Genomic DNA, 288,358 nt, shown 5'->3' on the forward strand with positions numbered 1-288,358 from the left:
TATAATCCACATTTCCTAGTCTTCACACTGCCTTTACTCCTTTACTCATATATCTGCTCCCATTCTTCTCAACTGCTGTCTCCATTGTTTTCCTCCACTTTTCTTCTCTCCTTATGTATCATTATCTTAACTTAAAAATGGGTTAGGGACAAGAAATATTATGGGGCATTTTTATCATTAAAGCAGAGTTCACCCCAGGGGAGATCTCAAGTTCTCTATTTAACTATCCATGATTTTAATAGGGAATATGTATTAGAAGGTATAAATAGAATTTGCTGTATTTTTCCTTTTTCGATAAATATGCCACTTTGTCATGCACTGTAGTGACGAGGTTAATGTGCAGAATTTAGTGAACATTTCACCATGGCAGGAGTATCTATGTTTAAAAGGAGAAGCAAACTAGATATTATTTATGGTTATATGTGATTGTTTTTAATGAAATATTTGCATTTCATTGTGAAACTGATCTAATAAAGATGTGCTAGGAAAGTGAACTAATATGAGGTGTCTTTTTATAGATATGCAATGCTTATGTCGCCATGGAAACAGACTGCAATAATCCATGTATTCCAATTTGCTCCTACATCTGAAAAAAATCCTTAAAATTGTCTTCTTTTCTTAAGCAGTAGCATTTAATTAACAAAATATTTAGTTTGTATCAGCTTACTGATTGATTCAATGCTAAAACAAATGTGTGCTTTATAATGCATGGCTCAAAGCTAAATATTACCTCTTCTGGATAGCAAATTTGAGGCAGCAAATGTGATGATGCAGAAGGTATTCAGATGGAGAAAAATCTCACCACACAAGTTCACTTTTAATACAGCAGATCATAGACCTTTCCCCACCCATTAAACGTGTCAAGGGTCAAATGGTACACTGCCACCCTAGGGGACCCACACAGCAGTGGACACACAGAAACTTCATTGTCTTTGCATCTTGACCAATCCTGTACCATGACCCACTTGTAATCTTCAACCACATGGCAACCCTCCTCCAGATCCTATGGCCTTCGCCATCTCTTGTTCGCACACAGATAAGTGGTACACACATTATACACTCAACCAACAATTTGACAAGTATACACGCACAAATGCACAATGTTTTCCGTTTTTGGTGTATGAACTGTATAGGGTGTGTTTTTTGCTAAAACGTGCACTTATTTTAGTGCACACTTTTTACATTTTATTTCTACGAATTTATTGCATTTAAGCCATGCATTGCATTTTCTTTTTTTTAAAGGTTCATGCATTGCATTTTCAGTTATATGTTGCTGTTTGTTTCAGTTATACCTTCATTACACAACATGGCTAATGGGAGTGGGATTTTGATCATTAACGTCATTGTGCAATATTTGCTTTTACTGCATTGTGGCTGGGTAGCCTTCTGTCAATACTAAAACTAATAATAATTTACAAATGTTTGCTTCTAACACACAATTCACGTTTCTTTGTTTTACCCAAATATCAGAAAGTTTACATTATTAATTGGGCTGGATAGTTTTGTGTCATCTGCAAATACTGATACATTACTTACAATACCCTTCCCAAAGTCATTAATAAAAGTCGACCCAATACTGAGCCCTGAGGGACCCCACTGAGAACCTTACTCCAAGTAGAGAATGTACCATTAACAAAACCCTCTGTAACCGATCCTCTAGCCAGTTTCCTATCCATGTGCAAACAACTTCATTAAGCCCAATAGACCTTAGTTTAGAAAGCAGTCAGAAATAGGGGCTGGTCTATAACTGAACTGAGCTCTCTTAGAACACAGGGGTGTATGCTATCTGGCCCTGTCGCCTGGTTTACATTGATTTTTATTAAAGCTTTATGAATCATATCCTGAGTCAGCCACTGACTAGATTGAGCTGAGCCATCAGTGTAGCGATGAAGTGAGCCTGGGAGCTCAGACTCATCTATTGTATAAACTGAAGGAAAGAACTGATTTAGCACATTTGCCTTTTCTGTATTTGTTACAACCATACTGGTACCATTATTTAAAGGAGCTACACTCTCAACCTACATCTTTTTAATATAAATATACTTAAAAAATCTTTTGGGGGATAGTCTCAGCCGCAATGCACTCTTCATTTCTTTGCCGCCCAGATTGCTGTTTTACAACATGTATTATAGTGTTTATATTCATTAAATGCAGCCTCTGTCCAAACAGACGTGTAGTTTTAAAATGCCTTTCTCTTCTTTCCTATTAACTTCTTAACTACATTTACTTCTTAAGGGAATAAATTGAAAACAGTAACGATTTAATATAGTTTTAGATGACAATCATTTCTGTTCTGTGTTTTTATCAGAAAACATAATGCTGCAATCAATGCTCTGAAGGGCAGCCCTCAAGGCACTAAAATTAGCTTTTCTGAAATGTATGTTTTTTGTTGCCACAGTGTATATTTGTTTTTTGCGCCAGACATTAAATTACATAACATTATGGTCACTATTACCCTTTGGTTCAATGACTTGCACATTTGCTATAAGTTCTGGGTCATTAGAGATCACTAGATAAAGAATAGCATTTTTTCTGGTTGGCTCCTCAACAACCTGTGCCATAAAATTGTCATGCAACAAGTTTATAAACTTGTTCCCATTAGCTGACCTGGCAGTACTGTTGCTCCAGTTAATATCTTTCTAATTAAAATACCCTATTATCATTACTTTACCCAAACTAGCAGCCTTTTCTATTGGCATCAGGAGCTTAGCTTCCTCCTCCTCACTTACATTAGGGGGTCTATAGCATACTCCTACAATTAATTTGCTGACTCTTTACAATTGGTGAAGAACTCCACCCATAAGACTTCTGCAACCTCATTTTCTAACATCACCTCCTTTTTTTTATATAAGCTTTTAAATCCTGCCTAACAAACAACCATACCCCTCCTCCTTTTCTATTGCCTCTGTCCCTCCGAAACAAAGTATAGGCGGTGATATTAACTACTAAGGCTTAATGGGCATCAGATGATACCTCATCCTGTAAGGTTAATTCACTTTTCAAGAAAAGTTTTCTTAAAAGTTCAGTCCACAATGGTTTATGGTAATTTTTATTATGCCGATACCCTATAACGGCACTCTTTAGCCACTACCTGGATCCAGTCATGTTGTGCTGTAGTGCTGCAGTCATGTTGCTGAATCTCTACTAAGGTACACATTTTTTCTTTGTTTTTCTTTGTTATAATGTTTTATTTTGGGTGAGACAATGCTTCCACTTTACAATAAAAGATCCTGCAGTGTTCTGACTACAAGTGTCATTTTGACATCAGCAGACTATGAATAGTCTGTTCTCCTCTGTATTGTAGCAACAAACTTCAGATGTGGTTGACTCTGCCATTTAAATATGATTGTCTTTGTCCCACCATATCTGAATCCTTAGATAATAATATGAACTGAAGCGAAATATTCAGACAACGCGATGCCACTGGGGGCCTGGGTTTGATCCTCACTTGTACACTATCTGCATGGATGTTTGGGGTGCTTCCAAATGGTCTAGGAGTGTCTTGTGGTATTCTCTAGTGTATAAAAAGGGAAACCAGGTTTAACCTTTTTAGTTTCTAACCTATGGAGAAAGACAAATGGAACCCGGGAGCCTGAACCTTTGGTAGAGAGTCTCTGTCTGACTGAATCAACTTAGAAGAACTGTCCTGAGGTTAGAGCGTATGACAGTGGAAGTCAAGGAAAGGGACACTGTGAATTGGATTATAGGTTGCAAGAGCATAACTGATATTGGTTATATTTTGAGTAATCATGCTCCACAAAGGATTAGTTCATTGGCAATTAGCCACCAGATGATGGACTCTCGGCAGATAGCTCCAGGCCAGTGTACATTTTCTGTAAGAGCTTGTGATGGACACCTTGTTAAGTGACTACTGTGACTGATTTGGACATAAGTAACTTCACTGAAGAATAAGTTCTTCTAACTTTTCAGAAGCTGTTTTTATGAACTGCTGGTGCCAAGTTAATGTTAACAATTGTGAAATATGTGTTATCACCTTAGAAACCCAATCTGCCAATAATACAGCAAGGGTCTAACTGAGAGTAAGTCACATATAATGGGCAGCAGGAGGCCTTAAAATAGCAGTACAGATATATTCAATTATTTAATATCCAAGCATGGCATAATACTGTATATTGCACATTCATTTCTAACACAATCAGGTATTTGTAAATACTCTTCTTTCTGAACTTACCTTTTTTACTCTTTGATCCATTAAACTGCTCAATGCTGTATTTTTCTGTGTAAAACATATTTCACAAAGCCCTTTCATCCATAACTAAACTAGTTTTTGAGACATTTTTATTGGAATCTAACCAGTTTGCCACATTTAAAATAATTATTGATACATTTGAGATGTTTTTAGGTTATCCATAAATCAAAATGGATGTAAACTTAGTGGTTGGTTTCTAGTTTCTGGTTTTCTTACCCACATATTTTTTGTAGATATTATTCCACTAAGAAGAAAAAAAGTCTACTTTCATTATCAGGGACTACAGTGATGCCATGCCAGGTGTCTAGAGAATAGTATAAACACCACCAATATATACTGGAGTGGAAAGGAAGCAAAATATTTTGTGTATTGAGCCAGTGACAGGATGCTGTACATTGACAGTAAACACATGATGCAGTATAGCTCAAAGTAAAATGTAGAACCATCAAATCTATTTAATGAGAGTGATGGTACTTTTATGTGCCACTGCAGATTCTACAGTTGTTGCAATGTGTAAGGGTTAAAATTGATACAAATACAATGGCTTGAATAGACAAATATATACATAAATGAAGCAGTCATGGGAATTCATCACTATTAATAACCTTTATTATTATTTTTAATGTTTTATTGTTTTCCAAGTTAAACAGGCAAGATTTTAATAAAAGATCAAATCTGAATAATGAGGCATAACCATTATTTGTTGATTATCCCACTTGAATCACACTATACATTACCATTCTTTTGTGACTAGGCTTGCAGCCTGACGTGGACAAACAGATCTGTTTATGCATGAAAAGAGAAATTGTACTCCCATTTTACTATGCTCTTTTTTGCTAGTTTTCTCTCTCTTTTCTGTTTGTTACTCTCCTTCTTCTTTTGTGTCTCAGTGTTTTTGGTGTTCTTCAACCAGTGGCATAACTATTATACAGCAGTGTGTTAGTTCCCCACTTACCTACACTTTAAACTTTTCCATTGTGGTCGGAGCTTGTCAAGCGGGGGTTGGTACTTGGGGGCATATTTATTAAAATTAAATTCACTAAAAAAAACTGTGTAAAAAACTGTGTAAAACAATTGGCAAATTTATCAAGAAGTGTTTTATTTTACGCCATGCAAACCCAGATTTGCCGCTGTTATTTTTCCATTGCTTCTAGCAGAAGTCACTCCAGGAAAAAACTTTAAATATTGTACGCAGTTTTTTTATGCCATTTTTTACACGGTGAAGCCTGGTGATGTGCGGCGTATTGTCCCGCTGTTTTTGATACAGCATAATAAATATGCCCCTAAGAGGCTGCCCCTCCAAAAAAAGTCTATAGGTGGTCTGGTGCATACAAGGTACTATATGCAGTGTATACTGTATTCAAGATATACATTTTTGTAGTGTAATCATGCTGAACATTTTTTGTGTATATTGACACCTACTGACACCAATACACAGCTGTCTGAACTTATTGATACTATAAGGTCATCGTACTCTACTGGGGGTATATAAACATACAGTATGGGGAATGGTATGTAGTTTATCTTGAGGACAGTTCCCTTGAGGAACTGAAATGTCAACTTTATAAACTTTTTTTTTTCTTTTTTCACCATTTATCAAGTCCAGTGAGATTATTGGGATAGAGAGAAGCACTTTAACAAGTATAAAGCAACTAGGCCAAAGTAGGTAAAAGCAAAAATGTAACCGATGAATGCGCCAAACACAATAGGACTAAACAACAAGAAAAAGTATGTATTGTTTATCTCTTCCTCAATCTTTTTTTGATTGAATAAACAATTTTTGTTGTTGTTTAGTCATGCTGTGTGCAGGTATATATATATATATATATATATATATATATATATATATATATATATAGTGTGTGTGTGTGTGTGTATCTTTTGATTGTAAGCTCTTGTCAGTTGGGTCTTCTTATCCTATTCTTCTCTGTAAACCTTTGTTTGTTAAACATTTGCAAGATCCTTGATCGTTATAAAATAATGCTGTATAATTAACTTGCACTATATAAATAAATCATGATGATGATGGTATACAGCAGGGAAAGTATTAAACACGTCAACAGTTTTCTTTGTATGTGTGGATTACATGGGCTGTTACAGGCATCTGATGTAAATTTCATGTCAATAACCCCATTACAAATATATTCACTGAGAAAAACATGTTCAATACTTATTTCACTGGTGCATATACACAGTATTTATATAATTATATGCGTGTGTTTTGTTCTGTTTTTAAATCAAAAATAAAATCCCGATTTGGTAACTCATTTATTAAGTAAAACAAAATAATATTTTATTTCAAGAACTGAAATGTACATTGTCATATACAGATACAAGTAACATTTCACATTTTTATAGCACAATATAAATCAAATGGTCTTTCTCCTTGGCAAAAAATAAAATCATATTCTTTTACAACATATTTTTGATATTTCAAGATGTGCTGATGAAGCAATGCAAATAAATAAAAGTGAACAATATATTCTTGCCACCATTTCAATGATCATAGAAATTCTTTACAGAGTGGATGAGAAATATAGGAATGATTGTCAACAAACAATTTGTGTTTTGTCTGCAGATCATTTATCTTAAATATATGAAAATCTGATATGTTGACATGAAACATCTTAAAATGAGACATTACAGCTTCCAAATATCCAAATATAGTTAATATTATCATTTTAGCATTTTATATTAGTACTGTGTGTGTGTGTGTGTGTGTGTGTGTGTGTGTGTGTGTGTGTGTGTGTGTGTGTGTGTGTGTGTGTGTGTGTGTGTGTGTGTGTGTGTGTGTATATATATATATATATATATATATATATATATATATATATATTCCAAATATAGTTTATATTTTGGGACCTAACCCTACTGAATGTGTTACTAATTCAGTCACAAGTAAAAAAAACTCATCTGGATGAGCTACAGTGCAATTGTGATACTACCATCTAAATGCTTTTTTCTTTTCTCTGAAAGCAATCTATGGTAAAATAGAAGAGTGCTGGGGATAAATATATTTTATATTATATTTTGATATAAAATATTCAGGACACTTTTTCTGCTTGCAGATTTTCTATATCTACATTTTAATTCAATTACAATAGTGCTGTAATACTTTATGGTGAATAAAAGATGATAAAAACACAGCACAAATTAGAGGACAGTTGCAGATCCTTTTATTTAAAATAAATCATCATGAAGTGTCAATAAAAGAATAAAGAAGAATGGCGTAAAGTTATACAACTAAGCAAATGCAGAGCAAATAAGACCAAGAAATAAAAGGTGTATCTTTTTCAAACATGTATATATTTTCTACTGGGTTTCTGTAAGGTTGACATATTAAATGGAGGTAAAATGTGCTATGATAGCATCTCAAGAAAACATATATTTTAGCTTATGATTTACTGCATACATAATAAATCATATCTCTTCAATGGGACAGATATTTTATACCTTTATGTTATCTTAGGTATCCTGTAGTATATAGGAGCTTGCTACTCATAGAAATCCACTGCAACAATTATAATACATCTGAGCTAACAGATCATGTTAGAATAACATAGGATGTACATTTTTATACAATCACAATTTGGAGTACTGCAGGGACTATGAGGTAACCCCAAATATGTAGATTCTTTACACACACAATGATGAAACCATACAATCAACTATGTCCCCAAATATGATGATACTCCATGCTTACATTTATTCACAATTAATTTACCAGCACAAACATTTTAAGTCATCCTCCAGCAGCTCCAACACATATCAATCTGTCACTGTCGTAGTCTGTTGATTTAGCTGGACTTCGGATCTCACTGCCATGAAGTACAGGAGGCTCAGGATTCATTCACCAGTAGTAGCCTCTTTCCAGTATAGTTCCTGTTATGGCTCATTTCCATTGCCCCTTTGTCAGCAGTCACAAAGCCATGATAAATTCCGCATAACACTGCAGTTAATAACAGCAGCACCAATATCACATTAATCCCTTGCTAATTTTCCTGTCCTAATTATTTGCATTGATAATATATTATGTATTTTTACATATCTAAATAAATTGAATCTATCTATCATGCACCTCATGCTTTTTGGCTTTAGGATACTTGAATACATTTACATTTATTGTTCAATAAAATGTTAAAGGGGACCCGTCACCCAAAAAAATTATTCAAAATCCTATTTTATCACATTATTCAAGCAAAATTAACTTTAATTACACTATATCAATTATTTGAATCTTGCTTCCTTCAGTCTGGGATTTCAAAATTATAGCAAACAGGCAGCAGCCATTTTGTGCACACTGTTATTAAGATAAGCCTTGTATCATCTCAGAATCTTGTTTGTGCACCAGAATGGGGGACTTGACGTCCATCCCATGCCCTGGCTACACAATTAAATGGTAAAAAGAACGAGGGGAATATATGTAGAGCAGTGACATCTGAATGGAAAGTGAAAGTAATTGTCTGCCCCGCCTCTATGCCACGGGCATAGAGGAGTGGCGAGAATATTTGATTGACAGCTGAGATTTTTAAATGAGTTTACAACAGCTATGAATGATTTAATAAAAAATAGAAATTGGATTTCATGTTTAATTTGAAAAGGACTTTTATTATACAGATTTTTGTGTCTGGGTGACAGGTCCACTTTAAGAGATTACCAGAATTATCAGGGATTATTCAACAATCTCAAGGGTCATGTATTTTTATTCCTTTATTTTTATGAGCCCATTGTATTCATTACCAGCCCAAAACATCCTATCGGGTTCTTTACATTGAAGTGCTGATAGCCAGAAAGAAAGACTTGCACTAAATAATAATAAAAAATATGTTTGCTACTAAATAATAGTAAAGGAATATGTACCTGTGTTATTCAGTCCAGTACATCATCAATCAGACTCAAAGCACATTAAAGACAGCAAGAGAAATTAAATAAAAGAATGCAACCAAAGTTCATTTGCATGGGCACAGTGTTTGGAAAGAAGTGGATGAAACATTTTAAACAACTGGTTATACAAACCAACATGAACACATAAGACAAACATCATTAACTAAGAAAAAAAAGGAAAAAACAGACGCTGATTTAAGATACAATATATGCAAAAATTCTAGATGTTTAAGGCTGGTCAAAAGGTACTTTGATGAATCATTGCCCTCTTAAATTGATTAATAATCTTTCTAAATCTTATAATAATTAGGCCTGTGAAAATGTTGAAGAACCCTGGTGTAAGAAAAGACCTGCCAGCTTAGAAATGCAAGCCTGGATGGCATTTACCTTTTTGTCACATTGTGCCTTCCCAAGCCATTATGAAAGAGATCTGGCCTCTGCTTGCGTGTAACCAGTAATGACAACCTCTTTGCAGTTATCTGTGTGCAAACAACCAGAGATATTCGGAACGCTATTACAAGATTTTTAGCATATTATAAAATAATCAATTCAGCTAAAATTCAAACTGTGATAATGTGGAATAAAAAAAAATAAAAAAAGCAAACTACTGGCAGGACAACTGATTAGCAAATGATGCGATGCCAAGCATATTTTCAGAGCTTTTTAGCAGCCCCGGGACTCTGCAACATTGCGTTAAAATGATGTGTAGATGGAATGGCCCATGCAAATGGTCGAATCGGTTACACTGCAAGTGATAAAGACAGAATTCCAGTGGTCTTCGGAATGAGTCAGAAACTCACAAGAAATAAATCTTCAATGGTGTGTTTTGGAAGCACATTGATATTGCTGCATTTCCCTCAAAATATATGTTTTTTTTATTAAGGTAACAGGCCAGTAGATCAACTTTTAAACCTCATTTTGTATTGCCAGAGGGAAATGATCAGTCGGTACATATGTCGAAACACCTTAAGATACATTTTAATAACTGGGATAAGGAAATCATCTGCTGACCAAACTGTGTTTCTTAACATTTACATTTAAAACAACCCACTGATAACATTGTCTAGGTGAAGGAAGTTCAACCTGAGACGCCCAGCAGATGTTGATCTACAACTTTCAGCATGGGATGAGACCCTCAAGTTGGACATTTCTGTTCATGATATAGGCTACAGCTGTTGTGAGATTTCTTTTTTTCCATCATGAGGCAAAGAGTGCTTAAAGGGATTTCTATTTAGTCAATTCTTGTAAAATCCATTACAATATAGATGGGATGGGTGATCGAGAGCGCCTTAGAGGACAAGGTGAGCTGTACGGTGATGTTACTGGAGACAGTCTTAGAGCATTTCCTGCCAGACCAGCTATGTTGTTTAAGCTTCGGGATTTCTCATATCCTTTTACGAAACATTGCACAGACATCGGTTGAATTCAGCCAGAAAAAGACAAAGACAAACAGTAAGATGAAATGCAATCAATTGTGATTTCATAAAAGAAAAAAGTCCTTTGAGCAGATAATGAGAAGCTGATACAATTTATAGCTTATCTGAATCTCTCAGAAATGTAACCTTCATTATAGACAGCAAATTAACTATCCTGTAATGAATTATCCAATCATTAATAATATTAGTATCAATATTTATATTCCTTTTTTATGTTTTGCTTTGTAAAATATTTGAGGAAAAAATTGCATCAGCTGAAACAAAATGACATGTCAAGCTGCATGGATAAAAAACATATATTATTGAATCACATTAAAGACTGAGACATTATCCATTATATACCCATACGATGTGAAACTTTAAAAAGTGTAGAAAGAAGGAAAGAAGAGAGAACCTTGCTTCTTTCCTTCTTTCTACGATTAATTTTATCCTTGCGTGTACTGTATTTTTACGAAACAATTTAATAAAGAAAGTTAGTAAAACCCCTTTTTTAGTACAGAAACTTTAAAAAGTGGGCTAATGTTGAGATTGCAAATCAAGGATGATCAAACTTCTAATATACATTAACTTCAGACCTACAACATATCAGGGGTCTTTTACTATCCACAAAGTGCAAGTGCTGGAGGGGCCCAAAGGCACCCCCCTCAGTGCTCACATAACCAGTACTTGGAACCTCGGGAATGCAGCAGCAAAGAACACGGACTAGTGCTGTTGTAGAATGGACCCTCTACTACTCCTTAACTTGTGTTATGCACTGTACAGCGCTGCGGCTCCTTAACAGTGCTTTACAAATAAAGTTATACATACATACATACTGTACATGATGTGAAAGTTAGGGGGAGGGTGGGGAAGCCTATGAGTCTCTTTCTACCCACCAATACAATGCTAATGCACTTAATGTAGTAGTCGTGGAGGAAGCAGAGAACTAAGATTTACAGCCAGCAGAATGCAGTGTGCACAGTGCAAATGAGGCCAATTGCTATAATAGGTTACATGTAGTATATGTTTATACTATCTATAAGAAAAGGGATGATATTTGTTTTGTGTGTTATGATGTATATAAGAAACAGAATAGATATAAACAAAAATGTAGATTAAACATTTTACCTCTGTGGTATATATGTACATGTATATTGTTCAGAATTTTCCCATTATTGCTCTACTACATCTAAGGGTGATGGCACATAGGCAACTATCAATTAGCAAGCACTTGCAGAAGTGTCATCTTTTTTGTGCTATTTAAAAAAACTGCATTAAAATATCCAAAAATTCTTGACTAGCATGGCAATCGCCTGCAAGCACTTGTCAGTTAAGTTGCCTAAAAAAAGCAGACTGCTGTGTTTTCAGACAACTGTAAGCTACCTAGAGCTTCCAGGCCCTGGTGTAACTACCGTACAGCAGACCAAGGGGGAGCCTGGGTACAAGTGGGCTCAGGTTGCGAGGTCTGCTGTATGGAATTTCCTTCCTGTGGCCCCTTCTGCCTTCTAATTTTTGCTGTCCGCCACCAAAAACAAACAAGCAGGCAGTCACACTGGCAGCCGTCAGTAGGCTGACAGGGAAGTGCTGAACAAGAGCTCAGCTCCCAGCATTCCAGGTCAGGCTCAGGCCCTCTGAATTATTTATTGTGGTGGGGGGAGGGAGTCCATGGTAGTAATTCCACTGCTTGCAGGTGATTACAAGTCACTTGATTTTTTGTGTTTTTTGGGCTAATTAAAAAGTGTCATTCAAAGTTTCCAAAGCACCCTTACCATAACACTTTTACTATTACTGTTTCATATTTTTTTGTTAGATACAAACTATGCCTGACAGATTTATTAAGGGTTGAAGCTATGTTTTCAAAATTATTAATTTATTCAAGCTTCTGTGAAGTTATAACTGGTTGATTTTGCCATTTCAGCTTTGCCTACAGCCATTGTCTCACTGAACAAGGGGCCAGAAAGCATTTTATAATTCCATTACAAAAAGTAATCATCACTCATGGTAGGACCAGCTAAACAGGGCAATTTCTATATTTTCCTAGGGTTTTCTCAGAACCTGGAATGAGAGATGCCTAAATGCTTGCTGTCATTCCACCTTTATTTAAAGCATGTTAAGGGACAATGTTAAATGTATTGCAAACTTCTAAAGCCCTCCAGTCATATTATGGAATTTGAATGTTGGACACAAAAATATTACTGTTGCAGATAAAACTTTTCATGCTTGAATAAAATGCAAACTAGAACTAAACATAAAAGGTCAGTACATTAACATATGGAGAATTCACTGGCATTTGTATTTCATTTGCATTTTTAGGACTTATTTGGCTAGACCCTAGCCTGCAATGACTGCATTTGCAAAAAAAGTTTATTTCTGGTCTGGCAAATAGTGCTGCTTGGAATTAGAGCATTGCTTTCAGAAATATATGATGATTGCTCTGCAATGGTAAGGTTATCTTATAAATCATATACTTAATTAAATTAATTTACAGGCTGATGTTTCTCTCCAAATCTAGGACCTTTATCAAGTTTTCTTGATAAGATGTCCATGAATATACCTGAAGTTTCACTGATGATGAGTGTGAATGGTTGCAGATGCTTCAGTGAGGTCTGTTTTATAACCAAAGAGACAAATGGCTTATTTACTAATACAAGGTGCAGTAGAAAGCACAATATTTTGTCCACTTAACAGCTTTTTACATATTGACAGATACTTGCATCCTATATACTTGTGACTTGCACCAATTATCGGTTGAGTCCACCTTGCAGAAAAATGTGCAGTGTTCAAAGTACAGGGCACAACAGGGCTGGACTGGGATTCAAAATAGGTCCTGGCATTCCTAGTACACAGAGGCCCAAACAGACCTCACCAGCCCACTTAATGGTCACTTTTTATGGCATCGTACAGGTGCCCCTCTGGCATTTGCCAGAACCCACAGATTGCCAGTCCAGGCCTGGGGCACAACAATACAAAAGGAGCATTCTCAAAAAAGGTGTTACCTCCAGCACACCCTGTGTAATCTGTACATACACATGTGGCTAATTTGTACATATTGAATCACAAGCTTATGCTGTTTCTGGCACCTTAGAATGTTGTAATAAATCAAGATGTGGCATTTTCCATACAAGCAAGAGCTGCTGCTAGTATGTTATGTGAATTAATGTTTGGGCTGATTTTGGTTAAGGGGATGCATAGTGTTAAATGGCATATAAAGAGAATAATACAGATGTATAAATATTCTTTAAGTTAAAACCATGGGGACTTGGGCTTTTCTTAAAAATGGGTCTTTATATAATTTTCACTTCCCTTGAAGGCCCAACCTTAGGAAAATACCTACAATTGCTCATAACAAGGTTCCACATCTAAGAAAATATTGTTGCATCAGCCATTGTTTCAAAAATATCTAGGGCAGCAAATAAATGTTCATCACAAATTCAACAAAATTGTTATTTTGGGCTTTCAGATGTTACCCTCTACCCTCAGTGCCAAAGTTTTGGAACCATGAATTTATACCAGCTTAACTACAATCAAGTACATAATTCTATTTTGTTACAAGAAAAAAGCATATTAGTGAAAAATAAAGAATTGCTGTTTATACAGGACAGTATGAAACTTTCTGAATGTGTAATAAAAAGGAACAAGGTTTGCCCAAGTGCAGTATCCATAGCAACCAATATGACATTTGTTATTAAACAAGTGGCCAATAAATGCTACAAAGTGATTCTATGCTATTGGTGATTAGATCTGTAGCAAACACGGCACCTTTTATTACATAACCCCAAAGTATTTACAGGTAACAGATTTCACACCTATTTACAAATATAACTAAATCCCTTATATTTATTCATTTTTTACAGAGATTTAATTTTATATATATATATATATATATATATATATATATATATATATATATATATATATATATATATATATATATATATATATATATATATATATATATATATATATATATATATATATATATATATATATATGTGTGTGTGTGTTTTTTTGGGGGGGTTTCCGGGTTTCCCCTATCTAAAAATTAAATTAAGATGTCCACCACCAGTAACGTAACCAGAGGGGGCGGGCCCTGGCGGGCCCCTCCCTACACTATTTTCGACCGGAATCCAGTGGTGCGCAAGCTGCCGGGGGGCCCCGAGGGGGTGCAGGCCCTGGCAGAAATACTGAAATATATGGAATAGAGACCTTTAAAGGGAAAAATATACTGCTCACTTTAACATCAACTCTTTCAACTCAGCCCCATTTTTGTCTATAGTGTGTGGTGCAGAGATTCTCTGAAAAGACAAGAGACTTCAAGTTCTGGAATCCATCACTTCACAAAGGATCAAAGTCATGGAGTGATTGCATTACACCAGGAGCAGGTGGGGGAACTGGTCCCACAAAGCATAGAGACAAACTATAATGGTTTCCTTTTAGTCTCTATAATTTGGTGCATACCTTATTCCACAGATTGAAAGGAAAGGGAGAGGGTTTGTGTTAAAAAATACATTTACAGTAGAACCACCATTTTATGATTTTCAGGGGACTGGAAAAAAACATGGTGTAAAATCTGGGAAAATGTAAAATCAGGGAAATGTATTATGCACTAGATATTGGGGGGACTACAGAAAAACAGTGTCAAATGTGGGAAAACGTAAAAATATTTTATTTTGGCAGTTCATATAGTGTTTATATACTTTTTTAGATACACCTAACTGAATATGCTCATGACAAAAAACCTTTAAAATATAACACTAATATACTTTTTGATTCTTGGCCCCTTGATTTAAGGAAGTACCAAGCTTCCAAGACACGCATAACCACACAAGTGTGTGTGTGTGTGTATGTATGCAAATACCATAAATTACTTTTAATTCATAATGTTTCTAATGCTCATCATTGTAAAATCTATAGTGCCATGAAAGAAAGAAATTATGCAGAATATCCAACCTCTAAAGAGCACATTAAGTTCTTGTAAAGTTTGCAAATTTGATTATTTTAAGAACAATGCTATATTTACCTTTTCTTTTCAAATTATTTTTATTAGGTTTAACCTTAAACCAGTATGTTGTTTGACAGAATATTTATTAGTATTTCCACAACATTTAAATTTGGAGTGCATTAGTTTAACAGTGAATAAAAATAATAATAATACAATTTCACCTATATTTATAAATCAAATTCAGGATTTCTCTGCTCAACAATCTAATTAAAAGATTTAGGGGGTTATTTATAAGATTAGGTTTGTGAGGTTTTGCTTACCTGGATTAAACTCACATCTCGAATCAATGTTTTCTAACTTATGAAAAGACTCAAATGTAAAAAAAGACTCGAATCAGTGTAATCGGGGTGAAAAACTAGAATACTCAAATTGATTGAGTTTTCAGCAAAAAAAAAAATAGAATAATTTAAATTGAACAAGTTTTCTAACGAAAACCACTGAAAAAACCCAAACATCATGAAGGCTACAAACATCTTCAAATGTTTCAAGGGACCTCTGCCATTGACTTCTACATGACCTTGATAGATTTTAGCTGGAGTATTTTTGGAGTAGATTGAATTACAATTTGCTGTCATTAGAAATAAACAAAAATTAAGAATCTCATCAGAAAAGTTAAAAATTGTATTGTTGCAAATTTTAGTTTTTGGTCTAATGAAGTGAATAGTAGTATTAATACTATATCCACTTTAGTTTTGTCTCTAATAAATAGCTCAGTTTTATTTCAAAGCATTTTTATGGGGGAGCATCACCATAAGTAGTAGAAAATATAATATATTTTGCTCTTTGCAGTTTGGACAAAATGAAACAGTATGATAATCAGATATCTTTTAATATATTGTACTATATCCAATATATATCCAGTATAAGCCTTATTTGTTGGTCTCTACATTTTTTAGAGTTAATAAAGTTCCTGTTGTTCTGTAAGGTCCATAACAGTTCTTTAGATGTGATATTAGATTTCTTAACGGAAAACCATTTATCTCCAACCTTAAATAAGGGATGATGGTTCTCAGAAGGTAAATTAAAAAACATTTGGGAGATCAGTGAGGTTTTATTCACTGAAGGATCCTCAGTTATTTGTAAAAATTACTAATTGTACATTATTTTCCTTATAAAATTACTTTTATAGCACAATTCTTAAGTCTGTCTCATACACCCTATATGTATTCTTAAATGTATTACAAAAAAGAGGTTCACAGGAAACAGAGTCTAATATATTTAATTTGAAAAATACCTTTTTATTTCCAACTAAGTAAAATCTTATCCATCTCCAATTTAGAAAAAGCTTTTAGATCAAATGATAACCTTGCCATGTTTCTCTAAAAATAGGAAACTTTTTTGGACTATTGTACAACTGCAACAATTCTAGCTTGAGCATTTGTATAAAATGTTTCCAGCAAAGATAAATAGGCCTTCAAAACCAAACTTATGACAAAATTGTCAGAGGCTTTTATCAGTGTCTAAATTAAATAAAGAGTAAGGTACATTTATTTGTATATTATATTTATAAATAATGTAGAAATTCTATATTTATCTATTAAAATCAAAATAATGAATGTGTGATCTTAGGGGACAGTTAGACAAAACTCAAAACATGAGACAATTATGATTGGACCATTACAAACAAAGCCATGCAGCTTGTCAGCAAACATGTTTTGGGAAGAAATGAAAGAACACAAGTGCTAAACAATACATTGAACAGCATACAACCATTCATTAATTTTGGCAGTGTAAATATTTTAAGGCACATTTATGAAACTGTGTGTGTGTACAAAGTTGCCACAAGTGAGCTGGTGAATATTAGATTTTCCTAAAACCCTTAGTATGCTTACTTTCATATTACAGATTTGTTTTCCTGGGGAAAAAAAAATAAAATTCTTAAATTAATTTTTTCCTATGCAAAATGTTCCCTTCATACATAAACAGCAAACACTGTATACCAGTTACTCCAAATGTGTGTAAAGCTTGTAAAAATACTGTCAGCTAAAAAATGGTGGTAGAGTTGGCCATAAATCTGGCACAAATGAACTGCCCCTTAAAAAACTATTTCTTGAATGAATATGTAGATTATTTTGTATGGGTAAATATAACCTTTTATTTTGTTTTGTTTTTTTGTTTTTTAATTTTTTAAAATGTAAATAATTTGTGGATGAATATACACACCCTGAGGGCAAGCATCTGTACTGCCCGTGTGAAACTCTCAGCCTCTACACTACAGCTAACACTACGCTAGATCTTATCAGACTCATCAATGATGCGTGAAAGAGGCAAGCAAAACATTCACGACTGTTCTGCTAAACTCTTTTATGTCATGATTACTTTTAAGCCAAGAAGTCCCTTTATGGTTTGTTAAATGGCCTTTAAGGCATAAAACATATAGTGACTTTAAACATTTAGCAGCACAGTTCTGAATATACACACTCATGAATACTTTCAGTTAGGCATTATTGATTTGAAGTCATATTATATATTTTAGCAGTAAAAAACAAAAAAAGTTTGTAATTTTTTAACCCTCAAAGTTGTTGATCCAGAAAGGCAACTGAACCATTCAGCTGCTAATAAAATGCTAAATCAATTCTTTCTAACTCAGATGTTAACAGTGCCTTTTAATGTAATAGATTTTGTAATATGTATGGAAAAAAATTTTAAGGTCATAATTATATAGATTTTAGCTCATGGATTGGCAAAACTTTGTACAGCTTTTTTACAGTTTGATAAATATGACCTCTTTAATTGCACTACGTCAAATATAAACTGCTCATTTAGGAATCTTTTAAACCAAAATTAATTATAAAAATTATAAATTAAAACATATTCATACCTTTCCGTATACCTCCATCTGTATTGCACGTGTATTCACCTGTGGTCAGTAGGAAACAAGTTCCCGTCCTTCTGTTTTTATCGCGGGTACTAGAACGTCTTATAGGATATCTTTCACCAGGGGAAAGTGGCTGGTCACTTCCTGAACTGTCTTCACCTGGTAAAATTAGGAAAATATCATACCATTTTAAATAAAACTGTATCTCAGTATGGTAAGACAATGTTGTAATGGCCTAATATATATCACTCAGAATAATATTTCTCATATCTATATGATATATGTATTATTATGATTCAGAAAATGATTTTTCATTGAGCTTATGTAATAAAAGGCATCATGTTTGCCCAGTTGCAGTAGCCGATACCAACAGATCAGCAGATTGAATTTACTTATTACCCATTTACTGTAAATGCAAGCATTATTTTGGCTGCTATGTGCTTCTTATTACATAAGAAGGCATATGCCCTGGGTATACACTCAAAAAGCAGAGCACACATTGCCTTTTCATAGTAGTTCTTAAACTTTCATATATTTTCCTTGAGAATACAACAATTAATCAAAAGAGGTTCTGAAACTATCCGTGTGACGCACCTAGAAATAGTACCTGCTTATAAACATAAACCAGTATTATAAACATGTAATGTTGACAGTCATGAAAGTGTTAATAGCTTTGATAAATATGAAAATGCTGGGGATCTATCAGGAATTTATTATTTGTATTTTAATAAATGTACCCATAAACATCAAGATGAAGAGCAATTCAAATTTACCAAGGACTTCCATAAGAAGGTATAAAGGGAACAAACAGAGGAAATTAAAACAGCTCACAGATTTCTGCAGCAAAGTACACGAAGGAGCACAATTAGCAAATCTTGAACATCAAGGATAATTTTGTATTACATTCTACTATACCTGACATGTTGTGTTCCATCAGTCTGTTGTCTTTTCCAAGACATGTGTCTACCTGTGTGCTATTGCATCCAATACTTAGGTCCATCTTGCAGAAAGTAGGGGATCCAGCCTGAGGAGCATGAGGAATGTATTTCTTTCTTTTCCTTGGAAGCTTCTGTTTTGCCATAGCAAGTGAGTAATACATTCCAAAGTTGTTAACAATGACTGGGACAGGCATTGCTATTGTAAGTACACCAGCCAAAGCACATAATGCTCCTACCAACATCCCTGACCAAGTCTGAGGGTACATATCCCCATATCCCAGGGTAGTCATAGTTACCACAGCCCACCAGAATCCAATTGGAATGTTTTTGAATTGTGTATGTTTACTTGCCGATGGATCACTTGGACTGGCACCTATTCTTTCAGCGTAATAGATCATTGTGGCAAATATCAAGACTCCCAGAGCCAAAAAAATAATAAGGAGCAAAAATTCATTAGTGCTCGCACGAAGTGTGTGCCCCAGCACTCTAAGTCCTACAAAATGGCGGGTCAGTTTAAAAATTCGAAGGATGCGAACAAATCTTACAACCCTGAGGAACCCGAGAACATCCTTAGCAGCTTTGGAGGAAAGCCCACTTAGTCCAACTTCCAAATAAAAGGGCAGAATTGCCACAAAATCTATTATATTTAAAAGATTTCTGATGAATTCAAGTTTGTCAGGGCAGAAAATGACACGTACTAAAAACTCAAATGTGAACCAAACCACGCATACTCCTTCCACATACGTCAAGGCTGGATCAGTTTCTATTTCAATCAATGAGATTAATTCTGTACCATTGTTTACAGTTTCCGTTTTGTTAATGATGGTATTAAATGCTTCATGAGTCTCCAAGCAAAAGGTTGTTATAGATACCAGAATGAAGAACAGGGAAGCAAAGGCGATGAACTGTTGAGGGAAAATAAGAGAAGTTACTTAAAATTCTTGGTACATTAAAAAAAAAGTTTTTTTTTGTTAACTTAAAGGGCTAAACACTGAACACCTATAATGCCCCATTTTCTACACTGAACTTTCTGTGCCAGCCTAAAGATTCATAATTTCTAAAACAGTAATGATCCATGCGTAATTGGATTTAGTTTGGAATGTCAGTGGCACTGCACATGCTCAGTGTGCTCTGGGCAGCTGTTGAGAAGTTAAGCTTGGGGTTATTCCAAATCATCAAACAGTAAATGAAGTTTGTCATAGAAGCTGATGTTACAGGGCAGATTATTTAATTCTACTGAAAACTGGACTAATCTGAGTCTTTTAATGAGAATCTTATTTCTATATTCTATTCTATTGTGTGTGTGTGTGTATATACTATATAAAATCCAAAAAGGTAAGGTGCACACTGGGATCCTTTGTAGCTTTTTTAAAAAAGATAAATTTTATTCAATACATATATATACACACACACAGTATATTGTGAGTTGGCCCCCTGAACTTGACTGACAGCAGCACAGAGCATGTACAGTGAATTAGCAGAAAAGAAGATGGGGAACTACTTGGGCATCTTTAGAGGCACAGATATTTACTGATAAAGGGATGTGGTTGCATTGGGCTGGTAGAAATCAGAGACTGAGAAGCTGATTTACCACCTGGTAAAATAGTAAAATAAATTGAGACAATACATTATATCATATAAACATACAATACTACCAAATAACTTAACCTTACTTTTTTAAAGGACCATTACATCCAAAGCAGTTAAAACTATGTTTCACTTTTGAATTCAGAAGCTCCCCCCCAAAAAAAAAAACATTTTGTTTTAAATGATTTGCCTTTTTATTTGCCTTTAAAGTAATGTGCTTTTTGCTTGTCTTTTCTATTTAAATCAATCCTGCATTACTATTTCTGCACTGTAAGATTTTTTTTTTGTAAGATGTTTTACCTTTACTGTAAAATCTCCCAAGAGATTTTCTGGCTGCTATAAATACATTATTGGGGAAAAAAAGATCCAGTAACTATACAAACCACTTTATTGAATGAATGGTATAATTTCATTGGGAAAACTAACACCTGCTATGATTAGTCAAAACACCAGTTCAGCTCCCATGAAGAATATAAGTATTTGATATAAAAATGCATATTAAGGTATTCAGGAAATCTACATGGCATAATTCATAAGTTCTTATACACCAGTCTTTTCTTTTTCATGTCTCTTTTACACATTACACATTACAGCTTAGTAGAAAACTCTAGGTTATAATGAAAGATTAGCAATATCAGTTCTAAATTAGAATCTTTTCACAAGGTTTTGTATACAGCCAAATAAAACAAGCCAGCTCTAAAATCTCTAAGCAAGCAACTTTTGTAATTTATATCCTTTTAAATGGTGCTTTGTGATGTCACCAGTTATGATATTATGAGGCCAAGTGTTTTTATACAGACGTGATTTCTACTATCCTAATACAATTTAGTTGGTGGTTATGATCCTTTATATAATATATGAGGTATGACACAAATAATATCACCACTTCTAATATCCTTATACCTTTTTGCAGGGGGTTCAGTATCCTTAGAATCTGCAACACCCTGGCCCTCCTATCCACATCCATTTTAAAAAAAAGATTAAATGTCTCCACTCCCCACCTTGCCCATACTAAGACATCAGAAAGTTGTTTACATGACCACCCAACTCTCCCCCCATTCTCTTTAAGTTGTTGCATGTCCTTTACCAGCATCTTTTGACAGAAGAGTTTTTGAGTGTTGTTTCTGTCAGTAGATGTCCTTGGAAGCATCAGTTGAAACCCCAGTGGTTTAGCCAGAAGTTGGATGCAAGAGTTACTACACAGTATGAAGCAAAGAGATATAGTGGTTCATGGATACATAAATAAAATCCTGGTTATCCTGGTGTTGGAATGTAAGTTCTTCCTGCATTCATCAAGTATCAGGAGTCAGCAGTTGTTGGAAAGTTCTTTTATTTCCAGAGGAAAATTATACAAAAAAAAAAAACAGAAGAAAAGTATTTTTTCACAGAAAGCACTGTGATAACTCCATATAACAAAAATAAACAGGGTACTTTGCAACTACCCCTTTCCAGGCAGCTACCCTCTGCACTCAGACTGCTTGCTCTGAGATCAGGAGTTCTACTAAACAGCATTTTGTATGTTCTTTAAGTAGGTAAGTCTGCCTTTCCCAGCAGCCCATGCTCTTAAAGACACATTCAGCTACAACAAAGTTGAAATTATTAACAAAATAATACCTTCATATACATTTTGCTTCCTATCTCCCCATAATAGGAGCTTACAATCTTATTATTCACAAAACAAACACAGGCAAAACCCCATTATCAGCATATAAGAAAAACACATTTTGCTTACATGTGACCTGCTGCAGCTTTTACCAATTGGTAATTAAGCTCAGTGCTTGCATCCTGCAAACACCCAGTGCTTAGGTTTTGCTCCCATTATACCAAATGGGAACAGACACACTTGGTAAGTAATATTTTTAATTCTTGTAATGCTGGGTAAAATGTGGAGAGCATAGTTTATTACTTTGTCTGCATAGCAAGAAAAATGGGAAGAAAAAGAGATTTGCTGGCCAGCAATAGAGAGAGAGGAAAAGCATTTATATCACACATACAGGCAGACAAAATAAACCACTGTGCATAGCCTAACATACCCTCCAGCTTAAGTGGAAGCTTGTTCTTCCACAAACTCTTCCTGGACTTCAGTACCAAACCTAGATAGGTGATCAGCATTTTTATGCTGACTCCCTGGTTTGTAATTTACTGTAAACTTGTAAGGTTGTAACGCCAGGTACCATCTTGCTAAACGAGCATTGTTATTTCTCATTTGGTTCAACCAATATAATGGATGATGATCGGAAACTAAAACAAATTCCTTTCCGGTCAGATAATAACGTAAACTCTCTATGGCCCACTTAATGGCCAAACATTCCTTTTCTATAGTGGAATATTTCTGTTCTCTTGGAAACAACTTTCTGCTAATGAATAAAATTGGGTGTTCTTTCTCATCTTGAATTTGGCACAAAACAGCTCCTATACCTCTCTCTGACGCATCAACCTGCACTTGAAATGGTAGTGAGAAGTTTGGATTATGTAGAACTGTAGTGTAGATGTGGAACAGATCCAAGGCGGCAGTCAAACTGCAAAAAATCCGTTTATTGGGGAGTGTACAACATGTTTCGGGACAAGCCCTTTATCAAGTGTGACACTTGATAAAGGGCTTGTCCCGAAACATGTTGTACACTCCCCAATAAACGGATTTTTTGCAGTTTGACTGCCGCCTTGGATCTGTTCCACATCTACACTACAGTTCTACATATTGATTTGGGTAATCGGACACAGGATACCCGTGGACAGGTCTGATCTAAGTATGTGGTGAGCTCCTTTCATACTAAATTGTGCAGAAGTTTGGATTAGTCAAGACTGGAGCTGTGCAAAGTTTTTCTTTTAGAATTGTAAATGCTTTGTCACAATCTGGTGTCCACTCAACAACATTCCTTCGGGTCTTTTTTGTAAGATCACTAAGACAAGCTGTTAAGTCAGAGAAATTTGAGATAAAACGGCGGTAATAACCTGCTAGACCTAAAAAAGACTTAACTTCTTTTTTCGTCTTAGGAACAGGGGCTTCTTTTACTGCCTTTACCTTCGAAGTTTCTGGTTTAACTTTGCCATTACCTATCACATATCCTAGATAAGAGGTTTCTTTTTGTGCTATAGAGCATTTGGTTGGATTTATTGTAAGTCCAGCATTAGGGATGTCGCGGACTGTTCGCCCGCGAACTAATTCGCGCGAACATCGGCTGTTCGCGTCCGCCGAATGTTCGCGAACGTCGCGCGACGTTCGCCAATTTGGGTTCGCCTTAGCTGGCGCTTATTTTTGGCAGCCAATCAGGAAGCTCTCCCTCCTGGACCACCCCCACACCCCCTGGACCACTCCCCTTCCATATATAAACTGAAGCCCTGCAGCGTTTTTTCATTCTGCCTGTGTGTGCTTGGAAGAGCTAGTGTAGGGAGAGAGCTGTTAGAGATTTGAGGGACAGTTGATAGTAACTTTGCTGGCTAGTAATCTACTTGATACTGCTCTGTATTGTAGGGACAGAACTCTGCAGGGATTTGAGGGACATTTTAGGTTAGGTAGCTTTGCTGGCTAGTAATCTACCTTCTACTGCAGTGCTCTGTATGTAGCTGCTGTGGGCAGCTGTCCTGCTGCTGATCTCTCATCTGCTGACTGCTGCCTGTAACCCAATAGTCCTTGCAAGGACTGCTTTTATTTTCTTTTTTGTTTTTTTTACTTTGCTACTGTAAGAGCCCAGTGCTATTAGTCTAGCTGTGTTGGGGAGTGGGACTGGTGTGCTGCTCCTCCTAGTAGTTCACCACTACCAGCACCAACCAGCACCAACCAGAGTCAAAATTGTTGCTAATTAAGTTAGAAACTGTTTTTTTTCTGGCTGTTCAGTTCAGAGAAAAGAGGGACTTTCCAGTACAAAAGAGGGACAGGGGGTTGAGTGGTCAAAAGAGGGACAGTTGGGAGGTATGCAAGTGCCACCTAGCTGTGTGAGCTTTTTCACATTCTGTCTAAATAACAATAATAATTCCGTGTCCGTAAACATCACCTGAGTGATGTTTTTACAGCAGCAATAATATATTCCGTATCCACTACTGTATACGTTGCCCTTGCAGGCATTGTTTGCCCAGTCTTTAACCAAGTGCCACCTAGCTGTGTGAGCTTTTTCACATTCCGTGTCCAGAAACATCACCTGAGTGACGTAGTGTGATTTCTGCCCTTTACAGCACAAAACGCAGCGCTGTGTCAACAATGTATTTTTCAGATACATTTTTGCCCTTGATCCCCCTCTGGCATGCCACTGTCCAGGTCGTTGCACCCTTTAAACAACTTTAAAATCATTTTTCTGGCCAGAAATGTCTTTTCTAGCTTTTAAAATTCGCCTTCCCATTGAAGTCTATGGGTTTCGCGACGTTCGCGAACCGTTCGCATTTTTGGACGCAAGTTCGCGAATATGTTCGCGAACATTTTTTCCGCCGTTCGCTACATCCCTATCCAGCATTCGAAATGGCACAAATAACTTTCTCTAAATGGACAAGATGAGACTTCCAATCTGAGCTAAATATAATGACATCGTCAAGATAAGCAGCACAGTATGAACTATATCCATTAGACGCTGAAATGTGGCTGGGGCCCCGTGTAACCCAAATGGCATACGTGTAAACTGAAATAACCCTTGGGGTGTAGCAAATGCAGTTTTCTCACGGGATTCTTTATCCAATAAAATCTGCCAGTAATCTTTTGTTAGATCAAATGTAGAGATATATTGGGCTTCACCCAGCTGGCTAATCATATTGTCAGTGAGGGGCATTGGATAAGAGTCAAATTTTGAAACTTGATTAATTTTTCTGAAGTCTATGCAAAATCGCTTTTCCCCATTTTTCTTGGGTACAATGACAATCGGAGAACACCATGGGCTAGTAGATGGTTCAATGACACCTAGCTCTAACATATTTTCCAATTCTGCCTCTATTATTGGTTTAAGTTTCTCTGGTACCCTGTAGGGTTTTTGATGTATTGGTTTTGCATCCCCAGTGTCAATAATGTGTTTAACTACATTAGTATGACCGGGTTTAGATACAAATGTTGCCTTGTGTTTCTTAAACAACAGATCTAAGTCTGTGTTCTGCTTAGATGTCAGTTCTGTACCCCTTTTTAGGTCTGATAATTCAGAACAATTATGGGACAAACTAGAATAAGCTTGCTCAATGACATTTGGGCAACATTCTGAGAGAATAGTGCACACACTAGAAGACCTGTCAACCCACTTTTTTAATAAATTGGCATGAAAAATTTTCTTTTGCTGTGTTCTACCAGGCATAAAAATTTCATAGTCTACTGGACCAGTCTGACGTATTATTTTAAATGGTCCTTGCCATTTAGCTAGCAACTTATTCTCAGAAGATGGTAATAAAAGTAGAACTTTGTCACCTGGTGAAAAATGTTTCTCTTTGGCATTTTTGTCATACCATTGCTTCATGTGTGACTGTGATTCAGTGAGGTTAGCTTTGGCAAATTCAGTCATCTGATTTAACCTGTCTCTCATAGAAATCACATAATCCACCAAATTCTTTTGTTGACATTTAGGTTTCTCCCAGTTTTCCTTAATAACATCTAGTGGTCCTCTTGGCCGCCTGCCATAAAGCAGCTCAAATGGAGAGAAGCCACTGGATGCTTGAGGAACCTCCCTATATGCAAATAATAGATATGGGAGTAATTGATCCCAATGTTTTGGATCTTGACTTACAAACTTCCTGAGCATTTTTTTTAGCGTTTGATTAAAACGCTCAACCAGACCATCAGTTTGTGGATGGTACCGCTTGTATACCCAGAAGCTGGTTTATCTGTCTCATTAGACTGGACTGGAAATTTGAACCTTGGTCTGTAAGTATAGTTTAAGGAATACCCATGTGGCTAAACAGTTTAATCAGTTCTTCTGCAATTTTCCTGGTAGTGATACTTCTCAAAGGAATAGCCTCTGGATAGCGAGTCATATAATCACTCACAACTAATATATATTGGTTTCCTTTACTGCTTTTTTGCAAAGGACCAACGATATCCATGGCTACTCTTTCAAATGGAGTATCAACCAAAGGAACTGGAACCAGTTTAGATTTTTTTCCACCTGGAGAAGAATATTGACATTCGGCACAGGATTCACAGAAAGTAGCCACATCTGAATGTATATTTGGCCAAAAAAAACGATTTAATATTCTGGCCACCATTTTCTTTCTACCCAAATGGCCTGCTAATGGTATAGAATGAGCTATTTCCATAATTGGCTCTCTGTACTCTGAAGGTACCACTAATTGCCATGCTTGTTCTTTAGTTTGGGGGTGTTCACACACACGATATAATGTACCATTTTTTAATTGGAAACAAGGAAAATGTTCAAGTTTGTTTCTCCCTTCATTTGCCTCAGTGAACAGTGGGCAAAGGGTGATATCTTGCAATTGCTTAGCAGAAATATCCACCTCCCACTTCAGAGATTTAAATGGTTCCCCTTGTAGAACAGAATTTGAATTTTGAGACCTCCAATTTTCACAGGCAAGCCTCTTTTCCCTTCTAGAAAGGTGACCTTTACCTGTACCCTGAAACACATCTTTTTCAAAAGGAAAGATTTCAGCCAAGTTTTCAGCTGTAGTCTGGCTTTTAACTTGAGACCTTGTTGACACAGCAGACACCTTACTGTCCCTGTTCAATATATCACTGAAACCAGGTGTATCTTGCCCCAAAATAACAGGGTAAGGTAAGTTAGGTACTATGCCCATCTCCAACGACACCCGTGTATTGGCTATTTCCACAGGTAGTACTGTCTTAGGGTATATTTTTGTGTCCCCGTGAACACACTTCAAAGGTAACTGACCAGTGACATTTGGGGAAGCTAGCAAATTGGACCGAATTAAAGATTGTTGGCTCTCTGTATCAACTAAAGCTTTTACAGTTTGGGAGTTGATTTTGACAGGTTGTAAATAATCATTCACCACACCAACACAATTTGTAACAGTCTCCTTGCCAGACTTTACCCTCTTACTTAAACAGTCTTTGGCTAAATGTCCCACTTTATGACACAAGAAACAGATAACATCTTTAGTGTGACCTTTGTTTTTTAAAGTGTCTTGTCTGGGTTTATCACCACTGCCAACAACTGGAGTAGCTCTTACCATATGCATCTTACGTGATAGTCCTTTTCTTGCGAGTAAATAATTCTCTGCCAATATCACAGCCTGGTCACCGCTCTCTGGCTGATGCTCCTTTAGCCAAACTCTCAACGGTTCAGGAAGGATTTCTAGAAACTGTTCAAGAATAATGGTTTGCAAGACTTGTTGGACAGTCTTATTTTCTGGAACAATCCACTTTTGGCACAATTCCGTCAGACGCGTATAGGTCTCTCTGGGTCCCTCCTTTTCAATGTAGATATAGCCTCTGAACCTCTGTCGGAAGGTCTCCGTGTGAATATTATACCGCCTCAAAATGGAACTTTTGACTTTTTGATAGTCCCCAGCATCCTCAATCCTCATTTGACTATATGCTTGCTGAGCCTTGCTGGTGAGGAAGGGTGCAAGATGAATGACCCATTGATTTTCTGGCCATTGACTTACTTGAGCAACTCTCTCAAATACTGTCAAATATGCTTCTATGTCATCAGTCTCTGACAGTTTAGTGAGTTTTAAACTTGGCACAGGAGGCATATTATGCTGCATTGCTTGCAGTAACTTGAGAAACTGGTCATCTCTCTTTGCTCTCTCAGCTTCCTGATGCCTCAACTCATCCTTACGTTGCTGTTCCTCTTTTTCCATACGATACCTTTCTTGCTCACGATAAAATCTCTCCTCCTCCAGTCTGCGCTGGTCACCTATTTCTTGGCGCTTTACCAACCAGACTAAAAGTTCTTCCACATTTTTAGGAGTGGTCCCAGTCTCAGTTGAAATTTTAGCACCATCATCAGATATAGCGCCCTCCTCCGGAGGTTCCTCTGGGATCAAAGGTTCACGCTGCTTTGGCCTGGCTCCTGCCATCTTGGCTATTTGATGTGATCTCTCCGTCACTTTAAGACTTTTGCCAGACTGTTTCAGGAGCTCAGCTTCCTTTGCGCGTCTCCTTATGAATTCCCTTCCACGTGCTTTTACTCCTGCCATGCAGTGCTTAGTTCAACACCAAATGCAATCCCACCACTGCCACCATATGTTGGAATGTAAGTTCTTCCTGCATTCATCAAATATCAGGAGTCAGCAGTTGTTGGAAAGTTCTTTTATTTCCAGAGGAAAATTATACAAAAAAAAAAAACAGAAGAAAAGTATTTTTTCACAGAAAGCACTGTGATAACTCCATATAACAAAAATAAACAGGGTACTTTGCAACTACCCCTTTCCAGGCAGCTACCCTCTGCACTCAGACTGCTTGCTCTGAGATCAGGAGTTCTACTAAACAGCATTTTGTATGTTCTTTAAGTAGGTAAGTCTGCCTTTCCCAGCAGCCCATGCTCTTAAAGACACATTCAGCTACAACAAAGTTGAAATTATTAACAAAATAATACCTTCATATACATTTTGCTTCCTATCTCCCCATAATAGGAGCTTACAATCTTATTATTCACAAAACAAACACAGGCAAACCCCCATTATCAGCATATAAGAAAAACACATTTTGCTTACATGTGACCTGCTGCAGCTTTTACCAATTGGTAATTAAGCTCAGTGCTTGCATCCTGCAAACACCCAGTGCTTAGGTTTTGCTCCCATTATACCAAATGGGAACAGACACACTTGGTAAGTAATATTTTTAATTCTTGTAATGCTGGGTAAAATGTGGAGAGCATAGTTTATTACTTTGTCTGCATAGCAAGAAAAATGGGAAGAAAAAGAGATTTGCTGGCCAGCAATAGAGAGAGAGGAAAAGCATTTATATCACACATACAGGCAGACAAAATAAACCACTGTGCATATCCTAACACCTGGTACATTTATATAAACGGTAGAACCTACATTTTACTTTTTTCAGGGGACCAAAAATATGGTGTAAAATCCATAATAAATCTAAAGTCAGGGAAATGTATTATGCTATATCAATTGGTGGGACCCCATAACATGGTGTAAAATGTGGGAATATTCAAAATCAGGGGATGTTAAACTGAGCTTTCATTGTAATAGGTGTAAATAATGAGGTAAAATAAACATTTTAGCCAAAATGGAAAGTCCTGAAGATTAACATAATGTACAAACTCTGGTATCTCTACTATTTTACTCCCTCGCCTGTTACATAATCACTAATCAAAAGTAGGGATGTTAAAACTAAGTAGCATGAGTGGGAAAAAAGCGATCCTTTAGATGAAGTGTTGTGATGCCACAGTATACAGTTTCTGTTGTGCATCTGGAGAGTTGTATACCTTTGCTGTAAAAAATTAAGGTGTAGATAGGGAAAGGAGAGAGAGGAATGGGGCACACACCGAAAGGAAAGAGAGAGGGGGAGGGAGAAAGAGAGAGGGAGAAAATAGGGGCACATGAACAGGAGAGAGGGTGGAAATAGGGGCAAACAGGGAAAGGAGAGAAAGAAGGAAGAACGCGGGGCAAAGGAGAGAGGAAATAGTGGCACACAGGGAAAGGAGAGAGAGGGAGGAAATAGGGGAACAGGAAAGAGAGGAACTACAGGCACAAAGAAAAGGATAGAGGGAGGGAGGAAATAGTGGCACAGGGACAGGAGAGAGAGGAAATGGGGCACACAGGGAAAGGAGAGAGAGGGAGAAAATAGGGGCACAAGGAAAGGAGGGAGGAAATTGGGGCACCGGGACAGGAAAAAGAGGTTGGAAATAGAGGCACTCAGGGAAGGAGGGAGGAAATTGGGCCACAGGGATAGGAGAGAGGGTGGAAATAGGGACCCAATCAGTCCAATCAGCCTAAGGGTGGCCCTGGCAGCAAGCCCATTAAGTAGATAATGTGCAGCAATATATGATTATAACATCCAAATACCCACTCACTAGAATCTTGCAAATTTGCACTTGCACATAATCAAGATGAGTCTAACCATGGTTTTCCCTCTCTGCATTTATCATACTTCTTTATAATTCTTCCCTTGGTCTAGAGGACAGTTGTGTTTAGTGTAGCAAATAATGACTTGTGTTATTATTCTGAGAGGCTGTCATTTCAAAATTCAAATGTTCTGTTCATTTAATTGTTTCTGACCGATTTTGAATCACCCAGCACTCATCAAGTATATGTTACAAAATGTAAAAAAGAGTTAACCTTTTAGGTAGAGGAATTAGGGTGATATGTGTAACTTTTTATTAATAGCATCCACAGGAAATTCCATACAAAGTTATGTGTCCATGCTATCTTATGGCCGATAGAATCTTCCAGATCTCACTATCTCCTAGTCCCCTATGTTCCTTGGATTGCTGAAACATTGATATCATGGTGCAATTAACTTCCTTGTAGAATATATATATATAATATGATATATTTTCTCCACATTGTCTAAGGCAGTGTCTGTCTGAAGTTCTGCTATATAAGAAATATGAAAGATTGACTCATACACAGAAGCACCTTGTCACATTTATATTCTTTGTTGATGTAAAAACTGCATTGATAAATTCTAGAAACCTAATTATCTGATAGCTAAATCAAGTATAACTTGTGCTGAATCATGCTTAATAAGAAACTTAAAGATATCCTGCTCAATAAGTCTGCTAGTTTTCTAGATGTGTGAAAGTCCTTAATTCTCTATAGATACCCTAGGATCTCCCTTTTATCAATTCACAAATTATTGTTGAGCAAGCCTCTACAGTACCGAAGGATGTTGTATCCTCAGGGGCTTATGAAGTGGAGGAAACCATGATTTTTTTTAATTGTATGTGTTCAAGAGAAATGATGTATAAAAAATATGAACCAAATATATGGGCACATTTTTTTTTATAGGATTATTGACACACAGAAGGCAGTAGCTTTCCCAATAAAAACCAAGACTACAAGCCTCAAAATAGTCACAAATGTTGGCTAGCAAAAGGGATGATGTCCTTTTTAGAGAGGGGGAATACTATTTTAACATAATTTGGTAGAAATATTGTTTACAGATTACAGTTAATTACTGCTCTGTACCTTTTAGATCAATAGGTGGTAACTAATATGAACCTAATTCCATATAAACTACAATACATAATAGAATAGCCTTCACGTCTCAAGCCTAGTATGATTCTGTCATCCCATGAAAGGGTGTCAGAACCAAACATTATGCATTATGTTTACCTTGGGATTAACTGCCAAAGTTGTTTAATATCAGTAGTGCCAGCAGTCAAGACACTGCATGTACAATTCTAAAGGCACTATATAAATAAATGATGATGATGATGATGAAATAATGGCTGTCAAGGCAGACACCTCCATTTGGTGGGAACTGAGAAAGGCTTTCTTTTTACTGTAATATACTGACTAAATCATGCCCCCAAGCCGTGCCCTATTCGTTGAAGAATGTAATTCTGTGTGCCCAGGCCAATTTATACTGCTAAGCAACAGGTACCTCTTCAGCAGAAATTTCAGAGTGATCCTATATAGATAATATGCTTGTGATTTAACATCATTATGCAGAGTACTGTGTGCATTATTTTCATTAAAATAAGTACTTTATATGTCATTGTCTCTACTTGTCTAATGTATGTTTTATCATCTCCACTTGCATCCCGGTCGTCTCAAGTACTTACATTTCAGGCAATTACTGCATTATTCATACTCGTACCAATAATAATGATGTTTATATAAAATTCACTGACTTGTGCTGTTCTCATTCTGTTTCTGTGCTACCTCATCCACCTTGACTGATTTCTAAATATACTTTAATTAGTCTTACTCTTTTAAACTCTGTGACATATTTATCAAACATCAAGCTGTGGAATCCTAAAGGATTTGCTGTATTTTCTCAATTTATAAACACGTTCTTGTCATGAAATTTTTTTGACATTCAGGAAAAAGGTTTTATTGAAGAAGATGCCTGTGTCAGTATGTCAGAATGGATTTGTTTATGGGGTGTTAAAGCTCAACAGCAGGGCTCTAACACACCATAGTGTTACAAATTTTGCCCCATTCTTTGTATTTAATATATCCAAATAGTATAGCATCTCAAAATATAAATGTAACCAAGTGGATTATTTTGTATTATTTAATAAAGGGGAAAGCCAATGATCTTCAGAGGCAATATCAATGCACTTACAGAGAACAAAGTGTCACGATCGCCGCCCGGAGCAGGTCCAGGAGCTCCGGGCGGCGCGTCCTTCCCTGCCGGCGTCGCTTCCAAAATGGCGGCGCCCATGGCCGCCACGTGGGTAGCGGCGCCGGCGTGATGACGTCGGCGCGTCGACGTCGGCGCAAGGACGCCGATGACGTCAGAATGGCGCCAAATTCAAATATAGCCAGAATGGCGCCCAAGTATAGGATTCATTCCTGTGAAGTTTCCGGTCTGCTTTGCTGAAGACTTATCTTGTTCCTGTTTGTTGCTGACCTCTTGCCTGGACTTTTGGACTTTGCTGATATTCTGCCTGCCTTTGAACCCTTGCCTGGACATTGGTTATTCTCCTGATTTACCCCTTGTTGGACACCGCGACCTTGACTCCCTTGTGGGCTTCCTCCTTGATCCTGACAACCTCCCTGGTGGGAGCATCCCGGCTCCCTGACACAACGACAAAAATGTAACACCATTGGCAGGCCTTTAAAAATATTTCATTTGTACCATTTCTATTATAAGGTTAATACTACATGGAAAGGAGCCATATCAATTCAAATAAACTATGGCAACTTTTTAACAGGTTTTTGGGCCCCGTGTAGACCCTGAACATTTATTAAAAAGGCTAAAAGAGGATACTCTATTTATATATCTGCTAAAGGGCATCCAAAGTAAACAAAAGTGTTTGGGCCTTTAGCTAGGCCCATGAGACATTACTGATCGTAACACTCTCTGGCCATAAGTAAGTCATATCATAAGTATAAGTGGAGGCTCTAGTATTATTTTTATTATGCCTAACCTCAAAGGTTGGGGCTCTAGGTACCTCACAAGCAGGTGTCACTGCGTTCTTTCAGTACTCTTTGCCCAGCCTTCTGCCCCCCAGCTACATAAGGAGATATTGTGGGCACAAAATACCCATCCAAAAACAGTTAAATAGAGCCTTGTAAATCATCACAAAGTAACCACTATCAAACCAATAAACAGCTTTAGATTTGCAGTAAAAGGGGACCAGTAAATAAAAATGAATATAAGGCATTTAAATAGAATTTGTTACTAATATCCAGTTGAAGAATACAAAATATACTTGTCATCATTTTATAGAATTTTTTTTATCTTTACAAGAGTATTTTATGGGTATAAGATGGAATAGAAAAGACTGATGCAATTAAAATACAGATGTTGCCTGGGGGAGTGGGCCATTTTCACTTCATGATTTGTCACAGTGATTGATCCAAAAATTCTTTCCAACAGAAGCTTCGCTTCCCAGTACAATAGCAGGATAAAAATAAAACAATTCCATAATAATAACAAAAATACAATACCCTACATTTGCATATTGATTTTATATATCGCCCGGTGTAGCAACCATTCCTAAATCTTTAATCATCTAAACTGATGGCTAATGACACATGGTCAAAATCATCTAAACTGATGGCTAATGACACATGGTCAAAATGCTCTAAATGTTTGCAGCCACTAATGTTGGTGTTTATGTAAGCCAGGGCTGTCTATCTAGAGGCCTGGAGAATGGATGTAGTCATGCTCAAGGGCACCATATGCGTCATTATATGACATTTATTATTATTTTAATAGTATCTGGCCATCAATGTGCAATGTGAGAAACAATAGGCCCAGTACATGTACAAAGAAGTAAATGATAAATTCTGATGGAAATTTGAGCTCAGTGTTGTCATGGGGAGTTAAGAAAGTAGATTATGAAAGTAAATTACAGATTACAGATACCTTACAATCTTTTGTTTTTTTTAAATAAGAAAAGATGACTGAGCTCAGTTTTTTTCAGATTCCACTATTATTTCTGCTAGACCTGACCTTTTATATTGTACTGTGTAATTTTATATATGTGATTGGAAATATGTTTTTATGTACTTGAACCATGTTTATCTGAATGGCAGGGGGTGTTTAAATAGCTCTAAGAATCATTTAGGTAATGTGCAGATTTATTAATATGCCCTTCACTCATTCAGAGTCCAGTTCTACAGGGAACACTAAGCTCCGTAGATTCATCTTTTCTTACATTAACCAAAGTCATGTCCTTTGAAAGAGGTTTTTAACTTTCTATTTCTATCCCTTGCTAATTATGAGTCTCCTGACCATTTAGAAATTTAACCTAACTCTCGAATAAAATCAATGAAAGCAAAATATGATAGGGACTATTCAGAGATAGACAGCTTATTCTGTTTCATTGTACTACAAGCTATCTGTATTCAGGATAGCTAATAGTCTCTCAATGAAATATTCACTAAGCAATAAATATTATTTGATTACTAACATATCTAACTATACAAATCCCTTGAATGACCTTTTTTGAGGCGGGACTGTGTCCTTTTATGACTATCTGGGTGTAATAAGCATGCAAACATTATTGAGATAGTTGCTTATAATGCTTAGCTGACATACACACTACCGTCTTTCCATGTCTTTGAAATCATTAAGGATTAGTTGCCTGTTTATCTTTGTTCTGGTCTATGGTTGCATTCACTATAATGGCATGTTTTTAGGTTAACATTCCAGTTTCTGTGATAATTTTTAAAACTGTGACAGTTTCCATTTATTGAAAATAAATTTGCTTTACTGACACACACGTACAGTACAAAGCAACAAGCCATTGCAACCCTTTTTCCTTCTCATACTTTCTAGAAATATTTTCAGTTCCAATAATGTTTAGTCATATTTCCCCAAGCAATGAACAGTTCAGTGAAACTTAAAAGCCTGTGCAATTCATAACTTATTAAATACTGTATAAAGTTATCTTGTATTTCAGCCTATAAGTAATACAATTACACTGTCAGAAAAAAAGAGGTTTTGTCTTTCTGAACTTAATATACTGTCTTTTTTCCTTTTTTCTTTTGAAGTGTGAGGGATCCATTTTCTGGCATATTTAATTACTGCTTATACATAAAAAATTTATAGTTAATCTTGTCCTTAACATCTCCCACTTCATACAGTAGTGAGCAAATCATGTGTCACCATCCACTGACAGGAATGAACAGTAAGTCTAATTTAGCTAATGAGTAGAAAGTGAAACGGAAATTCTTATATTACTTTGTTTCTTGATAATGCCAAGAAATATGGGGGAACGCACAATTCTGGTTTTGTATTAGCCACTTATTTGAGGATGTTGTTTACATTTCCTCTCTGAAGGAGCGGGTTAACTTAGGTATGATGTTCCCATTGCAGCAAAACATGAAACCAGCTGTAGTTATAAAATACAGCTCTCCATTTTCAGTTCCTACATAATGACCCATTTGCTCCATTTTGTGTGCAATAGTGCTGTATATTAGTAGTGTCCAAGGGCAGAGGGTGTAGAGCAGGCATTGACAGGGTAAGAAAAGAAAGACATAGGTACAAAATGGAAAGGGGAAATTGAAGCAACTGTAAAGAAGCTAAGGGCATAAACACCATGAATATGGAACACAGCAGGCTGAAGGGAGCTGGAAAAAGTCAATGAAGTATACAAGCAGGCAGAACTGAAAGTATTTCTTTGAAAGTTATGCACTGATAGAATGATGGTTATGATAATTGTTCTTGGGTTCCATACCTATGGAACTATACATGTGATGTGTTTCTTAAAGGAAAACTTTACCCCCGAAATAACTACTTAAGCAACAGATAGTTTACATCATATTAACGGTAACAGGAAGAAGTGTGTGTGGAAAACACAGAACGTTGTCTATTAATTGGCTCATGTGACCTAACATGTATGGTTTGCTTGCGAGCACCGTGAATCCTAGGATCCGGGGGACCGCTCTTATTCTTTAAAATGGCAATTTTCTATTTAGGATTACCCAATGGCACATATTACTAAAAAAGTATATAAGTGTATATATATATATATATATATATATATATATATATATATATAAACAATAAGCATGTCTTATCATTAATTTCTATGGTTTTAATACGTACTTACATTCTGTATGTTTTCCGGGGTAACTAATGCAAATGGTTTATATTTTTATTCAAAAGGCCAGTTACATCAGAGGAATGCAAATAGCGCACACATCCCATTGTGACACCTAAGGGTTCATTTACAAAAGGCAGGACAATGTGCAACATGTAAATTTCAGGGACAATGCACAATGAAGCATTTTTCCCTAGAATTCCTTCGTCATTGTGACACATACACTGCAAATTCCATTACAACTTGCAGGCAATGCACCAATATGGACACAAAATGACTTTTATTTTGGTAATTAATGCATCAGTTGCAGCAAATGCTATTTCACCTGCATTTGGAATGGAATCATTTAAACTGTATTAGGATCTGCCTTATTTGATGCAAGTCATTAGTGGGTATTGATGCAACCCTCAATGGGAACCCTGGACTTACCACCATATCCAGGCTTGTGGTAGCTCCAGGGTTCCTTGGTGTCCATGCATACACTTGCACTTTCTTCATCAGAGCAGGATGGATATGATCTCTGTAAATAGCTGCATATTGGAAGGAGCATGAACGGAAGAAAGTATATTAAGTTTAAATACTCATCCCTCTTACACTCTTGCCCTAAATACAGAAATACTCCATATGATGAAGTAGAGGAAATGGATTAGGACCAGCAGACCATCCATGAAAATATTTTGGGGCAAATTTACTTACCTCTGATATTGCACCAGCAACGGCTTCGCTGACATCGCAACACTTCGCCTGGCGTAGATTCGCCAGGACAACACTAATTCACGAAGATCTGAAGTTGCGTCCAGGGTTCTGAATGCTTGCGAAGTTGCGCTAGCGATATGATAAGTAGTATTGTATTATCGCAGTACGCTAGCGATGCCTAATTAGCATACGGCGTGAAGTTAAAGTACAATGGACGTATATGTTGCAGTAACTACATTACACTACACAAGGCCAGGGAACTATAAAATAAAATAGAGGTGTTATATTGCCGTAAACATGTGCCCACTGTATAGTTTAGGTGCCATATGTAAGGAAATGTAGAGGGGAAGGAGGGAACCCAAAAAAAAATGTAAGATCTTTTTCAGCCTATCACCCTGTAAAAAGTAAAAGACACCAGCGTTTTTTGGGACTTAAAAAAAATTAGAACATATTTTTGAGGAACTCCTATTTACTCCATTGCACTTCGTCTGGTCTGAGGTGGCGAAGGCAAGTTTTGCGCAAGAGGTAACGTTCAGTAAAATCCACATCTTAGTGAATTTGCGTAGTTAAGTCCAGTCGCCAGTGTGAAAATTTGGCTGACGTTAGAGTGCGAAGTAGCGCTAGAGTCTATCTCCTTCACTAGCGAAGTTACGCCAGTGCCCGTTAGTAAATCGGCGAAGTCACAAAATGATGTCACGCTGGCAAATTTTCACCAGCGTTAGTCACTTCCCCCTTTAGTTCTGAAACATGTTTTGATCAAATAAAATATTTGATCACAACATTATTTTGCACCAGAGCCTGTGGATTGTGTGCTCCATCCTATCCCTCGTTGCCTAAAGCAAATGCTATTTCACCTGCATTTGTGCAGGAATGGAATCATTTAAACTGTATTAGGATCTGCCTTATTAGATGCAAGTCATAAGTGGTTATTGATCCAACAAACATTGCTAACCAAAAGGCTAGAGAAGGAATGAATGCATCTCTTTCTCCAACCCATGCCCCACACTTGCATCCAGGTCATTGGTATACGGTGAGGCATATATGCCACATTCTACTTGCGATTGTACATATTTTATGGTTGTACAATCCATTTGGCAGTAATGTGTCTATAATAAGCAAAAGTATATGCAAAGATAAAATGTGGTGTTTTGTAATATTACTGATATATATATATATATATTACCAAGCAAAACAGGATTGAAATGCAGTCATCTTTTTGCACATTTCAGTGTAATTTCAGTGGAGCATCTTTTCTAGTAGCTATAGTGCACACAGCATAAAATATGTAATAGTCATTAACAACAGTGCATCTAATTAAGCTCTTTAGAGGTGTGTATCTTTCTCTATAAAGTGCTTTGGTTGAGGTTTGCTCTTTTTTTTCTTTTTTCTTATTTTTGCGCTTGTTTTTGTCATTCACACAAAAATCATTATTTGCTACAATATTCTAGCATTACTATTATTTGTGCTTTTAATTCAAGGCCTATTGCCAGGGGCACTGCAGAGAAACTTGCCTCAGGTGCAACAGCTCGCAAGTTTTTTTGTCACTCCTGGTAACTTAAAGAGCCAAAATTCCAATTTTTAAATCAAGATTTTGGCAATTGTGCTCTCTGCACTGGAGATGGGGCAAGGGGGTGGCATTGACTTGGTTTCCTTAGGTTAGCATAGGGGCCTGAAATGCCCCTGCCTATTGCACATTAAAATACTTATTTCCAGTGAAATAAGGCAATGCATCTCTGCATAGATATAAGTATCATAAACTCACTTTATTCTAACAACTAATATTACTAATAGTACTTACTGTTTGTACCAGGTAGAGTTTGATTCAAAAGCAGCCTCTGGATAGAGTGGAGCCAGGGGTTTCAATTTTATGTAGCAAATAAAGCAGCAGCACTCCGGTGTTTTTGAAAAATTTGCAAAACTTTACTCAAATGCCATAGGCTTATGGCATTTGAGTAAAGTTTTGCAAATTTTTCAAAAATACCGGAGTGCTGCTGCTTTATTTGCTACATGTATACGTTGCCCTGGCAGGGGGTACGGCTTGCACCCGGGGCTGCAAGGAGCCTAATCCGCTTTTGAAGCACACTTTATCTACATTTAGGGATTTGAATTTTAGTTATAAACTATCCCATGTCCCGCCCAACTTAAACACACATAGATAAACATAAATCAGGAGCGACACATAACTAATATAGGTAACTGAACATGTATTCCCACACATCTGGTTAATTTGTTATGGGTCAAGCTCAATGAGAGGAAATGGTTAACGCCTGCTGTAAATGGTTTATATGAGTTGTATAATGCTTTAATAAACAATATATGTAATATTCTTTCATGTTTTTTATTGTATTTTTTCTCTAATTGCTGTTGTATATGCCCCACTTTTCCCAAGCCAAACATTACTTCTCCCTACTATCTACAGAGCATCAGTTAATAACATATTTGGCAATGTGATTGCATATAACTAAAAAAGCTTTAATGGTCTTATTATAAATAGGGATGGGTGAATTTGACCCGTTTTGTTTTGCCAAAAATTTGGCACGACGCCATACAAGTCTATGGGCGTCATTTCCGCGGCGAAACAAGGCGAAAAAATTCGCCCATCCCTATCTATAAATCTTGGAATATCCATGGTCTAAATTCCTTATTACATGGGGTGTGTTCTCCCAATACCTCCATATATACAGCACCCACATCATTCTTCTACAGGCGTGGGATCCCTTATTATCCCTTATCCCTATTATGGGAAGGCCACCTGCCATAGAGTCCATTTTAAGCATATAATACTCATTTTTGAAAATAGTTATTTTTCTCTTTAATAATAAAACAGTACCCTGTGCTTGGTCCTAACTAAGCTGTTGTGAATAAAATGTATGGATTTTTATTTAAATTACCTGGATGTTGCTGCCTTTGTACTGTGTTTTTTTTACCGTGTTATTGCTAAGGCTAACATTTGAGTGAATTCACACAATGGTTCTCACAATCTTTAATGGATATGGCTGTTTATAATTCCCCTGTGTGGAGTAGTGCTATTTATTGGTAGAGATGTCGCGAACTGTTCGCCGGCGAACTTGTTCGCGCGAACATCGGGTGTTCGCGCTCGCCGGAAGTTCGCGAACGTCGCGCGACGTTCGCCATTTTGGGTTCGCCATTGTTGGCGCTTTTTTTTTGCCCTCTCACCCCAGACCAGCAGGTACATGGCAGCCAATCAGGAAGCTCTCCCCTGGACCACTCCCCTTCCCTATAAAAACCGAAGCCCTGCAGCGTTTTTTCACTCTGCCTGTGTGTGCTGAAGAGATAGTGTAGGGAGAGAGCTGCTGCCTGTTAGTGATTTCAGGGACAGTTGAAAGTTTGCTGGCTAGTAATCGTTTTGATACTGCTCTGTTATTGGAGGGACAGAAGTCTGCAGGGGTTTGAGGGACATTTTAGCTTAGGTAGCTTTGCTGGCTAGTAATCTACCTTCTACTGCAGTGCTCTGTATGTAGCTGCAGTGGGCAGCTGTCCTGCTTCTGATCTCATCTGCTGACTGCTGCAATAACAGTAGTCCTTGTAAGGACTGCTTTTATTTATTTTTTTGTTGTTTTACTACTACTACTACTACTACTACTATAAGAGCCCAGTGCTATTAGTCTAGCAGTGTTGGGGAGTGGGACTGGTGTGCTAATCTGCTGCTCCTAGTAGTTCAGCAGCACCAACTTTAATTTTTTTTTTTTAATATTCATTTTTTTTTATTTTACTTTTTTTATTTTACTACCGCTGTAGTAGTGTATAAGTTGACCTTTTAGGCATTATTTGCCCTGTAGGCATTATTTGCACACTGTTTTCTTCAACCCGCCATCGAGCTGTGTGACCTTGTTCACATTCTGTCTAAATATCCATAATATTACCGTCTCCAGAAAAAACACCGGAGTCACTTTTTTCAAGCAGCCATAATATATTTTACGTAATCCGTATCCACCGCTGTAGTAGTGTATACGTTGGCCTTGTAGGCATTATTTGCACACTGTTTTCTTCAACCCGCCATCGAGCTGTGTGACCTTGTTCCCATTCTGTCTAAATATCCATAATATTACCGTCTCCAGAAAAAACACCGGAGTCACTTTTTTCAAGCAGCATTCATATATTTTACGTAATCCGTATCCACCGCTGTAGTAGTGTATACGTTGGCCTTGTAGGCATTATTTGCACACTGTTTTCTTCAACCCGCCATCGAGCTGTGTGACCTTGTTCCCATTCTGTCTAAATATCCATAATATTACCGTCTCCAGAAAAAACACCGGAGTCACTTTTTTCAAGCAGCATTCATATATTTTACGTAATCCGTATCCACCGCTGTAGTAGTGTATACGTTGGCCTTGTAGGCATTATTTGCACACTGTTTTCTTCAACCCGCCATCGAGCTGTGTGACCTTGTTCCCATTCTGTCTAAATATCCATAATATTACCGTCTCCAGAAAAAACACCGGAGTCACTTTTTTCAAGCAGCATTCATATATTTTACGTAATCCGTATCCACCGCTGTAGTAGTGTATACGTTGGCCTTGTAGGCATTATTTGCACACTGTTTTCTTCAACCCGCCATCGAGCTGTGTGACCTTGTTCCCATTCTGTCTAAATATCCATAATATTACCGTCTCCAGAAAAAACACCGGAGTCACTTTTTTCAAGCAGCCATAATATATTTTACGTAATCCGTATCCACCGCTGTAGTAGTGTATACGTTGGCCTTGTAGGCATTATTTGCACACTGTTTTCTTCAACCCGCCATCGAGCTGTGTGACCTTGTTCCCATTCTGTCTAAATATCCATAATATTACCGTCTCCAGAAAAAACACCGGAGTCACTTTTTTCAAGCAGCCATAATATATTTTACGTAATCCGTATCCACCGCTGTAGTAGTGTATACGTTGGCCTTGTAGGCATTATTTGCACACTGTTTTCTTCAACCCGCCATCGAGCTGTGTGACCTTGTTCACATTTTGTCTAAATATTGATAATATTATCGTCTCTAGAAAAACCACTTGAGTTACTTTTTTTCAAGCAGCATTCATATATTTTACGTAATCCGTATCCACCGCTGTAGTAGTGTATACGTTGACCTTGTAGGCATTATTTGCACACTGTTTTCTTCAACCCGCCATCGAGCTGTGTGACCTTGTTCACATTTTGTCTAAATATTGATAATATTATCGTCTCTAGAAAAACCACTTGAGTTACTTTTTTTCAAGCAGCATTCATATATTTTACGTAATCCGTATCCACCGCTGTAGTAGTGTATACGTTGACTTTGTAGGCATTATTTGCACAGTGTTTTCTTCAACCCGCCATCTAGCTGTGTGTATTATCGTTTCCAGAAAAACCAACTGAGTTTTTGTTGTTGTTGTTGTTTTTTTAAAAATAATGCCAGGCAAAGGCAGGCCGCCACGCAGAGGCCGTGCTAGGGGCCGTGCTGCTATGCAATCCTGTGGCCCTAGCAAATTGCCCAGTTTTAAAAAGCCAATGACCCTGAACTCCCAAAATGCTGAAGAGGTAGTTGACTGGCTTACACAGCACACCCCATCCTCTACCGTTTCTAACTTTACCACAACATCCTCCTCATCCTCCACTGCTATGGCCACCCCACGTAACACTTCCTCCACCACCGGTGCCCCTTCTTCACTGGGGTCAGAGGAGTTATTTTCCAATGAGTTTCTTGAACTGAGTAATGCGCAACCATTATTGCCAGAAGAAGATGAAGGAGATGAGGACCTTACACCAGATTTAATTCTGGCAGAGAACACGATAGAGATGGACATAATGAGTGATGAGGAGGAGGTCCCCGCTGCTGCTTCCTTCTGTGATGTGTCAGAAGAAATTGATGCATCTGAGGAGAATGATGATGAGGAGATTGATGTTTTGTGGGTGCCTAGTAGAAGAGAGCAAGAGGAGGGTAGTTCAGATGGAGAGACGGAGAGTCAGAGAGGCAGTAGGAGAATAAGACTTAGAAGAAGCAGGGAGGACAGCCCGCAGGGATCAGTAGGGCAACAACATGTATCAGCACCTGTGTTCAGCCGGCCAACGCACCCGCCATTGCCGCCAATACCGCCAACTCCGCCAACTTCTACTGTTACCGCCAGATCGCACACTTCCAAAAAGTCAGCAGTGTGGGATTTTTTTAATGTGTGTGCCTCTGACAAAAGCATTGTAATTTGCAATGAATGCAGTCAGAAACTGAGCCTTGGTAAGCCCAACAGCCACATAGGTACAACTTCTATGCGAAGGCACATGAGCGGCAAGCACAAAGCACTTTGGGAGCAACACCTCAAAGGCAACAGGCAAACTAAAAGCCACACTCCTTCTGGTCCAGCATCTTACTGCTCTACCTCTGCTCTCCTTGACCCGTCTGAACCACCCTCCACTCCGCCTTCCACCTTGACCACCTGTTCCCATTCCCAGTCATCTGCCACCAGCCAAGTTTCTGTGAAGGCCATGTTTGAGCGTAAGAAGCCAATGTCTGACTGTCACCCCCTTGCCCGGCGTCTGACAGCTGGCTTGTCTGCACTCTTAGCCCGCCAGCTTTTACCATACCAGCTGGTGGACTCTGAGGCCTTCCGCAAATTTGTAGCAATTGGGACACCGCAGTGGAAGGTACCCAGCCGCAATTTTTTTCTAAAAAGGGAATACCACACCTGTACCAACATGTGCAGAGCCAAGTTACCGCATCTCTGTCACTTAGTGTTGGGCCAAAGGTCCATATGACTACTGACGCATGGTCCTCCAAGCATGGTCAGGGCAGGTATGTCACCTACACTGCCCACTGGGTGAACTTGGTAATGGCTGGGAAGCAGGGAATGGGTAGCTCAACAACAACAGTGGAGTTGGTGTCACCGCCACGGATTGCACGCGGTTCTGCCACCACCTCTACTCCTCCATCGCTCTCTACCTCGTCTTCTTCTTCTTCTTACTCTGCTGCTGGGTCCTCCTTCTCCTCCTCCACACCTGTGCACCCCCAGCTCCCCCTAGGCTATTCAACGTGCCAGGTACGCCGTTGTCACGCTGTCTTGGGGATGACGTGCCTGGAAAGCAAAAACCATACCGGATCTGTACTCCTGTCATCTCTGCAGTCACAGGCCGATCGGTGGCTGACCCCACACCAACTGCAGATCGGAAAAGTGGTGTGTGACAATGGAAGCAATCTGTTGGCAGCGTTGAGACTAGGCAATTTAACACATGTGCCCTGCATGGCACATGTGTTAAATTTAATAGTCCAACGTTTTGTCTCCAAGTACCCAGGATTCCAGGACGTTCTCACCCAGTCCAGAAAGGTGTCGGCCCATTTCAGACGTTCCTACACAGCCATGGCACGCCTTGCTGACATTCAGCAGCGCTACAACATGCCAGTCAGGCGTTTGATTTCTGACAGCCAGACTCGCTGGAATTCAACGCTCCTTATGTTGGAACGTCTGCTGCAACAACAAAGGGCCGTCAACGAGTACCTTTTTGAACTGGGTGGTAGGACTGGATCTGCACAGCTGGGGATTTTTTTCCCCCGTTACTGGGTGCTTATGCGCGATGCCTGCAGGCTCATGCGACCTTTTGAAGAGGTGACAAATATGGTCAGTCGCACCGAAGGCACCATCAGCGACCTAATACCCTTCGCTTTCTTCCTGGAGCGTGCCGTGCGACGAGTGACAGATGAGGCTGTAGACCAGCGTGACGAGGAGCTGGAAGCGCACGATTTCTGGTCGGAATCACCAGAACGAACCCAGGCACCTGCTGCAACGCAGGGAGAGGTGCCAGAAGTGGAGTCAGAGGAGGAAGGTGGCTTTGTGGAGGAGGAGGAGGAGGACCAACAGGAGCAGGCTTCCCAGGGGGCTAGTGGTGACCTTTTGGGGACCCCTGGTCTTGTACGTGGCTGGGGGGAGGAGACCGTGGATGATGCAGTCCTTGATAATGAGGAAGCGGAGATGGATAGCTCTGCATCCAACCTTGTGAGAATGGGGTCTTTCATGCTGTCATGCCTGTTGAAGGACCCCCGTATCAAGAGGCTTAAGGAGAAGGACCTGTACTGGGTCGCAACGCTACTAGACCCTCGGTACAAGCATAAAGTGTCAGAAATGTTACCAACATACCACAAGTCCGAAAAGATGCGGCATTTACAAACCAGCCTGCAAAACATGTTGTACAATGCTTTTAAGGGTGATGTCACTTCAGGAACTCATCAACATTCCAGGGGCAGAGGTGCCAGTAATCCTGCCACGAGCACACCTGCAAGGACAAAGCCCTTTGGCCAGTCTGTAACGTCAGACATGCAAATGTTTTTCTGTCCAAGGCAGCGCCACAACCCTTCTGGATCCACCCTCAAAGAACGCCTCAACCGGCAGGTAGCGGACTACCTGGCATTAACTGCAGATATCGACACTCTGAGGAGCGATGAACCCCTGGACTACTGGGTGCGCAGGCTTGATCTGTGGCCAGAGCTGTCACAATTTGCCATGAACCTCTTGTCTTGCCCAGCCTCAAGTGTGCTCTCAGAAAGGACCTTCAGTGCAGCAGGAGGGATTGTAACTGAGAAGAGAACTCGCCTAGGTCACAAAAGTGTCGATTACCTGACCTTTATTAAAATGAATGAGGGGTGGATCTCGGAGGGTTACTGCACGCCGGAAGACTTGTTCTGACTTCTATGCAGCTGTCCTTCTCTTCAAGCCTCATGACTCCACACACAGCTGTCCTTTAGCGTCCTCCTCCTCCCTCCGCCACCGTTACAAACTAGGGTGCAAACCCTACTGGTTTAATTTTTTCTGGCCTCTGTGCTTCAGTGGCTGCGACCAAAAAAATGCCTATTTTCTGCATTTATATGACATAATTTTTCTGGCCTCTGTGCTTCAGTGGCTGCAACCAAAAAAATTTATATTTTCAGCATTTATATGGCATAATTTTTCTGTCAACTGTGCTTCAGTGGCTGCGACCAAACAAATGCATATTTTCAGCATTTATATGGCATAATTTTTCTGGCCTCTGTGCTTCAGTGGCTGCAACCAAAAAAATTACTATTTTCAGCATTTATATGGCATAATTTTTCTGGCAACTGTGCTTCAGTGGCTGCGACCAAAAAAATGCATATTTTCTGCATTTATATGGCATAATTTTTCTGGCCTCTGTGCTTCAGTGGCTGCAACCAAAAAAATTTATATTTTCAGCATTTATATGGCATAATTTTTCTGTCAACTGTGCTTCAGTGGCTGCGACCAAAAAAATGCATATTTTCTGCATTTATATGGCATAATTTTTCTGGCCTCTGTGCTTCAGTGGCTGCAACCAAAAAAATTTATATTTTCAGCATTTATATGGCATAATTTTTCTGGCAACTGTGCTTCAGTGGCTGCGACCAAAAAAATTACTATTTTCAGCATTTATATGGCATATTTTTTCTGGCCTCTGTGCTTCAGTGGCTGTGGCCAAAAAAACTGGGCAAACAATGCCTACAAGGTCAACGACGTTGACCTTGTAGGCATTGTTTGCCCAGTTTTTTTGGCCACAGCCACTGAAGCACAGAGGCCAGAAAAAATATGCCATATAAATGCTGAAAATAGTGATTTTTTGCCATACGTTGACTCAACGTATATGGCAAAAAATGACTATTTTCAGCATTTATGTGGCATATTTTTTCTGGCAACTGTGCTTCAGTGGCTGCAACCAAAAAAACTGGGCAAACAATGTCTACAAGGTCAACGTATGGCGAAAAATTACTATTTTCAGCATTTATATGGCATATTTTTTCTGGCAACTGTGCTTCAGTGGCTGCGTCCAAAAAAACTGGGCAAACAATGTCTACAAGGTCAACGTATGGCGAAAAATGACTATTTTCAGCATTTATATGGCATATTTTTTCTGGCAACTGTGCTTCAGTGGCTGCGTCCAAAAAAACTGGGCAAACAATGCCTACAAGGTCAACGTATGGCAGTTGTTTAAAGAGAACAGTAGATTACTAGCCAGCAAAGCTACCTAAGCTAAAATGTCCCTCAAATCCCTGCAGACTTCTGTCCCTCCAATACAGAGCAGTATCAAGCAGATTACTAGCCAGCAAACTTACTATCATCTGTCCCTGAAATCACTAACAGCTCTCCCCCTACACTATCTCTTCCAAGCACACACAGGCAGATTTTTCAGATACATTTTTGCCCTTGATCCCCCTCTGGCATGCCACTGTCCAGGTCGTTGCACCCTTTAAACAACTTTAAAATCATTTTTCTGGCCAGAAATGTCTTTTCTAGATGTTAAAGTTCGCCTTCCCATTGAAGTCTATGGGGTTCGCGAACCGTTCGCGAACCGCTCGCATTTTTGCGCAAGTTCGCGAATATGTTCGCGAACTTTTTTTCCGACGTTCGCTACATCCCTATTTATTGGCAGGATTTAAGACAGATCTGAGTGTTGACTTAAGATTGGACTATTCTCCCTCTCATTTATTTCAAATAATAAGGTTTCCTCTAATTGCCTTTTAAATGTTACAGTTTGTATGTGCAAAAAAGATTTTCTTCTAGGTGACTGGGACAGAACACCAACCCTGTGGGCCAAATATAAAATAAGTACCCTTTATTGTAAAATGCCACTTGTTGTTCACCACCAAGCCCCTGTTAATGTCCTCTCTTTCCAAATTGGTCACACTAGCAGACCAGATTCAATCCGTGAAAAATAATAAAGTAGGGTGGAGCACTCAAGCCACAGGCTCTGCTGCAGGAAAGTTTTATTCTATCATGTACCCTATTTTATGTACCCTTTATTGGTTATGTAAAGATGCAGGGCATGTACACAATTCACACAACAATATAAGCTACCAAAAACTGTGTGCATCAGGTATGTCCTAAGTGCACAATGCAAAGGACTTCAACTGGATAACATGTGCTCAGACTTGAATGTCACCTTTTGATGAATAATGTATTAAAAAGTATGCATTTTCACACACAAATACACTATGGGGCATATTTATCAAGAGTTGAATTTTGAATTCAAAAAACGTCGAAATCAGAATTCAAAAAGACCAATCGAAATTAAGTCGCAGATTCAGGCCCGAATTCGAAACATACGAATCGAAAGAATAGCGCATTCGATCGAATTCGATTCAGCGTTTTTCCCAAAAAAACCTTAAATTTTTCAAAGTCCACCAATTGATTCCAAATAGGTTCTAGGAGGTCCCCTATAGGCTAAAACAGCAATTAGGCAGGTTTTAGATGGCGAATGGTCGAAGTCAAATTTTTAAATAGACAGTACATGATAAATTTCGATATTCAACTTTTTTTCAAATTCATATCAAATTTGGACTATTCCCAGGTACACAAAAAATAGCTCAAAATTTGAATTTGTTTCATTCGACAATTCACCTCGATCTTTCATAAATCTGCCCCTCAGTGTGCTGTGCCTGTGAGTATATTAAACATGGGACAGAATGCTGCAGAATGGCCTTTCTCTACTGATAGAGAAATTGGTGACTGTGTCACTAGCCTTTAAATTTTAAATTTCTTAACCAGAGTCCTGTTCACTACATCAAGTAGCAGTCGCAATTTTGATTTACAGGACACCTATTATCCAGAAAAAACGGGAGCTGGTATTTTCCATAATTTGAATCTATACAATCTTAGGCCTTCTAAAGAATCATTAAAGCATTAAATAAACTCAATAGACTTGTTTTGCCTCCAATAGGAATTAATGATATCTTAGTTAGGATCAAGTAAAATAAAAAGTTGATTTGAGTTGCCATAGGTTACTATCCAGGTGAAAATGTACTCAATATATCTATGATTAAATGTGTTAATCCTCTAAGGTTATATAAAATACAGCTTGATAAAAAGTCAATTACTGCCCTGGGAAGTATGAATCATTGTAAGGAGACCTTTTCAATTACATCAGTAGTTTACTTAATGTTTCCCAAAGTCCAGTTTTATAACATGAAATGCAAATTCTTGTCTATATTCTTTAAAGAGGCAATACAACATATATACCACATGGAATAGTAAATGAAACATGCTAAATAATGTAAATATGAATGGGCAAGTGTCATGTATTTGGTATACAGGCTATGAATTCACCTTGTGTGTTAACAAATATATAAACACAAATTTGGCAGAAAATGGAATCTACAGATGTATCAATCAGTGATGTAAGCCAGAGAACAAGTGCAACATTTAAGATCTTTCAAGTTTGCCATAAATGTAATCACTTACAATGGGAACCCACAATATAGTTGTCAATTTTTGTTATATAGTTACATAGTAACGTTGGGCTGGAAAAAGAACATCAAGTTCAACTCCTCCAAACAAACCACAGTTCACCTATATGTTCTATGAGACATCTGTACGTGGAAAGATCACAGGCACACAGGAGTTTGTTCAGCAGGGCAAGCCCTTGCAATTTTAATAATGCACTGCATTATTAAAATTGCAAGGGCTTGCCCTGCTGAACAAACTCCTGTGTGCCTGTGATCTTTCCACGTACCTTGACTGGGTGGTTGCCAATTCCCCTACTACCGAGCATCAGGAAGCTCTGCTCAGGTTTTGTGAGGTGTGCGGTTTCTCTAAATTGGCTTGGAACTATGAGACATCTGATAAGATTTAGATAAAAGTTAGGAAATCACATTAAAGGGGTTGTTCACATATGTGTTAACTTTTAGGATGATGCAGAAAATTATATTCTGAGACAATTTGCAACTGGTTTTATTTCTTTAGTATTTGTGGCTTTTGAGTTATTTCGTTTTTTTTTAGTCAGCAGCTCTCCTGTTTCAGCAATCTGGATGCTAGGGTCCAAATTACCCTAGTAACCATGCATTGATTTGAATAAGAGACTGGACATTGAATAGGAGAGGGGCCTGAATAGAAAGATGAGTAATAAGAAGTAGCAATAACAATACATTTGTGGCCTTAAAGAGCATTTGTTTTTAGATGGGATTAATGCCCCCCCTATTTGAAAGCTGGAAGGAGTCATATGAACTAAATATAAAAAAAGAAGTAATGAAATTGGCAATTCTATAACATACTAAGGGGCCCATTCATTAAGTTCAAGTGAAGGAATAGAGGAAAAATAGTTCGAATTTCAAATGTTTTTTTTTGGCTACTTCGACCATCGAATTGGCTACTTCGACCTTCAACTACGACTTTCGACTTCTAATCGAACGATTCGAACTAAAAATCTTTAGAATATTCGACCATTCGATAATCGAAGTACTGTCTCTTTAAAAATTTCTTCGACCCCCTAGTTCGCCACCTAAAACCTACCGAGGTCAATGTTAGCCTATGGGGAAGGTCCCCATAGGCTTGCTAACAATTTTCTGATGGAAGGATAATCCTTCGATTGATGGATTAAAATCCTTCGAATCATTCGATTCGAAGGATTTAATCGTTCGATCGAACAATTATTCCTTCGATCGTTCGATCTAACGAATTGCGCAAAATTTTCAAAGTCGATCGATATTCGAAGTCGAAGGATTTTAATTCGGCAGTCATATTTGTAACATCACAGAAACGAAACTGCTAATTAGAATATCACTACCAGCATCACAAAAAAATGTTTTAAAAAGTGCATAGCACATATAAGCATAATGATTTGTAAATAATCTCTCCATTTAAACAATATAACACTATTACTGCTAAAATAACCTTATAATGTAACACTGTTTCAACATGCTATTATAACTGTCACATATCACTTCATTGTTAAAGGAAGGTCCCCATAGGCTTGCTAACAATTTTCTGATCGCAGGATAATCCTTCGATCGATGGATTAAAATCCTTCGAATCGTTCGATTTGAAGGATTTAATCGTTCGAACGATTATTCCTTAGATCGTTCGATCTTACGAATTGCGCAAAATCCTTATATTCAAAGTCGATCGATATTAGAAGTCGAAGGGTTTTAATTCGACAGCGTTCTTGACAACTTTAATGCATTTCCGGCATACAGGATATGATGTCACTGACATAAAATTAAGGAAGATGTAGCTACGTTTTATCAGATTGCCTGGTCTGAGGTAGTGGAGTAATCTCTGGTGAAAGAGGTAACGTTCAGTAAAATTCACACTTTACTGAATTTGCGGAGTAACGACCGTTCGCCAGAGTGAAAAGTCGCCTGGCAATAGAGTGTGAACAAACGCTAGCGACGGTCTCATTCGCTAGAGAATTTTCCTCTATGCCTGTTAGTGAATTGGTGATGTCCCTGTGAATGGGATTTCTGGCGAATTGACTACTTCTCCCTTTATTGAATCTGCCCCTTTGTTGGAATCTACCATATACCCACAGAACTTAAACCCTCACCCCAATGTTTACACTCAGCAAATGTATTGTAGCATTGAACAGTCCATGTAGTACAAGGAACTCACCATCTTATATGAGGGATTAACAAAATATTTCTTCAGGAATCTTATAGCTTCTTCTAAAATATCAAATATAACAAATTCAAAATACCTTCACTTCTAATTAATAGCAAAGTTACAATACAATTACTGCATCTAGTTTAGTGTTTCAAATAAAACAAAACATAATTAAGAGGGAAGTATATTTTGTTAATTTGTTGCTTTAAAAAAAGAAGGTTTAGCAAACAATCATCAAATTAAATCCGTTAAATTACAAATAATGAATCACATAGCATTTTTTTTATTATTCTGCGCATGAGAGCATTTTCCTCCTGCAGTCAACACTTCAGTTAACTTGTTTTCTGAAATAACTAAGCACAAACATAACCATAGCAACAGACGGTGGAAAAAAACTGTTTGCTGATTATACTTCACCAGATGAACTAAATCCTTGCAGATACAGCACTGAGATATGAAAAAAAAAACAATATGCCCAAGAAATTTTACCAATAGAAACTAAGGAAAGAAATGTTTTTTTTTTTACAAGTTTATGTGGTCCAAGACATTCAGCAACAGACTTTTCCTTGTTAATTGGAAACTGAGACTAAACAGAATTAAAAATATATATAAAATATATTTGCCATATCAGGGAGAAATCACTGTAGTTTAAAAAGTATCTATTTATAGCAAAACTTTCGCAATTCATGAATTACTATGCTAGTATTCTGTTTTGCCTTTCATGTGACAACACATGCTCCAAGAATTTCAGTATTTTGCAGTGAGCATATCCAGCTAACTTAGAAAATGGGTAGCACAATTGGTTGGGCTGCAATATAACTGATATGATAATACAGCTTGAGATGCTATATTTTATATTCTAGACTGACTTAAGCAGACCAAAGATTCAGTAGCCCAGTAAAAGTAATAATAAATGCCTTGAGGAGGGGGCACAGCAGCTCTTCTTGTGAGCCTGGGGAGTGCCTAATTTGGACATGCACCATGTCGTCAGTATATATGAATGCATAGCAACATGTGATGTGCAACCCTGTTTCATCAGTATACAAAGATTTACTATGTATATATACATTATAAAAATGTATACAAGTTGCTAGATTATTCCTTTAGATACCAAATATTTGGCACTTTTTTTCTGCAAGGAGAAGAATGATAAGTTGTGCAGCTGCAGTGTAACATCATTCTTGCCACCATGGAAACTGCAGAACAACTTGATGCTCATTTTAAGATGCTGAATATTTAATGACTAGCGATTTAAACAAATTACTTAACTTCTTGCTGGGCCAGACACTCAGGATGGTGATATACAGCTTATGTTTTTGCTTAGATGTTAAAATATTTATCTTTCTCATATCAATAATGTGCAAGCCTGTGTTTTTACATACAGTTCTAGATACAATGGTATATTCCCTGTATAGTTGTTCATGTCACGTGTACAAAAATGCCATTAATGTCTTCTTCCTGCATTTTTATAACATAGAAAAAAACATGTTTTTTTATTACAGAAACAGTGTTTTTTTCTATGCATTTGTCTTTGCAATAATTAATTGTAATAATATGTAATTAATAAAAGCTGTTTTTAGTAAAAACACCACTAAAATCACATTTTTCATATTTTCCAATATTCCAGTCCATCTGGAATTTTTTTCATATTGCAAAGATGTACTTTTCCCCTATTATAAATGAATATATGACAATATATAGATTGAACATATCCTACTGGAGCATGTCCTTTGTTTTGCCTGTTTGTGGGAACTACAGCAGCTACAAATGGAACTATTTATACAGATGACACGGCGAAACAGGGCCGGAACTAGGGGTAGGCAGAGTAGGCACGTGCCTAGGGCGCAAAGCTGGGAGGGCGCCAGGCACGTACCTCCTCTGTCGCCTACCCCCAGTCCGGTTCCCTTCTCTGGCCGACTCTACGTACTGTTTGTGCTTTATGCGCTTCTGCGCATGTGCAAATTCGCACATGCGCGCACACTAAATAGGCGCTGCGACTGCTGGGCCTGCCTAGGGCGCCTGCCCAGCATGCCCCGGCTCTGCGGCGAAACTTTAACAGTATATAGTATAAAGGATAAAAATACAACAATCAATTATTTCCAATAAATCATGGCAATCACTAATGCCATAAGGCAAGCAATTGAAAGCAAAGTAGTGTGAAAAAGTACAGTTTTAAGTTTGATATGAAAATGAATTTTCCAAAAACAGGGTGAGATGCATGCGTTATGCACGGAATATGTAAAAGAAAGTTTTTAAATGTAATTAAACAAATACCAAGTTTTTGTTCACGGTTTTATCTCACCAAAATTATTAAATAATAATAATTAAAAAGTATTATTATTATATCATTATCAAAGCTTAATGGATTGGATGCTCCTGATTTGACCCGTCACATTGGTTGCCAAATCAAGCAAAGATACGCTGTTTTGATTTGTATTTTCAGGTTTTGTAGGGTGAATTCATAAGTGCAGTAAAGTAGGTTTACTTGGCTAAGCAGAGGATGGTATCTTTTATAAGAGAAGTACAGCTCTATAACTGCAAGAGTTTGATTCTAAAAATGATTTGCCTTAGTGTTCTGGTTGGAGCTTTATGCAAAGGTGGGAGTTGTGTGTTGTGACCTGGTATAAACTAGCTCATTAAAATGGTTCTCCATGCAAAATCTATTTTTTACATAGTTCTAAGCAACTTTCCAATACACATTAAAATTCATTTTTCAAAAATTCAATTGTGTATTGTTAAAGTTACTTGTACATGTCATTTCTATTAAAAGCAAACTGTCTGGCTGTTTACATTATCTGCCCTTGTTGCTCTTAAAATAATGTTGCAAGCCAGCTGGTTAAAATCTTACTGCTGTTATATTGTTTGAAAATAAGACCCACCCAACTGCAATTACATATAAAAATAACTTTTTTTATTACAGTTATGGAACCTGTTATCCAAAATGTTTGGAACCTTGGGTTTTCCGGATAAGAAATCTTTCCGTAATTTAGATCTCCATACCTTTAAATCTGCTGAAAAATAATATAAACATGAAATAAACCTAACTGGATTGTTTTGCTTGCAGTAAGAATGAGTTATATCTGAGCTAGGTTAGGTACTGTTTTATTATTACATTGAAAAAGGAAATCCTTTTTAAACATTTGAGTTATTTGATTATAATGGAGTCTATGAGGGATAGCCTTCCCGTAATTCAGAGTCTTCCCGTAATTCTGGTTAATGGGTTTCTGTATAATGGATCCCATAGCTGAACATGGCTTCTTATATGAAAAAACTTACTTAATAACGTCACCAGTGCTCTATAATCCCCTCCAACAGCAGTCATGTCCAAGCAGCACTATCATGCTGAGAAAAAAATGCAGAGTTGTGGATTCTGAATCTCCCTTGAAGCCCGTGGTTTCAGATAAGACCAAGACCCGTGATTCTGCACAGTAGTGTCTCCCAGGGAATCAAAGCGGATTAATGGGGTTGTTCGCCTTTAAATTAACTTTTAGTATGATGTAGAGAGTGATCTGAGACAATTTGCAATTGGTTTTCATTTGTTATTATTTGTGGTTTTTGTGTTATTTAGCTTTTTAATCAGTAGCTCTCACGTTTACAGTTTCAACAATCTGGTTAATAGGGTGCAAATTACCTTAGCAGCCATGCATTGATTTGAATAAGAGACTGGAAAATGAATAGGAGAGGCCTGAATAGAAAGATGAGTAATAAAAAGTAGCAATAACAATAAATGTGTAGCCTTATAGAACATTTATTTATTTGTATGGGGTCAGTGACCCCCATTTGAAAGCTGTTAAGAGTCAAAAGAAATAATTCATAATTTTTTATTTTTTTTTAAAAAAGACCAATTGAGAAGTTGCTTAGAATTAGCCATTCTATAACATACTAAAAGTTAGCTTAAAGGTTATCCACCCCTTTAAATGGAATAGTAGAACAAATAAGTAACCACCCTAGTGTCTGCCAGCAGCCAATAGCAACCTTCGTGTCTGGTTACCATGGCAATGAGCCCATTCAAATTACACATTACAGTGCAGGAGAGAGGATGGGTTATGATGGCACATGCACAAAAACAGCAAACATGCCATATTGAGGATGTCGGCAAATAAATCATGGCAGAAGCGAAAGGAAAAGAATAGACATTGACAAATCAGCATTCTGTAAGTGAAGGAGGTGATTTTCAGGAATCAAATGAAACAAACTATTATGTGCAGTAAAGGGGTCTATAACTGATGGGCAAAATGATTAATACAGCATTCCTTGTCCTTTAAATTTTATTAAATGTATCCTGGAAAGTTGCTACACATTTCTTGTGCAGGGATGTGAAAATCTTAGACACCCTTACACTTTACAGACAGGCACATCCCTAGTAATATGGACACCTTAGTGGGTCCTTATGGGGACCTTGTGCTTATGTAACCCCTGCAGTTCACACAGTGTACACCAGATGGCACTGTGCCAGAGTATAAAAGGTTTAGGAACCATGTGCTCTGGGTCCATTGCTTTAGCCCAACCTAGCAGGCTGGAAGGGAATGGGTAGTGCTGACCCTAGACGCCTTGGCCCTAGTAATTAGACAGCTATACTCGTTTATAGATCGCTCTAGGAGTGATAGAGAGGTTATTTAGTTGAGCAGCTCAAGGATCCACCGAGGAGATTAGAGGGATTAAGATCCCAGGGTATTACTGACCAGGAGTAAGGAACCAAGTGTTGAGATAGGGATGGTAGGATTTCCCCTAGTCTGCCACTGGAAGATGTCCTGAAAACTGGGCAATAACCATCACATGCTGTCAACTTACTCTCTGCTGTATATTCCCTAGCCTGTGGGGATTCAGCCTATACGTGCTGTGAGTATATGCTTCCTTTATGCTGCTGTGTATGTTCTATGCTCCATTGTGGATCAATGTGCTGAATGATCTATGTGCTATTGTTCAATAAACACAGTTATATGTTCAACCGTTATCGCACCTAGTTACAGTTACACTACACCCTTGCCTCCACCGCATTGCGAGGGCTTACCCCTGAGAAAGAGAGCTCATCTGTGGTCTCAGCCCACAAAGGAACGTAGCTAAAACTGTCCTTGCACAAGTCAGTTTACTATAGCGCTACACTTGCATTATAGAAAAAACAGTTTTTAGGCTGCTTGTTCTAATTAATAATTAAATTAGTACATGAGATGTACAACTGTTAGAGTAAAAGGAGTCAAAAGAAGGGAAGAAACTTGACGAAATCTAGGAGCACAGTACCATTAGTGATCGTCAATTTCTTCTGCTGTTAGGGATTCATGCAAAATTTTGCCTACAGCAATATTTTTGTCAAATTTCCCCCTAAAAAATTTTTTTCAAAAATTGCAAATCCCCCGTCCCCCACAATATTAATGTCATAAAGTTCTGACACTCAAACAGCATCATCTAGTATAATGGTGCCTGGCTTGCAGTCTTGAATGCTTAAGTCCAGGATTTACTTCGCTCATATGCAAAAGCAAAAAAGCAGACTTTAGGTTTGATTTTTATGTACTTTATTTTGGGACAGGAAGTGCTGGTTCAGGGGGGGATCAAGGGATATGACAGCTATAGAATAACTTTACATGAGAAGAGAAGGAATCCTACCACAGTTTCTACTCCAACAACTGGTAACAGTCTCTCTATAAGTCAGGTTTTATAGTTATAGCAAACAGACTTGATAAATACCACAGGGTAAAAGAAAAAGGAACAGAGACTTTGGGAAAGAGGGGAATAGGAAAAATCATTTGTTGTGTTTCTTTTTTGTTGGAGGTGATGAGAAAAGGACCTTGCACACTTGGTTAGGTAAGGGCCTGTTCCTAGGTGGCAATATTACAACGCAGGAGGGAGAAGAAAGCTATATCATAGTGGGATTTGAAGGTGCTCAATTTCTTCGAAGAGTAAAGACTTGCTGGAGAAATTTAAAAAATCACTTTTAAAACGAGTAGAGAATTAAGCTAAGGAAAGTAGAGATTCATCCTCTCTACTTCCCTCAACTTAATTCTCTACTTGCTACATTATTGTTTACTGTTGGTAGGATGCGGCAGAGATTGCTTTAGGAAGGATGAAAGTCAAAAGAGGAGAAGGAAGAATAAATATGCTTATGAAAATAATAGGTAGGTATGCAAATGTAAATAGATGTAACAGGTTGCTTTCATTGTTTTGCAGCTTGTTTTGTGTAGACGGAAGGTAGTCCTGTGACTGTCCAAATGTAACATTTGTGAAATATTAGCACTTACAAATACATACAAATATATATTAAACCCTTACAAGCTGAATAGGTTGTCTGTAAACTGATTGTAGAGAAATGCCACCTCCAGTAAAAATGCTCAGTTCTCCTCTACTGCCTAAGATAAACTACACAAGGGTACACATTCATTAGGTTGTCCATTTACTGTGCCATATATTGCCTATACCCTATTTCATATAAGCTAAAAGGATTTCTTTAATTAAAGCAGGTTCAGTGTAGTTTCAGCTTGCAAATGAAATGCTGTTGGAACAGAAATATAGTAAGATAGAAACATAGATTTTGACATCATAAAATAAACAGGTAGTCTATCCAAGCTGCCCGTTAAATGGTTAGTTCTATTTCTGCCATATATATAATTTTATACAGACAAGCAAGTGCTCTAATCATGATATGTATGTTTAATATTCTGACTACAGGAGACAGTTTTATTGAACAGGCTGCTAATATACTAAATAAAATGATGTATCCTTGTACATTTTATTTTTAAATCCAGGTTTAGTAACTTGGTCCATGATTTGCATTCACAGTGATTAAAATCATTATGTCAAACTGAAATAAACAATACTTAATAACTGCTATGGAAAACAAAGAAATCATCAAACTTAACTTCTGAGTAAATATACAACAATATACTTATGTACACAAGGTAAGGGCGAGTTATGGTCAAGGTAAGGGCAAGGTGCTTGATGGAGAACTCCAGCCTTAAGCAACTACCTTGGTAGCTTAGAAGGTTAGCAGGCCAGACATGGAACCGACCCCAAGCAAATGCAAATTTGGGTCAAAAGGGCCAACCCCTGTAAGAAGAAAGCCAGTCACATACAGTTTTATTCAGCAAGAGCAACTTGCCAACCATCATTTTTTTCAACAAGACTCCCACATTCCATCACAGGCAGGCCACCTCTGCCCCCACCTTGATTCTTCCATTAGCTGAGGCCTCCCTCAACAGGCAGCGCGTTCTATTGATCCATGCAGCGCTCGTATCATCAGACAGCAACTTTCACTGATCCATGCGGTGCTTTTTCCCCAGGCAGCAGGGTAGTGGGTGTTTGCAATAAGATGAACCCCCACCCCAAGTTGGTGTAAGGTACGGGCAAGTTATGGTCAAGGTACAGGCAAAGTGCTAGATGGGGAACCATAGACCAGAAGCGAATGCTTGGGTAGTTTAGAAGGGTAGGAGGCCAGATGAGGGAAGCCACCCAAAGCAGATACCTGGGTGGATTAAAAGGGGCACTCCCCTGTAAAAAGATAACCAGCCAAACACAATTTCATTCAGCAAGATCCCCAGCCAACCACTTTTTTTTCAGCAAGACCCCCTCAGTCCATCACAGGCAGGCCACCTCCAGCCCTACCTTGCCAGAATTCCATCGTCTGCTTAACAGAGTCAATACGAACCAGAGGTAATGCGCCCTCGAATGGATGAGTGGTTAGAGTGCATGCCCCCGGTCCAAAAGGTTGTGAGCTCAATTCCCACTTCTGCTAAGTGCCAAAGCAACTCCAGTTGATTGTGGTTCAATCAACTCTGAAGAGAAATTGAAGGGCAAGTGCCTGAAGACCATCACCAGCCTTCCATTTGGCTGCCCCTTTTTCTTACAGGGGTTGCACTTGTAAGCTTCCCAGGTCTTCTACTTCAGGCCATGGGTTCCCCATCTAGCCCTTTTCTTGCCCTTACCTTGCCTTTGCATCAACTTGGGTCTTTTTGCCCCATACAAAACACTTTTTGGGGTTTGCCTAGCATCAGCCTGAAGTTGACCATGGCAAATTGCTTAATGAGAACAGTGTTCTGTACCAAGCTTTAAAAAAAAGGATTTGAGAAGCTGATTAGCAAAGGTTGGTTACTCATTAATGTAGCCTGAGGAAAATGCAGCTTTTGCGCTTTACCAAGCCCTAAGTATCTGTCACTCGTTAATGTAGCCTGAGGAGAATGCAACCAATGCCTTTGTGTTCAACAGACATGTAACAGGCCTGGAGCTAGGCGCAGGAAACAGGTGATTTGCAACATGCTCCAAATAGCAGATAGGTCATCTTGGGGCATGGGGGGAGCGATTCTGCCTAATTGAAAGTAGAGGTCACTCTTGAATGCAGCATGCAGAACATGGCACAGATGAACTGGCAAGGTTGGGGTGAAGCTAGCCTGCCTGTGATGGAAGGAGGGGCCTTGCTGAAAAACAACATAGCTGTTGGCAGCATCATTTGCTGAAGGGCTGTCTTGACAAAACTCCATTTGGCTGCCCTTTTTCTTACAGGAGTTGCCTGTAAAAAAAAAACCTGCTGCCCTTTTTGGAGTGTGCCTCGCATAAGGCGCAGTTGACCTTGGCAAATTAACAAAAACAGAGTTTTGTTTACAGAACCCTAAATATTGGTTACTCATTTTTAATGCAGTCTGAAGAAAAGGCAACTTCCGCTGAAAAGTACCCCCTGGGGTTCTAACCCTGGTCCCTTTGGGGGACAAAACCAAGTGATTTTCTGTATGCGACATAGAACATCCACGTGTGGTAGTTGGTTTTGCAGACTCCAAAGTGGCAATCGCCTTTGACTGCAGCCTGAAGAAAATGCAATTGCAGAGCCTGCATAGAAGAGAGGGTTCTATACAGGCATAAACAACCCAGAAAGGTCTGCAAAATCACCCACCCGGGATTTAAACACAGGACTCCACAGGCAGACGACTGGTGCTTTAGCTGCCGCACCACAGAGCCTAATCCTGCTTGGAGCTGTTCCAGATGACCGTAATAAGCAATTGTCCCCTTGTGGCTCTGCATTGACTGGCCGTACTGAAAGTACATCTTCTGGCTAATAGAGTCAATACGAACTCGAGATACCTCGCTAAAGGAGCCTCCTGTTCCTTGCATCAGCTCGCAGTTGACCTTGGTAATGGATCAGTGAAAGTTGCTGCCTAAAGAAATGAGCGCCACATGGATTGATAGAACATGCTGCCTGTAGAAAGAATGACTGAGGGAGGGCTCAGCTAATGGAATAGTTAAGGTGGAGGTGGATGCAGAGACAGCCTGCCTGTGATGGAATGAGGGAGTCTTATGTGGTTGTTGAATAAAACTTTGAATAAAAATTTGACTGGCTTTCTTCTTACAGGGGTTGCTCCTTTTAACCCAACTTTGCATCTGCTTGGGGTCGGTTCCCCATCTGGCTTCCTACCTTTCTAAGCTACCCAGGTAGTTGCTTCAAGCTGGGATTCTCTGTCTAGCACCTTGCCTATACCTTGACCATACCTCGCCCTTACCTTTCGCATACTTTGTACTTACATCAACTTGAGGGGGTTCACCAAACACCCACCACCTCCAACCCCTGCTGTGGTGTTGTGGGGGTTGTCTAGCATCAGCTTGCAGTTAACCTTTGTATGCATGTGCAAAACTTGAAGCAGAAATAACTGATGCCCAAGAATTAGATGCAAAGAAAGCCACTGTGTCATAAGATAACACCTACATGAATTTGCAAAACAGCTTCAAACAAACTGTGGTTTTTGGAAATAGCTGAAATAAATGTTGCCAGAATTATAATTTTGCAATCTGTTGTAAATCACTGAAATAGGAAAATAAAAAGCAAGCAGATGAAATTAAAAATGCATCATAGATATTTTACAGTACAGTGGTGGGTTGAGACGTTTAACAGAAAGTCTTTGAATTCATTAGACTAGACTGTTTTTAAAAGAAATTTAGTTTTATACAGATTTATAATTGAACACACAGATGGATAGATAGAGAGATAGAGAGATAGAGAGATAGAGAGATAGAGAGATAGAGAGATAGAGAGATGATAGATAGATAGATAGATTATTTTATAAGGAAAACAAACAACAAAAGACCATAAGACAAGATAAACAAACTAAGTTAGGACATGTGCTCGATGCTTATTGTATTAATTATTGATAACCTCTAATGTATGGTGTGGGCTAATTATATGCATGTATGACTTTATACAATCTTACAATATGGTTAATGGTTATGCCATTAATAGTAATGGTAAAAGGACATGGTTTGGGTGGGAAGACCATGAGCTTAGTTTTATCTGGGTCTGAACATCAGTGGTTAGTGAAAGGGTGTCTAAATATATCTGGATGTAATTGGCATGTAGGGTATATTTAAGTGCAAATGAACATATAAGGTCTTATTAGATGCTTTGCTTTCATAGTCTATCGCCATTGCCAAAAGGGACATAGAGATAAAAATGTTCTGGGCTACCTTGATTTGGCTTTCATAATATAAATTCTATCTTCATATTAAGAATTTAGAATTTACTTTTTTTATGAAGGTTGTACTATAATAGGTATTTGCAAATTTACATATTACTTGGAATACTTACTAATACATTGAATTTCTAATTTTATTATACCAATGGTGGTAATCATCAGTATATATATATATTAGGTTGAAAAATACACACATCCATCAAGTAATTCATCAGCAGCAGGAAACCATAGGTTTTTATTAATAATAGGCATCCCTACAGATTTTCCATAAAAAGTACAGTGCATTCATTCTGTTATTGCTTGGCAATGTACTGGCTTAATTAAACGTGGAAGTCAGCATTTGAGGTCAGAGATTGCTCACTGCATAAAGAAAGGAATCTGTAATAACTTACATCAATGCATCAGTGACTGACACCTACTTTAAATAGAGTGGTATGTTTTTGTTTAGTTGAATGTGAGGGTTTTAATTGGTAAAGTGTCCCAAGTCAACAACTTGTTTCTCAAAACACTTTGAAATTTGTATTATTACTTCCAGTATATATAGTCTTGCATTTACATAATTTATAGTATAATTTTAGAAGCTGTGGTACTTCCAGGCGTGCTGGTAATGAGAAAAAGTTTATTAAAACCATATATTGTTTGGTTTTTTATGTCGTTTAGGAATGCATAACTGTCTGTTGAAGCTAATACTGTACTAAAATACTGCTGTACTGTCTATATGTGGTCATATAATCTAATAAAAAACACAGAAGTTAGATACAGGTAATTACATGTTAAACAGGCAAGTAACAGCCAGCAGATTTGGAACTATTTATTTAGAAACCCAAAACCACCTTTAGCCAAAGCTCTATTTAAGGGGTTTTGACAACTAGAGTAAGTTGGAAGAAATAGGTAAACTCTGCGTTACATTCAGCTCAAATTAAGTAATGTTACTAGGGGATTACAATGTATAGCACTGTTATTTATGAAGTACAAGTGAAAAACAAAAAAGTTTATTTAAACCGGCCAAAAATAGAAATGTGGTAAACTTACAAGAGAATGAAAGATAGAAACATGGGGGGGTGCCATATTGTTTTGGCACCCCCTTCAGTGATTCTGGTTCCTTTCTTCCTACCAGTGTTCCTCTTCTTAAAAATGTAAATATATATATATATATATATATATATATATATATAAAATAAATACTGGGGTATTTTTCCTATTAACACCTGCATAATGTTTAAATGTCACAGGAATCCCCTGTGCCACCCTGGGTATAGAACTTCTTTGCCAATTTCTGTAGTGGGCATGCACCCAGTTCAATAGGCACAAGGGATGCCTGGGACCCTAGAACAAAATGGTTGTATGGTTTTCAGGTATACTACCATAGGCTGGTGTATTATTTAAAGAAGAGTAGTGTGGGTAGCAAGTAGCAAGTAACTAGAGTTATTTTAAGGGCACCAAAAAATGTCTCATCCCCTAAGTGATTTTACATTTTATTTTGCTTGCAACTTTATGGTCATAGTTACCAGCAAGTTGTGTTATTTCTTGCATATACAATTGCCACCACTCAGCGACTCTACCTTTAATTCTCATTTCAGAAGTATAAATTATAAGTTGTTTAAAGTATCCACACTTTAACCAAGAAGCAAAGCATAAACTACACTACACAGTCTGACCTAGTCTCTAGCATAGTTAATGCCCATTAGACACCATGATGCATTATCTCCTAGCCATGATACAGGAGAGGAAAACGACTTATTTTGCTACTGTTCCACACGAAAAAGATGTCCCCTATGTACATGTACTGCAGAAAGAACTTGATTCTAAGGTCCATTTAACCCTTTAAGTGCCAGCAGAATTTCACATTTTGGTTACGCGAAATGCCAGCCGTTTTTGAAACATTTTGTGCTCTCTCACTTTAGGGGCATTTTCTGAGGGGAAACCTATAGTTTACCTAGGAAAACTATACATTGTTTTTTTCGGTAGAAACTGAGCTTTCTAAATCTGCCTGAGTTTTCATGTATTTCCACCTGTGCAAAAAAATTTATAGTGCTAAATACCAAAAAAAAATGAAAAATTACCATTTTTCATCGTATATCAATTTATACCAGAAAAATATTTCATTTTAGGGATGAAAATCCAACTGATTTGGAAAGCCTTATGTCTCTCGAACGTGCCAATACCAGATATGTATAGTTTTAGGGAGATTTAGGATTTCTGTACAGCAAAAACTCCTGGCAGTATATTACCGAATTTTGAAAGCACTAAGGCAGAAAACGGCATGCTTTAGATTCCAAGGCAAAAAATCCTGAAACCGTAGGTTTACCCCAGAAAACCATACATTTTTGAAAAGTACACATTCTGCCGATTACAAAATGGGTAACTATGTCTCTCTACTCCCAACTACCAAACATAAAAGCTTGTCTGAAAATAGCGGTTTTTCAAAAAAAATTCAAAATTCTGAAAAATCATTTCAAAGGTTTTATTTTGCTGCTCCGCATATCCCAAACTATATTAGGTACCAAGAAAAAGCACCTGAAATATGATTGCCAGGGGTCCACTGAACAGTTTGATACCCATTATGCATAGGTTTACCAAAGTATCTGGCATTTAGAGACACCAATATGAAGTTAGCACATCCAAATTGATCAGGACTTTACTTCAGCTACTGAGAAATCAACACATTGACTGCATTTTTTGTGGGGTAAAAACACAGAAATATATGTTTACCCCCCAAACCCATATATTTTTGGAAAGTACACATTCTACTGAATCTAAAATGGGTACCCATGCCTTTCTGCTCCAAACTACTGAGTCGCAAGGCTTTCCCAAAATTGTCGGTTTTGGTGAAATATCTGAAAATTGCCTCAAACCTTCAACTTCCCAGCACCATATCGCCCATGTATCATTACGTACTAAGAAAAAGCACCCTAAATATGATTGCCAGGGTTCCTCTGAACATTTTGGTGGTCATTGTTCATAAGTTTACCAAAGTATCTGGCATTTAGAGGCCCCAAAATGAAGTTAACGCATACAAACAGTCCCGTGGGTAACTTCAGCTAATGAAAGATCAACACATTGACTGCATTTTTGTGGGGTAAAAACACAGAAATATATGTTTACCCCCCAAAACCCATATATTTTTGGAAAGTACACATTCTACCGAATCTAAAATGGGTACCCATGCCTTTCTGCTCCAAACTACTGAGTTGCAAGGCTTTCCCAAAATTGTCGGTTTTGGTGAAATATCTGAAAATTGCCTCAAAGCTTCAACTTCCCAGCACCATATCACCCATGTATCGTTACGCACCAAGAAAAAGCACCCTAAATATGATTGCCAGGGTTCCTCCAAACAATTTGGTGGCCATTGTTCATAGGTTTACCAAAGTATCTGGCATTTAGAGGCCTCAAAATGAAGTTAGCGCATACAAATAGTCCTGTGGGTAACTTCATCTAATGAAAAATCAACACATTGACTGCATTTTTGTGGGGTAAAAACACAGAAATATATGTTTACACCCCAAACCCATATATTTTTGGAAAGTACACATTCTACTGAATCTAAAATGGGTACCCATGCCTTTCTGCTCCAAACTACTGAGTCGCAAGGCTTTCCCAAAGTTGTCGGTTTTGCTGAAATATCTGAAAATTGCCTCAAAGCTTCAACTTCCCAGCACCATATCACCCATGTGTCATTACGTACTAAGAAAAAGCACCCTAAATATGATTGCCAGGGTTCCTCTGAACATTTTGGTGGCCATTTTTCATAAGTTTACCAAAGTATCTGGCATTTAGAGGCCCCAAAATGAAGTTAGCGCATACAAACAGTCCCGTGGGTAACTTCAGCTAATGAAAGATCAACACAGACTGCATTTTGTGGGGTAAAAACACAGAAATATATGTTTACCCCCCAAAACCCATATATTTTGGAAAGTACACATTCTACAGAATCTAAAATGGGTACCCATGCCTTTCTGCTCCAAACTACTGAGTCGCAAGGCTTTGCCACAATTGTCGGTTTTGGTGAAATATCTGAAAATTGCCTCAAAGCTTCAACTTCTCAGCACCATATCACCCATGTATCGTTATGCACCAAGAAAAAGCACCCTAAATATGATTGCCAGGGTTCCTCCGAACAGTTTGGTGGCCATTGTTCATAGGTTTACCAAAGTATCTGGCATTTAGAGGCCCCAAAATGAAGTTAGCGCATACAAATAGTCCTGTGGGTAACTTCAGCTAATGAAAGATCAACACATTGACTGCATTTTTGTGGGGTAAAAACACAGAAATATATGTTTACCCCCCAAACCCATACATTTTTGGAAAGTACACATTCTACAGAATCTAAAATGGGTACCCATGCCTTATTGCTCCAAACTACCGAGTCGCAAGGCTTTCCCAAAGTTGCCGGTTTTGGTGAAATATCTGAAAATTGCCTCAAAGCTTCAACTTCCCAGCACCATATCACCCATGTGTCATTACGTACTAAGAAAAAGCACCCTAAATATGATTGCCAGGGTTCCTCTGAACATTTTGGTGGCCATTGTTCATAAGTTTACCAAAGTATCTGGCATTTAGAGGCCCCAAAATGAAGTTAGCGCATACAAACAGTCCCGTGGGTAACTTCAGCTAATGAAAAATCAACACATTGACTGCATTTTTGCGGGGTAAAAACACAGAAATATATGTTTACCCCCCAAACCCATATATTTTTGGAAAGTACACATTCTACGGAATCTAAAATGGGTACCCATGCCTTTCTGCTCCAAACTACTGAGTCGCAAGGCTTTGCCAAATTTGGCGGTTTTGGTGAAATATCTGGAAATTGCCTCAAAGCTTCAACTTTCCAGCATCGTATTGTCCATGTATCATTACCAGCATAAAGCATCCTAAATATAAACATAGGGGTCTACTAAACAGTTTGATGCCCAATATGCATAGATATACCAAACTATGTGGCGCACAGAGACCCCCAAATGACAATATGTATAGACATTTTCACGGCTGACGCGCTGGCTGCTGCAATATAACCACTCGGTGTGTGTATTATGCGACATTAGACCACCTAACAGTACAGAGACCCCAGAAAACCATATATTTTCAGAAAGTACACATTCTGACGAATCCAATATGGGTAAATATGTGTTTCTACTGCAAACTGCCAAACTGCAAAGCAATGCTGAACATAACGGTTTTTTATCAAATTTCTGAAAATTGTCACAAAGCTTGAATTTTACCCCATTATATGCCCCACATTTCGTAACTTATCAGCATAAAACATCCTAAATATGAACGCCAGGGGTCTACTAAACACTTTGATGCCCAATATGCATAGATAAACCAAACTATGTGGCGCACAGAGACCCCCAAATGACAATAGTGTATATACATTTTCACGGCTGACGCGCGCTGGCTGCTGCAATATGAGCACCTGGTGTGTGTAATATGCGACATTAGACCCCCCTAACAGTACAGAGACCCCAGAAAACCATATATTTTCAGAAAGTACACATTCTGACGAATCCAATATGGGTAAATATGTGTTCCTACTGCAAACTGCCAAACTGCAAAGCAATGCTGAACGTAACGGTTTTTATCAAATTTCTGAAAATCGTCACAAAGCTTGAATTTTACCCCATTATATGCCCCACATTTCGTAACTTATCAGCATAAAACATCCTAAATATGAACGCCAGGGGTCTACTGAACACTTTGATGCCCAGTATGCATAGATATACCAAACTATGTGGCGCACAGAGACCCCCAAATGACAATAGTGTATATACATTTTCACGGCTGACGCGCTGGCTGCTGCAATATGAGCACCTGGTGTGTGTATTATGCGACATTAGACCCCCCTAAAAGTACAGAGACCCCAGAAAACCATATATTTTCAGAAAGTACACATTCTGACGAATCCAATATGGGTAAATAAGTGTTTCTACTGCAAACTGCCAGACTGCAAATCAATGCTGAACGTAACCGTTTTTATCAAATTTCTGAAAATCGTCACAAAGCTTGAATTTTACCCCATTATATGCCCCACATTTCATAACTTATCAGCATAAAACATCCTAAATATGAACGCCAGGGGTCTACTGAACACTTTGATGCCCAATATGCATAGATATACCAAACTATGTGGCGCACAGAGACCCCCAAATGACAATAGTGTATATACATTTTCACGGCTGACGCGCTGGCTGCTGCAATATAAGCACCTGGTGTGTGTATTATGCGACATTAGACCCCCCTAACAGTACAGAGACCCCAGAAAACCATATATTTTCAGAAAGTACACATTCTGACGAATCCAATATGGGTAAATGTGTGTTTCTACTGCAAACTGCCAAACTGCAAAGCAATGCTGAACATAACGGTTTTTATCAAATTTTTGAAAATCGTCAGAAAGATTGAATTTTACCCCATTATATGCCCCACATTTCGTAACATATCAGCATAAAACATCCTAAATATGAACGCCAGAGGTCTACTGAACACTTTGATGCCCAATATGCATAGATATACCAAACTATGTGGCGCACAGAGATCCCCAAATGACAATAGTGTATATACATTTTCACAGCGGACGCGCTGGCTGCTGCAATATAAGCACCTGGTGTGTGTATTATGCGACATTAGACCCCCCTAACAGTACAGAGACCCCAGAAAACCATATATTTTCAGAAAGTACACATTCTGACGAATCCAATATGGGTAAATAAGTGTTTCTACTGCAAACTGCCAAACTGCAAAGCAATGCTGAACATAACGGTTTTTATCAAATTTCTGAAAATTGTCAGAAAGCTTGAATTTTACCCCATTATATGCCCCACATTTCGTAACGTATCAGCATAAAACATCCTAAATATGAACGCCAGGGGTCTACTGAACACTTTGATGCCCAATATGCATAGATATACCAAACTATGTGGCGCACAGAGACCCCCAAATGGATATATAGTAGATAAAATTTACAAGGCAAAACAAAATAAGGCAGTAAAGGGTGAAATGCAAAAAAATCCAATAAAACCACAAAAATCAATGTTTTTTTTCCAGACTAGTGTTATCGGCCGTCAGAATCACAGTTTGAATATTTTAGATGGGCCAAACAGGTTATACGGCTAGAAAAAAGTGAACACAATATATGCAGAGCTGAAAATGCAATAAAATGGCTAAAAATTCAATAAAATAGCTAAAAATGCACCAAAATACCCAAAATTGCAATATAATCACCGAAATAACATACAAAAGGTATTGCACAGTACGGTTAGCGAATACGCTATGCGTAATGGCAATAAAACATTTTTTTCAGCCAAAAAAAGAAACGATGCGATAAGAAAAAAAAAAAAAAAGCCACAATGCCATGTATGTGCGTGTGCGTGTGTACAAATGGTAAATTACATGTTATGTGCGCGTGTGTGCGTGTGCACATGTGTGTAAGTGCAGTGAGTGTAAGTGACCCCCCCCAATCCCCAAAAATGTATGTGTAAGTGTGTGTAAGTGTGAATCTAAGTGTGTATTACTGTAATAAGTGTGTGTTGGTGTGTTTGTGTGTGTAATTGTTGCACTAACCTGAAAAAGTCGTTGGAGACTGTTGCAGGCGATCAGGAAGAGCCCCTGGAAGACATCTGCCTCGTGGTTCCTGTCTGTGTGCTGTGGGGGCGGAGATCGTCGATCCGGTGTAGGCTGCAGCAGCAGGACACGTAAGTAACACGTGCCTGCTGCTGTTTTTGGGCCCCTGGGTGATCGCGCCCCAGGGGCCACTCGATCCCCTGCTCTGCTCGTTGCCTAGGGGCAGGGGATCGAGCAGGAACGGAGCGAGCGGCTCTAACAGCCGCTCCTCCGCTCCTGAACCAGGAAATGCTGCAGAACGTAGAATCTACGTTCTGTGGCATTTCAAGTACCTTTGCCACAGAACGTAGATTCTACGATCTGTGGCATTTAAAAGGTTAAGGTTTGCATAGTGGTAATATAACAAGATAAATGCAGCCTTAGAATTACCAATATCTAATCCATATCATCTGCGTGCCTTGGGAAAGGGGGTACTCCAGTGAAAGATAAACTAACATTTTTCATTAACTTATGGTCTACTATCCTCTTCTTCACAGCACTGTGTTGGAGTCAGTAATTGTAGTTTATCAGTATGAAACCCATACTTGCCCTAGGGCCTCCAGCTGGACACTTCTGCTGTACACCAATGCAAAAGTTTTGTTTGTTTTTTTAGAATAGTCAAAATGAAAGAGAAACTACTACTTTACTAACAATAAAAACTACATTTTATAATGCATTATAAAGAAGTTAAAGTTAAAAAAAAATATTTGATGTACATGTAAAACAACTTGAAGTTTTATAATACAACCAAAGTATCTGATTGCTCCTTACAGACTGTTTTATAGAAGACCTATGGCCAGGGGAGCACCAACCCTTGCCTCCATGCAGATATTGAGCTGTCAACAAGTCTAATTAACATTTCACAAAATGTACAACTAATGGATTGATTGCCCCTTGGTGGAGAAGCACCCAGACATGCAAGGAAAATATCAATGGTGTATTCCAAAAAAGTAACTGAACCATTTCTTCACTTGGCAAAGTAAAGACCTTGACATAGTTGCTATAAGTTTTTAATAATGCATTTTATACATCCCAGTGCCCATATAGGCACATAATTATACTAACCTGTCTATATACTCACATATATAAATGGTATATACCAATGTCTATACTAATTGTAGGTTATAGTATAGTATCACAATAGCCTTTGATATTATGTTTGTTCAAGAAATCATCAGCCATCACTGCATCACCCAGCAGGGCATTCCACAACCTCACTGCTCTCGCCATGAAGATCCACCTACTCTGCTACAAATGAAGGTGCAGTTCTTCAAGTGTATCTGGGTGGCCTCTAGTTCATATATAAACTGTATATACTGTAGCATCTATTTAACTAGACAAATAACCACTGGTATGATAGAGCATTGGCTACATGCGACTCTCTTTCAGCCAGGATGGGCTTTGGCAATAGGGAAAACAAGTGTTTATGTTGTTGAACTACAACTCACTACTGCCAAAGATGTAAAATAACAGATTGTTAGGCGCCAGGGGTTCTTTGCAAACATATTAAACAGGCTTTATTCAATACAAAGGGTTGTGAGTTGTGAGGGGGTTGGTAGGGTATTACAGGGTTGGTAATACTCACAACTGAGATAGATTATAGCACATGCCAGGTACATTCACAGATTAGCAGACACAGCATAGAAGGCACCATAGTCGAGATAGCATGGAGAGTTGATAGGATCACCTTCCAGGGTTTCAATACCTCATGTGGGCTGGATCCCATACAGCAGACGTGGATCAGGGTTAAGAACACTGCCTGAATTCCCTTGTCAGTTCTGTGATCCCTTCACTACAGGCTAGGTAGAGCCTGGGGGAGAGCTACTCCCTTTCTATTTTCCTTGGTGGAGCTTGAGCTGCTCTTGCAAGCTAAATCTCTCTGACTCACTCTCATTAGAAAGTGCTATGAGAAGAGATATCCTATACACTGGCTTCATCTCGTTCACGGGGTCCCTGTACCCCGACTTCGCTAAAGGGGATGTCCCTTTAGGGCCTAACACTTCTGGGGCCTTGTTGACTCCAGGCTAAGTGGAAAGACTGCCCAGGACAACTGCTGCAGGCCAAAGAGGAAGTGCCCCTCCCTGCAAAGCACTTTGTTACAGCACTGCAGGAAGTGGTCACAACCTAGAACCAATAGAAAGGGTATGCAAATAATGTATAAGTTTTTACATGGGTTTTAACCCAGCAACAGGGAAAGACCGGCACTGGCAGGGAATGAAGCCATAAGGGCCTTTACACTTATGGGTCCCTACAATACCAATATATAAATGTATTTAAAACTCCCATAAACTCCCATAAATCATAAATTGAACCAATCAAAATGTATTAATAAAATATAATTTTCTCAGCTCGGACGAATTGAATCAAATTCGATTCATATTCGAAAAACATGATTTGAAAACTCAGGAAGGATACAAACATCACCAAATTGATCCCTGGACCTCTACTATTAACTTATACAGCAATTCGCCAGGTTTTAAGTTGGCAAATAGTCAAATTTGAGTTCTAAAAGGCCAGAGTATGATAAATCTGGAAATCTGAATTCAAATTAAAACTCAAATCGAGTTTGGATAATTCAAAATTAGAATTTGAGAGTTTTGACCAACAAAAAAATCGAAAATTCGAATTCAGATTTTCACTTCGTCCCTTAATAAATCTGCCCCTTATTGTAGATTGTAGTATCACAGGTTCATTAGGAAAGGCTAGGAGCCCAAGTTAAGACACAATATAAACACTGCTTTTTAATGCAGCCTTGGCAAATTGGATAATTACTTGCATGATTTTGTGTACATTCTTATTCTGAATTTGCATTTACTTTATTGTTGAGTATTTTATTATCACATCACACTGAATTGTGCTTTCCTTAGGAAATACCTCTGTTTGCAAAATTATAGGAGTGAAGTATAAATAATTACGTGTTACATACATCAGCCTCTTTTCTGTCACTCTGACTTTTTATCTAATATCCCACTGTGTCTGAATTCCACTATTCTTTTTATTCTGGCATGCTGATACCCATGATGGGACTGTGACATATACCATAATTTCATCCTTTGCTCATGAACAGGTGGTATAGTATTCTTTCATAGCAGCATGTAGTTCTATAAATACAAGCAACAACACAAAAGGATATTTGTTTTCACTTTGATACCAATGCTTTTTAAATTTTCCTAGTGAACACATATAGTAAATTATTTCAAAGACAACAGATCATTCATTCTAGGATTAGTACTTCTTGTGTATTAAAATATTTACACCAACACATGTATAACGATATACTATTGGTATATTAATTTGCTTAATATTAGCTACATTGTAGGTGTGTGGGTATTTAATGTGATTTTCTATTTCTCTTTATTGTATTGCTGGTAACTCTTTGTGGCTGCCATCAGTCTTCAGAGTTCTTTGCCTGCTGGCTTCTTGGAAAGCCTGAGTAATTCTGTAATGTTGCAGAACAGACTTGGGCAAGGAAATCCTTATGGCACAGTGCCTCCTCCATACAAGCAGAGTTGGCAGAATGCTTTGCACTGGGAAATAATGTAGCCAAGTCCAATTAAAAGTAGTATATACATAGTAACATTGTGACACAGTCCAAATAGTTGCTGGTTAATCCCGAGGAAGGTGAAGAACCCAATCTAAACATTTCCAATCCTCTTCAGGTGGAAATATTCCAAGATGACTCCAAGATGGCAATCGGGCCAGTCCCTGGACCTGCTATGTACTAAGAGCTACCTTTTTTGCAAACTAAAAGTCAGCCCAATACAGAACCCTGGAACCCCATAATGAACCCTATTCTAAGTAGAGAAAGTACAACTGACAGCTACTGTACTTTCAAATTCTAGCATGGATTTGCAAAATTTGTACAAAATTCATACACATTACATCTACTGCAACCCACTGTCTAACTTCCTCCATAGTTGATTATAACAAGGAATTTAATTTGTCTGACCTGATCAGTCCTTCATACAGCCATATTAATTACTGCCCATTATGCTAGTTTTCAGAACATACACTTTAATGTGATATATTTCAAACTTTCAACTTGGGCAACTTTCAAATAACTTGCCCACCACAGATGTCAAATGTATGGGCCAATAATTGTCAGGTGGAGATGGTAATCACTTTTTAAATTGCCTCAGCTTTCCTTCACTTAATAGGAACCTTACCTGATAAAATGCAGTCTGAGAAAATCAGAAAAAGAGGTCTGGCTATAACTGAGCTGTGCTCAACTCAGGTGTGTCCCATCTGGCCTTAGTGCCTTGTTTATATTAACATTGATTAAATATTTAAATACCAAATCCTTTTCTAAGACTTAATCAAGGTAATATTATAATGTATTAGGTAATTATATTGCACTTATATTGCAATAATTCTGCAATGCAGATCCGATCAATCATATAGGCAACTAACCCACCCCCTAGTCGATAAGTGACTATAAAAAAAGTACAACTATATTCCAAATCAGCTATATCATGCATAGTTTTCATTGTATTTTTTAATCCATTTCACTAGTCTGTGAAGATTTAGAAGGCCCAGTACCAACTAAGTAATTTATTTTGTGCTAATCTCTTGAAACAATATGAGGCAAAACTTCAGCTACACAAATCCCAGAGATTCTGTAACAGCGAATATTATCCTTTGTAAACTTGTAATATACTCGGTAATATATCTTGCCTAAGATATGCAAATGAAAATGTGTTTCCCTATATCAGCCACTAAAGACATAACATATCTTATTGGTTTTAATTGCCCATTATATCATAGAAACTAGATTTGATCAGCTACAGATTGCTCATTATTATTACAGCCATTTCACAACTCGTTCATCGCTTAAATTCTCAATTAATAAAGCTGGAAGAAAAAAAGACTAAGGTATTTAAATATCTTTCTTCGTCTAGTGCATTGTCATTTCAAGAGAATGGCTAAAGGCATTAGAGGTTATATCTCTCATGGGCAACTGAACAGGGAACAGTTTAAAGCTTTAAGGGCACTACTAATCAGTTGTATATGTGGAAAACTGTTTTGGAATAAATGTAATGCTAGAAAGCAAGTCACTGGCGCATGCACAGTATGCTCTACTACCAGACTGGCCACAACTGCACATGTATGAAAATGCTCGGTGTCGGTGGTCCCTTTCAGGTGAAATTCAAAGATACCTAAGATAGCGCCCATGAGCTCCGATGCACTATTTTGCATGGATATTACAGCATTACAACCATTTCCAAGTAAAGTACTATGCAGGGAGGAATTTCCTGCAGCCGGATCACAGTTTAAGTCGGGAGCAAAAATCATTCCACAGTGCTCTCTACAGCTCATCCTAGATGAGCAGCAGCCAGTGTCACAGTGTCCCTGGTTCTAGACTAGGGATATAGCAACATAGGCCAGTATATTCTTGCCAAGTTACTGGCCGACAATCACTTCAAAACTGTTGCGTGCACAAACCAGAGACCAGTGGTGAATTAAAAAGCAACCTTATTTCGCCAACATTTCTCCAACAATGTTGGAGGAAATAAGTTGCTTTTTAATTCACTGCTGGTCTCTGGTTTGTGAAAGTGCATGCAACAGTTTTGAAGTGATTGTCGACCAGGTCTCCCTAAGCTACGGGTTTGGGGCGTGGCACCCGAGCCAGAGTGCCTATGCGAGTTACAATTTAAGCAACTGGTCTGGGGCATCTGCACCTGGACCCACCCAGTTATAGGGTGAGCGATCATAAGAAGGATTTTTTTGTGTTACCTCATTGTATTAAAATTATTGGCAGAGGGGTTAGAGCACATCCTAAAAAGTCTGTATACAAATATATATGGTATTCTTACCAAGTACCTTTTTCTGGATGCATAGCTATAGTCCAGAAACCCAAATTCTTTTCCTTTACTTGCATGCACATAGTAGTCACTCATCATTTCATATAATGGTGAGATGATGATTACTGCATCAACTGGCCTAATGGCTTATGCTATACCATGGTGCACTGTTTATCTTTATTGGGTAAGAGGAGATAGTGGTTGATAGCAAACCTAGGAAAATGGAAAAGTGGAACAGGAAAAGTAGTGACATGTTTGCTTTAAACACAGGATAGTTTAAACTAGGCTTTGGACAGCTGTTACAAATTGCATTCTACCTACTGGCTGCTTCTCTTAAATACATATATTATTATGAATTTCATTGTAAAAGAAAATAAAAGGTACAGTAGGCAAGCAGCATTATATTTCTGTGCAAGGTCCATGTGACCCTGGTAAACACCATTTAAAGGACAAATGCAAATGAATGCACAGATCACTCAGTAATTTAGAGGTGTACAAGCCAAATGTGCTGTGCATATCCAGCTGTCTTATATATTATTTATTATTGCAGCAAGCTGGAGAGACACAGGATTCATATTCTAACAAATAAGTGTTTTGCACCTCAATTCATCTGCTAATCAGTATTTAGTCTAAGAGAACTTTTATTGTCAGTTAATTAGTGCCTCTGGGACAAAATGGTTGTTATATTTTGTATTGTGTATATTTTTCACCAATAGATGGCAAACAAGAGTTTTTCTGTTATTATTATCAGGTGTAATTACTACAAGTCACCACCAGAGAAAAGAGAGAAGGGCCAAGGAGTATTACAGGAAAGCAGGAAAGGGTGTGGTTTTCTTTGGCCAATGGGAATATATAAGGAAGCAAGCAGGAGCCAGTTAGCATATATTGCACATATTTGACACAGTAAATCACATGCACATTGTGGCAAATATTTCTCTTTGCTTTTGTGCAGTAATAGTGTCTCTTCCAGTGTCTGTGATTCAGTAAATGCAAGTCACTTCAATGGTTCCCATGCCTTCACTTAACCTGTACTTTGCAGTCTGTATTTTGATTTGGATGTACAATGCACTGGTTTATGAGCTGCCATGAATCAGATCTATATTTCTAAAGTATCATGATCAACTTGTGCTAGTAAAGATCAAAACACAATGGTGCAAATTTACTCAAGGGCCAAGCATGTTTTTATCCCCAATTTACTAAAAGGCAAAGAAGACATTTGCTGGAGATAAAGCTCAGAGCTAGAAAAGTTTTGTGCAGTTTCACTAGGCACATTTTTGCTCAGACGAACAGTCAATCTGCAAATTTATCAAAGTGGGAACGTTCCAATACGTTACCCTTTATTGCCAAAGTCTATTTCTCCAGGTTCTACCTGGCGAATTGATAAAATGAAGCTACATCCTCAACATTATTATTACAGTGACATCATATCCTGTATTCCAAAAACACATAAAAAAACAAAACACTGGCATTTTTTCATGCTTTAATGTAGGATTATGTTTACAGTTAAACATATGTAATTTACACTTTTTTAACTGTTTGAAGCTCATGCACGTTTGTTTTAGGGTAGGCTCATGTCTAGGACAATAGAGGATCTCGTTTGTCTTTATTTTGCTTCCTTGGACATTTTTAATAATAAGTGGCAATTTCCAGCAATTTCACCAGCATCACTAATAAATACATTTTGATGAGATGGTGCGAGCAGAAACAAATATGTGCACAGGGCCTTAAAGCAGAGTTGTTCAAACTTTTAATAAAGTGAAAATTCACCTTTTGATAAATACCCAAATGAAAAGAGAGCTGTGAAATTTCCGTCTGGCATATTGTGGCGTCTCTATTTCGCTGCTTTGCTCCTGTTCCAAAAAAAACTTAAAAGGATCTTAACCAGCTCCACTCGGAGTGTTGTACATTATTTTCTTTGCTCTCCATGGAAGGCCCTTTCTCTGGTACTTTACAATGGTCTCTCAGGTCGATAACCAGTAAGGGTTTTGAAAAACACTTTCATCCCACTAAGGCCTTTTCTTTAAAACTTGTGATTACACATTTCATTTATCCTTTACCCTTGTGGTATAATTCTGCAAGCTGATTCAGCCCTCAGTGTACAATGCCTGCTGTGTACGTCATTTCAATTATATGGCTTTACAAAACTGTTTGAAAAATTATAATTATACTAAGGCTCTAGACTGTAATTATGTTTCAGCAACTTGCATAAAGCATATCGACGTATGCAGCTGGTAAGGCAGAGCTCTGTGAGTTCAAAAGAATATCTGTTCAATTACTACACATCTTTACGCTTCTTATCACTGTTAGCAAGATCTGTTAAGAGACATTGAAAATCATTTGTAAGCAAATCAAAGTTACAGAACATCTTCATGGACTGGTATGGTAACAATGTCTTCAGAATCTGAGTTTTCTTATATGGTTACAGGCTCGCTGCCCTAAGTTTTTTGCAATTTAAGAATTGTTGGCCCAATACAAAATATAAAAATCATTATTTGTTTTGTATGGTGGTTTTAAATGTATTATCGGCAGAACAATGATGTAAGCACAATATTTATGTGAGCTGCTTGTTTTCTTCCTTCTAACTTATGTTTTATTCTCTCTGCGTCTACATCTCTTTTGTTCACATTTTATCAGCCCATTAGCACTTTAGTGGCATAATTTCTTATTTTAGTTCCCCCATCCTGCATTTTTCTGATTTTCTCCTCCTCCTGCATCTTCTTCTACATTATCGCTTTTCCTCTTCTTTTCCCAATTTCCTTTTGCATTTCACATTTCCTTTTCCCTAGGCTTCTCCTACTCCCACAGACACTTTTTCCATTCTTACCTGACAATCTACATCATCATTTTCCATCTATAATTCCTTCTCCTTCCAACAAGTAGCCTATTCATTTTTATTAGGTTTTACCATCTTCTTTCTCTTTTCCTTTTTCATCTTCAATATTAACTAGAACAGAATTAGAATGTGCATTTATAATATCGTCTTTCCCAACATTTCGAAATTCATTCAGCATCCCATTTGACATGTTTCATAACTGAATTCAAGGTTAGTGTATAACCATCTAGCATTTCATAGTGAATACCTTTTATGCCAACTTCAATTGCTGTTCCATAATCTTCCAAATGGCATTTGCTTCAGACAACAGATAAAACTACATGCTAAAAAAAATAAATAACATCTTAATTGCTATAAACACAGAACAAAATGAGTGATGTGTTTGTACCTGTTTCAACCCTATTATCCCATAATAGTTATCAATAAAAAGTACACAAGTGGATGTTTGAAAACATACTACAAAACGACACAAACAAGCAGTGTTGATGTTATTTGTTGCCTTAAATTGGCCTTAGCCATTAGAGTCTCAGAGGAAGCGATAACGTCTACATAAATCAATTTTACTACTTCACTAAATAATGCATACCTAATGTGCCTATTCCCTATGGACTGACCTGTAAATTGCAGGTTATTAAGTGTTTAAAGAGGATTACTATATCTCACTTTCATTTATTTATGACTGTTCTAACCCATCACATAATATGTAGACATTTCCAGGAAAGTAGGAAGCTTCAAAATATTATGGAAAAAAAAGAGATTTTTCAACATATTATCAAAAAAGCATCCACATTGTCTGTGCTAAAAATCTACCTTTCCCATGGCATCAAAAGCATGCAAACACCATATGGAATCTAGAGATTTATCTAGAGGTGTTTCTGTCTTCCAACTGGAAAAACCCCTGTGTTTACCTTTCCTTAGTTTGCACTATTCTACAGGAACTATAGTAGATACCAAAGCTTTTATTTCCACAGATCCAACCACATGGCATGCTTGCCTGTGTGCTAACACTTATTTTGTTGATGCTCTTCTGACACAAATCAGCAACACTGTAACATAATAACAAGCTCATTGTTTGCTCCACTCTTATAGTTTAAAGAAACTAATCAGCAGCTAGGGTTTAGTGACCTGTGGTTTAAACACAAACATTTTAATTATTTAACTCTTTGCTCTAGTCTCTTTTACTTGTCTTTACATGAAGACATGTCAAATATTGTTTTAGAATACAAAATTTTTAAACAGTTTTATGCTATTTAAAGAAAAGAGATGCCCACGTAGAAGGCGCTGTCTAGTCTTCCCTATAGATACATACATCTGCTTTGAAGGTCAAAAAAGAGAAATGAAAATACCCATTAACAGAGAAGTGAGGTAACCACAACTGCATTAACTATCCAAGCAGTATGGTGATGGATATCCAGTTAGTAAAAAGCTTGCCTGTCATTTAGGGCTTTCAAACTCCAATTCTTAGTAATCAATATATTCACTGAAGACACATTGCATAAGTATCTGCTGCAGATGTGTCCCATCCCTTTCCCCACTAAAAAAGGGTGTGTGAAACCTTTCCTAATGCATAAGTATAGTATTCTCAGAAAACCTGTTATGTTAGCTAATTCTCAGTGGCTTAACTGCATTCTGGTCTCTGTCCAGATACAAGTCTCTTTTAGCCTTTACATGATAATCAAGCTAAGCTAAACTAACTTAAATTGCCTATATGTGCCTTAACAAACCTTTATGGAAAAGTATGGAAGATTGTCCAGACCAAGAGTATATTTATGTGAAACTTTCTTATCTTATCTTTTTGTGCAGCTGAGAGACTGTGGGAAGATCGGCAAGAAAACGTTTTTTAAAGGACTTTGTTTGTTTTTCCTAAATATACCTTTTTATTTGTGAACTTAGTACTGCAGCAATCCATTCTTGAATACTGCTTCATATACTGTCCCTAAACATCTCTGCTTGCTAAACAAATGGCAGCCTAATAAAGACACTATTCATATGCCACACATCAATACCCATTTTGAGCTTTGCCCTAAAGTCTAAAATGCTATTAAGGGCTAGTCCATACGAGGAGATTTGGGCGACTATAGAAAACGCATCGCCACGTATGCATTAGCGCAGGCAACTTTGCATTGTAGTCTATGGGGAAAAACACAGGGGCAGTTCGGGGAGATAGTCGCTCAAAAGGCGAGGCGATTAGTCGACAGGTGACAAAATCTCCCCGAATCTCCTCATGTGGCCTTACCCTTAAATGTTCCAAATCTAGCAAACCTACATTGACTATTGAATATTCAATTAATCCTAAAACAGTTTTATTTGACAGAGAATATAATGCAAAAGCCAAGACAAGCCGGTGTTAAGATATTTCAAGGTGTTTTATATGCTGTATTTTAACTCTTTTTTTATTTTTTACAAAAGATATGATAGACCAAACCGAAGGATCTGTTTAGTGCACCTTTCATTGAAGCACTGAGTTTCTATGGAAACTAGATGTTACCAAACTGCAAAAGTAGTGAATAGGGGCTATGTAGGAGAGAGTGTTCTGAAAATCTAAAAAAGATCTGTAGGACAGACAAAAAAAATCCAGATTTGGAGGTGCTTTATCTGTAGAATCGACTATATTGATATATTTCTGAAAATATAAAAAGCAACAGAGACAGATAAATAGATACAGATTTTACAGACTCCAAAACTAAGGTAATTACTTATGAAAGAAGCAATTGGAAGGGCCCTCATATTTTGTTATGCTGCTATACATATGCAAAGAAAGAATGCATTAAGGGAGAGTGATCAAGAGAATAACATTTTTGCAATATGTTGTTGTTGGATCCATGGAAACATCCTTATTGGATGCAGTTGTTTACCAAATCAGATTGTAGGCATTTGTAAGGAAGAGATGGTCTAGAGCCTTGAAGCTAACAAGGATTCATGCTCTAAAAACACATACATTACCAAAAAACATTAATGACAAAATAAGTAAATTGGTAGCAACAATTAAGAATTATCTACTAAATTATACATTTCTTAAAATGAAAATAGTTTTTAAATATTAAAAACCTGTAAAACTGCCCACATTATACTAACACTGGTTATATCTGTATCTCTAAAATAAGAGAAAACTGTAGCAATATTAACAATGAAAGTGATTTCCAGCATATAGAAGCTGTACCAAATGGGGAACAGGAGTTAAATCTTGGCAAGCTCTACATTATTGCATTCATTTTTTATTATAAAATGTAGTTCTTTATGTAAAATATATTAACTATTACTAATTTGCCTTATTTTGTTACTTTGCTATTAATCTTACAGTATGTAAAGTTTCTCTTCAAATTTGAATGCTTTGTCAGGGAGAGGCTGAAAAATGTTTCTTCCACAAACTATATTATTGCCCATACAGCCCTTTCCCCAGCCAGGATGTTTGGAGCAAAGACTACATTGCCCTTTCCTGAATCAATCTGGCAGAAGCCTGATAGAAAGCAGGATGAAAGGTTAAAGTAAGAGCCTTCGCTAATAGCACAACATAGACAAATTTCAAAGTGCTACATGGTCGTACAAACTGTTCACAGGAAAAATTGTAAAGCTTTTCAAGAGAACCTTAGGGAAAAAATGCAGAGAATTTTTACGTAGCATAAAGACAGATATGTCAGAATCACTTTAGGTTGTGTACCTCACTCATGTTTAAATGTTTTTTTCTTGATTTGTTTTCTTTGATAAAAAAAATACAATGCATTCAAGAAAAGCTGTGCCAATATAAAGAGTTATGTGCTGACATAAAGGTTCATTAGCAAAGTGGAAGCCCAGTAATGCAATATCTATTGAAACTTCCAAAACATTAAGAAATATGTGGGCACAAGACAAGAAGCATTTGTCACAGCATTTGCCTATGGGAGGTTAGTACATTACTTCGCAACTTTACATTAAAAAGACAAAGGAAAACTAGTGAAAGAAATTATGGAATAAACAGTTTTATAATCTTAATAGCCTGCTGTATATATCAGACTCATCAGAATCAAAATAAAAGGGCTATTATACTGCTTCTATTGGGTGATCAATGGACAGCTTCTATCTTGTTGCCTTCAGAGATGATACCTTTGCTTTCTATAAACTGAAGTGCATTTAAATGGTGGTTAATTAGTAACCTAAGAAACCAATCTAAGTACAGGTAATTTGCCTCCAGTAAATTGTAGAAATGGATGAACTTACATTTGACAGTAGCTTACTCACAAGAACACAGCATTAGATGAGCTTTAATTCCTTGGCTTTAATTGTAGAATTGTTGCAAGCAATTGTAATCCAAAAGAAACTGTATCCTCGAGGTAAAAACAGAATACCTTCTCACCCTAAGCTGAACAGGTATGAAAGGCTGCCACTGTGAAGGGAAATAACGGCTGCCCTATGATCACATGACTCCCTTGAATCAGTGGAAGTGAGGTATTGGCTAGCAAATTTAAAGCTAGAAGCTCTGAATGAAGTAACTAAGTAACAGTAATATAATTGGGCTATCAAAATATATATAAAGAGCTATAAAAGCCCAATGGGCGGCACACTCCCCGCTTGGTATCTGTAGATACCACTATTATTTAAAAATTATATATCTAATTAAACTTTTTAGATATATCAACATAAATATGTATGTACATCTAAGAACCAATAAAACAAACAATAGTTCAATTCTGCATCTTCCACAGGAGCCTGAAAGAGAAAAAAAAAAGAGAACATGCAACAACAATCCATAAAGGGAATACTTGATAAACAGTCACTATCCCTCGTCATTCATGCCTTCTTTGATATTCCCATGGGTTGACCTTGAGTTGTCCTTATTGGGCAGCAAAAGTATTACTTCTGTGATAGGTCTGGTGAAAGTCTTTGCCGTTCCGTTTTTAACAGTCTTTACTTCAACCTTGCGTACCTTTTTATCATCACTGGGAAATACATTGTTTATTAGTCCCATTGGCCATTCATTGCGATGACTTTGCTCGTCTTTTATAAGAACTAGATCTCCTATATTTAAATTTGGTTGGTCTTTCTGCCATTTCCTGCGGTCTTGTAAAGTAGAGAGGTATTCCTTCCTCCATCTGTTCCAAAAATAATCGGCAAGATGCTGAACACGTTTCCATTGTTTTCTGTAAAGATTGTCAAAGATCTTTTTCATAAAATTCACAAAATGTTCTCTCATCTCTGGATTTTTCTTCAGGGAACGTTGTAGTGAAACAAATCTCAAGAGTGCTTGTTCTCAATTGTTTGGCAACCTTTGTCTTGGGACACGGAATGGTAGAGGAGCTACCCAGCTGTTAGAATCATCTCTAAAGAATTCTTTGTCCATTATCTTAATAAACTCTTTATCTTCGATAGATGGAGCTGGTTTGTTGTCATCCACTGTAACTTGGAATATTGTGTTTTCAAGCTGGTCATCGAAATACGTTGAGGACATTAACCGTTCCTGAGTGAAGAGGGATGACTCAAAGCCAGTTTTAGGTTTTTCCTTCACATAATAATGATTTTTACATGGCTTGAAAAAAGAAGTGCGACCATTCTCTAGCACGTTAGTCTTCCATGTACTGATTCTATCTGGTGGGTGTACCTTACTAATGCACACTTTTCCAACTATCACCCATCCAAGATCGAGTCTCTGGGCATAAGGGGCATTTCCAGGACCATTGCAATACTGACGAACCTTGTGGACCCGCAAGATGTCTCTGCCCAGAAGAAGTAGTATGTTTGCATTTTTGTCTACTGCTGGTATCTGGTCAGCTATGTGCATCAGGTGGGGATGAAGACTTGCAGCTTCACGTGTTGGAATCTCATCTCTATTGTTTGGTAATTGATTACACTCTATCAAAGTTGGCAGTGGTAACTTCAAAGTGTTGTAAAGTGATGCTATTTTGAAGCCATTTGCTCTTCTTCCGATTGATTCTGTTACACCAGCACATGTTCCAAGTGTGTAGGGTTCAGTGTTCCCATTAATATTGAACAGTTCAAAGAATTCAGATCTAGCTAGTGATCGATTGCTTTGATCATCCAAGATAGCGTACATTCTGACAGTTTTCTCAGGATGCCCTTTAGGATGCACATTAACAAGACATATTTTAGCACATGACTTGCTATGAAGGCGATCTCCACAAACTTGTGTGCATTTAGAAGAAACCATGGGAGATTTAGTGGTTAACACTGCGTCCTCCCCGCCATTCTCTGCTGCAGGGGTTATCTGTTGCCCAGACGAAGGATTGAGAGGCTCTGGATGAAGGGCAGAAACATGCTTAATACTTTCACACTCTGAACATTTGATGACAGCCTTACACTCTTTAGCAAAGTGTTCTGTTGATGCACAGCACCTGTAGCAAATGCCATATTTTTGAAGAAGCTCTTTGCGTTCCTTGAGGGTTTTGTCCCTGAATCCTCTACACTTCTTAAGAGCATGAGGTTTTTTATGAAGAGGACATTGTCTGTCTGGATTCTCAACCTTTTCTCTTTGAATAACATCTGTTTTCTGAACAAATACTGGCCCAGTTTTCTCTTTGTACCTGGAATCTGGCTTCTGTGACTTAGAAGAAGGAGACGTAGGTACTCTTGAGTCAGTGTATATGAAGCTTGGGTCATTCTTGGCTCTGGCTATATCCTTGATGAATAGGGATGTAGCGAACCGCCGAGTATGTGTTCGCGAACGCCGTTCGCGAACACCGGCAAAAAATGCGAACAGTTCGCGAACAGTTCGCGAACTTCGAACATCCGAAAATCGTTCGATTTGAACGATCGAAGGATTTTTAATCGTTCGATCGAACGATTTTCGTTCGAATCGAACGAAAATCGTTCGATTTTAGCGACCGAATGGTCGAATGGTCGAACGATTTTGACGCGAACGCCTATTGGCGAACGTCGCGCGACGTTCGCGAACTTGCGGCGGACGCGAACAGCCGATGTTCGCGCGAACAAGTTCGCCGCAGAACAGTTCGCTACATCCCTATTGATGAACTTACAGAAGTAAGAGAAAGGTGGAAAGGAGACATGGTGCTCCTGTTTGTATTTTGAACCTAAAAATGTCCACTTATCTTGAAGGTTGAAAGGCAGTTTCTCAACCACTGGATTAACTCCATGTGCAGTATCAAGATAACTGAGGCCTGGTAAGCAAGGGTCTTCTTTAGCAAGTTGTAATTCCTGAAGAAGATGACTCAGTTCTTGAAATTTAAGATTTTCCCTGTTGGAGATTTTTGGGAAATCCTGTATTCTCTTGAACAGGGCATTTTCTATAACTTCTGAGCTGCCATATGTCTGCTCTAAAATTTCCCAAGCAGCACTGAGGGCTGCTGTAGAATTGTGCACATGCACTCTTCTGATCTGAACAACATGTTTAGAAGACTCTGAGCCTAACCATTTTACCAGTAGGTCAAGTTCTTCTTTTGCAGAGATTCCCAAATCCTCTATTGTTGTTTTGAAAGTTGACTTCCAAGATCTGTAGTTTTCAGGATAATCATCAAAGTTTGTAAGACCAGTGCTTATAAGCTCACGTCGGATCATATACTTGGCAAATTCAGACATCTCTGACCTTTCCGTCTTAATGATCTGAGGAGCGTGTTCTAGCCTGGTATCTGTATTTGTTACACTTGAGGTTGCAGGAATGTATGGAGGTGCAAAGGTGTTCAGTCCTGAAGGAGGTTCAATGAGTGTTGTTCTCGCTTGTCTCTGTGAGAGAGCCATATCACTTAGAAGTGTTTGTCCCAGGGAAAAGGCCTTTGTGTCATGCGGTGTATCCAAACTTGTGATGCCAACCTGTTGTAGTGCACCCATCTGTAGCTGCATGGATTGAGCACTGTAGAGGCTTCTAGCATTAATATTTGTATCTGCAGTAATTTGACCTTTGTTACTGGACAAAATGTATGCTTCTTGTTGGGACTGCTCCTGAACTTTATGTGTAAATTCATGCTCCTCTGAGGCATTGTCTACTGCTTGCCTACTGCTGAGACTTGCAAGATAGTCTCTAGTACGCTTCAGTGGGTCCTCTGAGGCAAGTGAAGCAGCAATACTTATTGGTTCCTCCCCACTTTGTCCTTTTACAGCCTCCTCATACACCCTCAGCCTTGCTAAAGCTGCAGCCTCATCTCTTTCCCGTTGAAGAATTTCTGCTTCAGCTTGTTTAAATGCAAGATCTGCTTTCATTTGTGTTTGAGAAGCTTTAAGCATAGCCTCTTTTACAGAGAACTTTGATAATAATTTTGCTACTTCCGCATCTGCACGTGCTTGAATAAGCCTTTCACTGACTGTGGAATGGTGTGAATAGGCGGATCTGGAAGATTTAGAGGACCTGGATGTGTGTTTTGAAGATACACTCCTATGTGATCTAACTTCATGTAAATCTGCAATCCTATGTTCAATCTTCATTATTACCTCAAGAACAGTGTTACACCGTTGCTCTTTAATGAGATAAATTCTATTCTTCTCCTCAGATAAACCTTTAATACCTGATCTGTTTAAAAATGCAAGATATCTCTCAGACAGTGTTTGAAAACAGTCAAAGGCATTTCTTAAACGTTTTAGAACATCATTCAGCTCACTGGAATTATCAGAATTGGCATTAAAAAGTGACATACAATGAACATTCTTCTTCCAAATATCATCCAGCTTCCCTAAAATAAGATCTTTTTCGGTCTCATAGTTTTCTATCACCTTTTGGGAAGGTTTGGTTGCACGCTTTGGCATAACAGACATTTGATTTAATTCTTTTGCAGATGCCATTTCTTGAATATTTCGGCTCTACTGCGCATGCGCCGAATGTCACGAAGTGAAATCGGAAAACTTCGTGACATTCGGCGCATGCGCAGTAGAGCCGTACCGGTACCTGTTCCTACTGCGCATGCGCCAGAAAACGCCGATCAGAGCAGGAAGAAGACGCGCGTGGGAGAAGATGGCGACTGCGTACTCCGTGGACAGGACCTGCGCAGAGGGGTGAGTAAAAAGTTAGGGGCATTTGCCCAGGGGGACAGGTAGGCCAGGGGGTATCCAAAATACCAAGTCATTAGGAAAAAAATATCCTTCTTTCTGTCCTTTCTCACTTCACAACTAAATATGTTTTTTAATATTAATGCGTCAAAGAAATCCCATGGGATTCAAGCAGAAATGCTGCTTCCATATAATGAAGCTTGTTGAACTTCAAAGGAACTCCCAGTTGAAAAGAGAATATATAGAGTGCCAATACCATAGTACATTATGTTTAAAAAATTTACATTATAACCACAGTTCAGTCTGAGTTGAACACTACATTTTTACATGAATGCACAGTGATTTAATGTCCACCAATGAGGCCATGCTTGTATTTTTACTAGATTGCATAGAGCTTGTTGTTATATTTATATATTGAACCAATAACCGCACTAACAGGTCTTTCATAATCATTCAAAAAAGCAAAAGTTTATTCAATGTTTCGGCCCCTGAATGCGGGCCTTCTTCGGGAATCTAAAATTTTAGGGGGCAAAACGTCTTTTTTGCATGATAATGAAAGACCTGTGAGTGCGGTTATTTGTTCATTATACATATGTGATTTATACCAGCACCCAGGCACATCTATTGGATGATCGTTGTGCACCAGTGTGGGACAATATATATATATATTATTTTTTTTTTTTTTTATATATATATATATATATATACTGTATATATTCCCAGCTCCCAATATTCCCAATCCCCACCCATTCTCTATCCCTGATCTGCACAATTCACAGGTTTGATGACCAGTCAATGCTGTCCACTTGATATCACCATTTTAACATACAGTAAAGGTGGCAACTTTACATAAGGGGATGACTGAAAATGCAATCTACATATCTGGAAAACCTGTTATCCAGAAAGTTCCATAATACGTCAAATACCTCAAGGAGCTGGTCACTGCTCCTGTTTAACTATAACAAAGGGAAAGTTGTGCTCACCACTAATTCTCACCACTCACCACACCTTGTTGTAGCTCCCACCCTTCCCAACTATAGTCAGGTGATCCCACTGGTGTCTAATAAAAGGGCACCCAAGTTTGGGAGTTTACTTTGAAAGCAGCTAGTAAGTTGCAGGTAAAACGTAGTCCCTTTGTAAAATGTATAATGAAGCAATAGAATTCTTAATGAATCAAATGAAAATTGAGCGTAGGATTGGCCAGATATGGGATGACTTTGACGTAGTTGGCCAACTTAAATATATTGCAATATATGGACAAACAATCCCTGTTTTGTTTAAAGGGTAAGGCATTTTTCAGTAGCAGTATGCACAAAATGTCTCTGTCTTAAATATATTGATAATGGGTTGAGTGCAGAGGACCTCTTGTATTTGTATATATTTATGTTGTCATTCACTCTTTAGATGAGAATAATCAAATCACAAATCCATTTTCTTGTGGCTATAATTAACTCACAATAAAAGTTTTGATCACTGTCCAGAAACACTTAAATGAGGAGTGATGAACGAGTACATATTCCAGGTATCATTATCAGTAACTATGAAAATAGGTCCTGGGGGTTAGGGATCTGTGATGGTTCATTGTATATTGTGAGGAATGTACCCAAATAAAAAAATTAAAATTTTTTACTGTTAATCTACATGAGCAGCATAGAGCAATCTAGCAAATTACAGGCTGTCTGAATAGGCACAAGATATACAAACTAATGTTACAGAAAAAGGGCAATACGTATTCATCTAGGACAAGAAAATAGTTTTGACTAAGAAAGGTAAACATAAACTCTGTAGGACCAGTACATCCTATTATTATGAAATGAGTCAGGAAATGCGTTGGTGTCTGTCAGCACACACAGCCACAAGTTTTGGATAGAAAAATTATTTTTTACTCACACACTTAACTTTACTAAGCTATGATAACAATAAAAGTACTTGGGGCTGCTGATTTATTGTCCGTCGGCTTTTAGGTTCTGTTGATTTAATGTAGAAAAAACAAGTGTAATTTGCTTAACCTGCTTATGTATTCTTACATCAATTTTTTTTCTCATACAGAGAAATGTTTTTACAAAAAAAAAAAAAAAAATATCCAACATTGTGTCACCTGAACCCAATGCTGAATGCATTTTGTAAACAAGACAAACAGGGAAATTAAAGTTACTCCATAGTTACTCCATGTCTGGTCCCTGGGACATAGATAATTAGACTACCAGTATACACATCCATTATTCAGTGATGCATCAGTGATTTACATAGTAACATAGTAAGTAAGGTTGAAAAAAGACACGCATCCATCAAGTTCAACCTTTTAGTTTTTTTTTAATCTGACTAACTGCTAGTTGATCCAGAGGAAGACAAAAAACCAATCCTCTCCAATTTGCCTCAGAGGGGGAAAAAATTCCTTCCTGACTCCAAAATGGCAATCGGACTAGTCCCTGGATCAACTTGTACTATGAGCTATCTCCCATAACCCTGTATTCCCTCACTTGCTAAATAGCCATCCAACCCCCTACTTAAAGCTATCTAATGTATCGGCTCGTACGACTGATTCAGTGAGAGAATTCCACATCTTCACAGCTCTCACTGTAAAAAACCCCTTCCGAATATTTAGGCAGAATGTCTTTTCTTCTAATTGGAATGGGTGACCTTGTGTCAGCTTGAAAGACCTACTGGTAAATAAAGCATTAGAGAGATTATTATATGATCCCCTTATATATTTATACATAGTTATCATATCACCCCTTAAGCGCCTCTTCTCCAGCGTGAACATTACCAATTTGGCCAGTCTTTCCTCATTGCTAAGATTTTCCATACCTTTCACCAGCTTAGTTGCCCTTCTCTGTACTGTCTCTAATACAATAATGTCCTGTTTGAGTGATGGAGACCAAAACTGTACGGCATATTCTAGATGGGGCCTTACAAGTGCTCTATACAGTGGAAGACTGACCCCCTCCTCCCGTGACTCTATGCCCCTTTTAATACAGCTCAAGACCTTATTTGCCCTTGATGCTGCCGACTGACATTGCTTGCTACAGCCAAGTTTATCATCTACAAGGACTCCAAGGTCCTTTTCCATAATGGATTTGCCTAGTGGAGTCCCATTAAGGGTATAAGTGGCTTGGATATTTTTACATCCCAGGTGCATGTCTTTACATTTATCAACATTGAATCTCATTTGCCACTTAGCTGCCCAGATTGCCAGTTTGTCAAGATCGTGTTGCAAGGATGCCACATACTGGATGGAATTAATTGGGCTGGATAGTTTTGTGTCATCTGCAAACACTGATACATTACTTACAACACCCTCCCCTAAGTCCTTAATGAACAAGTAAATAAAAGTGGACCCAATACCGAGCCCTGAGGGACCCCACTAAGAACCTTACTCCAAGTAGAGAATGTACCATTAACAACCACTCTCTGTACCCAATCCTGTAGCCAGTTTTCTAACCATATTTAATTATCTACTTTGCAAGGACCAAACATGGAGTAGCTTCAATTTCCCTTTTTGCCAAATTTAGCTCAAGAAATAGCAGAGAGCAGAGAAAAAAATGTGTTTGTCACAAGCCTTATCCTAATAAAGAATTTAACTGCTCAAAGCTGTAAATGATTTAATAAATATGTCAATTCAAACTACTGGGAAAAGAGCAGGATTCACATTCTAATAATTCTGCTATCTAATCTTCAAGTCAGTAGCATATTGAAATTGAAATATTCTTGAGCTTGTGACTTGTATTGCCATACCAGTGTAAAACACAGTGTATAGGCCTAACAAATCCCAATTAATATCATTGTATGAAGAAAACTTGCCCGTTACCTTCAGGGTAGTCTGATGTAAACCTATGTCAGTGTTTCATATGTGAATGGCAATCAGATGTGAAATATGATAATGCCCCTTACTTACTAGGCTGAAATTTCACCCAAATACAGCAACCCAAAGCAGATAATCAAGCATTTACTTTTAATATTGCAAGCATTCTGGTGCTAAGTTGCACCTACTGTATATGAAGAAGTCAGAGACCAAACAACTTGATATAGCAAATCTTTACTGATATTGACTCCAACAAGTTTTGCATTGCTTTGATTAAGTACTTTAACAGTAGCCAAGTGTTTATTTAAATCTTGATGATAAATTGGGCTAACCCAGATTCTAGATTTAGCACTATTCAATAGCCTCAGCATCTTCTTGTGATGAAAACTCACCCTGGTGGTCCAGTGGGGCGGCGGGGATACCCGCCACTTGGTGCTGCTTTATCTGCTGGCCAAAATCCTCCAGCTTAGAGTCGCACGCGGTGCACAATTCCGGATTTACTGTGTGCACTGACGCTGGCGTGCTATGTCAGCGCGCAATGACGCGAAATTTGTATATATTTAAAGGGATCTTTGCCCTGTGTTCCTTGCCCGTTATAGGTTTCCCCATTGAGAGTTCCTGGTGCCTCTGTGCTGTTTAAAGCTTCTGTATCTTGTGATTTGACTACCTGTTGTGACCCCTGTCTGCTTCTGACGATCCTGACTTCCAAAATCCTGACCCTGTCTGGTAACAGACTTCTCTATTCCGTATCCCGCCTGCTTGATCTCCTGGTTTGACCTTAGCCTGTTTGACTCCGCTTGCACTCTGCCTGCCCCGACCCAGCCTGATCTGACTTTGCTTTCTGTCTACGCCTTGTACTGCAAACTTCTGCCCAAAAGACTTCTGCTTTACTGTTGTGCCCCTTTGCTCGTTCAGAACCCCTCGCTTTGCACCTCTCTTAATAAGACCTGGCCGCATCTGATTAGCCGAGGGCTCCTCCCGAGGTGAAAGGCGGCTCTTAAAGGCGGAAGCAAGAGCCGAGAACAGGGTGCTTAGCATCGGTTCTGAATTTAGGGTGCGAACGTGACACTTCTTTATTTAATGAAGCCAGAAATACAGTGCATATAAAGATCCAATAGTGACAGCACTCCATGGACAATAAGCGAAAAAATAAATAAAAAAGTTGAATTAAAGCAGGTTTATTATCTCCCTGGAGATAATAAACCTGCTTTAATTCAACCTTTTTTAATTTTTTTGCTTATTGTCCGTGGAGTGCTGTCACTATTGGATCTTTATATATATATATATATATATATATATATATATATATATATATATATATATATATATATATATATATATATATATATATATATATATATATATATATATATATATATATATATATAAAATACAAATACACAAAAGCCTTGAATATCTTGTAAATTATATCCTTATAAACGGTGAGTTCTGATGTCATCAATTATAAACGGTGAGTTCTGATGTCATTTCTGTCACATGACTCACTGAAACTTGTGTATTATATTAAATAAAGTACCCCCTGTTGCAAAATATGAGGATATTAGAAGTTACCTTCGGCCTCGTGTTTTTATATGGTCATGAAACTCCTCGGTGACTTATAATATCCTTATATTTTACAAGAGGGGGTACTTTATTCACTATATATTTGCGTTTGTGAATGTGCACTGTATTTCTGGCTTCATTACATAAAGAAGTGTCACGGTTGGCACCCTAAATTCAGAACCGATGCTAAGCACCCTGGAGTGCTATCACTATTGGATCTATATACTATTTGAATCAGACTGGCACCCAGGCATTTTCTTGACTTGTGGTTGTGAGTTCCATTCAAGCAGATCTATATATATATATATATATATATATATATATATATATATATATATATATATATATATATATATATATATATATATATATATATATATATATATATAGACAAATACAAGATTCCTCTGCACTCAACCCATTATCAATATATTTAAGACAGAGACATTTTGTGCATACTGCTACTGAAAAATGCCTTACCCTTTAAACAAAACAGGGATTGTTTGTCCATATATTGCAATATATTTAAGCTGGCCAACTACGTCAAAGTCATCCCATATCTGGCCAGTCCTATGCTCAATTTTCATTTGATTCATTAAGAATTCTATGGTTTCATTATACATTTTATAAAAGGGACGAATACGTTTTACCTTCAACTTACTAGCTGCTTTCAAAGTAAAACTCCCAAACTTGGCTGCCCTTTTATTAGACACCAGTGGGATCACCTGACTATAATTGGAGAGGGTGGGAGCTACAATATGGAGCTGGTCACTGCTCTTGTAGAACTATAACAAACAAGGGAAAGTTGTGCTCACCACTAGTTTTTAAAATCATTAGGCGGGGGTGCAATGAGGCTGTGACCACAAAATACATATAGACAAATACAAGATTCCTCTGCACTCAACCCATTATCAATATATTTAAGACAGAGACATTTTGTGCATACTGCTACTGGAAAAATGCCTTACCCTTTAAACAAAACAGGGATTGTTTGTCCATATATTGCAATATATTGCACCCCCGCCTAATGATTTTAAAAACTAGTGGTGAGCACAACTTTCCCTTGTTTGTTATATATATATATATATATATATATATATATATATATATATATATATATATTTTTCACCTATTTTGTATACAGGCTTACTGTATACGTATGCACATAAACTTTTGAAATGCAGCACAGATTTGAAACCAATAAATGATACACAGCAATTGATAGTAACCTCTTAAAATCAAAGACATAAAAAGCTGAAGGGTTCTGGCTTTATACAAAAATAGACATTTTACTAAACAGCCCACTGAACACAAGATACTTTATACCCCTATGTGCTAAATCACATTTTTGTAAAAAAAAAAAAATATTTAATTGACTATTTTATGATGAAGCTTTTGACAAACTTGATTATGACCTTAATGTGTCACTGAGGATGTGTTCATTGTTAAATATAGTTACTTACTAGAGACAATCTCTAGAATGTCCTCAATTGAGTGTGACATATTAAGGTCACAGATAGGGCACAGGCAGAGACACTACAGAGGAACCAAACAATTATCTGTAAAGGTGGAGGTTACAGACTGATAGCCCAAGGGAATCTCAACTCTGTAAAGGTTATTTTTCCTTAAAATTAGCTTGATTTTCTCAGAACGTTCTGGTACTCTTGAATGGATATTAAAATTGAGATCAAATATTCGTCCCTCGGTGTAAATAGCTATATGATTTTTTTTTTCAAGACAAACAAGAAGAAAATGAGATCAGAATTGCTGCTAGAAATGTATAGCTTAAATGGTCTAAGGAGAAGGAGATTTGTTTCACTGCATTGTTATAAATAAGTCTAAGCTGAAGGACCACATTTTCAGACCACTGATTTGAATGCATTATTTATTACTGTTAAGAGCCCCACTGGTAAATGGAGCTCTATTATCTCTGAGAAATCTCCTTTACGGACAGCCGTTTGTACTGTATTACTACACAGGACTCTTACTACCCTTGATGAAGGTCTTCCCTTTGTCCCTCTGGGCCAGCACATATTTGTCTGTTAGACATACCTAGCTCCCTCTTTCCTAATCAAGTTTCATCACAAATATGCATTTTAATGGTAACAATGTTTGATACACTGATTTGCGCAGTAGCCGGTAATAAAGGGACAGTTTTCACAAACAGTTTCCAGCCTCTGCAATGGCATCTTTCAAGAGATTAGGGTTGTAATATGAGATTCTGCAGTGAAGCCTTTGATTTCTTTGTGTTGACTGCCTGCTCCTATTAAAAAGGAGAAGAAAAGCAAGTGCCTTATATGCTGAATGTATATATTAATGAATAAAAACTGTAATACATTAAAACCACGTAAATAATGCACTCTAATATCACTGCTGAATTATTTGTGTATGTTAGTGGACTGAAATATCATATATACAGTATACTGTAAGCTTACAATACATACTAACAATCAACAATAGTTTTTAGTGCCCCTGCTTGCTACAGCATGCTTCTATTCACCATCTATATATTGCATTTTACTGGTCTACATTTCTCAGCAATCCCATATCCAAATCTAATCACAGTGAGATGACTTTTGCTGTCAACACAATGTGACCCACAAGTGATGGAAGAGAAAGCTTTTTGGTTCATATTGGCATGTCAGCTATATGCAAATAGTCAATGTGGTCTTCATTCTTAATTTATCCCACATCTGTACTGATTTTCCTTTTATTCAGAGATTGATCTGAAAATGGTAAAGAGCATTAACTTTGAAGGAGAAACAAACCCTTTACCAAAAAAACACTACCCCCACCCCATGTAGACCCCCTCCCTCCTCCCCCCAGCCTAGCTGCCCCCCCCTCCCAGGGAAATACCCCTATTTTTTTACTTACCCCTCAGTGCAGAGTCACAGCATTGGAGTTCACTGCAGCCATCTTCTGGGTCTTCATTAATCTGAGATGGAGACCGGTGAAACGGAGCATACACAGTTGGAGCGATTTAGCGGTTTGCCACAACTGCGCATGCACCGAAAAGGACAGAAATTGCCGAAGCGCCGAAAGAAGACACAAAGACCCAGAAGATGGCTGTGGTGAACTCTTATACTGTGACTCTGCACCGAGGGGTAATTAAAATGATAGGGGCATTTCCCCTGAGGGGCAGTTAGGCTGGGGGGCGGAGGGAGGGGGGTCTACGTGGGGTGAGGGTAGGGGTCTTTTTGGTAAAGGGTTTGTTTCTCCTTTAAGGCTACATAACTGCTACATTTTACTATAGTATTGACCATTGCTTCACCACTAATATACTTATTTCTATTTGTGCAACTTTGTCATTGGGACCATTTTAATAGCAAAAACCTGGTAGGACCATTATTCATCCCTGCAACATTCCGCTGCTGATTGTGAAACATTTCAGATATATATATATATAACAGTGTTGTAGCATTAATAATCATTAAATATGGGGGCATAGTTACAGGTTTGGACTGAAGCATTTGGGGCCTATTGGAGCTGAACTCAAGGCTGGCCCTCCTCTTAGCATTCATGCAGGGGAGCAGGGTCTGGGTTGGGGAGCAAGCATGAGGTCTAGGTGGGGGAACTGGCCTGGGCTGGCGGGGCCCATGAAGGTTGGGGCCCATCAAGTTTTTTTCCAGTGTCCCGCTTGCCCTGCCCAACACTGTAAATTTACCATACTGAGGAGGCTTGCTAAGATGTTTACAAGATGCATCATAAAGAACAACACAGTTTTTACTGGGAATTTTAAATTAGCTTTAAATTCATCAGCTGCAACCTACTTCCATTTCCAGTACTACTAACACAGAGCTTTCATTAAAATATTTAGTGTATGCATTATGATAGCTATTTTCCTTTATCCTATACTGGATTTGTTTACTTGTTGTAAACCAACTTCTCTAAAAGGCTGTGTTGCAAAAAACAGAGAAGCTCAAACAGCCTAATGAGTCATGCTATTTTAAACTTGGTAAAGGACGTATATACAGTGTTGCATTATAGACATTTAAATTAATTTTGACTTTAAAAAAAACATCATCCAGTAATGATTTTGTTTCAAACATTGTTTTCTGTTTTAAAAAATCGTTTTTGGAAACATTGTTTCCTTATATTAATTAATATATAAATATATTAATTTTACTTATATTCAATCTATACATTTTCATTTTGCAAATGATGTTCTACCCAAGTGCTGTAAACAAGGTATCATCACAATTTGAATTACCCTCTCACATAAACACACACACAAAGAAAGATGGGCACACATATTTACCATTTTCATGCCCAGATTTACGATGTGGGTGCCCCTAGACCAGGGGACTGCTCCTCAAATCTGACAAATTCCCACAAATCCAGGCATGACCACTTTCCTGCAGTTTACAAACAGCAGTCTGCATCAAGCAAATAATCCAATAATGCACAACTTGGGTTATCACTACTGGCAGTGCAAGTGAAGTCTAATCAGTGAAACTCACAGTGATTCAAAATCTGTAGAATTTTTCCCTTTCCTGGCCACATTCCAGTGGTATTCTGACCTTGTCGGTAAATGTAAAGGCAATGCTCACACAAAATAAAGAGGTGACTCCTGATTGATAGTTTAGACATGATATTTACCTATTGATGAGTTCAAATGTACAGTTCATAAAGTTTGAGTACATAGAGGTTGTCCTTTCCTTGTTTTTTCAATGAATAGCACCCATTTATCTATACATAATTTATATTTATCTTATATAGATCGAGTCTCTCATATAATCTGTGACCCCAGATCAACATCTGTTCATACCAGCTTGCTTTCAGGTCTCCAGTATCAGCAGATTTTTATTTTAGCACAAATATTTGCTATCAAAGTTTATTTACTCTATAATATGCACAATATATTTATTGAACAGTGTTTTGAATAAGCTGTGAACATCTGGTGGTCAACATTACATAATCAAGGTCTTCAGAGTAAAGCATATCACCAAGTATGGGATAGGGAAAACTTTTAATTTAGCCCCTATGACTATAGACCCCAGTGGTCTATAGTCATAGGGGCTAAATTAAAAGTTTTCCCTATCCCATATTTGGTACCATGTATTTGAACTGAATTGCCCAACTATCTTTAGCAGGTTCATAGTCAGTTATAGTCGCTGCCTGCTGACACCAGAATAGTGCAAAGAGAATTCACCAGCTCTTTTCATGCATCTAGTACCATATCATGGTGTATTTTCCAGTAATAATGCAGCTTGATGCATCATTAAATAGATACATTCTAATATCAAACTGAGGGAAATCATTTTTTTCAATGGGTTACTAAATACTAGAGATATGTGGGTCGAGAAATTCTCAACCTGCACCCGACTCTAACCCGCCCCCTCCCAATCCACACCTGTCCCGCCTTTCCCCCTTTATTTATAGACCCGTGCCCACTCCACCCCACAGTTACATCACAAAAGGGGCAGGAAAAGGTCTATACATGTACAGACTGGAAGCCGAAAGCCTGAAGATTTTGTGCAGGAGCCAACCCAAACCCGCCCAACCCTCAGGCTTTGGGCCTGCCCACCATCACTACTAAATACTATCTTAGGTTTGCAAAAGCTATAATAAATTTGTGCAAAATACAAATTATTTAAAAGGAAACATTAATTTAATTGCATATAATATACACATTAACCACATTTATTAATGACCTCCATTTCTGACGTAAAGCAACAGTTCAGTGTAAAAATAAAAAATGGGTTAAATAGTTATGCAAAATAAAAAATAATTCTAATATAGTTAGTTAGGCAAAAACGAAACCTATAAAAGCTGGAGTGACTGGATGTCTAATATAAAAGCCAGAATCCAACTTCCTGCTTTTCAGTTCTCTAACTGAGTTAGTCAGTAACTTGAAGGGGAGCCGCATGGGACATAACTGTTCAGTGAGTTTGCAATTGATCCTCAGCACTCAACTCAGATTCAAAAGCAACAGTTATGGCCCATGTGGCCCCCTTCAAATCACTGATTGATTACTGATTGGTCACCAGGGTAACCAGTCAATGTAAACCAAGAGAGCTGAAAAGCAGGAAGTAGTGTTCTGGCTATTATGTTAGACATCCAGTCACTCCAGCCTTTATACATTACATTTTTGGCTAACTAACTATATTAGGAACATTTTTTTATTTTGCACACCTATCTACAGTATTTAGCAAGTTTTTATTTTTATACTGAACAATTACTTTAAAGGAAATGTTGCCAACGGCATTTAGTTATAGTCTGCAAGCAATTGAGGTTTTGCTATATTTTTTGGCCACAGAATGCCCCCTTTAGCACTGCCCATCCTAGTGTAATGGATCAATTTTACAATGTACTCTGCATTCATGGGTCATATTATATAATAAGAGTTATTATGATATACAAATAAAACTTTGAATCTCCTGGGCAGTATGAGATCCATTAAAAAATAATGCGGGCCTCCATTTGCACAGAATTACTCTGTATTTATGGAAAAAATATGTATTACTTAGTAATAGGGTATACTTTACTTAATTTATGATAAAAAAGCAGTTGGAACAATGTGATATACCAGGCATGTCATGAAAAGTCATTGCAATTATAATGTAGATTACTATGCTACATTTGTGTATGCATGATGTATATAAATGAAAATGATTTCAGAAGGATAATTGAGCTGTTTGCCATGATGACGAAAACCTTTAAACTGCTTTTCATGGCACACTGACCAGGCAAAACAGAAAACATCATTCATTCCAGCAATTTCAACTGACCTTGAAACAGCTTCTCACTCCAGATGGGAAAAGAAGGAATGATAAATTTCATTGTTACTCCCTAAGCATTTTATCCTTTATTTATAACCTTTTATAAATCACTCTTCTCCTGTGTTAGCCCTTGCAAATTATGGCATTTATTATTTTTAGTCAGTGCTCCATTTTTAACAAAAGTCCATGTTTACTTTTTCAAATATAAGTGAAAGTGAATATCAAGTAATATATTTCATTTCGAATCAATGTTTATTTAGTTTTTTTTCATCAAAAGGAAAGGGGAGGGGGTACAGAAAGGAAAAAAGGGGAGGTAAGGGAGAAGGCAACAGTCAAGTAATATATTTCAAACCAGTCTCTGCAATGACTCAGTAAGGACAAATAAGAATGACCAATAGCCCACAGACAGAGCGGGCACAATACTGGCAGAATAATTGCAAACTCTCTTTTTGTTATATGGCACAAATTCTGCAACCACACCTAGGAAACACTCGCCGTGTGCCATATAAAGCAGCAGATTATGAACTAATATTACATCACTGACCAAAGGCTTTAAGCTTCTTCCAGCACAGCTAAAGAAAAGTATGCCTGCAAAATAAAGGTATGATATCTGTCTATTGTACAAATCCACACTATATGCAGCTGTACTACCCATTTTTACAGTCAAGTTGGGTCTTGATTGTGTGCAGATCAACAATAATCAAATGTTGGCTAAGGCCTGAAGATATGGAGAATGTTTGGTGCCATTTAATCTATGCAGTGGTCAAGATGCAGCAAATTACCCCTGGTCTTAAAGTCTATGACAAGGACAATACTGGACTAGACCCTAGTAAGAAGTCGAAGAGCAGCCCAAAGAGTTACCATTAGCAGCATGTCAGTTCATACCAGAAAGTCACAAATAATATATATATATATCTGGGAAGGGGTATGTTATATAGTGATCGGTAAGCACTGAGTCAAATGTAATTGGTGAATGACTACTCAATTATATATTTTCAAACCATTACTTACAAGATATACGGTGTCTAGAGTGACTGCATAGTTTATAAATTAGATTCATACCAGAGCTTCTGTATGTAAAATAAAACATTCCGACAGAACAGGCAGACTTCATTATGTGATTATCTAATACACTTTCTATTTTTGTCTTTGGCTGAAGGAAAGTGCAGCTGGTCTGTTCCTGAGAAAGTATTGTCTGTCTCACCCCATTTCAAACGACAGAAACACAAATGTACTTGTTGAATATTTAATTTGTGGCTTAGACTGGAAATTGGTAAATGTTTGAAAGTAGCTACTGGAATTTGCATATCCCTAAAGAAATTCTACTCCTCTGGAACAAAGAAATGCTTCTTACTATGTATATTTCATACTAGTGATTTCATTGCATTTATGTAAACACATAAAATCTGTATTAGAAAAAAAACATCTCCTGAATAGAAACAGGTCATGGAGGTAGGTCACATTGACACATGCAAATATGCAGCAGAATCTAAATGCAAATTGATATAGGACCCAGGGTGCAAGGAGGTACATGTTTGATCAGGTTAATGAAATAAAATCTGTTGCAGAAACAAAAGTACTGTTATCCCTCCCCCCTTTGGAGAGTCCACAGAATTTAAAGAACAATAACTTTGTCATTAAATAATTGTTTTAATTTAGGGCTATATTCCCCTGTAAATATAAATGTCTGATGAGGGTGATTAATGACTTAAATAATGACTAAAAGTAATAATTAAAAAAGCAGGATGACTGAATACAATTTACAAGACGAATTAAGCAATGGATACAATAAATTGATTGACAGGAAAGGTTTAGAATGATATTGATTATAAAGGGCAAGTGTACCTGGAAGGCAAGGTGCCTTTGTATTTTTATTGGATTAAAGAGGCAAAGCCTCCCTTTACTGACTTGGAGGACATGTGCTCTAAAATGATTTTAAATCATTTCAAAGATGGTTCAACGGAAAATGTAACATCAGCTGGAGAGTACTTGAAGGTTACTCTACATATTATTGTTTATCTAATAAGAAAAAATAAATACAAAATGCATGGAAATGTTCCATAAATAACTATATTGCCTAGATAATCCATAAATCTCCTTCAGTTTGTGGGGATGCCAGGAAACATATGCTTCATCATAATACAGTATATACAGTTTTGCTTCTAATGCTGTGACTTAAGCCACACTTACTATATAAGTCCCAACCTATTTGTCCCTCTTTTTCCTGCCTGTAGTATATTGTATACAAAGCACCTGGACTGGGAAAACTATATAAGTGAATAATTCAGCTTGCTGGGCATTCAGGAAAAAAGACCTATAATATAAAAGGGTAGGGGCCAGATAAAAAAAGAATAATGAAGCAGCTTATAGAGTACACAAAAACCTGCAAACAAATGTTCACATATTTATGTGTATCTAAACATTTATTGGTGGTTGCTAGTAACGATCTGTGCATTCGCCTTAGTATCAAAAGACACTGTAACATATCAGGTGCTTAAATAAATATAACAAATTTACTGACACAGTTGTTAAATCAGATTGCTGTTTTCTAATTTATCTTAGGCTAAACTAATTGCAGACTGGCTGCTCTGGGTAATCACTTTAGTGCAATTTAGCACCTTTTTTACTAAATGAGCCCTAGGGGCAGATTTACTAAGGGTCGAATATCGAGGGTTAATTAACCCTCGATATTCGACTAGGAACTAAAATCGTTCGACTTCGAATATCGAAGTCGAATGATTTAGCGCAAATCCTGCGATCGATCGATCGAAGGATTATTCGTTCGATCGAACGATTAAATCCTTCGAATCGAACGATTCGAAGGATTTTAATACAACGATCGAAGGAATATCCTTCGATCAAAAAATCACAGGCAAGCCTTCCCCATAGGCTAACATTGACTTCGGTAGCTTTTAGCTGCCGAAGTAGTGGGTCGAAGTTTTTCTTAAAGAGACAGTACTTCGACTATCGAATGGTCGAATAGTCGAACGATTTTTAGTTCGAATCGTTCGATTCGAAGTCGAAGTAGTAGTCGAAGGTCGAAGTAGCCCAAAAAACACTTCGAAATTCGAAGTTTTTTTAATTCGAATCCTTCACTCGAGCTTTGTAAATGTGCCCCCTAGTGTCCGCTATTCCCCACGGTCTTTCAGGTTAATAAGCTGTTTTAGGTATAAGTGCTTTGTTTAAACGAACTGCCTGTAGGTTTGTTCATTCACAAACCACTTAACCAAATTACACCCACACCCTATCTTTAGCTGAGTGACGTTTCTAAACCAACAGAAAACAAATCAACAGACATCAAAATAACAATATCTTTTCCATAATTGCTGGGGCCCTTCCCATAGCAGCATACTGTAGTTTATGCTATATGTGAAAACAGAAGGCAGTAAAGCATTCCAAAACACGAGAGTTTTAAAGTGTTAAAGGTTCATAATTATCTCAGATGGAAGAGTTACCTTTCTGCTCAAAGTTACATCAAACAGGTGAGCTATAACTGTTGCGAAGCTTGTTTGATGGACACATAGGATTCTCACCTTTTGTCAGGTAGTTTTGAACCATATAGTTTGGTAAAACCCAGACTGCCTGGCTCAAAAGCAATAGCAACCCTAAACAAACAGCCCACCCTCTTTCCAGCATATGAGATCCAAAGACCCTAAATTAGTTGTCAAGTCATAATATGACTTTTGGTAACACAAATCACTCTGGTGAATGTATTTCAATGACTTAGGAGGAAACGTTCCCGTCTAATTTCAAGAAAGCATAACATTTGGCAGCCTATTTATCATGCTGTAGTAAAAAAAACTAAGATAAAAAGCTGTATAAAAGAAATGGTAAATTTATCAACGTGTGTGGTTTTTTTACACCACACACAAGCCTGATTTGAATAGCAATGAATAGAATGTGGGTGAGTTTTTATCCATCAAGATCTAAACTCACGTTTTAATAAATTTGCGTCTTCTTTTTCATTCACTTCTCTCTTATAATGTTTTCCATTACAGTGTATCCTGGTCAAGTGTCCCACTATTTTTTGTGTCGTCTCCACTAAGTAAAGTTATTGCCTTAGGGTTTACTAAATCAAGTTTTACAGTGCTATAGAAAATGCAACTTTAGCCAGCTACACAGGGTTAAATAACATAATTGTTACATATTCTGCAAGCATCTTTTCAAATTCTCAAATTCTGTACTATTGTCATCTACCAATAGTGATGGGCGAATTTGTCCAGTTTCACTTTGCCACGAATTTCGCGAATTTCCAGTGAAATTCGCGAAACGGGTAAAACAACGCCAATTGACTTTAATAGGCGCCGGCGCCAACTTTGTCACCAGCGCCTATTAAAGTCAATTGGCGTCTGTTAATCGTTGATGGCGTCTGAATTGTCACAGGCGAATAAATATCTGTTGCTTAAAGGGATACTGTCATGGGAAAAAAAATTTTTTCAAAATGAATCATTTAATAGTGCTGCTCCAGCAGAAATCTGCACTGAAATCCATTTCTCAAAAGAGCAAACAGATTTTTTTATATTCAATTTTGAAATCTGACATGGGGCTAGACATATTGTCAATTTCCCAGCTGCCCCAAGTCATGTGACTTGTGCTCTGATAAACTTCAATCACTCTTTACTGCTGTTCTGAAAGTTAGAGTGATATCATCCCCTGCCTTTTTCCCCCCAGCAGCCAAACAAAAGAACAATGGGAAGGTAACCAGATAGCAGCTCCCTAACACAAGATAACAGCTGCCTGGTAGATCTAAGAACCCATGTCCCACTGAGACACATTCAGTTACATTGGGAAGGAAAAATAGCAGCCTGCCAGAAAGCATTTCTCTCCTAAAGTGCAGGCCCAAGTCACATGACCAGGGGCAGCTGGGAAATTGACAAAATGTCTAGCCCCATGTCAGATTTTAAAATTGAATATAAAAAAATCTGTTTGCTCTTTTGAGAAATGGATTTCAGTGCAGAATTCTGCTGGAGTAGCACTATTAACTGATGTGTTTTGAAAAAAAACATGTTTTCCGGTGACAGGATCATGTTCATTTTGGGGGTATAGTTTTCCTTTAAGATACAATGGCCTCCAACTCCATAATTACAGAACAAGCAGGCAATCCAAATAATTAACCAAGTCAATAATGCCCTTATTCTGTGAGTGTATATTTGAAAAGCTCAGCTCCTAGCCACTAGCATCCATTCATGCCAGGCGAGAATGGAAAGTAATGTTTAGGTCACTAATACATATTGAAGATTGAGGATGTTCTATGTACTCCAATGCACTTCGCCTGGTCTGAGCTGGCGAAGGCAAGTTTGGCAAAAGAGGTAACGTTCAGTAAAATCCGCATCTTAGTGAATTTGCGGAATAAAGTCCATTCGCCAGAGCGAAAAGTCCCCTGCCTTAGAGTGTGAATCAGCACTAGCATCTACCTCCTTCGCTAGCGAGGCAATTGTCACTTGTGTCCGTTAGTAAATTGGTGAAGTGGCCAAAAGTGGTAATGCTGGCGAATTTTGGTCAGCATTAGTCACTTCGCCCTTTACCCCTAATTAGTGTCTAGGAATCCTACAAAATTAGCATCAGTATTGTGTTACTATACATGTAACCCTGCTACCTGTATGTATTTATGAATTCATGTCAATGAATGATTTACGCAGTAATATATCTCTAATGGCTGTTCTTAGTTCACTCTGATTATTGGTAAAGTCAATCATTTGTCAAGGATAGTGTGGGGAAATGATACCGTCTCTCTCACCAACATTGAAAGTGCTGGGGGATCTTTACAGGGAAAAATGCATTATCAACTGGAGAGCATTGACATTGTGAGGTTACTGACAGGCTTTGAATAACATAATGAGTATGGGGAAATGGAAATGAAGGGGCGTAGAAAGGCAAATTATATGGGAGAATTGCAATCATGTAGCTTCAGATGATTCAGCTGAGCTACTGGTGAATGTAATACGGGGACAGTAGCGCACAGTGTGAATCAGAATCAGTTCTTTAATAAACTATTTAACAGAGTAAAGTGACGACTTAATCTTATCTTTAAATATTATTATTAAGATGTATTTATAACGCGCCAACATATTCCGTAGTGTTGTACAATAAATGGGTGTATACATTAAACCTGCAAGACCACATACAATGCAGTATATGCAGTTAATTTAAAAGAGTAATTTAGAGTATTATGTGTATTTGAAACTCCCTGAATACTAAGATGTGCATGCAGTAAATTAAAGTCCTTGTGTATTCAGTGGGAACACATAACTATCAGTCAGCACCATGCCAAATCAATCTCTCGACAGGATGCATGTCTCACCACAGACACCAAACACGGACAGGTAAAATACAGCACATTTAGCCAGCACAGTGCCCTCCTGGATTCAGTGTGAAGTATGTCAGAGAATAAGAGGGAAAAAAAGCTCCATAGGAATCTGTTACCATGTCACTATCACTTTCATGCAAATACATGCACAGAAAGGCAAAACGTTTGATGTGGTGCCTTTCTAGGCTTCAGATGGATAAAATCTTTATATTTAATGAGATCCTTTGCATGGATTTCTGCCTCTTTATGCTTTTTCAGAAGTCACACTGTTTCTAGAAATGTAATGATTACTTCCCATGCCTGTGGTTCATTGTTCCGCAACAAACTGTTTTCAAGTGAAATGCACACAAACCTGCCTCTGTGTAATAGCGGTTAACAGTCTGTTTATCCACTTATGCATTGTAACTTTATCTACATTTATACCTAGAAATACAGGATTATGCTAAGTCGAATCTTTTCTATATTATAATTGAAATAATAAATAATAAAATCAGGGCTGGTACATAAAACCTTTCGACTCCAACTCCTCATTTTATAGTACAGGTATGGGATCCTTTATCCGGAAGCCCGTTATCCAGAAAGTTCCAAATTATGGAAAGACCGTCTCCCATAGACTCCATTATAATCAGATAATCCACATTTTTAAAAATGATTTCCTTTTTCTCTGTTATAATAAAACAGTACCTTGTACTTGATCCAAACTAAGATATCATTAATCCTTATTGGAAGCAAAACCAACCTATTGGGTTTATTTAATGTTTACATGATTTTCTAGTAGTCTTAAGGAGTGAAGATCCAAATTACAGAATGACCCGTTATCCGGAAAGCCCCAGTTCCCGAGCATTCTGGATAATTCCATGTTAGGTCCCATACCTGTACCTCCAACTTCCACTCCTCTGTTTTTAAAGGAACTGTAGCACCAAAAATTGAAAGTGTATTAAAGTAATTAATATATAATTTATATATAATATATCATTTATATATAATAATATATATAATGATGTTGCTCTGCACTGGTAAAACTAGCGTGTTTGCTTCAGAAACACTACTATACTGTGGTTTAGTAGCTGCTGTGTAGCTATGGGACTGCTCTTCAAGCTGGAAAAAAAGGAGAAAAGGCACAGGTTACATAGCACATAACAGATAAGCTCTCTCCAATACAATGGTGTTTTAGCTGTTATCTGCTGTGTAACCTGCATATTCACACACAGCTTTTTTTAACAGTGCATGCTAACAGTATATTATATGTTAATCACTTTAAAAGGCCTTCGTATTTTGGTGTTACTGTTCCTTTAATATACTTATGTATTTTCCATGTTAAGTACACAACATACAAGGCATTTTATCACTGCCAAAGCTGAAAAATATAAACCACATCCTATGGTAATTCTAAACCAAAATCAAAGTTAAACTACATAAATCAAAACAATTGGAAACACAACTTTTATATTAATTGAACCTGGCATATATCTATAGAATAGCTGTTAAATACAATCCAAAATTAAGTAAAGTATTGTTGTTAGAAACAGAATTGCTTCTACCATACCTTCAAAGAAGCTCCTAAAAGGTGGTTTGATTATTTTCAGTGCTTGTATTTAAAGTTATTAGGAGTAGGAGACTGTACATTTTTGGCGACTCCGACTCCAGATACCAAAAATTGCTTCCTATTCTATTCCACAGCTCTGAATAAAATACATAAAGGGCTAAAGAATAACTAGTAGAATTTGACTCTGTAGCCTATATCAGCCAAAAAGCAGTTAGTATTTATGCCACATTCTACTGCTGTTGGAAACATAAAAATGAATTTTTATTGGTCGCATAACTACTTAACCTCCGCACTAGATTACTGGACATTCTAGGTATTTTGTACTAGGTACAAATAATTAATTCAAGGAACAGTTAAGTATATGCAAATAAAGAGAGAGTGAGGAAGAATGAAATATTCGTATTGTAATTATATTATTTCCATATATTATAACAATGGATGCTTTACATATATTATAACGGATGCTTTATGTTGTCCTCAGAAATAGTGATGGGCGAATTTGCGCCGTTTCGTCGAAAAATTTGCGCGAAATTCGTTTTTGACGCCGGCGAATTTTTTCTGCAAATTTTCGCGGGGGTTTCGTGAATTTATTCGCTGGCAGCGAATCGCGCCTGCCGAATAAATTCACCCATCACTACTCAGAAACCTTTAATAGGTCTCTAAAAAAAAGTAACCATTGTACATGTGAATGCAATAGACATTATATTGTAAGCTCCACTTGCCAGGGGCTGGTGTGAATAATGTATCATCTGTGCAAAGCACTGCAGAATATGTTGGCACTACATTGTGGAATTTGTTGTGGCTATTTGACCTATTACACTGTGCACAGTTTATACTCTTATCTAGCATATTAATTTTAAACATCACTAGGATGGGGTTAATGCTTATTTGCTCTCTCAGCAGAAATGAGGCTAACACAGCTGCAGCTGTAGGGAGTGCCTAACCAAATACTGAATTGGGTCTGCCAAAATTTTAACATACTAGACACGCATGCGTTGTGAATTGGTTTATATTGCCATTGTGAAATTGTATTCAGGTATGGGATCTGTTATCCAGACTAGGGGGTATATTTATCAAAGAGTGAAGTTAATAGTGAAGTTCCGCCACTAGAGTGAAATTCCGCCACTCTCCATTCATTTCTATGGGATTTTTATAGGCGTATTTATCAAAGGGTGAACTTTCACTTCACCCATTGATAAATACGCCTTTTAAAATCCCATAGAAATGAATTGAGAGCTGCGGAATTTCACTCGAGTGGCGGAACTTCACTCTTTGATAAATTTACCCCTAGGGGTTTTCCGGATAACGGATCTTTCTTTAATTTAGATCTTTATACCTTAAGTCTACTAGAAAATCATGTAAACATTAAATAAATCCAATAGGCTGGTTTTGCTTCCAATAAGGAATAATTATATCTTAGTTTGGATCAAGTACAAGGTACTGTTTTATTATTACAGAGAAAAAGGAAATCCATTTTTAAAAATCTGGATTATGTGGATAAAATGGAGTCTATGGGAGATGGCATCCCGTAATTCAGAGCTTTCTGGATAACGGATTTTTGGATTATGGATCCCATACCTGTACAGCTAAAAAGGAGTAAAATGGAGTCTATGGGAGATGGCCTTCCTGTAATCTTGAACTGTCTGTATAATGGGTTTCCTAATAACGGATCCCATACTTGTACAAGGCTATTAGAAAATGTAATTAATATTATTTTGTACTATAAAAGCTGGCATGGTGTTTGCCTATAGCTCATTTTACTATAGATTGCTATAGTTTATACACAATTTTCCGTTTTATCTAAATATGATGCAATTACAGCATTTTCATGAAGAAGTTGGATTTATGCATTTACCCTCTGTCTTCAGCATCATACAGTTTCCTTCTGTCATAAGTCTGGACTATAATGACAAAAAGAATAAATGAGATGTAAGAGATATGTATATCTTAAGCACTAATGTAGCAAATCTTTTTAAGAGTACAATGCCAGTAGATTAATCTGTCATTATTAAAGATTAATTGAAACTGATGATGCCCTGAAAGTTTGCCACAAGCAACACACTGACACTAGAGCATGTCAGATAATGATTTAGAGATTCATTCATAAAAGCAGTGGTACAAGCAATTCTCTGATCTAGGTTTGCAAGAACACAATCATTTAGCAATCAACATAAATAACATAAATATTAACATTAAAATAGAAAGGATAATAATGGCATAATCAATATTTTAGTCCGTAAAGCACAAATGGCATTTTTAAATGAGCATCTTGGTGGTTCCCAAACTGTCCCATTGGGGGCAATGGAAGAATCCACTTGGATGAGGGGTGAACATTTACAAGATTACGCATAAAGTCCAGTTGCATTAGAGATATCTCCATTAGATGCTATATAGGGGTAAGTCATTTCTCTCATGCACTTTATTACAGCATATCTGACATTTAAATTCTAATTCTTTGTATCTAGATTTATTGCCACCCCCTAAATTCATTAAGGACAGTGTGGGTCCACAGGTATAATTAGTACACACAAATCTGGTATTAATTATACCATATGGTTGCTAACAAACTAGTTAGGAAGATATTACATATACTGCCAACGTATACATTGACACCAAATGCACAAGGACATGCACTGCTTTTCTATTTACTGAAAATTGATTTTTTATGAACATTTAAATAAAGGTGTTAGTACTGTTTTTCCAATCATTTTACTTACTGTGTAACTTACGTTATGGATCATTGTGCAATCATATCAAATTGTGTCTCACCTTCATCTATGACGTTTCAAAGGCTCCAGGAATAGCTCAGTGGTACAAAGGATGTCTTTGATATTGGTGAACCTGAGCTGAATAAGAATTGCCAACCATTCTGCCAACCTTGTTTGTGTAACCTTACTTCCCTGCATCCCTAGCACATTAAGTAGTTTACTGAGTTCAAACCTGCAGTGTGAGCAAATTCAAAACTTCAGGACCTGTTTCACAAACATAAATTGAAATTGCATGTCAGTCAGGTCTCAATTGAGTCCTTTATCCTCCTGGTTCCACATCAGTTACAAGCTATGATTCCTCTTATGGTGCCCTTGGTTCCTTGATTTGTGCAAACATATACTTTCATACTCTCTCTCTTAAAACCTGCAAGCAGGGGAGAATTAAGCCTGTGGAGCCAATGCTGGTTGACTAAGTCCTTTGACCAAAACCAATGTCTAAGTCAGGAGACACTTATACCACATAATGCTACCATGCAGAGAGGTAGCAGCCTTTGAATACTATGACTGGAGGTTAATAGTTAGGGAACCCTATATGGAGTTTATCTTGACATGGTTTGGTGGCTTACCAATTTTATCATAACTTTGTAACTAAAAACCCCTGTTTTTGTAAAAACAAGCACTTGCATAGATCATAAATTACTTATGACACAGGGGGACAGGAAATGTGCATTGATCAATCCCTTTATTTTTATGCTTGTAGCTAATTTGGACAGATCAGTAGCACTTCCATTGTATTTAAATCTATTTTTACTTAGCCTTGGAGTACTCCCACAACCCTCCTTTTTTGCATTTTTGTATTGTAGCAATGTTATTCTGCCAGAAGTCTAGCAGTTATGCTGCAGGCCAAGCTATTTGGCATATTTGGCTATATTTATGCAATTGTAGCACCCCCACACCCATCCCTTTAAATGGTGGTTCCATGTCTTTAAAAATGGGCGTTTGTCTGGGCAGTCTCTCTCTGGGGGAGAATTAAGCCTGTCAAACCAATGCTGCAGTCTTGGCAATCCTCTAAAAGATAGGACTAAGCCCTCTGACTGAAACCAATGCCTAGGCCAGGAGGGAGGTGCCAGCCTTTGAATACTATGACCCGAGGTAAATAGTTAGGGACCATTATACGGGGTTTACCTTGACGTGGTTTGGTGGCTTACCAATTTTGTGATTATAACTTTGTAACTAAAACTGTGTTTTTGTAAATACATGCACATGCATAGTTACCAAATTATTATGAGGCAGGGGACCAGGGAATGTGCACTGATCATCGATTTACCCCACCCCCTCTTTTTTGTATACTTTCCTACTGGTAAAACATTATTTTGCACATATATATATATATATATATATATATATATATATAAATAACACTCATGGCAAAATGTAATAAACACTGTAATTTGTATCAAGTATTATAATGGAAAAGATCACTATTACATTATATTGTTCTGTCCTAGTCTTTTAAAGGGATACTGACTTGGGGAAAAAAAAAATTTCAAAATGAATCAGTTAATAGTGCTGCTCCAGCAGAATTCTGCACTGAAATCCATTTCTCAAAAGAGCAAACAGATTTTTTTATATTTAATTTTGAAATCTGACATGAGGCTAGACATATTGTCAATTTCCCAGCTGCCCCAAGTCATGTGACTTGTGCTCTGATAAACTTCAATCACTCTTTACTGCTGTACTGAAAGTTCAGTCAAACAAAAGAACAATGGGAAGGTAACCAGATAGCAGCTCCCTAACACAAGATAACAGCTGCCTGGTAGATATAAGAACAGCACTCAATAGTAAAAACCCATGTCCCACTGAGACACATTCAGTTACATTGAGAAGGAAAAATCGGAGGCCTGCCAGAAAGCATTTCTCTCCTAAAGTGCAGGCACAAGTCACATGACTGGGGGCAGCTGGGAAATTGACAAAATGTCTAGCCCCATGTCAGATTTCAAAATTGAATATAAAACAATCTGTTTGCTCTTTTGAGAAATGGATTTCAGTGCAGAATTCTGCTGAAGTAGCACTATTAACTTATGCGTTTTGAAAAAAACATGTTTTCCGATGACAGGATCCCTTTAAGGTATGTGTCTGTTGCTTTCCTCCATTTGTCTTGCCAAATTTCTGCCTAGGGTAGTTAAATGTTGACACCAGATGCCTGTAGAAAGCGCAATTCTTCAGCAAATGTTGGGTTTTTTAGCACCCTCTTCTGACCACAAAAATCAGTACCAAGTTCAAATGGCAGATGGTAAACTTTCTTCTGGTAGTTATTAATATACCGTGGATGTGCATATATGTGCCATATATGTCAGATATGATAAACTATTTTATTATGTGATCTGGTACCCAAGATCATCGATTTTAAAAAAAACTACAACTGAGTTCACATAATACAAAAGACTCATTAGTGCAGATTCTAATGGTGGCATTTTCTACTGCACCAGAAACAATTAGCTTTTCTGGCAGTCTCTGCATTTGTGCCTATATACTGTATGCTGCAAAAAAAAAAACGACAATTAATATAATTTTATTTGAAAATGTATACATTTTGGTCATGCTATAATTATAAGTTTCTAATATATATATAGCACTTTTTACATGATAATGAATTGTTTTGATAGAAAGTATAATGCAATTTTATTTCAATAGATTAAGATACTTATTGCCAAGTAATTGCCGTCGCATTGTAAAGATTCCCAACATTCTGATGTGCATGGAAAAAGCACCTGTCAAAACAGTTGAAGAACAATTCCTAACAAATGTATTTTTAATTCAGTGTTATTAGGTAGGAAAAATGTTTTCATAATTAATCTCATATGAGACATTCAAAAGACGTTCCATAAAAATAACAAATTGTCAAAAAAGAGTATGCAAAAAAAATACAGTCTCTTCAATTTGAAAGATCTATTTTGTGATGATAATGGCTTTCAATACATTTATTACACTGTGGGGGGGGGGTCTGCTGCTTTTAACTCTTCTCTCTCTAACCTCTCCAATTCTTTCTGTTGCTGTTCAAGTTCTAACCCTCGGAATCCAAGGGCCAATATCTTGCAATGATCAGAAAAGAAGATTGAGGATACCTAAGATCAGGGCCATATTGCGGTCTTCTTTGATCATTGTCTTGACACTGAAATTTTTTTTTCTGGCACTTTATTATTGTCCTTCAAATCTCCTTAACCCTAAGCCAGAGAAAAGTATAGTCTTCCTAGCAGTGTCTAAAGAGAGTAGGAAAATTGCTGAAAAATAAATGGGCCCTTCATTTCTTCAGCCACACCAGGGACAATTAGTTTTTCTTTTGCTTTGAGATACAAGTAGCTTTTCTCTTATCAATACTTACTTGGGTTTTGGGAAATACTGAGGACCAGTTTTTCCTGTTGCCGATTGATCAGTATTGGAGACTGTAGTCAGAGCAATATGTTGTAACACAAAAGTTTTAATATAGCCTATGACTTTTCAAGGTGTAACTTTGTTGCCCATGAGACCATTGTTTTATTCTTTTCAATTCACCCTTCTCTTCCTGCAATTGCTCTTCTTCTTTGTTTGCTTTCTTTTTTCTACATTTAATACCCCTTCATCTTTTTAACCTTCTCTTTTGATAATTTGTCCAGTCCACTTGAATAAAGTTTTAATTTTGCTTTTTTTATATATCTGTTACTATCCATGTAGAATTCTCTCTTCTTGCAATGTTTAGCTTCCTCTGTGTTTTTTTTCATTCACTGCAATTTTTTCTCCTCCTGTTTCTCTAACATTATCCTAATTTCCTTGTTTTCATTGATCTTCTTTCACTTACATTTGAGAGAGATGTGACCATTCACCCACTCCCTTAGCACAGATATATGCCTTGCTGTCAGTGTGTGGATAAACGTGTCAATTTGAAATAACTGTAATGTAACTGCACTTTTTTTCCAATCAAGGGATGCATTATAATTGCCTGGCACACTAAGATGAGTTGGTGTACCACCAGTGTCTGGGCCATATATGAATTCTTCAACTGTCTGTCAAGGGCATATTTAGATCTCATAAGGCAAACAGTCAACTAGTGTTTTTCATATATAGGCATGTTTTGCCTGATTCTTTTATAGTAGTTATCACTGCAGGCAAAAGCAAATTAAGAGAGATGGGTCTGCATCCAGTCTCACCTATACTCTTCATATAGTCCAATTTCAGAAATGTATGACTCACTAAGACCCAATGAAATCAGATTATGTTCACCATGTTATCTGATTACCATTCTACTCCCACACTGGTAATTCTTTAATTTCACTAGCCTAACAATTATTAGACAAACTCATAATAAACTTGTTAATGAATGTGTGGTGGTTGAGGGAAGGCTTTAGGATGGATAGACGATGAAAGATAGATAGATAGATAGATAGATACATAGATAATATACAGACAGACAGACAAATAGATATAAATAAACAGATCTACATAAATCAATTACTGTATGTCCAACATGGGACACTCCAGATTTTATCCACTCCATCATTCACAGCAGCCTTTGAATGTTTGGTTTGACTTACATGATCTCTAAAAATAAATAGCAATTATCAAACAATGTCAGCAATTTCTAATTTATGTTTTTTCCAGCCACCCTGTGCTTTTCATTCCTGTCCCGTGATGGGCCCTGTTGGTAAAACAGGCATGAAAACTAATTTTCATATATTTTAGCTTTAGGAGATAGGTGAGAAGTACTTGATGTATGATAAACATGGCTAATATTTTTACATTTGTATCCTGCAGTCCCTACTGACTGTTATGGGCTCTGTGTATGATAAAAAGAGACACTGAATTAACCTGTCAGCATGAAAACCAAATGCACAGAGACATCTCTGAATATTTAGACAAGGAAGGACAAAACATTCCCCAGCGATAGTGCAGAGTAAATTAATTGACTTATCATATTAAATGTTATCAGCTGTGTCAAAATCTTTCTAATAAGCATTGGAATCCATTTTACCCAGAGGAACTGATAATCCTAGAGAAGCATTTTGGGTCTGCTTATTTTCAAAACAATGACGAGTTAACATCACTGTTTATAGCCAGAACACAACAATGCAAAGGAAGGCATGGTTTTGCTGTTACAAGTGTGAATGGTGGTGTGCTAAGCAAAATTTGCTATTTTTAACATTTTGTGAAAAAGGAAATCATATGACCTTCCTTTTGCTGTAGATACTCATAAACTTCACAGCTTGCGGCCCTACTAAACTGCAAGGCATCCTAGAAAAACAGATGAATAATCTACAAGGGCATAGAAATAAATCAGACAGACAACGCCTGGTTAAACTTTATAAAGTTCAGCTTTAGGCATCTATTTCAGGCAAATGTTTCTTGACATTCTGGATGCTAAGTTCTGGTTTTCATAAGTAGGGTTTTCAAAAACATAACACTGTGTGGCTTACTCATTCTGTACAATATACAAAGACAAACCTATAAAAACAATAGAATGGCATTTAAAATTAGAGGGGAACAAATATTAGCGTGGCACTGGTTATACACCACTGGTCTGACTTGCTACCTAAGCTTTCTTTCCAATCTTTTTAAGGTGCATACTGATATAGACTGGGTACCATCTAGTTCTGTGCTACAAACATACAATAGAGGGAATTGACTGAACAATGCATTTTATTTGTGCAAGTGCATACATTTTCAAAAACAGGGTTTTTTAGGTACAAGTTTTGATCATAAAATTGCCAAGCCACATTAAAGTAAATCCCTGACATTTTCAAGACTATTTAATCAAAAAATTATGTTCTAACTAGACCTGGCTAATAATAACATGGAATGGATTTTTTGTGCAAAGACTTATTACATTTTGAATTTTATGATTGTGAATTGGGGGTGGTCATTGAAATATTCTATAAACCAGGGCCGGACTAGGGGTAGGTTGAAAAGTCACCTGCCTAGGGCTCAATGACGGGGGGTGCTAGGCAGGTACCTGTTTTGGTACATTTGCATGAAACCTGGGCAAAACTGGACCAAGGGGCATTGTTAACCAAGAAAAGGGTAGCTATTTGCTGTCCCCCATAGTAGAACCACAACATATCTGACCTATATGGGTTAGAGGAAGATGTAGGTCATATGACAGCTGTCACATCACTTTCTGACATCATGGCACCACCATTAGCCAACATGAACTTTGATCGCCATACAAGATCATTATTAAAAGGAAAATTAAGGACAAAGGTATATGGCTAAAAATACTTTTATTTTACTACATATTATACTTTATATTTTTTATTTAATATGCTGAACATACCAACCCAGAGGTCCAACAGCCCTATAACACTAATGATCCATGCCTGCAAACTTGGCCACAGCAATAATATTTGGCCCGGCAGTAACATACATTTTACAAAGGTGTGCTATACTGCTTATAGTTGGATGTACAATAGAGCAAAATAAATGGCCATGAGATGTTTCATCGGCTATAACTTTTGGATAATGTATCCCCCAGAAAAGCAGACAGCAGATATTTTGGTTTTTTTAGCTTTTAATTGCAAGAAATCATAATATTACAAAATGGGCATTTTTGTCTTGCAGCATCCCATGTAGAGGTGGGTTGTAAGGTTCTGTTTATATTCCAGAACTGATAACATACAGGAGTTCTCTGCCTTATCATGTTAAAGTTCACCTGCTTGAGAGGGCCTGAAAATTAGATCTTTGCCCTGGGCACTGGGCTCACTGTTACCTTAAAGTGGCCCTGCAAACTAATTGTACCCTGGTCAGTTGCATTTGCTGCCTACTTTTAATTCCAGCCACCTTCAATGTGCTCCTGACAATCCAAGCATTTTTTACAAATGCTAGCAACTTCTCCTGTTTGTAATTTATACAAAATGTAATTAAGCTGCTAGTCAAAACATAAGATATAACCTGGTGAGTGCTAGAACCATGTATCAGTGTGTGTGCAGACTCAACCCAATGCTACTTTTAACTTAATAGCTTATTCTTTTACTCATAGGTGTATAAAGAATGTTTCATTTTATTGACATTTCTGCAGAACTCGGCACATAAGTATCAGATCATGAACTAACGTAAGAGGACAGTTCCTCTCTTTGGTTTCATGCCACAGCTATGGTACAGTGCCTTCATCAAATCAATAAGACAGTAAAGGGATGTTGCTTTCAGTGAATATAGATGGTAGGAGCTAGACTGTTTCCATGGCAACAAAAGAATCAGCATCCATAGCAGCTGAACATATTACAGGTTTTGGAATGTGGTGAAAAAAATCCTTCGTTTCCAGAATAATACAATAACATTCTCTTACTTTAGGGATATAGGGATTTGTCCATCTAACATCATATACCAGAGAAGACAAATATGAGTCCCTAATTAGTTTTATTCAAATAACCATGTGAGTACAGAAATCTATCTAATATAGTGGCAGTTCATATGAAATCCTCATAATTCAAATGGGAACACATAATTAATAGCATAAGGGAAGATATATCTCACTAAGTTTACTTTTAGGAATAGATGGCATCCTTTAAATTCACATCTTGCTTTAATCATTCACTTTTCTTTATCTGATTTTATTAGGGATGGATTGTCTCAGCAATACAGTTATCTTCCTTTTTCAGAGGCCCAGTTCAATGTTAGTGTAAAGTAGAAGGTAATATTTTGAAAAAACGATGTGCTTTCTAACTGCTTTTTCTCCAGACAGAAATGCAAAATACTATCTGGTTGTTGTGGTTATTCACTCTGGCAACCAGTAGTGGATATATTCTGAGGCTATATTTTTATTGTTACTAATATCTTTTATAATGTATCTAACTTTTCAGACACTTTTTTATTCATCTTTTAGCTGCTGTTCAATAGACAGCTTAATTGATGGGGTAAATGGTACCCAGGGTCAGAGTGGGCCAACCAGCCAGCCAGACCTGCTCCCCTGGGCGCCAAAGTGTTATCTGCGCGCCGTTTTCCACAATTTCGAACAGCGTTTAGTGGTCGGGAGGGGGGCCCCGGGGACTGCCAGGAGGACCCTTCATTTTGAAGCCCCAGTGGGCCCTGATGGTACCCTAGTATCTAGATAACAGCTTATTATCCAAACTAAAGAGCTGCAGAACAAGAAGTTAAATATGAGAATAAAACACTTACTTACTTAGAGTACTACTATCTATTCTACATAATAGCAAAAATAGTTTTTTTAAGATCCTCTAAAGGATCTTTTAAACTTATTTAAAGGAAATGCAGAAGGAAACTGCATTAAAATCTTGCAAGCAAGTAACTAAACATATTGACCCTTCAGGTAAATGGATAGTGCTACCCTAAGCCATAAAATGACTTCCTGTAGGCAATTAATTCCAGTGCTCTGTACTTATTGCAGTGGCGATTGGTTGTTGATTGAGTGCTTTTCACCCATGACATACAAGCACCTATCGACATATTCATTACAGGGAAAAAAAGTGTCCACTCTATGCCAGAAAAATACACAATTTAAATATAATAAAAGATAAATAAAAGTATTGTTTACATATGTATGGGAAGCTTTTCATTTGGTATCACGAGCTAGTGTGTTGCAGTCTTCTTAATAATTGTAACTAATGACTATTTAAGTTAATGTAATATACCTGGCACTTTACCCAGTCTATTAATGGTAATGTACAATATTCATTCATCATTCCTGGCTATATTCTGTCCTCCCAAAGGGATCTGTGTTTTGCACCTGAAGTGCTACCTTTCTCCTATGTTTGGACCAATAAGAAAATGTATTTGGATGATCAGTGCCACTCATTAGATATAGGAAGCCTCCCCATTGAGCAAACATTTTATCACCAATACAACATAATGACTATGAATGCATGTCAATGACATCTATAGCATTATTTCTATGACACAATTTACTATTTGGGTTAAATATAAGGCTGAATATTTGGGGGGGCGTTAGTGATGGCAACCTGCAGGGTATTTAAAAATCGTAATAAGTCAAAATAAGTATATTTTTGATTCAAATAAAAATATTAGATTGGGAAAATACCACTGGTTTGTCTCTGTTTACTTCATGTCCCTAATGACTGCCAATATATTTTTTTAGACTCAGCAGCAGTGTCTGTAACAGAACCTAGGATTATCAAGGTATACGATAATTGCTTCACTTGTAATAAAAAAAGCCATTTTATGGTGGGGAATTGTCATATAAGAAATGTAAGAATGGCCCTTTTAAAAGCTTTTTTTTATAAAGTAACAGATACTTCCAAATCAAAAATATGAGGGTTGAGATCTAATATTCAATTGATGAAGGACTGACTTGTCCAAAGCTAAAATTTTACTTAGCATCCAGAATATAACATTTAATGATATAAAATGTCTTGCAATAGACCTACTTAAAGGAAAACTTTACCCCCAAATGAATATTAAGTGGCATTTTAAAGAATCTTACCAAACTGGAATACATGTTTAAGTAAATATTGTCCTTTTACATCTCTTGTCTTGAACCACCATTTCGTGATGGTCTGTGTGCTGCCTCAGAGATCACCTGACCAGAAATACTGCAGCTCTAACTTTTACATGAAAAAGAGTGGGAAGCAAAAGACAGAACAGTCGTTTATTGACTCATGTGACCAAACATGTATAGTTTGTTTTGGTTTGGTTTGCGTGCACCGTGAATCCTAAATTCCCAAGGGGCGGTCCTTATTTTTTTTAAATGGCAATTTTCTATTTAGGATTATAGCTCATACTACTAAAAAAGTGTATTATTATGAAAATTGTTTATTTACATAAAGCAGGGTTTTACATATGAGCTGTTTTATGCAATATATTTTTAAAGAGACCTACATTGTTTAGGGGTATAGTTTTCCTTTAATTATCTCAGTTGAATGGCAACACCCCTGTGAGGTGCTTTTATTTTTTTAAATATTCCAAATCCCGACACTAATGTGCATCTTCTATATTTCTTTGTCTTAATCCCCATTTTAATTTTATCTCATTCTTTATGAATCAAAAACAATAGAGGCAGATGAAAAAACAGACAAAGAAAAAAAGGATGGTCAGAGATTGTGAGGTTTGCAAAAAGTATGGAACTAGATCCTAATCTGATATGTGAAGTTTCCAGGTATGGTTCTTATCTGTGAAGTAAATAGGACATTTTAATTCTCTTGGAGTAACTAAAAGGTTGATTTTTTAAGCTAAATTATACAGTTGAGTCTGTTTGCAGGTGGAAGAAAAGTCTGGTGGTGTGTTCACAGAGAGAGGAACACAGAGAACAGAGAGAGTGGAATACTTTATTGACACTACATGAAACATATGTATATATACAGGTATATGTATACAGAAAATAGTTTAACTTTTTACCCTCTCAGAGTGAAAGAGGTGGTTATATTGCATGCATTTAAACATTTTAAGACAGTTTAATTGACTGATACTGAAAATCGTGGCTTTGTGAGAAACAGGTAAACTTATTGTTTCTTGAAACAGAGTTTTGTACAGAAGGCACAGATTCAGATTTAGTAAACAGGTAGAGAGCTAGAAGAAATAAGCTTAATAAAATAAGAAAAGTTAAAATGACATGGGTAGGGGACAAAATTATCTTAACATGCATACTTAATCCCAATTGGAGCAAAATAATTAATCTATGAATATATTTTGAAGCAAGGAGAGAAACAAGAAAATGGGTCAAGGCAGCACATCCAGTGAGTTGAGAGGTTAAGTTAACCAAAATTTGATAAAGAGGCCCACATAACACAGAAACCCCTAATATACCCATCACAGTTACCTGTTTCTTCAAAAAGTATGAATAAATGCCATTTTCTATGCTGAAAACCAGGTGTTTAACAGTTCTTCTCTTTCTGCATCATTTGAAATCCTGGCAGGGAAGGAGGGACTAAAACACTGATGTTACAAATTGTAACAAATTCTCCACAGCTTACAGACAGCATGCAGGAACTACATAACCCACAATGCACTTCACTGTGATGTTCTGTTCTTTATTGAAATCCCAATATGCAGGGAATTGTAGGGTTTGGAGGTTGCAGGTTAAGGAGAGCTGGCTGTTGATACAAAGTAACAGTGGTCAGCCAGCTCAGCAAAGTAGTCAGAAAGATCAGCAGAAAAGCAGGGGGCTAGGCTTAGGGAACTGTCAGAAACCATTAAAAATCCTGAAAAATCTGCATATTTTTTAATTGGTGTATATTACAAAGTTGCTTGAAATTATGTTTACTTTTCAAAAAGCTTTTGTGGCGTTCCCTTTTAATTGATTGAGTCCACTTGAGGGAAGAATTTGAAAAAAACTCTTCAGTTTTTTTCCTGATGCGAATAGGGAGGGTAATCAGAGGTCTGTTTTCCAAAAATGGAGTGTAGAGACCTGTGGCAATTCTGCAAGAAGGAAAGGCAATGTTCCACCACTTCAGAGGTTGTAAATGAGCCCTAAAAGTATTGATTTACAAAGTGAAACCTTCCTATTCCAAAAAGTATACTCCCTTGCATGAAGTCAATCGACTGTTGCTATTTAGTTGGTATTCCTGTAAAAAAATTAATACTTTTTCCGCATTGTTGCTTTTAGAAGAAAAGCTTTCTACCTCTATCCATGAACTGTTCTAATGTACATAAGGAACGATTCAACGAAGATATTATCCAACAAACCCTTGGGATTGTTTTGTTTGTCCATTCTGCATGCTGTTTTTTGTTTGTTGATTTCCTTTCTCCTGCAAACCCCATCATACTGGCCGTGAAGCATGTATGCATGCATGATGATTAGATTAGTCATGGTGCATTCCCATCTTTTTTTAAAGAAATATGTTCTTGTCAGTAGGATCAGAACTGAGATGGATGTTGTGTAATAATGATTCATCATTTAAAAATACACGATGGAATTAAACTGAAAGCATATTCTGTAGATTGTATATATGCCTTTATTGCTGGGCAGTGAGAGAGAGATAAGAATTAATTTTATTTTGGGCTTATGGTTTACTGTCACATTGCAAATTAATCATTCAGTGACAATTTTGCTATTTAATTGGCTGACAAATATCCAGCATTTGCTAACATCAACTACATTGACTACCACTCACAAATGCTGATGTTGAAAGTGAAAATATATGTTTTTCACCGGTTCCAAGTTATCTTAAAGAGATAATATACCATTCACATTAATTCAGTTGAACTTGTGTAGAAAATGTACATAAACACTATCTGAACTTCCAGAAATAAATATGTTTTTATTTTACACAGACATACCTGATTCCACAGATTGAAAGGAAACCGTAAACTATTTCCCAAAATCCCTTAGGCCAGTGATCCCCAACTAGTGGCTTGCAGGTAACATGTTAAAAACCTACTGGATGTTGCTCTCATTGGCCTCAAAGTATGTGCTTATTTTTGAATTCCTTGAATTAGTTTATATGGGCAACTGCTCTGGTGCAAATTAGCACATATTAGCACATATCTTAGTAAATCAGCCCCAATGACTATAGACAAAATTAAAAATAGATAAGTGAAAACTGGGGAAGGATAAGGTTGAATGTAGCTTTGTGTCTTTTAAAGGGGTTGTTCACCTTCCAAACACTTTTTTCAATTCAGTTGTTTTTGGATTGTTCCCCAGAAATAAAGACTTTTTTCAAATACTTTCCATTATTTATTTTTTAAGTTTTTTCCAAAATCTAAGTGTAAAGTTGAATGTTTGTGTCTGTGGTGTTTAAGTCTGGCAGCTCAGTAATTCAGGTGCAGACTCTGAACTGTTACAATTTTGCAACATTGAGTTGATCCATTTCTCAGCAGCATCTCTGGAGTATTAGTAACAATTGTATCAAGTCTAACAGCTGCCTGTAATGAAACCCAGAGATTCTGCTCATCAGGGACAAAGATAAGAAATGTATCAACTAAATGTATCCATTTAGAATAGTTTACAGGATCGGCGACCCCCCCCCCCTCCCAGAGCTGCTTCAGAAGGAGAGAAATGACAATTTACACTTCAATATTAGAAAAACCGTCAGACATAGAAAATAGAAAGTCATTGGAAAAAGTCGTTATTTCTGGTGATCTATCTGAAACCAACTATTTGTTTGAAGGTGAACAACCCTTTTAAGTTCAGTACTATAGTATTCTACAATAGATTTAGTGTTGTTACTCTGCCATTTTAGAGAAGGGCTATTTGTTACTATTTGTCAGGGTGTGGCTGCATTATATCCATGTACAGGCCATTCTGTTGCCTGTGCCATGTGAATGGTAGACAAGCTTATCTTAGTACCATCATGGAGAGAACTGATGTACTGTTTGAAAGCAGAGATGCCAGGCTATCAATATATATATATATATATATATATATATATATATATATATATATATATATATATATATATATATATATATATATAGTCTGCTTCTATTTTATTCACTCAGAGCAAGGAGTGTTGCATACGCAAGTGTTTGTTGCTTAGTGTAACTAAGGGAAAAGCACATGTCAAGGCAATGCTGGATATTGATTGAACAAGCATTACATGAAAGTATATGTTGATGAGCGGCCATTATGTTTATATGGATGCCAAGATAAATCATTTAAATAGTGAACTCATTTTTTAAGGTAAATTGTGTCTCAACATACATGTACAGATATCTAGTACTTCTGTGAAATCCTCTTTTGCTCTCTTTTGCTGTGGCTGTGACTTTTGTATATATGGAAAAATGTATTTTGTCTCAAACTGACAAGATGCAAATATAAAACCTACAGATGGAGTGCAGGGTATGGAGAATGATGTCTTAGGATATACCAGATAGTTACCATTTCTAAGATGGACTCTTACTGGTTTACAGTGTCGGACTGGGCCACCAGGATACCAGGAAAACTCCCAGTGGGCCAGGTGTTAGTGGGCCCTCTTGTTTCTAAACATTTGGCCTATTTCATTGTCATTCCATATTTCTTTATAGGAAATGCTTAATAGTGGGAGCATATTGTAAGTATATAAAAGACTAGGAGAATAAAGTGGTTGAGTAAGTAGAAATTATCAGAAATTCTATCATTGAAGAAAAAAGTCTGGTCATGACTGTTTCTAAAAACAGAATCAGACTGTGTCCTAAACACTCATAAAAATAACAATGTTCCTCTCTAACAGAGATCACATTTTTATTGTTTGTATCTATACTAGTGAAGATGAAGAGCTGTTAACACAATTAATGTAACAATACAGCTAATAGCACAAAGCTCATTTTCTCCAATAGTGTACAGCAGTGCTGTTCAACTTCTGTGGTACAGAGGACCAGAATTTTTCTACATGGCGGATAATGGAAGGGCCGATAATGGAAGCCACTGTTATCCACTCCCTGTTTTTAGACCACACCCACTTTAAACCACACCTATGTTAGCATTAACATTAACATTAATAGCACACCAAAAAAACAAATGGTTGGTGCTCACTGCAGGGATATCACTCATATTTGAAAATATTTAAGTCATATTAAGACATACGCTTAAATACATATACCTCCTCATTCCCTGTGGATAACACAGCACCCCCAGTAAATGATTAAACACTTTAGGGCCCCCTAACAATAATTTTCAGATGCTAACAAATCCCCAGAACGAATACCAGGCTCATGTTCCACAAGCAGAGCAGGGCACACACAGGGAGCACAAGGAAGGCAGAGTATGACAGACACTGGCAGAGTATGGCACAGACAGAGTATGACACATGGTGCATAGGGCAGGCAAAATATGACACACACAAGGAGCATAGAGCATGCAAAGAATGACACACATAGGGAACATAGGGCAGGCAGAGTATGGCACACACAGGGAGCATAGGGAGGGCAGAACAGAGCAGGAGACAGGGAAACCCATCATGACCACTCTAAGATGTACTACATACAGTGACACAGTGCTGGTGCCCCATTAGCATTTTGAATAAGGTGTAAACAGGTGAACAATGTGAGCAGTTTAAGTCTGGGTCTCAGGTGTGAACAGTCCAGGGCTTTAGGGATGTGGAGGTGTCACAGGTGTGAACAATGCAGGGGGGATTACATGTGTGGACAATACCTTTTAAAGCTTTCACATGAGAGTTTGTTTCTGTATGCTCCACTTCATTTCCATGTCTGTCTTGCAGTGAATGGTGGATATCTAAGAATAATGTTCAGTTTTCAGTTCACCTCTAACTACATTATTTTAAGTGTGTATTCCATTTCCAGACTGCTTCCACACCACAATATTCATCCACAGTTCATAAAGGGAAGAAGGGGACACCTTTAATTCATTTACTATGGTAGATTTAACTGTATGCTTCTTCCCATTATGAGCTGTCAGTGTCTAAGAATGGTTTGGTTCAGCATGAATGTTTATTTTACCTGAAAGCTGGGATGTTATTATAGTTTTGGGCTGTAACCTAGCTAGTAATGAATTGTTCTAATTAGAATAAGCTATTTTTTTGCAGTCAGCATAAGAACCCTGTTAGTTAATTGGCAATTATATGGCAACATAAAGCATGCATGCTGGCAGTTCATCAAACAGCCAATTCATAAAAAAAAAAAAGAATCATAAAAAAAGCAACTTTATTCAATACACAATTCTTATACCCTTACTTACACAGCAAGTTATTTTGCTTAGCCCGCCATGTAATAAGAGGCAACTAAGGTTATATTCGTCAAATATTTCTGCATTCCTATCATCTGCTGCATTTTTCCTTTTCTAAAAGAACTCTATTTTGCAAATACATAAAATATTATTCTATTGGGCCTTATTTTGTAGTCAGCCTCATATACATATTCAATAGATGAGACAACACTTTGATCGCTGTACACAGGTGCAAGATTCAAGCAGAGCAGGAAACACTTTAAAGATGAAAGACTTAATGGAGGTCTCTGGAAGAGAGCCTGTACCTTTGCATTTCGCACTGTATGACTGTACCTTTGCCAAATATTTTCTCTCTGCCATTGATTTTAAAGTTCATTCAGAACAAATAAGTATACATTCTGTAAAAAAAAATACATGGATAAATGTTGTATGATATGTCAGAAGAAGCGGCTGCTCCCTTCTACTAAAAGCTCTCCCTTTTGTCTACTCCACAACAGGTTGCCATGACAACTTATACTTCAATTTCTATAAATCTCTATTTATAGAAGACATGGTACAGCATTGACAAGATAAAAAAGAAATCTAAACAGGACATGTCAAATCTACCATTTAAGGGGACAAAAAAAACCAGAGTAACTGCAAAAAAAAAAGAGTTACTGCAAAATGAGAAATTTAAAAAATGTATCCTTGGCTTATAGATTAAAAATTCAGTGTAACACAATAAAAGTTATGATTTCTGCTAAGCAATTCCATTTGGCTGCTGCAATTTATAATATAATATGAGTAAGAGTAGGATAACAGTATGGAATGATACCTAAGTCCACTATCTGCAGGCAATAAAGTCACTGAGATCAATACATAGTGAGTGCACAAGATGAGCTGTTGGTTAATTTATGCATAGGCTTCTGTTGACGGTAATAATCATGTTTCCTAGTGCAGATGCTACTCAACTTCTTGAAATGATACATACTTCTCAGGCTGGCAAGAGTTAAGGAAATGCCATTTTCTATGAATTCCTGTTTATCTCCTGTTTACATTTTACTGACATTAAAAGTAAAGGTCATCCGTGTTTTTTTTCCTAAAGTGACTATTAAAGTAAACCTTGGATCACAAAGGAAAGCCCTGAGGGGAACTGAAAACACTAATCAAATGCAAGCAGATTTCTTTCAACCTTTTGAACCTTTTTTTCTCAATAGAAGATGAGGTAAAAGAACTTTTCATGCTTAAAGACTTATCAAAGGATTACCTCTTGGATGCAGCGAAAAGCAGTCCAAGATAGGATAAAATAGGCAAAATGCATGGAGCATACTTCCCTGTTGAATAGCATTGTGAATTCTTCTACACATAAATATTCAAAAATCACTTGTACTTTCCCAAGAAGCATTTGTACACTGTCTTTTCATAATGTGCTGGTAGGGATAAAGTGACAGAGACACGAATATATATGGCCCATGGTGATGCAACAATGTTTAGGATCTAACTTGGAAAATTAGAGATATCTAGCTCCAACATTCCCTGGCAGCCTTAAGTATGTAGGGAAGTACATGGGCCCCCAGCTTTCCACTGACAGCTGTAGACCCACAGGCATCCCCAATATTAATATCTAAAAATTAGAGCAGATACAAACATTTGTAACAATAGCACAAAGTATTCAATTACGAGTTTATTTCCAGGTATAACACTTACGTTTGTAATTGTAATGGTAACCTTGGACAGTGCCTGCTAGTGTAAACTTTAGGCTAGAGGTATTATTTTTGGAAAGGGCCAAATATCATCCTGATTGTTATGTCACTGGATTCATTGATAGTGGATGTTTTTAATATTATAAAACAGTCAATATAGGTTTTCCAAATAGAAAATTACAAAATGAATCTAAAAAATACAACATTGAGGAGAACATTCAGTGGACAATGCACACACATAAAGGCAAGATGTATGTATTTTATACATCTGTCCCCCATCTATATAGGTTCCTGCAGTCGTCTTTCAACGACGTCATGGGATTCAGTAGATGTTTTAATCCAAGTAAATGCAATGCCTCATGTCAGCTTTTTCACTTCTCATGGCTTTTATCAAGGAAATCCCAATGAAGGGAGGGATGAAATTATTAGCTCTGATAATGGAATCAGGTTAGACTGCACTACACATGAAAAACCGTGCTTCTGTACTAAGCACAAACTCTGAAGCTCCCATTTCATCCCCCTCATGGGTTAACACTCCTGACAGATAATAAACTTAGTAGGATTAAAGAAAATAGCTGACATCAAACATTAGACAAATGAGGACTGTATAGAATGACAAACAGGCAGTTAAATGGCTTTCTTAAATAGTCTATAGAAAAAGTGCAAAAAGTGATTAAAATCCATATGATTTGCATACTTTCATATATTAGGGCCCATTTATGAATGCAGCCACAAACACGGTGGTGTTAAAATGCATGCAACTGTTAAGCATATTGAAGCTATTCATTAAAGGTACTTGATGAGGCCATTCATGCTTCTTGTATGACTGCGTTTTTTTATGGCAAACACCATTGTACCCACTCAGTCTGTCTGATGAATTTCACATGTAAGCTTATTGAAACAAGGAAATCCTGGAACTATTGTCACCCTGTAGTTCAGGTTTTCCACTGGGGGCTTTGTTAAAAGGAACAGCAGCCAAGCAGCAGCAATGACACACTCATGATAATGACAATTTTGACTGCAACTTTCATCCAAGTCATCAAAGCAAGAACACAATTTAACTGTAAATCTGCACGTGGCTGCTTTACAATAGCATTATGCATGAAAACACTGATCTGAGAGTAAAAAACATGGAGAATTGTTTCCAAAATTGCACTTTGTACTTGGAGGTCATTTACTGCGCTTGCAGTCATAAATGACACTTGTTAAGTGCAGTCAATTCAATTCTTAGAATAATTACCAAGCTTTTAAAAATGTTGCTTAAAAACAGTCCACACACATAAAAACCATATATATAATGGACCCTTGGCAGCCTCTTGGTGTGCATGGTGAAAATGTTCCCCTCCAGTATTATCCCTCTCTGGAAGATAATATTCACCAGTATATTAGTAGTAGCACATCAGGAATCTTAGCAAGTCTGGTAATATAACTCTAAGGTATGTTCATCAACCATTAAGGTCTAATAAAGCAATTTTAGCATATACATCTGCACAAACTGCTTAGACTTCCACTAATTGTATTCTAATTGTAGGGACTAAAAAGCCCAATTAAACACTTGGAAATCACAAAGATCCTTTGTGGTCTCTTATATGATAATGGAGAGAAATTATTTCACTGCCAATCACTTTTATAGATTGTATAGACAGGCAGTTAAATGACATTCCACAAATTGGCAGGAAAGAAAGAGGACTAAATATGCATTACCATTCAGTTTTTTCATTTTAAAACACTCATATTAATAAAATTAATTGCCCCTCTATAATTGGTTCTTTTGAAACTGTAATATGTTGCTTATAGTTACATGTTAATGATATTATGTGTTTGGAGAAGTGGCACAGTAAGATTGTCTGTCTTCAATTATTCTCTCATTGCTAGCTTTATGTGGCCTAGCAGTAAATGATTATTGCTTTTTATGTGTTTATTTTGCATCCTCCCTGCTTTTAGCGCCAATTACACATGCTGTTACTGTATAAAGTGACAGTGTAATGGATATACCGGCAATATTTGCTATAATCCCTGTTAGTGAAACAAATAAGGGTAATTGATTTGTTTTATTCCCTGTTTAAAAATATGTTTTTTATACCTCTCATTTAATAGGAAACATATGGCTGCATAGGTCTGTGATATGTATTTTTTAATAATGCACATATTTGACTTCTCTAAAGGATGATGCTGCATTGATGGTGTTTGTTCCTGAAGATCTCTCATCCTACCAACAAAGCTTATAAAGTTATTATAAAGTGACATTACCATAGAATTGTAGGCCTGCAATATTTTACAATTACAGAGGCACACAGCTTCTATGCAGCTCTGTACTGTATCTGCTTTGTTTACATCAGAATTGCACATTGTACATTTGCAATAGAATGACCACCATTTCAAAAAAGCTGAAATACGTAGCTGAGATAACTTCGTAGTATTAGAACACAGAGTTTTCATAACTGACTCAATCCGAGTCCTTGGAATACATTCTGGATGACCATTATGTTTTTATTATATAATTTTAGCTATCACATTGCAAGTGAGCATCCATAAAGACTATGCACAAAAACTCAGATAATATATCTACCCCAATACCCCAAATGACATGTAATGTTCTACACAACTTTTATGACATACATTTGGGTACTTGAATACCTATTAATTATTTTCCACTGCCACAAAATCATTTTTCTTGACATAGATTATTTGGCACCAACACAGAATTCCATCTTGTATAGTGATTCCCAGCTACAGTCTTTAGACATCCCCAGTATTGTATACTTTTTCTCTTATACACATGGACAAAAGAGTGTCCATACTAGTGAAGCCTTCTGCTTGTCTGTCCTTTGCTTCTGCCTTTTCCGCTGGCCAGACTACAGAAACAATAGGTCTTATTTACATGCCACAACTGCAGTGCCCAAATCAACACCATTTATTAAGGGGGTTATTTACTAGAACTGAAATTTATCTCATATTTTTATTAAACCAAGCTCAACCAAATCCCCATACACAATGTAATCTTATTTATCAATAAAATAACTTGAAAAAGTCAGGGAAAAACTTTATAAAATTGAGAGTAAATCAGTATGGTTTTTTTTTATTTTACACACAATTTTTTTGGGGTTATCGCCTGAAAACCCACAATTTTTCGGATTATCAGACAAAACCCAGCGCAGATCACAATATCTTCAAATTGTAAAAGTGACATCTCCCAATGACTTATACATGACCTTGACAGGTTTGAGATTGGGAATTTTCGGATTCTGGATTTTTGCAACCACGAAAAATTGTGTGCACGTGTGCCTGTTGACCTCTTGTGTGCCTATTACCCATGGTAGCCTTGCAGCTACCACTACAGCTCCATGTTTTCCATAGCGGCCTGTGTCAAGAGAAGTGTGCTTGCAGAGTTTAAAGAAATGCTGGTAATTACTCATTAGTTAGCAAAAGGTGGCATTAGAAGATCCACTATATTAAAACACTGAAAAAAAGGAGGGCCCAGGACACCATGTAGTAATCATGCACCATGTGGAACAGGTGGTCCAGGTGCACCAGGCCCAGACCCCCATCTTAGGAAGATGATAAACCAGAATACAAAGAATGAGGGGTATCGGGCACTCATAAAAAGTCAACAAAGGGCTGCCAAAATAAAGATAGAAATTTAATATTTATTGTGATATTTATTCATTAAAAAAGGAACAGTATCTCCATTGGCCCTACACATTTCATGCTCCCCAGGGCACTTAGTCATGGGCCTATTGGATGATCCACTGCCTTCCTACAAATCTGCTCAGGACATAACAAACAATAAGAGTGTCCCTTTCATCAGCATGTGCAACTATTTTTCACTCAGCTCCACTTGGACTGTGATGACTTTGGGTACAAGGTCCCTTTAGATAGGCCAAATTTATCTCAAACACAAGCTAACAGCTCTATGAACACATTGTTGTACCAGCCATTAACTGGATTTCAATCTGAGATACCTGAAACGACAAATACGATTTCTAGGATAACAAAGATCTTGTGTTAACCTTCTTTCAGGACCATCACTACTTCTGTGACCCCCACCCAGGCCAAAAACCATCATTTGCGAACCTGTGTCTTAATGCCAATGCCTCTTCAATCTTTGATAACCATCTTGATGGTGTTAAAGGTTTTGATAATATCTACTCCCTCTTTCTCCTCTCCTGTAGTCCCTTCATATTAAAAAGCGAATCTGACTGGTCAAAGTGTTACTGTCAAACCTAATTAATCCAACTGTTTTGTTCTGGGAAATCTGGCTGTGGGTTAACTAATCTTTTGCAGAGAGTGGATAAACACTTTTAGAAAGAAATGTGATACATACTGACTTTCCCAAGGCAGCACCAAGGAAATCATGAAACGTGTCACTTTCAGCCAGGCAATAACCTAGCAGAATGTGTCCTCTCTAGCATGCAAACTGCAAGATCTAATCAGCGTAATGTGATTGGCAGGGTGCAGATATATGAACTACTCTGTTAAATGGACAGATGAGTGTTACAAGGTGACTTGCTGCAACAATACACTTCGTGACTTAAAAAAAGAATACAAGGGTGATTTGTCAAATATTCTGATAAGTGCCAAAAAAATCAGGGATCCGTAAACTTGTAAAGTGTTTTTAAATTTGAATACAAGAAGGAGATTGTCTGGGTCAAAGAAGTGTTAGAATTTTGCAATGAACTTATAAGGAAGCATGACCCATGTCGTAATTATAGAAAGCAATGCTGAATATTCTTATATAACACATAAGAGTATATATACTGTACAAACTTTGTTAAAAATTTAAAAAAATTTTGAAGAAATACATTTTTTGACTTTTAATATTTATGAAAAATGCTGATTTTATTCCCAGGGTTAATAATTAGAGCATATTTAGGCCAGTACATTAAGTCTTAAATGTTTAAAGAGATACTATCACACTTACTCAGTAATGCTGGACAGAGGTGGGTTGGGAAATGTTTTATGAAATTACACTTTAGGGCATACATGGCAGTGATAAAGACACAATTCCTATCATTCCCTGGAATGTGTCAGTATCACTTTAAGAAAAAAGGTTGAGTCAGTAATGCCTAAATTACAATATGCTGAAAAAGAAAAATGCTATCTAAATGTATTTTGCACCATCAAAAATGTCTTTTAAAGGGGTTGTTCACCTTCTAACCACTTTTTTTATTGCAGTTGTTTTCAGATTGTTCACCATAAACAAAGACTTTTTTCTATTACTTTCCATTATTTATTTTTTACCGTTTTCCCAAAATTGAAGCTTAAAGTTTAGTGTTCCTGTCTCTGATGTTTCAGTCTAGCAGCTCAGTGATCCAGAGGCATCTGAACTGGTACAATTTGCTACATTTAGTTGATACAATTAGTTGATAGCAGCATCTGTGGAATATTAGCAATTATTGTAGCAATTGTAACAGGTGCCTTTAAATGAGACGGAAAGCTACGGAGGCAGTTTATTGACAATAGATCACAACAGTGCAAGCTAGAATGCTATAATTATACTGTAGAATGCTTTACCATACCTGAGTAAACAAATCTAGAAAACTCTCAATGTTTGTTTAGGGTATCAGCTGCTATATTAGCTAGGTGTGACATCACTTTCTGCCTGAGTCTCTCCCTGCTCGCTCGTAGCACTGAGCTCAGATTCCAGCTGGGAGGGGAGGAAGGAGGGGGAAAGAAGCAAACTGAGCATGCTCAAGCCCTAGCTCTGGGGGTTTGTGCTGAAAACAGGAAGTCTGATATAGAAGCCCATGTGTACACAATACAAGGAAAGAAATGCAGTGTTTCTTTTGACTCAGAGCAGCATTACTTTGCGTGTTCACTGGTGTAAATATATAGACTTTTCTGATAAAGCTTACTTAGTTTTAAATTTTCCTTCTCCTTTAATGAAACTCAGGAATTCTGCTCAGCAGATAACAATTGTATTAACTAAATGTATCAATTTAGAACAGTTGGCGACTCCCCTCCCAGAGCTGCTTTAGAAGGTGAAAAATTAAACTTTACACTTCAATATTAGAAAAACGGTCACAAATAGAAGATAGAAAGTAATTGGGAAAAGTCTTTATTTCTGGCAAAAAATCTAAAACCAGCTGAACTAATAAAAGTCTTTGAAGCTGAACAACTCCTCGTGAGGCAACTTCGGGCGACTTCGGAAAACGAACCGCCGCCTGTGATTAGCGCCGGCTTTTTTTTTTCATTTCACCCGGCGCATATTAAGGTAAGGCGTTTGGGGATAAACTAGGCAATTAGTTGCTAGGCGACCAAATCTCCCCAAAACGCCCTGTGTGGACTTACCCTAAGAGATGTGGATGTGGACCTTTGCTTATCAGCCCAATGGTTCCCTCCATAGTTTTTTTTTATGCTGCTGCCAGTAGGACAGTATTAGGAGTTCAAGTTACTTTTAAAGGTGAATTAAACCCTACAAATGAATATGGATAGAAAGGCTGTATTTTATATACTGTACTACTTGCACCAGCTTAAAGGTTATGCATCTGAGTAATGATGCTTCAGAGTGGTCATATGAGCTCACCATGTTGGATTTGGTTAGGATTGTCTGCAACACGCACATGCTCATTGTGCTCTGGGCAGCTTTTGAGAAGCTAAGCTTGGGGGGTCATTGCAAATCTTCCATCAGAAAATGAGGTTCACTTGTAATAGAACTGGTGCTACAGACAGATTTGTAAATTCTGATGCAATTTGAACAGGCTATGTAATTTGAACAGGCCATGTAATGAGAACCTGAATTCATTACTAATCTACCTTGTATTTGGACTTTTATATTCTGTAAATACACTGGATATTGTGAATCAGTCGCTAAGCTAACCCCCAGCAGAAAAGGGGAGCTGCTAGGGGCATATCAGCTTTAATTACATTTTAATTAAATGATAACTAAAGCTTGGAAGACTAGAAAAGTTTCTAGATATGATAAAAAAACTTTTACTACATATGGGGAATATACAACCTTGAATATAAAATAACTCAGTAATAAGTCACAATTGTAGATGGTAAAAAGTAGCTAGTGGCTCTGAGATGCCATGTGCCCGAAGAACTCCCCTATGATATTATGTCCTCCACTGAATGATGGCAGTTAGGCAGTCTTGCATTTGATCTCCCTGACCTCACATAAACATAAGCAGTACTTTCTTGTACAAACAAGATTCACATACAGTAGCTACATTCTACCACAACAAATTCAGTGATCTTCAACTCTCCAAAATAGCCAACAAACCAATGGTTTGGTACTAAAATTAACTATCATATTAAAATTTCAGTGGACTTTTGGCTAGTACCTGGAACCATAATAACCGCTTGAGGGTTTCCATTAACGCTGAACATCACTGATTTGTATTCTCAATTCAAAGGAAACAGGGTACAAAAATTACCCCTCTAAATAATTAATAGTTCCAATGGACACTATTTTATGTAGTTTTCAAAATATACAGCTAATTTGGGAGAGAGAGAACACTTCCTGTGTACAAACAGGTCAATGTTTAATGGGGGGGCAAGTCAGTATAATTTTTTTTATTTAGTTAACCACAAGTAACGGTATATTATTAAGCTTTAAAAGAAACATATTGAGCCTGTGAATAAAAAGCTGTGCTACTACCAAACATTTGCAAAAATTGCATTCATAGAGACAAGGAAAAACAGCAGGGTGGCAGTAATGGGCCCTAGACTCTACTCATACATTTGTGTTTAGCACAAGTAACAGTATATTATTAAGCTTTCCTACAAACAGATTGAGCCTGCGTCAAATTATATTTGGTTTAGAACGCCTGCACTGATGCCAATGCATGGAAGGCAATTGGTACTATCTCTACACAAAAGTTGTAGTGTTTGCTAGGTAACTGCAACAGGTTCACAAGTAGACAAAATCATACCAAGGCCTGAAATCATTGCTACGTTGGCTAAATGTACCAATGAGTTCCGTTACTTAGTCAATGTAGGATGCCTTGATGTGAGCAATATTTGGGGCCTCAGCAGTCTCAACTGCATTCATGTTCATCTGAAAGTGGTTTGTAAAATTACCAAAAGAATCAAATTCATCCATAGTGAATGATTGATTGGAAAATGGCATCTGTTCTGCAAACAAACTGCTAATACCTCTTTGGTATAGAGATGCATTAAAGATTGTTTCCTTTGACCTACTTATCCATCTTTAAGTCATGTAGAATGTCAAATTTTGCTTAGTTTGTGGTGTATCAAGAATAGCACACTACAAGTAACTGCTATATATACGGGAAACTCTTCCATACACGTGAGTTTTTTTTAATTTATTACGTACACATTATCCCATTAAGCTTTGGGCCTTGCACTAAACACAGAGCACAGTTGCCAAAAAAGACAGACTAATGTGGATAGAGAAGGAGACTTCAGTGGCTCTGACATGGGGTACATTTTTGAGGAACCTCAAGCAGAAGATTCAGTGATGAAGGCTGCTTGGTCAAATGATATAACTGAATAAGGTGGTACTGTCATGGACATCAAAAACATCACTATGAGGTTTTAAAACAAAACAAATACTGCCAATGTAGGGTGTAAGCAGGCAGTGCTACCAGGTACAGACCATTCAGAGCTTCACATAGAAATGCACTATGTTACGTTTGCAGTATAGTAAGATTTTCAATGTATAAGTTATTTATCTGCACAAAGTCAACCAACCCCATTTACAATGTCCTGTTTGATAGGTGATTGAAGAGAGATGTGTAATATCCAAATAGATACAAAGCATTCATATATATTAAAACGTGTATCATGCAGCATGGTTATTGGTCCCCCCTTTTCCATATCAATGTATATATATAATTCATTAGGCTACACATAATTGCAAACTCATATTAGCAGAGCACAGCATGAAAACCCTGGGTGTGCTCACAGAACATGAAAAGACACTTTTGCTCTTTTCCTTCTTATTATAGATTATATGAAACACAGCCAGCCATGTATCATATTAAATGGACGAATGCAAGCCTTTTAATCTTTTAGGTCAGAGCAGTGGCTTCAGTTGTTTTTTTCAGATCCTGGTAAGGACACCTCTTTGCTCAAAGTAAGGTCACAAATTTAGAAAAACATTGTTCTATCAGCTATTCAGGTAAATACCCCCTAATTATCATTTACACTGGACCTCTAGGTGTATCTAGCTGAGCAATTAGGTCCCCGCATTCACTTTTCTGGGCCCCATATTTAGGGAGCCACTCAGTTACAAGCTTCTGTACTTATTTACAAATGAAGAAAGATGTAAAAGCAAATTAAACCAGCACTCTATAATAATACCAATAGAAGAACAGCAGCAGTCATTTACAAAAGTGGAATACAGGTATGGGATTAGTTATTCAGAAACCCGTTATCCAGGATACTCTGAATTATAGAATGGCCGTCTCCCATAGACTCCATTTTATCCAAATAATCCAGATTTTTAAAAATGATTTCCCTTTTCTCTGTAATAATACCAGGCAAAGCCAGTCTAATAGTTTTATTTAATGTTTAAGTGATTTCCTAGTAGACTTCAGGTATGAAGATTTAAATTACAGAAAGATCCATTATCCGGAAACCCCCTGGATAACAGGTCCGGTACCTGTATCTGCAAAAAGTGAACTATTTCTGCCTTTCTCTGCAGCACCATATTGTTTCAGTGCCCAACAACAAGCATGCAAAGGGTATGTGCATCCTCAAGTAGCACATTTTAACTACATTTTACATTTATGCAGCAGACACCTTCCACCCTTTACCTTTTGTTAGTAGAAAGGAATGATCCTATTCATATTCCCTCATATTCTGGACTTGTACATCTGGAGAGTACTGAACATTTAAAGGCATGTATGGGTTTATCTACCATAGAGGCCAAGTACAGTACAATACACAAGGAACAAGCAAATACTAAGCATAGAACTCACCTACTCTTCTGACACTGCTGGGTCAGGTTTGCATGCTATACTGAAATAGAAGTTTTCTGATTTTTTGAGTTGAAGCTCTTTAAGGGAGTTCAGGGCACATTTACATATAATAAGGTTAGTGATCAATAAAACCATTATTGTAATAGTACCCTGCTATAATGTCAGTTAGAAAGCAAAAAAAGCATTTTTCTCACCCTAACCTGAGCTGTGGCAGTTCACACACAAATTATTAGGTGTAGCCATGTGAAGCTGCACTGTAACACTGGGAGCTAGAAAACATCTGCACCAATAACAACTGTTGTACAGTCATAAGCAGGTCACTAAGAAGGAAATTACAGAAAGAATGTATAAAAAGTCACAAATATGTGCAAGTGACCATCTGACATTAAAGGGGTGGTTCACCTTCAAGTTAACTTATAGTATATTATAGTTACATAGTTAATTTGGGTTGAAAAAAGACAAAGTCCATCAAGTTCAACCCCTCCAAATGAAAGCCCAGCATCCATACACACATCCCTCCCTACTTTCACATAAGTTATACTGTATATATATCAATACTAACTATAGAGTTTAGTGTCACAATAGCCTTTGATATTATGTCTGTCCAAAAAATCATCCAAGCCATTCTTAAAGGCATTAACTGAATCAGCCATCACAGCATCACCCGGCAGTGCATTCCACAACCTCACTGTCCTGACTGTGAAGAACCACCTATGTTGCTTCAAATGTCTGAAGGGGTGGCCTCTGGTACAGTGATCCTCTTTATGGGTAAAAAAGTCCCCTGCTATTTGTCTATAATGTCCTCTAATGTACTTGTAAAGTGTAATCATGTCCCCTTGCAATCGCCTTTTTTCCAGAGAAAACAACCCTAACCTTGACTTGTCTACCCTGATAATTTAAGTCTTCCATCCCTCTAACCAGTTTAGTTGCACGTCTCTGCACTCTCTCCAGCTCATTTATATCCCTCTTAAGGACTGGAGTCCAAAACTGCACTGCATACTCCAGATGAGGCCTTACCAGGGACCTATAAAGAGGCATAATTATGTTTTCATTCCTTGAGTTAATACCCTTTTTTATGCAAGACAGAACTTTATTTGCTTTAGTGGCCACAGAATGACACTGCCCAGAATTAGACAACTTGTTATCTACAAAAACCCCTAGATCCTTCTCATTTAAGGAAACTCCCAACACACTGCCATTTAGTATATAACTTGCATTTATATTATTTTTGCCAAAGTGAATAACCTTGCATTTATCAACATTGAACCTCATTTTCCAGTTTGCTGGTTATAGAATGGCTTATTCTAAGCAATTTTTCAATTGGTCTATTTATTTTTTATAGTATGCATTGGACTATTTATTTTTTATAGTTTTTGAATGATTTGCCTTCTTCTTCTTCTGAATCTTCTCAACTTTCTAATGGGGGTCACTAACCCCCTCTAAAAACAAATGCTTACACATTTTTTTCTATTCTTATTTCTAGTCTGGCCTCTCCTATTCAAATTCCAGTCTCTTATTTAAATCAATGCATGGTTGCTAGGGTATTTTGGAACCTAGCAACCAAGTGGCTGAAATCCCAAACTGGAGAGCTGCTGAATAAAAAGCTAAATAACTTAAAAACCCCAAATGAAAACCAATTCTAAATTGTCTCAGAATATCACTCTCTGCATCATACTAAGTGTTTATTTAAAGGTGATCAACCCCTTTAAAACGTGTGTAAGACCAAGCTGATGCTGTGTAACAGGATAAATGGACAACACATACCCGGGCGGCTCTGGAAGAATAGGGATCTTCAAATAAAGCCCATATGCGAGGCCTTAGTCTTCTCCAACGCCCAACCTTGCCATCGGGACACACCACGTCCTCAATTGCCAGTCTCTTCCCCAACTCCTCCTCATATTCATCTAGAGGTTCCCCTGTGATCAGGTCGGGATTTTCAAAGCTGTCCAAAGCTTCTTCTGCATCCCGGTGTTGGCGATAGGTCATCCAGCAACAGGGCTCCACGTCCGTCTCATCAATGCCCCAAAATGCCAACTCCTCTTCAAAGAGGGGCCCGCACACATCAGCGGGGCAGTGCAGCTTGCCGGTGCGGTAGTAGTTGAGTACATAGGCAAATACTCCGGGGTGTCTGTCGAAGAAGAATTCATTGCCTCTGGAGGTGATGTTGAAGGAGCCCGACACTGTCTGCTGGTCCAGCCTCTGGTCACTGGGAGCATCACAGGCAAGTAGAGCCAAGCGAGTCCCGGGCACTGTCTTTAAGGTGCTTCGGTAAGTCTCGTGTCTCGTACCCCCGACGTTCAGGATTATTTTCTCGTTCTCGTCGATCTTACCCATTGCTCTGAATCCGACATGTCGCGAACAGAGGGGCAGGTGAAAGTAGGCTAAGTGCTGAAATAACAAAGGGGCACAGTACAACAGGTTACTATCAGAACACTACACTGCGCCCCTTCATCTTGCACAACTTTCAGACGGACGATTAACAAGAGCAACTCTGCTACCTTCAGGATGGTAAAAGTTGCCAGTCTCCACCCCCTACCTGTCACTCAAGATAACCCCACCCCCCTATACATGAAGTCACACATACTGAACATGCTTCTTCATCCTCAGCAGTCACCTTCTCTGGCTCCCTCCCTCCCAGCTGTATCTACATTAACTGCAGTGTTTCCCTATCATTGCCCAAAGTCATTTACAGCTAAACCCTGTAGCTTCACCGTTACAGCTTTAAAAACACATATTGCATCAACATACCTGTTGCCATATTGCCCGTGATCAGTCCCATTTATTAACGTGACTAAACATATGGAAAAGAAAAATAGATCACATTGTGAAAAGCATCGCCATACCTTATAATAAAGTGGCTCAGGTGTTTGCCAGACGATTTCCAGTTGGCACGAAAAGAGCAAAAGCGACGCCGAGCAGCCACCAAGTGCAAACTACTTGTTGGACTGTTTCCCTGTAAGTGACGAGGCAGCTCTCTCCCTCTCTCCCGCCCTGACCCCTCTGGAGCTTCTCTTCATCCTTGCTTTGGCTTTAACCACAGAAGAAGTCAGGCTAACAACAGGCGGTAGCCATTAAACCGCGCGTTCCCGCATAAATTGGGGATTCCAGATCTCCTGTATTGAGTTTTAATTGAATGCGTGAGTCATCGCGGAGCCCAGGAGAAGGCGGGTGTATTAAAGGGAAAGTGTGAGTAGATCGCTGCCTGAGGTGGAGGAGGAAGCTGTGCCCTCTCCTTGACCAGCCCCTTCTTGTGCCAGCGCCTGACAGAGACAGAAGGATAGAAGGACAGAGAGGAGCTGTCCTTTCAGCACCAGCGCACTGTCTCACTCCCAGCAGTTCCCGCGGAGACGCACAAGCTCCACACACTCTTCACTAGTCGCCCCCTCATGAAAGACTCATCATCATCTGAGATCATTTTCTCTGCTGCCAGATGAAGGCTGTGTGTAAAGCGGATTCTTTCTCTTTTGCCAACCTCATTACCTCTGTTAACACACACAGATGGAGCGTCACCTAGTTCCACACGAACCCCCTGCAGAGAGTTAGCACCCAACCCCTAGCAACACCACATTCGCACACATTGAGTGACTATTTCATGCCTTGTTGTGCCTGTGACTTCTGCTACCGATCACAACTTCATGGTAATTGTGCACAGTGCATTCATATAGGTGCTACACCTGTACTGCACATTATTTCTAACAAGGCACCTAGCCCATTTGTGCCCAGTATAATAGGTTGCTAGTCTATTAGTACCCAGTTCAGTCTCTTACTAGCCTGCTAGTGGCCAGTCCAATCAGAAAACATTGTTACTGGTTGGCCATAGGCTTCCTTAACTGAGACCCCTCAGCCTTTACTGAACTCATGTGGAGCCTTGAGGGCCACAGTAAACAGAGCCGGATTAAGACTAAACCGGGCCCTAGGCAAGGTAGTGCTTCTGCCCCCCCCCCAACCCACCTCGAACCATGTAAAGTTACAGTTGTAAAAGAAGCACTGTTATGCTAGCGCATACCTCCCAACATTTTGGAAAATGAAAGAGGGCCAAAAAAGTTGTGGCCACACCTCCATGTTCATTTTACAAAATTTGGCAGGTTTCTGTGTTTTTTTCAGTTATTACAGTTTTGCACAGTCCCACTCAGAGGCCCTTTACAAATTACTTTGCCCCCAAATAATTTTTTTTGTTTTTTGGGGGTTTTATTTTTTTGTAGTATTTTTTTTTTGTAGTATTTTTTTTGTTTTTCTTCTCAGTTTGGTCTGCCTTCCTCCCTCACTCCCTGCAACAGTACAACAGCTCCACACCCACTGCCCCACAGCCCCACAGCCCCACAGCCCCTTTTCAATTTTACCACCAGATGATCACTTTCAAATGGCTACAGCACAGCCACAGCTGCTTGCCAGCCTGGCCTGACTGCCCCCTCCTCCCCCCTCACAAGCCAATCAGACAGTCCCACCACTCTTCAAAAAATATACTAAAAGTAATTAAAAAAAATTTCAGTCTGCAGCAGGCACACTGCCACACACTTGCTGCACAGACCGACCAGGCACAGAAAAATAAATAGGCCGGAAGGCAAAAACACAGGTTTAGAGAATAGAGAGAAGCTCCTAACTAGATGAAGTTTGGGTGTCAACTGCAGCTCCTCCTGCGCACACCCAGCCTTTTATTTCCTTTGGCGACCTCCCTCTGTGATACAATGGCTCAGCGTACGCCGTGACGCCAGCACACTGGACAGTCACGAGGAGACGCAACATCACTGTAAGGGCCCCGAACCCTGAAGATGCGGCAGCCAGCAGGTGCTTTTTTTTTCCATCCTGGGCCGGGCACCCGGGCGCCCAGGCCCCTTGAGCTAGGCGGGCCCTTGGCAGGCGCCTATGTCGCCTAGCGGGTAATCTGGCCCTGACAGTAAGACATTCCTGCATTAGAAAATATTAGACATGCAGCCTACCTGGATGTGAGTGGTATGCACAATATGTATGTATACAGACATGATCCCAGTATGGTATGGACAGTATGTATGTATATAGTTTCATATGCCAATATGAGAGACATGGATGTGAGTGTCTAGTACAATTAAGTCAAAGGCAACTGGACCTTTAGGGGCCCATTTATGAAACCTTCGTTTTTTCTGGTCCGGGTTTTTAGCAGCAAAACTCTAATTTTTCATGAAAAAATAAAAAGTCTATTTTTTAGTAATCTATCATACCCCAGAGCTGCTAAAAAATACGAAAATACGCTATCTCAAACCTGTCAAGGTCATGTAGAAGTCAATGGCAGATGTCCCTGAAGTTGTTTCTTGAGGTTGTGATCTGCGCTAGATAATGCAGGGTTTTGGGTGGCGAATCAGAAAGATAATTCAATCAGAGAGACAATTTTTGAGAAAAAGTATTGAAAAATGAGTTCAAATCCTGAAAGGGAGCTTGGTTGGATTTGTTTGGACAAACAATCCCTGTTTTGTTTAAAGGGTAAGGAATTTTTTAGTGGCTGTATGCACAAAATGTCTCAATGGGGCTCATTTATCAAAACTGGGCAAATTTGCCCATGGGCCGTTACCTATAGCAACCAATCAGTGAGTAGCTTTTTAAAGCCAGCTGCAAGTAGAACAATGAATGCAGATATTTGATTGGTTGCCATGGGTTACTGCCCATGTGCAAATTTGCCCAGTGTTGATAAATGGACCCCACTAGTGTCTTAAATATATTGATAATGGGTTGAGTGCAGAGGACTCTTGTATTTGTCTGTATGTACAGTATGTAAGTACATAGTTATGTATGCCAATATGAGAGCCAGGGAGCTATTGTGCACAGTGCATCCTTATAGCTACTCCTGTACTGTACATTATTTCTAACAATAACAGGGTCCCAGCCCACTAGTGCCCAGCCAAATCTGTTGCTAGTCCAATATTACACAGCTCAATCTGTTAAAGTTGCCTATTAGTGCCAGACCTGAAAACATTGTTACTGGTTGACCAATTAGGATGTCCTTACTGAGACCCCCCAGCTTTTGTTGAAGAACTCCCAAGAAGCATCTGGAGGCTGAAAGGCCACAGCTAGTGGACCAAGGGTGGACATTCTTGCATTATAGAATATTATAAATGCAGCCTATATAGATATGACTTATATGAACAATATATATGTATATAATTTTGTATGTTAATATAAGAATCAGAGAGCTAAAAGCCTAGCATGCATGAAATCTGAAGTGCTTTATATTACTGTAGTACTGTATGTAATGGGACATACATATCTGAACAAATATATCCATGATTTTGCCAAAGTTTTCTTTGAAAATTACAATGTTTTTCTAAGACATATCACAGTGAAATCACCCCCTTGTGTTCCATGTCCAGAAGTTACTCAGGAAGTCACATTTTAGATGAAAGGCCTATTAATTAATGTTTGGTGCAAAAGTGATGGAAGGAAGCCATTTGAGTGGTTAATCGATGAGCTTAAGCAGTGATTGTGAATTTGGAACATTATCTTGTCATACAGTTATATTGACCTCTTGCATTGCTGCAAAAATATTTAACTTTTAGAAACAGAAAACAAATAATATATACCAGCTGTTAATTAGCAAATGCTCAGTTGTTGTTTGAACATTTTCCATTTTGTTGACTTTGTAGGTAAATACTCTCATGCCAGATTTACTCTCCCAAGCCATATGCTATTACATTATCTTTGCTGTTACAGGTATGGGATCACTTATCTGAAAACTGATTATCAAAAAAGGCTCAGATTTGCAGGAAAGCCATCTGCTATACAGTCAATTTAAAGCAAGTAATTTTCATTTGTAAAAATGTCCTTTTTCTCTTTAATAATGAAACAGTACCTAGTACTTGATCCTAACTAAGCTGCAATTAATCCATTTTCATAGTAAAACAATCATATTGGGTTTATTTAATATTTAAATGATTTTTAGCAGACAAAAGATATGTTGATTCAAATTACAGAAGGATCCTTTATTCAGAAAGCATTAATGACACTACTAGTTATTGAGGTTGAAAGTGCAGTGGTGTTTAGGGATCCTTTCATGACAAAGGACTAGATGTATTTTATATGACACTCCATTTTGCTTGAGGACAAATCCAATCAGGACAATAAAAACAAAATGAGATATTGATCACATTTAAATGTAAAAAAAACTGGCTGATATTTAAAAATAAAGTTTCATTAAATGATGCTCAGTAAACATTTGCAACAGATTAATTAATCAATAAAATCTATTATTCCCTGGATCATTTGGCCAGAATGACTCCAGGGAAGTCATAGCTGCTTAATAATTCCCGAATCATGTTACCAGGGTCATTGAAGACATTTCTGTAATAGAAAGCATTTGACTCCAGGACAGATCGCACACCTTTCTTATTCAAATCCTCACGACTTAGCACTGCATTTAGAAAAATGTGTGAAATGACATGGAGTCAAATGCATTCTATTACCGCAGATTTAGCAGGCAGACAGGGAGACACAACACAGAGAACCCCAAATGGGTAGAAGATTTATATAAGAGGATGTGCTTGTTCATCTGACAGTTTGGTCTGCCGCAATCTCAGTGTAAATTCTTACAGTTCATGAAAACTAGCCCACAAAGTGATCTAGCAATCAGGGCACCAAGCTTGCAACACAGAGAACTGCCTTCCAGGCCTGCCTGTCCACCCTATCCTTACTGGTTGCTCTTTGTTCTATCTTAATAAGTAAGTGGCGTTGGCACCTTTGGGAGTTATTGAGTTATGTGGTCCAAAATATAAAGGTGGTGATGCACTGATGAATGAATGACCCAAAATTTGATATGTTTGCTTCTCTGTGGCTGTTTCCCAATATCGAAAAATTATGCTGTGGTATTATGACAGGGTTCAGTCTTTCAGGGTTCAGTTCAGTTTTTGTAAGCAATTGAAAACTGAAATTGTTTAGTGAATGAAATGTTTACATAAACCTCTTACTGAAATAGATTTTTTAGCTTAATGTGATGTGAACTGGTACCATAGCTGAACTAAACATATAGGCTCATTTATGAATGGTCGTGCAAAGTGCAATTTTTTGCACTTTACATCACCCCCTCAAAAAATAAACTGATGGACGCTATGGCCGTGTTGGTTGAGTGCATTACTTATTGTTTTCTTTGAAAGAACTTCAGCTGCTAATTCAAGGTATTACTGAAGCTCTCCACAAGTGATCCTTGGCTCTTGGGCAACTCTTCTGATTATTCTTTTGACTCCTCTGTCAAAAATCTTGCAAGGAGCACCCTTTCGTGACAAGTTTATGGTGAGATGATGTTCCTTCCGGATTATGGCCCCAATGGTGCTCACTGGAACATTCAGAAGCTTAAAAATACGTCTGTGACCAATGCCATCAGTATGTTTTGAAACAATAAGATTGTGAAGGTCTAGAGAGCTCTTTGCTTTTACCCATCATGAGATGCTTTTTGTGTGATACCCTGGTAATGATAAACCTTTTTATAGGCCATCAAGTAGGATCAAACCATTTGATATTAATTTACACCGATAGGGGGCAGGGTTGGTTTCTAAATACTGACAGATTGCAGCAGGTTTCTTGGCTTTCCATGCCTTTTTGCACCTCCTTTTCTTCATTTGTTAAATACTTATTCCCTGTGTCATTCCACTTTATTACACATAACTTAATTTATGGACTTATTTGTTTTGATTTTTTGTATGTGTGGATTACTGGGGTTGCTACCAACATCTGGTGTAAATTTCAGGCCAATAGCCCTATTAGAAATATATTCACTGAGAAATACTTATATTTACTGCTGTAGAGTTTGTGGACTTTTAAGCATTTTTATCAACCAACTGAAATGGAAATTGATATTAATATTATGCAGTTGTTGTACATACACACAAAATTAAATGTGAATAGAGGAGTCTTTTAGTGATTAAGTAAAACACTAATTTATTTTTCAAAAGATACAAAACCTCACTCTAAAAATGAATATATCTAAAATGTGGCAGTAAACAGTTAACACAAGTTTATTTTCAAAAGATCAATAAATTACAGTAAAAACACATAAGACACAACAAATTGTATAAGAGTGGTAGGCATTGTTCACACATGACAAAATAGCAATTACTGTATATCCTTTACAAAAAAATTTGATGCTTTATCATGCGATTGCATACTGAAGTATTTTTCTTTAAGACATCAGAAACTGACAATTGTAAAGGAAAAAATAACTATACCAAAATAAAAAAAAAACATGTAGCTTTTTTCAATTTCTATTTTTTCTTAATATGTGTGCTGCTGGGTCTAGTCGGGCACACCTACAGGGAAAAGAAGGCATACATGGCACATACATAGATAGAGAGCTTTGGTGCACACATCCAGACCCAGCGGGGGACCTGTGTGGATGTAACCAATTGTATTCAATTCAGGTCGCACTCACTTATCCGCAACTTTGTTCACAGGTGCACTTTTCCCACGTGTCCTTCCACACGTATACAATATTTTTTTAGGAATTCAAATGGGCAGCACTCTGATTAGAAGAAAGCCTTTATTTTGCACATGCAGGGCAACAACGACAGAGCAACGTTTCAAGCCCACCTGGCTCTTTGTCAAGCTGGATGGCCAGATGGGCTCGAAACATTGCTCTGTCGTTGTTGCCCTGCATGTGCAAAATAAAGGCTTTCTTTTAATCAGAGTGCTGCCCATTCGAATTCCTAACAAGGCCTGTGTGGATGTAGCCTAAGGGCCCCACATGCCTTTAATCCACCACTGGAATCCACCATTTATTTCAGCAAAAGATTTGTCCAAATACAAACTCCACTATGAACCATAATTTAAAATTTACATCATCTGTTAACAATATAGTGTATTCCTACAGAAGACCTTCAATAGACATCAGAAACCCCAATTAACGTTTACAGTGCTGCCAAAATAACAAAAATATCCCCCCTCCATGACCAATGGACATTTTTTTATCAGGACCAATAATGTATGATCTACCAGGATCAACTGGCCAAACATGCCGTGACAGTCAAGCAGTATGGTCAAAATTGGCCAAATCGCCGGACCAAAACTGAGCATGTGTGGTCACATTAAGGCGTATTTTCCTTTGAAATGGATTCTATTTCAACTATCACAACCCAAAAGGGTAACCAACACAAGAATGCAATGAAATGTAAAAACGTACAAGGGGGTGAGCATGACTGCCCTTATTTGACTAAACATACATAATATATTAGTCTATATATATATATATATATATATATATATATATATATATATATATATATATATATATATATATATATATATATATATATATATTTAGAATCTGTGAAGAGCCAGCACAACTCGTAATCCGCTGTTTTATTTGCCTGGGTGCTATCAGCAAAAAAGCATCATGAATATCCAGAACCAAAGCGAGCACTCTCAGGTCTTAGTCCAATAAAAGTGTTTTTATTTAGCAAACAGAAGCTGACATTTCGCCTAGCACTCTAGCCTTTCTCAAAGTGAAAAAACTTAACAACAACCAAACATTTAAACCCACAGATGCGGGAAAAGGGAAGTGCTGACATCACTAAGTGTCAGTAGTGAGGGGGAAGGGAACTCTATAATGTGCAGGGTTAATTAAGTGCCCAAAGTACCAGAAACAATATGCTACCCTGCACATTATAGAGTTCCCTTCCCCCTCACTACTGACACTTAGTGATGTCAGCACTTCCCTTTTCCCACCTCTGTGGGTTTAAATGTTTGGTTGTTGTTAAGAGTGCTAGCCGAAACGTCAGCTTCTGTTTGCTAAATAAAAACACTTTTATTGGACTAATAAGACCTGAGAGTGCTCGCTTTGGTTCTCTTTCAGGCAGCTATTGCTTCAGCTAATAAAGGTGTAGTTCACCATTGAGTTAACTTTTAGTATGATGTAGAGATTGACATTCTTCAATCGGTTTTAATTATTTGTGTTTTTTGAGTTATTTTTTTTTTTTACAATTTCCCAATTATTGACAGCACCAATCATGGGGTTCTTTTCTTAAAATGCCTTTATTGAGACATGGGCTCTGATCCCAAAACACTTGGCAACGTTTCAGACTGCCATCGGTCTTTTATCAAGCTTTTATGGGCTCGATAAAACACCGATGGAGGTTTGAAACATTGACAAGTATTTTGGGGTCAGAGCCTATGTCTCAATAAAAGCATTTTAAGAAAAGAAACCCATGATTGGTGCTGTCAATAATTGGAAAATTTGGACTAAATGGATGCAAGGTGGAAACCATCGTACGTGCACCAGGCTCAAGTAATTTAGAGGTTATGGGTGCTGACTAAGAAACCAGCTTTATTTAGTTTTTTATTCGACATCTTTCCAGTTTGCAATTTCAGCAATCTGGTTGCTAGGGTCCAAGTTACCCAAGCAACCATGCACTAATATAAATAAAATATTGGAATATGAATAGGAAAGGGCCTGAATAGAAATATGAGTAATAAAAAGTTGCAGATACAATAAATGTGTAGCCTTGCAGAGCATTTGTTTTTTGTCTGTGACCCCCATTTGAAAGCTGTAAAGAGTCAGACCAAAAAGGCAAATAATTAAAAAAAACTATAAAATAAATAAATACATGAAAATTTGCTTAGAATTAGCCATTCTATAACATACTAAAAGTTAACTTAAAGGTGAACCCCCCACCCCTAAAAATTCTTATCTCAGGACTGAGAATTGACCCATCAGTTTAGGCTTCTGAATCATCCTTCAGGAGAGGTGTCAAGGAAAGTTGGAACACCAGAATATTTGTTGCTCACAGATTAGCACATTTGTATGCATACATATTTGCATTTTTAATTTAATCTTTTTTTATAAAATGAATAAATGTAAGTACTCAACACAACAACATAATAAAATATATTAGATGTCTGTCACAAGTGAATATTATTGCTATGCCTATTGCAAAATGACGTTAAACCTTCTGTGGAAACATTATTTCAAGATAACTTGATATTCCAACAGTATTCATCTCCCTTCTAGATTCCCCAGGAATTTCTTAAAATATTAATGAAATCATTATCACTGAGAATCTCAATACTCAGCCCTTCATAAAAGTCTTCAAATTCACAGTAAGAAACTTCTTTGGGATTTCTGCAAGCACCTTGAAGAGTTTCCAAGAATGAAGATAACATTTCCTCCTCTGATGAATTACCTGAAAACAGAAACAAAAGCAAAACATTTTTTTTTCCTTTAGAAGTTCTAAGGTATAAATTATGCAGGATATGCAATTTTAAAATGCCATTATTATTTAATTGCAGCTCTCATGGGCCAAAACTCACAGACATTGAATCATATGAAAATCACTTCTAATGAAATATATTTAGTAATAAGTTTCAGTTAGCTGGTCCCATGCATGTGAAACATTGAATACCTAGAATCAGTGGTTACTTTAGACATAAACAAATTAGAAATGGTACATTTTATTACCCACAACTATTAACTCTAATATGTGCCATTCGAATGACAAAAATATACAACAGGACTGATTTAAAAAATGGAAAAATAACAAATCAAGTGGTATAATGATTATGTACGTTTAATACAGAAGTAACACATTTCAGGAATGACTGAATATCTCTGGTACTTTAGCTGTTATTGGTCTACATCTCCCACAACCACCCCCTGGCTAGTTTAGCTAATTAGGGGATGCAAATTAATAACAAATAATTAGGTATGCTGTTAATTATACTGTATATAATTTAGTGTATTCTTTTACTGCTCCCAACAATGTCTATTAATTTATTTCCTAAGCAGCCTCCATTTTCCCAGTTAAATTCTTTGACCAAATATTTTAGAAGTATATAAGGGATTGAGTACGGACACAAAACTAGGGACCTAATTAGGCAGGAAATCAGAATAGAAATTTGATAGACCCATAGGGCAATGGCATACAGGCAATCTAGAGAATTGTGTCCCTGTTGCCATTCAAATCCATGAGCAAGTGACAAAACTCAGATACAGGTACAGTATTTAACTTTCTGTATCGGAAGTAACATTTAAATATTACACAGGTAAAAATGAATAAGGGTGTCTAATGTTAAGCCAGAAATTATATAACAGAAAAACATTATTTGTGTAATTATATGACAATTTTGCTAACCTGACAATACTTGTGGATGTTTCCTGGCACAGTAGAACTTTCTGATGTCTATCATAGGTATTATGCCAGACTTATTAGGATCCAGTTTCATAAAAGCCTATAAGTAGAAGACAAATGCAGTTGCACCAATAACATGATACATTATATCAATCAACATAAAAATAGCACAGGCTTATGTCATATTTTTGATCACTCTAAGGCAGCCTTAGTTAGGCTAGTTCTTAAAGGAGAATTCAACCCTTTAGCAAAAAAAAAAAAAGCTCAGCATATAGTAAGGATGTGTTTCTCTGTTTCCCTCAGATGATACTGCACTGGGGCACTTATTTATTAAAAGAAGACTGTGGCTGTGCTTGCCTACTAATTCTGATTTTGTAGGAATATGTCAGCATCACTTTTAATTAAAATGAAAATTCCATGAGCATGTCTAATAGTAACAAAAGAAAAGAAATTTACTTTTCTGACAAAGGTTTTTCTGTCCTCATTCATCTCTCCAATAAGGGCTTGAGTAAATTTTCCATAATCCAGTTTCCCCTCATGCTTTTCATCAAGTATACGCCAGAAAGATTCAAAAATCTAGAAGCAGAAAGAGGTTAAATATTACTATGATCAACAAGGAGTTAAGATGAATTGCAAAACTGAAGCTCAACAAAGAATTAGGTTAGAAAAGCTATAACCCAAATAATGATGTTTATAAGAGAAGATTTATGCCTCTAAAATGTCCAAAGTAGTACATTATCTTCTTTATTGTTGAATCTCATATTGTGGGGTGCTGTCCGTTACCTGAGCTTAGGGACCACTATATACAGTATATAGCCAATATAAAATTCACAGCCAAGGTTAACTTAAAAATATACTCAAATTCACAAGCCAGCATAGAAGTCAGTGTAATTCTGCATTAAGAATCAGCCTGCAAAGTCAGCTTCTATGAGGGATGTAACGTCATATTCTCTAAAGAGTTAATGAACTCCAACTACACCAATTATGGGTAGTTGGCTTTATTAAAAGTTGAGATCACTTTTTTTTTTACAAAAAAGAAGACTATCTTGAATTTATAATTTCTAATCACAAATTTTAAAGATTTAACTAAGTGGATTGTGGGAAGAAAAAGAGCACACCTTTTTATTTCCCTTGAGCTTATTTAATAAAATAGTGAAAGCTGAATATACCGGTACGTTTGTAGTTTGTTGCAGAAGAAAAGTTGCACGTCAGCAAAAACCACATTGTTCCATTCATTTTCAATGAGGCTGAAAATCTCAAATGTTTAAATAAATTGGGAAAACAGATGCTTGACATCTATAGAAACATGGCAGCTTTTTTTGTTGAATTTGATGTGTTTGCACATTTATTCATGTTTGCGGTTTGCAGCAAATAATAAAAACTGCCAAATCTATTTTTGTACCAGTTAACTGAATTAGTAAGAGAATAGTATAAAATCTGGACTTTTGTAAAGTACAAATCTCCAGTATTTCTTTATGTATTTCTTTCATTGTGAGATGCTGTAAGATATAGTTTTCAGGGCCACATTCTTCCCTTTGATTGTAAAAAAAAAAAGGGCTAAAAAAGGGGGAAAAGGTACTTTTTTATTTGCCGAAGGTGATTTCTGCATAACCCCAAAATATAAATTTTCACAAAAGGGCTAATTCAAAAACATGAATTGCAGTAAAACTCAGCTGTAAATTATATAATTACATAGAGATTTTTAAACTGTTTAAAACCTGATAATAAAATAAGCAGCTGTCGCTACACCATAATGTACAATACAATTAGCATACATGACTATTCATGCACACAAATTTTTCTGCATTTGCCACATGAGACCTGAGTAAAAGCCAAATATAGCACCTACTGATTCATCAAAACCATGCTTGAAAAATGTTAATATGTATGTTTATTTCAGTTTCTCTTGCTTCTGCCTAGCAAGATGCCAATCAAAGCTGTTAAAATGAGACATAAAAAGCCTTACATTAGTGATGAACTATCAGGATTCTGTTGAGAATCACAGCCAAAAAACAGAAAAAAGAATTACAATGCAGCCCTATCCAGCCTGAACTTGAATGTGGATGATTGAGCAAAAAAATTTACATATGGAAATGGTCCACTTGAAACACTACTGATGCGCATCAATCAGGTAAACATTTGCAAATAATGGTTAGGAATACATTTGATTTAAACAGATACTGTCATGACAGTGTAACCCCTTTTATGATAATGCAATTTAATTACAATTTTTATGGTTACTTTATGTACTGTATGTACTGTATACGGCACTTGGTGCCTGAATCTGCCTGTGTCACTTCCAATAGAATTCAATGAAAAGCCACCAAAACATGTCAAAAGTAAGGCATCCCCAAGTGATTGATACCCCAGGCTGGTGATCATGTTAGCAGAAAACTGCCCAATTCCGGTGTTCTTCTCAGCACATAGAGTGATGCTCTTCTCCTGCTTCCTCTTCTTCTTCCTCTTTCTTCCCAAGGGCAGTGAAAAGTTTGGCTTTTTTGTTAAAGTTCGGCTTTACACTATACTGTGCATGAACACCTGTGCAAAGAAAAGAGCAGCAGGAAGATAATTTCTCTGTGGTGCTCACTAGAAGAACCCTGGGCCAGGCCAGTCTTCTGCTGATAGGAGCAGCAGCCTGGGGTAAGTGAATACAATCACTGGGGGGTGCCTAGCTTTTGCATCCCCCAGTAATTGTTGCCTGTCCTTTACCTTTAAGAAGGTACGCAGTTACCATTGTTTCACTCCTTTTTAGTCTTCTGAAGTATATTTATTTTCTTTTGTTTTAATAGAATTTCAGATGAACACATTGTTGCAAAAAAAAAAAAAAAAGAAAGGTGTTTTGATTGCCAATACTATTCCTTAAAACATCTCTGGAGATAAATCTGTAGGAAAAGCAATGGGTTGCTTCCCATTGGCTAAAATAAAAGGTTCTGCAAGTAGACCTTGAATGTGATTAAGCTCAGTATTTAATCTTGCAATAAAATTCTGATCTATAAAACAAAATTATTTAGAAAAATTAAAATCATCTTATACAGAGGAGGGCTAAAGATTTTTAACTGTTAGCTCTAGGAATAAGGGACCTGCTTAGTTTGTACGCTCCTTGCTCTTGTCTCCTAGCATGTGGCAGTTAATTTGTGTATAGTTATTGCAATGTTAATCCTCCTTGTTTGTACTGTTGCTGTACTGTAAAAATACACATCGCTGCTTATTTGTCATGCAGCTGAATCAACTAACTTCAGAACTTTTGAACTGTTTCTTGAATGTGGTGCTGAAATTTGTTGCCGACATTCAGAAATGGGGATGGAAAGGGTGTAGCGAATGGCACAATAACTGAACAAGACTATTTTTTGCTCATATACATAAAACACTAATATACATTATTTAATCTGCTGTTAAGAAGTAATTGTTTATCCAAATAAAGGTAAAACAGAAAATAACAGAGGCAACAATGTGAATTCCTCATAATTCTATTTGAATGTTGTCTTACAGAACTAGATTTTATGCAAAACGGGTTGTTTTCAGTTTTGCCTGCATAGTGTAACTCAGGAAACAGCAGCTGAAAATGGCAATATATAAGTTGAAATGACTGACCTATGTTTCCACTAGTACACCAGTTTCTCGTAGTTTGCTTTACAGTCAATGGCAAGGCAGTTTTAGATGCTATTTAACCTGCTGAATATGCCCTGAATGCCTTTAAGTTAAAGGTCTCTATAAAAAAATATTGCATAAAACAGCTCATATGTAAAACCCTGCTTCATGTAAATAAACTATTTTCATAATAATATACTTTTCTAGTAGTATGTGCCATTGGGTAATCATAAATAGAAAAAGGGCCGTCCCCTGGGATCTACGACTCACGGTGCATACAAACAAAGCAAACAAACTATACTTGTTAGGTCACATGAGCCAATTAACAGACAGAGTTGTGTCTTTTGCTTCAACACTTCTTCCTGTTACAGTTAGAGTTATAGTATTTCTGGTCAGGTGATCTCTGAGGCAGCACACAGTCCATCACTAAATGGTGGTTCAAGGCAAGAGATGTAAAAGGACAATATTTACTTAAATATATACCAGTTTGATTCTTTTAATATGCCACTTAATATGATATAAATCTGTTGCTTAAATGTTCATTTTGGGGGTATAGTTTTCCTTTATTGTAATTTAACTTACTCTAACCACATAAAACTGTGCCTGTTCCCAGACTACTTTGTTAAAACAAACTGCTGGTTGATCCACAATTTAATGGCCAATTTTTTCAGCCATAAAGTAATACATTACAAAGTCAAACCTCCTCTGAAACATCCAGGTGGAATACTTTCAAAGCCTGCTTGAATTCAGTTTTTTGCAGAATGCCGTCTTCATTTTTGGCCACTTGTCGAAAGTATTTTCCTAATCCCGTCAATGTTCGAACGCCTCTGTTTTTCAGTTTTTCTTTCATCATATCTGGAAAACAAAGAATGGAATTCAGACAGTTTAAATATGAAGTTTATACCAATCACAGATATTTGATGTTTTACAATTATGTTTATGCATCCTACGCTGCTTCTCTGTTAATATGATTTAAACAATTTATGGACCAAATACATGGTGGTGCTATGGAGAAAATACTGCATTTACTAATAAGAATAGAATAATTAGCCATGGCAGTGGCAATTATAATGTCTTGCATTCAAAGCACTGTCTGTGCAATTCCTAGGTTGGATGAATTTTGCTGCTCCTGTTCAAGCTCCACAGTTCTTAACCATCTCTGTACTTGCCAATATTCTATAGTAAACAACAATATTATAATTAGTAATATATTCCTTTCCAATAGCTGCCATATCCCCAGGACTGTCAGTGACGTGTTGATTTGAGGAAGTAGATTTCGGCATCAACTGTGATGTTAAAAAAAACTTCACATTTATCCAATACGTGAAAACTAGACATGCAACACATGGAGAGGGAGTCTACTGTATGCAGTTATGACACCTAAACAACTCTGCAGAATGAATTAAGATGAATTGCAGAGTAATGCATTACATCCCCTATTTAATCAGTTGTATTTACCTTTACTATTATATGAGCTGTTAAGGTCACTTTTTTAATCTCCTTATGACCTCTAGTGGTCATTAATGATAATGCAAAAATAATTAATTTGTATCCTTTTTTTATGTATTTTACAGACTAAATAATACTAAGGAAGTAAGTGCATATTCATATGGATATATAAAAGACTAGTCACAAATTTTTCCTCTTACGATAAAAAGACAACTAGCCACTGGTTGATTTTAACAGCAGTTTCATTAAAAAAATAGGCATACCTGGAATATCGATTGGCTGCCAGTATTATTACTATTTATTCATATAGATTTGATTTATTCAACAGCAGGGATTATAAATCAGTTACATCAGTCCCTGCCCCAGTGGATCTTACATTATAAAGTCTGCATATCATTTGCACACTATGGTCCATTCACTATAGCATTTTATAGTGAAGTCTACAAATTACACTCCTTTGCATTTTGAAAACATCAGTTGTTTCTACAATCCTAACATTTTACATGCAACAGTATTTTTATATTCTAATCATTATTATTCCAAATTTTTTAAAACAGTGAGTCTTGGCAAGCAGAAATCAGCATTTTCCATTCAATTCTGTTCAGTGAAAATTATGATAATTTCATTCAACCTAAAGAGAAATCTATATAAAGTTGTATTCGTTAGAGTAGGCGGGCTTATTTCAGTTTCTGAATGCCCTTATAATCTTCTTAAACCATAAGTGTATTGTCCATAACATACCTTTTTGGGATATGGAGAGTAATCGGTTGAAAAGATGTTTCCCAACTTACTTATTTTTGGGACTTTAAAGAGGTTGTTCACTTTTGAGTTAACTTTTAGTATGATGTGAAGGGTAATATTCTGAGACAATTTGCAGTTGGCTTTCATTTTTTTATTTGTGGTTTTTCAGTCATTAAGCTTTTTATTCAGCAGCTCTCCAGTTTGCAGTTTCAGCAATCTGGTTGCTAGGGTCCAAATTACCCTAGCAATGCATTGATTTGAATAAGAGACTGGAATATAAATAGGAAAGGGCCTGAATAGAAAGATGATCAATAAAAAGTACCAATAACAATACATATGTAGCCTTACAGAGCATTTGTTTTTTTTAGATGTAAGTAACCCCCATTTGAAAGCTGGAAAGAGTCAGAAGTAGGCAACTAATTAAAAAAATATAAAAAATAAATCATTAAGACTATTTGAAAGGTTGCTTAGAATCAGCCATTCTATAACATACTAAAAGTTAACTTAAAGGTGAATCAGCCCTTTACGTTCTGAAGCCCTGTCGAGTTTTCCGTGCCCCGCACACCCTCCCCCAACCCGAACCTGGCCTGGCCCACTCAGTCCCCTCTATTTATAGTCCCACCCCTTCCCTCTGGTGACATTATGAAAGGGGCGGGAAGTCTATAAATTGACATGCTGGAAGCCAGCAGTGCCACCCGAAGATTTTTTAGACAGCTCGAACCCACCCGACCAGCGGGTAAACCGAAATTACAGTTGTATTACAACAAACAGAATACCATAGTGTGCTCATTTATCAACACTGGGCAAGCTGGCCAGTAACCCAGAGCAACCAATTAGAGATTCATTTATTCTAATCATATTATATGTTTTAGTAATTTTAGTAATCCATTGCAAAAGGATATCAACAGGGAGACCAAATCTACACCACTGCATTGTTTTGGCTTTACTGTGCCGGATATTTTGTATTGCAGAGGTAAGACTAACTTAAAAGTACTGAGCTCCCTTGGTTTCATTTTCAAGAGAACCTGTTTTGCAGACCAGAGTAAAAATGTGGTAATTATCTTTTTAACTGTGAGGTCGCCAACTATTTTAAGACAGAAAACCAGGGTGTGTCATATTTTATAAAAATATCTGCTAGTATACACACAGATTTACTTACCTTGCATTGCCCAGAACACATTGTCCTGATTGCTCCAGTGCAGACCACAGCCTAGCTGGTTTTCACCAGAAAACTCTCTAAAATAAAGCAGGTACATTAAGGTTAATTTAGATTTCATCAGAATCTAACCTTGAATTTATTTTGAAACTTCAGATGGAAACTCAAAGCTCTTTAGGATAATGTCACAAGGGGCACTTTGAACACTATGTTAAAAAAAAAACTAAAGCTGCTTCACACAGAATTTCATTAAATTTGTTGACCTAAAAACGCTTTATTTGTTATTAACGAATCCACCCTAGAAGTAAAAATTGCTTTGGCAAATTAAAAAAAACAACACTTTTCTGAATTGTATATATACGTCACACACCTTCTTGATGGAATCTACTGCAATTTTTCCTTAGCATGCAAATCAGATTCAAAAGCACCAGTTATGACCCATGTGCCCCCCCTCAAGTCACGGATTGGTTACTGCCTGGTAACCAATCAGTGTAAACCAACAGAGCTGCAAAACAGGAAGTAGTGTTCTGGCTATTATGTTAGACATCCAGCCACTCCAGTCTTTATACATTACATTTTTGTCTAATTAACTATATTGAAAACTTTTTATTTTGCACAGCCTATTAACCCAGTTTTTATTTTTATACTGAACAATTCCTTTAAGGTCAAATGTAAACCATGTAACTATGAATGCTTGAAATGTTTTCTTTAAGTTTTAACTCATTTTTATATCTACAAAGCATATATTTGCAAAGCCCAATACCCAAATAAAGCAAATGGATTATTATGAAAAGGAGAGGGATTGGAGCAGAAAAGCCTTGCAATATTTGTAATACAAAAATACCTTAAGAGTGAGAATTAACAGCAGGGTTCATGCCCAGCATAGGGTTAAATTGTAGCAAGGAAAGATGTCCTAACAAACGAGTACACAAAGAATGCCACTGGTAAATTATCTTGCACCAGACTTTTAATTAGCGTTTCAAAAAGTTTTACATGTATGCAAATTACTCCAGCACATCTTCCTTGGTTCACATCCTTACAATAAGCATTCAAGTAACTGTACCAAAAAATCTTTAATCCTTGTTTTTGTCTCTGTTTGCTTTTCATTGATCATATCTTTGTAATGCAAATGGTGTATTTATTCTTTTAGTAAGCAATACATGCTCCACATCTATATTGGTGGACAAATGTAAGATTTTATTAGATGAGTTGTTATTATTGGAATGTATTCAAGGTTATACTTGATTAAGATACTCATATCATTATTGATACATGGGGGAATCTGATTTCTTGGTTGTGATTTGATAACCAGGAAGGAAACTATATTTTTTCCTTAAAGGCTGGAGGTTATGATTCTTTCGGCATGTGTATTCTGTCAATCAATATAGATGTGACCTACATCAAAATGTATTGGTGACCTTCCTCAAGTTCAGTTAACAAATGCCTATGCCATAACAGATTACTTTTTTTCTTTTTAATAGAAAAGACAATTACACTACAACCTACACTACTTATTAATTATAGTTAATATGTAGTTGTCAAAGAGGGTATGACACATGAATGTCACCTAATATTGTCCGCCACCAATAATACTGTGGTGCCCAGGCTTTACCATTTTTGGGGTCTATTTTTTACACACACAATTACATTGTGTTTGATGATCAGGCACCAACCCATGCTGGAATTATGGGAAAAACATTTCATTATGGGTTAAAAAAAATTGCAAATTCCTGTATAGGAAGTTCACGTTTACCTTAAGCAATTCATAGCTTTCTCATCCATTGATGTGATTCTAATGCTTAGTATTTGATTCTGCTTCAAACTCTCTGGAAGAGTTTGATGCTCCATAGTCAAGAAAGTGAGATTCGCTCCCTAAAAATAGAAACATTGAGTTAATATTGCAAAATGAAAGCAGTTTCAAACAAAATTTTAAATAATTCAGTATGCTTAGATTACATATAAAAAATGCCTCTGTGTCTGAAAACTGTAACCCATAGTAAACAGGCTATAAATAAATGTTCCCAAGATGTTGCTAGGAACCATATTATACAAACATTCTTACAATTTCCTAAACACTTTTGCACCTTGGGGATATGTGTTTTCATACTGCACTGTTTAAAAGGTGGGATTCATTTAGCATGGTGGTACAAAAGAATTCACTCTACTGACACTTTTTCTAACTTGCAATTTTTCTTCCAGTAAATGCTTTCCTTGGGATCTTACACTTACTACCTCTTCCTTAAATGCTTGCTTAGGTCTCGTTAAAAGAATAGCAACTTTTTAAAATGAAATACTTACAGTACAAAAGTCATCAAGTTCATATAGTTTTCCTGTTTTCGGTCCACAAATATGACGATAAATATCCTTCTGGATGAATGGTAAGGCATTTGTCCTTAAAGAATTGAAGACATATTTTAAGTTTAACTTACTATGATAAAGTCTCTAGTAAAACAGTTATACATGTTGTTGATAAATTGTAATATTGCTTATTAAGGGCTAGCTATACCTATTCAAAATTGCTGCTCAAAACTACTTGGTAGACATTTAGTTCATTTGTTATGGGATGTTAAAGTTTAAGTTAATATAACAGTTGACAGAAGTCAACAGATTTCTAAACTTCATAAAAAAGAATGAGCATTCCAGAAATATACTGCAAAGCAAGTCTTTGGGACAGGTTTACTATACATTGAATTTTGTTTAAAAATTACAGTCAGGAATAGTTAATAAATGTGATAATTTTCAATTGCTATGAATCCAGTTTAATCACCAATAAATGTGTCCCTATGGAAAAAAATCCTTTTCCACTTCACTACCAATCGGTATCATTACAGCTCTATACATGCTACAAATGGTTCATAAATCTGCCTCTGAATTCATACTGCTGTTATATTTTTACCTCTATGACCTCGTATGTAAAGCAAAACTAAGAGATAAGGCAATTACAAATACAATGAGGTCGTTTATTGAGTCCAATACAAGACAATAGGTCAGTGTGTCACCTAGGTGGTACACGAATGCTTACTAAAGATACCCCCACATAACATAAGTTTATATACCCATTTTGATGTCATAGATGGGGTGATAAAAATGGGGGTATACAGATACCATACATGGTGTGACTCCTCCTTGTACATTATATGTCTAGATGATTTGCTTAGCATTACATGTTTTTCAGAATATATTGCAACATATTATTCCTGGTTCTAAAGGTCTGTAGCCTCGTAAACATCTGTTGGCTAAACATAGTGCTTGTGGTAATGCCAGTAATTGAGCAACACTTCTGCAAAAGGGGCCCCAAGAGACATGCTGACATTATGCTTACACTCTGGAATCTAAGTAACAGAGTGGAGATCATTTATTTGTATGGCCTAGTATAAGTTACATGAATGACCATTGTCCACAGTTGACCATTAGCCCTTATAGCCCATCCTGCCTTGGACCTTTTAGCGTTATTGCGTCATAGATGGTGGGGGTAATAGATATCGACCCTCTGACAGGAAATAGACTGTTCCAGATATAAAAGAGATATAAAAAATATAAACAATACCCTTGTGTAATTTTATATTTACTGTAAATTTTGTGTTGGATTGTAGAGGACCACAAATTAATGCTTTTACAGTAGAAGCTTAAAGGGATACTGTCATTGGAAAAAACATTTTTTTCAAAATGAATCAGTTAATAGTGCTGCTCCAGCAGAATTCTGCACTGAAATCCATTTCTCAAAAGAGCAAACAGATTTTTTTATATTCAATTTTGAAATCTGACATGGGGCTAGACATTTTGTCAATTTCCCAGCTGCCCCTGGTCATGTGACTTGTGCCTGCACTTTAGGAGAGAAATGCTTTCTGGCAGGCTGCTGTTTTTCCTTCTCAATGTAACTGAATGTGTCTCAGTGGGACATGGGTTTTTACTATTGAGTGCTGTTCTTAGATCTACCAGGCAGCTGTTATCTTGGGATAAGGAGCTGTTATCTGGTTACCTTCCCATTGTTCTTTTGTTTGGCTGCTGGGGGGGAATAGGGAGGGGGGTGATATCACTCCAACTTGCAGTACAGCAGTAAAGAGTGATTGAAGTTTATCAGAGCACAAGTCACATGACTTGGGGCAGCTGGGAAATTGACAATATGTCTAGCCCCATGTCAGATTTCAAAATTGAATATAAAAAAATCTGTTTGCTCTTTTGAGAAATGGATTTCAGGGAAGAATTCTACTGGAGCAGCACTATTAAAGGAGAAGGAAAGGTTAAAACTAAGTAAGCCTTATCAGAAAGGTCCATCTAAATATACCAGTAAACCCCCAAAGTAATGCTGCTCTGAGTCCCCTGTCAAAAGAAACACTGCATTTCTTTCTTTCTATTGTGTACACATGGGCTTCTGTATCAGACTTCCTGCCTTCAGCTTAAACCTCATTGCCCTGGGCAAGAGCATGCTCAGTTTGCTCCTCTCCCCCCACCCCTCCCTTCTCTACTGTAATCTGAGCCCAGAGCAGGGAGAGACTCAGGCAGGAAGTGATGTCACACCACATTAATACTGCAGCTCCTATCCTAAACAAACAGAGAGTTTCTAGAGCTTTTTACTCAGGTATGGTAAAACATTCTACAGAATAAATATAGCATTCTAGCTTGCACTATTGCAGCTAATCTATTGGTAATAAAATGCCTCCGTAGCTTTCCTTCTCCTTTAACTGATTCATTTTGAAAAAAATGTTTTTTCCCATGACAGTATCCCTTTAAATTTTGATTCTTTAGGAAACTGATCAAATTTGAGAAGATAAATAATGATTTGGTATTTAGCAAATTTTAGGGGGTGACAGATGAAGTATTAGTTTGAATAAGTATTACTTGAGAAAAATAATTTTATATACAACCTGTTTCACAAAACACAATTCTATCATTAAATGTACCTGTTTTTTCCGAATTGACGATATTCATATATTGTTACTGATTTGTCATGTGCAAAAAAAAATCCAATAAGTTCCCGGCAAGCATCACGTCCATTTCTGAAGTAAATATATAAATAATATGTTACTTAAAAAATTTTTGTAGGGTAACTGGATCCCCCACTAAAAACTCCCCATATCCCTTGGTGCCTCTCTCTCCCTGATGTACACACCTTGGTTAGAACATATTGAGCATTTCATATTTGTTTTCTGCACTGCAAGGATTCATTTCAGTACAGAAAAAAACCTGTTCAAATCCTCAGTGTTCACTTAGGGGCTGATTCATTAAGGGTCGAATATCGAGGGTTAATTAACCCTCGATATTCGACTAGGAATTGAAATCCTTTGACTTCGAAGTCGAAGGATTTAGCGCATATACTGCGATCGTACGATCGAAGGATTATTCCTTCGATCGAAAGATTAAATCCTTCGAATCGAACGATTCGAAGGATTTTAATCCAACGATCAAAGGAATATCCTTCGATCAAAAAAACTTAGGAAAGCCTATGGGGACCTTCCCCATAGGCTAACATTGACTTCGGTAGCTTTTAGCTGCCGAACTAGGGGGTCGAAGTTTTTTTTAAAGAGACAGTACTTCGACTATCGAATGGTCGAATAGTCGAACGATTTTTAGTTCGAATCCTTTGATTCGAAGTCGTAGTCGAAGGTCGATGGTCGAAGCCCATTCGATGGTCGAAGTAGCCCAAAAAATACTTCGAAATTCGACGTTTTTTTACTTCGAATCCTTCACTCGAATTTAGTGAATCGGCCCCTAAGAGTTCAGCATTGTTAATGAGCTCTAACAACTAATAGAGCACAATGGTGTTCCAACACACAAAAGCACATTGATAAATATGTTCATTATTTCAATAAATAAAATGGGGTCTGTAAATATTTTACTACAAATTCTGATATGTTGCACTGTTGTCTGAAATGAATATTTTATTGGGAATTTACATTTAAATTGGTTGTTTATGTTTGGTATGATTCTGATGGACATTTCTATGCAACCTTTTAACCAGTCTTCATTATTTATTTTTTATGGGTTTTGAATTATTAGTATTCCTGTTCTGGCTATTTACAGCCTTCTTATTTTTTATTGCATATATTCTTTTTCAGGCCCTTCCTTATTTGTCTTCCATTCTGACTTCCAAACTGCTGCGTGGTTGCTACAGTATTAGCCTGTAACATTACAAGCATTTTTTTTTAAAAAAATGCAATATAGCCTCTTTATACATTTCTTGCACATTTATAACATGACATGTATAATAGTTGGTCAGGTAATTTTCTAAACTCACTTATTTCTTAGGAGGCCTAATGCCTAACATAGTTTCTTGCAAATTTAAAACACTACAAGTAAGAGCAGAGTTTTTTTGGCTACACAAATATTTCGCAAAAATATATCATTACCTGCATATAATTCGAGCATCAAAACGCAACTTATTAGAAAGGATGTTTTCTGTTAAAGATGTACTTGTTTTTATCCTGTTTGAGAATAAAATAACATTTTACAAACCCAAGATACATCAGTTATAGAACATGAAGTAATGTGTGAGCAGTGGGTCTCTAAAGTTTAGTTTAGTTAAAATATCATTTGGCCATCTCAAAGCATCTAAACCTCTGAAAAGCTCTTAGATTTCAATGAGACCTGGGCAGAGATAACACAAGACTCATGGGTATTCAATATACCTTAAGGCTACAGAATAGAGTCTCTCTCAAAACCTTTCCAGAATCTCTTTTATAAAGGCTAGGTTGCTTCAGATGAGTATAAGACCTAGTACTGTCCAAAGTCAAAGAGTGATTTGAATTCTTCTCAAGAAATATCTTATCTGAGAGCATGATTAGTTACAAGAAACAATTATGTCTGTCTTACTTGAGACAGAAACTTAAAGATCAGAAACAGTAAGAGCAATGGAGTTGCGGTCTCATGACCATAAGTATCAACCTAGTCAACTTCCTGAATTCTGTTTATATATATGTTGTGTACCTGAGAAGCTTGATAATCAGACATGGATGGTGGGAGGAGAGGGCTATTCCAGAGAAGGTAATTTAATTTGCATTTTATCATGTTACATTTGATTCAACCCTTCTACGGTTTTCTTTTTATGCTTAGGTGCTCTAAAATATCAAAAAATGCTCAAAATATATGTGCATAAAGTACAAAAGTACATGAGTATGGAATAATGATAGAAATATAATACTAATCTTTTAATTATGCTGAGTTATGAGATTTATGAAAAATTAGATGTATGTTGAGGCAATATGTAAAAATAAATGTTGTCCACATAGTTTTATATAAAATAGATTTCTGGGAAGATGGTATCTCTATAGCACCAGTTGTTGAGGAACAGTTACGTGACATAATTTTGAGATTTTGGAGCTTATTAAACTATTTAACTGAGTAACATATTTCCCAGCTATATACATTCACATACACGTTTTTTAAAAAAAATATAAAATAACTATAAAAATTACATAGTGTCGTGCAGAGTTCTTTTCCTGAAGCGAAGAGGTGCAGATGAAAGGTCTCGCTGGCTGATGGCATTTATGGGAGTTCCTGCATTTTGCTCTGGGTCACTTATAACAGCCCTACAAGCAACAGGAAAAACAGGTTTCTCAGCAAATATACAATCCTTACAGCCAGAAAACAATATCAGATAGAAGATTACCCAACTACTTGAATTTTAATACACTACTACCTAAACTGCAATACACTTAAGGGCTCATTTATGATTGCAAATGGGCCCCCATTAGTGCTCATTCTAGGAGCACTTGAGTCCCCTTCTGGAGGCTGTGCTTTGCAGATGAAAAATCTGGTGCTCAGGAAAGAGTGCAACATTAGGGCACAGCGTTCAGCCCCGACAGAGAACCTTTTTGAGATGTGCATCCTACCGATCCTGCTTTGCATCTCAGAATAATGCACAAGGTAAGGGCAGGTAGGAGGAGGAAGGGGAGGAAGGCAAAGCATCACTTCAGGATTTTGCTGCATTGAGCCCTGTATCCCTGACCCCCATCCCCCACCCCAGCTCCACCACCAGATTTAAGCAGTAAATCTCCCACCGCCGGCTGGGAGGGGGATTTTTTCTTTTGCTTTGATCATTTTTTTCAATTATATAGGCACCTAAAGCCCCCCCCCCAAAAAAAAATAAGCCGAGACAAAGGTCATGGTTGATCTTATGCTTTAAAAATCTAGGAAAGCTAATAGACTAATGCAAAAGATGAAAGAAAACACTCAAGGGGGTATTTTTATAAACAATGAAATTGCAATAAAGATGTTCAATATCACTTTACCAAAAAATATTTTTGGTAAAGTCCAATGAAGTGCATGGATACAGTGGCACAAGCATACACTGCTGACTGAATAACCACGATTAACATGTTTAAGTGCAACACAACATACCTTGAAAGCTGATCTATCATAACTTGTTCTACAACAGCTTGCTTTCTTCTTTCAGCAGCAAGGTCCTCCTGAAAAAATACTGCAAAACTTACTTACTGCATTACTGCTTTTATAAACAACAAATTCATTTTTTGGATACTTAACAATTCAGTTTGGTGCATTTCACAGCACTTTTCCAGGTTTAAAGTAACTCTACAGGAAAACCACATTTCCTAGCGACATGTTTTTTTTCAAAGTGCAACTAAACCCACCAGATCGCTGACAGGAAAAGGGTTAATACCCTATTAAGCTGAATGCTTAGTTCCAATTTTTTTAAAAATCTGCCCCTACATTTTATCTAAAAGGTGCTCTTTTTCACACTCTTCGTTTTCCCACTGAAATGTGTTGCACATCATTTACTGAATGTTCATCTTAAAAAATTACAGGCTATGATGCTGAATCTCTGTTAGCATATTACAGCTCTATATCAAAGGCAATTTGTAATTTCTAAAAAGCTACAACACTATGTTGCAAATTTCTCACTCAATCCTGAAGTACAAAGTCACATTTGCAATAAAAGGAGGAAGTTCTGCCAAATGTGTTAACATTCTAGTCTACATATTTTGGCTGCGTAATTTTCTCCCATATCCCAAAAATTTACAGGCAGATAAACTTTCTCGAATTAACAGACTATGTGTTATGTAAATGTGTGAAGATTGCAAGCCCTGCTATGGTAGGGACTAAAGTTAAGTAGGAACAATTTCTGTAAAGTTCTCTCTAAGCGGCAAATTCCCTAAGCGGCGCTAATTCACTAGCATCCGATTCTCCCACATCGCAACACTTCGGCAGGCGTAATTTCGCCCAGAAACGCTAATTCCCTAAAATGTGAAGTTGCGTCCAGGGCGCTGAACGCTGGAGATGTAGCGAGATCGTTAATTCAGCAAGTTAGCCACTTTAGGGAATCTGCCACTATATCTGTTGATACCATATTAATAAGTGCTAATAAAACTCTTGATTGCCTGCTTCTGCCATTGGTCAAACTTTCATTAAGGAAAACTATACTCCCAAAATGAATACTTAAAGGGGAAGGAAACCTCGTCGGCGCTAACCCCCCTCCCCCTCCCGTGTATTGCCCCCCCTCCCTCCTCCCCCCTGGCCTACCCCTCCCGCTGGGCAAATGCCCCTAACTTGTTACTTACCCTTCTGCGCAGGTCCAGTCCAGGGAGTTCACAGGCGACATCTTCTTCCACGCGATCTTCTTCCTCCTTTGACCGGCGTTTTGGCGCATGCGCAGTAGGAGCATTTCGCCGGTACGGATCTACTGCGCATGCGCCAAAAGTCTCGCGCATGCACAGTAGATCGTACCGGCGAAACGATCCTACTGCGCATGCGCCGGTCAAAGCAAGAAGAAGATCGCGTAGAAGAAGATGTCGCCTGTGAACTCCCTGGACTGGACCTGCGCAGAAGGGTAAGTAACAAGTTAGGGGCATTTGCCCAGCGGGAGGGGTAGGCCAGGGGGAGGAGGGAGGGGAGGCAATACACGGGAGGGGGGGTGGGGGGTTAGCGCCGAGGAGGTTTCCTTCCCCTTTAAGCAACAGATAGTTTATATCAAATTGAATGACATATTAAAGAATCTTACCAAACTGGAATATATATTTACATAAATATTGCCCTTTTACATCTCTTGACTTGAACCACCATTTCCTGACCTGTGCTGCCGCAGAGATCACCTGACCAGAAATACTACAACTCTAACTGTAACAGGAAGAAGTGAGGAAGCAAAAGGCAGAACTCTGTCTGTTAATTGGCTCATGTGACCTTACATGTGGTTTGTATGTGTGTACAGTGAATCGTACGATCTCAGGGGGCGGCCCTTATTTTTTAAAATGGCAATTTTCTATTTATGATTACCCAATGGCACATACTACTAAAAAAGTATATTATTATGATAATGGTTCATTTACATGAAGCAGGGTTTTACACATGAGCTGTTTTACTCGGTATCTTTTAATAGAGACCTACATTGTTTGGGGGGTATAGTTTTCCTTTAACTGTTTTTTCAGACTGACCTTGGTAAACTAAGTAATGAAACTGAAACTTACAGCTTCCAGTTTTCTTAGACTTTGCTGTGCCGAGTATGGTTTTCCAGTGTAGCATTGCTGCAGGCGATATTTTTCATCCAAAGGTGTAATATCAGCAAATTTGTCTTCCTCAGGAATAATATCCTATTGACAGCAGCAAAGTAAAACAATAGATCATTATGTATTTTTGTTAGAAATTAAAAAAATTGTATATATACTGTATATTGTGCAATAAACTTTTGAAATGCATAATTTATAAAGCATAAGTGCCATTCTTCTATACTTTTATGGTAACTTGCATCAGAGGGCCATCATCGTTTATACTCGTTTTTCAGGGCCCACTCCAGGGAGCACTGCCAACTAAATACCACTTTGCTCCATCCTCCCTGGGGTTGACAAATGTGGATCATACGGTAAACACTATAACCCTGATGAAGACTAAAACTGAGCCAAAACATGAGTTCCTTGTGATGATCAAAATAAATAAAAATGACCTGAAAAGTTAAAAAGGTTCCTTTAACTTCTACTGGGAACTGTTAGATATTGCTTATGAGCCAGTCAACCTGCTCTCCAGAGTCTGTCCCCTTCACCCATATGTGGTCTGTAAAAGCAATTCTGAGCAGTGGTTGCTATAGGTGAAGACTAAGGGACATAAAGCCAGTGCCTTTTATTGGTACCGTCGTCTTCATCATGCTCAACAAAAATTACACGTTCCTCCCTATTTAGAAGCATGCAAACTAGAAGCTGACTTAGTAGTGCCTTCCAGCTTCTGCCAGGGGAGTAGAGTAACAATTTGGTCAATGGTCATCTCCAGGGAGCTTAGGCACTAGATATGACATGGCATAACATGATGGCCTCCAACCCTCTGCTTTACTCTGCATTTACAGACCAGGTATGGGGGAAGAAGGCAGACTCTTGAGGAGCAATTCATGTGACTGAGGGAATGCTGACCTGTCAGGATGAAAAGGCATAACCAGGTTTTACTGTCTATTAACACATGACTCAGCTATGTGCCTTCTGCCACAGCAGAAAAAACTGTTTTTCCAGTTCTGAAACATTCCTGTACATTCTTTTCAAGGTACTTTTCAAGGTCATAAGACATGGCGGCCTAAGTTGCCTATAGCACTTTGTAAATGGGCCCGTTATAGCAAACATTTGGTTAACTACTTTTCCAACAGAGACTTAGTAGTGTGCATTAATCAATCTAAAACAATAACCATGCATTATAGTGCTTGCCTTATGGCAGTTAATTATTGTTGTTATAAATTGTGAAATATACAAACACATGAAAAACTTGCTCTGCTTAATGTGGATTACAGATTACTAAAACTATTGCATACGACAAATGTGAAACAGCCCCAGTGATCAGTACCAGACTGGGGTACCTGGGGTCCATTAAAGAACCAGACCCCAAGGGCCCAAAACATGTCCAATTTACTAGAAATCGAAGAAGCCGACAGTGGGGAAGTGTATTTTGATTATTTAGTCTCCCTAAAAGAATCATGGTTGAGAAAATACGCCATTCGCCTAAATGAGAGCCAGTGTGTTCCATTACCTTTTGTTTTGTATTATGAGCAGCAGAACGTTGTGTGTCTGGCTGGGTTTTCTCCGCACATCTCAAAGTGTACTGCTTATAACTCTGCTTCATTTCTTCCTCATACTGCTGATATTTTAGCTTATATTTGTCAGATGGGGTAGGCAGATTCTCAGGAACATGCTTTACCTCAGTTACAGGAAGCTAGAAAGTAAAATGCCAAAACCACTATACAAACAAAGCAAAAACACTGTGCAGGAGAAGATACATTTGAAAGGGGTTTTTTTTTCCTACCTGATTTTTAACTTGGTTGGTATGCTTTGAAATCTATAGTGTGGAAACAAAACAGCATCATTTTAAAGGATACAAAGTTAAAGGTTATAGATACCATAAAAGATATTTGCATTTACAAAAAAAAGTCTTTATTTCTCTCTAAAAACAACCAAAGTGAAAAAAGTGTCCTGAAGGTGAACAACTCCTTTAAGTAAAGAGCACAACCGTCTGCAAGACATTCCACAAAAAAATTATGACTTAAGCTTGTGCCACTTTTTATCAATACAAGCCTGTGAAAAAGAAATATCTTCAGTGGCAAATACATCCATATTAAAGAAAGATATATTTGTAAATTACCTGCTGCCTCTGAGAATGCTGAGGAGTAGGCAATGGACTTCCCCAGCTAACTGTAGAAGATGAATCCGGTGGACCAAATCTTGGGTATCCTTTACTTAGAGGCACATAAGTGTCCTAAAATTAAATCAAAATGTATATATTTTCATTTGTTTTATTTGCCACTACTAAGAACCAGAGGAAAACGTACACTGATTGAAGGACTATGCTTTAGTGAGGAAAGATGGACTGTTTACTAACATACAGGGTAAATTATGCTCATGCAAGTACCCATAGCATGGGGGACTGCCAAAATGTTAGGCACCCCCAGTGATTAAAATCATGTACCTGATACCCTGGGCCAGTGCTCCTGTTTGCTGAACTGGCCCAGAGTATTGCTGCAAAAGTCCACCACTGCCATCAACTTCGGCTTCTTCCAACTTCTCTTGATCTGGTCATGACAGGTGCATGTGCAGTACAGTGAAAGCCAGCTTTATCACTCAACTGCGCATGCACCGGCCCACACCCGAAAATAGTGTTGTGGCGGATCAGATTCTACAGAAGTACCCTGGGTTAGTCAAGTTTCTGCTGGTGGCCCAGAGTATAAGGTAAGAAATTATAATCAAATATTAGGCTCCCTCCAGTGAAATATAGTTCCCCTTTAAAATTATCAAGCTTTTGATATTCAAGCTTTTTAATTAATATGTGAATATTCAAATTTGATGAGTTTTTCAAATTAAAACAAAAAAAACACAAAAATTCACACATTTGCCGTTTAAAGAATATGCTTCCCTGACTATAGATACAGGGGCAGATGATGCAAATTCATCTTCTATTTCCTGTAGCTTCTCTGACAGGCATGGCCTTTGTGCAGCTACACTGAGCAGATATATTGACATGAAAACATGTAAGTATGCATTCTTATACTAAAATCAACTTTGCTTGTTATCTTTACATACCTCATCATCTGAATCTCCGAGCTTTCCAAGGTCAAGGCAAGGCACTCTGTAATGTAACCAAGTATGGTGTATTATTTTTTAATTAGATAAATGTAAAGTAAAAAACATTTTCTGCTTCAAATATCTCAGTTACACCATTTGACAGAAGGGTATTCCAAATCAGTGACCTGTGTTAGATTCTGCTTGTTAGTCAATGAGCACATGTTGATGAAAGTACAATAAATAAATGGGAATTTAGTGCAGTAAGTAAATGGCCCCTTATGTCAATATCACCAACTATGGGGCCATTTACTTACCACACTGCATTTGGAGCCCCCCAAATTTCCCTGCAGTCAGTTGTGCAAAAATTCCCGTTTATTAATTGTACTTGCATTAACATGTGCTCCTTGTACTTCAATACAAGATCAATTTTGTCCAAAAACCAAAATGTAAAAGCTAAAGGCCTTTAATTTAAGTCATTAAGATACTATATAACTTCTATTAGCGTCACGTTATAAAGAAGTACATTATCTTTGCAATAACCAAGTTTCAAAGACTCATGTGACATCACCATGCAGTGTTTTATAAGAATATATTTTGCAGGTTATTAATGGCTACTGCATATTATAACTATATTAAAATCCACTGATGTAGGCAAAATGCTTTAAGTTATTATCTACAAAATGACTGGTGAAATATGTCAACACACAACTATAGTAAGAACCTAGGCACACGAGCAGTTGTGCAGGGTAAGTAAGAGAGCAGCTGGGAAGGGGCATTATATAAAGAGGAAACAAACCCAACGGCCCAGGCAAACCTGACCCCCCAAGCCCACTGAGGTTTGTTTCTTGTATAGTTACGCCACTGGCAGTGTCAAATATGCGCATGCACATTCGCTCCGTCTGCCTAGTAGACACTGTAATGTGCGTCCACACAATTGATTACTAGCTGGAAGAATATAGTTTTTTTTAAATGAAAGCTGTGAAGGTATGCTGTCAGGAAATCGTTTCATTCTTGAAAAATAAAATCCTATAAAGCATAACATTAAGGGGCACATTTACTTAGCTCGAGTGAAGGATTAGAATAAAAATACTTCGAATTTCGAAGTTTTTTTTTGGCTACTTCGACCTTCGACTTCGAATCGAACGATTCGAATTAAAAATCGTTCGACTATTCGACCATTCGATAGTCGAAGTACTGTCTCTTTAAAAAAAAAATTCGACCACCTACTTCGCCACCTTAAACCTACTGAGCACCAATGTTAGCCTATGGGGAAGGTCCGCATAGGCTTCCCTAGCTTTTTTTGATCGAAGGAAAATCGTTCGATCGATGGATTAAAATCCTTCGAATCGTTCATGTGGTAAATCCTTCGACTTCGAGATTCGAAGTCGAAGGATTTTACTTCGACGGTCGAATATCGAGGGTTAATTAACCCTCGATATTCGACCAATAGTAAATGTGCCCCTAAGCAAACCTTACAATTATTACTTAATAGGGTAACACAACAGAATATACTGTAGATATACTGTAGTCAAATAATTTTAATGATTCATATTATTTCTTATTATTTAAATATTACTGAAAAGGCCATACAAATGTATAAATTATATCATTCTGCAAGAGTACAAAAAAGATGGCATTTACTCACTCACTAGGTCGAGGTTCAGAAGAAAGCAGTTGTTTTTTCCAGCCCTACATAAAATAAATATATGTAATTTATATAATACAAAAAACATCAAGATAACAATGATGTCTGACAGCATATGCAAATTCTATATAAAGGACACCTGTATAATGTTATTGATTGCTGTTTAATTCAGTTAAAGTTGGTAAATTGTATCCGAATGCTTGGCTTTGTAAAGTGACTAAGGATGCTACCTTTTGCAAATGCCAATACTGGAGAAGAAAAAAATAGATGTGTGGTGCCAGAATTCCAATTTACTGGGCCTTTGTGTTTAAAGAGACAGTGAACTGTTGATGACATATAAGCTCTGTTTTAGACAGGCCCGGATTTGTGGCGAGTATTAATCAGGGCAACACTCTGCTTCTATATTAGCCTTGGGTGCACGATGAAAATTCCAAAGTATACTAAATAAGACCAGCAACACTGAGATTTCTTGTGATAGAAAATTAATGTATTAAAAGTGCATGTACAGCCAACGTGATGTTTCGGTCCCATTAGGGACCTTTCTCTAGGCAGAGGTCCCTGATGGGACTGAAACGTCACACTGGCTGTACATGCTCTTTTTAATACATTCACTTTCTGTCACAATAAATCTCGGTGTTGCTGGTCTTATTTACGATAGATATATATATATATATATATATATATATATATATATCCAAACAAAGATATATATATATATATATAAATGTCAAAAAAGGTCCGCACACATAGGACTTGGATAAAGAAGAAAAAGTGTAGTTTATTCAACGTTTCGGCCCAGTCACTTGAGCCGTCCTCAGGTCCTGAGGACGGCTCAAGTGACTGGGCCGAAACGTTGAATAAACTACACTTTTTCTTCTTTATCCAAGTCCTATGTGTGCGGACCTTTTTTGACATTTACATAAGATTGTTTTTTTGTTCCAGCACTGAGGCATCCATTTTGTGCTCTGGGTGCACCGACCCCATGTTGTTTATATATATATATATATATATATATGTAATGTGGGATGACGGCACACCAAAAAAAAAAAAAACAGCAACATAAATCTTAGAAGATAAATAGGAGGTTTATTGGACTGAACCAACGTTTCAGTTCCTCATCAGGGAGTGATGAAAGTTCCTGTGAGGAACTGAAACGTTGGTTCAGTCCAATAAACCTCCTATTTATCTTCTAAGATTTGTGTTGCTGTTTTTTTTTTTTTTGGTGTGCCGTCATCACACATTACATTGGGGTGTGCGTTCCGTATTTATTTATTTATTTCTCTCTCTCTCTCTCTCTCTCTCTCTCTCTCTCTCTCTCTCTCTCTCTCTACCTACCATGCAGAAAAGATTAAATTGGTAATTTAGCTTTAATTTAATTTTAAAATGTTGTAAAATGTCCTACTTTGAGAAACTAGCATTTGCTATAATTTTTACATTTCTTCTGTTACTGTTCTGTTCTGTTAAGCCCTCAAATGCTCTGTGGGTTATAACTCATCGTTCTTTTTATTATGGAGCAGGTAGGTTAATGCCTATATGTCTACCCCATTTACAAACAGATGTTGACCACCGGCAACACTATATTCATGGTGAAAACAAAGGTGTTTGCACTCCATTTAAAAGTGCACGGTGTGGTTTGTACCCATTTTAAGCTCTTAGCATCCTGCAGTGCACTTTATAAATGGTGCCTCCAATATTTTACAACACATGTTTAATCAAAATGTGATTAAACATAAAGAGGCCTTTTTCTCATGCTGTTTAAAATAATTTATGCTGTAGAAAAATGGGTGTTAAATAAATTCTAAATGTATTAAGCAGTGTATTTTTTATGTTGCCCCAAGGTCATATATGACATACATATTTTTTACATAGCACTTTCAAGCATGTGCTACGGTACTTTTTACACTGGACAATGTTTTTACACTTTGATGCCTGGCAATCAGATGCTGATTTGTGCCATATTTGGGGGGTTTTTTTACACAGCATGGTAAATACTGTAGGCTGCTTAGATCCAATATGAAAAGCAAGTAATCCTTACCTTGGAAAAGTTGATCTTTAATATGAAAAGCAAATAGTCCTTACCTTGGAAAGTTGATCAGCAGTTGGTACTTTTGTATGCCCTCTTGGGGTAGCAGACACTCCTTTTATCTCTAAATTCATACTGAGTATCACAAAATGAAATGAATAAATGATGATACATGCAAATAAGAGAATACTAAACTTATTGAACTTTGCACAAATTTAACAAAACTTACATTATTCAATGTATGGTGAACAAACTCCCCATTGCGAAGTAAACTGTTGCTTGTTTTACTCCCTTTAAAAATGGCACCATATGAGAGCTTTAAGTCCCTAGGTCCACCCTTCTGTAATAGCTATACAAATCAGTACCTCTGGTTTGAGTATACTGTATTTGCTAGAACTCAGTACCACCCAGAGTTCAAATCCAAGCATTCTGCAAATCATTTCACAATCAAGGCACTGATGCCCATGCTGCACAGAGAAAAATAACTGTAGTTTTGTAGTCACTACGGTGTTTATATATACAGGTATGGGACCTGTTATCCATAATGCTTGGGACATGGGGTTTTCCTGATAACGGATTTTTCCATAAATTTGGATCTTCATACCTTGAGTCTACAAAGAAATCGTGTAAACATTAAATAACCCCAATAGGCTGGTTTTGCTTCCCATTAGAATTAATTACATTTTAGTCGGGATCAAGTACAATGTACTGTTTTATTATTACAGAGAAAAAGGAAACCATTTTTCAAAAAATTATTATTTGGATAAAATGGAGTCTATGGGAGACAGACTTTGTGTAATTTGAAGCTTTCTGGATAACGCGTTTCCAGATAACGGATCCCATACCCGTATAATGCATTTACACTTCTCACTTTACTGGCTTCGTATTTGCTGTCAAGTCAACTGCCTAGGCTACCCTGTTCCTATTAAAATTTAGAATCCTACGGAGTAGTGATTATCATTTCCAATTTGGTGGCTGTTAAGTTGACTGACTTGGCTACCATGGAAGCAGCAGAAGTCACTACCTCTGTTTTTGGCCAAGAATGGATCCATTGTTTTATTAGATAAGGGCATTTTTTTTTTTTTTTGGGGTGGGGGGTTCTATCATATATAAATAACGTAAGTACTTCTTTACATTTGGTTTTAAATATCAGAAACATAATTTTCAGGGGGGCTGCTATAAGGTGGCATAGAAAGTCACTATTTAGTGGGCTGGTGGGGGCTGTTTGGGCCTCTGTGTACTTGAAATGCCAGGGCCTATTTTGACTCTCAGTCCAGACCTGATCAAGCAGCACTGTATGTAGCAGCCTCAGTCAACTCTTACAAACTGATTCAATCGTGTCAAGCGACTGGCTGCCACATAAAAAGGCAACATATTTTATTACGATTATGGACAAATATTTAATAATAATACTGAGACTTACTTTTTCATCGCTATTCCGGCCTGAAATTCTCTATTGTTGCTCTGTGCGCGATTTAGCACTGAGCAGTCAAGGATCGCACAGACAAGAATTGTTTGATCCGCTGCTACTACTTTGCGCACATTTCCAAACGCAAAAACTCTCTTTTCCCGTGTCTTCTCTTCTCATATGCAATGTGCGGTGCTAGTAACCATGGTAACCGCATTTGTGGTGACGTAAAACTGTTTGCGTTCCAGCGAAGGATCTGGGGAATCGATTGGTTGAATGCTTACTGTGAGTTGTTTTTTTTCCATTCCGAACGTGATTACTGGAGCCATAACGAGGCTTGATACGCAAAGAAGCGCTACCCATTTTCGTCCCTGTATAATTATAATTTTGGCGCTGCAAGGGCGGGGGCAACGAATTCTGACTGAACTCTAGTGGAGAAGGAAGTGGTGGCAGCATTTTGTGCTAATATTGTGGGGTGTGCACGGTAGTCAAAAACAGTGAGAACATGGCGCTGTCAGTCGTCAACCAGTTAATGATAGTGATCTCTCTTGCGCTGGTAGTGGTAACCCTCATGCCCAGGATCTTTGGCGGCGTGGGAACCAGAGAGGTATCCAGCAAGCAGGAGCAGCACAAGATTCCCCCTGTTCCCGGCCTCGCTAGTAGAGGTAAATTTCAGACTATAGCTGTCTAGCTCTGTGAACTCTTTGTACCTGGAAATGTATCTTGTTTTTTTCCCCCAGGTAAACATGGTAAAGCAAATATGGCCCCAGATGGACCAAAGAAGAGCATTCCAAATAATTTAAGACGTTCAATGGAACAAGAAATTAAAACAGAGAAAATGAATGGAAGAAGCCATGGCATTGCTTTCACTCTGATGCCCTTTTATGCCATAGGTGTGGCACTCTTTGCAGCATTCAAGTTCACCAAAGTAAGGTTAACTTTCAAACAGTGCTTTTCTCTTTTATCAAAATTGATATAGTGTATGTTTTGGATGTAATGCCAATGTTGTTCAGTTATGGGATCTATTATGCAGAATGTGTCCTCCCAACAGAAAAAAACAGTGCCTAATTGAGGTTCACTAAAATACTCATAGTATAATAAAACCTATAGCCATTTATAAAACATGTCATCCTCCCTGAGTGACAATTATAAACACCTGTCAAGAACAAAGTATAAAGTACAATCAGAGTCTGTATAGTTCAGTTTTACTGTACATGTGTGGTGCTCAAGTAAACATAGGGGCATTTTTATCAAGGAGTGAAATAGAGCTCTCCACACCACAGCTCACCTATAACTTGCATGGGAAGTTTATAACTTTATAAAAAATGTAACTCTCTTCTACCCTTTGATAATTATGCCTCCAAAATCCCATAGATATGACAAAAGAGCATCTGAATTTCACTGTGAACTGTAAAGAGCTTTAGTTTCTTTGATGAATACCTCTTTACCACTATCTATTTCAATCACATAAATAACGTATTATTAAATTGTCAGAAATTTAACTTAATTGTATAAAACTAAAATTAAATTCTTATTTAACATATTAGAACTAGATCTGCACAGTTGTATACTCACATGACTTGCTTCTAAGAAATGCTAATTTCATCTATGTTAGCTAAACAATTGTAACATAAAAGAAAGCTAGTAAAAGTGTTTATATCCCTATTGTAGAATTTGCTTTACTTCTATGCTAGGGATAATACAAACAAGTATATGTGTGCTGGAGCATTAACTTTTTATTTTTATGTTACCCTTTATTGCTGAATATCCTTATTTTTATAATTCATTAGAGTGCTCATGTTTCCTATGCTAAAAACCTCTGTAATTAATTAGAAAGGAAAACAGGAAATGTACTGTTTTTTTTATATATGCATTTTGTTTAATGTTAGCAAACTGACAGTTTAATATCTACAGAGTATTGTAATATATATGAATGATATAGCATAAGCACGTTTTCTTTTAATCACAGATAAATACAAAAGAAAATAATCAAGCACAGGTCGAAGAAGAAGCAAACAAAAGAAAGGCAAAGGAAACAGGTAGTTATTTTCTTTTACACACACATAAAGATAGATCGCTATTATACATTAAATTTAAGTTTACATGTCTACCTGCTTCCTACCATGACAAAAAGAATTATGTACCAAGCTGCAGTGTTTATGGCATACTCCGTACTAATTATGGCATAGACAATGTGGTGGAGTGTAAAACATTTTGCCTTCCATAGTATATATATTGTTTTCTTTTCTAGCAAAGATACATAGAGATTCTACTAGAATTATGCAAAGTAAAGCATTTACTTTAAAGATAAATGTTTCATGATGCTATCTACTGTACATTATAAAACAAACGTTAAGTTTCCAAATATTTGACTTTTGCTCAGAATCAAAAGTCTGCTTATACTCTGACTACAATAAGCATAAATATCCACTTTCCTTATGTATCCACTTTCCTGTTGTTTGACCCAAGTGCAAAACAATCGTATGTTGTTTGACCCAAGGGCTGTCACAACCAGAATACAAAACACCCAAAAATACCTGTTTGGGCAGAAAAGATTTTTCACTTGCTCCTTCTCTTGTTTCCCATTGAAGTCAGTGATAACTGTGGGAGTAGGTCACAGACCGCAGAGAAAATGTTGCGTTTTGTTCTAGATAAAGACTGTTAGTGTATTAAAGGCATAACTTTTTTGGAATTTCTTTTGTTTGTTTATTAAAATCAGTTACTCTAACGGTACTTTTTTTGTTTTTGTTTGTGAATTTGGCTACCTACTTTAAAAACTTTACTACAGGATGTTTTTATTAAGAGGACTTTGAAAATGAGAATCACAATTTTTTATAGAATAAGAATCACACCATTGCGACAAAATTGAAAGAGAAAGTTTGATAGTGTCAGGAAATATTACAAAAAACATTAGCAAGTTTTGTAGAACAGCAACACCACAAAAATGACAATGTTAAGAAAGCGTAATTTCGCCTAATGATGCAAGGGAACTCTATTGCCACCTTTTAAAGGTAGCAATAGCTGCAGAGTTCCCACAGTGGCTTGCATCAATAGATGATTGCACTTACTGTACATCAAAAGAATCAGGCACACACATCCTTTTAATTGATGACTGAAATTACACTGGAATTATGGGGAAAAACTATGCATTGTGGGGAAAAAACATGGTTTGCATCTAAAATTGCACTTAGCAAGTATCAGATTGGAACACTTATGTGTTCTATATAGATTATATGTCAGTTCTGTTAAAATGAATGTTCTATAGCAGTGATCCCCAACCAGTGGCTCGTGAGTAACATGTTGCTTTCCCCTCCCATTGTTGTTGCTCCCAGTGGCCTCATAGAAAGTGTCCGCTTTGAAATTCCTGACTTAAATTCAAGTTTTAGAGGCATAAAGGCACGTTTACTCCAACAGAGCCTCTTGCAGGCTAGCATGGGACTATTAATTAGCCTGTAATAGTCCTTTTTTGGCATCCCCAAGGAATTCTTCCTTGTGTGGCTCTCCAACAGTTTTTACATCTGAGTGTGTTCCACAAGTAAAATGGTTGGGGGATCCCTCTTCTATAGTGTAAAGCTTTTATGTACAGGTTATTTACAGTTAATTTGGCGGTATCTAGTTGGATGTAGTCTTAAATCCTATACCACAGCACTATGTGTATAGGTTGGTAAAAGCTTATAACACATTGGGATTTCCCATTTTTTTCTGTGCATTCCGCCTAAGGTATATATTTACTTCAGTAGTCTCAAATACTGTCACTTCACAGCAGTGTCACGTTCAGCACCCTATATCCAGAACCCAAGCTAGGCTCCCTGGTCTCGGCTCTCATTTCTGCCTTTAACCGCCGCCTTTCACCTCGGGAGGAGCCCTCGGCTAATTGGATGCCACCAGGTCTTATTTGAGAGAGCAGCAAAGCAAACGGTTCTTGACAAGCAAAGGGGCATGATCGTCTCACCAGGATACTGGAAGGAAGAACACCACCAGGAACAGGCAGACGGGCCAGCACAAGCAGAGAATTGGAGAATGTAGAATAGTCCGTGGACAGGCAAAGGATCAGGATTGGAGAGGTCAGAATAGTCACAGACAGGCAGGATCAGGATTGGAGAGGTCAGAAGAGTCAAACAGGCAGGCAAGGGTCAAAACACAGTAGATCAATCAGGATACAAGTTATAAAGCACCCAGGAACAAGGCAAATTGAACCCAACAATGGGCAATGTGAAATTTGCAAAAGCCCCTTTAGATACTATTTGAATTTCATGCCATTGCGCCTGACGTCATCACGCCGGCACATAAACCCGGAAGCGCGCCATAGAGGAGCCAGCACTTGACCAAGAAGGAGCTGCGCAGCGGGCGTCCACGCCGGAGGAGCGACATTGGACCCCGCTGCCCACTAGACCACCAGGGTAAGTCCTGACAAGCAGTCTTCCATCAACTGAACTTCTATTGCTTTGGGAACTTTAGACATAATTGTTCTGCTCATCTACGCATTCATTATTTGAAGCGTACAACAGCTTTCTGATCTGTCAATATTATTTTCTGTTTCAGTTAGGAAGCTGCAACAAAATGGCTGTTGTATAATTTTATATCTAACCCTTGCTCCTGGACCATTCATAGACAGTGACCACTACTACACCTACAGCAGTGTCATTTTGGGCAAGAACTGTGCCAAAAAGAGTAAAGTTCTTTCTCTGTGACATTATTTTGTTTTGAGAAGGTACCATGTTCAGTCTGTGCTAAGTATCTCCCAGGTAAATGCCTTAATGGCTTTTTCCATTAATTTGACTACTCTCTGGGTGTTTGTCTCAAAGTATTCTGGTGTGAAGAGGACACTGAAGGACCTGTACACAGTATTGGTTCTTTAAAGGTGTGTGCAGAGTGCCAGCTGTGAAGGATATTGGTATTACTTTCCCTATTCAAATAACTTGAAGCCCATTACTTCTTGACAGCAGGCAAGAGGTTAAAAGACTAATTAGAATGTATCTTTAATTTAAAAAGTTTTGACTAAGCCTAATTGACATTTTGTTTCACGTGGGGGCGGGGAAGCATTGTAATTGGTATTCCTAATTGGGATCATGGTTACAATAAATGTAATTTCAGAGATGTAGGTAGTGTTTAAACATTTCAACATATTTTCTTTTTTTACATAATTTTAGAAAACCAGCTTGTTGAACTAGAGCGTCATCTTTTACAAACGGAGAACATGTTGAATTCTTTACTCTCACAGCTGGATCCACTGTCTAACTGGCAAGTATTTAGTGTTCTCCCTTCAGTGAAAAGTGTCAAGGGAAAGTTAGCAACACTGTTATTCATGAATAATTGTGCCAATGATGCTTTATGTGCTCTATTTCAAAGGAACATTTATCGCATCTTGAGCTGTGTTTAACTGTCCTTTATTATTAAATTTTTTTTAAAAAAACACCTAATCGTCATGCCCCTATTTTAATATTCTTACCAGCTAAACTCTGGCAGTGAGTCTTTAACCTATAGTTAATATTCTAAACCTTTATTTGGACAAAAACTGAATCCTCTGTACCAGAATCGGAACCATAATTTGCTTATTGAATATGAATGAAATCACATAATCTGTGGAAAAAAATGTATCTGTTTCATCTTTAGTCACATGACTGTAAGGGTTTGAATTCAGTGGAAGCGGTGAGTAAATGGGACTGCTCCTCTGATTATTAGGCCTTTGTTCCTATTCTTCACCTGAGTGGGTACAAATGTACCATGACATATAATCCTTAAAGGGGCTTAGGTGGTTGCTCTACCTAAGTTAACTGGGTCACTGAAGTTTAGAAGCCATCTTGCATTCCTCTTGTTGTAGAACTGCACCTTGTCAAAAAAGGGACTCCCAAAATCTTAAGCAGCAGTGCAACTTATGTAACTGCAAATTATTGTGCCCCATCACAAAATTTTTAACACTGGTACATATTGGGGTCTATATCACTGGATGTGACCAAGTTCACAGGCAGGGTTTGTCTTAAGTGGCAAACAGATGTATGCTCTGACTTAGGATCAAGTCAGTGGATTTTGCATCCAAAACGTCTTTGATTACTCTCTCCTTTTCAGGTTCCAGTTATTTGGACCAGAACTGGAGGTTATAAAGCCTGGCATTGGGATCAGTCCTGTTGAAATAGAAATTCCAGATGGACACACTTTTAGTCCTTTCACCATAAGTTTTTTTTCTTCCCTCCCTCTGTATCTTTTGGTTTTAGGATTTCTCTATGGTGCATGTGTTCCCCTGCAAAAGATGAACAGAATGGGATTACTGCGTACTTACCAATAAATCAGATTCTCAGATTTTTCTTAGAGATACAGGGTTTCCTCATAGACAGAAATCTTGATCATATGTTATCCTCCATTTGGATCAGTTTCCAGGTTAGGTACAAATGAATGGGTGTATATTCCCAACCAGAGGTGGGACCCAAGCCTGCTCTATAAAGGAAGGGAGCGGCCCTGATTCCTGTGGCAAGGGAATCAACCCCATGGAAATTGAAGGACAGGATTTATCACTGAGCACAAAAAAAAAATCCCCTTTTTATGAACCTGTTCAACTGTTATTGGAATTAGAGTATTTGATGTAAATATTTAATGAGAACTAATGGTAAATCATAATGATCTTGTTCTAGTGTTACTACCATAGCTAATGGGCAAAAAGATGAAATAATGAATCAGCTGCAGCAGATCAGACAACTAATGAAGAAAACTGGAGTGGATAAATGTTCAGGTACAGTATAACAGCAATTGCAAAGAAAATTCATATTACCTGTTATGCTCTTTAGTTTAACTATGTGCATACTGGACTTTACTGAATTTAACATGTTTTTATATTCATACATTGTGTTTTTCTTCTTAAATGTTAATTTCACATAATAGGATAGTTGTCTATCCAACACCAGTACAAATCTGAAGCTTTGTTTTTACTTTTAAAGCGAACGATGTCTGCAAAGATCTGGAAGATATTGAGCACTGTACTGACCTTCGTGAGGAAGATGAGGATGAAAAGGAAAGTGAAGGATCCTTAACTAATTCTCATGAAACAAACAGGACTGAGTATGTGGCAGAGGAGGATTGTAACAACACTGATTCACTGGAAGTAGCAGGCCGCGATCACTTGAATGAAGATGCTATCCTTTTAAAGGAAGGCTTGAGAAAACGCATTGTGACTGAACTGTAATAGCTCTTGGCATTAACTTTGTATATATTTAGGATTATTCTTAGCAAATTTAGAAATTATTTATAAAGGTCATAATTCATCAGATTAAGTTTATAATATGCAGTAAACAGATGGATCACCCTGCAGTGAGTAAATCTAGAAATATAAGTACCGGTAACCTTTTTGATATGCAGTCTGTCTAATACCTGCATTTCTGCAGGTTCAGACTGAAGCCTGTGCATAAACCTAGGGTCTGGGTTGAGTGTGGGATTCTGTTGGCTAGCTGCAGTGTGCCGTAGCTTTTACTCTCTCCATCCCTCTGCTTCAATCGGTGCTGTGCTAATAACACCCACCTTTAATGTCATCTCTGACATCACTGGGCCATGTCCAGAAGGTGTGGGTTGAAGTTGATAAGGATTAGGAAATTCCTGAACCACAGATTGCTATACTTTGTATGTCGTGCTTACTTTACCATGAAAAAGAAAATATATTTACCATAACAAATTTCCAACATAGTTTTAATCTTCTCAAACCATTGAATGAGATGCAAATAAAGTTAACACAAACCTTTTCATGTGTCATAGTAAGTGTTTTTTATATAGTACACAAGAGAGCCATTAATATTCTGTAAAGTATATCCTTATGAACTATGCTTAGTGATGTCACCAGTTAAAATAGGTGTTCAGTGATATGTGTCACTGGAACTTGTGTATTATAAAAAAAACTAATGTACCTGTGTTGAGAAATATTAAGATATTCAAAGTCATCTCTGAGTTTCATGGCCTGTATAAAAGGACTTGTGCCTTTATATGGTCATGGAACTCCTCAATATGATATCCTTATGTTTTACAACAGGGGTACATCATTATGCCTATAAGAATAAATGCATTCTCAAAGTGGTATTGGAATTGCAGAATGGGTGAAAAAAAAGTTATGCTTATAATATTATTATTATTATTATTATTAAAAATGTCCAGAAATACATAAAAAATGCATGCCTGAATTACCTACAGAAGCAAAAAAAAAAAAAAAATTTAGCCAGAGTCAGTCAATCTTCATTAACAATTAAGAGAGTGGTATTCTGAAAAGAAAGCAGTCAGTATCTCTATTTCAGCTGCATAAGGAAGCAAGAAAAGCAGAATTTACGTAGCTAATGCCCTGGTAGACACACCCAAGAAGTAAGTGCTTTAATTGTAGTAATTGAAATGAGCATTAGTAATGAAGAATCTGCAATGTGCTTTTTGGTGATGTACTGCTTAGCCTTTTAAACCTAATGCACCAGTAACACATATTAAAGATGTTTGCATTTGTGCTGTGCCAAACACAGTACTACCACAAAGCTAAGATATTCATAATTATGAACTAAACACTAATACTAAACATGTGGCATCATGTTTGAAACAAATGTGATAATACAATTGTACAGATAGATACAATTTGTTTGCACTGGAAACAACAGAACAGACAAATAAAGTCAGACCTAAGTACTGTAAGTAGCATGTATATCCTCCAAGGACACATTTCTGAACTGTTGTCATGCTTGCTGTCAAATATGTTAGCCAGACTGTTTTTCATGAAAAATGTATAACATGATACAGTAGAAACTCCCTCACCACCACCATTTTACATTTTTCAGTGGACCAGAAAAAAAAATGTAAAATCTGGGAAAATTTAAAATTAGGGAAATTGATCTTTTCTGATCAGGTCTGCATTTGAAAAGGTAAGTGCACAAGAAACAACACTAAATATAAAGTGAGGCACTGTATGCTTCGAAAAACATACAAACCTTTACTTTTCATCTTAACATCATACTGTGCTACTTCAGTCCATGTCAATGTGAATATATTGTGTGACAAGTGGAATCCACAAATGAGTGAAATCTGAGTGAAAGTCTCATAGATAGATACTGACAAACCCTCATTTGGGAATATAGTCACTGCTTCCAGGAGTTGTGGTTGTGCCAACCTCCACGTCGTACAGGCAGTGATCTAACCTCAGCAATGAATATATGAAAGTGCAATACTTTTTAAACCTGTTTTAATAATTACATTAAAAAGGTTTATAGGATAGTTACCGATATCTGTATAAGAGCAAGTAAATCACAACAAACGGCATTCTAAACCTCAGTAGTTTACCATTAAAACTACTCCTTCCATGACTCATCACATGTATGTTGTTATAGTAAAAACAGTAACACCAAAAACTTTAAATGAATTAAAGTAATGAAAATATAATATACTATTGCTCGGCACTGATATAACTGGCGTGTTTGCTTCAGATAGTTAATGTAAAAAAGCTGCTGTGTGGCAATGGGGGCAGCTATTGAAAGCTGGAAAAGTAGAAAAGCAACAGGTTAAACAGCAGATAACAGATAAGCTCTGTAGTATACAATGGGATTCTTCAGGACTTATCTGTTATCTACTGTGTATCCTGTGCTTGAAGGGCTGCCTCATGGCTCCACAGCATAAAATATAGTTTAGTATCTGAAGCAAACACACCAGTTTTACCAGTGTGGGGTAAGGATAGGACCAGGCGATTGCGGAATCTGCTGCTCACCTTCTTTTCTTCAGGCAGGGTGGATTTTGGTGCAAAATGTTACGCTTTGGCGCAGAATACGCCACGTCTTCCTGCACTGGAGTGTGGGCAGGCAGAGCTGGGGGAGCGGATTCTTGGCCTGCGTTTCTCAGCAGGCTGAAATTCACAATCGTCTGGCCATAGCATAACGATACATTGTAATGTCATTCCATTAAACCACTTTCATTTTTTGGTGTTACTGTTCCTTTTAAAGGGACTGTTCAGTGTAAAAATAAAACTGTTTAAAGGGGTTGTTCACCTTTGAGTTAACTTTTAGTATGACATAGAGAATGATATTCTGAGACAATCGGCAATTGGTTTTCATTTTTTATTATTTAAGGTTTTTAAATTTCGCTTTTTATTCAGCGGCTCTTCAATTTACATTATAAACATTCTGGTACTTAGGGTCCAAATTACCCTAGCAACCATGTATTGATTTGAATAAGAGACTGAAATATGAGAAATAAAAATTAGCAATAACAATAAATTTGTAGCCTTACATTTGATCTTAAGAAAGGGTCAGTGACGCCCATTTGAAAGCTGGAAAGTGACTTGAAGGGGGACCGCACGGGACATAACTGTCAGTTAGTTTTCTTTTTAATCTGACCTGCATGCTAAGGACGAAGTAGTGTTCTGATTAACATTTTTTATTATGCACAGCCTTTCTATTTAGCAAGTTTTGTTTGTACGCTGAACTGTTCCTTCCTTGTGTTCATATTTAACATATTAACATGCAAATACAAATTCATCAACAGATTCTTTCCACAAAGTACAAATGATTAAAAGACCACCAGATCCAATTCCAAACTTTCAGTCCAATATGTTCCTTGTTTCCATGTGTGGAACTGGTTACCTGTGAGTCAGATAGAAGATCTCTTGGCTCTGATTGCAGCTGAAGTGCCTCGTGGAAGAAGATATTTTATAGGTCCTTATGATTATTTGTAAATGATTATCCAGTTGTGAATGAATGACACACATCTCACGACAAGTATGACTTCAATTCCACTTCCTTATGCAAAGCAGGGAAATGCTTTAAATGATAACGCTAAAATTTGCATTTTTTTTTGTCATTTGCTAGGTGTTTTCAACTAAGGGATACTGCTTATAATGGCAATGCTATAGTTCGCATTGTGTGGGGGTTTATATTGAGGTATGGTGTATCGGTGTATTATGCTTTTAGTTAACAGTAGCGAGACACCTAGTGGTGATTCCGGGTAATGCACAGTAAGTTTCAGTATTTGGCAAGGTACCGGCTGAGGGGACTTTATCTAAACTGCCAGAAAGTGGTCGTCAGTGGAAGATGTGGCTGCTGGCGCTCATGTTGATTGTTAGTCTCTGTGACGCACGGCAGCTGGATCCCACACCCACATATACCAATGAACGTTTTGTCAACGATCTTTTGAATGCCCATAATGACATTCGGAATGAATTCGGAAAACAAGCCGCAAACATGCTACACATGGTGAGACCGCCATCTGTATGACCGTCACGTGTCTCTCTACACACACACACAGTGCTCTCTCTCTATAGTATGAGGAAAAGACATCTATTCACACGACTGTTTCCTCTCTTTTACCCTCCCTGACAGATTTGTACATTATTTACTCGAGAGCACCCTCTTCTCCCATACCTGTCAGTGTTCATTTCCCTGCACCCCTTTCACTCACACCTGCCATATTCTACCCTAAAATATAGTATGGTTACACAATAAAGCATTTCCACACTTAAAGGGGTGGTTCACCTTCATGTTAACTTTTAGTATGTTGTAGAATGGCCAATTCAATTGGTCTTCATTATTTATTATCTATTTTTTATTCATCTTTTTCTTTCCAGCTTTCAAATGGGGGTCATTGACCCCATCTAGAAACAAATGCTCTACAAAGCTTCACATGTATTGCTGTTGTTACTTTTTATTGCTGGTCTATTCAAGCCCTCTCTTATTCATATTCCAGTCCCTAATTCAAATCAGTACATGGTTGCCAAGGTAATTTACACCCTAGCAACCAGATTACTGAAATTGCAAACGGGAGAGCCGCTGGATAAAAAGCGAAATAACTAAAAAAAATGACAAATAATCCATCATACTAAAAGTTTATTTGAAGGTGAACAACCGCTTTAAAGCCAATTGTAATATAATTTCAACTCTCATCACAGGGCTGACAAATTGAAAGAGAATAATTCACTCCATCCCAAAATTTCTGGTATCTGTACCTGGCTGCAGACGTAAGGAGTATACCCACCCACATTTTCCACTACAGATTATCCTACGGACATAAAAACTTCTTCCCACCAGTGATTTGATGTGCATGCTAAAACTGTCAGCAAGGAATGACCCGTGGCATCCAGTAGTCCCAGGTTATAGGGGTAACAAACCTAAAAAAGGAAGTAGATGTGGAGCCTGATCTTTAGCTGTATGAAGACTGCAGTATACAGTATCCCTATGCCATGTAACTAAATTTGGGTAATGATAATGACTGCATTTTGCATGACCTGTCAAACATAAATACCCTTCCTGAACTTCTATATAAAGCAGTGGTGTTATCTGTTTGTCAGAAAATTCTAAATTCATTGCTTTGGCTATGAAAAGGCAAGTGGTGCACACTGCACACTATCAATCACAAATACAGACACACATGGAAAATTAGATCTGGTACCAAGATGTTGCATTCATTGATCAAGTTCATTTGGGATGGAGTATTCATCCCAAATTCAATTATCCAGACATTGACTGGGGTAATGGGGTTGCCAAGACAGAAAAAGCCAGTAGGTTTATAAATATGCTCAACGACAACTTTTTATTCCAGCTCGTTCAAGAACCTATTAGGAATAATTTTCTTTTGGATCTTATAATAACTAATAATACCGAACTTATCTCTAGCATTTGCGTGGGTGAGTATTTAGGGAATAGTGATCATCCAAGTTACTCATCCCCTTTAGACAGCTTTAAACAGTTTTAGACAGAGAGCATAGTTACTGCTGCATTTTTACTGTTCTCTTTTTCTTTTGCTCTGTGTCAGCTGCATATGCGTAAGCAGCTCACATAATGCAACAATCAGGGAGATGTCAAAGCAAGATCAGTGCCTTGTTACCCTTCCCTGTCATCTCCCTGAAGCTTTGTGTCAACTGTATAAACAAAAAAATGGCACTATGGGGAGAGTAGTAACATTCAAGGCATCATTCTCCATCTAAAGCTTGCAGAAAAAAAATATTTTATATTGTTCCCTGATGAGAGTCCCTGTGTTGTTGTGCAGGCTCCCTGTGTAATGTTGATACTAAGAAAAGGGTTGGAACATTGTTCTAGTTGAAAGGTACTGTTCAGTTAGGGGCCCTTGCACTGTTGCTGCTTAAGAACCCTATGCTAACTGTGGGGTGTCCATGTTCCATTAGATTATTAGTATTTTTGGGTGCAGAGAGACTCATGCTAGTAATAGTTTGTGTAGTGTTAACTCTGTTTTGCATAACTACGGTTTTGTGATACAATTTTGTTACAGTTTCATTTTTATAATGAAAATGCCTATGAATAGTTTGGGACTATTAAAATGTTATAGAACTAGTCAATTGTACTGTTTTTCTCTGTTTTTTTCAGTCATGGGATGTAGGTTTGGCAAAACTTGCACAAGCATGGACTATATATTGTAAAAAGGAACCAAACCCGCACCTGAACAAAGAAAGCATATATCCCAGATTTAAACAAGTTGGAGAAAACCTTTACATGGGTCCATCCATTGACATATTTAAAATAGTTACTAACTGGGGACTTGAAAGTAACTTCTACAATTTTAAAAATAATTCCTGTACGCCTGGTAAAGACTGTAGCCATTTTACACAGGTAAGGTACACATATTAAAGACACAACTGTCGCATGCCATGTTTTAGCTTTCTTTTTTTTTAATTTGCTGAGAGTGCTTTAAAAATATAAATACATTACCAGTAATGATTGCTGAAATATATGGTTAATAGACCAAATAAACTAAAATATTAGTTTACAGGATCACTTTCTTAGCAACATTCTACCTACCCTCTGTGTATTTCCTTGTGGTTACTTGTCAGTGGCTTGGTTAGTTGTTTCATGACACAACCAGTTGAAACTGAGTCTGTTCTTCAGTCGCTGCAGCCAGCCATATTTCAGTAGCTTAGCTATGAGCTCATGTATGCACACATTCACATATGTGCTATAACTTCATACAATATACTAGTGGAGCACACAGAAAATATATTATACATACACACAGTTGAAGCTCAGTTGAGCTTGATTGAGATGTGAACAGTTTCTGAAAGCAGCACAGAATCAATTGTACTAACCGATTACTGTCAAGGGATTTATGCATGCTGGTACAGATACCATCTTACCTTCTTCTGATAATTCTTTACTGTAAGTAAAACTGCAACACACATCAAGTATCTATGCCACTACAAATGTAAACTATATATATGTTTAAATTTAATAGGGCATAGTAGTGTTTGAAAAATGGAGTTATATTTGCTTTCCATAGATCCAGGGCTACTTGACTAGACAAAATACCTGAGGGGCTTTAAGGTTTACCTAAACAGGCAAACTATTTTTTGAAATGTAAAATGAATGTTGGGGGGGGGGGTTTATTGGGAATACATGGTATACTGTTCCACTGGTATGCTATACTGTTTCTAAACTGTACTTTCTTTATTTCTAGATTGTTTGGGCATCTACTTATAAAGTCGGTTGTGGTGCTGCATACTGTGCACATAAGTTTGCATATGTAGTCACTTGCACTTATGGACCACGGTAAGTTATCTGCAGATGCCTAAAATTGCAGTTTTGTTCACTTTTATACTTGTATTCCCTTTTCAAGACAGAGTACATATCTGAGTTGCAATTTGTGCTGTAGCATAAATCTATCTTGTGCTTCTGCACATTACCATTACCTTTAATGGTTTAGGAATATAGTATGTTTTATATGTTTTTAAATGTTGAAATATTATTAAATAAGTTGTGTCACACATAATAAATACATTTAATGATTCAAGATTTTCCATGATTCCTGATTAAGCTTTTTATTTTTGAAGTGGAAATGTTCCAGGACAAGTCCCTTTCATACAGGGTGTGAAATGTTCTAACTGTGGAGGAGAAAAATGCAATGTGGCTTCATGTGGTAAGAACAGGACAACAGTTGATGTATCAGTATGTACAGTATCAATTAACTTTTGTTATCCTAGATTAATTACAAATGCATAAAAGCAGGAGCACCTTTACATAAACTTTTTGTAAAATGCAGACTGGGAGTATTGAAAGAATGTGCAACTTAACTTTTTGACATAGCTCTCCATTTTATAATATAAACCGTTTCACTGAACTTACAAAAGTTTGGGCAGTTGTTTTATAAGATGAATAGGAAATTGTGAGTTAAACAATAAAAATAGCAGTAAAAATCTAGCCATCCTTCTGGTTGCCTGGGTCACTTTCCCTCGCAGCAAAATAGCACAAATTTAAAAAACAAACAAAAATAATACAAGACACCAAAGTTGTCTTGTAAAAAAATAATACAAGACACCAAAGTTGGCTCTGTACACAAATATTGGCTCTTCTAAGAAAGGAGTTCCAGCTATAATATTATATAATGCTGGAGCAACATTCCAGAGGATATATATTCTTGAAGGAATATTTACATGTTATTCTGATTTGAGAAAGCCAGTTGGATGACTGGTGAAATGTCTTTAAGGAAAAAAACACAGCAAGTCCAGTTGATTTGACTTATTTCTATAGATATATCGTGACCTGGATAAATGAGAATCTTCGCAAACATAACAGCTATATAAGCTATTACTGAATTCAGCAGAACTAGAGAAATAGAGGAAAATATTCCTCTGTCTATAGACTTAGGACATTTATTTAAGTGTTCCCTTTGTTTATGGAATTGAGGTTCAGGGTTTGTTTTTTTATAAGTGGCACAATCATAAAAACTATTATCTTAGTGGTGGTGGTCTCCGGTTAATAAGTAGAGAGTGGGGGGTTCATAAGCAAGAGGGACCAACAGCAGTATTTTTGATTAAGGATTCCCCTCCTCAGGTTATTGCCCCATAGCTAAAACTTGGCTTTGATAATGATTAATGGTAATCAGCTCAAGATGTCGATGCCATTTTAAGAACAGTTATATAACAGAGGTTCCCAAGGGGCAGGGTTTTACCACGGAGTAGAAAGTTCATGCATGGCTAGTCCACAAATAGAATTTAATACTGAAGTCATTGATGTTATTACATTAGGTTACACAAATCCAGTAGGCCTGATGGTTGTATTATGTAATGATAGGAAAGATGGTTTCATGCTTACCGTGATCCCCTTCCCACTGCTCCCATCAGAAGAAGCATCCCAAGTTTTAAAATACCAACCTCACTCTCCTACTGGCATCTATTTGGTGCTTCTGCTCCCATTGGGAGCAAAGTTTTCTTTTAATCTTGGGAAAGCATTAGGCCTGCCCAAAAGGTATTCTTTGTTTCAGCTCCTGGATAAGGTGGGGCAATTTTTGGTATCTATGTTGAAAATTAGCCGAACAACACAAGCTAGTATAGCGGGGATCTTCGGCTAATTTTCTACATAGATACGATTGGGAGAGGTGCCGACCCCTCCAGCCAACACCGGGCTTCGACTATCAGGAGAGACTCTGGGGAAATTAGGTAATTATATTCGCAATTTTTGGTATGCCATGTCTTCCTGTGTTTCAGTTGCCTTCCTGTATTGCTCTCAGAGCATTTGGTGGCAGGTGTTTGTCCCCTCCATCCATGTGCCTAGATGGCTATCCCCTTAAGTACTGACATGGAGTTCGTCAAGGGAAAACAGCAATGCAGGTAGCAATAGCAGGACTCCATCCAGTAGTGAAAGAGTGTTAACTGATCTGCTTTATTATACTTTAGACTTTGACGTTTCTGTGTGTAAGACTGGAACTACACAATGTGTCTTATTGAGATCCGACGCGCTGAGAGGAAGCCCATGCGAGGGGACGGATACAGCGAATATAAGGTAAGTAATAGAATTGTCGGACCCAGTTTCGGACTGGGATGTCAGGGGCCCACCAGAAAACCTTAGACAGTGGGCCCACTTTCCAAACTGTTATTCCTCCTCTCCTCACTCAACCTCTTTATTCTCCTAATCTTTTATATCTACTTACTATACTCTGTTCTTCCAATATTGTCTCTTTTTTCCCCATAAAGAATTAGGGAATGACCATGAATGGTAAAAAGGGCCCACTGACCCCTGGGCCCACCGGGAGTTTTCCTGGTATCCAGGTGGGCCAGTCCAACACTGGTTGGACCTTGTCACTGCGTGCATCTGACACGACTGTCGGATGAAGACGCAACGTGCAGCATTCACATCCGACAGTAGTGTTGTGCCGAATGCCTGCATCGACAAGGTCCGACATTTCTATTACTTACATTATATTTGCCACATCTGTCTCCTCGCGTGCGCTTACTCTCAGATCGGATCTCAAGAAGACGCATCGTGTAGTTCCAGCCTAAAACTCTATAATGTATACTAACTTTTTAATGTTATTTTACTGCAGGTAATCCATCACGAGACGATAACTATGGTATATTTACTATATATACAGTGACTTATTTTTCAAGTTCGGTTTGTATACTTCTACTTAAATGTCAGAAGGGCACTGCTCCTTAGAATTCACAATATTTCCTAACCTTGGGTTTCCAGATGTTCATGGATTATATAGTAACATAGTTACATAGTTAAATCGGCTTGAAAAAAGACAAAGTCCTTCAAGTTCAACCCCTCCAAATGAAAACCCAGCATCCATACACAAACCCCTGCATAGCTTCACATAATTTATATATAACCATATCTATACTAACTAGAGTTTAGTATCACAATAGCCTTTGATATTATGTCTGTCCAAGAAAATATCCAAGCCACTCTTAAAAGCAGTAACAGAATCAGCCATCACAACATCACCCTGCAGTGCATTCCACAACCTCACTGACCTCATTGTGAAGAACCACCTACGCTGCTTCAAATGAAGGGGTGGCCTCTCGTGCGGTGATCCTCTTTATGGGTAAAAAGGTCCCCTGCTATTTGTCTATAATGTCCTCTAATGTACTTGTAAAGTACAATCATATGATTATATCTCAGAGCATTTATTATATGATGAATAAAGGTGGGAATTGTAATCCAGCAACATCTGGGGCTAATCTTAAGAAACAGTGAGCAAAATTCTGCTCAAAAACTGCTGAAATTGTTTTCTAGTGCAGCAATATTTGTATCAGAAAAACATGGGGGCAAATTTACTAAAGGGCGAAGTGGCCGTCGCTAGAAAAATTTGCCAAATTGACATTGGCAATTTACTAAAAGGCGTAGAGGACAATTCGCTAGCAAAAGAGCTCAGTTTCACTCAGGCAAACGATCGTTACTCCACAAATTCATCAAAGTGTGAATTTTCCACTACGCTACCTTTTTGCCATTGTCTGCTTTGCCAGTTTATAACTGATAAGATGAAGCTACATCCTCAACAATCTTATGTCAGTGACATCATATCCTGTATGCTGAAGTCATAAAAAAAAGACAAAATGCTGGCTTTTATTCATATTTTAAAGTGGGATTATGTTAAAAGTTGTAACTGTTAAGTTAAATATATATTTTTTACATTTTTTAACCATTTGAAGCTCATGCCACATTTGTTTTAGGGTGGGCTCATCTCTAGGACAATAGAGATCTCTTTTGTCTTTATTTTGCTTCCTTGGACATTTTTAATAAGTTGCCACTTCAAGCAATTTCACCACAGCCACTAATAAAGGCATGTATATGACCTGTATATACACGCCCTATTCAGATGGATTAAATGGAGTAAGTGTGTTAACAAAGGTTTGCTATGCATTCGTCTTTCAAGGCATAACTTTGCATTTTGATGAATAAGCATATGTGCTATGAATTAACATCTGACAAAGTTGCAAAAAGTGTGGCGGAGCCTTCCCAGACAAAAATTCACCCTTTAGTAAATTTCCCTCATGATCTTGATAAGACTTGTATATGATAAGGCATACCTTAGTGGGAAGTCATCAGCTGCCAGCAGAAAGAGATGAAGTGGCAATGGGATTTGTAGTACATACTCTCGAATATGGGTGACTAAATGGCGATAAAAATTAGTTATGCATTGATAGAAAACAGACTACACATATATAAAATAAAATTTCTCTCTAGTAGAAAATGATTCTGGGGTTAATGTGAATAACTTACTGTCAGTTGGGGAATTAAACCAATATTTTAAACTTTTTTTTTTCCAGTTATACCAACTAGGGTATAAGAAATGTTGAACTCCATAGGTAAATAAGCCTTGTAGCTGTATCTTTGCACATTAAAAAATTACCATGGTTTTGTTGTTTTACAGGGGATTACAACTTTTGTCCACCCTTTGCAACAATTGATTGTAAGTCGTGTTTGCTCTCTGTTTACATTTCAGATTCTTTAAACCCCTCCAAAAAACTTTAGAAAGGGTGAGACTAAGCAGGAAACATTGCCTGTTCATCTGTCCTTATAAATTGCCTGTTCATTCAACTTTTACTTTTGCAACAAGGAAGTGCTACAGCGGCATTGCTTCTAGAATGTTAACACTTAGGCTAATTTCACACGTATATTTGTAGAGAAAATGGTAATCCACTGCTATCCACCCCATGTTCCAACAGTACTGAAACACTGTGCATCTGCCTGGCAATGGGCACACAGGGATTTTGACTGGAAATGCATAGTTGCCTGCTTTTAGGCAATGGATTGACCTTTTCTCCGCCAGCACATTTTTGCCAGACTACACCACTTGTGACATTAGCCTTGTAAGTTTGCAAGATCCACAACAGACACTTTCTTCTCTTTAAGGCAGTTTATTCAGAAACAGGGATGACCATTTCAGGATACAAAATATAAATCATGAAAATAAATCCTGCCCACTGCGTGCTACCTTCACACATTTGATGAGTTCCCTCAATAAACTGGACCCCTTGTGGACTACCAGCAAAACACATAGGTTGGGGTACTAACGATATTCCTTTGGGGGGATTGTTGAACACTTGGCTTTCCTCAGTTCCTCAGTCACTTAAACTCTCAGTCTTTTGATCAAAGACTCCCTCTGCTACTTGCAATGACAGACACCACCCTCAGCCCATCTGGGTGTTCCCAACACAGACAGGTAGCCTTTCTGCTGTGTCCTGAGCTGTCCACTACAGCTCAGGACACAGTGAACTCCAATTTGTGAGCTAAACTACTAGAATGGATGTGCTGGCTTGTCTGCGCCTTCCAGACACTATAGTTCCAGGGACAGATGTCAAAACCCTTTAAAATGAAGAATGCATTTTCTGTTTAGCAACATCTCCCTTGGAGCTTTGATCTCCTTTTGGGGATTTCTTTGGTCACTCTACCACAGCCTAAACGCCTATGCACTTGTATGTACTTCCTGTATTAAGTTTACCGTATGTTTGTGGAATCTCAGTTGAGCCAAAAGCCTTGTATTCGTGATTTAAAAATTAAAATGTCTCAAACTGCTGAAAATAATTTACATCAATTAATTGTTTGGGTTTAGATCCGCTTACTCTCTAAATGTAATTTCAATCCAAATATGCCACAAATATGTACTTTGTCTTGGTTGTATATGCTTATTATTGATCAATGAATGTTGCTTATATTGGGTTATCTCATTCCAGGTTACAGGCTGGCTAGAGGTAATGTAAGAGTGAATAATGAAAAAGTAAGAGTTGGCCGTGAATGTCCAGACTGCATATACACAGACAGCAATGGTGAAAGTGTAAATGAAGATCAATTTGACTATGTTGACTACTCACCTGGAAATTTCAGTGTGTCCCACAGTAGTGCAGTGCAAAGAACTGCATACAGTTATTTTATGTATTTTATGTATTCATTCATGATATGGAAATAAGAGTATCACACATAATACCATTAAGTATTTGCTTTACTTATGTAGTCTTATATTTGGTAATGCAGTGTCCGTAAGGCACTGTTGTTACAAGATTTTTTTAATGGAATTTACAACTGTAACATTAGTCTGTTTACTTGGACATGTTGACATGATTGTTTTCGTTCAGCTTTGGAGATTCAAAATTGTGTTAAATTTCTGCATGTGAAATGCCTGTTATTTAATTTACCTAATAGAAGTTTTCAGGGGAATTACCTTTTTCAAGAGCAACCTAAGGCTCAGTATAACCTACTTTTATTAATACTACAAAAATAGGGCAACTGTACAGATTCCCACAGACAGCAACCTTGCAATTTAAGTTACATCTTCCCACTAGAGATGTAACCTTATACCAACAAGCCAAGTGCTGTTTGCCTGGTTACCTAACTCTCTGATATTACACGGTAGGATCAGAAGATTCAAAAATATAAATAATGATTTACATAATCCTGCAACCTTGTTTGGTGCTATGTGCATGCATTTAACCACAAGCTAATTGGTAGTTATGGTCCAGATCAGTGGCACCAGAAGATACACTGGGGTTTTTTTATTAGTGCTAACAACACAGATATATTGTGTTTTGCCTTTTGTTGCCCTTTAACTATTATGTAGTCATCATGCAGTAGGGTAGATATTCAGGGTCAATGTCTGTGTGCCTTCACCCTCCCCTGGTGAATACAGCTTTTACAAGCTTACCTCGAAAATATTTATAATATTAACATATGCTAGGTAAACTTTGTTTAAAAACATATTTATGTGATTTTTTATTCATCAACATGTTAGGTTGCTCATGTAAAACTAATAACATTGACATATTAAAAGATTCTCTGCATTCATATTGTTTTTTTTTTTTTAACTGCAGCGTCAACCCTTGTCTTTTACGTAACCATAAAGGCTAATGTCAAAAGAGAGAATGTTTCCACATAGAGAAATGTCCAAAAATACCCATGCCATTTGGCTTTGTTTTTAAAGGGAAAATATACCCCCATTGCAGCTTATTCAGTTGGACTTAAAAAAAAAAATGTGCATAAACGCAATCTGACTTTCAAAACTATTTTTTTTACACAGACTTGAATATATTTGATTCCACAGATTGAAAGGAAACTAGACATGTAATAACCATTTTCCCACAACTCCTCCTTAGGCTCATAGTGTTATGCAAGTTCAGATGGGGTTTATGTACCTTTTTACATAACCTCCTACTGAACTTGCATGACATTGTGATCCTAAGCGGTAGTTGTGGGAAAATCGTTCTTAAAGGAATTGTTCAATATAAAAATAAAAACTGGGTAATTGGATAGGCTGTGCAAAATAAAAAATGTTTCTAATGTTAGACATCCAGTCACTCCAGCCTTTATACATTACATTTTTGCCTAACTAACTATATTAGAAACATTTTTTATTTTGCATAGTCAGGGCCGGAACTAGGGGTAGGCAGAAGAGGCAGCTGCCTAGGGCGCAACGATTAGGGGGTGCTGGGCAGCTACCTCTTCTGCCTACCCCTAGACCGGACTCACCTGGAACTTAGCATATGCAATGCGCCCCAAACGATACTGCGCACTAGCAACATTACTGTGCATGCACACCAGCGCCGTTACTGTGCATGCGCGTGTGATGGAGGAAGGGAGGGGGCGAGCTGGCAGCTGGGCTGCCTTGGGCACCCCGCTTGCCTGGCCCGCCTCTGTGCATAGTCTATCTATTTACCCAGGTTTTATTTTTACACTGAACTGTTCATTTAACAGAGGGGTACTGTATATTTTCTCTTTAATAGAATACTCGTGTCACTGCAGTTACAGGGCAGCCCAAATATGCCATCATGCACAGGTTTACTCCCAAAACAACATGTACCAGTGGTGACAGTAGATTTCCGGTGAAGTTAATTGGAGGCATCACAAGCAGTTTTGGTCTTTTTTCCAGTGGTGGAGAAACTACCTCACATGACATTAGTCTTATGCTTTGTAAATGAATCAAAGGACGGAAGCAATGAAGGAGCTACAGTATTTACCATTTAGAGACTTGCAAGTAACACAAGTAAGTTTACAGTAAACTATACATTTACAGTAAGTACACTTAATTATAAGTGCTATTGACATCTGTGGAGCAGTCTGCTGAATTATTAATTTGCTCAGGTAGAACTCTGGCTATTACACCACTATTCCATCAGCAGCTGGTTTGCTTCCAATTTAAATGTGCTGTCAACTGTTTAAATTACCTTAGCTTGTGCTAAGTGCAAATCACAGCCAAATGTGCATGGCACAAAATAAACAACTGTTCCATAGCTACAAAAATATCTTCATAGCCTTCTACTGTACTTTGTATTATGCTGTTTAAAATATATATATATATATATATATATATATATATATATATATATATATATATATATATATTCACTGTTCAAACATATACTGTACCATTCAGGACTGAGGAGGGAGACTATGCAATGCCAAATGCTGAACAAAGATTTTTAGTGAAGCAGTATTCAGTTATATGAATTTAAATCAAATGTGAGAAACTGGCTGTGCAGAAATTTGGGTACCCTTTTTTAATTTTGCTAAATTGAATGCATGTTACTGCTCAATACTAATTACTGGCAACACCAAATTGATTGGATTAGCTCATTAATCCTTGAACTCCATAGGCAGGTGTGTCCAATCATGAGAAAAGGTATTTAAGGTAGCCAATTGCAAGTTGTGCTTCTGTTTGACTCTCCTCTGAAGAGTGACAGCATGAGATCTTTAAGCAACTCTCAAAAGATCTGAAAACAAAGATTGTTTAGTATCATGGTTTAGGAGAAGGCTACAAAACGCTATCTTAGGGGTTTAAGCTGTCAGTTTCAACTGTAAGGAATTTAATCAGACAACCCAAAGATCACCTCCAAAGACCTGCAAGGGCATCTTGCTGCATATCGTCTATCTGTGCATCATTAAAAATTCAGCGCAATTTGCACAAAGAACAGCTGTATGGCAGGGTGATGAGAAAGAAGCCCTTTCTGCATTCATACCACAAACACTCAGAGCACTCAGAAAATGTTCATTCATCTTTTATTGTTATTTATAAAATTTCCTCTTTATTTTTTTTTCATTAGACTTTAGTGACAAAGAGCACCTTCTGAGATGCATTTTCAAATAATACTATGATGTATAAAAGCATCTTCAAGAATTAAACTATAACACACACACTGACTATTATGGGAATATTTACAAAGTTACCTCTATATAAAACCAGTAGGGTTTCTGTAATAATTTAAATGTGAAATGTCTTTTAGGTTTTATAGCAAGAATTGATGGATACTGTATTTGCAGGGTATTCAGCTTTTTTTTTACTTTTTAATGCTTATTCTATAAATTCTTAGAGATGCTGAAGAATGTGATCATTTTAAGGGAAAATCCATAAAAGTTTCTTTCCTTTAGCTTTCTTTACCTTATATTTGGTTGCATTCACATCAATTTTAGTTGTAGCTATAAAATAGAATATATATTTATTACAGATTCTACAATATTTTCCTTGGCATATGTTTAAGAAATATACATTTTTCCTCACATACCAGCATATTTAAGCACATTTTGACTAATACAATGCAGTAACAGCTGTCATATTTCCTTACATGTTGTATACAGTTAACCAAACTGTAATTCAGAACACAAATTTTTAAGCAAATGGCATAAGTAGCCTTTTGACCGCCACTGTGCTTAGGAAGAGGAAAAAAATATGTTTTCTGCCTGTCAGCACATCCCATGAAGATATAGTTGACAGAAAATGTTTAGGCACCTCTTGCCAGATTATATATTTAGTTAATTTTGTAAATGAAAAGTAGGAAACAACTCCTTCTGGAATCGATGTGTTCAAAAGATATAATTTTTGCAAATGTTAATACACAGTTAAATTTTGTTTCAAAAAGGTTAAACCATAAGAAGGAAGAAAATACTATCAATAATGGAAAATATTCTCATTGTACCTCTTTTAATCCACCAAATGCTTCCAAAGAAGAGACTGTGTTACCCTGAACCATAATACAACAGTTTCTAAGAAGCTCCAGAGCCTAAACGGAAATACAGTGATGCAAATCAGCACATTATTAAACAATGTAGGGATGTGTAAAATATGCATCCCCAGTATTATTTAGCAGTTTCCCTAGTGTTATAGACACCTAACTGGGTCCTAAAATACATTTCCTTCCTATTCCTGCTTTAGGCTATGCCCCTTGTTGTTTACCACAGTGACCAGTAGATGGCATTGTGCTAGTGTATAAAAGCATCTGAAGCCATGCTTTCAGGGTCCATCTTATGCTGGCTCTAGCCTGAGCAGGCAGGCAGAGTTCGAGTGGAACCTAGACAGGTCAGGTCTAGTAAGGATAGGCTACTCACCTTTATAGGTCACTCTAGGAGTGACAGACAGTCAGAATATTTAGCTGAGCAGTTTGAGGCTCCTCCGAGGATTGTGAGTGGGATTAAGATCCCCGGTACTAATTGCCCAGAAGTAGGGACTAAGTGTACAGGCCTAGGGTAGAGTATTCCCCTCAGGTTCCACTTAGGGAACAGGCTGAAAGCTGTCTGTACCTCCTCAAGGCTGCATACATTGTTCTCATTCACAAGGGAACTTATATTGATCAAAGGTGCTGTGAGTATTGCCTATCCAATGTTGATGTATGATCCTGCATGTTCTCCTTTATGTACACTCCACTAAGGATTGTATGTTCAATAAATCTGTCCAATGGTTAAGTTATAAGAACCACTGGCGCCCATTTATTTGCACCCTGAATACATTAACAGTTAGTCATAGTAAGTAAGGTTGAAAAAAGACACATGTCCATTGAGTTCAACCTTTTCTTTTTTTTAACTATCTGCCAGTTAATCCAGAGGAAGGCAAGAAAAACCCATCTGAAGCCTCTCCAATTTGCCTCAGAGGGGAAAAAATTCCTTCCTGACTCCAAAATGGCAATCGGACTAGTCCCTGGATCAACTTGTACTATGAGCTATTTCCCATAACCCTGTATTCCCTCACTTACTATCCAACCCCTTCTTAAAGCTATCTAATGTATCAGCCTGTACAACTGATTCAGGGAGAGAATTCCACATCTTGACAGCTCTCACTGTAAAAAAACCCTTCCGAATATTTAGGCGGAACCTCTTTTCTTCTAATCGGAATGGGTGACCTTGTGTCATCTGGAAAGACCTACTGGTAAATAAAGCATTAGAGGGATTATTATATGATCCCCTTATATATTTATACATAGTTATCATATCACCCCTTAAGCGCCTCTTCTCCAGTGTGAACATCCCCAATTTGGCCAGTCTTTCCTCATAGCTAAGATTTTCCATACCTTTTACCAGCTTAGTTGCCCTTCTCTGTACCCTCTCTAATACAATAATGTCCTGTTTGAGTGATGGAGACCAAAACTGTACAGCATATTCTAGATGGGGCATTACAAGTGCTCTATACAGTGGATGAATGACCCCCTCCTCCCTTGACTCTATGCCCCTTTTAATACAGCCCAAGACCTTATTTGCCCTTGATGCTGCCGAATGGCATTGCTTGCTACAGCCAAGTTTATCATCTACAAGGACTCCAAGGTCCTTTTTCATAATGACTTTGCCTAGTGCAGTCCCATTAAGGGTATAAGTGGCTTGGATATTTTTACATCCCAGGTGCATGACCTTACATTAATCAACATTGAATCTCATTTGCCACTTAGCTGCCCAGATTGCCAGTTTGTCAAAACCATGTTACAAGGATGCCACATCCTGGATGGAATTAATTGAGCTGGATAATTTTGTGTCATCTGCAAAAACTGATAAATTACTTACAACACCCTCCCCTAAGTCATTAATGAACAAGTTAAATAAAAGTGGACCCAATACTGAGCCCTGGGGGACCCCACTAAGAACCTTACTCCAAGTAGAGAATGTCCCATTAACAAACACCCTCTGTACCCGATCCTGTAGCCAGTTTCCTATCCACGTGCAAACGACTTCATTAAGCCCAACAGACCTTAGTTTAGAAAGCAGTCGTTTGTGGGGCACAGTATCAAACGCTTTGGCAAAATCCAAATAGATCACATCTACTGCCCCCCCACTGTCCAGAATCTTACTTACCACATCATAAAATGCAATCAAATTCGTCTGACATGACCTATCCTTCATAAAGCCATGCTGATTGTTGCTCATAATGCCATTCATTAGGACAAAATTTTGAATGTGATCCCTTAACAAGCCTTCAAATAATTTGCCCACCACAGATGTCAAGCTTATTGGCCTATAATTGCCAGGCTGAGCTCGTAATCCCTTTTTAATTATTGGAATAACATCAGTTTTTCTCCAATCCATAGGCACCATACCAGATGACAGTGAATCTGAGAAAATCAGAAATAAGGACTGGTCTAAAACTGAACTAAGCTCTCTTAGAACCCGGGGGTGTATGCCATCAGGCCCTGGAGCCTTGTTTACAGCCACTGACTAGATTGAGTTGAACCATTCGTTGCACTATACCCTGCCTCCACACTGCTGCGAGGGCTTAATCCCTAAGATTTTAAGGTCTCATCCGGAGCACATTTATTGGGAGTAGAGCTTATAGTAGAGTAAGGTGCACTCAATTTACTATAGCGCTACAACAGCATATCTTCATTTGCCAGAATTGAACACGATAGGTACCTTTAAAGTTGATCCCTTTGGTCCAATTTATTAGATTAGTGTATCATTTTGAGTAGCTAAAACCCTGAAACCTGTGCAAGGGTACTGTACATGAAACACAATAACAGTTTTTGGGAATTAGCCATAACCTTTGTCCAAAACATATTCCTGACCTATATTTGTAAATACCATGAAGAGTTTTACAACACTGTAAAGCAGTGATCCCCAACCAGTAGTTTGTGAGCAACATGTTGCTCTCCAACCCCTTGGATGTTGCTCCCAGTTGCCTCAAAGCAGGAGATTATTTTTGAATTTGAGGCTTGGAGGCAAGTTTTGGTTGTATAAAAACCAGGTGCACTGCCAAACAGAGCCTCAATGTAGGTTTACAATCCACATGGGGCTACAAATGGCCGATCACAGCACTTATTTGGCACCCCAAAAACATTTTTCATGCTAGTGTTGCTCCTCAACTCCTTTAACTTCTTAATGTTGCTCACGGGTACAAAAGGTTGGGGATCCCTGCTGTAAAGTATCCTGACACTCCTTCTTATTAGTGGAATTGACAAATTAAGCCACAACTGCAGAGGTAACAGTGGAAGAACTTGATTTTCTCTCTTATTGCCATGACCTCAAGCCAAACGAACACCTGTGGGATCCTACAGCCACATGTAATACAAATGTAAAAAACAACCAATAACCAAGTGCTGACTGACATAAGGAAATAATACCCTTGAAATTCTACCAGTGAAGCTGTAGTATGCAAAAACTTTCAGCAGATGGCAGCATTCTACAATTTAAAGCTTCATAAATGGTTTTGTTTCTAATGTAAAAATGTAAGTAAAACACATACGTTTATTGCAGAAATTTCATTTTTTCACGTAGATGTCATTGACTGTTTAGAATAAATTTTTACCACCCCAGTGGCAGAACCAGACATTCATTTATTACACTGTGTTTAAAGTGGACCCGTCACCCAGACATAAAAATCTGTATAATAAAAGTCCTTTTTAAATTAAATATGAAATCCAATTTCTTTTTTTTATTAAAGCATTCATAGCTGTTGTAAACGCATTTAAAAATATCAGCTGTCAATCAAATATTGTCTGCCCCTCCTCTATGCCAGTGGCATAGAGGCGGGGCAGACAATTACTTTCACTTTCCATTCAGCACTTCCTACATGTCACTGCTGTCCCTGCATTCCCCCAGCTCTCTTAACGATTTAATTGTGTAACCAGGACATGGGCATGGACACCGGGTCCCTGTCCCCTGGGGCACAAACAAGATTCTGAGATGATACAAGACTTGTCTTAATAACAATGTCCACAAAATGGCTCCTTCCTGGTTGCTATAATTATGAGTTCTCAGACTGATGGAAACAATATTCAAATAATTTATACAGTGTAATTAAAGTTCATTTTGCTTGACTAACATGATAAAATAGGATTTGGAATAATTTTGCTTGGGTGACGGGTCCCCTTTAACTGCTGCATGAACATTTCTAAAATGAATCTCAATGGTATACCGACTCCACATACTACAAAGAAAAAATAAAAGACAAAATTAGCTTCCAAAATAGGCAATGGATTAAATTGTATGCAAACAACTAAAGAAGCACTTGCTAAGAACTGGTGCCGCCAGCTCAGGTTTACTGCACACTTTATCTAAAATATTACAGTTTGTTATATTATGAACTATTGTATATTAAAGAGATGATTTATTAAATATCGAACACAGGAATGCTCAAGGATTACATTTTAAAGACTTTTGACTGTCAGTAAAATATTCCAACAATCAAGTTCAAGTTTTAATGAAATTGATATGCTGAATTATCAGCTATTAACAGCTAATTATAATAATATAATAACTGTATAGTTTGTCAGAATGTGTCTGACCATTCTGATCTGTTGGGAGGTAGCTAGAGCTTCTCAGCATCATTTGCTGAGCACTCTTACCTGTATGAATCCTGAGTATGAGTTTCTTATAAAATTGACCAAAGCAGATCATTTTTGGGGGGGGTATATAAAAACGCTTTGTTGGAACTAAACAAATACAAGAGGTCCTCTGCACTCAACCCATTATCAATATATTTAAGACAGGGACATTTTGTGCATACTGCTACTGAAAAATGCCTTACCCTTTAAACAAAACAGGGATTGTTTGTCCATATATTGCTATATGTTTAAGCTGGCCAACTACTTCAAAGTCATCCCATATCTGGCCAGCCTGGCCATGCTGTAGCTCCCACCCTTCCCAGCTATAGTCCGGTGATCCCACTGGTGTCTAATAAAAGGGCAGTTTACTTTGAAAGCAGCAAGTAAGTTGCAGGTAAAACTTAGTCCCTTTGTAAAATTTGTAATGAAGCAATAGAATTCTTAATGAATCAGATGAAAATTTAGAGTAGGACTGGCCAGATATGTGATGACTTTGTCGTAGTTGGCCAGCTTAAATATATTGCAATATATGGCCAAACAATCCCTGTTTTGTCGAACTGGCCGGGTCAAAACCAAACAGACAATGTAATTCCAAATCAGGAAGCAGAAGAAAAAGAAACAGTAGCGCAGGACAAACTCGAGTACAGAAGAATGGTCGGTAATGGGCGATGGTCAGTACAGGCAGCAGATTAGCAAAGTCAGAGACAGGACAGACAAGGATCAAGAACAAGGATCAGACAAAATATAAACACACCCAGGAACTATGAAGATAGATGGGTGTCCCCCTGCATCACTGCTAAACCACAATGTACTCTCACACAATCTCAAAGATGTGTCTGCCGCCATTGCAATATTGGGGAATGTTTTCCAAAGTGTGTTTTATGCTGTTCTGACTGACACTTCTCAGCAACACTGATAAAGACACATTGTGTGTGTAGTACCCCTTTATTTGTGGGCTCCTGGTGGATACTGATTTCACCTCCTTTCCTGAGTTAGATGTAAAAGGTGTATGGGTTAGGGATGCCTCAACCTTCCCTTTTGTTACTGGTTCCAGGACCCTGGTAAGGGGTCTAACTCCTAGCAACTCCCGGTAGGCACGAATATACTTCAGGTGGGCCCTTGCTTATGGGATGGAGGAAGGCATACTACTCTGGTATGGGCTCACAGAATTCACTCTTTCTTAAATAACTTTGGGCGCCATTGGGTCTTAAAAACAGTGGAAGAATTTATTGAACAGTTGGTACACTCAAGATGCCAATTATGCAGGGTGTGTGCTCAGTAGGTATAACAATCGGTACATCAAGTAGCAGCAGGTCAATTACATACAGAATACTCATAGACCCTTCTTTTCAAATTGACCCACTTTCTCTTGGGTAGTATAGCCTGTCTCTTGGTCATCAACTCTCCATCACTAGGCGAAGCTCGCAGAGGTGTATTATTCATGGATCTACCTAATCCTGAGCCTGACCACTCATGTCCCGATAATGGCAGCAGAAGTGCCACAGGGTAGTAACCCCTCATTAAACTCCTCGTTGGAGCCTTAACTGTTCACTACCTTTTCTGATCCTAATTGTCACTTCCTAAAGTGACTTATAACAAGATTTTGACCTGACACTTGCTTCACCTAGACTGAGATCTATCTCCACCTAAGGACCTAGCAGCAATTTCCATTTCCTCCAGCTAGTGGGTGCAATTGAAAGAGGCAGAACACACGTGGGCTTCCATTTTTATAACCTCTGAGTAACTACTACCCTTTCCTCTGGGAAAAAGGACTCAGCCTAGCTGGCCAACACATTCCCAGTGATAACTAAAGGACCTAAAAGTTAGCAAAACCATTACCCTACTACATTGGTATAAAAATATAGTTCATACTGAAACAGAACAAGCACCATAATGAATGCATGTACAGTCTATATTTTAGTATGTGTGCATATGTACATATTTGTGCATTTAAAGATAGAGGGACAAAGTCGTCCAGTTTCTCTTTCCCACATAATGTGGGTCAGTAATATTGTGGAATCATCCAGAAGGATTGAATTGATTGCAAATTGTCTCTAGGTAGAGTTATCAGGAGCCTTAGATTTTCCTACATGTGCTGGCAAAGCAGGGGTCCTGCAAGTTCCAGGAAATTGTAAATGCATTCTGAAACCTGACCCGTAGCAATTTGGAGGAAATCTGTTTAGTGTCTTAAAGTAAACATTTTATTACAAATCGAATGCAGTAGACCATTTATTTAACCTGGGTAGCTGAAGCATGCCCATATATAGATAGGAATAGTTAAGACCTATCTCACAATGTATAAACTTATATAAATATTCCAGTCAGTGGCATGGATTCTAATGATGTAGTCTCTTTGCATGAGTAAGAAATCATAATATGCATTGTGAAACTCCAGCTTTAAAATGATTTAATTGTAGACTACATTACAAACCTTACAGTAAGTAACTGTAACTTATAACGTGGATGGGTGTAAAATGGAATGCATTCTAAGAGGATTTAAATAGGAAGGGAACCTAAGGGCTCATTTATGAACCAGCAGGCGCAAGTGCTAGTGTGTTATTGGGAGCAGTAATCTCATATATACACCATACACACTGCACTTGAATCTGCCAGTTGGGCAGTGCAAGTGTATGTTGTGCTTTTGTCTTTAGAATGAAGGGCCACAAGGGGGTACCAAGAGGATGTCCGCATATTGCACTTACATGGAGGCTTAATTTTCACTTGGCAGCACACCAGTTAATGATAAGATACAAAATGTATCCACCAATATTTGAAAAGAGTTTGAGCAAGGTTTATTGTGAGTATAAATCATAGTGCTTTGCACCGATTTTCTGCATCTTGCCCTGTCCAGAAATTAACTATATAGTGTATAGCTTCATCCTTGTTTCCATATACATTGCTGAACAAAAAAAGCTCAGCCAGGGGGTTCCTTGGTATGTAAAGCAAATTCATTTTTAATGGGTGTAATACTGCATTAATTTTGCATTTATCTCTGTGCCTAGCTATTGCAAATAAGCTTTAATATCATTATAATTGCAACTCTCTGCAGAAGTAATGATGTATGGTGCTAAAGAACATTTTTAATGGCCTTTAAAGAGGTTGTTCTTTTATTATGTTATAGAATGGTCAATTCTAAGCATATTTTGAATTGCTTTACATTATTTATTTTTTAATTATTTGCCTTCTTCCTCTGAATCTTTCCAGCTTTTAAATGGGAGTCACTGACCCCATCTAAAAAACAAATGCTCTGTGTGTATAACAAATGTATTGTTATTACTACTTTTTATTACTATTTAGACTCTTTCCTATTCATATTCCTTTCTTGTATTTAAATCAATGCATTGTTGCTATGGTAATTTGAGTCACCTGTACTGCACCTGGCTAACTTTTCTCATGCTTTCATTCATGGTTTATCAGTTTAAAACTTTTAAATTTTTGGATGTTGAGTCTGTAAACTGAACATTTCGATTCTATTTCGTCAACTAATTTGTCATTAAATTGTCAACTTCCTAGGATTGGGAGTTCCCAACATACACCGATACTATTTAGCCAGCAGTTTAGAGGCTATGATACACATACACGTCCCAACCAGTGAACCCTGGAAGGAATTGAGAATCACTTCAAACACCCTCTACAGTTAGCTCATCTTTTCTGGATACCAAAGGCTTCCAGAATTACTTCTCTGGATATCCTACCCATGTCACAACAAGCACTAGACCTATGGGATGCAATATTCCTAAAAATGAACGTAAGTACTCCTAATTCCAGATTTAGGATGATTTTTTACAATACAGACTTTATAGCGGGTTGCACCCCAATTGAATTTACTCCCTGGTTAACAGTGAATCTGTTTACCCTCAACGCCTTTCTTGTAGACCAGACAGTGCTATCGTTTCAACAATGTAAAGAGAGATATGACATTCCACACTCACTCAGATATTTAAAAATAAGATATTACGTGGAAACTGCACTCAAAACTAAAACGAACAACACGCTAACGCATTTTGAAACCATCTGTCAAAACCGATCGTACCCGACACACCTGATCACTAGCCTATATAGCAGTATAGCATCAGACACCACAAAACTGCACCAACCCTTCATGACGAAATGGGAGGAGGATCTAGGCTTTCCAATTTCTCATAAAACTTGGTCCTGCATATGGGATACAGCCAAAAAGACATCTATTTGCGCAGTTTCTAACGAAAGAGCATATAAGATTATATTCCGGTGGTATTATACCCCAAGGCAAATAAGTAAATTTAGCGGCAATCCAGACCATGCAAAATGTTTCAGAGGTTGTGGGGAACAGTGATCATTCTTACAAACTTGGTGGACCTGCAAAGTAGCCCAGGAATTTTGGAGGAAGGTAGCCACTCTGCTCTCCGAGGTTTTCCACAGCACCGTAGAAGCCTCCCCTCACACATTTCTTTTAGGCATGGGAATTCGAGCTATTCAATCCAAAAGTTCACACAAGCTGACCACACATATTCTCACAGCAGCAAGATCACTACTAGCAGCTAATTGGAAAAAAACACAAATTCCAGGAATGCAAACACTTATCACCAAAGTGAATTGGATCAGAGCAATGGAATCCATAAGAGCCAGAATTTTGGACAGGAGCTATGAGGAGGAGTTGGAGAGGCATCCCTGGGCCCACCACTTGGAAATGCTTAAGATGGGGACGAATACGGCAACATAAAGTACTGCACATAGATTGTGCAGGAACAGATACCTCACAATTGGTATACGGAAACAGCTGAATACACTTTCACTACTTTTGACACCTTTTTCCCTCTCCTTCCACTTTCCTATACTCTTATTCTATTGTTTTCTTCTTTCTTCCTTCCCCTTCCCCCTGTTAATTAATGATATAGTCGCTTTAGGATTTTTATGAAAACAGCCTGTTCATGGAGACTAAATTTCATGATATACTGGATAAATACATTCCATGTTGTTACACCTGCTGATATCTCCTTGATGAACCATTCCTTGAACTCTATACTGTATTGAAGTAAATTAATAAAAAATGTAATTATAAAAAAAAAAAATTGTCAACTTCCTGAAACATTTCTTGAATTAATTTCCACTGTTGAACTGCAAGGAGCTTAAACTTGTGTATTGTCCCCTAAAATGTCTATTGAGGAGAGTCTTGAAAATGTAAGTACCAAGGTATATCTATCTATGTACTTCTCTGTATATCTAGCTATTTGACTGTACCACATCCATGCTTTCAGGGATGACCAGAAGAAAAGAAGTATGTTTACATGAAGATTTCTTCTAGGACCAGAAGAAAACTCACAGTAACTTCTGTCCTTTTTACTCTCTAAGTCATATTTTCTTTGATCTCCCACTGTCTGTTCAAAGTAAGGTTTGGTAACAGTATAAAAATTTCTTCCTTTCATGTTCTGTTTCTTCCCAAATGAAAAGTATTTTATATTAATATCTGTATAACAGTTTCTCCTTTTCATGTTCTGTGGTTCTTCTAAAATGAAATGCATTTTAAAAAATATTCTGTGCTAGATGTTTCCAGGGCTGTTTCTGTCTAACACAAGCTATTCATTTTCATGACTTCACGTAAAACATATTGATTTCATTATTCTTGTTGCCAAAGGTTGCAGAATGTACTTCCCCTTTTCATAATTTTTCCAGATGTTACACAAATGAAATATTGTTCCTTCTGCATCTAGGAATGAGCTTGTTCAGCAGTCTGATCTCATGAGTGGGTGGAAACAAAGAGCTTTAGCGTGCTTGACTTAAATGTTTTATGTGGTAATTGAGTCCAACATTCTTAGATTCAGCACAACTCTCTTCCCTTTTCCTTATATGTGTGTGTTTTTTCTAACACAATAAGTACTGTTTGTATATCTTTTTTTCTGGAGCTTCAGAATGTCTTAAAAAAAAAACAACAACTGTGTTATGTTCAGTAAAAAAGCACTTTAACCAGTGTCTATATCACATGAAAATATTCTTACATGAACAAGTATTTCACTTTAACAGCTTTGGCTAGATATGATTTATACATGTGTGCATATGGGATAATATACGGGAATATTAGAGTGTCTTCAGACAATGCAGTAGCTTGTTACAGCTGTCTTAGTATAATGTAGAATGAATATTATCTCATAAACTTTGGCTCGTTTATAGAAGTCAGGACATTAGAAACATTTATAGTGTAGCACGAGTTTACACCCTTAAAAATACTTAGGGGCTTTTGGCAACCTTTATTTGTACAAGCGGCAGATAATGGGACTGCTGTTTGGTGGAATGGTCAAGCAGATATCTCAGTAAGCAGATGATGCTCTAATGTTCCTGGCAATTCCTTGATATTAAACAAATTTGGCAAGACGCTGGGGCTAAAATGAAATTGTCTTGTCAGAAAAATTTCTCCTGTCCATTGGCAGGCAAACCCCTTCCCCATCAGTGCCCCAACCAGAGCTAAAAAATGTGGAAATGATTAAGCAACTCGGGATTTAGGTCCCCAGAGGCCATAGAACTAAACATTGATGTACACTGGTACATAAGCTGAGCACAAGTTTTGTAAATTCATTGGGCCTCCCTTTTAATATAATTCCTCAATTCCTCTCCCTTCCATCTTATTTGCCAAACTGGTTTTCATAATTTCACAATAAGCAACTACAGATAAGCATTAAGGCTAATGTCTCAAGAAGCTGAAATTCAGTCTGCTGAATAACGCAGGCCAACAATCAACCCCTAAGCATGAATCAGCCCCTTACCTTGCCTGCACCCGGATCCATTGTGTTGGCCCAGACGAAAGGTGATTTCAGCACTAAAATGCAAACTCTTTTCCGCAGGCCAAGTTTCAGCCCTGTGTGAGGTTAGCCCAAATTATTAGTCTCTTCCAAACCAATGTTAGGTCTGGCACTCCCTTACGTCTTTCCCTATTTTCTGATTGAATAGCTGGTATATGCCTGGTGGTTTACTCACTTGGATAAAAATGCCACCATTCCTAGATCAACATAGGCAACAGGCTTAGTTGATAAAAATTGCAAACATTCCCTGTTTGGGGGGGGGTTACACAAAAAGCTTTATTATGGATAAATTATGAATATAATAAATCCCCACAAAATACTATCTCTCTGAATATGCTTACAAGGTTGTACAGGACAGTGGAAGGATACAGATACCTGTTAAAATACATGAATACATAAAATTTAAAAAATGGCATTATTTAAGCCTAAATATTTTAGTCATGGTGTAAATTGACTAAACCTTATGTTCGCTTCTTTGCATTTCACCAGGTGAATATATGGCATTAATCAGCCATTTCAGCTATTTATTGCCCAAATCAGTACTGTGCTTTTATTATTTTTGGCAAAGGCAACATTTTAAAAATCTAGCACCATTACTAGCACCATTAGAAGGCTCACAGTAATTGGCTGCCCACCATGTATGGTAGTGCAGTCTTCACTTTTTTTAGATGTTTATAGCTATCCATAAGGCAGCAATGAACCTCAGGCCTTGTCTTTCTCAAAGAGAAAAGGACATCTCACTCAAGAAAACACTGTTTGCAGCATTGCCAGCAGGTGGCTGCCATTTGCTCATTCAGCTACATAGACAAACAATTTGATACACAATATTTTATCCCTAGCCTCATGCTAAAAAAATAAAATGTGCACTTATGAAATTGCATTATAAAAGCAGATTTGGAAGGCTGTTTAAGGAAACAGACTTATAAAGTTAATGCATTCTGAATATGCTCAAGTCCAACATTTTTATGTGCAAATGTACACTTGAATGTAGAACCAATTCTGCAAGAACATGAAGAAAAAATTGTTATGCAAATTTAATCTAAATTTAAATCAGCATGCTTCCAAAGAAAATTCAAATCAACCAGGAAACCATTCAGTACAGTTTGACTCTGAGGCTGAATTCATATCTCCCCAGTACATCGACAATCCTATTTGCACAGTTCTATTTACAGATCTTGGCAGTTTGAATTGTAAAAACTAAAAAGGGGTATTTGTAGTTGTAGAATAAACTCATCAGCGTTAATTACTACACCAATTAGATTATGTTTGTACACAATTGAATGGAAAATATACCACATAAATGTAAATAAGGTTAAAATGACTTGTATAAGTAAACTTTAAACGTTACTTTTACCTCAGGAACACTAAGAAATTGTACATTGACACATAGGAGCATATTTATCAAAGTGTGAAAACAGAGCTTAGTGCTCAGTCTGCCAGTGGAAATTCCACTGCCCTCTATTTCTATGGGGTTTTGAAAAAAGTATTTATCAAAGGTGAATTCTCACTATAATTATGACCCCAAATATCCCACAGACATGATCAGAGAGTGGCAAACTGTGGAAAGCACTAGAATCATATTCTGCTTTATTACAAGGGTGTATAAGATTGTATAGCAATATTCAATACACAGTGATACACTGGCTACAGACTTACCACTCTTGTATGAACCTAAAACTATCCTCTACTCAGGGCTTGTTAAGATATCAGTCAGACAAGGTTCAGTCTGTGGTCAACAGATATAAAATTTTCAGACCAGTTTCATTCAAGAATCAAACTGAAGGGAGGCCTACACAATCCCATATTTTGTGTGGCCAACAAGGTGTATACATGTAATTCATCGGGATGCGCAGATTCAGCCAAATTCCAAATCTTTCTTGAAAGATTCGGCTGACTCCAACCCCTAATTTGCATATACAAGTCAGTGCTAGGAATGAGTCAACAGAACCACTTCCTGTCATGTGATTTTAAGTATTAAGATTTGGCTCAGCCAGACACTTGGGTTCGTCTGAATCTGAATCCTGCTAAAAAAAAAAGGCCTACTCCAGGACGAATCCTGAATGAAATCTTGGATTCAGTGTATCCCTAATAATACAGAAATATTTTTTATGGCAAGCTAGATTGTCACGTATGCCACCACAGACTCACGTGACACAGCATGCAACTGTAAAGGCCTACGCAGTTCCTTGCTAACCTGTGTAGAACTCACACGCAGTCACACCCAAACAGTTCCAACATGCCAAAACTTCAAAGCTGCCACCACCACGCTTAAGGGCCGCAAGCACCCGACTCTTGACACTCTGACGCTTACTAGAGGCTTATCCCACTATGCTTTCTAGCTAAGCACTATGACATTCACTCCAGCAGACAGGTTAAGGCAATCAACAGTCAATACAAAACTCCCACACCCGCAGATAAAGGGTCAAACATGCACAACGTTCCTTCTAACTAGCAAGAGGGGTTAGCATACATTTGACATACACGCTTCTCTTCAGGTCAAAGGTTCATTTAGAGCAGCAAAGACAAACTCTTTTAAATTGTAGATTTAATAGTCCAAAGTGGACAGTGCATGAAATATAAAAAGATAAGATACACTTACAAATAACATACAAAGCAGCAAACAGTTATGAAATAAAAAGGGATAAAAATGCAGAAACCTAAATACATCACCTACAGAAGGATCTTATATGAGTCCTGTTCCGGGGGAACGGAAGAATAACGACATATACCTCCCAAGCAGCTTGGTCCCCAAAGGTATATATCTTCCCAAATGTCTGGACCCTTGATATCCAGGTTGGGAAGTGAAAGGTCACGCCCCCATCCAATGAGAAAGGTGAAGGCGGGTCACCAATTTACAACTGGCTATTCTGGATACATAGATCTTTCAACCAGCCTAAACTATTTGTGGTTGTATAGCAAAATTATGAAAATATGAGTACCAGGTAGGAAATTTAATTCTCTTTTCATAGAGACCAAACACCCCAAGACCAACACACATTATTCTGGCATTATCAGAATATCAGGTAACACTGGGAGGGATCATAATAAGGTGGGCGTGTTTGGACTCCTCGAGAAGTCCTAGCTATAAGGTAAGTAATAGGTGCAATGATTTATATCTGTAATAGATGATATTTATGTTATGAGCATAAAACAATATTAACCTTTAAATCTGCCCAGAGACAAGACCACTCCACTATAGCACAGGTATGATAATTGTGTTATCAGTCCCCTAGCCAGACAGTCTGTCCTTATGACATTTAGTGGGTATTTGTGAATTACCCCCTACTGTGAGGTTTCCTCATAATGTGGATTCTAGAAGAAGGCTCATTGAATGGGGAGAAAGTGGGAAAACCTAACCCTTTCTATGCTGGAACTTACTGTTCCATCATGACACAGATCAATAATAAATATCTGTTTATGGCCAATTTTATAAATGGGCAAAAAGAACATTTACCCAGGGTCTTTCAGAACAGACGCAAACGAGTAGCCCTCTCATTCATAACAAAATAAACTATGATGTGTGGTAAATTATGAGTCCAATGTTTCTGATTTTAAAATTGCTAATGGTGGTCTTTTCTTGGTAAAAAATTGTCTTTTTACAATGCATTGTTTTGGATTCCAGACATATTTACATATTTGGTGTTTTACCCTGGTATGGTGGAAATTTTACTGTATTCTAATACATCTATCAAGTTCAACCTTTTGTCCTACCAAAACCCAACCAGAACTAGGGGTAGGCAGAAGTAATGATGGGGGGGTGCTGGGAAGGTACCTGTTAAAGTGTCTTTTGCCTACTTCTATTCCATGTTCGCTCCCCTCTACCACTCTCCCCTCCATCACCGCCACTCTGTCACTCTCCCATCCCTCCCATCTGTCGCTCTCCCCTCCCTCACCGCCCCTTTGTCACTCTACCCTCCCTCGCCTGCCCTCTGTCACTCTCCCCTCCCTCGCCACTCTCCCCTCCCTCGCCACCCCTCTGACACGCACCCCTCTGTCACTCTCCCCTCCTTCGCCTCCTCTCTGTCACCCTCCCCTCCCTCCCCTCTGTCACTCTCCCTTCCCTCATCTCCCCTCTGTCACTCTCCCCACCCTCGCGCCTCGCCTGTTACTCTCCCCTCTCTCACCTCCCCTCTGTCACTCTCCCATTCTTTCCCCTCTCTCCTGCTGCTCCCTCCTGATCTCTTTTCTCCTCTGCCAAGATGCATGCATGCTCGTTGTCATGCTCATGGGGGGGGCATGATGGCTGGTCGAGTAGGCCCTGAATCCAACTAGCTAGTTGAGCTTTTGTGTAACACATACAAGGTGCATGGCCAAAAACTTTGGTACTATGCACTAGTGTTCCTAGGGGGGGCAGACAAATAACATATATAGGCCCCAAGATTTCTGATGGTGGTCAGAAATCTTATTTTGACCTAACCTTATTGATGTCATCAGTTATAATCATTGTTTAGTGATGTAGTTTGTTTCACATGACTCACTGAAACGCGTGTATTATTAAATATATATATATATATATATATATATATATATATATATAAACTAGTAGCTAACAAACCTTATTTAATGGCAAACAGAATGATTAAATAATAATAAATAACTCATAAAACATGGTGCCAAGCAATGTGCATCAATGCCTTTTTTTCGTGTAGTGCCCATTAAACAATTCCCATTTAGAACAACTGGAACCCAACTCTCACTTCATCTGCCTCATACAGTAGCACCCAAGAAGCCCCAAGGCTTGCAAACAGAGAAGTTCCCCTTTGCTTTTTATTACTGCCTCATTGGAGGTTGCACTGATCAGTCTGATATCTTTTGATGCAAGCCACATTTTAGCCCGTACACAAATATTTAAAGATCCACTTCACTTACAAACGTGTCTTTGTTGAATGTATACTACATGGCCCACACCAGCTAGATCATGCCCCCAAGCTCCACAGTTCTCTGAAGAGACTAAGAATAATCTTAGTGGCTTTAGGATATAATGGCTTTAGGATGACATAAAAAGAGAGGAAGAAAGCAAGGCAGAAACTCTAAGCAGAACTCAAAGATATACTATAGAGTAAAGCAACATAAATATCAATACATCAAAATTTTCATTAAGCAAAAAAATATTACAAATAAGGGTTTGTGGCCCTTCAAGCTAAGATGATTGGAAATCATTTGGACTAAAATATGTGTCATCAGTGTAATGCAGAAGAAATACCTCTGCTGTCTAGTACTATATGATTACTGAATATTGTAAATATGTGTTCATGCTATTTCTACAGTATATGCCTTCCATAAATGCGAAAGAGCATTGGAATTATTCTGAGGATGGGTCACTTCCATTGGTTAATCACATGCAAGCAGCAGCGCATGTTATTATGCGGGTACCAATTAGTATACTTCATTTTTGTAGGAAAATCACTGTGTTGTGGGTACAAATTGTGACAGTTTGCATCAGTATTGAGGAAATAACACTTCTTGATAAATGAGCCCTCTAATGTTTGTTATCCTTATATTTGTAACCCTGCTATAAACTGTAGGTACATCCCAGAAATAAACATAATCATCCCTGTAGAATCTTGGAAACGTAATGGTCTGATCTCAAATAAAGACATCTCATTTGCGCAATAAAGTACCAGAAATTGCACATTCAACTCTCAAATTTAAAGAAATAAGTATAATGTAACTATAACTTCTATAACAACCACAATATTGGCTTCACACAAAGCCATATCCTTGTTCCCAAAAAAAACCAGCCTGGAATTTCTGCAAGCAAGCGAGCCAGGGTAGTATACACTGACACAAACTAATGAAACACATCTGGATAGATTTTTATTGCCAGAGGGGGAGAGTAAGGGGGAAAAATATCTGAGTCACAATCTAAACTGACGTTGTTTTTGGTCTTTGTAAATTCATATGGAATACATTTAAAGTGGAAAAAAACAAACATTAGAAGAAATACACAAATACAGCAGTGTATTAAAGGTTACATAGGGTGTTATTTCAAATAATAAGTAATGGATGGCTTTTTTATGTGTTTGAATGAACTGCAAGTGATGGCAGTATGATAACATAAATATGACAGATGGGCTAAAATATAGACTTAAAGTGACTCTACATGCCCCAGATTGGTTAGGCAGTTTTGATAGCCTGTCCTACAGTCCTATCACATAATGGTCCCCTGTGCCAAAGCTTCTATTCAATACATTAGCAGATCCAAAAAGAAATGTCACAACTCAATTTCTGTATGGGGTGTTAGAGAATCTGTTAGAGGTGTTAGAGTTCAGTAACATTGAGCTCTTACATGACTTTCTTCCACTCTTTTTTGCTTTGGAGTAATTTGCTCCAGTACAGAAAAAACTGTTAAATCTGAAATGCTTGATATCTTTTTACTGCCCTTGCAAAGAATACAACACCAACAAAGTCCCCATGCCATTTCATTTATACTTATCAGAGAGGCACTGTTTCATGGCAAAATGTCAGTGAGCAAAAATTGCATTCCTCAAAATAATACTTGCTTGAAAATGCTGGGGTTTTGGTTACAAAATAAAGACTTTTACAGTAAGCAGTTTATTATAGATACTTGCACAAACTTTAAAGGGGACCTGTCACCTTGTGAAATAATTCCAAATCCTATTTTATCATATTAGTCAATTACTTTCCTTACATCATGGGAATTCATGATTATAGCAAGCAGGAAGGTGTCATTTTGTGGGCAGTTACTAAGACAAGCTTTGCATCATTTCAAGATCTTGTTTGTGCACCAAAATAGTGGACCTGATGCCAATGCCCATGCACTGGTTACACAATTAAATGGCTAGGAGGGAGGGGGGAATGTGGGTAGTGCAGTGACATCTAGGAAGCACTGAATGGAAAGTGAAAGTAATTGAATTTTATGTTTAATTTGAAAAGTACTTTTATTATACAGCTTTTTATGTCTGGGTGACAGGTCCACTTTAAAGAGCACACATTTTTATCAGCTGGCAGAAATACCTTTGCAGGTGTTAACAGAAAGGAAAAAAGGTTTAGATTGTATATAATGTTGTTATGTAATATTCCTTCAAAGGAGTATTGTGGTAAGGAGTGAAACTTCCTTCTTTCTTCGCAACAGCACTTCTCCCTCTGGAAAGGCAAAGCAACATCGGGTCAATAAATTAAAGGGGAACTTTTTGATGGCATTTAAATTCTGTGTTGGGCTGGTGTCAGCTGATACCCTTGATCTGCAGCCCTAGCCATAGACTAGAGGTGAAGTAGTTACCAGGTTACATATGAGTACTTATGCCATTCTTGTAACCCATATCATGTAGTGAGGGTATAGTGTACAGCTGGATTGTTAAATCATGGGGCAAATACAAGGCACTGTAAAGCCCCCTCCATACATTTTGATTGTTGTTATTTAGGTATCTTGAATATGCAGCCACCCAGTATGCCAAGACTTTTGTGATGCATGGCACAAAGTTAGCATGCTGCTCTTTATACAAACACCACCACTGCTCCCATCTTTGCACAGGTCATTTAAAATGTAATTCATATTTGTTTGCAGAGCTGTGGAGATAAAGGAAAAATTCAATCAAAATATAATCTAATAAAGCTGGCCTTATGTATTTCCTGAGTATGCCATAACTAGACAGGGGGTGGTAAATTGGAGTCCTTTGTTTATATCCTATTTCTGGCAATTTACGGTGATATTAATGACTGTTTATAGAAAAACAGTTGCGCAGCAGAAAAGCAGAGTCTCATTTCAGATTCATTTTGACTTTGAGTCTAAAGAGCTTTTTTGAGTGGGTGTGTGAATAGAATAAAATAAATAAATGTTCATTCCAGTAACTGCTCCGCATATGGCATAGTCTTGAGATGATATCAGTAAGAGAGAAAATGCAATTTTAAAGACTATTTGCGATTGTTCTTTGTATAGGGTACATTTTTTCTGCTAATATCAGAGGAGCTTTAGCTGTCCTTTAAACTTTAAAATAGATTAAAGCATCCTGCACATATTAAGGGATGAAGCCTCAGGTTACAACAACTATAAAAAACATACAGTATCTATATGCAGAGATATTGCCTTTAAAAATGCCTTTGAAGAAAAACCCTTATGAATAGCACCTTGAAAAAATACCTTGATATCTTTTATAACGACATAGAAAATCTAACAAGAATAAAGCAACAACCACTTTTTTTAGTAGCTTTTATTGCAGAGGTAAAAGTAGCAGCTGATATAAACCTGATATACAACAGTCTGTTTCTCTAAAATATCTATATGAACTAATGATGTGCAGGACAGAATGCCTTGCTAATGCAGGAGGTCTCCTAGGAGGGAAATTCCAACGGTGAAAAGGGTAACGAATTAGAAATTTTCACATTTTGATAAATTAGCAGATATGCAATCGTTCTCCTGTGCGAAAATTCTCATGCGAAACACATCGACATTGCGCCAGCGACAAGGTTATTCGCTAGCTCTTCTTTTTGTAAATAGGCAATGTTGTTGCAAGTTTTCTTATTTGCGAAAATTCGTCAGACAAACAAAATTCGTTTTTAAGTAAATGTGCCCAATGTACGTATAGGCCTATAGGTCAATGACTTGCACTTCTACCCACTGTATATGAACCATAAAGACTTACCTAGAACTACAGCATTGTAGCTAAAGAGGTGACAAACTGAATATGGTAAGGAACATGTTTGTGCAAGTATCAAATTTGAGGGAACATTGCCTCCAAACTGTGATAAATACATGCATATGCTCAATAAATGGCTAACACAGTCTTCAAACAGCCAGAATGCGATTTGTTTTTACATAGACATATGGAGTCTCAGTCGTGGGTGCATATTCTCCCAAGTATTTCTGGAGCAAGTGATTCTGTTTAACAGCTTGAGATCTGAACTACTTTTTTTTTTAAAAAAAAAAATATCTATTTAGATGAGATTTTCATGTGGATGGCTGCAGAAATTTGCCAGGAATAAAGTTCAGGAATGCAACATATTGAGTAATAATAACAGTGCTGGTGGTGGGGTGAGGAGGGGCGTCATCGCAAAAGCTGCCTCAGGGAGGTACAGGGTGCAGAACTGCCCTGTTTGTAGGCCCGCACCTTAGTGGTTGGAAAAAAATCTAGGTGATAGGTGCCATTTGATGTTTCAGCAGCTCCAGGAATGCCTTTTAATAGGAGCTGGCCTGGAGTTATAGAAGTTGGGGCCACAGTCTGACAGGGAAATAATCACCAACCTACTGAACATCACAGAGGTATGTTACTAAATATCCAACACCGGTTGCACTTACAACAATAATTTATTGCCTTCTGAAACTAAACATGCGGTAAATAATCTCCAAAGACATCTACAGTATCCATTCATTTATCTATCTATCTACTTGTACCAGTCTATGAGTCTACAGTATTTCTATCCATCCAGTTAAAAGCTTTGTACATTACCAGTCCTGTAATTGCAGTCCTATAAATATCACAAAAGCCAGTAAAGTATTATTTTTACTTTATCAGCACACTGAAAATCAGACAAGCTCTAATTCTTCACAAAGGATGTGGCGTCACCTGTATTATAGTCCCTATTATATTAAATCACACCACTCCTAGTTGTTATTAAACTATTGTGTTTCTCGATTAATGTACTGTTTCACTTTATTCACGTTGGGTTTGCCTGTCTAGGCTTACAATAAATACAGCTAAATTCAGGTTTTTTTTTTGTGATTTTGTATTTTTTTTTTTGCTTACCAAAAGTTAGGAAATTGACACCTTTTTTTGCTGAACACCGCAGAGAGTTTGGGGGACAGTACACATAGGGTTTATTTATTGTGCTGTGTGAAACATTACTGGTGATGTTACTCATAGAAACCAATCAGATCTTTTGTTTTGTAACTGTTGGTATCTAATTGCTGATTGGTTGCTCTGGGCAACATCATCGGTAATGTTTTACTCCACTTTTTACACAGCCTGATAAATTGGCTCCTTAATATTTAACATTTATAGCAGACTCATCATTATCCACAGTATCCCGTCCCCAATTTCCACTATTTGGCCCCTATTATTGCTCAGGATTCTCTTTACTGAGACCTCCTGCCTCAGGCTTTCCAGCAGTATCCAAAATACCTCAAACTCATGTTATAATACAAAATGTGCAGCTAATGGAGTTTTACCTTTCATGGAATTAAGTGCTAACTTGATGGTGGATCTATGGTTTGTCATCTGATTTGAAAGGTGTGATAGTTTTGCTTATTTACATGGACAAAATGCAGTAGATTTAGGAGTGTATTTATTAACAATGGAGACAAACATCACCGGTGATGGTCAGGTAATTGCAGCCGATCAACAATTAGCTCTAAGTCACCTACCAGTTAGAAAACAACAAGCAAAGATCTTATTGGTTGCTATGGGCAACATCACCAGTGATGTTTGTCTTCGATGTTAATAAATATGCCCCAAGTATATTGATATGCACATAAGTTGATGCTTGGTCTTTATCTCTATGCCTATATGTGAATGATTAAAAGTAGGGCCTGTCATCATTTATATCCAGGTAGTGCAATCTGGGCAGTGGTAACATGTAAGGCAATGTTAAATCCCTCTCTAAAAATATGATATACTCTTGTCAGGGCCATACATGGTACAAAATGGGGTAAAATAGTTCACTATACCACTACATCCCCAGGTGAAAACATAGGTAAGATTTACAAGGACATAGCAATGATTCATATAAAATGTTGTGCCTTTATTTGTCCTTTAAATCTATAAAATTGCTTTACCTACTTATGGAAATTTCATAGGATGTAGGTGGGGATTCTGGTTTTGTAATTTTTTAGTCATCTTTGGTGACGCCATAGCACACCCCATAAAATTCTGTCCGTTTATTAGATGTCCTCATTTCGTAATTCTGCGTCATAAGAGGAAGTGTGTGTGTGTATTGAACTAACCCCGCTGTGCGTAGTTACAAACATCTGCAGCATAAGGATGCTTTCATGATCCCTGGAAAATGTGTTATTTATTGCAGGATACTGAGGCAGTACTATGTACAAGATCCTATGAAGAGTTTGTATTCATAACTATCTCTCCTCATTGATTGAAAATATCTGATGTTTGGGAAGTATGGAGTTTTTTTTCTCCTTTAAATTCATTTTGCAGTTTATTTTCACACTGTATCACCATTGAATAACAAAAAAAAATATGTCCTAAAGTGGTTAAAAATGGTTAAAAGTCAGTTAATGTATAAATCATCAAATGTAAGATGTTGTGTTAAAACCAGTACATCTGCAATATAATAAAATAAAACATTGTGAGCCCCATCCAGCTTTCTGAACAGTTGCCATGCCAACAGACATAAGGTTGCTGGATCTGACAGTATATCAACCCTCTGGGCAGATGCAATATAGACTCCCCCACGCACAAGACATACACATAAATTAAATCAATCCTATGTCCTCTATTTTGCAGGTAAAATAAAGGTGTTTGCTTTTTTTTTTTGTTTGTTTGGAGTGGGGAAAATGGCTTAAGCCCAACAATAATATGAAGCAGTGATGTAAATTCACTTATCTGGGCCCCTCTGCAATAAAATAATTCCCCCCCCCTGTACAACACGTTACCACAACCCGCTTGAATGAATGATCTAACAGTATGGATGCAAACAGAATGGAGTCATGCCCAGTCTAACCCAGGCCCTCCTGCAGTCACATAGTCTGTTTGTTAGACACTGATGTAAAGGGAGATTACAATGTTACTGTATTGTATGCTCTAGACTCTAAAATCCTATCATTATCTTGATAACTCTGATATGGAGAGCATTATACATTGACTGCCAAACCAAGACTTTCGGAATGATAAACGGGAGAACCTTGTCACAACTGGACTGCTGTCTTGGATCCTTGGGGAATCAATATAAAATGTAAGAAAACACAATATCCATTGAAGTCTATTCTATGTATTTGTCACTCCCTTGCATCAAAGAATAAAAAATGTAAGTCCCAAATTCTTTCAGACTATCATTCCCCCCAAACTTCTCTCTAGACATTAATTTCCCCCATCCCCCGGTTCTTGATCACTAATCAGCCTTGCCTAACACTAACAAAACACTCTCCTTAAACAGCTGTCTCCACAAATAAGCATCTCCATTTAATGCTGGACACATGAATGAAAGCATCAACTCTTTCATAGCAGCAATGTCAGAGCTGCTCATCAAATTCTCCAAGCTGCTATTAGATATTGCTTATGGAAAGCAGCAAAATTGGGGGGGGGCAATACATTGCCCTTCATCTAGTCCATGAACAAATTAAACAAGAGTGAACCCAATACAGAACCTTGCAGCACCCTACTAAGAATCATACTCCAAGTAGAGAATATAACATTGACAACCATCTTCTGTGCTTTCCTATCAATGTGCTAGCAACATTATCAAGACCAGAAGACAAGTGTCGGACTGAGGGCATCATCAGCCCACCACCAGATACTTGTTGCAAAATCCAGTGGTGGAGCTAAAGGGGATGAATGGAACATAGTCTATGTGCATGCACCTATGGGATCAGGAGCACTTAACAGAAATCTGGGCACTGACTGGTCATGCAGCAATCCAACTATTCAGCATCATAGTCCCCGGTCTGTTGACAACAGCGAGGAGGAATAAGGGTTCACATATTTCTCATTATTAGTTATCTTGCTTAGACCCCAAAAACACTCCTCAAGTGGGGAGAGAGATATGCAGAAATTCTGTTGTTGATGTTTAATATCTACTTCGTAATGCTCCTGTGTAATTCACTCTCATAAAATATCCATAAATAAAGAAAAACAGTCTTTTCAACTTCAGGATGTGGTTGTAGTAATAGTACATTAAATAATATAGTGACAGGAGTTTAAAAGATGGATGGATGGGCTGTTGCTTTCTGTTTCATATTTGCATTTTTGGACTAATGGCCCAACTAAGAAAAACACAATCTCCACATTCAAATTCAAAGGAAGTAGGAGTAGGAGTTGTGGGAAAGGAGATGCATAGGCTGGAATTTAGACATTTTATACCACAAAAACCAAGTTACAAAATAGATGTGACATTGTCTGTGATGCATTTTCCTGTGTGGAGTTCTGAGTAATTTCCTGGCAGTCAAATTTACTTTTCATAATAAACAAGTACAATTCTAATTACACTAATTTTTCCGGGAAATAACTCCTTGATCTTTTTATATTTTCTATAGACCTCCCGTACTGGAGTGGAAAATCTATTTTTTCCTGAATTACTATAGTTGGTTTAAATCATAAACAAAAGGTTTACACCACTGTGTTTGCTAATTGAACAGTAATTGTTGCAGCAATTCATTGGAATATTATCTTGCAAATATAATTGATATATTGGATGTTTTCCTATGTGATGGAAAAAGATGAATGCTACAGGATTGGGACCTGTTATGCTAGGGACCAGGGTTTTTCTGGATAACAGATCTTTCCATAATTTGGATCTTTGTACCTTAAATCTACTAGAATATATCTGAGTTTGGATTAGATAAAAGGTACTGTTTTATTATTACAGAGAAAAAGGCAATCATTTTTTAAAATTTGGATTAGTTGGATAAAAGACAGATGGCCTATACGTAATTTGGAACTTTCTGGATAATGGGTTGCCGGATAACGGATCCCATATCTGTACTTGTAATATGCACAACCAAACAGGAATATATATGTAGTGTTATAGTTACTTGTTGTACCTTTATGCAGCTGCTCCCAAGGGTACATCACTGCTACACGTAACTCTTCACCTCAGCTGGGCCTTGCAATGGTTTTGGAGGCAGAGTCTCCAGCTAAACTGAATCTCTAACACATTACTTGCCTATTGGGGTACTGACTCATAGCCCAAGCGCTCCCAATAGGCATATAACGTGTAGGCCCTCTTTTTTATGTCCTAATAAATGTTTTAATGAATTTTATTTTGATTTTTGGGAAAACTCACAACATATTTTCATTTCTCATTTGATAGAATTCAGCCTTAGATTGGGGTGGACAGTGAGACCCCTTTTACCTATTTTTTGTTAAACCATTTTTGAATACATATTTGGTGTGGTGCCCCTACATCTTTTACCAATGTAGGCATTCTGCACCACTCACTTTCTCTTTGCCTTTTACAGTTAGGGGACCCCAGATATCAAGGCTCTGGGTTCAATTATTGTTAGAGCTTGTTGATTTGGAAAAATCATACTTGAAGTACAATATTCAAGAAGAGGACTTGTGGGAGAGTTCTAATTATAGAACTTCTATTCAAATATACCTGTGGAGTTGGAGCAATTTCTTTCGGCTCTCCGGAAATGGCAAGTACAGGTATAGGATCCGTAATCCGGAAACCCGTTATCTAGAAAGCTCCGAATTACAGGAAGGTCATATTTCAAATAATTTAAAATTTTTAAACACATTTCTTTTTTCTCTGTAATAATTAAATAGTATGTTGTGCTTGATCCTAACGAAGATACAATTAATCCTTATTGGAGACAAAACAATCCTTTTGGGTTTATGTAATCTTTAAATAATTTTTAACAGACAAAGATCCAATAATTACCTAAACACTGTTCAATGTACACAGCACCTCATTATATGTTAATAAAAGCATGAAGACTATGAGGGAAAGTTTCGCGCAATTTCATGTTATCAACTGGAAAAATGTATGTAGGAAGCAGACGCTGGTGGGGCCCGGATCACAGGGCCTGTTTCCTCTATCATTGTAGAAATCCCCACTCCTCGCCAGCTTTCAGGTAAGAGAGTCGGCAGCGATTTATTGGTGAGCAGGCAGACTTTATGTGAGTGGGGGCCGGTAGGGTTTGCTACTTCCAGGTCCCATAAAGAATTTTTTTTGCAGGGGGCCCACCACAAAGTTGTTACGCCACTGTGGTAATTAGTAGATTAGTAGTCAGCAGCTTGATAAAAGACCATTTGGTCTGAAACGTTGCTGTAATGCCCTTGGTCCAATAAGGGAGGGGTGATATATCTCCAACTTACAGTACAGCAGTAAAGAGTGAGTGTGACTGAAGTTTATCAGAACACAAGTCACCTGACTGGGGCCAGCTGGGAAACTGACAATATTTCTAGCCTAGTGTTGTCATCTTTTCTGGAAAAAAAATACCAGCCTTCCTGTATATTTATCTTTTTTCCATATTAACTGATGTGTTTTGAAAAAAACATTTTTTCCCCATTATAGTATCCCTTTAAAAACCTGGAATTTCAGCTCTTACAGTTACCAGCAGGGCCTTTTTGCTGCCCTAGTAACTTGTGGGGTGCTGCTGCCCAAGGCATGATTCTCACCTTGCCCCATGGTAACAGTACCCCTGATTACAAGTTAAAAACCTGGATTTCTAGGTGACAATATGGTGCACTGCAAGCAAGCATTAACAAACTGTATTGCTTTGCTAGGTTCTACATTTGTATTGTTTACATTTAAGTAAAATACAGAGAGCTGTAATTAATCATACTAGAAACATTTCAAGTGTGTAATCTTTGCCTTCTACCCCACCTTTAAGGGAACCAATGTCTTGCCAGGCTACCCTGAGAGTAACAGGTAGTGGTAAAATATATTGCTGTGAATTTCACAATATGGTCTTTCATATAATACTAATGCAGTTTTCCAGATATTTCTTCAACGTTGAGAGTTAAGAGAGAAGTAACATTTACTACCAGCAAATATTTCCAACCACAACAGTAATGATAGGGCACAACTGGCAATTTGAAAGCTGAAAATAAACAGCTAAGAAGAGCTGTGCATGAAAGAGAAGTGATATCACATAGTATGGTAAAAAGGAAGAATGGGTTTTTACCACCTGCTATAAATTACGTCTTTTCCTAGGTAAATAAATACAATGAGAATAAAAATTTCTTAATATTATTTGTTTTATATGTACAGACACATATCAGTTTTCTTCTCCTTAGGGTCAGGCCACACTGGGCATTTGGGGAGATTTGGTAGCCTGGCGACTAATCGCCTCGTTTTTGCGGCAACCAATCTCCCCAAACGCCTTCCCTCACTCTACGCCGGCTAAAATTAAAAATGCCCAGTATGGCCTGACCCATATAATCTTTTATGTTGGTATTTACAGTATCGTATTATTATTTTTGGAGGCGCAGCCCGACTATAACCATGTTCATGTGATGTTTTAGTAATCACACAAGAGTACATAGAGACTAGGGTGTACTTTGTGTTGATCTGTATTCACTTCCCCAAAAGTCATTTTACTTAGTAAATCTATTTTATTAAAAACTTGGAGGCAGAATACACATTTTTGATTGAGCAGCAGCGGAATGGAATACCAACCTTTATTTTCTACTGACATCATATTTGCAAGAAAAAGCCAATATTTGTTAATAAACAAATTCAAAATTGATTTAAAGACAATAGCAAAAAAAACCAATATAATGTTTTTGGATTGTGCGTTATTACTATTATTACGCATTATACCTGTATACAGGTATAGGATCCAGAATGCTCCGAACTACAGAATGGCTTTCTCCCATAGACTCAATTTCATCCAAATAATCCAAATTTTTTAAAATGATTTCCTTTTTCTCTATAATAATAAAACAGTAGCTTGTACTTGATCCCAACTAAGATATAATTAATCCTTACTGGAAGCAAGATCAGCCTATTGGGTTTATTTAATGTTTAAATGAATTTCTAGTAGATTTAAGGCATGAAGACCCAGATTATGGAAAGATCCATTATCCAGAAAACCCCAGGTCTGAGCATTCTGGATAAAAGGTCCCATACCTGTTTGTGTGTGTGTGTGTATATATATATATATAGATCCATAGATGGAAACTTATATGGCAGGATCATTTTCCATAGTGTTTTATTTCCAAAACTTAAAGAAAAACACATGCACACCTAGCCTCTCCAACAGAATCAACCTCAGTGCTGCAGATTTTAAGGAGGATGGCACCTCCACCATACATAAGAACCAAAAGAACTGCAGTGGTTAGATGCTTAACAGGGCTGCCCCCCCCCATGTTTAATTGTGCCAAGCCAAACAACTACAACATTTTGGGGACTGGCCACTTCGTCAATATTTTCTTCATTGTTGACAGGTTAATTTTCTTGGTTGTAAGTTAAAACAAGGTTAACTACATTATTATAAATCGATGTTAAAGCACAGTGGGTGTTAATTATTAATATTTAAATATTTGTTAGCTGACTTAAGGTTGCAACATTTATGAATAACATCTCATATGTGTATATAGTATATATAATTGTGGCACTCTCAATACAGTATTTTATATGGTAACAGACTGATGCATGACCGTGGGTAATTTGACGTGTTTTGATGACACATTTTGAGTGTGGAAAAATTTAGCTGTCAAAAAAATGTGCTGAAGGAATTAGCAAATCTAATAATTATACCCTGAAGATGCTACAAGTCCAAATCCAAAAATGCACTATATCAAAAATTATTTTCAGATACAGTGTGCAGTAACAATCAATGCACGCACGTAGGAGTTAATTTCACCTTAAATACATCAGCTTCTGACAGATTTTTTTTTTTTCCTCTTGTGAGAGACAGAACAATTATTATCAGCTTCGAAGGTGACCTGGAGCTAACACAAATGATCTTTAATGAACAATGATACTTAATCAACAGCTAAGATTTTCCATTGTGCAAATGTTCTATAGTAGGACACAATGACCAGGCATTCATCACTAAATTGGATAGACATGCTATAGTTTTATAGGCAAAGCTAGCGTAGAATTGATTCTATTGGCACATTTAAGAGTTAATTAAAATTGGTGGGTGTGGTGCTAGACACAGAAATGCGACAATTAAAATACCAGTAACAATGGACTTGCAATTACTGTGCTCATGCAACTAGTACCTCTATAATTTGCCCATTGTTCCTACATTGGTGAATGAGGTATAAGACACATAACACTCGAGTGTTCAGGAGCCCTGTTCTTAACACCTGCCTTGACCATCTGTTCTGTTTCTTCCCTCACCTGAATTTCACCCATTAATCTTAGTAATATTCATGTTTTGTAACTCTGTTTTGAGCAGTTCATTGTCCATTTCACATCATTTGGTTCCATGCTTCATCTTACAAAATATTCCATGTATATAAATATATATATATTCCCCATATAATGCATGAAAATGACTTCTTAACTGCCTTATTATTCTCACTTAGTCTATATAGTTTCCTGCTTATTTTTCATATAAATTTATGCTGACAATTGCACTATAGTACATAGACCATTTTTTTGCATACTGTAATTTCTGTAATTTTCTTTTGTCTGATTTACAAGTCTCCGGGCTCGAGCATCCGGTTACTAAAATTTGCATTGCTGCCAAATGTTTATTTTTCCCAAGCAGGTGCGGTTTAGTTCCTAAACTCCTGCATTATTTTAGTACTAAGGGTGGCCCTTTGCAGTTAATGCATCTGGAACAAGGAAGCACGATGAAGGTTTTATAAAAATAATGAACATCTCTGTGTTTCTATTGTTATTCTATCGTCATTTACTAGATTATTTGAGGTGCTGAAATTTCATTCAAAGTGCAAAAAAAAGTCTGTCTACACCATTTTACACTTGGTCTCTAGTATAGTGGCCATGGCCTGATCATGAAAAAAAATGTCCAGCCTCTCCTAATTATATTGATTATATTCTAGCACAGATGGTGCGCTCCACCTTTTTTTTCCATGTTCTTAGGCACTAAAAGAAAGGATCTTTTGTGCTCACTAGCTCTTGTTACCTTCTCATGAACATTCCCATTTCATAAAATCTCCCCTCAGTAATATCCTCCTGTTGGGTGAGGTCTACGACCCTTGAGCAATTCCTCTTAATTCTAATGAACTGCAGGAGGGGCACTCCTTTCACCCGTTGTTAGAGCCTGCATAACATCCACCACAGCTTCAAAGGACATTTTCTTTATGTATGTCAAATATGCCTGTAAGAAAGTGTAAAAGTTGCACTTGGTGCGTATGACAAACATGTGGTCAAGCAATCTGTTTTTGAGCCATCTGTCTGGAGGCCCAGTGGTTACCATTCTTGTCTTGCATTACTAGGGTATTTGGTTCAATTCCAAAGAGGGCTCTCTGTTTGTAGGTACTCCTTTGAGTGATCTGAAAAGCCTACAGCAGTCCACAACATATTTCTAGGTTAATTGGCATTAATGTGAAGAGGATAAGCACATTAGACTTTAAGCTTCTATGAGGCAGAGAACATGTTAATAATGAACATCTTCTGTTGAATATGTCAGCACTATATACATATAGGGAAATAATAAGCATTTTGTAGCTGTCTCATCTTCTTTCTTTAGCTGGTGTTCCTGCACTAATTTTATCTCATTTTACTTTATGGTTTGGTAATTAATAACAAAGTGACCTTTACACATTCTATAGCTAACTGTTTTTCTTCTGTATATTACTGTTTTGTATATATAATGGCAGAAAGAATCCCAAGGCACACAGGGTCAATGCAAGCAAGCTGCCTTGTGTGTTTATTGCGAAGTGCACTTCGCAATAAGCATGCAAGGCAGCTTGCTTGCATTGACCCTGTGTGCCTTGGGATTCTTTCTGCTATACTGTTTGTGAGGCGGCCGATCCTCTACCTTTGTGCACCAGGTATCGTTTGTTATATACCAAAGGGTGTGCGTGAGCCAAAGTTGATGATTGTATATATAATGGCCCACATTTGCGTTCAAGTAGATAAACATAATAAATTATAGGACCAGTCTGGCTTCCTTGGCCATGGACAGTTTCCTGGAAAAAGATAAGTGGCTACTGCTGAGAAAATGATTCCCCACGCATTAACTTGAGTTCCTGCTTTCTTTGTGCTATGTCTTATAATGTCACCAAATGTCCATTGGATGCACATTTGTATCAATGTTTTCTTCAGCACTGCTATGCCAACCATTTAAATAACCCTGTCATTTAGCATGTTCTAGAGTCATGCACATTCCTACAGTGAGAAGTAATGGGGAACTGAAATAATTAGCAAAAATAACCCCAGGGAACTTACAGTTATTGTCATCTCATGCTAGAAATTGTACTTTTATTCTGCATTAATGGTAGAAGCCTCAAGGCATCTTACACAACGGACTACAGTGGAAAGCTCTGTGTCAATTTTGGATTCTTACCAAAATCTAGACACTGGTGTATTGAGGGCTTCCCAGCAACTGAATAGTTAATGAAACTATACCACAGGAAGTAACGATTGGACAGAAATTCTTTCATTGATGAATACAGATCTCTCAGGGTTTTCTTTTGATGGTAACCATTGAAAACTGGACTTGAACTCTGTGTTATCTGGAAGACAGTTGTTTTCTTTTTTTAATACAGTAAAAAATAAGACTTTCTAAGACATATTCTTATTTATTTATTAATTACTTAAAATACTCTTTCAGGGGGGCGCTCGTGAGCAGCCAAACAAGATGGCCGCATCTAGATAGAGCTGCGCTCCTCTGCGCTGTTAACCCTACTAAGCACTTCGCACAAGCACCTAATTTTGTGCGCCCGGGGGTCCAACGGATCGGTAAGCCTGCTCCGGTCACCCATATGGCCCACAGACGCCAGAAGAAAGGCAAAAAGGGCGTAGAAACTGAACCCCGCCGGTCCTCGAGGAGTGTTGCGTCATACCTGACTAGGCCGCAGGCCCTATCCCAACCCTCGATGGAGTCGCAACCAGACTCGTGGTTGGGCCTGGACTCTCAACCAGCTCGATCTGTCACGCAAGACAGTCCTCGCCAGGCGGACCCGTCGCTTATCACACAATTCAAAGTGATGCTACAACAGGAATTAGCCGCGACGGCAGCGGCCATTACGGCCGACATCTCCAAGCAAATACAAGACCTCGGCCAGAGGACAGATCTATTGGAGCGGAAAGTTGACGATATAACTACGGTCCTGGATGCCCATGAGCAGGACCTTGTCGAGCTGAACAAGCAGATGCAGGAGGTCATGGAAAAAATCGAAGACTCTGATAACCGCTCCAGACGCAATAATTTGCGGATCCGAGGCCTCCCAGAAACTGTCACTGACCTTCAGGCTGCGGTCCAAGCGATATTCTCTAAGCTTGCTCCTAATCTGGCACAGGAGCGTCTGGAATGTGACCGCGTACACCGGGCCCTGAGGCCACAGCGTGAGGGGGATCCCCCTCGGGACATTATACTGCGGCTACACTACCACCAGACCCAAGTCGCAATCCTACAGGCATCACGACAGGCGGGCCTCATGGATTTCCAAGGCCATAAATTTCAGATCTTCACTGACCTGGCACCTGCAACCCTGCAAAAGCGAAGAGCGCTAGCACCTATAACTAAGGTGCTACAAGAACACCATATCAGGTACCGATGGCTCTTCCCGGTAAAGCTTACCTTCTCTCTCAAAGACCGTCAGCACCATATCCAGTCCCTGCAAACAGGAACCGAGCTCCTGATCCGCCTGGGCCTGATGGACCAGCCTGCAAAACCACCTTTCAGACCACCTCCAGCCTCGCCACGACGCAGTGTTTCGCCTATTTGGAACAAGGTTGGGGCCTCCCCTAAGAAGCGACTGGATCTCCCTACCCAAACCTGATTTTTAGCAGGTTTGATACAGCTTCCCTCCTTGCAACCATCACATTCGAGCTAGCTACTCCTCCACGACGCTTCCTAAGCTTGGCACGTTATCACTTAGGGTGGGCGCAGAGGAATGAGCCCGAATGTCCCCCACGAGTCAGTCACCTGGACTTCCCCCCAATACTAGGGAGGGGGCCGCATGGACACTGACAAATACTACGAGTTCAAGTTTCACTTTCCTACATTTTTTTTATTTCCACCTATATTTTTATTTCTCATTTTCCTTTGACCCTAGTTACGGTTTGGTAACCCAATGCTCTTGGAGTACTTCTACCTTTTATTCCTCAGGATGTTTCAGGTTTTCCACTCTGTCTTTACGGCTACTCATGCTATATCCTATTTCGGGTGCTTTATGTATACCATGTATTTTTCTGAGCCTCAGGGACAATGATAATGATGTTTGCTTATTAGCTGTTATACTTATTTCTGTACAATGAGTCTAAAAATCATATCCCATAATGTTCAAGGCCTGAATTCCCCTTTGAAGCGGAAAAAGGCCTTCTCCTATTATGCCTCAGTCCACACAGACATCATTTACCTCCAGGAAACACACTTTTCTAAGAATTCATTCCCTAAATTTTTACACAAGAAATTTCCTATGGTTCACATGGCTAATAACGACAACAAAACTAGAGGTGTAGCGATTTGTTTTAGGGCAGGTTTACCTATACAAATAATAGATAAGTTTGAGGATACGGAGGGTAGGTTCCTAGCCCTGAAAGTAATCCTTCATGATGTGAAGCTAACATTGATTTCCTATTACGCACCTAATGTATCCCAACTTAAATTTTTTGAAAACCTTTCAGCTTTTGTGTCGAACTGGGCCGAGGGTAAGGTCATTATGGGTGGGGACTCCAATGTTACCCTGGATAGGTACTGGGACAGACAACTTCTAACCCACCAATCGACATCCATGTCCCCACAGCAACCGAATGTAGGGCCTAAAATCAGCTCCCTTTGCACCAGTCTAGGACTAATTGAGATTTGGAGGGAACTCCACCCTGGTACTAAACAATTCACGCACTATTCTGCCCCCCATAAGCTGTACACCAGGATTGATCACATATGGCTTTCCCAATCACTCGTAACGTTACCACAAACATCCAGTATACTAACGGTCACCTGGTCTGATCACTCGCCTCTCTCCTATGAAATCTCATTTCACAAGACCCCTAAAAACTTCTCCAGGTGGCGGCTTAACGAAATACTGCTTAAAAATCCCAAAGATTTCTCCCAAATAGAAAGCTCCCTCAAAGACTTCTTCGCTAACAACATGGGGTCCATAAAATCCTACACTATGTTGTGGGAAGCTCATAAAGCAGTAATGAGAGGCCACCTAATACAACTGGGAACACAGAGGAAAAAAAGTTATCTTCAAGAACAACTCAGGCTATCCAAACGACTAGAAGACCTGGTTCAGGCTCAAACAGCAGACCCTCAAACTGATCTTTCCACCCAAATCCGCAGCACTAAAACTGAGTTAGACTTATTGCTAACATCAAAAGCACAAAGTGCCTTACAGTGGACCCAACAACGATTTTATGCACACTCCAATAAACCGAGCCGCCTTTTTGCACGTAAACTGAGGCATAAGTTAGATTTTACCCCAATATCTACTCTAAAGACATCCTCAGGCCACTCAACCAATGCATTACCTAAAATACTACAAGAATTCCATAAATTCTATAAACAACTTTATGCATCCAATGCGACGGTTCCCCTCCCTAAGCTGAACCAATTTTTTCAGACAATAGAACTTCCCACAATCCTCGAAGCCCAAAAGGCCTCTATGGAAAAAGCAATAACCGAAGAGGAGGTTAAATCAGCAATCCAACATTTTCAGCTCTCGAAATCTCCGGGACCTGACGGTTTCTCCACTCTCTACTACAAAAAATTTACTCATATTTTAGCCCCTCACTTAACTAAAATGTTCAATCAACTTTTATTAGGAGACTCCTTCCCTCAGCAAACCCTCACTGCTAATATCACCCCGATCCCTAAACCGAACACTGACCTCACAGACTGCAAGAACTACCGCCCCATCTCTATTCTTAACATTGATGTAAAAATTTTGGCCAAAGTCCTAGCTGAACGTCTGAACTTGATCCTCCCCTCAGTGATCCATAGGGACCAAGTTGGCTTCGTTAAGGGTAGACAAGCTTCAGATGCAATTCGACGACTATCCATTTTAACCACCCAAGCACAGAAACTTAAACTTCCATCTATGCTCCTAAAATTAGACATTCGGAAAGCATTTGATTCCGTTGAATGGACCTATTTATACCATACACTACTTAAATGGGGCTTTGGCCAAAATTTTATCACCTGGGTTAAAGCCCTATACCACGAACCCTTGGCGAGGGTCATCATCGGTGCTCAAACATCTACAACCTTTCCCATAGAACGTGGCACTCGCCAGGGTTGCCCTCTTTCTCCCCTGCTTTTCGATCTGATTTTAGAGCCTTTAGCCATAGCAATCAGAAACAACCCCAATATCCATGGCCTGAAAATCGGACCCCAAAAGCACTCTCTTTGCCTATTTGCAGATGACGTTACTATGGTCATTACACGCCCCCTTACTTCTCTCCCACATCTGTTTCAAACCCTCCAAAATTTTGGTTCCATTTCTGGACTGGTAACAAACCCTGAAAAGACGGAAGCACTTAACATAAACTTGCCCCCCGAATCGACCAAACTGCTCTCTATAAACTTTGATATTCATTGGAATAAATCACATATTACCATTCTGGGAGTCAGATTCACCACGACTTACCACCAATTATACAAGGCTAACTACCCATACATATACAAGAAATTACGCAAATTGCTTGAGGACTGGGGTAAATACCACATATCATGGATAGGCCGAATAACGGCAGTGAAAATGTCCCTCCTCCCGAAATTGCTCTACCTGTTTAGAGTGCTCCCTGTGGATATCTCAAAGACTGACCTCAAATCCTTCGAGAAGCATATTACTTCATTTATCTGGAACTCCAAACCCCCAAGAGTTAATAGAAGGACTCTAGAGAGGAGACCATTAGACGGAGGTTTGGGGCTTCCCAACCTGAGAAAATATTATGTGGCCTCTCAGCTGGCTCACATCCCCACGGTTCACCTCCAGCCTCTGCCTCCTCTTTGGGTTGACTTAGAAAATATTCTGTTACTCCCCCACTCGGCGGAAGCCTTGTTTTGGGTACCCCCTTCTAAGCGCCCACCCATACCCAGTTACACGTTACAACATACCCTTGCGGTCTGGGATCAAAATGCGACCCTATACAACCTGATTTCCCCCCATACACCGGCAGCTCCTATTGTTCGCAACCCCATTTTTCCCCCAGGGCTACAGGCCTCCTCTTTCAATTGGTGGACCTCACACCGGTTTCTTAGGAGCCATAATCTCCTCACAGTTAGAGGTCCCCTTACAATGGCATATTTGAAAGAAAACTATGACATCCCAAACTCTGAAACTTTTAGGGCAGCCCAAATTCTACACTGGGTTAATCAACATTGGCTTCGGAAGGTCCCTGAAGCACCTACACAAACTTACTTTGAGAGATGGTGCACCAATAATTCTGTCACTCTCAAAGCGGTTTCTCTTCTCTACCGTAATATGATTTCTCCAGCCAGCCTCACGGACTTAAACTACATTAAGATGTGGCATAAGGAACTAAACTTAGTCCTCCCAGAAGAAGACTGGGTGAAAGCCTGGGACAATCTAAAACACAGTTCCAGGAACACCATAATATCAGAAGCAGGCTACAAAGTCCTCTTTAGATGGTATTTGACTCCAGTGAGGCTGGCTAGAATTTACAGAAATACATCTGATAATTGCTTCAGAGGCTGCTCGTCCTCGGGTACCATGTTCCACATTTGGTGGTCTTGCCCTAGGGTGACCAGATTCTGGACTCGGGTCTATAATATGATTTTTTCTGTTTTGCAACTCAACTTAATAAAGTCCCCTTCTGAAGCCCTCCTATGTGTTCCCCCTAATGGAGTTCCATCTTTGCAGCTCAAATTGCTAAACCACATTTTCCTTGCTGCTAGACAAACCATCGCTAGGTCATGGAAGTCACCCAGCATTGACTTTGCTATATTTAAAGGGAAAATGGACTGGATTTTCATTAATGAGAGACTTACAAGTTTAGCCACTGAACATTACTCTAAGGTTATGAAAATTTGGCAGCCCTGGATATCCTACAGGTTTGGTGACGCCACTCCCTGGAGTGTAACGACCCTTTAATATGTACGACATGGTCCTGAGAATGTGATATGTGTATTCCACTATTTCAACCCCCTTATACTCATTAATCAGGGGGCATTGGTACCACCCTGAGATTCATCCCCCCCCCCTTTTTTTTTTTTTTTTTTTTTTTTTTTCCTTTTCCCCGTTACCTGATACAGTAGCCTGTTGGCTATAACTTAAATACTTCCCAAGTTAGTTGAATGACTCCCCAGTGTGTTTTATGTATTGCTCACAGGAGATCCTGCCTCTGGTTTCTATATTAACTGTACGATGTAAACTACTAAGAAGTGAATTGATACCCCAAATACTGCTGAGTCGTACAGTCAAGATACTTGTATTAGATCTCTGCTCCTTGCTCATTGCTTATTGCTCGCTCTGAACTGGCAATATTATGTTGTGATCAATAACATGTTCTCCTGCGATATGTTACTTTAAACTGAAGTTTATTCTTTGACAACTTTATAAATAAAAATATTTAAAAAAAAAAAATACTCTTTCAGATAATTACTTTTTTTTAAATAGTAATCAGTATGAGAGAAACTATTATTTGCCAATGAAGAGCATGAGTTTACAGTAATATTGCCTATGACCATGATCTATCGGCTTTCTCCATGCAGAAGAGCAAAATTTATGTAATTTATAATTATTTGTATGAAAGATTCCTTATTAGCTGTTGGTTTGCCAACAATGTGGACAGCACAACATACTAACTGATATTAATGTTAGTTATCAGATGACGTACAGAACGTGGACAAAAGCAACATTTTAAACCACATTTTTGTTGTGCATATTCAGTGATAACATCAATGTGTTCTCTGATGCATGGGTTGCAGTGTTGCCAGTTAGTGAATACACTGTGAAGACAATATTCCAGTATTAGAATTTCTTAGATTAGAAGCACCAAGGCTTGTGTGGCCTATTAGTTTGGTGAAGGCTCTCCAGCATGCTTCAGTTTCGCAAGGGATGCTAACAGTAAGAAATCTTTACTCTTCAGCTGTTATGAGAAATACATTAGATTACCTTGAAGAAACAAACCCGCTATAGAAATGCTTTATGCAAGCAAGGAATTTCTAAATACAAACTTTAGATAAGCCCCTATACAGGTATCCATATGTTTTAGGTATCTCTTTACTAGTTTCAGAAATAATAAAGGGATTTTGTCATGGAAAAACATGTTTTTTGCAAAATCCATCTGGTAATAGCGCTCTTTCAGCAGAATCCTGCACTGAAATCTGTTTTTTAAATTAACAACGATTTTTTAATATTTAATTTTGAAATTTGACATGGGGCTAGGCATGTTGTTGTCTCCCAGGTGCCCTCAGCATGTGACTTGTGCTCTGATACACTTCAGTCAGTCTTTACTGCTGCACTGCAAGTTGGAGTGATATCAACCCTCTCCCTTTCCCCCACCAGCAGCCAACCAGCAGAACAATGGAAAAGCAACAAGATAACAGCTCCATGACACCTGCAATGCTAAATATTCTCCAATGCCCCTCATAGTGATAGATATGAGAATACTACTCAATAGTAAAACACTAAAATCCCACCACAACTCCTACAGTTCCATTGAGTTGGAGAAACAATATCTTATCTGAAAGCAGTTCCATTGTGAAGTGCTAGCTCTTTTTGAAAGTACAGGATGTTTCACAATGACACCAATGACACCAATATTACAACTAAAAAAATACACTTATTTGGTTAAAGAATAACTTAAATGGTAGAATTAATTATTTGCAATGTACACAGTGTAATTTAGTGATAACAACACAATACACTAATACAATCATGACAGAATCCATTAAAAAGTAAAAATCTTATTTTTTTAGTACAAATATACTGTTTTCATAAAATGTATCACTCCAATATTTCACATACAAGTAAAGCTTGGTTTGTTATATTATTTAGTACAAATGTTCAAAGTGATGGAAAAAAATCATGAAATGACTAATCCTGCTGGGCAAAGTAGCTTTTTTTGATTGCGTCAATCCCTCACATAACAGGCTTCATTGTCTGTGACTCTAGGCCTATTAACCACTGCCTCATTTGATGAACTGTTATTTGAATTAAGGAGGAAAAAAAACACTTTTGTTATGTGTCATCTGGTGTAATTATACGTAGGTTATTCAATGAACAATGTATAATTTTCATTGAATCAGACTACTGTGCTCTGTTAAAATGTTTGGTTTATTCGGGTATTAATATAATTACTATATTTTCTGTTCCAAAGATAATATGATCAATATCGATAAACCAGACACTAAAAAGAAAACACACAGGTACAAGCAGATAACAAAGATTTTGTTAACATTTGTACAGCGAAACATTGTGTGGAGTCCTCAGTTGCGCAAATATTAATTTACATACACTAGAGACTTCACCCTGGCATGTATCATTCTCTAGATTAAGCAAGCACATGCAAGTAGGCACTACAAATATTGCAGAACTACAGCTTGCAGTACCCCCTGACAGCCTTCAGGGTCCTGTTTTGCAAGGTGTGTAGATATTTCATGCTGTATATAATGCTCTAGTATTTGTTCAAATAGTGTCTGCTGTTTACACAGACATATTACACTATAACCTGTTTGTCTGGACCCCCTTTTTCTGTATTTTTGTTTTATTGTTCTAACAGATCTTGTTGCCAGTTTCGACAAATCTTCCTGAGAACTTGTTTGGATTACAATTGGTCTGTCCAGGCATAAAATCTGATCTGATAACCTCAAGGGCCAGAGCTTCCTCTAAATAACAAATTACCCCACTGGACAGTAATCAAATATTATCAAGGAGGTCAATTGTTTAGGTAACCTTACAGTCAGCTGTTTATGCTTTACCTCAAAGGGCACCTGTCACCCAAAAATAATATTCAAAATCCTTTATTATCACATAAGTCAAGCAAAATAAATTTTAATTACACTGTATAAATTATTTGAATCTTGTTTCAATCAGTCTGCAAGCAGGCAGTAGCCATATGCACTGGTTACACAATTAGATGGTTAAGAGAGAGGGGGAATGTGGGGAGAGCAGTGATATTTAGGAAGTGCTGAATGGAAAGTGAAAGTAATTGTCTGCCCCTCGCCTCTATGGCTAAGGCATACAACAGCTATGAATGCTTTAATAAAAATCGAAATTGGATTTCATGTTTAATTTGAAAAGGGCTTTTATTATAAAGATTTTTGTGTCTGGATGACAGGTCCACTTTAACAAAAGACTTAGTAAGGAAAAGCTTTGTTCTCCAAAATTATACCAAAAACAACATTTATAGACCCAATTGGTGCTGACCAGAGACACATGAACACAAGATATAACCCTAGGCAGGATAGAAATTTGGGGCCTTTCCTTCTAGTACCTCCCTCTGTCAGAGATACTATGTTTCTGGGTTGCATCCTTGCACCACCTGAACTGCAGCCAGAATGTATAGTCCATCCTGCTTCTTTTGTGACGTAACAGGATCACCGAGTACTTGTGAGGCTCTTGGCAGGTGCATAGAGGTACATATTCCAGATCTGATCTTATTTTTACCTTTGCGAAAGTAATTGCCTCTAGTACTTAGCTTAGTGTTCATATATACCCCATAGTCTTATAGGCAATTTAAATTACACTAGTAGAGAGGTTTTCAAATGTAGGCCATACATAATCTGGATGTTGTGGATAAACTTTGATAATGTATGTGCTTATATAAAGGAAGTTCTGAGAGCAAGTAATTATTTTCTCCCCCAGATGCACAGTGCATCACACACAGCAGAGCACCAAACCTGCCTATGGTAAATATAAACTAAAGGGCATTACTGAGTACTTTGGCAGTGTGTTCATTTTCTGCAATCTATGCAGTTTCACATTGAAGTGTATTGAATATACCTGTAATTATTGTGCTATAGGTCTGCGTATAGTATTACAATTCTGTGGGGATAGATGTATTTTTCTAGCTAGGATATTTAAATTCTTTGTTCCAGTTGACACGCCTAATCACAATGTTGGTTGGGAAACGTGTATATACTGTATATACTCTGGGGGTTATTTATCAAAGATCGAGTGTGAGGTTTTTTTTTACCTTAAATGAACTCGCATGACCTTGAAGCTCGAATGGTATCTTATTTAAGAAAAACTCGGATGGCAAACACCCAATTCTGCAAGTTCAAAAACTGCAACGCAAAAACTCGAATTGATCGAGTTTTCGGAGAAAAAAAAAATTGCATAGATTGGATCAAGTTGTTGATTTAAGTTTTTGCCCAAAACCCTCCAAAAAAACTTGGCTGTTAACCTCTTGAATAGTTTCATTGACCCCTGCCATTGACTTCTACTAAGGTTTTTAGGTGGTGTATTTTCAGATTCAAGCTATTTTTCAGGGTTGAGGTATAATAAATCTAAAAAATTCAAGTTTTTTTTTAACCAGAAAATGTGAGGTTTGACCAAAAATACTAATCGAATGCTCAAAGGAAAAAAACAACTTTTTTCGAACCTTAATAAATCTGCCCCTATGTGTATGCACTGGGCAGAGGACAATGGTTTTGACCAAAAAAGAAAAGTAATGAAGCTACAAAGCGTTTAAGAAGTCATTTGCTGCCTGATCAGACAGTGATCTGGTTTTGCTACTTCGAGAATAAATGTAGAAAATGAGGGTTCACTGGAGAGCAATGGTGATTTGTTGGATAGATTAATTGTAATTTCCAAAAGCTGTTTCGTATGGTAATACCTGTATCTGACCAGAAGATGGAGCTGGTATGGAATTTGTTTAATCACATGATTGGTGTGGGGTGGGAAAGTTGGCCTTAAAAGCTTAATTCAATTATTTGGATGTAACTGCACCACAGGAAGGACCCAAGAGGTACGAAACATCTTGTGCTATGCACCTTGAATAAAATTACTTTAAGAAACTGAACATATCTGCTCTGCATTGGTTTTTGACAATGGTTTTGATTTGCTTTTAATAAGCCTCAACACTATATGGTTCCTTAATATTTATGGAATCTTCTTCTTTTTTTTTGTGTGTTAATATAGATTTCTCCCCAGGGGCATAGTTCCATATATCCAGCTTCCCTTCAAACAAGCTCTGTGCAAACCTTTTGATACAAGGCAAAGCAAAGAAAATACCAAAATATCATGTTACTGTTCTGTAGGGTCAAGAAAATAAAGTAATACATCTGTGCATTTCTTCTTCTCCTTATTTACGAGTCAACCAGAAACTTTTCTTAATCTAAAGTTTATGAAGTTTTCAACTGTTCTCCCTTGGGACATTAAGGTTTGATTCTTTGGGTGAAAAGAAACATATTCTGGTAATTAAAGAACACATTTTGCTATAATAGCTATTTTCCAGAAACCTCCCTCAGGTCTTTAATGAAAGAGAACATTGTAATTTTTGCACAGAGGGATGTTCCCTTGCTACATCAGAGCTCACTCATATTTGTTGGTTATGGGGCAATATTGCTTCCCTTCTTCTCATCCGGACCCTGCAAGAAACCTAGTTTAAAGCTACAAACTTTTTCAAAAAAATCTAGTAGGCACTATATTTTATTCATATTTCCCCTCTAATATTTCACAACACGTTTTTTTAATAAATTGGGGGAAATTGACTTACTGTTAGGTGATTTACTTCTCACAACCCTTGATGTACAGAGCCTTTACACCTCAATCCCTCATTCCGATGGTATCCAAGCTTGCAGAGAGAAATTAGAACAGGAAAGTCTTAATTAGAATTTGGTTGATTTTGTGATAGATTTATTACAGATTGATAAAGAATAACTTCCATTACGGCTCAACCTTGTATGAGCAGGTATAAGGGACTACAATGGAGGCTCATATGGCACCTTCCTATGCCAACATATTTATGATGGCATTTGAGGAACACTTTTTATGGCATTTTTTTTGATGGCATTTATTAAGGTTCGAATGGTAAATTGAAATTCAATTTTTTTTGTGTCAGAGCTCACAACTTCGAATTTAAAAGCACCAAAAAATTTGAATGGCAGATTTATCACACCTCGACCATGGAAACAGTTCTAATTCAAATATTCCCCACCTAAAACCTGCTGAATTAATTTACAAGTCAATTGTAGCGGTCCCTTGACCCATATGAAGATGTTAATAGCATTCCTGACATTTTAAATAAAATAATGATTAGTTTCGAGTTTTGTTCTTGTTCAATTCGAAAACAAATCGGGTTGTTCCCATTCGATCATGTTTTAGACGTGAATTTTTTCATAAATGTCCTCCCATTCGAGTTGTGATTATATTCAAATTTATTAGAGCAAAATAAATTCACATCAATTCGAAATTCGACCTTTGATAAATAACCTCCCAAATACTGTATATATACAGCACCCCTACATTGAGTATATCCACTGGTGGGGTCACTATATAGATTACTGTTTTATGATATGGACTGGGTCTCAGGAACAACTTATGGATTTTGTTGAGTACCTGAATAATTGTCATGCCACTATTACATTTACTTGCGCTTTTTCTACAGAAGCATGTTTGGATGTGAGAATATCAAAGAGAAATGACAGATTGCAAACTGACCTTTATCAGAAATCTATGGCTACAAACAGTTATCTGCATGTAGACTGTCACGGTCGGCACCCAACACCAGAACAAATGCCAAGCACCCTGGTCTCGGCTCGTGCTTCATCAGTAGTGTGACCGCTTTTGGCCTCGGGAGGAGCCCTCAGCTACTTGGATGCCACCAGGACTTAAACGAGAGGTGCAAGGCTATAGGTTCTGGATAGGCAGAGGAACACGACTGTAAAGCAAAGTCTTTGGGCAGAAGGTCGTAGTATAAGGCAATAGAGTAGTCAGATCAGGCCGGGTCGAGGCAGGCAGAGAATAAACATAGTTAGGCAGGCAAGGGTCAAACCAGGAAGTCAATCAGAGGGTTAAGCAGAAGAGGTAGTCGGTATTCAGGCAAGGGTCAGGATCCAGAGGTCAGAATAGTCAAAAGCCAGGCAGAGGTCACAACAGGAATCAAACAGGTTCAAAACAGGATTAGCAAAAGCTCAGGAAGCACCAGGAACAAACTCCTGGTGTTAAAAGAAATTGTACCTTTAAATACTATTTGAATTTCACATCACGTCAGCGCGCATGTGCTACAAACCAGGAAGAGGAGCGCGCGCGCCCTAAGAGACCGGCGCCTGTGGAGGAACAATTCGGCGCGGCGGGCGTCCCCGCCAAGGGGGCGGCAGGCATCCCTGCCGTCCCCCCACTAGACCACCAGGGTGAGTGGACATCATTACACAGACAGCTTCCATCCTAGATAACAGGTACAATCCATTGCCCTCGGTCAAATGCTCAAGGTCAATAGAATTGTGAGTTATGAGAGTATGTTATCAAGCTCAATCACTGGCCTTAAACGTAAATTTTCTGACAGTTACCAAGCAAGAATCCTACATGGTGCCAAACAAAAAATGCAGACAATTGATAGATAATCCCTATTACAGGGTAAGCCTACAAATTCTCAGGAGATAACTATATGTGTACAAACATATTGTGTACAATTAAATAAAATTAGAGATATAATTCAGAGAAATTGGCATCTATTGCAGGATGATCCTCAGTGTGGCCATCTGTTTAAAGAAAAACCCTTATTTGCCTTTAAGAGGGCAAGGAATTTGAGAGAAAGACTGGTACATGCCGATACATGTGAACAAGGTCCTACAAAACTTACCTGAAAAAACATGTGGGTTGGGGTATGTTGGCAAAACCATTCAGTGTGCTGAATATCCAAACACAAGTCTGATATTGCCACAAGTAAAAATACCCCAATTGCGAGACACTTTAAGAAAATGGGCCATAATGCCTCTCAATTACGATTTCAAATACTTGAACATATTCCTAGACCTAGAAGGGGTGGGAATAGGGGAGAGAATCTTACTACAACATGAACCAAAATGGAAATATAGACTTAATACGGTAGGGACAAATGGCCTAAATGAACATATTGTATATTGTTGGTTTCTTTATATATATACATATATATATATATATATATATATATATATATATATATATATATATATTGTCATGCCATATAATAGGAGAAATTATGGCCTTTGCTGACTGGTTAGCAAGATGGAGGCTCTCTTTCCCTACTGGTTGGCAAAACAGTAATCACAACACCTCGACCAATGTAAATGACTGATGATCTCACATGCACGCTAGTTTCTGACGTCAGATGCAAGGAGATGCAAAGGACACGTTAGGGGAGGTGGCAGTCTGTGGGTATTTGAAAGTGAATGGTACAGTATGGGGATTCACTTGTATACTATATCAATGACTCCACATAGCAAAACTTGGAGGTACTTTGGGTACACTGCATTAAGTTGTAAGTGTGCATCCTTTTTTCTTTTGGAGATTGCTCATTCCAAGTCATGTGACTGTAAGAGGATAGTGCCGACAAGAAATATTTCAGCAAAAGTTCATCCAACCATGAGTGTATTGAATCCTATCTGCTTGTTACCTGCTTGTTACCTCCTGTGTCCCATTTTTACTTATCTATGAAATTCCTATCCGTACAACAATTCTACCTGTCGCTGTTTTTTACAAAAATGTAATATTAGGAAACAGAAAGAGGGCACAAGTACACAAACTTTGCTGAAAAAGGCACTTAAAAGTTATTACTGATGTCACTGTGATGAGACAAAATTTAAAATAAAAAAAATTATATCCAAACCAGGGTTCAGTGTCTATATGCCATACTTCCTGGGTTCTAAATTATCTGATATTTTGGTTTAACTCCTGGCCTGTTTGTGACTACCTTGATCACTGCCTGTCCTAACCTGTGCCTGAACTTAACCCTCCTGATACCATACCATGCCATTTAACCTGTTTTGCCAGTTCTCCAGTGCCAGCTTTATCCTTAATCCCTACTTCCTGCTTCTGATAGCTTTGCGGATCTCACACTTATATGATAAAACATGCAACCATATAATTGCAGCAGTCATGAAATGTTGAAATCTGAACAATAAAAACCCATAAAATAAACTTTGTCATTGAGGTAATGTTAAAAAAAAGACCCCCCCAACTTGTTACTATGAATTGCTAGACCTGGAATAAACTTTTATTTTTCACCCATTACATTTTATGTTAATTTCTCATTAGTCAGACCTCCAGACTCAATTAAAAAACTGATCATTTACACTTTTAAGCAAAATAAGTTCCTTTTAAGGCTAATTTATTTTATGAATCATAGGTCATAATGGTTCTTAATGCATTCATGGCCACAAAAGCCTAAATAATTTTTAATCATTATGAATCACCACATGAGTTACTGACGAACCATTTCCAAACAATTTGCCTTTCAGAGTTTCCTTTATGAAATATGATGCTGAATAATTATTTGTGCAGTTAAAAAGGCAGAAGCCTGCAATTATTGTCTCTACATAATGTCTTCTCGAGGGCTGTGCCACTCTGACTAGAAGATGCAGGTTTGCTTGGGGCACAACTGCTTTTTCATGCAATATTATATTTTAACTGGATGATTACACTGTACGTCTTTTCACAGAAACAGGGTGGATCTCCAATGACCCAAGAATATGCCTTAAGGCTGCCAGAATCACTGTTCAAACATGCCACGCAGAACAAAGAGCTTTTTATACTCTGCAGACTAGCAGCTTGGTTGTGCTTCCTACTCTGATGTGACGAAAATATAACTAGTCATTTTTAATTATTAGTGGTATACCGATGAAAGCCAAGAATCACATTGATCGTCTGAGATGGAGCTCATTTACATGGTATAATTAAAAATGGTTGAGAAACAGTGCAGGTTATATTTCATTTATTATCATGCAATCTCAATATGGGAAATACACAAAGCAAACACTGCATCCATTGACATATTCAAATAAGTTATCCTGTGATTGGCTACAGATCAGATTGCTGTACATCAGGCTGTCAAATTAGATAAAGGGTTTAATTTTTACCAGTTGAGTTAAAGCATATTATGCCATGTGATGAAAAATGAAATAGGAAATAAAGGCTCAAATTCCTTTAGACATTATGGTTAAATTGTGAAAGGAAACATCACAACATTTTAACCTGTAATTACACTTCTACTCTCCCCTTTTATTCATAAATACAAAATTTAGTTACACTATTTATTCCCACTTATAGGGAGCACCAAAGCTCATCTAGCTAACTCTGTTTAGGCCTTTCCTTGCTGCTTTAATTTAAACAACATAACATTTCTGGGCATTCAGATTCTGAATGAAGAACAGTCGAATAATGCTACCTATGTTTTTGCAGAAGGTGGAGACAGTAGCTTTTGAATATCATTTGCAACTGAAAATGCTAACCGCTTGTTGGGGAATCACTGACCAAACCAAAAATATGATTGACTGTGTTGTTATTCTTATTTCCATTTGTAATCTTTCTATGAAGGGCCGATAATTATGGCTAGCAACCAGAGAGCAGTTTAAATTCCAAGCCTGGGAATGCATAATTAAAAATCTTCCAAACATGTCAGAGTTTAATAGAGGGTACAGCTTTGAGGATAGAACAGTGCTGGATGCAGTAGAATAGTAGGAGTAGTGCTAATTATATTCAAGCGGCTAATAGGGATGAGCAAATTTTTGGCGTAACGAAATAGGTCAAATTCGCCCATACCTAGCGGCTAGCAGTGTTCAAGTTAATACATGATGCATGGTGGGCATATTTATAAAGCCAAGTGTGTGCCAGATCACATACCGGCGCATAATTATACAATTGCAAAGTGATATGCATCTGGCGCAGAATATGTGTCTATTCACTGTAATACCTTCATAATATCCTGGACAACTGACTCCACACACAACAACCCCAAACCACATATTCAAGAACATGTGAGAGACACTTAATAGTCTAAAGTAATTCTAAAAATAAAGACTTACTATGAATTGTGTTAGAATACTTGTGTCTACACCATAATACACAATAAAATGAACTACTGGTGAGCTACCTCTTTAGTTTTATTTATTTCTGTTCTTTTTAATCTTCCATCTGTGAAATACTTGGCAGAACAGACAATTTACTTCACATTTGCATATACTGACACTTAAATTAGACAGGTTGTAGATAAACTGCTATATTAAACACTCTTCAATGCTGCTATAACCCCTAAAGAACCGGTACCAAAATGTTGTGTTTAACAAAGAGATACCAACTACTCTCTCAGCGTAGTTATTCTTTCAGGCTATGGCACAGGTCATATTTTTTTCCAATTATGTTTATTGGTATTTAAAAATTAAACAGTAAGAGCAAAATCAACAAAATATTGACTTACAATAAAGCCCATCAGTTTACATAATACAAGAAAAGAATTATTACATTTCATTTCAATCCAATGAAAATAAAGCAACTTGAACAAAAAATCATCAAGGAAAAAATAAATGAATACTGAATAAAAATAAATAAAATCTTCCTCTCTACTAACCAAGCAAATAAAACATTTGCTATATTAATGGGCAAAATTAACAAATCAACTATTTATCTTTGAACATCAATGGATGAGTAAAAAGAGTCTTCATCAGAATTGTACATAAACTTTTCAAAATGAACTTTATCATCAGACTCCAGAATGTCAAAGTAGGGAGAGGTCATATTTTGTACCTGGCAGAAAGGCACTTGAAAGCCAGTGCTGTCTGTCAGTGACTATAATAGACACTGCTGTTGGCGACAGGCAGTTCAAAACCTGAAAATACTCAAAAAAACAGCAAAGACCAGCAACATCACTTTAGTGCTCCTTATCTTCAAAATGAAGATATTTTGTGCCAAAATAAATTAATTAATTAATAAATGAATTAATAATTAATAAATTAATTAATTATTCATCAGTTAATGCCCCACTGTGTCCCCTTTAATCATGGAGCTCCCAGCAGACACACAATATTTGTTTATCAATTGCTATGCCCCTGAGGCTAAACACATGATATTCTGATTGCTGTATTTTTTTTAATTTGGTCAAAACAAGATATTATACAACCTGCCAGAAATCACTGCTTATTGCATTGTAAATGGGGTGATAACACCAACAAACACAATTTTCTCAATAATTCTAATCTGCAATTTCACCTGTATTACATAAACTTAAAAAAAACAGTTCTTGGAATATTTACCTGTAAATTAGAAGTCTGAAATACTGCATGCAGGACCCACATAATATCAAAAGACTGCAGAGCATGGCCGAATGGAGCAGGGAGCAGTCAGGCCTGGATTTGCCAGCCAAGAGCATCAAGGCCATGTCCATCTGGCCCTGCACTCCTGCTAGCTCACTCACTTCTGCTCCCCCTGCACTTGAGGCACACTCCTCTGGTTTCTGGACTTGCTCAATTCTACAATCTTCATATAAAACGTTGAAGAAGCTGCGCAACATGCCACCTTTTAATTTGTGCCCACCTAGGTCTGGACATTTGTGGCCTTACCACAGATCTGGGCCAGGGAACAGTAAGTTCAGAATAATATTTGTTGGTCATAAATCTTGGTCCAATGCAGCAAGGACGTGATAAATCAACCTTGGGCTGCTGTGTCTGTAATTTGGTATTATTATGACAAGTAATGGCTTAATTAATAATGTTACATTACTGATTTTGCTCCTTTTCCAATCTGCAAAATGTTATTTCATTTTCAGTCTCAGATTATCCATAGTGCAATATGTCAGGTTTTTAAATGCAACGAAAATACACGCTGCTTATAATGGGTAAAAACAAGCCTGAAATATCTAATGCAGATGATCTGTAAAATGTGTTCTATAAATCACTGCCCAGAACAATAGTACAGATATTACAGCTGAATATGGGCTTTATGAAGTGCCTTATTATGGATTGTTTGCTGTTTTTATGAAGAATGAATTCTAAGCAGATGTCACTGAAAGGAAAAACTAATGATTACATTCCATTGGCATTGCTTTACAACAAGTGGCACCAAGTATGAGCTGAAGCAAGCAGAGATAGGACAATTAGACCCTATTATTAACTGCACCCAGTATGCGCTACTATAATAGAAATTCTTATATATTTAAAATTAAAAAGTAAGGTAAACAATATTGGCATTCAATGTCCAATAATACATTAAACCTTTTGGTGCCTGTCTGTTATAATCAGGTGTAAATACAACACCATAGATGAACTTAGTTTTATACTTTGTTGTGGTGCAGAATAAACCTGTCAGCCACTCCTTAGAAAGCTGCTATTGACCATGGTCTGCCTGAACTATAACTGATCAGGGCTATGGCCCAAGGTTGGCCACTTGGCGGCAGTAGGCTTTAATAGAAAAGCTAAGCCATGCAGCTCTAGGGGATTTTTGTCTGCAGCTTCCCCAAGGGAAGAGGGAAGAAGTGGAACCTGACTAAGCATAGGTTTCAGTGAGTATTAGTTAGCCTCCTGCCATTGGTCTCTTTAGGAAAGATAGCAAGGTGTAGAGCTACCTATATGAGCAGCTCTTGGCTCCACCAAGGAGCATAGAAGGGATTATATCCCCTTGGAAATTGTGGCCTAGTCAGGGAACCAGTGACAGGTTATAGGCATTAGATTTCTTCCCACTTGGGTTCCACTCAAGAGGTGTCCTCTGAGGAAGAAGAGACTCTCTGAGTAGACTATATGATACCTCACTCACAAGCTCTATTGGAGGTATTGTTCTGCTAATGATCTTTATTGTGAGTATGTACTGACTACTCAATGACTGGGCCTTGTTATCATATCCACCTTTGTGGATCTGTTCTAATAAATCAGTTCTGTTTAATGTCTTAAGAACCACTGGCGCCCCCTTTCTTTGGAAATTCTACTTTTTAAAGTAAATTTCACCCTGTTTCCACATCATTGCGAAGACCCCATAAGAATAATACATCTCTTCCAGCGCAACTATAGGGGTAAAGTTAATAGTTATAGTAATGGTGCCGTTCCATTTACTGTAGGCTTACAAGTGTAATGGAGATGTAGTGATTTTCTAGTCCTTTTTATAATGTAGATGAAGTCGATTTCTGGTCCTTTTTTTTATTTGTGTTTTTTGCATTATCAATCAGCTCTCCAATTTGGCATTTCAGCAGTTCATCCAAGTAGTTTAACCAAGTAACAGGGTTATGGTCTAAATGACAAGCTAGAATATTAACAGGACATGAGCTGAATTGAAACATAAGTGCTAAAAAGTAGCAATAACAGTTACATTATAGCCTCATAGAGCAACTGGGACATATGTATCAAAGAGTGAAGTTAGAGATCACCACAGTCCACTAGAGTGAAATTTTGCCACTCTCCATTCATTTCTATAGCATTTTCAAAGGCTTATTTATCTGAGGGTGAAAGTTCACCCATAGATAAATATTCCTTTAAAAATGCTATAGCTTTATAACTAATCAATACCATATCAAATGAAACCAAGGTGCAAAGTACTACTATTTCCAGACGGATAATGATAAAGTATAATTTTTTGCAACATTAGTTTATATGATAAAATTAGAGTTTATGGAGTTAAGCTTAGCGCTATCAATCAGGCCATACCTTTCCAAGTTGATCCATTAAGGGTGTTTATGATGAAGGCTATGAAATGATATGGGATTCTACCATTCCAAATAAATTCACCTGATAAAAAGTGGTTGCAAAGTCTGGATTGCAGCTTAAATATAACTGCAGGAAGTTATTTTTCATATAACCAGCAGCTGCTTTCTTTTAGGATTTGGACAAATGTAGCTTTGTTCATTGTTTGAAGGTGAAAGATGAAATGTATCCTTCTGCTCATAGCTTCATTCCTTGATTTAGGAAAGAGACCATAGAACATTTAGTTTGAAGTTATTCATGGAAAATTACTGTGGTTGTATCTTGCACTGATGGAACAGGAAGAGAAAGGCATCCAGTGTAAATGTTCCTGCCCTCTTCCAGTATACCACAGGCAAGTGCATACCAGCATCCTCTGCCAACATTGAACTGGGATATTAGAACTTTTATAATGTCTCTGATGATTTCCTCTTTGAAAGTATCACTTTTACTCTGTGAAATTTTTAATTCTTTGAAATAAAACATTCAATCACGTTTTAAAAATAATCTCCTTTCTACTTTCACTCAACAAGTAGGCAAATAGAACGTGAAAACTGATCAAACTGATTTGTGTGAAGATGTGGGGTTAGAAAACTCAGAAGAAGCCCCTTACAGTTACATTCTTGTACCAGTTGGATTGTGGGATATTACAGTCTTAACTAGGTGGGAACATAGGAAAGAGATTTACACCTGCTTCAATGAGAATCATGGTACCATTCTGACTGGATTACACTTCTGCACCTTTGTAACATAGGAAAGAGATTTACACCTGCTTCAATGAGAATCATGGTACCATTCTGACTGGATTACACTTCTGCACCTTTGTGAGCTTCAGCTAACACCTTCCTGAAAGTCCAGTTGCTTTAGACTAGACACTGTATATAATGAGCAGGATAAATGAAAAACTTCATAAAAATAATGAAAGAAATTTTAGCTTTTATAGAAACTGAAATGATTTTATTATGTCACACTTGTAGGGATTAGTTTAAGATCCAGTATGCATGGAATAAATACAAGGATGGAGGACAGTTTAAACTAAGGTTGAAGAAGGCCATGGATAAATAGATGGGTAGACAATTTGGAGGTTGAATAGTTGTATGAAATGGGCCAGCACATGAATATTACAATATAGCAATAATTACAAATACTTTAGGCAGCCATACGCAGGTTGACCATCCAACTATTCAGGGGAATAATTTTCTTTATTTCTGAACCCCCATGAATGACCTATACATTTAAATTGTTATTTTGCTGCATGGTCTCCTGCAGTGACCTCTGCCTGATTGACATATCTTCAGTCCCTTATACTGGTTGTTCTGTCCAGTATAGATGGTGACCTGTCATGACTGACTATATCTCTTCTCAACTTCTAGTATTAGTATAAATTACCTGCCCTCAAAGGAGCAGTGGAATGATATGCAAATCTGACTTGCTGCTACCAGAATTATTTAGCGTCAGATCTTTGGCCAAAGGTGACTGTTATAGACAGAAGATTATACAGAGTCTTAGTGCTCCAGTAGGGTTCAAGATGTCTTATGTGACAAGGTGTCCAGGAGAATCTGACACATACCAGTGGCAATTCCTCTGGTCACAATAGAACTAGTGGAGAATGATAACAGACCAGAGAAGGAGGAGGAAATATCATTATTAAAGACCGCTATGAAATAATGAAGGTAGGACAGACAAAACCAGGAAGCCCACACTGTGCTTAAGTGAGATCCAACAACTATAACCTATAAGAGAATGGGATGTAATCAGTTATGTTAGTGCTATTATTAAAAAGTCAAATTACATGTGTAAAATATGTCATATTGTTTGCTAATGACATTATTAGTGGCATGTGTTTTTAGGGGCAATAAGTCTGTGTTTCTCTTCGGTTTCATTCCAGATCACCTATATCTGGTTATGCTGATTCTGTATCTGAAAATCTTTTGATAAATTCTTTAATACAAAAAGGGACAGTGAAGCCTAATTATCACAATTCATTCTATTTATTACAGATAATGCATGTAGCTTGGATTAGCATGTGTCTGCAAACATCTGAGCAATTATAACCATTACAGGAGATCTGACAAGAATTTTGAAATATTCCAAATGTTTTCCATTACAGAGCAGACCTAGTAAATATAACATTTTCAAAACTGTCATCCCCAGCCCACAGACAGCACCTTGCAACTAAAAATTCTATTTCCACCTAAAGCAGATGCATGTGATTATAAAGAAAGAAGAAATACAAAATTTGTTTTAAAGACTCTGTGACCCTCCTTGCAAATATGACTCAGATATATTGTATTCTACTTATCCCTTACAAATGTGCTCTTTAAAGTTTTCTTAGAATTAAATTTTGAAATATTCAACCGTTTTATGAAAATCTTAAAGACATCAACAATTTTAAGGACCTATGCTTCAAAACATGCAAAAGTCAAACAAACTCAATATATTGGCCTCTCATAAAGCCCTCCCAGAGCTGTCCTCAGTGTCTTTCTGGTAATTGTTAATCTTACCCGTTCCAATAAATATAAAATTACCCAACTATGACAGCTGATTTTTTTTCTAAAATCCGTTAACAGTTTTAAATGCCTAAATTTCAAAATATTCAAATGCCAAGTTGAGGTCAAACAAATCATTTTTGAAATCCAAACATTCAAGTTATTTCCATTAAACCAAAGTGAGCAAGACGATGGTCCAGTTAAGCAAAACAATAAAAATGTGCGCTGTGTCCAGCAGACAAAAGGAATTGACTAAAGTAAATAAGGAAAGAAGCTGAAAAACAGAGTTTAAGACTATGAAAGACAAATCCTCAGTCTGAACCCAGATGTGGAACACACTGGTTGTTTGTATTAATGAAGCTTATTGTTTGTTCTGAAAAGTAAATGAAAATAAATTCTGTAAACATGTCACAGTTTATATTCCCTAGTGAAAAAAACTCAAGATTCTCTACATATGCTGCAGAAGAACAGTTACATCCAGATTTAAATTGTTTTATTCACGACAAATAAATTATGCTTGTGGGCTTCTCAGAAAGGTGCTTGGCAAACTGAACCCATCCAAGGCATATTCCTTGTGTGAAATATAGAAATGCATATTTAGGGTTATATTTGTCATACTTATATATTTATAATGGTTGGGTATTAATGATGCAGAGGGGTGTTACATGTCACCACTGCATCTGAGCACTAACACCCCATACAGCAGAATGGAATTTGACTTCTCAAAGCAGGCTAAAGCTGGCAATACTGGGTCTGATAAAAGCTGTTGATTCAGCCTCTTAGCCTCTTGTCAGCAGCTTATTAACCTGTGTATTGTCGGTTTGTCTCAGGACGATCTAAAACTATTGGAGACCTCCTTTCTCCAAGCCTCACAGAGGATAAAAAACCTGGCTAACTAGAGTAGGTATGTATAAATGTGGAGCGTTGAGATGTATCACATGCAATTATGTCAATAGGACTACCATATTTTCTTCTTCCCCTAAAAGAGAGAGTAAGGGAACATATACTTAACATTAAGAATGAAAACAGCTTGGTACATTAATGTGGTCCTCAACTGATAGGTGTCCATAGGCCTGCAGTATGAATTGCAAATCAGATCATTCCAGTTTGACCCAATGGGTGGTTGACCAAACTGGGCAGAGATCCATTTGTTTGGTGGCTGCTGGGAATCCTTCAGGATTCCCCAGTTTGATTGTTTATTTATCTGCCCCTATAATTTTGGGGTTTGTTGTTGGTTTTGTTTGTTATTTTTAGCTATAGGTGAATGTTGAGTGAGAAGGCTTGTGCACCCCAAGTTTATTCCTTTACACGCCCTAAAGGGCAAAGTAGCAGTAGTGGTGTAGTACAAGTATGGGACCTGTTATACAGAATGCTAGGAGCCCAGGGTTTTCCAGATAACTGATCATTCTGTAATTTGGATCTTCATACCTTAAGTCTACTAGAAAATAATGTAAACATTAAATAACCCCAACAGACAGGTTTTGCTTCCAATAAAGATTAATAATATCTTAGTCTGGATCAAGTATAAGGTACTATTTTCTTATTACAGAGAAAAGTGGAAATCATTTAAAAAAATCTGGAATTGGATAAAATGGAGTCTATGGGAGACCCCTTCCCATAATTCTGAGCTTTCTGAATAACGGGTTTTCGGATAATGGATCCCATACCTGTAATTGAAAACTATAAACCTGAATGACCAGAGTTTAAATAAAATATAGCTTTGTATTTATGACCCAGACTGACCTTGGATCAGGATTTAGACACTGTAAAAACAGTACAGTTATTTCTGTTTCTCCATGAATATGTTTATGGTAATTTGGCAAAAAAGCAGCATTTATATGAATTCCTACTTATGTGAGTGCCTGATTATGGCAATTAAGCAATGATCACCCAAATGTTACGACTAGATAAAGCATCCATGCCTTGTACCTTAGTCTAATATGGACCTAGAAGGAAGAAAGTCTTCTCCATTCAGCTCACAGAAACCAAGCAACTCAACCAAAGTTGGTTATGCTTTGGGAGCCTGCAGAAACTGTCTCATTTCTATCTTATCAGAGCTTGAAAAAAGGCTACAGTAACTTTTTTTGTGTGTACTCATAACACTTCTTTAATGCTTTATTATGTCAGTCACATATTTCATACAGATGGAAGGAACAAAGAACATGATTTACAGTGGCAAGTAAAGAAAAACTGGTAGGCTGTGGCAATGATTTATTGGCAGCAATAAAAAACATGCATATACTGTACATACAGGGGTGAGATCAGGAATAAATCTATATAGACACTCTATACAGACACTTGCAAAGCACCTCCTCCACACGCACAAATGTTTCACTGTAATTGCACCACATATCAGGAAGATTTAGTGTCACTATGCAATGCAATAAAAATATACCTATCCATCATGTACAGGAATTTCACTGGTATATATGTGTCATTCTCTACTGCAGTAATCCCCAACCAGTGGCTCATGAGCAACATGTTGCTCACCAAACAATTGAATGTTGCCTCAAGCAGGTGCTTATTTTTCAATACCTGGCTTGAAGGCAAGCTTTAGTTGCATGAAGACCTTGTGTACTGCCAAACAGAGCCTCCTGTAGGCTTATAGTAAACATAAGGTCTACCAATAGCCAATCGTAGCCCATATTTGGGCCATATTTGGGAACTTTTGCTTATGTTGTTCTCCAACTCTTTTTACATTTGAATGTGGCTCACAGTTAAAAAAGAATGGAGACCCCTGTTCTACTAACTGGAGGATCTCCTTTCTCTCTTCCAACAGGTGGAGAAACATGTCAATAACAGATGTTGTACTTTTGAAGATTTCTTATAATAGACTGCAGTTACATACTTTCTTCTATACTGGGGTTTCTTAACCTTTTTCTTAGAGGATCCAGATCACCTTGCTGACCCAACCCTTCGTTTAAACTTATTATGCACCATATTTAAATCATTATTGTGTACTGTAGCAGGAAAAGTGTAGAAATAAAGATAATGTCAAGTCAAATTGGTCATTTTTCATTTTGGTGTTAGACACTTTGTTGAGCATGACCATGCCAGTAGCCTTTAAAATGAGCTACCAACAGGGGAAGTAGGAAGACAATGGGTTTTCTCCTGTGAGGTGTCAGGTCCGCCGGGAGAGCGCAGCAGCACAGCTGCTCCCAGCGGCGGTTTCAAGATGGCGAAGCCCAGTCAGCCCACGTGAGCGCTGGGACGCCGTCACCTCTGCGTCGGCACCGGCCAGTGCATTTACGCCAGCGCATTGACGCTGGCCAGCATCATGATCTCATTGTGGCACCAATATTCCCCTATTTAAAGGCGCCCAGGACGCCAGTATGGCGCCCAAGAATAGGATTCATTTCTTGTGTTTATCCTGGGTTCCCTGTGAGCAGTTCATTATACTGAATCTTGTTCCTGTTTGTTATCCTAAATCTCAATAATTTCTCCAAAACATGCTATTAAGTAAAAAAATATATTTTATTCACATCAGTAGTTAAAAAACATGTATAGTATTCCCTCTAACGCCTAACGCGTTTCATGCTTACCCAGCACTTAGTCATAGGCAGAATGGGATTCTGCCTATGACTAAGTGCTGGGTAAGCATGAAACGCGTTAGGCGTTAGAGGGAATACTATACATGTTTTTTAACTACTGATGTGAATAAAATATATTTTTTTACTTAATAGCATGTTTTGGAGAAATTATTGAGATTGTGGTTTTACCTCTGTTTGGTCACTAGAGGTCTCCGACATGCTCACTAACAGTATTTACTGATTCTGCTCACAATTTGATTCTAATACCTGTTTGTTATCCTGACCTTTTGCCTGGACTTTGGATCTTGCTTCTAATCTCCCTGCCCTTGAACTCTTGCATGAACTCTGATTATCCGTTTGATTTACCCTTTGGACACCGCGACTTTGATCCCTCAAGAGGGCTTCCTCCTAGATCTTGACTATCTCTCTGGGGGGAGCTCCCGGCTCCCTGACATTATTCTTGGGCCATGGATCCTACTGAGGAAGGTATGCCTGATGTCAGACGAGCGCTCCACGGACTGGCATCCCGCATGGAGGATTATGAAGCCCAGCAGTACCGCATAGGGCAGGCACTCGATACCCTTCTCTCTCGTATGCCTCCTGCGCCCCCTGCTTCCCAAGCTGCTGGAAATCCTCCCATGGCGGCTGTCTCGTCTACTGCAGGTTCCTCGTCTGGTGAGCTTCGCATTCCGTCTCCTCCTCGCTTCAGTGGGGACCCACAAGCCTGCAGAGGTTGCGCTACACGGTGCCAGATCCAGTTCGAGTTTCAACCCATGCACTTCCCCAGTGAACGTTCCAAGGTGGGGTATGTGATGTCTCATTTGGAGGGCAAACCACTTGAGTGGGCAACATCTCTTTGGGAGAAGAATTCTCCAGTGACTTTTGATGCCAAGTTTTTCTTCAAGCATTTCATACTGTGTTTGATGCCCCGGGTCAGGTCACAAATGCCCCTTATCTTCTGCAACTCCGGCAGGGAAACCGCAGTGTCAATGACTATGTTATTGACTTTAGAACTTTGATGGCTGAGACTTTCTGGAATGACGATGCCTATAAGGCTGTATTCTATCAAGGTCTGTCAATTCTAATTAAAGATGATCTTGTCTCCAGGGAGTTCCCTGACCTGCTGGAAGATCTGATTGCTCTATCCATTAAAGTGGATACTCGTCTCAGAGAGCATCAAGTAGAGAAGGAGCGCAGTAAAAGATTTCAACCCTTGTTGGCACCTTGCTTCCAAAGACCTCTCTTGCATAGCCAGTCAGTAACAGCGCTGCAGAGCCTCCGGGTCTACACTATATCAGGGTGGCCCGTTCCAAGATGACCATAACACAGCCAGCATTTCTCTTTAAACCTTAAATTTACAAAGGGGAATCAATTAGCGCAATACTCCAGCAAAGAAAGAGGAGCGTAAATCATGGCATCAAGTGTCACACCCGGATTGTGATACCCAAGATTACAGTGCATAAGCGCAGTCAACTTACAACGCTGTACGTGCCACAGGGTCTATGCTGTTTTGCAGCTGTCTGCTAGCTGTCTGCAGACTGTCTGCAATGATCATTGTACAAGCCGCATGCCATCTTTGAACCTTTTAACTACAATAAGGAGAGCCAATGCCAAGAATGAGCTAAATCACGCCATTCCAGGCGGACGGGTGCCATATCTAGTGATTGACACCGCAGGACTTGCACCGTCCGTAAACCTTAGGCACTACGTTTTGTTCCACACGTGGTCTAACTCTCTATGGGTGAGGCTGCCTCCATGATGACATAAGAAGCAATGGCTCAGCAACATGAAGGAGCTAGAAGCATGCATCAAAGCAAGGGACAGGTCCCATCCATGTTGATTTGAACCCGGGACTCCACACGCACTAAGACGCGTCACCTACGCTCTAGCACAGGGTTCCTATCTTCTCTAACTCGCCGCGCTATGGTTGGACTATTACAACGCGAAATGCTCTCTTTTGTGCTGGCAGGCGATCTTCTGCCTAACAAAGTCAATAACACACCGCTACGAAACTCCTGGTAATAGGAGACCTTCCAGGTAGCAAGTGGTTAAAGCATCGGCCTAACGGTGCACATGGTCGTTTGAGTTCAATTCCCAGCCAATCGCCTGGTGTGGCTCGTTGGCATGAGCAAGTTGGTTGGATGGTGTGTTGATGTAGTAGAGTAGTTTGTGGCCACATGGGGACAGAGTGCCGGATGGATCCATGGAAGGTTGCTCCGGAAGCAGAAAACACCAAGAACCTGAGGAAGTTGCAGCCGGGAGGACAGAAAACTCGAAAAACTCTGTGGAAGTTGCGGCCTGTGGAGAGTTTGCGGGCCTGGAAGACAGAAGAACACAAGAACCTGTGGAATTGCTGCCTAGGGAAGAGCACTGAGTCAATCAAAATGGAAGTTGGTGAAGGAGGGAATGGGAGAGCTGCCAAAAATGCCAGAGACGAGAGGTGCCTCCTGCGAATAGAAGTGGGGGTCTTGCTGAATTAGAAATGGTGCTGTGGCAGCAGCTCTTGTGAAAATGGAAACTGTATTGAATAGGCTGCCGTTTTGTCTTCCGGTGTTGACGACCTTTTTAACGCCACCCAGGAATCTGCTTTGGGTGGGTTCCGCGCATCTGGCCTCTCTCGCCTTCTTCTAGAGATAGACCAGGTTATGCTGCTTACGGGCTGGCCTATTCCCAGTCTAGCACCGTTGCCCATACCTTTGCCCTTGCATCAATTAGGGGGTCCCCTAATGGGAAAAAAAACCTTTCTGAAATGTCTCTTTGAGAACGCTTAAACATAAAAGGAAGACAATGCGCTCAGCAAAGAGGAGCTAAAAGCCATGCATCCAACGCACCATAGGTTCGACCGTAGTTGAATTTGAACCCCCGAGCTCCCAGACAGCGATTAAGGCTAGACAACTTAACGCGCTAGCACCAAGGCAGGGTCTTTACGCTGTTTGTAGCTGCCCTTCCAGATGTAACGGCATGTACAACTGTCATGTCTCTTTGAAACCATAAATACAAAGGAAACCAAGGAAGGAAACGTAAATCAGAGGACATGCAGGTGGACAGGTGCCCACCCAATGACTGCCCAGACCAGACAGCCAGTCAAGTCAACTGCGCCTGCAACCTTTCCGGGATCTAACACTATATGCAGTGGCCATCCAGATAAGACCATTACAACCGCATTTCTCTTTAAAACCTTAATTACAAAGGGGAATATCAATAGAGCCAGCAAAGAGAGGCACTAATCCCAGGCATCAAGGTACAGCCCAAGGATTGAAACCCAAGGTTCCAGTGCATAAGCCCAGTCAATATTACATGGGCTGCGCCACCATGGGTCTGATGCTGTTTGCGCGTCTGCAGGATGATCATTACAGGACCCCGCAATGCCTCTTTAAAGAAAAACCTCTTACTACTTAAAGAGACCAGCCAAGTTAAATGAGTCTAAATCACACATCCGAGGCGGGACGTGGTCACATCGCAGGATTTGAACCCAGGACTCCTCGTCTCGTGGAAATCAGGAGCACCTACGTGTTTGTGCGCACAGGGTCTACCTCCTAGATGGAGCGTGGCCTGCCAGACGTACCTTTATTTAGAAACAATGGTCTCAGCAAAAGAAGTAGCTAATAGCAATGCATCCACGGAGGCAGGTCCAATCCAGGATTTTGGAACCCGGGACTGCCCAACGCACACAGACCAGCTCACCTTACGCGTTCTGTATGCCACACGGGTCTACTCTCATATCACCAGACGGCCTGCTCAAGATGACTATTCAACCGAAATTGTTCTCTTTGTGCTGGCAGGCGATCTGTCTGCTAACAAAAGATTTCAATACATCACTATTAGAATCTCCTGTAGGAGTCTCTGTCAGGTAGCCAAGTGGTATAAAGCATCGGCCTTATCGCGGGTGCAGCGCATGTCCGTGCGGAGTTCGAATTCCATTCGACCTCAGCCTGTATGGTGGCTCCGTTGTGGATGAGCAAGTTGTGACTGTTGATGTTGTATTAGATAGAATTGTGGCCTTGTTGGAACAGGAGTGCCGTGTATGGTGATCGGCGATGGAGTGTGCGTGCCTGGAAAGCGAGGATAAGATCACCTTAAGAACCTGAGGAAGTTCAGGCCTGGGGGACATGAAAACTCGGAAGAACCTTGTGGAAGTTGCGGCCTTGTGGAAGTGGTGCGGCCTGGCCAGAACAGAGATACACAAGAAAACCTGCTGGAAGTTGCTGCCTAGGGAAGAGCAACTGAGTCATAAAATGGGAAGTTGTGAAAGGAGAGAATGGAGGAGCTGCCAAAAGGCAGAGACATAGTGCCACTGCCTGCGATAGAAGGTGGGGTCTGCACTAAGAAAGAAATAGGTGCTTGGGCAGCAGTCTTGTGAAATGAAACTGAATATTGGCTGCCTTTTGTCTATTACGGGTGTTGACACACCTTTTACCCACCCAGGCATCTGTCTTTTGGGTGGAGTTCCCCATCTAGGCCTCCTCGATCGGTATCCCCTTCTAAGATAGCCAGTGTTACTGCTTACGGTTCCTGGCTTTCCGCATCTAGCCACTTTGCCCACTTGTACCATTGCGCGCTTGCATCAATTTAGGGGGTCCGCCATATGGGAATAAAAACCGTCTGAATGTCTCTTTGATAACCTTAAACATAAAGAGCGATAACCCCAATGGCTCCAGCAAAAGAAGAGAGCCTAAAGCATGTTCATCCGACGCTACAATGAGGTCCGCAACCAAGGATTTGACCCCGAGCTCCCAGACCATGAAGGCAGACAACTTACTACGCTGCACCACAGGGTCACTAACGCTGTTTTGTAGCTGACCTCCAATGACCATTTTACAACGACTGCATGTCTCTTTTGAAACCATAATACAAAAGGAACCAAGCCAAGGAACTAAATCAAGACCATCCAGGTGGACGGCCCACCATGACTCCCAGACCAGAAGCCAGTCAAGTAACGCGCTGCAACTCCGGGTCTACAATAATTGCAGTGCCGCTTCCAGATGGACCATCTACAACTGCATTTCTCTTTAAAAACTTAAGGATACAAAGGGAATCAATAGACCAGGGCAAAGAAGGAGCTAAATCAGCGCAATTCAGGTCACACAGGATTTGAACCCAAAGGATTCCGCAGTTGCATAAGCCAGTCATATTACACCAGCTAGCGTCCACCAAGAGAGAGATATGAGTCTGTTTGCAGCAGTTTGCAGATGATCAGTTCAACTACCGCATGCGCTCTTAAAACCTTTATTCTACAAAAGTGAGAGCCGCAGCCCAAAGAATGAGCTAAATCACAGCAGTCAGGCGGACGGGGTCCGATCCAGGATTTGACACCCGCGAGGACTCCTCGTGCCGTGAAAAGCCACACCTTTACGTGTTGTGCCATCAGGGTCTACTCTCTATGGAGCTGCTGCCTAACAGAACGCCAATTAGAACCCAATGGCTCAAGCAAAGAAGTAGCTTAAAGCATTGCATGCCAAGAGGACAGGTAAGCAATCATTGTGATTTTGAAACGCCGGGATCTTCCCCACGCCAACAGACCAGTCACCTTCGCCTCTGAGGCCACAAAGGGATCCTAACTCTCTTTATCACCCACACGCCTTTCCGTCCAGATGACTATTACATACCGAAGATGTCTCTTTGTGCTCAGGTCTAGGCGATCTCTGGCCTAACAGACAATACATGCACCCTATGAATCCTGGTAAAGGAGCCTTCCAGGTAGCAAGTGGTTAAAAGCATCGGCCTAACGGTGCACACATGGTCGTTTGACCGTTGTCGATTCCGCCGCCCTCGGCGCCTGAGTTGTGGCTAGTTGCACGGAGCAAGTTCGTTTGATGTGTGTTATTAGAGAAGTTGTGGCCTGGGAGACAAAGAGTGCCTAGAGTGGATCCAGTGGAAGTTGCTGCTGGAAGAGAAACACCAAGAAACCTTGAGGCAAGTTTGCAGCCTGGGGACAAAGAAAACTCGAAGATCCTGTGGAAGTTGCGGCCTCGTGGAAAGTTGCGGCATGGAGCAGAGAGAACACAAGGAACCTGTGGAAGTTAGCTGCCTAGGGAAGAGCAATGAGATCAATAATGGAAGTTAAGTGAATTGGAGGGAATGGTAGTAGCCTGCAAAAAAAGTGCAAGAGGACAGAAGTGCACCTGCCTGCGATAGAAGTGGGGGGTCTTGAGCATAGAGAAAGAAAAATGGTGCTTGGCAGCAGCCTTGTGAATAGAACTGTATTAATGGCTGGCCTTTGTCTTCCGGGTGTTGACACCTTTTTAACTGTCCACTCCAGCCGAATCTGTATTGTGGGTTTTCACCGCATCTGGCCTCCTCCCCTCTAAGATAGCCAGGTATCTGCTTACGGACTGGCCTTTCCATCTAGAACCTTCCCATACCATTGCCCTTGCCATCAATTGAGAAAGGTCCCCATACTGGAATAAGAACCTCTGAATGTTCTCTTTGAAACCTTAAACATACAAGGAACGTGCAATGCTCAGCAAAAGAGGAGCTAAAGCATGCATCCACGGCACATAAGGTCGCAACCAGGATTTTGCTGGTTTCCAGCTGTTTCTGCAGATGATGCATTAATTACCAGCATGCCTTTTAAAATTTCCTTTACTACATTAAAGGAGACCAGCCAAGAATGTAGCTAATTCACCGAATCGAGCAGCACGGGTTCTATCATCCAGGAATTGGCGGCCTGTTGGAAGTTTGCGGCCTGAGACAGAAGAACACAAAGTTTAACCTTGGAAGTTGCTGCCTAGGGAAGAGCACTGAGTCAATAAATGGAGTTGTGAAGGAGGGAATTGGAGAGCTGCCAAAAAGGCAGAGACAGAGGTGCCCTGCCTGCGATAGAAGTGGGGGTCTTTGCTTGAAAGAAATGGTGCTTGGCAGCAGCTCTTGTGAAATGAAACTGTATTTGGCTGCCTTTTGTCTTCCGGGTGTTGACACCTTTTAACCCCACCAGGAATCTGCTTTGGGTGGGTTCCCCATCTGGCCTCCTCCCCTTCTAAGATAGCCAGGTATCTGCTTACGGGCTGGCCTTTCCCATCTAGCACCTTGCCCATACCTTGCCCTTGCATCAATTAGGGGGGTCCCCATATGGGAATAAAAACCTCTGAATGTCTCTTTGAAACCTTAAACATAAAAGGAACCAATGGCTCAGCAAAGAAGGAGCTAAAGCATGCATCCACGCACATAGGTCGCAACCAGGATTTGAACCCCGAGCTCCCAGACCATAAGGCAGACAACTTACGCGCTGCACCACAGGGTCTACGCTGTTTGTAGCTGCCTCCAGATGACCATTACAACCGCATGTCTCTTTGAAACCATAAATACAAAGGAAACCAAGAAGGAACTAAATCAGACATCCAGGTGGACAGGTCCCACCCATGACTCCCAGACCAGAAGCCAGTCAAGTAACGCGCTGCACCTCCGGGTCTACACTATATGCAGGTGCCTCCAGATGACCATTACAACCGCATTTCTCTTTAAAACCTTAAATACAAAGGGAATCAATAGACCAGCAAAGAAGGAGCTAAATCAGGCATCAAGGTCACACCCAGGATTTGAACCCAAGATTCCCAGTGCATAAGCCAGTCAACTTACATGCTGCGCCACAGGGTCTATGCTGTTTGCAGCTGTCTGCAGATGATCATTACAACCGCATGCCTCTTTAAAACCTTTACTACAAAAGGAGACCAGCCAAGAATGAGCTAAATCACGCATCCAGGCGGACGGGTCACATCCAGGATTTGAACCCAGGACTCCTCGTCCGTAAACCAGGCACCTTACGTGTTGTGCCACAGGGTCTACTCTCTATGGAGCTGCCTCCAGACGACCATTAGAACCAATGGCTCAGCAAAGAAGTAGCTAAAGCATGCATCCAAGGGGACAGGTCCCATCCAGGATTTGAACCCGGGACTCCCACGCCACAGACCAGTCACCTTACGCTCTGAGCCACGGGGTCTACTCTCTATCACCCGGCCTCCAGATGACTATTACAACCGAATGTCTCTTTGTGCTGGCAGGCGATCTTCTGCCTAACAAAGTCAATACACACCCTAGAACTCCTGGTAAAGGAGCCTTCCAGGTAGCCAAGTGGTTAAAGCATCGGCCTACGGTGCACATGGTCGTGAGTTCGATTCCCGCCCTCGCCTGGTGTGGCTCGTTGGCATGAGCAAGTTGGTTGGATGGTGTGTTGATTAGTAGAAGTTGTGGCCTGGGGACAGAGTGCCAGATGGATCCATGGAAGTTGCTGCCTGGAAGCAGAAAACACCAAGAACCTGAGGAAGTTGCAGCCTGGGGACAGAAAACTCGAAGAACCTGTGGAAGTTGCGGCCTGTGGAAGTTGCGGCCTGGAACAGAGAACACAAGAACCTGTGGAAGTTGCTGCCTAGGGAAGAGCACTGAGTCAATAAATGGAAGTTGGTGAAGGAGGGAATGGAGAGCTGCCAAAAAGGCAGAGACAGAGGTGCCCTGCCTGCGATAGAAATGGGGGTCTTGCTGAAAGAAATGGTGCTTGGCAGCAGCTCTTGTGAAATGAAACTGTATTTGGCTGCCTTTTGTCTTCCGGGTGTTGACACCTTTTAACCCACCCAGGAATCTACTTTGGGTGGGTTCCCCATCTGGCCTCCTCCCCTTCTAAGATAGCCAGGTATCTGCTTACGGGCTGGCCTTTCCCATCTAGCACCTTGCCCATACCTTGCCCTTGCATCAATTAGGGGGGTCCCCATATGGGAATAAAAACCTCTGAATGTCTCTTTGAAACCTTAAACATAAAAGGAACCAATGGCTCAGCAAAGAAGGAGCTAAAGCATGCATCCACGCACATAGGTCGCAACCAGGATTTGAACCCCGAGCTCCCAGACCATAAGGCAGACAACTTACGCGCTGCACCACAGGGTCTACGCTGTTTGTAGCTGCCTCCAGATGACCATTACAACCGCATGTCTCTTTGAAACCATAAATACAAAGGAAACCAAGAAGGAACTAAATCAGACATCCAGGTGGACAGGTCCCACCCATGACTCCCAGACCAGAAGCCAGTCAAGTAACGCGCTGCACCTCCGGGTCTACACTATATGCAGGTGCCTCCGGATGACCATTACAACCGCATTTCTCTTTAAAACCTTAAATACAAAGGGAATCAATAGACCAGCAAAGAAGGAGCTAAATCAGGCATCAAGGTGACACCCAGGATTTGAACCCAAGATTCCCAGTGCATAAGCCAGTCAACTTACACGCTGCGCCACAGGGTCTATGCTGTTTGCAGCTGTCTGCAGATGATCATTACAACTGCATGCCTCTTTAAAACCTTTACTACAAAAGGAGACCAGCCAAGAATGAGCTAAATCACGCATCCAGGCGGACGGGTCACATCCAGGATTTAAACCCAGGACTCCTCGTCCGTAAACCAGGCACCTTACGTGTTGTGCCACAGGGTCTACTCTCTATGGAGCTGCCTCCAGACGACCATTAGAACCAATGGCTCAGCAAAGAAGCAGCTAAAGCATGCATCCAAGAGGACAGGTCCCATCCAGGATTTGAACCCGGGACTCCGACGCCACAGACCAGTCACCTTACGCTCTGAGCCACAGGGTCTACTCTCTATCACCCGGCCTCCAGATGACTATTACAACCGAATGTCTCTTTGTGCTGGCAGGCGATCTTCTGCCTAACAAAGTCAATACACACCCTAGAACTCCTGGTAAAGGAGCCTTCCAGGTAGCCAAGTGGTTAAAGCATCGGCCTACGGTGCACATGGTCGTGAGTTCGATTCCCACCCTCGCCTGGTGTGGCTCGTTGGCATGAGCAAGTTGGTTGGATGGTGTGTTGATTAGTAGAAGTTGTGGCCTGGGGACAGAGTGCCGGATGGATCCATGGAAGTTGCTGCCTGGAAGCAGAAAACACCAAGAACCTGGGGACAGAAAACTCGAAGAACCTGTGGAAGTTGCGGCCTGGAGACAGAGAACACAAGAACCTGTGGAAGTTGCTGCCTAGGGAAGAGCACTGAGTCAATAAATGGCAGTTGGTGAAGGAGGGAATGGAGAGCTGCCAAAAAGGCAGAGACAGAGGTGCCCTGCCTGCGATAGAAGTGGGGGTCTTGCTGAAAGAAATGGTGCTTGGCAGCAGCTCTTGTGAAATGAAACTGTATTTGGCTGCCTTTTGTCTTCCGGGTGTTGACACCTTTTAACCCACCCAGGAATCTGCTTTGGGTGGGTTCCCCATCTGGCCTCCTCCCCTTCTAAGATAGCCAGGTATCTGCTTACGGGCTGGCCTTTCCCATCTAGCACCTTGCCCATACCTTGCCCTTGCATCAATTAGGGGGGTCCCCATATGGGAATAAAAACCTCTGAATGTCTCTTTGAAACCTTAAACATAAAAGGAACCAATGGCTCAGCAAAGAAGGAGCTAAAGCATGCATCCACGCACATAAGTCGCAACCAGGATTTGAACCCCGAGCTCCCAGACCATAAGGCAGACAACTTACGCGCTGCACCACAGGGTCTACGCTGTTTGTAGTTGCCTCCAGATGACCATTACAACCGCATGTCTCTTTAAAACTTTAAATACAAAGGGAATCAATAGACCAGCAAAGAAGGAGCTAAATCAGGCATCAAGGTCACACCCAGGATTTGAACCCAAGATTCCCAGTGCATAAGCCAGTCAATTTACACGCTGCGCCACAGGGTCTATGCTGTTTGCAGCTGTCTGCAGATGATCATTACAACCGCATGCCTCTTTAAAACCTTTACTACAAAAGGAGACCAGCCAAGAATGAGCTAAATCACGCATCCAGGATGACGGGTCACATCCAGGATTTGAACCCAGGACTCCTCGTCCGTAAACCAGGCACCTTACGTGTTGTGCCACAGGGTCTACTCTCTATGGAGCTGCCTCCAGACGACCATTAGAACCAATGGCTCAGCAAAGAAGTAGCTAAAGCATGCATCCAAGAGGACAGGTCCCATCCAGGATTTGAACCCGGGACTCCCACGCCACAGACCAGTCACCTTACGCTCTGAGCCACAGGGTCTACTCTCTATCACCCGGCCTCCAGATGACTATTACAACCGAATGTCTCTTTGTGCTGGCAGGCGATCTTCTGCCTAACAAAGTCAATACACACCCTAGAACTCCTGGTAAAGGAGCCTTCCAGGTAGCCAAGTGGTTAAAGCATCGGCCTACGGTGCACATGGTCGTGAGTTCGATTCCCACCCTCGCCTGGTGTGGCTCGTTGGCACGAGCAAGTTGGTTGGATGGTGTGTTGATTAGTAGAAGTTGTGGCCTGGGGACAGAGTGCCAGATGGATCCATGGAAGTTGCTGCCTGGAAGCAGAAAACACCAAGAACCTGAGGAAGTTGCAGCCTGGGGACAGAAAACTCGAAGAACCTGTGGAAGTTGCGGCCTGTGGAAGTTGCGGCCTGGAGACAGAGAACACAAGAACCTGTGGAAGTTGCTGCCTAGGGAAGAGCACTGAGTCAATAAATGGAAGTTGGTGAAGGAGGGAATGGAGAGCTGCCAAAAAGGCAGAGACAGAGGTGCCCTGCCTGCGATAGAAGTGGGGGTCTTGCTGAAAGAAATGGTGCTTGGCAGCAGCTCTTGTGAAATGAAACTGTATTTGGCTGCCTTTTGTCTTCCGGGTGTTGACACCTTTTAACCCACCCAGGAATCTGCTTTGGGTGGGTTCCCCATCTGGCCTCCTCCCCTTCTAAGATAGCCAGGTATCTGCTTACGGGCTGGCCTTTCCCATCTAGCACCTTGCCCATACCTTGCCCTTGCATCAATTAGGGGGGTCCCCATATGGGAATAAAAACCTCTGAATGTCTCTTTGAAACCTTAAACATAAAAGGAACCAATGGCTCAGCAAAGAAGGAGCTAAAGCATGCATCCACGCACATAGGTCGCAACCAGGATTTGAACCCCGAGCTCCCAGACCATAAGGCAGACAACTTACGAGCTGCACCACAGGGTCTACGCTGTTTGTAGCTGCCTCCAGATGACCATTACAACCGCATGTCTCTTTGAAACCATAAATACAAAGGAAACCAAGAAGGAACTAAATCAGACATCCAGGTGGACAGGTCCCACCCATGACTCCCAGACCAGAAGCCAGTCAAGTAACGCGCTGCACCTCCGGGTCTACACTATATGCAGGTGCCTCCAGATGACCATTACAACCGCATTTCTCTTTAAAACCTTAAATACAAAGGGAATCAATAGACCAGCAAAGAAGGAGCTAAATCAGGCATCAAGGTCACACCCAGGATTTGAACCCAAGATTCCCAGTGCATTAGCCAGTCAACTTACACGCTGCGCCACAGGGTCTATGCTGTTTGCAGCTGTCTGCAGATGATCATTACAACTGCATGCCTCTTTAAAACCTTTACTACAAAAGGAGACCAGCCAAGAATGAGCTAAATCACGCATCCAGGCGGACGGGTCACATCCAGGATTTAAACCCAGGACTCCTCGTCCGTAAACCAGGCACCTTACGTGTTGTGCCACAGGGTCTACTCTCTATGGAGCTGCCTCCAGACGACCATTAGAACCAATGGCTCAGCAAAGAAGCAGCTAAAGCATGCATCCAAGAGGACAGGTCCCATCCAGGATTTGAACCCGGGACTCCGACGCCACAGACCAGTCACCTTACGCTCTGAGCCACAGGGTCTACTCTCTATCACCCGGCCTCCAGATGACTATTACAACCGAATGTCTCTTTGTGCTGGCAGGCGATCTTCTGCCTAACAAAGTCAATACACACCCTAGAACTCCTGGTAAAGGAGACTTCCAGGTAGCCAAGTGGTTAAAGCATCGGCCTACGGTGCACATGGTCGTGAGTTCGATTCCCGCCCTCGCCTGGTGTGGCTCGTTGGCATGAGCAAGTTGGTTGGATGGTGTGTTGATTAGTAGAAGTTGTGGCCTGGGGACAGAGTGCTGGATGGATCCATGGAAGTTGCTGCCTGGAAGCAGAAAACACCAAGAACCTGAGGAAGTTGCAGCCTGGGGACAGAAAACTCGAAGAACCTGTGGAAGTTGCTGCCTGGAGACAGAGAACACAAGAACCTGTGGAAGTTGCTGCCTAGGGAAGAGCACTGAGTCAATAAATGGAAGTTAGTGAAGGAGGGAATGGAGAGCTGCCAAAAGGCAGAGACAGAGGTGCCCTGCCTGCGATAGAAGTGGGGGTCTTGCTGAAAGAAATGGTGCTTGGCAGCAGCTCTTGTGAAATGAAACTGTATTTGGCTGCCTTTTGTCTTCCGGGTGTTGACACCTTTTAACCCACCCAGGAATCTGCTTTGGGTGGGTTCCCCATCTGGCCTCCTCCCCTTCTAAGATAGCCAGGTATCTGCTTACGGGCTGGCCTTTCCCATCTAGCACCTTGCCCATACCTTGCCCTTGCATCAATTAGGGGGGTCCCCATATGGGAATAAAAACCTCTGAATGTCTCTTTGAAACCTTAAACATAAAAGGAACCAATGGCTCAGCAAAGAAGGAGCTAAAGCATGCATCCACGCACATAAGTCGCAACCAGGATTTGAACCCCGAGCTCCCAGACCATAAGGCAGACAACTTACGCGCTGCACCACAGGGTCTACGCTGTTTGTAGTTGCCTCCAGATGACCATTACAACCGCATGTCTCTTTAAAACTTTAAATACAAAGGGAATCAATAGACCAGCAAAGAAGGAGCTAAATCAGGCATCAAGGTCACACCCAGGATTTGAACCCAAGATTCCCAGTGCATAAGCCAGTCAATTTACACGCTGCGCCACAGGGTCTATGCTGTTTGCAGCTGTCTGCAGATGATCATTACAACCGCATGCCTCTTTAAAACCTTTACTACAAAAGGAGACCAGCCAAGAATGAGCTAAATCACGCATCCAGGCGGACGGGTCACATCCAGGATTTGAACCCAGGACTCCTCGTCCGTAAACCAGGCACCTTACGTGTTGTGCCACAGGGTCTACTCTCTATGGAGCTGCCTCCAGACGACCATTAGAACCAATGGCTCAGCAAAGAAGTAGCTAAAGCATGCATCCAAGAGGACAGGTCCCATCCAGGATTTGAACCCGGGACTCCCACGCCACAGACCAGTCACCTTACGCTCTGAGCCACAGGGTCTACTCTCTATCACCTGGCCTCCAGATGACTATTACAACCGAATGTCTCTTTGTGCTGGCAGGCGATCTTCTGCCTAACAAAGTCAATACACACCCTAGAACTCCTGGTAAAGGAGCCTTCCAGGTAGCCAAGTGGTTAAAGCATCGGCCTACGGTGCACATGGTCGTGAGTTCGATTCCCGCCCTCGCCTGGTGTGGCTCGTTGGCATGAGCAAGTTGGTTGGATGGTGTGTTGATTAGTAGAAGTTGTGGCCTGGGGACAGAGTGCCGGATGGATCCATGGAAGTTGCTGCCTGGAAGCAGAAAACACCAAGAACCTGGGGACAGAAAACTCGAAGAACCTGTGGAAGTTGCGGCCTGTGGAACTTGCGGCCTGGAGACAGAGAACACAAGAACCTGTGGAAGTTGCTGCCTAGGGAAGAGCACTGAGTCAATAAATGGAAGTTGGTGAAGGAGGGAATGGAGAGCTGCCAAAAAGGCAGAGACAGAGGTGCCCTGCCTGCGATAGAAGTGGGGGTCTTGCTGAAAGAAATGGTGCTTGGCAGCAGCTCTTGTGAAATGAAACTGTATTTGGCTGCCTTTTGTCTTCCGGGTGTTGACACCTTTTAACCCACCCAGGAATCTGCTTTGGGTGGGTTCCCCATCTGGCCTCCTCCCCTTCTAAGATAGCCAGGTATCTGCTTACGGGCTGGCCTTTCCCATCTAGCACCTTGCCCATACCTTGCCCTTGCATCAATTAGGGGGGTCCCCATATGGGAATAAAAACCTCTGAATGTCTCTTTGAAACCTTAAACATAAAAGGAACCAATGGCTCAGCAAAGAAGGAGCTAAAGCATGCATCCACGCACATAAGTCGCAACCAGGATTTGAACCCCGAGCTCCCAGACCATAAGGCAGACAACTTACGCGCTGCACCACAGGGTCTACGCTGTTTGTAGTTGCCTCCAGATGACCATTACAACCGCATGTCTCTTTAAAACTTTAAATACAAAGGGAATCAATAGACCAGCAAAGAAGGAGCTAAATCAGGCATCAAGGTCACACCCAGGATTTGAACCCAAGATTCCCAGTGCATAAGCCAGTCAATTTACACGCTGCGCCACAGGGTCTATGCTGTTTGCAGCTGTCTGCAGATGATCATTACAACCGCATGCCTCTTTAAAACCTTTACTACAAAAGGAGACCAGCCAAGAATGAGCTAAATCACGCATCCAGGCGGACGGGTCACATCCAGGATTTGAACCCAGGACTCCTCGTCCGTAAACCAGGCACCTTACGTGTTGTGCCACAGGGTCTACTCTCTATGGAGCTGCCTCCAGACGACCATTAGAACCAATGGTTCAGCAAAGAATTAGCTAAAGCATGCATCCAAGAGGACAGGTCCCATCCAGGATTTGAACCCGGGACTCCCACGCCACAGACCAGTCACCTTACGCTCTGAGCCACAGGGTCTACTCTCTATCACCCGGCCTCCAGATGACTATTACAACCGAATGTCTCTTTGTGCTGGCAGGCGATCTTCTGCCTAACAAAGTCAATACACACCCTAGAACTCCTGGTAAAGGAGCCTTCCAGGTAGCCAAGTGGTTAAAGCATCGGCCTACGGTGCACATGGTCGTGAGTTCGATTCCCGCCCTCGCCTGGTGTGGCTCGTTGGCATGAGCAAGTTGGTTGGATGGTGTGTTGATTAGTAGAAGTTGTGGCCTGGGGACAGAGTGCCAGATGGATCCATGGAAGTTGCTGCCTGGAAGCAGAAAACACCAAGAACCTGAGGAAGTTGCAGCCTGGGGACAGAAAACTCGAAGAACCTGTGGAAGTTGCGGCCTGTGGAAGTTGCGGCCTGGAGACAGAGAACACAAGAACCTGTGGAAGTTGCTGCCTAGGGAAGAGCACTGAGTCAATAAATGGAAGTTGGTGAAGGAGGGAATGGAGAGCTGCCAAAAAGGCAGAGACAGAGGTGCCCTGCCTGCGATAGAAGTGGGGGTCTTGCTGAAAGAAATGGTGCTTGGCAGCAGCTCTTGTGAAATGAAACTGTATTTGGCTGCCTTTTGTCTTCCGGGTGTTGACACCTTTTAACCCACCCAGGAATCTGCTTTGGGTGGGTTCCCTATCTGGCCTCCTCCCCTTCTAAGATAGCCAGGTATCTGCTTACGGACTGGCCTTTCCCATCTAGCACCTTGCCCATACCTTGCCCTTGCATCAATTAGGGGGGTCCCCATATGGGAATAAAAACCTCTGAATGTCTCTTTGAAACCTTAAACATAAAAGGAACCAATGGCTCAGCAAAGAAGAAGCTAAAGCATGCATCTACGCACATAGGTCGCAACCAGGATTTGAACCCCGAGCTCCCAGACCATAAGGCAGACAACTTACGCGCTGCACCACAGGGTCTACGCTGTTTGTAGCTGCCTCCAGATGACCATTACAACCGCATGTCTCTTTGAAACCATAAATACAAAGGAAACCAAGAAGGAACTAAATCAGACATCCAGATGGACAGGTCCCACCCATGACTCCCAGACCAGAAGCAAGTCAAGTAACGCGCTGCACCTCCGGGTCTACACTATATGCAGGTGCCTCCAGATGACCATTACAACCGCATTTCTCTTTAAAACCTTAAATACAAAGGGAATCAATAGACCAGCAAAGAAGGAGCTAAATCAGGCATCAAGGTCACACCCAGGATTTGAACCCAAGATTCCCAGTGCATAAGCCAGTCAACTTACACGCTGCGCCACAGGGTCTATGCTGTCTGCAGATGATCATTACAACCGCATGCCTCTTTAAAACCTTTACTACAAAAGGAGACCAGCCAAGAATGAGCTAAATCACGCATCCAGGCGGACGGGTCACATCCAGGATTTGAACCCAGGACTCCTCGTCCGTAAACCAGGCACCTTACGTGTTGTGCCACAGGGTCTACTCTTTCTGGAGCTGCCTCCAGACGACCATTAGAACCAATGGCTCAGCAAAGAAGTAGCTAAAGCATGCATCCAAGAGGACAGGTCCCATCCAGGATTTGAACCCGGGACTCCCACGCCACAGACCAGTCACCTTACGCTCTGAGCCACAGGGTCTACTCTCTATCACCCGGCCTCCAGATGACTATTACAACCGAATGTCTCTTTGTGCTGGCAGGCGATCTTCTGCCTAACAAAGTCAATACACACCCTAGAACTCCTGGTAAAGGAGCCTTCCAGGTAGCCAAGTGGTTAAAGCATCGGCCTACGGTGCACATGGTCGTGAGTTCGATTCCCGCCCTCGCCTGGTGTGGCTCGTTGGCATGAGCAAGTTGGTTGGATGGTGTGTTGATTAGTAGAAGTTGTGGCCTGGGGACAGCGTGCCGGATGGATCCATGGAAGTTGCTGCCTGGAAGCAGAAAACACCAAGAACCTGAGGAAGTTGCAGCCTGGGGACAGAAAACTCGAAGAACCTGTGGAAGTTGCGGCCTGTGGAAGTTGCGGCCTGGAGACAGAGAACACAAGAACCTGTGGAAGTTGCTGCCTAGGGAAGAGCACTGAGTCAATAAATGGAAGTTGGTGAAGGAGGGAATGGAGAGCTGCCAAAAAGGCAGAGACAGAGGTGCCCTGCCTGCGATAGAAGTGGGGGTCTTGCTGAAAGAAATGGTGCTTGGCAGCAGCTCTTGTGAAATGAAACTGTATTTGGCTGCCTTTTGTCTTCCGGGTGTTGACACCTTTTAAACCACCCAGGAATCTGCTTTGGGTGGGTTCCCCATCTGGCCTCCTCCCCTTCTAAGATAGCCAGGTATCTGCTTACGGGCTGGCCTTTCCCATCTAGCACCTTGCCCATACCTTGCCCTTGCATCAATTAGGGGGGTCCCCATATGGGAATAAAAACCTCTGAATGTCTCTTTGAAACCTTAAACATAAAAGGAACCAATGGCTCAGCAAAGAAGGAGCTAAAGCATGCATCCACGCACAGAGCTCCCAGACCATAAGGCAGACAACTTACGCGCTGCACCACAGGGTCTACGCTGTTTGTAGTTGCCTCCAGATGACCATTACAACCGCATGTCTCTTTAAAACTTTAAATACAAAGGGAATCAATAGACCAGCAAAGAAGGAGCTAAATCAGGCATCAAGGTCACACCCAGGATTTGAACCCAAGATTCCCAGTGCATAAGCCAGTCAACTTACACGCTGCACCACAGGGTCTATGCTGTTTGCAGCAGTCTGCAGATGATCATTACAACCGCATGCCTCTTTAAAACCTTTACTACAAAAGGAGACCAGCCAAGAATGAGCTAAATCACGCATCCAGGCGGACGGGTCACATCCAGGATTTGAACCAAGGACTCCTCGTCCGTAAACCAGGCACCTTACGTGTTGTGCCACAGGGTCTACTCTCTATGGAGCTGCCTCCAGACGACCATTAGAACCAATGGCTCAGCAAAGAAGTAGCTAAAGCATGCATCCAAGAGGACAGGTCCCATCCAGGATTTGAACCCGGGACTCCCACGCCACAGACCAGTCACCTTACGCTCTGAGCCACAGGGTCTACTCTCTATCACCTGGCCTCCAGATGACTATTACAACTGAATGTCTCTTTGTGCTGGCAGGCGATCTTCTGCCTAACAAAGTCAATACACACCCTAGAACTCCTGGTGAAAGGAGCCTTCCAGGTAGCCAAGTGGTTAAAGCATCGGCCTACGGTGCACATGGTCGTGAGTTCGATTCCCGCCCTCGCCTGGTGTGGCTCGTTGGCATGAGCAAGTTGGTTGGATGGTGTGTTGATTAGTAGAAGTTGTGGCCTGGGGACAGAGTGCCGGATGGATCCATGGAAGTTGCTGCCTGGAAACAGAAAACACCAAGAACCTGAGGAAGTTGCAGCCTGGGGACAGAAAACTCGAAGAACCTGTGGAAGTTGCGGCCTGATGACAGAGAACACAAGAACCTGTGGAAGTTGCTGCCTAGGGAAGAGCACTGAGTCAATAAATGGAAGTTGGTGAAGGAGGGAATGGAGAGCTGCCAAAAAGGCAGAGGCAGAGGTGCCCTGCCTGCGATAGAAGTGGGGGTCTTCCTGAAAGAAATGGTGCTTGGCAGCAGCTCTTCTGAAATGAAACTGTATTTGGCTGCCTTTTGTCTTCCGGGTGTTGACACCTTTTAACCCACCCAGGAATCTGCTTTGGGTGGGTTCCCCATCTGGCCTCCTCCCCTTCTAAGATAGCCAGGTATCTGCTTACGGGCTGGCCTTTCCCATCTAGCACCTTGCCCATACCTTGCCCTTGCATCAATTAGGGGGGTACCCATATGGGAATAAAAACCTCTGAATGTCTCTTTGAAACCTTAAACATAAAAGGAACCAATGGCTCAGCAAAGAAGGAGCTAAAGCATGCATCCACGCACATAGGTCGCAACCAGGATTTGAACCCCGTGCTCCCAGACCATAAGGCAGACAACTTACGCGCTGCACCACAGGGTCTACGCTTTTTGTAGCTGCCTCCAGATGACCATTACAACCGCATGTCTCTTTGAAACCATAAATACAAAGGAAACCAAGAAGGAACTAAATCAGACATCCAGGTGGACAGGTCCCACCCATGACTCCCAGACCAGAAGCCAGTCAAGTAACGCGCTGCACCTCCGGGTCTACACTATATGCAGGTGCCTCCAGATGACCATTACAACCGCATTTCTCTTTAAAACCTTAAATACAAAGGGAATCAATAGACCAGCAAAGAAGGAGCTAAATCAGGCATCAAGGTCACACCCAGGATTTGAACACAAGATTCCCAGTGCATAAGCCAGTCAACTTACACGCTGCACCACAGGGTCTATGCTGTTTGCAGCAGTCTGCAGATGATCATTACAACCGCATGCCTCTTTAAAACCTTTACTACAAAAGGAGACCAGCCAAGAATGAGCTAAATCACGCATCCAGGCGGACGGGTCACATCCAGGATTTGAACCCAGGACTCCTCGTCCGTAAACCAGGCACCTTACGTGTTGTGCCACAGGGTCTACTCTCTATGAAGCTGCCTCCAGACGACCATTAGAACCAATGGCTCAGCAAAGAAGTAGCTAAAGCATGCATCCAAGAGGACAGGTCCCATCCAGGATTTGAACCCGGGACTCCCACGCCACAGACCAGTCACCTTACACTCTGAGCCACAGTGTCTATTCTCTATCACCGGGCCTCCAGATGACTATTACAACTGAATGTCTCTTTGTGCTGGCAGGTGATCTTCTGCCTAACAAAGTCAATACACACCCTAGAACACCTGGTAAAGGAGCCTTCCAGGTAGCCAAGTGGTTAAAGCATCGGCCTACGGTGCACATGGTCGTGAGTTCGATTCCCGTCCTCGCCTGGTGTGGCTCGTTGGCATGAGCAAGTTGGTCGGATGGTGTGTTGATTAGTAGAAGTTGCGGCCTGGGGACAGAGTGCCCGATGGATCCATGGAAGTTGCTGCCTGGAAGCAGAAAACACCAAGAACCTGAGGAAGTTGCAGCCTGGGGACAGAGAACACCAAGAACCTGTGGAAGTTGCGGCCTGGGGACAGAGAACACGAGACCCTGTGGAAGTTGCTGGCTAGGGGAAGAGCACTGTGTCAATAAAAGGAAGTTGGTGAAGGAGGGAAGGGAGAGCTGCCACAAAGGCAGAGACAGAGGTGCCCTGCCTGCGATAGAAGTGGGGGTCTTGCTGAAAGAAATGGTGCTTGGCAGCAGCTCTTGTGAAATGAAACTGTATTTGGCTGCCTTTTGTCTTACAGGTGTTGACACCTTTTAACCCACCCAGGAATCTGCTTTGGGTGGGTTCCCCATCTGGCCTCCTCCCCTTCTAAGGTAGCCAGGTATCTGCTTATGGGCTGGCCTTTCCCATCTAGCACCTTGCCCATACCTTGCCCTTGCATCAATTAGGGGGGTCCCCATATGGGAATAAAAACCTCTGAATGTCTCTTTGAAACCTTAAATATAAAAGGAACCAATGGCTCAGCAAAGAGGGAGCTTTGGAAGGACATTTAGTTAATTGCAGTAAAGATGACACATTGCAATAATGTCTGTATTTCAGTATGCCCTTGTTTTTTGCATTGTTTCCGTAATGTGAAAATGCACTATGCTTAGTATACAAGTATCACTACAGAAAGAAAATTGAATAAATATACATACATACAACACAAAGACCCCCAAGTGTACTTTCTTAATAAAGGCTTTTTAGCACAGAAAGCTGACACAGTCAATAATAAGAGGCTATTCTGACCAAAAAATATACAGCAACCTTAATTAAACCTTTTTGATTTGTCCTTGTACAACAGTAAATAGATAAAGCAAATACATTAGGAATGCAAATACATAAATTACAAAACCGGGCAGAAAGAGTGAAAGTCATTCTTAGCGAGTGCATGTTCCAGAGGATTTTATAAGCAAATACATGGATATCTTTGAATAATTTCATTTAACATCATATAATTTAGCAGCCTTGGTAGCTGGCACCATGTAGAGAACATTAGAGTCCCACGGCACAAGATTAGCAGACCATTAATAAAGTGCCTTTACTGGGATATGACACTGTCTCTGGAGCCAGAAAATCCCTAGCCAACATTGCTGTTCTGTCCAGGAAATGCTGAATCTTGGCACTATTCACTGTGGATAATCAGTTCTTCTGTGTGCAGAGCTACCAGTCATAGTTCTTTTTTTAAATCAGCACCACGGGCAATGCACACATATAAAGAACTGTGACATTCAGTGTTTCTAATTATTATCCTTTCCCAAGGCAAGGTCAGAACACATAAAGATAATGGAACACACAACCTAGAAATTTAAAAGGCTACTGATATATAATGCACAAAAGCCATAAATAACATTATAAATGACACTTGGTGATGTCATAATTGGTGGCCAATGAAATCACTTTTGTCATATGACTCATTGAACCGAATATACATTTTTAGGTAAAGTGTTCCTAATTACTTTCTTTGTTGACTAACACAGTTCCATTTAATGCACAGCTTATTGAAATGACATGATTTTATGGTTGCTTAAAATCGCAACAATCACCAGAACAGGATAATGACATGATTAACCCGATTAGACAGGAAGTAAATAGTAAGGCACAGAAGATGAAGGGTGCACAGGCAACCATGGAAAAACGTAACTTTTTAAATCATTTAAATCATCTCTGCACAGTATGAATGTCTAGGGGGCACATTTACTAAGCTCGAGTGAAGGATTCGAATGAAAAAAACGTTGAATTTCGAAGGCTACTTCAACCATCGAGGGTTAATTAACCCTCGATATTCGACCCTTAGTAAATTTGTCCCTAGGTGTAGTAAGGTTTTCTATGCAAAAAAACCCAAAACATTTATCTGCCCAAACTGAATGTGAAAAGTCAATACTTCTTATTACACTGAAACTAATAGCCAATCAAAGTGTCACAAAGACACATCATGCTCATAAGTACACAAACACAGGGTTTAATCATTGAGGATAGCCTAAGGCACCCATAACAAGAGGGTGTACCTGAATGAATTCTTTATTCTACTGAGTCGATGTTGCCACAGGACACTAGCATAATAGGGGCTCCTGTTAGCCCTGGATGACTCACATGCCAACATTTCCTAATTAGAGTGCTATGAAGGAAGTGATTCATTCTCAGCTTTCCAGATGCCATCCTGGAAAAGTAAAATCTTTCTGGGTACTGCTTCATTCTGTTATCACTGGAAATAAGATGTTCTCATTCACAGCTTGCATAAGATTATCCCTTTCATTAACATTTGCTTTTTTTTATCTATGTTTGTCTAAGAGATTGAAAATCTACCATACTCATAAAACACCATGAACACAAACTGGGTGAAGGAATCAAATCGCACATTTGTGTACTCCATGGAAAAAAACAAAATCATATTGATACTGGAAAAAAAATTAACATTTTCCTTTGGTTTCACATTATACAACAAGTATGAAATTTGTTATCTGGAAACCCCTTATGTAGAAAGCTCCCATAGACTCCATTATAATAGAATAATCCACATTTTTAAAAATGATTTCCTTTTTCTCTGCAATAATAAAACAGTAGCTTGTACTAAGATATAATTAATCCTTATAGGAAACAAAACAGGTTAATTGGGTTTATTTTTTAACATCATAACCTTTATTAAAAGATAATAGGCATGACATGTTTCGAAGAATGCAACATATGAGGGTTAATAGACAATGTAGTAGACGATATATCACATGACATTCTCATACCAGTCATACAAAGTTATACAATATGGTAATTAAAAGAAAAGAAAACAATAAGGGAAATTAAAAGAAAAGAAAAAAAGAAAAAACCAGAGAAAGTGCATATAGTCAACATTGTCTAGAAAAACAACAATATGATGATCGGTCAACAATAGTATATACGGATAAGATCTCCAAATGCAGTAAAAAATTCTGTCCATTTGCAAGCATATACCTTACACACAATAGCTCAATCCAATCATCGTGCCTAAGGGGCTGGCCACGATCCCCAAATCCTATCAAATTTGTTAGAGGATCCCCTTTTAGTGTATAGGTAAGACATACAGTTAATAAAGCTAAGCATTTGTCCCATCCACATCTGGTGGGTTGGGGGATCAACATTCTTCCACTGTTGAGTTAGGCATTTGCGAGCATGGAATAGGCACTGACGTATAACAACTAACTGATCCTTATTGAATTGGGAGTCATCACAGGCACCCAATATGGCTAATTCAAGGGAAGGGACTAGGGGGTCCCCAGTACATTTGTTAAGGTAGCAAACACTTCCTCCCAGTACTTCTGTAGTTTCCTACAATCCCAAAACATATGTTTGAGCGTTCCCATCTCTGAGGTACATCTAGTACAGGTAGGGGGGTTCTGGGAGTTCATTCTGTGTAGTCTCACCGGGGTGAAATAGGCTCTATGCAGAATGTACCTCTGGATCATTTTGTGGTTGGCGTTGGGGGACACAAACCCAGGTGCCTCCAGGGCATCTAGCCATTCCTCATCTGTAAGTGAAGGGATGTCTAATTGCCAGTCCCTGAATAAGCTAGCATTGGTTTTATCAAATTTACTGGATCGCAAAACTTTATATAAATTGGAAATAAGATGCTGGTTGTCCTGCAGTTCCAGTATTCTGCAAAAAGGGGGTTTCCCAATTTTAAAAGGGTCCTTAGAAAATGCATGCTGAACCTGCCTATAATGTAACCAGTGAGAGGCTGGTATAGCAAAGTCCCTTTGGAGGTGCTCAAATGGTATGATAGCATTATTATGAAATAAATGGTGCAACAACTTTATGCCTTTACTTTCCCATGCCCGACTCATCGGTAGCAATACAAATTCCTGAATTGTGGGTTATGCCAAATAGGAGTATCCGGATGTTTTAATTGATGAGTGCATACAGCTCGTGCTCGCTCCCACACTTTACGGGCTAAATGTATAAGGGGGCTTAATTGGGTTTATTTAATGTTTACATGATTTTCTAGTAGACTTAAGGCATGAAGATCCAGAATACGGAAAGATCCATTATCCGGAAAAAAACAGGTCCCCAGCATTCTGGATAACTGGTCCCATACTATCTACAATCTATTTTGAAGTTTACAGATATTCTTTTTCAGTTGACAAGCAAACCTCTCCTGATACATATTAAAGTTAAATTTAGTGGATTATTTATACATATTACTTATACTGTACTACATTACAATACATGGAAACAGCTGAGATCGGAAATCTCTGCAAAACGAAAGTATTTTAAATAAAAATACAGGTGTGGGATCCCTTATCTGGAACCCTGTTACCCAAAGAGCTTTAAATTAATGGAAGGCCCTATCCCATAGAGTCCATTTTTCAAAATTAGAAATTAATTTCTTTTTTCTTAATCCAAAAGCCACATATACAGTATATATATATATATATATATATATATATATATATATATATATATATATATATATATATATATAGTCAAATACAAGAGTCCTCTGCACTCAACCCATTATCAATATATTTAAGACAGCGACATTTTGTGCATACTGCTACTAAAAAATGCCTTACCCTTTAAACAAAACAGGGATTGTTTGTCCATATATTGCAATATATTTAAGCTGGCCAACTACGTCAAAGTCATCCCATATCTGGCCAGTCCTATGCTCAATTTTATCTGATTCATTAAGAATTCTATTGCTTCATTATACATTTTACAAAGGGACTAGGTATTACCTGCAACTTAACTTGCTGCTTTCAAAGTAAACCTCCATACTTGGCTGCCCTTTTATTAGACACCAGTGGGATCACCTGACTATAGCTGGGAAGGGTGGGAGCTACAACATAGAGCTGGTCACTGCTCCTGTATAAACTATAACAAACAAGGGAAAGTTGTGCTCACCACTATTTTTTAAAACCATTAGGCGGGGGTGCCTATCAATAGATAAAATTGAGCATAGGACTGGCCAGATATGGGATGACTTTGACGTAGTTGGCCAGCTTAAATATATTGCAATATATGGACAAACAATCCCTGTTTTGTTTAAAGGGTAAGGCATTTTTTAGTAGCAGTATGCACAAAATGTCGCTGTCTTAAATATATTGATAATGGGTTGAGTGCAGAGGACTCTTGTATTTGACTATATGTACTGTATTTTGTGGTCACAGCCTCATTGCACCCCCGCCTAATGGTTTTAAAAAATAGTGGTGAGCACAACTTTCCCTTGTTTGTTATAGTTTATACAGGAGCAGTGACCAGCTCTATGTTGTAGCTCCCACCCTTCCCAGCTATAGTCAGGTGATCCCACTGGTGTCTAATAAAAGGGCAGCCAAGTATGGAGGTTTACTTTGAAAGCAGCAAGTTAAGTTGCAGGTAATACCTAGTCCCTTTGTAAAATGTATAATGAAGCAATAGAATTCTTAATGAATCAGATAAAATTGAGCATAGGACTGGCCAGATATGGGATGACTTTGATGTAGTTGGCCAGCTTAAATATATTGCAATATATGGACAAACAATCCCTGTTTTGTTTAAAGGGTAAGGCATTTTTTAGTAGCAGTATGCACAAAATGTCGCTGTCTTAAATATATTGATAATGGGTTGAGTGCAGAGGACTCTTGTATTTGACTATATGTACTGTATTTTGTGGTCACAGCCTCATTGCACCCCCGCCTAATGGTTTTAAAAAAATAGTGGTGAGCACAACTTTCCCTTGTTTGTTATATATATATATATATATATATATATATATATATATATATATGCAAAATAAGCCAATGACGTTCTCCGCACTGCCCTTTCAATCTTTCAAAGAATGCATCAAATCCTCGCTTGGGTAAACCGTTATCCCAACATCTGGCAAAAATTAAAGGATGAGTAGAGCACTTCTCAATAGCAAAATGCTGTGGTTATGTTTATTAAAGGCCTTTAATAAACATAACCACAGCGTTTTGATATATATATATATATATATATATATATATATATATATATATATATATATATATATATATATATATATATATATATATATATATATATATATATATATATATATAGCCACCGGGGCCCGGCTGTGCTGCACTTTTTAAATTAGCCAGGCCACGCTGACAGCGCCAAAGTTATGCGCAGAACCGCAGAGACCCAAAGTCCCGAAGCAGTGAAGATCTGAAGGCACGAGCGAAGCCGAAGGCGCGAAAAGACATGAAGTTGAAGTCCTGAAGCCGTGAAAAGACAGAAGCCATTAAAGAAGCCGAAGCAAACTGAAGAAGCTGTTATTGCAGAGGACAAGAAAGAAAAACCTAAGGTAAGTTCCACTGAACACCAATGCGTTGGATGGGGTGGATGGCAGCACTGTATATATATATATACTTTATGCATGAGTTGACTTTGATATTGCATTTGTGCTGTGGGTTCTTTGGAAAGGGACAGCCACAGTTTTGTGTCTTAGGTGACAGAATGTCTGGGTAATGTCTCCACTATGTAACAAAATCTTTTTCATAAGGCTAATGTGAATATATAAAATTTCTGTGTGTTATGCACCTTGGCACTGAATAAACATGTGCCTTGCTGCAAAATACCCCTGTCAATGGAAAACCAGTGAGCTGCTCTTGCATCTATTCATACAGTTTGTTCTAATGTTCAATAGGTAATTTTATATTTTGCTGTACTTGTGGAACAAGTAAATTCCTCTGAAGGGAAATTTAGCCTGCTATATTGTATGCATAAATCAAAGGGGTGTTTTGTGGATTTACCTTTCACCCACAAGGTTTATTGTATTGTAACTGATCTACTGTACCACTTAATGAGAAACTACGGCCCAATGTATCCACCTTTATAAGATTTAAATACTAAAATCTTGTTTGTAAAACAGACAATGTTTATTAAAATAAAAAACATCAATTCCAGGATGACTAATAAATCTTCAGCTTATTCAGGTCGCACACATAGTGGAAATATCTCAGGCTAGTGCTGCTAAACATTTCTTAAACTCTCTGCTCAGGAATCAAATAACCCCTTTGGGTTAAGATCATGCAGTCCTAACTGGCTTCCATGCAAATTTCAAAGGGACCCTTATAGCTTTCTAGTTATTAAAGAATAAAACTAAGTGAATAAATTGTGCTTTATATCATTAAGGTCTGTTTATTGTGCACAACATGTTTCATTACTATCAGAGCTGTGAATGCTACACTTGTGATTGGGTTCAGAAATGAAGCCTAAATTCAATGCAAACCAGTTCTGTGGAAACATTTTTAGCCGGCTTCTTTCAATATGTCTCCAGTAGGATACATTTCCCTTTAGTCTCTAGGATGTTTAAATAGGAGTGGTACCATACACACTGGGCTATAAGCAGAACTTCAATATATAAAACACAGTGTAAATGATAATATAGCATTATATTAGGGCATTAAAAGGGCATTAAACAAGTTTGGAATAGGAACTGAAATTTATAGTGTAAAATTCATTAAACCATAAATTGTAAAAAAAAAAAAAATTACAGAGGTCCAGAAGTATAAACAAAAAGCTTCATAAAGAGTACTTCTTGATTTCACCTACTTGATTATACCTGGTTAAGATAAGCAGGCCACTTTCAGTGGTTTTCATACTCCCCCCCCCCACTCTCCCTTCCTTAATTTTCCCCAGTGTGTTGATACCCACGGTACAGAATGAATGGGAGGTACGAGTCTAGTACCCCCACCGTTGCGCCCTAGACACATGCCTCTTTTGCCTTCTCCAGCCCTGGCAGAGGGGATTAAATGCAAGTTTAGGTCTAACTGCCTTGCAAGTTGTACAGCATTTTAATGTAATTCTCTTTAGGGTGGTGGCACATGGGAGGTTTTTGTAAAGTGCCAGTGGGAAAACATAAGCATCCCGTAGTAGCCCAAAGTGCTTATGTTTTCCTACCAACGAGTCACATTAATGCTGGTGTGAAGGGAACATGCAGACAGACAGAAACACAGAAATATGCTTGGCCAGATATTAATAACTTGTAAGTAGTTGTCTGCAAGATAGTCTGTGTGCCCTGTCCGTTAAGGAAAATTATTATTTATTGCAAAGCGTCGAAAAGCTGTGGATAAGTTTACATCTGTAGCACCTGACATGAGTGGTCATTCTAAATTATTTATATTGCTTACAGTAGACCTAGATCAAGGGTATAGCATCCTCATTTTTAAATGCATTAGAGAGATCCATGTATCAATATACCAAGTACAAGGTTATAATAAAGGTCAAGTATGACCTGTTTAGAATTCTTACTAAAAAGTTACACTGGCAAATTTGTTTTTTTTTTTTCTCTTTAGCCACTCCAATGCTACCTTGGCCTAGTTTCTGCCCTCTAAAAATCAGAAGCTGAAATAAAGTTAATCTTTTAGTAGGAGAATGATCGTAAACTCAAAGCTAAATTAAATTAAAGTTGTTTCTACACTCCAGTCAAATCCAACTGAGAATCTGTGGTGCTATTTCTAAATGAAGGTGTACTATCCACCAATCATACGCCAAAAGATGTTTAAGGGGCCCATTTACTTAGGGTCGAAGTGAATTTTCTAATTCAAAAACTTAGAATTTAGAAGTAATTTTTGGGTACTTCGACCATCAAATAGGCCAAAATTCGATTCAAATTGAAAATACTTCACAAATTCGACCATTCGAAAATCGAAGTAATTTTAATTTAGTGGAAAAAACCTTTGACTTCGACTATCGTACTACACCTATTCGATGGTCGAATTTCGAAGTTTTTTCACTTCGAAATTCGACCCTTGATAAATCTGCCCCTAAGGGGCATATTTATCAAGGGTCGATGTGAATTTGAGGGAATTTTCTAAGTAAAAAAATTCGAAATTCGAAGTAATTTTTTTGGATACTTCAACCATCGAATAGGATACTATGACTTTGACTTCGAATTTCTTTTTGAAGTAAAATAGTTCGAATATTCGACTATTCGATAATCAAAGTACTGTCTCTTTAAAAAAACTTCGATTTCAATACTTCGCCAAATTAAACCTGCCAAAGTGCTATGTTAGCCTATGGCGACCTTCTAGAGCATTTTTCTAAGTTTTTGTAAGTCGAAGTAAAATCATTCGATCGATCGCTGAAATCCTTCGAATTGATTTTACTTTGACAGCAGGATAGCCAAATTTGATGGAAAAAACTTCGACTTCGATATTTTAATTCGATGGTCAAATTTCTAAGTATTTTTAACTTTCGAAATCCGACCCTTGATAAATCTGCCCCCATGTGTTATTACTGCAAAAGGTGGCAAATTGGAAAAAGGTGGGAAATTAATACTTAAAACAGTTTTCTTACTTAAGATTATTGTATATAAAAATATCACAAATACAATTTCAGAGAGTTACTCAAGACTCTGAATACTTTTGTAGCCATGTTAAACATGGCAGATTCTGATAGGTTGGGAAGCAATAACATAGCAGAGTTTGCTGCATGCAGTATACTCAAATGTTTCCCTTCAAAAATAATAGATAAGGGCTCCTCAGATTTTTTTTATCAACTACAGAGCCATCTGTCTAACAGAGCCCTTGCCTTCCCAAGTGATAGTAAAGAATACATATATTGTTCAAAGCCCTTATTCAGTATTATTGAGCCATTTTGTGTATCTGTGGTTTTTTTTCCATTAATCAGCAGATGAAGTTGGGGGTGTAAAGTCTTTCATTAA

At 38.5% G+C, this 288,358-nt stretch overlaps 4 protein-coding genes across 6 annotated transcripts; 2 read left to right on the forward strand and 2 right to left on the reverse strand.

Moving 5' to 3' along the window:
* Nucleotides 1–6,991: 6,991 nt before the first annotated feature.
* LOC108705026 (potassium voltage-gated channel subfamily C member 2) lies at nucleotides 6,992–140,859 on the reverse strand. 3 transcript variants are annotated; one of them, XM_041586356.1, is made up of 6 exons: nucleotides 140,149–140,857; nucleotides 139,070–139,693; nucleotides 19,245–20,172; nucleotides 18,333–18,488; nucleotides 9,482–9,573; nucleotides 8,073–8,159 (listed from the first exon to the last, which is right to left on the reverse strand). In XM_041586356.1, the coding sequence occupies exons 2-5, from the start codon at nucleotides 139,637–139,639 to the stop codon at nucleotides 9,512–9,514; spliced, it is 1,716 nt and encodes a 571-aa protein (XP_041442290.1). In that variant the 5' UTR covers nucleotides 139,640–139,693; nucleotides 140,149–140,857; the 3' UTR covers nucleotides 8,073–8,159; nucleotides 9,482–9,511. The 3 variants fall into 3 exon arrangements, with proteins under 3 accessions (XP_041442289.1, XP_041442290.1, XP_041442288.1); XM_041586355.1 differs by lacking the exon at nucleotides 9,482–9,573 and having other exon boundaries at nucleotides 6,992–8,159; XM_041586354.1 differs by lacking the exon at nucleotides 8,073–8,159 and having other exon boundaries at nucleotides 8,793–10,485; nucleotides 140,149–140,859.
* Nucleotides 140,860–148,805: 7,946 nt separating this feature from the next.
* On the reverse strand, nucleotides 148,806–176,156 carry caps2.L (calcyphosine 2 L homeolog). The gene is made up of 19 exons (XM_018241796.2): nucleotides 175,885–176,156; nucleotides 174,518–174,596; nucleotides 172,439–172,482; nucleotides 170,812–170,857; nucleotides 169,877–169,990; nucleotides 169,541–169,573; nucleotides 169,268–169,450; nucleotides 167,734–167,856; nucleotides 165,653–165,720; nucleotides 164,728–164,841; nucleotides 163,663–163,737; nucleotides 162,217–162,312; nucleotides 159,614–159,707; nucleotides 159,069–159,187; nucleotides 157,319–157,395; nucleotides 154,670–154,824; nucleotides 150,838–150,957; nucleotides 150,385–150,481; nucleotides 148,806–149,436 (listed from the first exon to the last, which is right to left on the reverse strand). The coding sequence occupies exons 1-19, from the start codon at nucleotides 175,890–175,892 to the stop codon at nucleotides 149,261–149,263; spliced, it is 1,821 nt and encodes a 606-aa protein (XP_018097285.1). The 5' UTR covers nucleotides 175,893–176,156; the 3' UTR covers nucleotides 148,806–149,260.
* Nucleotides 176,157–176,229: 73 nt separating this feature from the next.
* Nucleotides 176,230–183,592, forward strand: ccdc107.L (coiled-coil domain-containing protein 107 L homeolog). The gene is made up of 6 exons (XM_018241797.2): nucleotides 176,230–176,534; nucleotides 176,610–176,797; nucleotides 177,839–177,908; nucleotides 181,020–181,110; nucleotides 182,496–182,593; nucleotides 182,799–183,592. The coding sequence occupies exons 1-6, from the start codon at nucleotides 176,375–176,377 to the stop codon at nucleotides 183,041–183,043; spliced, it is 852 nt and encodes a 283-aa protein (XP_018097286.1). The 5' UTR covers nucleotides 176,230–176,374; the 3' UTR covers nucleotides 183,044–183,592.
* A 2,333-nt stretch (nucleotides 183,593–185,925) lies between these two features.
* On the forward strand, nucleotides 185,926–197,561 carry LOC108705023 (GLIPR1-like protein 1). The gene is made up of 7 exons (XM_018241795.2): nucleotides 185,926–187,058; nucleotides 189,183–189,425; nucleotides 190,267–190,358; nucleotides 190,640–190,725; nucleotides 193,129–193,155; nucleotides 194,962–195,000; nucleotides 196,265–197,561. Exons 1-7 carry the CDS (start codon nucleotides 186,897–186,899, stop codon nucleotides 196,495–196,497), a joined length of 882 nt encoding a protein of 293 aa, XP_018097284.2. The 5' UTR covers nucleotides 185,926–186,896; the 3' UTR covers nucleotides 196,498–197,561.
* Nucleotides 197,562–288,358: the final 90,797 nt, after the last annotated feature.

Source organism: Xenopus laevis, chromosome 3L (assembly GCF_017654675.1).
Source record: "Xenopus laevis strain J_2021 chromosome 3L, Xenopus_laevis_v10.1, whole genome shotgun sequence".
Lineage (NCBI taxonomy): Eukaryota > Metazoa > Chordata > Amphibia > Anura > Pipidae > Xenopus > Xenopus laevis.

What these genes read in the sequence shown, in the direction of transcription:
- caps2.L (XM_018241796.2), bottom strand. An exon ending in AGCATTCTCAGAGGCAGCAG is followed by an intron (nt 169,574 to 169,876) that starts GTAATTTACAAA and finishes TCCACACTATAG; the next exon opens with ATTTCAAAGCATACCAACCA. An exon ending in AAAGCTATGAATTGCTTAAG is followed by an intron (nt 157,396 to 159,068) that starts GTAAACGTGAAC and finishes GCTTTATTTTAG; the next exon opens with AGAGTTTTCTGGTGAAAACC.
- LOC108705023 (XM_018241795.2), top strand. Translation starts at nt 186,897, where the DNA reads ATGTGGCTGCTGGCGCTCATGTTGATTGTTAGTCTCTGTGACGCACGG. An exon ending in ACTTGCACTTATGGACCACG is followed by an intron (nt 190,359 to 190,639) that starts GTAAGTTATCTG and finishes TTATTTTTGAAG; the next exon opens with TGGAAATGTTCCAGGACAAG. An exon ending in ATGCAATGTGGCTTCATGTG is followed by an intron (nt 190,726 to 193,128) that starts GTAAGAACAGGA and finishes ATTTTACTGCAG; the next exon opens with GTAATCCATCACGAGACGAT.
- ccdc107.L (XM_018241797.2), top strand. Translation starts at nt 176,375, where the DNA reads ATGGCGCTGTCAGTCGTCAACCAGTTAATGATAGTGATCTCTCTTGCG. An exon ending in CAGCATTCAAGTTCACCAAA is followed by an intron (nt 176,798 to 177,838) that starts GTAAGGTTAACT and finishes TTTTAATCACAG; the next exon opens with ATAAATACAAAAGAAAATAA. An exon ending in AAGAAAGGCAAAGGAAACAG is followed by an intron (nt 177,909 to 181,019) that starts GTAGTTATTTTC and finishes ACATAATTTTAG; the next exon opens with AAAACCAGCTTGTTGAACTA.
- LOC108705026 (XM_041586354.1), bottom strand. Translation starts at nt 139,639, where the DNA reads ATGGGTAAGATCGACGAGAACGAGAAAATAATCCTGAACGTCGGGGGT. An exon ending in ATTCTTCCAGAGCCGCCCGG is followed by an intron (nt 20,173 to 139,069) that starts GTATGTGTTGTC and finishes TTCCCTCAACAG; the next exon opens with TTCATCGCCTTTGCTTCCCT. An exon ending in GATGGAACACAACATGTCAG is followed by an intron (nt 18,489 to 19,244) that starts GTATAGTAGAAT and finishes TAATTTTACCAG; the next exon opens with GTGAAGACAGTTCAGGAAGT.